General features: G+C 54.7%; 7 protein-coding genes and 1 long non-coding RNA gene across 18 annotated transcripts in view; 2 read left to right on the top strand and 6 right to left on the bottom strand.

The window, feature by feature from the left end:
- Positions 1-2,129, top strand: part of CLU (clusterin) — a 14,210-nt gene extending 12,081 nt beyond the window's left edge. For all 6 annotated transcript variants that reach the window (XM_068183113.1, XM_068183111.1, XM_068183109.1 and 3 more), the window contains 2 exons: positions 1,494-1,720; positions 1,944-2,129. In XM_068183113.1, coding sequence (XP_068039214.1) covers positions 1,494-1,720; positions 1,944-2,129 — 413 coding nt within the window. The remainder of the gene's footprint in view (positions 1-1,493; positions 1,721-1,943) is intronic.
- A 17,556-nt stretch (positions 2,130-19,685) lies between these two features.
- KCNK3 (potassium two pore domain channel subfamily K member 3) lies at positions 19,686-47,718 on the bottom strand. Its single transcript, XM_068183120.1, has 2 exons — positions 47,342-47,718; positions 19,686-21,010 (listed from the first exon to the last, which is right to left on the bottom strand). The coding sequence occupies exons 1-2, from the start codon at positions 47,622-47,624 to the stop codon at positions 20,142-20,144; spliced, it is 1,152 nt and encodes a 383-aa protein (XP_068039221.1). The 5' UTR covers positions 47,625-47,718; the 3' UTR covers positions 19,686-20,141.
- A 26,424-nt stretch (positions 47,719-74,142) lies between these two features.
- LOC137470101 (uncharacterized) lies at positions 74,143-74,830 on the bottom strand. 2 transcript variants are annotated; one of them, XR_010996874.1, is made up of 3 exons: positions 74,698-74,830; positions 74,263-74,575; positions 74,143-74,220 (listed from the first exon to the last, which is right to left on the bottom strand). It is a non-coding gene; the product is annotated as an uncharacterized lncRNA (long non-coding RNA). The 2 variants fall into 2 exon arrangements; XR_010996873.1 differs by having other exon boundaries at positions 74,263-74,656; positions 74,698-74,816.
- OTOF (otoferlin) lies at positions 74,773-200,782 on the top strand. 3 transcript variants are annotated; one of them, XM_068183092.1, is made up of 53 exons: positions 74,773-75,007; positions 80,688-80,746; positions 84,834-84,922; positions 92,379-92,478; positions 98,788-98,999; positions 103,305-103,391; positions 106,612-106,647; positions 108,561-108,596; positions 109,153-109,173; positions 110,024-110,071; positions 113,873-113,902; positions 123,637-123,710; positions 125,812-125,938; positions 126,830-126,884; positions 128,309-128,440; positions 128,830-128,892; positions 129,681-129,765; positions 130,807-130,966; positions 132,136-132,322; positions 135,783-135,969; positions 137,031-137,254; positions 138,845-138,953; positions 139,374-139,557; positions 145,467-145,587; positions 148,279-148,379; positions 149,288-149,378; positions 154,570-154,686; positions 157,446-157,598; positions 159,469-159,658; positions 161,724-161,848; positions 162,972-163,106; positions 165,189-165,350; positions 166,309-166,428; positions 168,041-168,202; positions 169,496-169,658; positions 173,305-173,435; positions 174,142-174,171; positions 175,004-175,156; positions 176,572-176,638; positions 178,734-178,858; positions 179,675-179,809; positions 179,925-180,062; positions 183,120-183,247; positions 183,725-183,895; positions 184,479-184,639; positions 188,562-188,704; positions 189,457-189,545; positions 192,258-192,356; positions 197,445-197,686; positions 198,776-198,954; positions 199,103-199,203; positions 199,793-200,496; positions 200,709-200,782. In XM_068183092.1, exons 1-52 carry the CDS (start codon positions 74,929-74,931, stop codon positions 199,971-199,973), a joined length of 6,297 nt encoding a protein of 2,098 aa, XP_068039193.1. In that variant the 5' UTR covers positions 74,773-74,928; the 3' UTR covers positions 199,974-200,496; positions 200,709-200,782. The 3 variants fall into 3 exon arrangements, with proteins under 3 accessions (XP_068039193.1, XP_068039191.1, XP_068039190.1); XM_068183090.1 differs by lacking the exons at positions 103,305-103,391; positions 106,612-106,647; positions 108,561-108,596; ... (1 more) ...; positions 110,024-110,071; positions 113,873-113,902 and having other exon boundaries at positions 74,775-75,007; positions 173,365-173,435; positions 200,709-200,781; XM_068183089.1 differs by lacking the exons at positions 103,305-103,391; positions 106,612-106,647; positions 108,561-108,596; ... (1 more) ...; positions 110,024-110,071; positions 113,873-113,902 and having other exon boundaries at positions 74,776-75,007; positions 200,709-200,780.
- A 12,767-nt stretch (positions 200,783-213,549) lies between these two features.
- SELENOI (selenoprotein I) lies at positions 213,550-245,861 on the bottom strand. 2 transcript variants are annotated; one of them, XM_068183118.1, is made up of 10 exons: positions 245,719-245,861; positions 229,370-229,438; positions 228,977-229,085; positions 226,633-226,707; positions 225,069-225,331; positions 222,731-222,839; positions 221,253-221,301; positions 220,680-220,860; positions 219,353-219,535; positions 213,550-217,651 (listed from the first exon to the last, which is right to left on the bottom strand). In XM_068183118.1, the coding sequence occupies exons 1-10, from the start codon at positions 245,764-245,766 to the stop codon at positions 217,535-217,537; spliced, it is 1,203 nt and encodes a 400-aa protein (XP_068039219.1). In that variant the 5' UTR covers positions 245,767-245,861; the 3' UTR covers positions 213,550-217,534. The 2 variants fall into 2 exon arrangements, with proteins under 2 accessions (XP_068039219.1, XP_068039220.1); XM_068183119.1 differs by having other exon boundaries at positions 217,586-217,651.
- Positions 245,862-252,075: 6,214 nt separating this feature from the next.
- LOC137470073 (interferon-induced very large GTPase 1-like) lies at positions 252,076-268,306 on the bottom strand. Of its 2 annotated transcripts, none has more exons than XM_068183085.1 (2): positions 268,243-268,306; positions 252,076-259,503 (listed from the first exon to the last, which is right to left on the bottom strand). In XM_068183085.1, the coding sequence occupies exon 2, from the start codon at positions 259,499-259,501 to the stop codon at positions 252,173-252,175; it is 7,329 nt and encodes a 2,442-aa protein (XP_068039186.1). In that variant the 5' UTR covers positions 259,502-259,503; positions 268,243-268,306; the 3' UTR covers positions 252,076-252,172. The 2 variants fall into 2 exon arrangements, with proteins under 2 accessions (XP_068039186.1, XP_068039185.1); XM_068183084.1 differs by lacking the exon at positions 268,243-268,306 and adding an exon at positions 265,280-265,466.
- A 5,520-nt stretch (positions 268,307-273,826) lies between these two features.
- Positions 273,827-277,018, bottom strand: LOC137471949 (sterile alpha motif domain-containing protein 12-like). Its single transcript, XM_068186655.1, has 3 exons — positions 276,818-277,018; positions 275,485-275,746; positions 273,827-274,476 (listed from the first exon to the last, which is right to left on the bottom strand). Exons 1-3 carry the CDS (start codon positions 277,016-277,018, stop codon positions 274,472-274,474), a joined length of 468 nt encoding a protein of 155 aa, XP_068042756.1. The 3' UTR covers positions 273,827-274,471.
- A 1,759-nt stretch (positions 277,019-278,777) lies between these two features.
- HADHB (hydroxyacyl-CoA dehydrogenase trifunctional multienzyme complex subunit beta) overlaps positions 278,778-282,276 on the bottom strand; it is a 16,890-nt gene continuing 13,391 nt past the window's right edge. Inside the window, exons 10-15 of the mRNA XM_068183107.1 lie at positions 281,927-282,006; positions 281,799-281,846; positions 281,406-281,493; positions 281,250-281,324; positions 280,433-280,597; positions 278,778-279,340 (exon numbers count right to left, since the gene is read on the bottom strand). Of these exons, the coding sequence (XP_068039208.1) occupies positions 279,305-279,340; positions 280,433-280,597; positions 281,250-281,324; positions 281,406-281,493; positions 281,799-281,846; positions 281,927-282,006 (492 nt within the window). The 3' untranslated portion in view covers positions 278,778-279,304. The remainder of the gene's footprint in view (positions 279,341-280,432; positions 280,598-281,249; positions 281,325-281,405; positions 281,494-281,798; positions 281,847-281,926; positions 282,007-282,276) is intronic.

Genomic DNA, 282,276 nt, shown 5'->3' with positions numbered 1-282,276 from the left:
GAATGGGAATGGAACTGGGGATGGGAATGGGGATGGGAACAGGGATGGGAATGGGGAATGGGAATTGGAATGGGAATGGGGACAGGGATGGGGATGGGTATGGGGATGGGGACGGGAATGGGAATGGGCATGAGAATGGGAACGGGAATGGGAACAGGGATGGGGATGGGAATGGGCACAGGAATGTGGATGGGAATGGGGATGGGGAATGGGAATGCGGATGGGAATGGGAACTGGGATTGGAATGGGAACAGGGATGGGAAAGGGAACTGGGATGGGAATGGGAAAGGGGACAGGGATGGGGATGGGAACGGAGATGGGATTGTGGAAGGGTTTGGAATGGAAAACCGGGAATGTGAATGGGGAGGGGAATGGGAACAGGGATGGGGATGGGAATGGAGATGGGGACGGGAAAGGGGATGGAAAACTGGGAATGGGGATTGGGACGGGGAGGGGGTATGGGGATGGGAATGGGAAAGGGAACTGGGATGGGGAGGGGAATGGGAACTGGGAATGGGGATGGGATTGGGATGGCGATAGGGACAGGGACAGGGATGGGGGGCAGAGTTTGTGGTATGGGGTGGGTCTGGGGGGGTTTGGGGTTTTGGGGTGCAAGGGGTGCATTTTGGGGTCTGGGGGATGGGATGAGTCAGGACGGGATGGGATTGGGAGGGGCAGGATGGGATGGAATGTGATGGGATGGGGTGGGATGGGGTGGGATGGGGTAGGATGGGATGGGATGGGATAGGATGGGACGGGATGGGGTGGGATGGGGTAGGATGGGGTGGGATGGGACAGGATGGGGTGGGATGGGACGGGATGGGGTAGGATGGGATGGGATAGGATGGGGCAGGACGGGGTAGGATGTGATGGGGCAGGATGGGGTAGGATGGGGTGGGATGGGGTGGGATGGGGTAGGATGGGGTGGGATTGGGACGGGATGGGGTAGGGTGGGACAGGATGGGGCAGGATGGGGTAGGATGGGACGGGATGGGGTGGGATGGGGTAGGATGGGGTGGGATGGGACGGGATGGGGTAGGATGGGATGGGATAGGATGGGGCAGGACGGGGTAGGATGTGATGGGGCAGGATGGGGTAGGATGGGGTGGGATGGGGTGGGATGGGGTAGGATGGGGTGGGATTGGGACGGGATGGGGTAGGGTGGGACAGGATGGGGCAGGATGGGGTAGGATGGGACGGGATGGGGTGGGATGGGGTAGGATGGGGTGGGATGGGACGGGATGGGGTAGGATGGGATGGGATGGGGTAGGATGGGATGGGATGGGGCAGGATGGGGTAGGATGGGACGGGATGGGATGGGGCAGGATGGGATGGGACAGGATGGGGTGGGATGGGGTAGGATGGGATGGGATGGGGCAGGATGGGGTAGGATGGGACAGGATGGGATGTGATGGGGTAGGATGGGACGGGATGGGGTGGGATGAGCCCCCAGGGCCGTGCTGACTCCATCCCATCCCATTATCCCATGCCAGACTGCGGGCAGGAGGATCCCTCGCAGCAGGAGCTGCGGGAGCAGCTGGAGGACGCCGTGCGCGTGGCCGAGCGCTTCACGCGCCGCTACGATTCCCTGCTCCGGGAATTCCAGGAGGAGATGCTCAACACCTCCGGCCTGCTGGACCAGCTGAACCGCCAGTTCGGCTGGGTGTCCCGCCTGGCCAACCATTCCCTGGGCTCCGACGGCTTCCTGCAGGTCACCACGGTGAGGCCGGCGGGACGGGGGCCGGCAGCGGGGCTGGGGAGTCGGAAAGTGGGACAGGGCCACAAGGAGCCCTTTGTGCTCCGGCCGGGAATCTCTTGGCTGTGCCGGCTGCGGCGCCGGGACGGCAGCCAAGGTCAGGGGCCCGCTCGGGGCTCTCCCGCGGCAGCTCCGACCTCGCAGCTCCGGGCTCTGCCGCGGGCTGAGCCCGCTGTGGCGGTTCCAGGTGCTGTCCAAAGCTCCGAATCCCGAGGATCCGTCGGCGCCGCCGGACACGCAGGTGACGGTGCAGCTCTTCGACTCGGAGCCGCTGGAGCTGACGGTGCCCGGGCACATCCCGTGGGACGATCCCCAGTTCATGGAGATCGTGGCCGAGCAGGCGCTGCAGCACTTCAAGGAAAACGCCGTGTAAGCCCGGGACCTTCCCAAATAATCCCCCCCCCGTCGGATGCCACCGGGCTCATCCCGATTTTTCCCTCGTTCCCAGAGAGTAGCCAGGCGATGCCGCCGCCGCCGCCGGCCCTCCGGATCCCCCTTCCCGGGGGGAATTGTCACCCTCGCTGCAAGCTCTCCCCTCCTGACCCTTCCTGCTGCCAAACAGAAAATAAAGGTAGAGTTCAACGCCCTGGCTCTGCTTCTGCAGTTTGTGGGATAATCCTGGCGGAAAAAAGAAGGAAAAACAGCCTCGGATCCGTCACTCTGAAATTGTGGAGCTGTGGAATCATGATGTGTTCCAAAATTCGATCCAGGAGGAGCCTCGCAGGATTGGGGAATTGTCCCCAGTGCCATGGACACGGATCCCAGTGCCAGGGCCTGTCCCACTGCCATGGACACGGATCCCAGTGCCAGGGCCTGTCCCCATCCCATGGACACGGATCCCAGTGCCAGGGCCTGTCCCCATCCCATGGACACGGATCCCAGTGCCAGGGCCTGTCCCCATCCCATGGACACGGATCCCAGTGCCAGGGCCTGTCCCAGTGCCATGGACACGGATCCCAGTGCCAGGGCCTGTCCCCATCCCATGGACACGGATCCCAGTGCCAGGGCCTGTCCCATCCCATGGACACGGATCCCAGTGCCAGGGCCTGTCCCCATCCCATGGACACGGATCCCAGTGCCAGGGCCTGTCCCAGTCCATGGACACGGATCCCAGTGCCAGGGCCTGTCCCCATCCCATGGACACGGATCCCAGTGCCAGGGCCTGTCCCAGTGCCATGGACACGGATCCCAGTGCCAGGGCCTGTCCCAGTCCCATGGACACGGATCCCAGTGCCAGGGCCTGTCCCCATCCCATGGACACGGATCCCAGTGCCAGGGCCTGTCCCAGTCCCATGGACACGGATCCCAGTGCCAGGGCCTGTCCCCATCCCATGGACACGGATCCCAGTGCCAGGGCCTGTCCCATCCCATGGACACGGATCCCAGTGCCAGGGCCTGTCCCAGTTCATGGACACGGATCCCAGTGCCAGGGCCTGTCCCAGTGCCATGGACACGGATCCCAGTGCCAGGGCCTGTCCCAGTGCATGGACACGGATCCCAGTGCCAGGGCCTGTCCCATCCCATGGACACGGATCCCAGTGCCAGGGCCTGTCCCACTGCCATGGACACGGATCCCAGTGCCAGGGCCTGTCCCAGTCCATGGACACGGATCCCAGTGCCAGGGCCTGTCCCCATCCCATGGACACGGATCCCAGTGCCAGGGCCTGTCCCAGTGCCATGGACACGGATCCCAGTGCCAGGGCCTGTCCCAGTTCATGGACACGGATCCCAGTGCCAGGGCCTGTCCCAGTGCCATGGACACGGATCCCAGTGCCAGGGCCTGTCCCAGTTCATGGACACGGATCCCAGTGCCAGGGCCTGTCCCAGTGCAATGGACACGGATCCCAGTGCCAGGGCCTGTCCCAGTGCCATGGACACGGATCCCAGTGCCAGGGCCTGTCCCAGTGCCATGGACACGGATCCCAGTGCCAGGGCCTGTCCCAGTGCCATGGACACGGATCCCAGTGCCAGGGCCTGTCCCAGTGCCATGGACACGGATCCCAGTGCCAGGGCCTGTCCCCATCCCATGGACACGGATCCCAGTGCCAGGGCCTGTCCCAGTGCCATGGACACGGATCCCAGTGCCAGGGCCTGTCCCATCCCATGGACACGGATCCCAGTGCCAGGGCCTGTCCCAGTGCCATGGACACGGATCCCAGTGCCAGGGCCTGTCCCCATCCCATGGACACGGATCCCAGTGCCAAGGCCTGTCCCCATCCCATGGACACGGATCCCAGTGCCAGGGCCTGTCCCAGTTCATGGACACGGATCCCAGTGCCAGGGCCTGTCCCCATCCCATGGACACGGATCCCAGTGCCAGGGCCTGTCCCCATCCCATGGACACGGATCCCAGTGCCAGGGCCTGTCCCAGTGCCATGGACACGGATCCCAGTGCCAGGGCCTGTCCCCATCCCATGGACACGGATCCCAGTGCCAGGGCCTGTCCCATCCCATGGACACGGATCCCAGTGCCAGGGCCTGTCCCAGTTCATGGACACGGATCCCAGTGCCAGGGCCTGTCCCAGTGCCATGGACACGGATCCCAGTGCCAGGGCCTGTCCCAGTGCATGGACACGGATCCCAGTGCCAGGGCCTGTCCCATCCCATGGACACGGATCCCAGTGCCAGGGCCTGTCCCACTGCCATGGACACGGATCCCAGTGCCAGGGCCTGTCCCCATCCCATGGACACGGATCCCAGTGCCAGGGCCTGTCCCAGTGCCATGGACACGGATCCCAGTGCCAGGGCCTGTCCCAGTCCATGGACACGGATCCCAGTGCCAGGGCCTGTCCCCATCCCATGGACACGGATCCCAGTGCCAGGGCCTGTCCCAGTGCCATGGACACGGATCCCAGTGCCAGGGCCTGTCCCCATCCCATGGACACGGATCCCAGTGCCAGGGCCTGTCCCCATCCCATGGACACGGATCCCAGTGCCAGGGCCTGTCCCAGTTCATGGACACGGATCCCAGTGCCAGGGCCTGTCCCAGTGCCATGGACACGGATCCCAGTGCCAGGGCCTGTCCCAGTGCCATGGACACGGATCCCAGTGCCAGGGCCTGTCCCCATCCCATGGACACGGATCCCAGTGCCAGGGCCTGTCCCAGTGCCATGGACACGGATCCCAGTGCCAGGGCCTGTCCCAGTTCATGGACACGGATCCCAGTGCCAGGGCCTGTCCCCATCCCATGGACACGGATCCCAGTGCCAAGGCCTGTCCCCATCCCATGGACACGGATCCCAGTGCCAGGGCCTGTCCCAGTGCATGGACACGGATCCCAGTGCCAGGGCCTGTCCCATCCCATGGACACGGATCCCAGTGCCAGGGCCTGTCCCAGTTCATGGACACGGATCCCAGTGCCAGGGCCTGTCCCAGTGCCATGGACACGGATCCCAGTGCCAGGGCCTGTCCCAGTGCATGGACACGGATCCCAGTGCCAGGGCCTGTCCCATCCCATGGACACGGATCCCAGTGCCAGGGCCTGTCCCATCCCATGGACACGGATCCCAGTGCCAGGGCCTGTCCCCGTCCCATGGACACGGATCCCAGTGCCAGGGCCTGTCCCAGTTCATGGACACGGATCCCAGTGCCAGGGCCTGTCCCAGTGCCATGGACACGGATCCCAGTGCCAGGGCCTGTCCCCATCCCATGGACACGGATCCCAGTGCCAGGGCCTGTCCCAGTGCCATGGACACGGATCCCAGTGCCAGGGCCTGTCCCAGTGCCATGGACACGGATCCCAGTGCCAGGGCCTGTCCCAGTTCATGGACACGGATCCCAGTGCCAGGGCCTGTCCCAGTGCCATGGACACGGATCCCAGTGCCAGGGCCTGTCCCCATCCCATGGACACGGATCCCAGTGCCAGGGCCTGTCCCAGTTCATGGACACGGATCCCAGTGCCAGGGCCTGTCCCCATCCCATGGACACGGATCCCAGTGCCAGGGCCTGTCCCAGTGCCATGGACACGGATCCCAGTGCCAGGGCCTGTCCCAGTGCCATGGACACGGATCCCAGTGCCAGGGCCTGTCCCAGTTCATGGACACGGATCCCAGTGCCAGGGCCTGTCCCAGTGCCATGGACACGGATCCCAGTGCCAGGGCCTGTCCCTATGCCATGGACACGGATCCCAGTGCCAGGGCCTGTCCCAGTGCCATGGACACGGATCCCAGTGCCAGGGCCTGTCCCAGTGCCATGGACACGGATCCCAGTGCCAGGGCCTGTCCCAGTCCCATGGACACGGATCCCAGTGCCAGGGCCTGTCCCCATCCCATGGACACGGATCCCAGTGCCAGGGCCTGTCCCAGTGCCATGGACACGGATCCCAGTGCCAGGGCCTGTCCCCAGTCCATGGACACGGATCCCAGTGCCAGGGCCTGTCCCAGTGCCATGGACACGGATCCCAGTGCCAGGGCCTGTCCCAGTCCATGGACACGGATCCCAGTGCCAGGGCCTGTCCCCATCCCATGGACACGGATCCCAGTGCCAGGGCCTGTCCCAGTGCCATGGACACGGATCCCAGTGCCAGGGCCTGTCCCAGTGCCATGGACACGGATCCCAGTGCCAGGGCCTGTCCCAGTGCCATGGACACGGATCCCAGTGCCAGGGCCTGTCCCCATCCCATGGACACGGATCCCAGTGCCAAGGCCTGTCCCCATCCCATGGACACGGATCCCAGTGCCAGGGCCTGTCCCAGTTCATGGACACGGATCCCAGTGCCAGGGCCTGTCCCAGTTCATGGACACGGATCCCAGTGCCAGGGCCTGTCCCAGTTCATGGACACGGATCCCAGTGCCAGGGCCTGTCCCCATCCCATGGACACGGATCCCAGGGCCAGGGCCTGTCCCAGTGCCATGGACACGGATCCCAGTGCCAGGGCCTGTCCCATCCCATGGACACGGATCCCAGTGCCAGGGCCTGTCCCCATCCCATGGACACGGATCCCAGTGCCAGGGCCTGTCCCACTTCATGGACACGGATCCCAGTGCCAGGGCCTGTCCCAGTCCCATGGACACGGATCCCAGTGCCAGGGCCTGTCCCAGTTCATGGACACGGATCCCAGTGCCAGGGCCTGTCCCAGTCCATGGACACGGATCCCAGTGCCAGGGCCTGTCCCATCCCATGGACACGGATCCCAGTGCCAGGGCCTGTCCCAGTCCCATGGACACGGATCCCAGTGCCAGGGCCTGTCCCCATCCCATGGACACGGATCCCAGTGCCAGGGCCTGTCCCAGTTCATGGACACGGATCCCAGTGCCAGGGCCTGTCCCAGTTCATGGACACGGATCCCAGTGCCAGGGCCTGTCCCATCCCATGGACACGGATCCCAGTGCCAGGGCCTGTCCCAGTTCATGGACACGGATCCCAGTGCCAGGGCCTGTCCCATCCCATGGACACGGATCCCAGAGCCAGGGCCTGTCCCAGTCCATGGACACGGATCCCAGTGCCAGGGCCTGTCCCCATCCCATGGACACGGATCCCAGTGCCAGGGCCTGTCCCAGTTCATGGACACGGATCCCAGTGCCAGGGCCTGTCCCCATCCAGACCCGAGACAAAAGGGGAATTGGGGAATGCAGGAACCACCGCCGAGACGAGACCCTCGATGGCGCAGCCACACGGATTCCCTGTGCTCTGTGGGCTGCTCCGATGTCTTCCCAAAAAATTGAGGATTTACATTCTTTGGCCAAAGCGAGCGGCGCCCGGCCGGGTGGGCAGAGCCGCGGCCGTCGTGAAGAGCCCCGCGGCCGGAGGGGCAGGTCCTGGCACGCCGGGACACGCCAGCGCTGGCCACGGCCCGCCGGAACGCCGCGTTCCGTGGAAGCTCAGCGGGCGCTCCCGCTGACAGCCGCCGGGCAGCGGCCGCGTCCGTCGCTACGGGACACGGAGGTTTGGGAGCCCAGGGATCTCTCTGGCTGCCCTGGCTGTCTCCAGACCCTGGCAGGGGCCTCGGAGTCCTTGGCACGGAGTCAGGAGCACCTGTGGATTCGATTTTATCCCGTGGGAGAGGCTGCCAACTCTGTGTGGGGAATTCCGAGTCACAAGGGTTTGAGCGGTGTGGTATTTGAACTGACACAGGGTGGAAAGTGGAATTTGGGGATTTTTAGGATGGGGTCCAGGGGTACAAGATGGAGGGATTTGGGTGTGTCCTGACTTTCTTCTCCCTCTCCTGGCCCTGCTCGTGTTGGTGCGGTGTTGCCGCTTTTGTGTTGGCGTCCGGTCGGGACGCGCTGCCCAGCGGAATCGGCAGGTGCCGGTCAGGAACCGCGAACACCGTGTGCGCCGCTTCTGATGTGAACGGCAAACACCGCCCGACAGCGCCGGGCACAGCGCCGTGCCTGCCCGGCCGAGAGAATATCGTGGGTGAGAAATGATAAACAGCCCTGGGAGAGCAACTGGAAGCCGTGCGGGACTCTTCTCCGGAACGCCCGGGCTGGGGAAGCAGAGACTCTTTGCGGATCTCTCCTGGGGTCGCCCTGACCTGTGGGAACCCCGCGGGGCGAGAAATGCACACAAACGCTCGGTAAGATCAAAAGGCCAGAGAGGGAGAGAGCTTTATTGGAGCGTCTGGTGTTCGCAGAATTCCCGAGGTGACCGCGGCGGCGGGGCGGGGGGTGGAATTGCCGCCTCTCCAGCCACAGCGGGTCAAACCAACCGGTGAGTAAATTCCGTTAATAATTCCGTTAATAATTCCGTTAATAATTCCGTTAATAATTCCGTTAATTGAGTCTGTCGACAACTCTGTCCTCTCAGAAGGGAGAAGGCAAAGCGATCCCTGTGTGCACGAGCAGCGCGAGGGGACGCCAGGAGAAACGTGTCAGCGCTATCGGAAGGCCGAAGGGGTTTTATGGGAAGTTTAAAGCGTCCAAAAGAACGACAAAAGGGAACGTAACGCTTCTAAAAATCAGGGAAACGCGCCCGCACCCCGGCCAGGGCAGGACTGCGGGCAGGGGCGCTGCGGGACGGCCGCGAGGGAAAGGGAGGGAACGTCGGAGAGGCCCGGACAGAGAGGGGAACTGGGATGGGAAAATGGGAACTGGGATGGGGAGAGGGAAAGTGGGATGGGAAAATGGGAACTGGGATGGGAGAGGGGAACTGGGATGAGAAAATGGGAACTGGGATGGGGAAATGGGAACTGGGATGGGAAAATGGGAACTGGGATGGGGAGAGGAGAACTGGGATGGGGAGAGGGAAACTGGGATGGGGAAATGGGAACTGGGATGGGAAAATGGGAACTGGGATGGGGAGAGGGGAACTGGGATGGGAAAATGGGAACTGGGATGGGAAAATGGGAACTGGGATGGGGAGAGGGGAACGGGGGTGGGAGAGGGGAACTGGGATGGGAAATGGGAACTGGGATGGGGAAATGGGAACTGGGATGGGGAGAGGGGAACTGGGATGGGAAAATGGGAACTGGGATGGGGAGAGGGGGACTGGGATGGGAAAATGGGAACTGGGATGCGGAAATGGGAACTGGGATGGGGAGAGGGGAACTGGGATGGGGAGAGGGGAACGGGGGTGGGAGAGGGGAACTGGGATGGGGAGAGGGAAACTGGGATGGGAAAATGGGAACTATGGGAGAGGGGAACTGGGATGGGAGAGGGGAACTAGGATGGCAAATGGGAACTGGGACGGGGAAATGGGAACTGGGATGGGGAGAGGGGAACTGGGATGGGAAAATGGGAACTGGGGTGGGAGAGGGGAACTGGGATGGGGAGAGGGAAACTGGGATGGGAAAATGGGAACTGGGGTGGGAGAGGGGAACTGGGATGGGGAGAGGGAAACTGGGATGGGAAAATGGGAACTGGGGTGGGAGAGGGAAACTGGGATGGGAAAATGGGAACTGGGATGGGAAAATGGGAACTGGGATGGGGAGAGGGGAACTGGGATGGGGAAATGGGAACTGGGATGGGGAGAGGGAAACTGGGATGGGAAAATGGGAACTGGGATGGGAAAATGGGAACTGGGATGGGGAGAGGGGGACTGGGATGGGAGAGGGGAACCGGGATAGGAAATGGGAACTGGGATAGGAAATGGGAACTGGGATGGGGAAATGGGAACTGGGATGGGGAAATGGGAACTGGGATGGGGAGAGGGGAACTGGGAGGGGGGAGAGGTAAACTGGGATGGGGAGAGGGAACTGGGATTGGAAAATGGGAACTGGGATGGGGAGAGGGGAACTGGGATGGGGAGAGGGGAACTGGGTTGGGGGATGGGACACGGAATGTGGGATGGGACATGGAATAGGAGCACTGCCCTGTAGGAATGAGGGCTGGAAGCTGGGATGGGGGAATGAGGGGATCACCTGCAGGAATGGGTTTGGAAGTAGGAAATGGGGCTGGAATCAGGAATGGGGCTGGGATTGGGAATGGGGCTGGGATCGGGAATGGGGCTAGAATCGAGAATGGGGTTGGAATTGGGAATCTCACCTGCAGGAATGGGGCTGGGATCGGGAATGGGTCTGGGATCGGGAATGTCACCTGCAGGAAGGGGTGTTGGGATCAGGAATGGGGCTGGGATCGGGAATGGGTCTGGGATCGGGAATGTCACCTGCAGGAAGGGGTGCTGGAATTTGTGCTCCCCCGTCCCATCGCAGCCGGGAGCGCTGAAGTTGTCGGCCCACCCGGGAGGAGTCCGGGCAGGGATCGGGACCGGGATCGGGATCGGGATCGGGATCATGGCGGAACCCCGCTCAGCGCTGTGCCCTGGGACAGCAGCGCCCCCAGGTGACACCTCCGGGTCCGGGATGTCCCCAGGGAAGGTGACACCTCCGGGTCCGGGATGTCCCCAGGGAAGGTGGCACTGAGGGGTCCGGGATGTCCCCAGGGAAGGTGACACTGAGGGGTCCGGGATGTCCCCAGGGAAGGTGACACCTCCGGGTCCGGGATGTCCCCAGGGAAGGTGGCACTGAGGGGTCCGGGATGTCCCCAGGGAAGGTGGCACTGAGGGGTCCGGGATGTCCCCAGGGAAGGTGGCACTGAGGGGTCCGGGATGTCCCCAGGGAAGGTGACGCCGCCGGGGCTGTCCCGGCCTGAGCAACCCCGGCTGGGATCCCGGGATTGGGGGACAGCCGGGAATAACGGGACACCGGGAACGGGACACTGGGAATGGGACACCGGGATTGGGACAGCAGGAATGGGACACCGGGAATGGGACATGGGGACTGGGACACCCCATGTTCCAAAAATCCGGATCTGGGATCCTGGGATTGAGTGACAGCTGGGAACGGGACATCGGGAAGGGGACAGCAGGAATGGAACACAGGGACTGGGACACCGGGAAAAGGACACCCCGTGTCCCAAAACTCTGCATCCTGAGGGACACCGGGAACGGGACACCGGGATTGGAACACCGGGAATGGGACACCAGGAATGGGACACTGGGATTGGGACACTGGGAATGGACACCGGGATTGGAACACCGGGAATGGGACACTGGGATTGGGACACTGGGAATGGACACCGGGACTGGGACACCAGGAACGGGAACCCCCAATGTCCCAAAAATCTGGATCTGGGACACCAGGAACGGGACACCCCATGTCCCAAAAATCTGGATCTGGGACACCAGGAACGGGACACCCCATGTCCCAAAAATCTGGACCTGAGATCCTGGGATTGAGTGACAGCTGGGATGGAGACCCCGGGATTGGGACACTGGGACTGCGACAGCCGGGAATAATGGGACACCGGGAAGAGGACATCGGGAATGGGACACGGGGAAAAGGATACCCCGTGTCCCAAAACTCTGGATCCCGAGGGACACCGGGAATGGGACACCGGGAACGGGACACTGGGAATGGGGTACCGGGATTGGGACACCCTATGTCCCAAAAATCCGGATCTGGGGTACCGGGATTGAGTGACAGCCGGAAGTAATGGGACACTGGGAACGGGACACCGGGAATGGGACGCTAGGACTGGGAAACCGGGAACGGGACACCGGGATTGTGACACCCTATGTCCCAAAAATCCGTATCTGGGGTACCGGGATTGAGTGACAGCTGGAAGTAATGGGACACCGGGAATGGGAAACCGGGATTGGGATACCAGGATTGGGACACCAGGAATGGGACACTGGGAATGGGACACCGGGATTGGGACAGCCGGGAATAACGGGACACTGGGAATGGGACAGCTGGGAATAATGGGACACTGGGAATGGGACAGCAGGAATGGGACATCGGGAATGGGACACGGGGACTGGGACACCCCATGTTCCAAAAATCCGGATCTGGGATCCTGGGATTGAGTGACAGCTGGGAACCGGACATCGGGAAGGGGACACCAGGAATGGAACACAGGGACTGGGACACCGGAAAAAGGACACCCCGTGTCCCAAAACTCTGCATCCTGAGGGACACCGGGAATGGGACACCGGGAACGGGACACTGGGATTGGGACATTGGGATTGGAACACCGGGATTGGAACACCGGGGATGGGACACCAGGAACGGGACACTGGGATTGGGACACTGGGAAGGGACACCGGGAATGGGATACCAGGAACGGGACACCCCATGTCCCAGAAATCTGGATCCGGGACACCAGGAACGGGACGCCCCATGTCCCAAAAATCTGGATCTGAGATCCTGGGATTGAGTGACAGCTGGGATGGAGACCCCGGGATTGGGACACTGGGACTGCGACAGCCGGGAATAATGGGACACCGGGAAGAGGACATCGGGAATGGGACACAGGGAAAAGGATACCCCATGTCCCAAAACTCTGGATCCCGAGGGACACCGGGAACGGGACACCGGGATTGGAAGACTGGGAATGGGATTCCGGGATTGGGACACCTTATGTCCCAAAAATCCGTATCTGGGGTACCGGGATTGAGTGACAGCTGGAAGTAATGGGACACCAGGAATGGGACACCGGGAATGGGACACTGGGACTGGGAAACCGGGAACGGGACACCGGGATTGTGACATTGGGATTGGGACACCAGGAATGGGACACTGGGATTGGGACACCGGGAACGGGACACCGGAAACGGGACACTGGGATTGGGATACCAGGATTGGGACACCGGGAATGGGACACTGGGAATGGGACACCGGGACTGGGACACCAGGAATGGGACACTGGGATTGGGACACCAGGAATGGGACAGTGGGACTGGGACACTGGGAATGGGACACCGGGACTGGGACACTGGGATTGGGACACCGGGAATGGGACATTGAGAATGGGACAGTGGGAATGGGACACTGGGATTGGGACACTGGCAATGGGACACTGGCAATGGGACGCCGGGATTGGGACACCGGGAATGGGACATTGGGAATGGGACACTGGGATTGGGACGCTGGGACTGGGACACCGGGACTGGGACATTGGCATTGTGACACTCGGAATGGGACACTGGGATTGGGACACTGGGATTGTGACACTGGGAATGGAACACTGGGAATGGGACACTGGGACTGGGACACCAGGAATGGGACACCGGGACTGGGACACTGGGAATGGGACACCGGGATTGGGACACCAGGAATGGGACACTGGGATTGGGACACCACGAATGGGACAGTGGGACTGGGACCCTGGGAATGGGACACCGGGAATGGGACATTGGGATTGGGACACTGGCAATGGGACACTGGCAATGGGACACTGGGATTGGGACACCACGAATGGGACATTGGGAATGGGACACTGGGAATGGGACACTGGGATTGGGACACTGGGAATGGGACACCGGGATTGGGACACCAGGAATGGGACACTGGGACTGGGACACCGGGACTGGGACACCGGGATTGTGACACTCAGAATGGGACACTGGGAATGGGACACCGGGATTGGGACACTGGGATTGGGACACGCCCCCATCCCAAAACTCTACATCCTGAGGGACACCAGATCCATAAAATCGCTGGATCCCAGGCGGGGATGCCCCTGCCCCAATTTGGGGTAAATCCCCTTTTTTCGGGTGCTCCAACCGCCCTTCGGCCAAAGCAGGACCCTTTGGATGCGGATTTCCTGATCCCACAGACCCCTGGTGGCCCCCAGGCCCCCCCAAATCCAGCCGGGAATGTCCCCGACCCCCCGCGGGACCCCTCCCATCCCGCTTTTCCGCCAATCCCGGGGGATTCGGGGCTGACTCATTCCCGGGATGTCACAAGAGGCTTTTTTGGGACCTCACGTGTCACTTGTGGGCCCTGCTCGTCCCCCGCGCCTCAGTTTCCCCTTCCGGGGCTCCCGAGCTGCAGCGGGAGCCTGGGATCAGCTGGGATCAGCCGGGATCTGCTGGGATTGGCCAGGATCGGCCGGGATAGGCCGGGATCCACTAGGATCTGCTGGGATCGGCCGGGATCTGCTGGGATTGGCCAGGATCGGCCGGGATAGGCCGGGATCCACTAGGATCTGCTGGGATCGGCCGGGATCTGCTGGGATTGGCCAGGATCGGCTGGGATCTGCCGGGATCAGCCGGGATAGGCCAGGATCCACTAGGATCTGCTGGGATCGGCCGGGATCTGCTGGGATCGGCTGGGATAGGCTGGGATCCGCCGGGATCCGCTGGGATCCCCGTGGGATGAGCCGGACTGGCAGGTCCGCCCTGCCCGGGCAGATTTTGGGATCACCGCGGGTTGGGAACGGCGTCACCCCAGCGCTTCCCGGGATTTTGGGGTGCGGGAGGAGCCGCACGGGGATCCGCGGGGGGAAGCTCGCTCCCAAAAGGAGCCGGATCCCCCCAAAGGATCCCCCCCTCGGGGGTGGGGACCCCGAGGTGACCCCGAACCCCCGGGGGGGTCCCCAGGGCCACTGACGGGGACACAACCGCGGCACCGCCGGGCTCGGGGCGGCGGGGCGGGGCCCGGGGGCATTTTGGGGATTTCGGGGGGATTTTGGGGATTTCGGGGGGATTTTGGGGGACGCACTTGGCCGCCCGCGTGTTGAGGGAGCCGGGGAGGAGCACGAGCGCGGCCACGCCCAGCTGGTACCGGGACACGCCCCCCAGGACACGCCCACAGCAAGGACACGCCCACCGAGCGCGCCCCCGTCAGCCAAATAGGGGACGCGCCCCCCCCGTGGCCACGCCCACTCAATGGAAAACCCCGCCCCTGACCGAGATGGCCCCGCCCACAGCAGAGCGGAGAGCTAATTTATGGAGCCACGCCCCCGTAATTTGCATAATCAGGCCCCCACCCTACCGGTGCTGCTCGTCCCGGGAATTCTGTCTCGGAATTCTGTCCCGGAATTCTGTCCTGGGATTTCTGTCCTGGAATTCTCTCCCGGGATTTCTGTCCCGGAATTCTGTCCTGGGATTTCTGTCCTGGAATTCTGTCCCGGGGTTTCTGTCCCGGAATTCTGTCCTGGGATTTTTGTCCTGGAATTCTGTCCCGGGATTTCTGTCCTGGAATTCTGTCCTGGGGTTTCTGTCCCGGAATTCTGTGCCGAGATTCTCTCTGGGAGTTCTGTCCTGGGAGTTCTGTCCTGGGGATTCTGCCCCGGGATTTCTGTCCCGGAATTCTGTCCCGGAATTCTGTCCTGGGATTTCTTTCACAGTGATTCTGTCCCGGGAATTCCATCCTGGGATTTCTGTCCCAGTGATCCTGTCCCGGGAATTCTGTCCCAGTGATTCTGTCCCGGGATTTCTTTCCTGGAATTCTGTCCCGGAATTTTGTCCTGGGAGTTCTCTCCCGGGGATTCTGTCCCGAGATTCTCTCTGGGAGTTCTGTCCCGGGAATTCTGTCCCGGTGATTCCCGTCCCGGTGTCCCTCCCGTGTCCCCGCCGTGTCCCCGCGCTCCCGGCAGGTGGCGCTGTCGGAGAGGGGCCGGGATCGCCGGGAAACATTCCTGGGATTCGGGACCCGCAGGGCCCACCCGGGATAAACCCGGGATAAACCTACCCGGGATAAATCCGGCTGGGATAAACCCGGGATAAACCTGCCCGGGATAAACCCGGCAGGGATAAACCCGGCTGGGATAAACCTGCCCGGGATAAACCTGCCTGGGATAAACCCGGGATAAACCTGCCCAGGATAAACCTGCCTGGGATAAAACCGGCTGGGATAAACCCGGGATAAACCTGCCCGGGATAAACCTGCCTGGGATAAACCCGGCTGGGATAAACCCGGGATAAACCTGCCCGGGATAAACCTGCCTGGGATAAACCTGCCATTCCCGGGATTCGGGACCCGCAGGGCCCACCCGGGATAAACCCGGGATAAACCTGCCCGGGATAAACCCGGCTGGAATAAACCCGGGATAAACCTGCCCAGGATAATCCTGCCCAGGATAAACCTGCCCAGGATAAACCCGGCATAAACCTGCCCGGAATAAACCGACCTGGGATAAACCTGCCCAGGATAAACCTGAGATAAACCCGGGATAAACCTGTCTGAGGTAAACCCGGGATAAACCTGTCTGAGGTAAACCCGGGATAAACCTGGTTGGGATAAACCCAGGATAAACCTGGTTGGGATAAACCTGTCTGGGATAAACCCGGGATAAACCTGTCTGGGATAAACCTGCCCGGGATAAATCTGGGATAAACCTGGTTGGGATAAACCTGTCTGGGATAAACCCGGGATAAGCCTGTCTGGGATAAATCTGTCTGGGATAAACCCGGGATAAATCTGTTCGGGATAAACACAGGCTAAACCCATCTGGGATAAATCTGTCTGAGGTAAACCCAGGATAAACCTGTTTGGGATAAACCCAGGATAAACCTGCCTGGGATAAACCTGTCTGGGATAAACCCGGGATAAACCTGTCTGGGATAAACCCAGGATAAACCTGTCTGGGATAAACCTGTCTGGGATAAACCCAGGATAAACCTGTCTGGGATAAACCCAGGATAAATCTGTTCGGGATAAATCTGGGATAAACCTGGTTGGGATAAACCTGTCTGGGATAAACCCGGGATAAACCTGTCTGGTATAAACCTGTCTGAGATAAACCCGGGACAAACCTACCCGGGATAAACCTGCCCGGGATAAATTTGTCTGGATAAACCTGACCGGCGTAAAGCCGGGATAAACCTGCCCAGGAAAAACCTGCCTGGGATAAACCCAGGACAAACCTGTTTGAGATAAACCCGGGATAACCCTGCCCGGGATAACCCTGCCCGGGATAATCCCAGGCAGCTTCTCCGTCCCCCTGTTCCCCCTCCCCACAGCCGGTGATGAATTGATTTTCCTGCCCTTTTCCATCCCTTTCCCGGCCTTTTCCCATCCCTTTCCCACCCCTTTCCCACCCCTTTTCCAACCCTCCCTGGATCCGTTTTTCATCCTTTTTCCTTCCCTTTTCCAGCCTTTTCCCATCCCTCCCTGGATCCCTTTCCCATCCCTCCCTGGATTCCTTTCCTTCCCCTTTCCATCCCCTTTCCAGCCCTTTTCTGCCCCTTTTCCATCCCTCCCTGGATCCATTTTCCTTCCCTTTTCCATCCTTTTCCTTCCATTTTCCATCTATTTTCCATCTCTTTCCCATCCCTCCCCGGATCCCTTTCCCATCCCTCTCCTTGCCTTTTCCATCCCTTTTCCATCCCTCCCTCGATCAATTTTCCTTCTTTTTCCTGCCATTTTCCTTCTATTTTCCTGCCCTTTTCCATCCCTTTCCCGGCCTTTTCCCATCCTTTTCCCATCCCTTTTCCATCCCTTTTCCATCCCTCCCTCGATCAATTTTCCTTCCCTTTTCCTTCTTTTTCCTTCCCTTTTCCATCCCTTTTCCAGCCCTTTCCTATCTCTTTTCCATCTGTTTTCCTTCCCTTTCCCATCCCTTTCCCATCTGTTTTCCTTCCCTTTTCCAGCCTTTTCCCATCCCTTTTCCATCCCTCTCTGGATCCCTTTTCCACCCTTTTCCATCCCTTTCCCATCTGTTTTCCTTCCCTTTTCCAGCCTTTTCCCATCCTTTTCCCATCCCTTTTCCATCGCTTTTCCATCCCTCTCTGGATCCCTTTTCCATCCCTTTTCCATCCCTTCCCATGGCAGGGGGTAGAAATTCCCAATCCAAGGGCTTGGCCAAGGATTGGGATAGGATCGGGATGGGATTAACCCTTCCCGTGGCTGGGAGGGGAAATTCCCAATCCAAGGGTTCTGATCAGGATGGGATTAACCCTTCCCATGGCTGGGGATGGAAATTCCCAATCCAAGGGATTTCATCAAGGCCAGGATTGGGATGGGATTAACCCTTCCCATGCCTGGGGGTATTGGGCAGACTGGGGAGGAGGGAAATAACCTGGGCGACGTGGGGGGCACAGGAATGTGGGATCAGATCCTCCTCTTCCAGATCCCGAGGGAAGGATCCCACCAAGGACCCAGGGGATCAGGATCCTCCTCTCCCAGCCTTGTTTCCCTTCCCGGATCCCAAGAGAAGGAGCTGCGATCCCACAGGACCAGGATCCTCCTCTCCCAGATCCCGAGGGAATAATCCCAGTTTCCAGAGGATTGGGATCCTCCTCTCCCAGATCCCGAGGGAAGAACCCCCCCAAGGACCCAGGGGATCAGGATCCTCCTCTCCCAGATCTCGAGGGAATAATCCCAGCTTCCAGAGGATTGGGATCCTCCTTTCCCAGATCCTGAGGGAATGACTGCGGGCAATGCTGCAATCCCACAGGACCAGGATCCTCCTCTCCCGGATCCCGAGGGAAGAATCCCAGCTTACAGAAGACTGGGATCCTCCTTTCCCAGATCCTGAGGGCAAGAGCTGGAGGCGATGCCGAGATCCCACAGGATCGGGATCCTCGTTTCCCAGATCCCAAGGGAATTACTGGAGGCAAAGTGAAGATCCCAGGGGATCGGGATCCTCCTTTCCCAGCCCCTCCTCCCTCTCCACATCCCTCGGGAAGATCCCAGACACTCCCGAGCTTCCAACAATCCTTTATTTCTCTCTCCAAGGAATTGAGCCCCGCGGGACACATCGGCTTTGGCATGAGACCCAGGGAACCCTTCCCGGCGGGAATCGGGTGCCCCTGGATGAGGAAGATGCAGAAATTCCTCCCTGGAACTGTCAGGAAGTGTCCCCGGAGCCTCCTCTCCGACGGATATTTCTGGAATTCCACGGATAGCGCCGTTGGCAATAAATATCCTCTGGAATCTCACAAATGTACAGCTGAAGGATCAGAAATCCATGGATTTTCCCTCTCTGGAAAGGTGACAGAACATCCCCAAAGCCACCTCCAGGCCTCCAGGACCCCCCCGTGTCCCCCCCGTGTCCCCTGGAGGGGGCTTTGGGTGCTGGGAGGGGAAAATCCCATCCTGGAAGGGCAGGAATGGGAAAAGAGGGAAACTTTCCTTCCCTGCTGGGGTGGTGGTGACAGAGGTGAGCCCCGGCGTACCCCGGGGAATTCCGGGAGTATCCCAGGAGTGAGGGTGGTGGTGGGAAAGGGTGTGGAGGAAAGGATGGAGAAGTGTTGTAATATCCCAAATTTCCCCCAAATGCCTCTCTGAGGGAAAGATTCCATCCCCGGAGTCCTGGTGAGGATGGGAATGGGGATCCTGGGGGATAATTGTCCCCAAAAATCCTCCCTGAGGGAAAAATTCCATTCCCAGAGTCCCAGTGAGGATGGAGATGGGGATCCAAGGGGAAAATATCCCAAAACAAACCTCCCTGAGGGGATCAATTCCATCCCTGGAGCCTTGGGGAGGATGGAGATGGGGATCCCATGGGAAAATATCCCAAATTTTCCCTAAAATACCTTCCCAGGAGGAACAACTCTATCCCCAGAGCTTTGCAGAGAATGGAAATGGGGATCCCAAGGGAAAATACCCCGGATTATCCCCAAAAAAACACTCTGAGGGAAATAACTCCATCCCTGGAGCCTGGGGGAGGATGGAGATGGGGATCCCAGGGGACAATATCCCAAACTGTCCCCAAAACACCTTCCCGGGGGGACCAATCCCATCCCCAGACCCTCGGCACGGAAGGACATGGAAATCCTGTGGGATCAGCCAGCCTCCCGTGGATGATTCCCGCTAAATCCCGAGGACTCCCAGCTCTGCCCCTCTACGAATTTGGGTTAAGACAGCCCCAAATCCCAGGGTTTGGAGCAGCCTACGTGACTCCCGGCTGCTTTTCCGGGCGGCTGCTGATGTGGAAAAGCTCCGGCTAAGCCCCTCTTAGCCTGATTTCCGTGGCCGTCGGGTCCCTGTGCGCTTCCCGGGGAATTCCCGAGGATCCAGAGCATGGAGAGGCCAGGACCGGCTGCCCGCAGTGGGAGGTGCCCCCCCAGTCCCGCCGGATTCCGAGGCTCTGCCGCCCTCCCAGGTTTCACATTTTCAAGGAGTGTTTTGTTTTGTTTTGTGAAATTAAAATCCAAGAGGTTTTAAATTAAAATCCATTCTGGAGCCGACCGGGCCGGCCCAGCTCCGGCGTCGTTCCCGAGTCCGGAGCCGCTTCCTCCCGCTCCATGAGGGATCCAGGCTGGGGGGCGAGGGGGGCTACACGGAGCTGCGGCGCTTGGCGAACCCCGGGAACGCCGCCAGGCTCTGGAGCCCGGTGGACACGGAGCTGATGGCGGAGCGCCGGGAGCGGCAGAAGCACCGGTGCTCCGGCGTCTCGGGACAGCGGGCGGGCGAGGAGTGGCTGCGCTCCACGCCCGTGTCCGAGCTGGACAAATCCCTGGGAATGATCATGGGGATGGAATACTGCAGCTTCTCGCGGCTCTTGTACCACAGGCACGAGCACACCGACTGGAAGTGCAGCACCTCGGCGTAGACGTTCCGGAAGCCGCTCTCGGCCGGGGCCACCGCGACGGCCTCGGGGACGGCGGCCGCGGCGCCGGGGCGCGCGCCCCGGCCGAGCAGCGCCCGCTGCTCGGCGTCGCGGCGCTCGTCCTCGGCGTTCATGGTCATGAAGCGCAGCACCACCAGGTTGAGGAAGGCGCCGATGACCGTCAGCCCCGTGAGGATGTAGACGAAGCTGAAGGCCACGTACTGCGGCTGCGTCTGCAGCGCCTGGTCCTTCTGCAGCGCCACGTAGTCGCCGAAGCCGATGGTGGTCAGCGTGATGAAGCAGTAGTAGTAGGCCTGGAAGAAGCTCCAGTTCTCGTAGTGCGAGAAGGCGGCGGCGCCGATGCAGAGCGTGCTGACGCACGAGAAGAAGCCGATGGTCACCATGTTGGCCATGGACACCTCCGGCCGCCGCATGCCCAGGCGCTTCTTGAGGCGGCGCAGCAGCGAGCGCACCAGGGTGTTGATGCGCTCGCCCAGGCTCTGGAACATCACCAGGGTCAGGGGGATGCCCAGCAGCGCGTAGAGCATGCAGAAAACCTTCCCGCCGTCCGTGCTGGGCGCCGCGTGCCCGTAGCCTGGGGGGAGAGGGAGAGAGGGGGCGGATCCGTGATCCCGCTGGGGGTCGGGAGCGGGGAATGGAGGTGGGAAGCACGGGAGGGGTGTGGGATCCCAAAGCGGTTGGGGTTGGGTGGGAGGGGAGCTTAGACCTCATCCCATTCCAAGCTCGACACCTCCCACCATCCCAGAGTGCTCCAACCTGGCCTTGGGCACTGCCAGGGATCCAGGGATTCTCTGGGAATTCCAGCCCAGACGGGAATCCCTTCCCAAGATCCCAAAATCCCAGGCCCTCCTTTCCTGCTGGAAGCCATTCCCTGGCTCCTGGCCCTCCGGCCCTTCCCCAAATTCCAGCTCTCCTGGAGCCCCTTTGGGATTGGGAAGCGGCTCCAAGGATTCCCTGGATCCTTCCCCGATCCAGGGGAACATTCCCAGCCCTCCCAGCCCGGCACTGGATCCATCCCCATCCCAATTCCTCCTTGAGGAGGAATTATCAGGATCCAGGGGCTTCACTGAGAATCTTGGGACTCCAGGAAGGGTCTCCCTTCCCTTTTCCTCCCTTTTCTATAAAAAAATCCCTAGAACGGATTCTGAGCGTCCTTTATCGTGGAATCATGGGGTGGTTTGGGTGGGAAGGGACCTCAAATCCCACCCCGTTCCGACCCCGACTCCTTCCACCGTCCCAGGCTGCTCCAAGGTCCCTCCAACATTTCCTTGGACACTCCCAGGGATCCAGGGGCAGCCACAGCTCCTCTGGGAATGCTGTGCCAGTGACGATGTTTGGGTGGGCCTTTGGGTGGGGGCACCTTCCCCATCCCTGGGTTTGGGAAAATTCCCAAAATTCCCATCCCAACCTCACCGCAGATGGGGAAATCAGGGATTTTGGCGGTCTCCGGGGCCGAGCGCTCCGTCTGTCGCCTGTCACCCCCCTGTCCCCTGCCCCGGTGCCCCAGTTCCTGCCATCCGGGGGCTGCATCCGCATCCAGCCCCGGGAACAGCTGCTCTCCCGTAATCCCCCGCCGCTGCAGACGGGATTTATCCCGCTCCGTGCCCGCGGATCAGCCCTCCCGGATGGATCCCGGGATGCCACGGGCAGGGCCAGCGCAGGCCTTGGATAGGGAGGCAGGCAGCTGCTGCTCCCCTTTCCTGGCCCTTTTCCTGTCCCTGTCCCTTTCCTCCTTTTCCTTTTCCTTTTCCTTTTCCTTTTCCTTTTCCTTTTCCTTTTCCTTTTCCTTTTTTTCCTTTTCCGTCCCTTTCCCTCTCCCTTTCCAATCCGTTTCCTCCTCTTTCTTGCTTTCCCATTCTCTTTCTTCTTTCTCATTTTTTCCTTTTCCATCTTTTCCTCCCTTTCTTCCTTTTTCTCCTTTTCCTTTTCCTTTCCCTTTTCCTCCTTTCCCTTTATCTTTCCATATAATTTTTCTTTCCCTTCCTCTTCTTCCTCTTCTTCCTTTTTTCCTTTTCGTTTTTCATTTTACTTTTCCCTTTCCTTTTCCTTTTCCAACTCCTTTCTGATCACTTCTCTTTCTTAGTTTCTTTTTCTTTCTCACTTTCCCATTTTCCTCATTTTTGTTTTTTAAAATATTTTTCTTCCTTTCCTTCTTTTTCTTCCCTTCCCTTTCCTTCTTTTCTTTCTTTCTTTCTTTCTTTCTTTCTTTCTTTCTTTCTTTCTTTCTTTCTTTCTTTCTTTCTTTCTTTCTTTCTTTCTTTCTTTCTTTCTTTCTTTCTTTCTTTCTTTCTTTCTTTCTTTCTTTCTTTCTTTCTTTCTTTCTTTTTCTTTCTTTCTTTCTTTCTTTCTTTCTTCTCTCTCTCTCTTCTTTCTTTCTTTCTTTCTTTCTTTCTTTCTTTCTTTCTTTCTTTCTTTCTTTCTTTCTTTCTTTCTTTCTTTCTTTCTTTCTTTCACATTTTCCTCCTTTTCCTCCTTTCCCTCCTTTCCCTCATTTTCTTCATTTCTCTTTTCCTCCTTTCCCTTTTCCTGTAATTTTTTTTAACTTTTCCCCCTTTGCCTTTCCCTTCTCCTTCTCCTTTTCCTTCTTTCTCTTTTTCCATTCCCTTTCCCAGGAAAAGCAGGGGTGGGCAGGAACAGGAAGGAGACTCTGAACCTCTTCCCTTGGACTCGGAGCATTCCTGGGCCCTTTTTCCAAAACCTATCCCAGCCATGATCCCAGACCAGTCCCCAAACCATCCAGGAAGGTCGAGAGGCGCTCATCCTGAGTCCCCAATCCCGATCCCGTCCTTAATCCTGATCCCGAGTCCCTAATCCCGATCCCATGGCCCTAATCCCGATCCTGAGTCCTTAATCCTGATCCCGAGCCCCAAATCTCAATCCTGTGTCCCTAATTCCGATCCTGAGTCCCTAATCCCAGTCCTGAGTCCCCAATCCAGATCCTGAGTCCCTAATCCCAGTCCTGAGTCCCTAATCCCGATCCCGTGTCCCTAATCCTGATCCCGTGTCCCTAATCCCAATCCTGCATCCCCCTCACTGCATCCCTCGGGGGGACACGGGTGGAGCTGGAGCGAGGGGAAAACTGGGATCGTGGGATCTCCTGCAAGGAGAGGAGATGGGATCCGTGCCGTGGGATCCTCTCTGTGTGGGAGACGGGGATGGAATTGTTGGAGAGGGAATCCATGGGAGGGAATCCATGGAGAGGGAATCCATGGGAGGGAATCCATGGGAGGGAATCCATGGGGAGGGAATCCATGGAGAGGGAATCCATGGAGAGGGATCCATGGAGAGGGAATCCATGGAGAGGGAATCCATGGGAGGGAATCCATGGGAGGGAATAGAAGGGAGGGAATCCATGGAGAGGGAATCCATGGAGAGGGAATCCATGGGAGGGAATCCATGGGAGGGAATCCATGGGGAGGGAATCCATGGAGAGGGAATCCATGGGAGGGAATCCATGGAGAGGGAATCCATGGAGAGGGAATCCATGGGAGGGAATCCATGGGGAGGGAATCCATGGAGAGGGAATCCATGGGAGGGAATCCATGGGGAGGGAATAGAAGGGAGGGAATCCATGGAGAGGGAATCCATGGAGAGGGAATCCATAGAGAGGGAATCCATGGGAGGGAATCCATGGAGAAGGAATCCATGGAGAGGGAATCCATGGGAGGGAATCCATGGAGAGGGAATAGAAGGGAGGGAATCGATGGGAGGGAATCCATTGGAGAGGGAATCCATGGAGAGGGAATCCATGGGGAGGGAATCCATGGAGAGGGAATCCATTGGAGAGGGAATCCACGGAGAGGGAATCCATGGGAGGGAATCCATGGGGAGGGAATCCATTGGAGAGGGAATCCATGGGAGGGAATCGATGGGAGGGAATCCATTGGAGAGGGAATCCGTGGAGAGGGAATCCATGGGAGGGAATCCATTGGAGAGGGAATCCATGGAGAGGGAATCCATAGAGAGGGAATCCATGGAGAGGGAATCCATGGGAGGGAATCCATGGGGAGGGAATCCATGGGAGGGAATCCATGGGGAGGGAATCGATGGGAGGGAATCCATTGGAGAGGGAATCCGTGGAGAGGGAATCCATGGGAGGGAATCCATTGGAGAGGGATCCATGGGAGGGAATCCATGGGAGGGAATACATGGGAGGGAATCCATTGGAGAGGGAATCCATGGAGAGGGGAATCCATGGAGAGGGATCCATGGGAGGGAATCCATGGGAGGGAATCCATGGAGAGGGAATCCATGGGAGGGAATCCATGGAGAGGGAATCCATGGAGAGGGAGTCCATAGAGAGGGAATCCATGGGAGGGAATCCATGGAGAGGGAATCCATGGAGAGGGATCCATGGGAGGGAATCCATGGAGAAGGAATCCATGGGAGGGAATTGTGGGAGACTGAGCAACACTGGGGAATGGCACCTGAGATCATGTCTGGAGAGCAACACCTGAGCATAACCAAAAATCATCACCAGAGCATCACAGAGCAGCACCTGGGAATCACCTGGGAATCACCTGGGAATCAGCTGGGGAACACCTGGGAATCACCTGGGGAACACCTGGGGAACACCTGGGGAACACCTGGGGAACACCTGGGAATCACCTGGGAAACACCTGGGAATCAGCTGGGGAACACCTGGGAATCGCCTGGGGAACACCTGGGGAACACCTGGGGAACACCTGGGAAACACCTGGGAATCAGCTGGGAATCACCTGGGGAACACCCGGGGAACACCTGGGGAACACCTGGGGAACACCTGGGAATCACCTGGGGAACACCTGGGAAACACTTGGGGAACACTTGAGGAACACCTGGGAAACACCTGGGGAACAGCTGGGAATCACCTGGGAATCACCTGGGAAACACCTGGGGAACACCTGGGGAACACCCGGGGAACACCTGGGAAACACCTGGGAATCAGCTGGGGAACACCTGGGAATCAGCTGGGGAACACCTGGGAATCACCTGGGGAACACCTGGGGAACACCTGGGAATCACCTGGGAGCATCACCAGAGCATCACCTGAGCATCACTGGAACACCACCTGAGAGAGAGCATCACTGGAGAGCATCCCCTGAGATGTCACCTGAGATGTCACTGGAACATCACCTGAGCAAACATCACCTGAGAGCATCCCCTGAGCTTCACCTGGGGCCATCATGGCAGAGCGTCACCAGAAAACACCTGAGCATCACCTGAGCGTCACTGGAACATCACCTGAGCAGCACCTGAGCGTCACTGGAACATCACCTGAGCAGCACCTGAGCATCACTGGAACATCACCTGAGCATCACCTGAAAGCATCACCTGAGCATCCCCTGAGCACCACCTGAGCATCACCTGAGTGTCACCTGAGCATCACCTGAGCATCACCTGAGCATCACCTGAAAGCATCACCTGAGCATCCCCTGAGCACCACCTGAGCATCCCCTGAGCACCACCTGAGCATCACCTGAGCACCACCTGAGCACCACCTGAGCACCACTGGAGCACCACCTGAGCACCACCTGAGCATCCCCTGAGCATCACCTGAGCATCACCTGAGCATCACCTGAGCACCACCTGAGCATCACCTGAGCATCCCCTGAGCATCCCCTGAGCACCACCTGAGCACCACCTGAGCATCACCTGAGCATCCCCTGAGCATCCCCTGAGCATCACCTGAGCACCACCTGAGCACCACCTGAGCATCACCTGAGCATCACCTGAGCATCACCTGAGCACCACCTGAGCATCCCCTGAGCATCCCCTGAGCACCACCTGAGCACCACCTGAGCATCACCTGAGCATCACCTGAGCACCACTGGAGCAAGCACCACCTGAGCACCACCTGAGCATCACCTGAGCATCCCCTGAGCATCCCCTGAGCATCCCCTGAGCACCACCTGAGCACCACCTGAGCATCACCTGAGCATCACCTGAGCACCACCTGAGCATCCCCTGAGCATCCCCTGAGCACCACCTGAGCACCACCTGAGCACCACCTGAGCATCCCCTGAGCATCCCCTGAGCATCACCTGAGCACCACCTGAGCACCACCTGAGCATCACCTGAGCATCCCCTGAGCATCACCTGAGCATCACCTGAGCATCACCTGAGCATCCCCTGAGCATCACCTGAGCACCACCTGAGCATCACCTGAGCATCACTGCAGCATCCCCTGAGCACCACCTGGGCATCCCCTGAGCACCACCTGAGCATCACCTGAGCATCCCCTGAGCATCACCTGAGCACCACCTGAGCACCACCTGAGCACCACCTGAGCACCACCTGAGCACCACCTGAGCATCCCCTGAGCATCACCTGAGCACCACCTGAGCATCACCTGAGCATCACCTGAGCATCACCTGAGCACCACCTGAGCACCACCTGAGCACCACTGGAGCACCACCTGAGCACCACCTGAGCATCACCTGAGCATCACCTGAGCATCCCCTGAGCATCACCTGAGCACCACCTGAGCACCACCTGAGCACCACTGGAGCACCACCTGAGCACCACCTGAGCATCCCCTGAGCATCCTCTGAGCATCCCCTGAGCACCACCTGAGCACCACCTGAGCATCCCCTGAGCATCCCCTGAGCATCACCTGAGCACCACCTGAGCACCACCTGAGCATCACCTGAGCATCCCCTGAGCATCACCTGAGCATCACCTGAGCACCACCTGAGCACCACCTGAGCACCACTGGAGCACCACCTGAGCACCACCTGAGCATCACCTGAGCATCACCTGAGCATCCCCTGAGCATCACCTGAGCACCACCTGAGCACCACCTGAGCACCACTGGAGCACCACCTGAGCATCACCTGAGCACCACCTGAGCATCACCTGAGCACCACCTGAGCATCACTGCAGCATCACCTGAGCACCACCTGAGCACCACCTGAGCATCACCTGAGCATCACCTGAGCACCACCTGAGCATCACCTGAGCATCACCTGAGCACCACCTGAGCACCACCTGAGCATCACCTGAGCATCACCTGAGCACCACCTGAGCATCCCCTGAGCATCACTGCAGCATCACCTGAGCATCCCCTGAGCATCACCTGAGCACCACCTGAGCATCACCTGAGCATCACCTGAGCATCACCTGAGCACCACCTGAGCACCACCTGAGCATCCCCTGAGCATCACCTGAGCATCCCCTGAGCATCCCCTGAGCATCCCCTGAGCACCACCTGAGCACCACCTGAGCATCACCTGAGCATCCCCTGAGCACCACCTGAGCATCACCTGAGCATCCCCTGAGCATCACCTGAACATCACCTGAGCATCACCTGAACATCACCTGAGCATTACCTGAGGACCTCCTAAGCATCACCTGAGCATCACCTGAGCGTCACCTGAGCACCACCTGAGCACCACCTGAGCATCACCTGAGCACCACCTGAGCATCACCTGAGCACCACCTGAGCACCACCTGAGCATCCCCTGAGCACCACCTGAAAATCACCTGGGCATCACCTGAGCATCCCCTGAGCACCACCTGAGCATCACCTGAGCATCACCTGGGCATCACCTGAGCATCACCTGAGCATCACCTGAGGACCTCCTAAGCATCCCCTGAGCATCCCCTGAGCACCACCTGAGCATCACCTGGGCATCACCTGAGCACCACCTGAGCATCACCTGAGCATCCCCTGAGCATCCCCTGAGCATCCCCTGAGCATCACCTGAGCATCACTGCAGCATCACCTGAGCACCACCTGAGCACCACCTGAGCATCACCTGAGCATCCCCTGAGCATCCCCTGAGCATCACCTGAGCACCACCTGAGCATCCCCTGAGCATCACCTGAGCATCCCCTGAGCATCACCTGAGCATCACCTGAGCATCACCTGAGCACCACCTGAGCACCACCTGAGCATCACCTGAGCACCACCTGAGCACCACCTGAGCATCACCTGAGCATCACCTGAGCATCACCTGAGCATCACCTGAGCACCACCTGAGCATCCCCTGAGCATCACTGCAGCATCACCTGAGCATCCCCTGAGCATCACCTGAGCACCACCTGAGCATCACCTGAGCATCACCTGAGCATCACCTGAGCATCACCTGAGCACCACCTGAGCACCACCTGAGCATCACCTGAGCATCACCTGAGCATCCCCTGAGCATCCCCTGAGCACCACCTGAGCACCACCTGAGCATCACCTGAGCATCCCCTGAGCATCACCTGAGCACCACCTGAGCATCACCTGAACATCACCTGAGCACCACCTGAGCATCACCTGAGCATCCCCTGAGCATCACCTGAACATCACCTGAGCACCACCTGAGCATCACCTGAGCATCCCCTGAGCATCACCTGAACATCACCTGAGCATCACCTGAACATCACCTGAGCATTACCTGAGGACCTCCTAAGCATCACCTGAGCATCACCTGAGCGTCACCTGAGCACCACCTGAGCACCACCTGAGCATCACCTGAGCACCACCTGAGCATCACCTGAACATCACCTGAGCACCACCTGAGCATCCCCTGAGCACCACCTGAGCAACACCTGAGCATCACCTGAGCATCACCTGAGCATCACCTGAGCACCACCTGAGCACCACCTGAGCATCCCCTGAGCACCACCTGAAAATCACCTGGGCATCACCTGAGCATCCCCTGAGCACCACCTGAGCATCACCTGAGCATCACCTGGGCATCACCTGAGCATCACCTGAGCATCACCTGAGGACCTCCTAAGCATCCCCTGAGCATCCCCTGAGCACCACCTGAGCATCACCTGGGCATCACCTGAGCACCACCTGAGCATCACCTGAGCATCACCTGAGCATCTCCTGAGCATCACCTGAGCATCACTGCAGCATCACCTGAGCACCACCTGAGCACCACCTGAGCATCACCTGAGCATCACCTGAGCACCACCTGAGCAACACCTGAGCATCACTGCAGCATCACCTGAGCATCCCCTGAGCATCACCTGGCAGCACTCCCTGATCCATCCCTGCTCTGTGGGCCCCCTCCCTGCTCCTTGTGTCCCTTCCTGCTCCTCGTGTCCCTCTCTCCCTGTTCCTTTCATCCCGTCCCTCTTCCCAGTGTCCCTCTCTCCCCGTTCCTCACGTCCTTCTCACTCCTCGTGTCCCTTCCCTGTTCCCTCTGTCCCTGCTCCTCGTGTCCCTCTCTCCCAGTTCCTCGTGTCATTCCCTGTTCCTCGTGTCCCATCCTGTTCCTCGTGTCATTCCCTGTTCCTCGTGTCCCTTCCTGTTCCTCGTGTCATTCCCTGTTCCTCGTGTCATTCCCTGTTCCTCGTGTCCCATCCTGTCCCTCGTGCCATTCCCTGTTCCTCGTGTCCCATCCTGTCCCTCGTGTCATTCCCTGTCCCTCGTGTCATTCCCTGTTCCTCGTGTCATTCCCCGTTCCTCATGTCCCTTCCCGGTGTCCCTTCCCTGTTCCTCTTGTCCATCTCCCCCTGCTCCTCCTGTCCCATCCTGTTCCTCGTGTCATTCCCTGTTCCTCGTGTCCCTTCCCCATTCCCTCTGTCCCTTCCCTGCTCCTCGTGTCCCATCCCCGTGTCCCCCTCTCCCTGTCCCTCATGTCCCTCTCTCCTCATGTCCCTCTCTCCCTGCTCCCCGTGTCGCCCTCTCCCTGTCCCCCGTGTCCCCCTCTCCCCGTGTCCCCCTCTCCCCGTGTCCCTCTCTCCCTGCTCCCCGTGTCCCTCTCTCCCCGTGTCCCCCTCTCCCCGTGTCCCTCTCTCCCTGCTCCCCGTGTCCCTCTCTCCCCGTGTCCCTCTCTCCCTGCTCCCCGTGTCCCTCTCTCCCCGTGTCCCTCTCTCCCCGTGTCCCTCTCTCCCCGTGTCCCTCTCTCCCTGCTCCCCGTGTCCCCCTCTCCCCGTGTCCCTCTCTCCCTGCTCCCCGTGTCCCTCTCTCCCCGTGTCCCTCTCTCCCCGTGTCCCTCTCTCCCTGTCCCTCGCGTCCCTCTCTCCCTGCTCCTCGTGCTCCATCCAGTCTCACATCCCGAGCCCTCACCCCGCCCTTCACCATCCCCTTCCCAGCAATTCCCAAATCTCCCCATTCCAGCTGTTCGGGATGGATTTTGGGACGGAGCCTCCAGCCGTGCCCACGACTGCCTTTCCAAAAACCTCTCTGGGCACCCTCCCGCCTTTTCCTGCCTTTTCCTGCCTTATTTTCCTGCCCGCTCCTGCCCTCTCCAGCCTCTCCATCCCTGCCCGGCCTCCCGGAGCTATTTTTAGCGCTCTTTCCCGAGGGAAGGGAGTTTATGAGCTCTCCAAGCGTCGGTCAATCCCCCGATCCCCCCCCGTTCCCGGTTTTAGCAGGAGCTGCCTGAGCTCCGGCACGTCTGAGGATGGGGGGAAGGTCGGGAATGGCAGAAGAGGGAAAACCCCGGGAAATCGGCGCAGGGCTGACCCCCAAATCCCTCTGGGACCCCGCGGGTGGCGAGGGATCGTGCAGGAGAGGAGGGCACATCCCAGCCGGGAATAAGCCCAGGAATCCCGGCTCCTTTCCCACCTCCTGCCCCCCCACTCCCTCCCGGCTCCCAGGGGTGTCCCGGGAGCGCTGGAGCCGAGGCGCAGCGGGGCCAGGATGAGCCGGGATCCCGCTCCGGGATGAGCCGGGAGCAGGGATCGTGTCCCCAGGGAGGGAGGATGACACGTCCCGCAGGAACGCGGCCGATCCTGGCCTTTTTAGGGCCGGAGGAGCGGGGCTGGATCCGGCCCCGGAGCAGGTGCAGGGCTGGCCCCGGGCCTGGAGCGGATCCCGGCTGTCGGAGCGATGGATGGCCGGGATTAGCGGGACAGCTGCGGGAACGGGCTGGGAACGGGCAGGGGGGAGCACGGCACACGGCCGGAGGGCTGGCAGGGCAGGGAAGGATCTTTGGGAATGGGGCTGGAAGGGTGGGAAGGGGATGAGGCCTCCGGGAGGAGCAGGGTGTGGGGCAGGGGGATTTAGGGAATGGGACAGGGGGATTTAGGGAATGGGGCAGAGGATGCAGGGAAAGGGGCAGGAGATTCGAGGAACCTGGGAATGGGACAGGGCATGGGGCAGAGGGATTTAGGGAATGGGGCAGGGGGTTTAGGGAATGGGGTAGGGGATGCAGGGAATGGGACAGGGGGTTTAGGGAGTGGGACAGGGAATTCAGGGAATCAGGGGATGGGATTCAGGGAACAGGAACAGGGAGATTCAGGGAGCAGGGACAGGGGATGCAGGGAATGGGGCAGGGGTTTTGGGGAGCCTGGACAGGGAATTCAGGGAATCAGGGGATGGGATTCAGGGAGCAGGGAGGGGAATCCAGGGATTAGGAACAGGGAGGTTCAGGGAGCAGGGACAGGGGATGCAGGGAATGGGGCAGGGGGATGGAAGGAGCCTCCTCGTGCCCTTCCCCATATCCCACTTCTCCCAGTAAGGATCAGCATCTTGCTCCCAGTAGGGATCATTGTCCCATTGCTCCCAGTAAGGAACCCGCTGTTCCCAGTAAGGATCCCGCTGTTCCCAGTAGGGATCATTATCCAACTGTTCCCAGTAAGGATCCTGCTGTTCCCAGTAAGGAACCCGCTGTTCCCAGTAAGAATCCTGCTGTTCCCAGTAAGAATCCCATTGTTCCCAGTAGGGATCATTATCCAACTGTTCCCAGTAAGGATCCCGCTGTTCCCAGTAAGGATCCTGCTGTTCCCAGTAAGGATCCCACTGTTCCCAGTATGGATCCCACCATTCCCAGTAAGGATCCTGCTGTTCCCAGTAAGGATCCTGCTGTTCCCAGTAAGGAATCCACTGTTCCCAGTGAGAATCCCGCTGTTCCCAGTAAGGATCTCACCGTTCCCAGTAAGGATCCCGCCATTCCCAGTGAGAATCCCGCTGTTCCCAGTAAGGATCCCACTGTTCCCAATAAGGATCCCGCTGTTCCCAGTAAGGATCCCGCTGTTCCCAGTAAGGATCCTGCTGTTCCCAATAAGGATCCCACCGTTCCCAGTGAGAATCCTGCTGTTTGCAGTGAGAATCCTGCTGTTCCCAGTAAGGATCCCACCATTCCCAGTAAGGATCCCGCCATTCCCAGTGAGAATCCCGCTGTTCCCAGTAAGGATCCCGCAGTTCCCAGTGCTGGGGCTGATCCCGGCCATGCCAGCTGTCCCCAGGCCGGGGGAGGGGACGCAGCTGTCCCCCCCCCGAGACCCCCGCGTGCCCGGGAAGAGCAAACAAAGCCTGGAGACGGCGGCTGGGAGCGGCAGCAGGTGCTGGTGGCTGCGGAATTCCAGCCTGTCCCGGAAAACATGGGCAGGGGACATGGCCAGGGGGACACGGGCAAGGAGGACAGGGCCACGGGACACGGCCGGGGGAAACGGCCAGCGGGACACCTGGGTCCTGCAGGGCCACCAAAATCCCTGGATGGGGCTGAGGGACACAGGAGGGGACATGGGGACACCAGAATCCCTGGATAGGGTTGGGGGATGCAGGAGAGGACATGGGGACACCTCCTCTATCCAGAGCAGAGGGATGGGATCTGGGATGGGCTGAACTGGGAATGAAGAGCTGGAGGGACCCATGGGACTCCCAAAATCCTGACTGCCTGTGTTCCAGCTGTTCCTTGTTTCCATCCATCCCATCCATCCCATCCATCCATCCATCATCCATCCATCATCCATCCATCATCCATCATCCATTAATCATCCATCCATCCATCCATCATCCATCATCCATCATCCATCATCCATCCATCATCCATCATCCATCCATCCATCATCCATCCATCCATCCATCCATCCATCATCCATCCATCCATCATCCATCCATCTATCCATCATCCATCATCCATTCATCATCCATTCATCCATCCATCCATCATCCATCCATCCCTGCATGTCTATCCATCCATCCATCCATCCATCATCCATCATCCATTCATCATCCATCCATCCATCCATCCATCCATCCATCCCTGCATGTCTATCCATCCATCCATCATCCATCCATCATCCATCCATCCATCCATCATCCATCCATCCATCCATCATCCATCCATCCATCATCCATCCATCCATCCATCCATCATCCATCCATCCATCATCCATCCATCCATCATCCATCCATCATCCATCATCCATCATCCATCCATCCATCATCCATCCATCATCCATCCATCATCCATCCATCCATCCATCCATCATCCATCCATCATCCATCCATCATCCATCCATCCATCCATCATCCATCCATCCATCCATCATCCATCCATCCATCATCCATCCATCCATCCATCATCCATCCATCATCCATCATCCATCATCCATCCATCCATCATCCATCCATCATCCATCCATCATCCATCCATCCATCCATCCATCCATCATCCATCCATCCATCCATCCATCATCCATCATCCATCCATCCATCATCCATCATCCATCATCCATCCATCCACCATCCATCATCCATCCATCCATCATCCATCCATCCATCCATCATCCATCCATCCATCATCCATCCATCATCCATCATCCATCATCCATCCATCCATCATCCATCCATCATCCATCCATCATCCATCCATCATCCATCCATCCATCCATCCATCATCCATCCATCCATCCATCCATCCATCCATCATCCATTCATCATCCATTCATCATCCATTCATCATCCATCCATCCATCCATCCATCATCCATCCATCCATCCATCCATCATCCATCATCCATCCATCCATCATCCATCATCCATCATCCATCCATCCACCATCCATCATCCATCCATCCATCATCCATCCATCCATCCATCATCCATCCATCCATCCATCATCCATCCATCCATCCATCCATCCATCATCCATTCATCATCCATTCATCATCCATTCATCATCCATTCATCATCCATCCATCCATCCATCAATCATCCATCCATCCATCCATCATCCATCTATCCATCCATCATCCATCCATCCATCCATCCATCCATCCCCACCCCCAAATCCCCTCTGCTCCGTCTCCCCGCTCCTCCCACATTTCCCCCCGGAAAAGCGGGATGCCGTTCCATGGAGGGTTTGCTGCAACACTCCGGGAGCCCCCCATGAGATCCCAAGGATTCGGGACCCCCAGGACTCCCCATTCCCAGTGGGATTTGGGGCGGGGGGAGTTGGATGTGGGGCCGGACCCTGGCCTCCCCCCTTTATTCCCTTTATTCCCACATCCCCCCAGACTCCTGCGTCATTCCCAAAGGGACTCGGATCCGCCGCGGGATCCTCCCCCCGGATTTTTTGGGGTGTGGGGGGTGCCTGATTCCCCCTCCCCCAGCGCCTCCCGCAGCCGGGGGGGTCGGGATGGAGTCATGGAAAATCCCGGCGCCGGCCAAGCTCCCTGTTTGCGCCAAAACTGGCAATTTTTCCTTGGATTCTGGGGCCCCGCCAGGCCCCTTCCCGCCCCCCCCGTGCCGGCCCTGGCCTTTCCCTGGAAAAGGGGGGGCCCGCAGCGGGAAGGGGGGTCCGGAGCTCAGGGATAAGGTGGGATACCCCGGGAATGGCCTGGGGCACCCCAAGGGGGGCGGCCCCGCCGTTCCGGAGAGGGGGCACCGGCTCCGGCGGGAATAAAAATCCCTTAGGGGTTTTGGGATGGATTTTGGGATGGATTTGGGATGGATTTGTGTCCCAAAATGGGCAGGGATGGGTGTCCAGGTCCTTCCCGGGACAAGGGATCCTGGCCCAGGCCGGGAATTCCCACCCGGAGCGCCCGGGGGTCCTGAGCCCCCTGAAGGGAGACAGAGCCCCCGGGCCTGGGCAGGATTCCAAAGGGTCCCTGGGGTGGGGATTTGGGATGGGGATTATGGGATGGGATTTGGGATGGGGATTATGGGATGGGATTTGGGATGGGCACCTGGGGTGGGGATTTGGGATGGGGATTATGGGATGGGATTTGGGATGGGGATTTGGGATGGGGATATGGGGTGGGGATTATGGGATGGGATTTGGGATGGGCACCTGGGGTGGGGATTTGGGATGGGGATTATGGGATGGGATTTGGGATGGGCACCTGGGGTGGGGATTTGGGATGGGGATTATGGGATGGGATTTGGGATGGGGACCTGGGGTGGGGATTTGGGATGGGGATTTGTGGTGGGGATTATGGGATGGGGATTTGAGATGGGGATATGGGGTGGGGATATGGGATTGGGGTGTGGGATCGGGATTTGGGATGGGGATATGGGATTGGGGTGTGGGATGGGGATATGGGGTGGGGACTGGGATGGAGATGGTGGGATGGGAATGGGGATGTGGCATGGGGATGAGGGATGGAGATTATGGGATGAGGATGTGCGATGGGAATGTCGGATGGGGATATGGGATGGGGATTATGGGACTGGGATGTGGGATGGGAATGCAGGATGGGGATGGAGATTATGGGATGGGGATCTGGGATGGGGATCTGGGATGGGGATATGGGACAGGAATGCAGGACGGGAATGGGGATATAGGATGCGGATAAGGGATGGGGGATGCTGGATGGGGATGTGAGGTGGGGATATGGGATGAGAAATGGGATGGGGATATGGGGTGGGAATGCAGGACAGGAATGGAGATGCAGGTTGCAGATATAGGATGGGAATATGGGGTGAGAATGCGGGATGGGAATGGGATCTGGGATGGGGATATGGGACGGGGATCTGGGACAGGGATCTGGGATGGGGATATGGGACGGGGATCTGGGACGGGGATCTGGGACAGGGATCTGGGATGGGGATATGGGACAGGGATCTGGGACGGGCATATGGGACGGGGATCTGGGACAGGGATCTGGGATGGGGATATGGGATGGGGATCTGGGACAGGGATCTGGGACGGGGATCTGGGACAGGGATCTGGGATGGGGATATGGGACAGGGGTCTGGGATGGGGATATGGGACGGGGATCTGGGACGGGCATATGGGACGGGGATCTGGGACAGGGATCTGGGATGGGGATATGGGACGGGGATCTGGGACAGGGATCTGGGATGGGGATATGGGATGGGGATCTGGGATAGGGATCTGGGATGGGGATATGGGACGGGGATCTGGGACAGGGATCTGGGACAGGGATCTGGGATGGGGATATGGGATGGGGATCTGGGATGGGGATCTGGGATGGGGATATGGGACGGGGATATGGGACGGGCATATGGGATGGGCATATGGGATGGGGATATGGGATGGGGATCTGGGATAGGGATCTGGGATGGGGATATGGGACGGGGATCTGGGATAGGGATCTGGGATGGGGATATGGGACAGGAATGCGGGACAGGAATGGGGATATCGGATGCGGATGAGGGATGGGGATGTGGGATGGGGATCTGGGATACAGGATGCAGGATGGGGGTATGGGATGGGAATGCAGGGCGGGAATGGGGATACAGGACAGGAACAAGGAATGGATCCAGTCCCTTTCCCCTGGGAGCTGCTGATTCCATCCATCCATCCCAGAAATAGCATTCCAGGCTCTTGGATCCACCCCGAGCCCGAGCCCCTAGCCCTAATGCTTGGGAAAAACCAGGAAAAACTCCCACATCTCCAGAAATCTGGGATGGCTTTCCCTGGCTCTGATCCCCTGGACCATGGTTCTCATTCCTCACTCCCGGTCGGGATTTGCTGGGACTTTGGGAGGAATCAGCTGGGAAAGGCAGGAGTGGGAATTAGCAGGAATTAATTAATGATGTCACTCCTGGGTGGAAAAAAAACTGGGAATTTATAGCCTGGGCATGAGAGGCGGATGGGAGAGGGAGGATCCAGAGGGGCCCTGATCCTGATCCCAGTACTGATCCCAATCCCGATCCCAAACCTGATCCTGATCCCAATCCAGATCCTGATCCCAATCCTAATCCTAATCACAATCCTGACCCCAACCTCGACTCTGATCCCAACTCAATCCCGATCCTGACTGTGATCCTAATCCCAATCTCAATCCCAATCCCAACCCCATCCCCAACTCTGATCCCAATCTCGATCCTGATCCCGATCCCTACCCTGACTGTGATCCTAATCCTGATCTCAATCCCAATCCCAATCCTGATCCCAATCCCAGTCCTGACTCTGATCCCAGTCCTGATCCTGATCCTGATACTGACGATGATCCTGATCCCCATCTCAATCCCAATCTCAATCGTAATCCCGATCCCAGTCTCGATCCCAATCCCAATTCTGATCCCGACCCCATCCCAATCCCTGTACTGAATCCCATGGGAGCAACCACGAGGCCTCTCCACCTCGGTTTTGCCGGAGCCTCCGTGAGAAGACATTCCCTGGAAAAGGCGTCGCATCCAGCCTGGGCCGGGATTGTCACCCTAAATCCCCATCCCAGCGGGAAGCCGCTCCGATCCCAATGGGAATTCTCCACATCCTCATCCAGCCCCTTAACGCTCATTCCGGCAGGAAAAGCCCTGGATCCTGACGATCCAGGAGGAACATCCAGGAATTCCGGAGTGGAAAAGGAAAAGGCAGCAGGGGAAGGGAGGGAAGCGATCCTGATTTTCCAGCAATTCCTGGGGATGGGATGCTCCATCAACCCCCGGGATGGGTGGGATCGCTTTCCCAGGAAAACCCAGGGGGGAATTCCAGGAATTCCAGGAATATTTCCCCTTCTTCCCTCTTAATTCCAAAGCCTATGGATGGTTGGGGAGGTGCCAGCACAGATTTCCATGGAAATGGGTTTTTTGTGGAATGGGAGCAGGAATGGCTAGAGGATTAGAAGGAATTCCAGCCCTGGAATTTCAGTAGGAATTCCCTGGAATTCCCCTTTCCCAGTTGATCCCAAACCCCATTCCCCGTTCCAAGGATCCACCAGCGATTTCCATGGAAATGGTTTTTTTGTGGAATTGGAGCAGGAATGGGCGGAGAGATTGGGAGAAATTCCAGCCCTGGAATTGTGGCGGAGTTTTCCTCTTTCCCTGCTGGTCCCAAATCTCGTTCCCGGTCCAAAGGAGCCACCAGCGATTTCCATGGAAATGTTTGTTGGTTTTAGTTTTTTTTTTTTTTTTGGTGGAATGGGAGCAGGAATGGGCGGGGGGGTGGGGAGGAATTCCAGCCCTGGAATTGTGGCCACGGATTTCCATGGAAATGGGTTTTTTTGCGGAATGGGAGCAGGAATGTCCCGAGGGTTTGGAGGGAGCTCCTCATCCCAGCAGTTCCCAACAATTCCCGGAGTTTTCCCCCCCAAATCCCGGGAATTCGGTGCCTTTCCCGCCGCCCGGGGGTGGCACCGCCGCCGGAGGTGACAGCGCTGTCCCCAAACCCTGCCCGACCCCAGGGGAAGGGACGCGGTGACACGGACTGGGGACAGGGGCGGTGTCACCGGCCCGGGGGGACAGAGGGACAGGGGGACAGGGGGACAGGGGGACAGGGGGACAGAGGGACAGAGGGACAGGGGGACAGGGGGACAGGGGGACAGAGGGACAGAGGGACAGAGGGACAGAGGGACAGAAGGACAGGGGGACAGGGGGACAGGGGGACAGAGGGACAGAGGGACAGAGGGGACAGAGGGGACAGAGGGACAGAGGGACAGAGGGACAGGGGGACAGAGGGACAGAGGGACAGGGGGACAGGGGGACAGTGGGACAGGGGGACAGAGGGACAGGGGGACAGAGGGACAGGGGGACAGGGGGACAGAGGGACAGAGGGACAGAGGGACAGAGGGACAGGGGGACAGGGGGACAGGGGGACAGGGGGACAGAGGGACAGAGGGACAGAGGGACAGGGGGACAGGGGGACAGGGGGACAGGGGGACAGGGGGACAGAGGGACAGAAGGACAGGGGGACAGGGGGACAGGGGGACAGGGGGACAGAGGGACAGGGGGACAGGGGGACAGGGGGACAGAGGGACAGGGGGACAGGGGGACAGGGGGACAGAGGGACAGAGGGACAGAGGGACAGGGGGACAGAGGGACAGGGGGACAGGGGGACAGGGGGACAGAGGGACAGGGGGACAGGGGGACAGGGGGACAGGGGGACAGAGGGACAGGGGGGACAGAGGGACAGGGGGACAGGGGGACAGAGGGACAGGGGGGACAGAGGGACAGGGGGACAGGGGGACAGAGGGACAGGGGGACAGAGGGACAGGGGGACAGCAGGACAGAAGGACAGAGGGACAGAGGGGACAGTGGGACAGAAGGACAGAGGGACAGGGGGACAGCGGGACAGAAGGACAGGGGGACAGAAGGACAGGGGGACAGAAGGACAGGGGGACAGAGGGACAGGGGGGACAGTGGGGACAGAAGGACAGAGGGACAGCGGGACAGCGGGACAGAAGGACAGGGGGACAGAAGGACAGGGGGACAGAGGGACAGGGGGGACAGAGGGACAGGGGGACAGGGGGACAGAGGGACAGGGGGACAGAGGGGACGCAGGGACAGAGGGGACGCAGGGACAGAGGGACAGAGGGACAGAGGGACAGGGGGACAGGGGGACAGGGGGACAGAGGGACAGCGGGACAGGGGGACAGAGGGACAGGGGGACAGGGGGACAGGGGGACAGGGGGACAGAGGGGACAGAGGGACAGCGGGACAGGGGGACAGAGGGACAGGGGGACAGGGGGACAGGGGGACAGAGGGGACAGAGGGACAGCGGGACAGGGGGACAGAGGGACAGGGGGACAGCGGGACAGCGGGACAGCGGGACAGCGGGACAGGGGGACAGAAGGACAGGGGGACAGAAGGACAGGGGGACAGGGGGACAGAGGGACAGAGGGGACAGAGGGACAGGGGGACAGAGGGACAGGGGGACAGAAGGAGGACAAGGTGGTTGACAAACGGGCACGGGGGACAGGAGGGGCCACGGGGGACAGCAGGTGACAGACGGGCACGAACGGGCCCGGGCCCGTGCCGGGCGCGGCTCCCGTGACGCGCCCGGGCGGTGACAGACGGTGACACCGCGGTGGCATTTGCCACCTGCTCCCGCTCCGCTCACGGCCGCGGGGGACGGGCGGGGCGGGGACCGGGATTTTCGGGACCGGGATTTTCGGGATCGGGACTTTTGGGAGCCATCCAGAGGCAGCGCAGCCCGCCCTGGCTCGGGACAGCGGCAGAGGTGACAAGGGACACGCGCCGGTGACTCTGCCACCCCCCGGGGACATCCCAGCCCCGGGAATTGCGGGATGGGGACAGAAGGGACATCCCAGCCCCTGGAATTGCGTGATGGGGACAGGGGGACATCCCAGCCCCGGGAATCGCGGGATGGGGACAGAAGGGACATCCCAGCCCCGGGAATCGCGGGATGGGAACAGAGGGGACATTCCAGCCCCTGGAATTGCGGGATGGGGACAGAGGGGACATCCCAGCCCCTGGAATTGCGGGATGGGGACAGGGGGACATTCCAGCCCCGGGAATTGCGGGATGGGGACAGAGGGGACATCCCAGCCCCTGGAATTGCGGGATGGGGACAGAGGGGACATTCCCACCCTGGGAATTTCGGGATGGGGACAGGGGGGACATTCCAGCCCCTGGAATTGCGGGATGGGGACAGAGGGGACATCCCAGCCCCTGGGAATTTCGGGATGGGGACAGAGGGGACATCCCAGCCCCTGGAATTTCACGGGAGCCGTGGGAAATCTTTGGAGCAGCGCCGGGAGCCGCTCCTCTCCCGGTTTTTGTTTTTTTTTTTTCATGGATAAAGGGGGAAAAAATAAAACCCCAAATGGATTCAAACTTTTCCCAGCAGGATCTGTAATCCCGGGTTTTCCCTCACCGGGATCTCCCCTGCCTCAGGAGCTGCTTCCGGCTTTTCCCGGCCCCACCAGGAGCTGGGTGGTGAATTCCTGGGAAAATCCCTTTTTTCCTGCCCTGGAAAATCCAGTTCCATGGGAATAATGGGATTTTCTCCCCCTTTTCCCGGGATTTGGAAGGGTCTCCTCTCATTCCAGCCTCATCCCAGCGTTGCTGCCATATCCAGCCACCAAAATCATGGGATTTTGGGATCTTCCCGCGCATCCGGATGTCCCAGCCCCTTCCCCACATCCCTGGAAATTCCAGGAAAACCGGGCTGGATACAGGGAAAGCCATTTGGGGCCACTCCCTCCGCAATTCCCACATTTGGGATATTGGGAATCCTAATCCCAAACCCAAAGCGGCTCCCACGTGGAGCCCAACTCCAGGATTTAAGGCTGGGAGCGCCAGGAGCAGCTGGAATTTTTGGGATGCGATGTTTGGGTTGGGATCAGCCCCGCTCCAGCATTCCCAGCTCCTGGCAGCGGGATCGGGAATTCCGGGATCGGGAATCCCGGGAGAGGCAGAGCGGGATCCCGATCCCTGCCCAAGGCCACGGTTCCTTGGGAGGGATCCCAGCGGATCCGTGTCCCTCTCCAGCATTCCAGGATCCTTGGGATGGGCTGGATCCTGCTGGATCCCACTGGAGATTCCCAGATTCCCCCTCCCATCCAGCACCGGAGGCTCGACAGCAATTCCAGAGCTTTTCCAGCTGCTCCCGGCAGCCGGGAGAGGCCGGAGCCGGGATAACGGGGAGGGCAAACACCGGGAAAATGGAAATGACGGAAATGGCAAACACCGGGAAAATGGGATAATGGGAATGGCAAGCACCAGGAAAATGGGAATGGCAAACACTGGGAAAATGGGAATAACGGGAATGGCAAACACCGGGATAACGGGAATAACAGGAATGGCAAACACCAGGAAAATGGGAATGGCAAACACCGGGAAAATGGGAATGGCAAACACCGGGATAATGGGAATAACAGGAATGGCAAGCGCTGGAATAATGGGAATGGCAAACACCGGGATAATGGGATAATGGGAATGGCAAATACTGGGATAACTGGAATAAGGGGAATGGCAAACACCGGGAGAACGGGAATAACGGGAATGGCAAATATCAGGATAATGGAAATAATGGGAATGGCAAACAGCAGGATAATGGGATAATGGGAATGGCAAACACCGGGATAACGGGGTAATGGGAATGGTAAGCACCAGGATAACGGGATAATGGGAATGGCAAACACCAGGATAATGGGGGAAATGGGAATGATAAGCACCGGGATAACAGCCCTGGGAAAAACAAACACCGGGATACCAATACTGGGAATAACAAACTCCCTGACACCAGGATAACGGGAATAATGGACATTGGGAAAGTAGCCCTGGGATAATGGGAATAACAAACACCGGGAATGACAAACAGCCGGATAACAGCCCCGGGAATAACAAACACCGGGAATGACAAATAGCCGGATAACAGCCCCGGGAATAACAAACACCGGGAATGACAAACAGCCGGATAACAGCCCCGGGAATAACAAACACCGGGAATAACAAACACCGGGAATGACAAACAGCCGGATAACAGCCCCGGGAATAACAGCCTGACACTGGGATAACAGCCCCAGGAATAACAAACACTGGGAATAACAAACAGCCGGATAACAGCCCCGGGAATAATGAAACACCCTGACACTGACACCGGGATAACAGCGCTGGGAATGACAAACATCCTGACACCGGGATAATGGGAATGACAGACACCGGGATAAAAGCCCGGGAACATAACAGCCTGACACCGGGGTAAGAGCTCTGGGAATAATGAACACCCTGAGAGTGGGAGTAACAATTCTGGGAATGACAAACACCGGGGTAACAGCCCGGGAATGACAAACACCGGGATAAAAGCCCTGGGAATAACAGCCTGACACCGGGATAACGGGAATAATGAACGTTGGGAAAACAGCCCCGGGAATAATGAACGCCCTGAGGGTGGGAATGTCAAACACCGGGATAAAAGCCCTGGAATAATGAACACCCGGACACTGACACCGGGATAATGGGAATGCCAAACACTGGGATAACAGCTCTGGGAATAACAAACACCGGGATGAAAGCCCCGGGAATGACAAACACCCTGAGACCGGGATAATGGGGAAAATGAACGTTGGGAAAACAGCCCCGGGAATAATGAACACCCTGACACTGACACCGGGATAATGGGAATGGCAAACACTGGGATAACAGCTCTGGGAATAACAAACACCGGGATAAAAGCCCCTGGAATATCCCTGAGACCGGGATAACGGGAATAATGAACATTGGGAAAACAGCCCCGGGAATAATCAACACCCTGAGGGTGGGAATGACAAACACCGGGAGGACAATTCTGGAAATGACAAACACCGGGATAACGGGAATAATAAACATCGGGGGAAAAAACCCTGGGAATAACAAACACCGGGATAACAGCGCTGGGAATGACACACATCCTGACACCGGGATAATGGGAATGACAGACACCGGGATAAAAGCCCGGGAACATAACAGCCTGACACCGGGATAAGAGCTCTGGGAATAATGAACACCCTGAGAGTGGGAATAACAATTCTGGGAATGACAAACACCGGGATAGAAGCCCTGGGAATGACAAACACTCTGACACTGGGATAACAGCTCTGGGAATAGGGAACACCCAGAGAGTGGGAATAACAACTCCGGGAATAGCAAACACCAGGGTAACGGCTCTGGGAATGATAAACACCGGGATAAAAGCCCTGGGAATAACAGCCTGACACCGGGATAACGGGAATAATGAACGTTGGGAATAATGAACGCCCTGAGGGTGGGAATGCCAAACAGCGGGATAAAAGCCCTGGAAAAATGAACACCCGGACACTGACACCGGGATAATGGGAATGGCAAACACCGGGATAGAAACTCCAGGAATAACAAACACCGGGATAAAAGCCCTGGAATAATGAACACCCTGAGACCGGGATAATGGGAATAATGAACGTTGGGAAAACAGCCCCGGGAATAATGAACGCCCTGAGGGTGGGAATGGCAAACACCGGGATAGAAACTCCAGGAACAACAAACACCGGGATAAAAGCCCCGGGAATGGCAAACACCGGGATAACAACTCCAGGAATAACAGACACCGGGATAACAACTCCAGGAATAACAGACACTGGGATAACAGCTCCAGGATTAACAGATACTGGGATAAAAGCCCCGGGAATGACAATCACCGGGATAAAAGCTCCGGGAATGGCAAACATCGGGATAAAATCTCCGGGAATAACGCACACTGGATAAAAGCCCCGGGAATGGCAAACACCGGGATAAAACCTCCGGGAATGACAAACGCCGGGATAAAAGCTCCGGGAATACCGAACACCCCGAGCCGGGTGTTTCCTGTCCGGGAACTCCTTTGCATCCCCGCACTGGGATTTAGGGTCTGGGAAATATCCCAGTATCCACATCCCAAATCTGGGAACCCTCGAGCACCCCAACAGCCGGATCTGAGCCCTGGGAACAAACAGGCGCCCCAATATCCCTGACCCAACCCTGGGAATCCACAGGAACCCCGAAATTCCTGTGACAGCCCCGGGCACCCAGGGACACCCCGAAATTCCTGTGACATCTTTGGGGACCCAGGGACACCCCGAAATTCCTGTGACATCTTTGGGGACCCAGGGACACCCCGAAATCCGTGTGGGTGACAGAGGGGTGACAATGGGGGTGACGGGGGGTGACAGAGAGGTGATAATGTGGGTGACAATGGGGGTGACAGTGTGGGTGACAGAGGGGTGACAATGGGGGTGACGGGGGGTGACAGAGGGGTGACAATGGGGGTGACAGAGGGGTGACAATGGGGGTGACAATGGGGGTGACAGAGGGGTGACAATGGGGGTGACAATAGGGGTGACAATAGGGGTGACAATGGGGGTGACAATGGGGGTGACAGAGGGGTGACAATGGGGGTGACAATAGGGGTGACAATAGGGGTGACAATGGGGGTGACAGGAGGTGACAGTGTGGGTGACAGAGGGGTGACAATGGGGGTGACAGAGGGGTGACAATGGGGGTGACAATGGGGGTGACAATGGGGGTAGGTCCCAAAGAGGGCACCCCCACTGACGCTTCTCAGGGTGGGGTCAGGGCTGGGGACATCCTTGAGCGTGGGGGACAGCGGTGACACCCCCTGGGAGAGCCTGGTGGGGTGGGGACATGTCCCTGTCCCCTCCCCATGGGGCTGGGGGTCCCACATCCCTGTCCCCGTGGGGCTGGGGGTCACACATCCCTGTCCCCGTGGGGCTGGGGGTCCCACATCCCTGTCCCCGTGGGGCTGGGGGTCCCACATCCCTGTCCCCGTGGGGCTGGGGGTCCCACATCCCTGTCCCCGTGGGGCTGGGGGTCCCACAGGGACACAGCCCTGTCCCCGTGGGGCTGGGGACCCTCCAGGGACACGTCCCTGTCCCCGTGGGGCTAGGGGTCCCACAGGGGTCCCTGTCCCCGTGGGGCTGGGGGGGGTCCCACAGGGGTCCCTGTCCCCGTGGGGCTGGGGGGGGTCCCACAGGGGTCCCTGTCCCCGTGGGGCTGGGGGGGGTCCCACAGGGATCCCTGTCCCCGTGGGGCTGGGGGGGGTCCCACAGGGGTCCCTGTCCCCGTGGGGCTGAGGTCCCACAGGGGTCCCTGTCCCCGTGGGGCTGGGGGTCCCACAGTGGGGTTCCTGTCCCCGTGGGGCTGGGGGTCCCACAGTGGGGTTCCTGTCCCCGTGGGGCTGGGGGTCCCACAGTGGGGTTCCTGTCCCCGTGGGGCTGGGGGGGGTCCCACAGGGGTCCCTGTCCCCGTGGGGCTGGGGGTCCCACAGGGACACGTCCCTGTCGCCTCTCCTGGGCTGGGGGTCCCACAGGGGGGTCCGGGCCAGCAGAGCCACTGGCGGGGGTGACGGTGACTTGGGGACACATCCCAGGGTCGGGAGGATTCCCCGGTCCCGGGGGGTGGCGCGGGGATTTCCCGGTGGGAGCGGTGGGGGAGTCCCGGCACTGCGGGATCGGGGATTTTGGGGGGGCTTGGGCAGGGAATCGCCCCGAAAACACCGGGATGGGAGAGAGGGGGATCGCCCCAATCCCAAGGGATGAGGGAGAGTGGGGTCCTGGCAGAGGGATCGCCCCAAAACACCGGGATGTGAGACGGGAATCCGGGCAGGGGGATCGCCCCAAAACACCGGGATGTGAGACGGGAATCCGGGCAGGGGGATCGCCCCAAAACACCGGGACGAGAAACGGGGGTCCTGACCGGTGTTTCCCGGAGCCAGAGGAGGCAGAGAGGAATCGCCCGGATCCCACCAGGATGGGAGACGGGAATCCGGGCAGGGGGATCACCCCGAAAACACCGGGATGGGAGAGAGAGGGGTCCGGGCAGGTTGTTCCCAGAGCCGGAGAGGGATCGCCCGGATCCCAAGGGATGGGAGACAGGGGGGTCCGGGCAGGGAAATCGCCCCGATCTCACTGGGAGGGGAGACAGGGGGGTCCGGGGGGTTTTTCCCGGTGCCAGAGGAACCGAGCAGAGGGATCACCCCGAAAACACTGGGGAATCTGGGCAGAGGGATCGCCCTGATCCCATCGGGATGGGAGAGAGGAGGGTCCGGGCAGAGGGATCGCCCCGATCCCACCGGGGTGGGAGACAGGGGGGTCCTGGCGGTTTTTCCCGGTTCCGGAGGAGCCGGGGAGGGATCGCCCCGATCCCACGGGACGGGAGACAGGGGGGTCCTGGCAGGAGGATCGCCCCGATCCCACCGGGATGGGAGACAGGGGGGTCCGGGCAGAGGGATCGCCCCGATCCCACCGGGATAGGAGAGAGGGGGGTCCTGGCAGAGGGATCGCCCCGATCCCACCGGGATGGGAGAGAGGGGGGTCCGGGCAGAGGGATCGCCCCGATCCCACCGGGATGGGAGAGAGGGGGGTCCGGGCAGAGGGATCGCCCCGATCCCACGGGACGGGCGGCGGCGGCGGCGGCGGCGGGGGGGTCTCCGGGCGGCGAAAGCACCGAGCTCCCGATCTTCCCCCGCTCCCTCGGGGACAGGCGGGGCTCTCCCGGTGCTTCCCGTGTGGATCCCCAGATCCCAGCGGCAAAAAGCCGAGCCGGGATCTGCCCGCGGGGAGCCGGGCGGGGCGGGGGCAGCCGGTACCTATGGTGGTGATGACGGTGATGGCGAAGTAGAAGGAGCCGGCGAATTTCCACTGGACGCCGGCCTTGTGCGGCTTGAGCTTGAGCACGACCCGCTCGAGCTCGCCGTAGCTCTCGGCGCTCAGGTTGTACTTTCTCTTGAGCTCGTCGCTCTTGGCCTCCAGCCGCCGCCTCTCCGCCGTCTCCGCCTCGGACTCGAGCGCGTCGAAGACGGCGGCGCCCACCAGCAGGTAGGTGAAGGTGCAGACGATCAGCGCCAGCGTCCGCACGTTCTGCCGCTTCATCGTGCGCCGGCGGCGGCTGCGGGGCGCGGCGGGGCCGGCTGGGGCATGGCGGCAGCGCCCGGGCACGGCGGGCGGCCGGGGGAGGCGGCCGAGGCGCGGCTGCGGCGGCCGCGGCGGCGGCGGGGCCGGCGGAGGAGCGGGAGGAGGGATGGGGAGGAGGGAGAGGGAGGGAGAGGGAGGGAGAGGGAGGAGGGAGGGGGAGGAGGGATGGGGGGAGGGAGGGGGAGGAGGGCGGGGGAGGGGAGGGGGCGGAGCTGTCCTTCAGCACCAGCGCCCCCGGGACCCCCCGAGCGCCGCACGGGGCCGAGGCCCCCGCGCTGGGGACAGCGGCAAAGCGCCCCAGAGCGCGGCCGCTCCCGGGAGCCGCGTCTGCTCCGGGAACAGGTCCCCCAGATCCCGGATCCTAATTCCCAAACCTGGGAACGGCTCCCAGATCCCAGCTCTGGGAGCAGGTCCCAACGCCACAAAGCCCGAATCCCAAACCTAGGAACAGCTCCTAAACCGCAAAGCCCAGATCCCAGCCCTGGGAACAGCTCCCAGACCCCAGATCCCAACCCCGGGAACAGCTTCCAAACCCCAAATCCCAAATTTAGGAACAGCTCCCAAATCCCCAAATCCCCAAAGCCCTGGGAACAGCTCCAAAACCCCAAAACCCAAATCCCAAATTTAGGAACAGCTCCCAAATCCCCAAATCCCAACCCTGGCAACAGATCCCAAACCCCAAACCCCAAATCCCAGCCCTGGGAACAGCTCCAAAACCCCAAAACCCAAATCCCAGATCCCAAATTCCAAATCCCAACCTTGCCCCAGAGCTGTGTCTCCACCTGCACCCTATCCCATCCCAGTATCCCATTATCCCATTTTCCCAATATCCCAATATCCCATTATCCCAATATCCCATTATCCCAATATCCCAATATCCCATTATCCCACTATCCCAATATCCAAATATCCCATTATCCCATTATCCCAATATCCCAATATCCCAATATCCCAATATCCCAATATCCCTTTATCCCATCCCACCCTTCCTGGGAGAGTCCCATGGATCCAGGGATTCTCTGGGAATTCCAGCCCAGCCGGGAATTCCTTCCCAAGATCCCAAAATCCCAAACTCCCCTTTCCTGCTGGAAGCCATTCCCTGGCTCCTGGCCCTCCAGCCCTTCCCCAAATTCCAGCTCTTCTGGAGCCCCTTGGGGATCGGGAAGCGGCTCCAAGGATTCCCTGGATCCTTCCCGGATCCAGGGGAACATTCCCAGCTCTCCCAGCCCGGAGCAGCGCCGTGCTCCCCTCTCCAGCTCCGTGTCCCGCTGATTTCGGGATCCCGGAACTGCCGGTGGGCTCTCACCGGGACGCAATTCCCGCTTTTCCCGCTGCCCGGATTTCGGGATCATCCCGGGATCCCTGCGGGGCTGGAGTCGGGAGCAGGGAATGTTTTCCAGCCGCGGGACAGGTTCTGTCCCAGCTGCTGTCACCCGAAACCGGGGACAATTGTCCCTCACACGTGTGCTGGCCCCTCGGCCCAGCCCCGATCCCGTGGGAATTCCAGAGTCCCCAGGGAATTCCAGCCAGGGAATTCCCAAGGCAGCGGCTCCCCCCAGCCCGTCCCCTCGCCCCCGAGGTGGCCGCGGGACAGGGGTGACACCAGCGCTGTCCCCAGGGGCCTCAGAGCGGGTGGCACTGCTGGGGGGGCTCCAGGGGATGGGAACGGTGGGACGCGGGATACGGGATATTGTGGGATGTGGGATACTGGGATATGGGATATGGGATATGTGATGTAGGATATGGGATATAGGATGGGGTATGGACGATATGGGATAGGGGATTTGGGATATGGGATGTGGGATTTGGGATATGGGATGTGGGATACAGGATATGGGATATGGGATATTGGGATGTGGGATGTGGGATATGGGATATGGGATATGTGATGTAGGATATGGGATATAGGATGGGGTATGGACGATATGGGATAGGGGATTTGGGATATGGGATGTGGGATTTGGGATATGGGATATGGGATACAGGATATGGGATACAGGATATGGAATGTGGGATATGGGATATGGGATATGGGATATGGGACGTGGGGTATGGGATATGGGATGTGGGATATGGGATATGGGATATAGGATGGGGTATGGACGATATGGGATCTGGGATATGGGAAATGGGATTTGGGATATGGGGTATGGAATATGAGATATGCGGTATGGAATATGGGATATGCAAAATGGGATATGATATGGGATGTGGGATATGGGATGTGGGATATGGGATATGGGATATGGGATATGCGAAATGGGATATGATATGGGATGGGGGATATGGGATGGGATAAGGGATTTGTGATGGGATATGGATGATATGGGATGTGGGATATGGGATTTGGGATATGGATGATATGGGATAGGGGATATGAGATATTGGGATAGGGGATTTGGGATGTGGGATATGGGATATGGGATATGGGATGTGGGATATCCACGGGAATGATTGGCTATTCCATAGCCACGTGGCATTCACCCCCATGGGAGCTTCCCGTGGGATCTCCCCCATCCCGGGAGGTGGCAGGAGGTGACAGCTGTCCTCCTGTGTCCCCCTGCTGTCCCTGTTCCCGGGATATTTTGGGGCTGTGCGGGGGCAGAGGGACGGGGAAGCAGCGGGAAAATCCCGAGTGTTCCAGGAAAAGTTGGGACAGGGTGACACCGGGATGGGGACAGGGACAGGGTGACACTGGGATCACTGGGACGGGGACAGAGACAGGGTGACACTGGGGTGGGGACAGGGACAGGGTGACACTGGGGTCACTGGGACAGGGTGACACTGGGGTGACAGGGACAGGGACAGGGTGACACTGGGGTGACAGGGACAGGGACAGGGTGACACTGGGGTCACTGGGACAGGGACAGGGTGACACTGGGGTGACAGGGACAGGGACAGGGACAGGCCCTGGGTGTCACTGGGACAGGGACAGGGACAGGGTGACACTGGGGTCACTGGGACAGGGTGACACTGGGGTGACAGGGACAGGGACAGGGTGACACTGGGGTGACAGGGACAGGGACAGGGTGACACTGGGGTCACTGGGACAGGGACAGGGTGACACTGGGGTGACAGGGACAGGGACAGGGACAGGCCCTGGGTGTCACTGGGACAGGGACAGGGACAGGGTGACACTGGGGTCACTGGGACAGGGTGACACTGGGGTGACAGGGACAGGGACAGGGTGACACTGGGGTCACTGGGACAGGGACAGGGTGACACTGGGGTGACAGGGACAGGGACAGGGACAGGGACAGGCCCTGGGTGTCACTGGGACAGGGACAGGGACAGGGTGACACTGGGGTCACTGGGACAGGGTGACACTGGGGTGACAGGGACAGGGACAGGGTGACACTGGGGTCACTGGGACAGGGACAGGGTGACACTGGGGTGACAGGGACAGGGACAGGGACAGGCCCTGGGTGTCACTGGGACAGGGACAGGGACAGGGTGACACTGGGGTCACTGGGACAGGGTGACACTGGGGTGACAGGGACAGGGACAGGGACAGGGTGACACTGGGGTGACAGGGACAGGGACAGGGTGACACTGGGGTCACTGGGACAGGGACAGGGTGACACTGGGGTGACAGGGACAGGGACAGGAACAGGCCCTGGGTGTCACTGGGACAGGGACAGGGACAGGGTGACACTGGGGTCACTGGGACAGGGTGACACTGGGGTGACAGGGACAGGGACAGGGACAGGGTGACACTGGGGTGACAGGGACAGGGACAGGGTGACACTGGGGTCACTGGGACAGGGACAGGGTGACACTGGGGTGACAGGGACAGGGACAGGGACAGGCCCTGGGTGTCACTGGGACAGGGACAGGGACAGGGTGACACTGGGGTCACTGGGACAGGGTGACACTGGGGTGACAGGGACAGGGACAGGGACAGGGTGACACTGGGGTGACAGGGACAGGGACAGGGTGACACTGGGGTCACTGGGACAGGGTGACACTGGGGTGACAGGGACAGGGACAGGGACAGGGTGACACTGGGGTGACAGGGACAGGGACAGGGTGACACTGGGGTGGGGACAGGGACAGGGACAGGCCCTGGGTGTCACTGGGACAGGGACAGGGACAGGGTGACACTGGGGTGGGGACAGGGACAGGGTGTCACTGGGGTCACTGGGACAGGGACAGGGTGACACTGGGGTCACTGGGGTCATTGGGGTCACTGGGACAGGGACAGGGTGACATTGGGATGGGGACAGGGACAGGGTGACACTGGGGTCAGGGGGTGCAGGGTTAACGGGGTGCTGTGGGTTATGGGGATCTATGAGTTATGGGGTGCAGGGTTATGGGGTGCGGGGTTATGGGGTGTGGGGTTATGGGGTGCAGGGTTAATGGGGTGTGGGGTTAATGGGGTGTGGGGTTATGGGGTGCAGGGTTATGGGGTGTGGGGTTATGGGGTGTGGGGTTATGGGGTGCAGGGTTATGGGGTGCGGGGTTATGGGGTGTGGGGTTAATGGGGTGTGGGGTTATGGGGTGCAGGGTTATGGGGTGTGGGGTTATGGGGTGTGGGGTTATGGGGTGCAGGGTTATGGGGTGTGGGGTTAATGGGGTGCGGGGTTATGGGGTGTGGGGTTATGGGGTGTGGGGTTAATGGGGTGCGGGGTTATGGGGTGCAGGGTTATGGGGTGCAGGTTTAATGGGGTGTGGGGTTAATGGGGTGCGGGGTTATGGGGTGTGGGGTTATGGGGTGCGGGGTTATGGGGTGTGGGGTTAATGGGGTGTGGGGTTATGGGGTGTGGGGTTAATGGGGTGCGGGGTTATGGGGTGTGGGGTTATGGGGTGTGGGGTTATGGGGTGTGGGGTTATGGGGTGCGGGGTTATGGGGTGTGGGGTTATGGGGTGTGGGGTTATGGGGTGTGGGGTTAATGGGGTGAGGGGTTATGGGGTGTGGGGTTATGGGGTGCAAGGTTATGGGGTGCAGGGTTATGGGGTGCGGGGTTAATGGGGTGTGGGGTTATGGGGTGCGCGGTTATGGGGTGCGGGGTTAATGGGGTGCAGTGTTTCCTGGGATACTGTTGGGAAGGTTTGGATGTATTTCCCAGGATGTTCATGGGATGGTTGGAATATGATTCCCGAGATTCCATGGATGAGGAATATTCGGGATGCGATTCCTGGGATGCTGTTGGGATACTTAGGATGCGTTTCCCGGGATGCCAATGGCATATTTGGGATGCGATTCCTGGGATGCTGTTGGGATATTTGGGATGCGATTCCCAGGATGGTGTTGGGATATTTGGGATGCCATTCCCGGGATGCTGTTGGGATACTTAGGATGCGATTCCCGGGATGCCAATGGGATATTTGGGATGCCATTCCCAGGATGCCAGTGGGATATTTGGGATGTGATTCCCGGGATGGCAATGGGATATTTGGAATGCGATTCGTGGGATGCCAATGGGATATTTGGGATGCGATTCCCAGGATGCTGTTGGGATATTTTGGTTGCGATTCCCAGGATGCTGTTGGGATATTTGGGATGCAATTTCCTGGATGCTGTGGCTGCCAGGCTGTTCTCCTTTTCCCAGCTCCATCCCGAGCCAAGCCGGGAGCAGCCGGATCCAACACAAGCTGTCGCGGCAGCTGCCGCTCCGCGGGCACCTGGAAAAGGCCGAGGAACATCTCCGGCTGGGAGGAATCCCGCGGATCTGGGCTCCCAACAACGCTGCTCCTGCCCAGGCGACTCCCAACGCTCCCAGATCCCACAGCTCCTGGATCCCTGCTCCGGGAATCTTTGGGGGTGGGAACAGGGATTCCTTTCCCTCAGCCTGGACTGGGAATATGGGATCCCATCCCAGCATCCCAGTGGGAACAGGGATTCGTTCCTGTGCCAGGGTTTTGAGCTCCCCCATCCCAGTTTCCCTCTCCCCCATCCCAGTTCCCCTCTCTGCGATCCCAATTCCCCTCTCCCCATCCCAATTTCTCTCTCCCCATCCCAGTTTTCCTGCCCCACATCCCAGTTTCTCTCTCTCCCATCCCAGTTCCCCTCTCCCATCCCAGTTCCCCTCTCCCATCCCAGTTCCCATTTTCCCATCCCAGTTTCCCTCTCCCCATCCCAATTTCTCTCTCCCCATCCCAGTTTTCCTGCCCCACATCCCAGTTTCCCTCTCTCCCATCCCAGTTTCCCTCTCTCCCATCCCAGTTCCCCTCTCCCATCCCAGTTCCCATTTTCCCATCCCAGTTCCCCTCTCCCATCCCAGTTCCCATTTTCCCATCCTAGTTTCCCTCTCCCCATCCCAGTTTCTCTCTCCCCATCCCTGTTTTCCTGTCCCACATCCCAGTTTCCCTCTCCCCATCCCAGTTTCCCTCTCTCCCTCTCCTTGTCCCCTCTCCCCATTCCTGACATGAGTCATTCCCTGGCCCCCAGAGATTCCCGGACTCCGGCCGCTGCTGCCTCTGGAAAACCACAAATGGATCCGGGCTCCAGCCGGGCCATTTGCTCCCTCCCCGCTGCCAAAAATAAAAGGAATTAAAAGGCAAAAAAACACCAAGAAATCCACCCGAAATTGCTCCTAAAAAGCCAAATGTGCTCCTGCTCTTCCGCCGGCTCTGCCGAGTCATTCCCAAAAAGCTTCGGTTTCGCCTTTTGCGGGATCCTAATGGATCTCAGCGCCGGCAGCCGGCGATTCCCGTGGGATTGGGGCTGGCTGACGAGGTTCCTGCAGGGTCCAAGCTCCGTGTCCCGGCTCAGCCCTTCCCGACCCCCCTCAGGAAGATCCCGTGGGAATTTTCTTCCCGTCACTGCCCTTGGAGGGGCTTTGGGAGTGGAAAGCCGGGAATGGGAACCGTTGGGAATTCTCTGTTGTCTCATCTCTGAGTGAGGATTTTGGGATGAGCTCCTGGCCCATCCCGGGAATGGGACTGAGGTGGTTGGGCCGGGAGCTCTGGAATTGCAATCCAGGGATTTGGGTGGGATTTGGGGATGGGCCAAAGGAAAGGAACTTGTGGAGGTGGCTCCAGGTATCCCAAGGCAGCCGTTCCAGTGGATCCCTTCTCCCAGGATGGGAATTTGGGATCCCCGGATCTCCCACTGGGAATGGGCACTGATGGAACAGGACACAGCCTGGGACCCTCCTGCGTTTCCAGATATCCAGGGAATTCCTGAGAGGCTCCTCCCTCTGGAAAACAGAGCTGGGATGGGATAATGGGATGATGGGATGAGTTACTCCAATCTTTCCTTGGACACTGCCAGGGATCCAGGGATTCGCTGGGAATTCCAGCCCAGACAGGAATTCCTTCCCAAGATCCCAAAATCCCAGGCTCCCCTTTCCCACTGGAAGCCATTCCCCAGCTCCTGGCCCTCCAGCCCTTCCCCAAATTCCAGCTCTCCTGGAGCCCCTTTGGGATCAGGAAGCAGCTCCAAGGATTCCCTGGACCCTTCCCCGATCCAGCTGCGCATTCCCAGCTCTCCCAGCCCAGGGAGCAGCTCCGTGCTCCCCTCTGGCCTCTCTCCAGCAGCTCCACACCCTTGGGATGTTGGATCCCAGACCGGGAGCAGCTCTGCAGGGCGGGAATCCCCTGAGCCAGGAATTTGCTTTCCCTCTATCCCAGCGGCACCAGCTCCGGGAATTGGGAATTTTCCTCAGCCATGGAAAAGTCCTTATTTGGTGGAGTCACTTCCCAGGTTTTGGGGAGCTCCTGGGATCTCCGGGTGCAGCGGGAATGGGGCGGGAAAGGGAGCATCCCCCAGGTTCCAGCTGGAAAACTGATCCTGCAAATCCCTGCTGCTCATCCCGGTGGGATATTGGAGTGTCCCAGTTCCAGGGAGGCAGCCGGGATCCATCCCAGTGGAATGTCCCAGTTCCAGAGAGGCAGCCGGGATCCATCCCAGTGGAATGTCCCAGTTCCAGGGAGGCAGCCGGGATCCATCCCAGTGGAATGTCCCAGTTCCAGGGAGGCAGCCGGGATCCATCCCGGCCCCGCTGTCCCCGCTGTTCCCGGTGTTCCCGCTGTCCCCGCTGTTCCCGGTGTTCCCGCTGTCCCTGCTGTTCCCGCTGTTCCCGCTGTTCCCGCTGTTCCCGCTGTTCCTCTCCAGCCATCCCGATTTAGCTCCGGTGAAAGCTTTGCTTTTCCTGATGTGATTTTTCCTGACGTGGAGCCCTTCCCGCCCTCCCTTCCCTCGGGATGGATGCCATCCCTGCGGATCTGACACTTCTGGGCCAGCAGCAGCCACCCCTCCATCCCCCATATCCAGCCGGGAATCCCAATCCCGGCCCCCAGAATGCTCCTATCCCAGAAAAAACCCTCCCGAGCAACCCCGTCCCGGCCGGAGCCGCCTGATCCCGACAAAACCCAAGGAAAACACGGAGCTGGCTGCCCGTGCCATCTGGAGCACAAGGAAATGGAATTTTAATTAAAAACTCATGAGCTGGATGCTATAAATACCTCGGAGCGCTGGAAGTTATTCCCACATCGGGAACACCGAGCTCCCATCCCGGCCCTGGAGATGGGAGCAGGGCTGGGATCGGGGTTTTTGTCATTCCTGGAGATATTGGTTTGGTTTTCCTCATTTTTCTTTTTCTGGGAGCACTCAGGGGTTTGGGGGAGCTCTGGGCTGGAGGCAGCAAATCCCAGGAATCCTCGCTCCGGGTCTTTTGGGGCCTGGATTTCCGAGCTGTCGGAATAACGCGGATGAAGCAGCAGCAAAGTTTCGGAAGGTCCCCAGAATTCCAGGTGTGCTGCGCTCCCAAAAAATCAGCTGAGAGGAAACTCGGATTCTCCAGCTGGAAAGGGAATCTGATCTCGGATCTGAGGGATGATCCCTGGAATGAACGGGAAAAGGGATTTGCCAACAGCAGCACTGGTTGGGATCCAAAATCCTCCTGCTCCAGGATTTTCCTGGAGAACAGGGACGGATCCAGACCGGGAGCGGAGCAAAACATCCCAACCTCTGTCCGGACAATTCTGACACCCGGAAACCATGGATGCCCCAGATATCCACATCCCGGTGGGAATCTTGGGAAAGGGGCCTCATCCCAGATTTCCCCCAGGGCTGGGTCCCATGGATCACAGCGGGAATTTGGCCCAGAGCAGGAGGAGGAGGGCGATCCTGGATCCTGATCCTATGGAATACAGGGGATGCAGGGAATGCAGGCCTTGGGATCTCCAGGAAGCTGGAGAACATCCTGGAAGTGCATGGGGGAAATCTCTGAGGGAAAAGGAGTGGGAATGATCCCAGATCCCGGATCATGGATGCCAGATCCTCTGTGTCCACACAGCAAATCCTGTCCCAAAAAGAGCCCTTTTTGGGATTCCTGCTGGGAATTTCTTCCCAGGCTGCTCCCAGCCCATCTCTGCCCGCTCCGGGGGAGTCCCTGTGCCAGAGGATTTGGGATCCCAGCCCTTCCCGAGATGTTTTCCAGGGAAGAGGGAGCAGAGCCGGCCTGGATGGAACCCAGGAGGGAGCATATCTACCCCACGGATCCCTGCTCCGGAGTTTTTGTGGGAACAGGGCCTTCCCAAGGCTCCCAGGGATAGGGAGACCCCATGGATGAGGAATTCAGGGGTGGAAAAATCCACTTTTAAAAATAATTAGCCAGGAAAACCTTTCATTCCTGGGAAAAAACCTGCATTGCATCATCCATTTGTGATCCCTGCTGATCCCACAGGACATTCCCACGGGAATTTTGGATTCAGAGGTGCGGAGAGGAGCAGCCACAAAATCCTCCCTTTTCCAAGGGGTTTTCCCTCCTGGAGAGCTCCACATCCATCAGGAGCTCTGGCTCATCGGGAATTCCCTCCCCCCACTGCTTTTTTAGGAGCTGCTGGGCTCCGAGCCTCAGAAAAGCAGGAACCACCGGGAAATTGGGATGTGCTGGGAATGAATTCCAGCACATCCTCTCCCTGTCCCAAAAAAGCCGGAGCTGGGAATGTGGAGGCAGCCGGAGCAATGTAAATACAGAGCTGCACAGTCAAAACAAGGAAGAATCCGACGTTTTTCCCGGTTTTTCAGGACGCGGCCCCCAGAGGGACAGCTCTTCCTCCAGGAGATAACTGGGATGGGGGAGGAATGTTTTCCCTTGGCTGCGTGGATGCAGAATTCCCAGAGCCGGTGCAGCAGGGATTTCAGGATCAAAGGAGAGATGTGGGTGGGAAGGGACCTCAAATCCCATCCCGGCCCAATCCTGAAACCAATCCTGGGGTGCTCGAACCTTTCCTGGCACACTGCCAGGGATTCTCTGGGAATTCCAGCCCAGCTGGGAATTCCTTCCCAAGATCCCAAAATCCCAAGCTCCCCTTTCCCACTGGAAGCCATTCCCTGGCTCCTGGCCCTCCAGCCCTTCCCCAAATTCCAGCTCTCCTGGAGCCCCTTGGGGATCGGGAAGCGGCTCCAAGGATTCCCTGGATCCTTCCCCGATCCAGGGGAACATTCCCAGCTCTCCCAGCCTGTATCCAGCCCAGATCTGGGGTCCCTTTCCCGAGTTTTCCCAGGCAATCCCTGCCCCGGCCAGGCTGGCTCAGGCCATGGAGGACTTTTATATGGGAATTGCGTGAGGAGAGCCGGGAAGGACCCTTGGGATGGGGAGCTGGATCCTGCTGGGATGTTGGCATGCTGCCGGGATGTTGTGCAGAGCACAGGGAATTCCCAGGAGGAATGGCGGCTCCAGGGAAGGAGGAGAGCCTGGGCGGTGCTTCCAGAGGGCAGAATTCCAACTGCCCATGGCCGCTGGGCCCAAGGAATTCCTCTGGGAAGCGGCATCTCCAGGGATCCCCAGGGATCATCTCCGGTGGGATCCCAGTCTTAGTCCATGGATTGGCCCCAGGATCTGCTGATCCCAACCTTGCTGGGAAGGAGGGAAGGATTGAGGAGCCCCAGAGCTGCTCCGAGGCTGGATCCAGGCTGCGAGAGCTGGGAATGTGCAGCTGGATCAGGGAAGGATCCAGGGAATCCTTGGAGCCCCTTCCCGATCCCCAAGGGGCTCCAAAGGAGAGATGGAATTTGGGGAAGGGCTGGAGGGCCAGGAGCCAGGGAATGGCTTCCAGTGTGAAAGATTGGGGTGGGATCTTGGGAAGGAATTCCTGTCTGGGCTGGAATTCCCAGAGAATCCCTGGATCCCTGGGAATGTCCCAGGAAAGGTTGGAGCACCCCGGGATTGGGGAAGTGTCGGGGCTGGACTGGGATGGGATTTGACGTCTCTTCCCACCCAAACCATTCCATGATCCGATGGCTCCCTGCTCTGGGAATTCCCTGTTTCTCCCTTCCCAGCTCCCGTTATCCCTCTCCATCCCAGCCTCGCCTCACACTGCTTCCCTCTCCCTCTGGAATCCCTGTCATGGGATCTCCGCTCCCAGCAGAGCTGGATCCGACCCTTCCCATTCCCAGCTGGATCCTCCATGGGCTGACTCCCGTCCCTTTTCCCACCCCAGCTCCGTGGGATCCATTTTCGGGAATGTGGCAGCTCCTGGTTCCCTGCTCCAGGTCCCGCCTCAGTGGCTCCGGGTCCGGAATTCCCGGGAACAAAGGGCAAAGCCCCGATCCATCTTTTCTTCCCAAAACTGGGCATGGGGCCAGGCCTTGGCACTGCTTCCCCTGTGCTCCGGCAGCCAAGGATTGCACAGAATCCCTGGGAAAAGGCCCGGAAAAGGGGATGAGAGGGACTCCTCGTGTCCAACAGGCCCAGGCTGGAGAATTCCAGAAAACTCCAGGTACAGGATCCAGGGGCACTCCTGGAATTTGTATTGCAAGCAGGGTGGGGGGACGAGGCCCAGGTGAGTCACAGCCGGGGAATTCTGGAATTGGGAGCGGGAATTCCTTGTCCTGATCAGGGATGAACCTGGGAATTGCGAGAGGATTCAGAGCCAGCATTGGGATTTTTTTTTTCCTAAAAATGGGGGGAAATGAAGGAAAAAGGGATTATTCAAGGATGCTGAGGCAAGCGGAGTTGTTTTCCAGAGGGAAAGCTCCCAGTTAAAATACAAACCACGATCCCTGGAAACACAGGATGAGGGATTGGCTTTGGATCCGTGTGGCTCCGAGAAAACCCAAGGTGAGCTGGAATTACCCAGAAGGACCCATTTGGGAATTTTTCCCATTTTTCCGAGAGTCTTTTTATCCTTCTTCTGTCAGTTTCCAGCAACTGGAAGTGGTTGTGGATTCCTAAGGATCCTGCCCACATTCCCGCTGGGATCACTGCAGGGATCACTTCCACACCAAAGGTTAGTATTGGATAATCAGGGAATTTTGGGGAATTTTAGAATCCTGAATTTTGGGGATGATCCCAGACTGGGATCCAGGTGTCTGGAATCAGTGTCAGAATAACTTTGGGATGTTCCCGAATTCCGTGACAAGCCTGGAATATCATGGATCTCCCATGAACCCTTTGCCGCTCCTCTGTCCCTCCGGGATTTCCTGGAATCCCAAAGTTCCTCAGATGGATCTGGACACCAAAGTTGGGGAATTGCCTGGAGGCTGGAAAACTGCAAGAGGTTGTTCACAATGCGCTCTGCTCCAAGGAAATTTCCAGTCCTGGAATCACAGAATGGTTTGGAGGGGAAGGTTTCAATCCCATCCCATTCCATGGGCAGGGACAGCTCCCACGATCCCAGGTTGCTCCAAGCTCCTGGAAATCTGGCCTGGAAAACTTCCAGGGATGGGGCAGCCCCTGGGAATCCTCAGGGATTTGGCTTGGTCCCAGCACATCCCGCAGGACTCGGAATTCTGCTTCCAAGGGGAATCTGTGGAGTGAGAGAGGATGGAACACCAGGATTTGCATCCCCCAGGAATCCTGGACAACCTGCCCCTTCCCTGACCTTGTTTCCCCTTCTGGAAAGATTTTCCCGAACCTCCTCCTCCTTTCCTGCATTTGGAGCCTGGAATTTTGCCAGCCACCAGGACACAAGGAGAAACTCTTCCCATTCCTTATTTTTTCCTTTGGAAACAGCAGGATCATCCCAGCCTGGCCTCATCCCTCCACAAAAAAAAAACAAAACAAAAACAATTCCAAATCCTCCCAGCTGCTCCCGCAGGTTGGATTTTTCTGGAAAATCACGGGAAGCAAGGAAAGCAAAGGCCCTGGTGAGCTGGGATCCGGGAGCATCCTGAAATGCCGGGAATCCAAGGCTGACCCTGGGAGCTGCTGGAACCAGGGCACAACAACCCCGGGAGCGAGGCTGGAAAAGCCACAGGATGTGACAGGGAGGGAGGAAATCAGGGAAAATCCCATTTCCAGCACAAATCAACCCTGACAGGCAAGGAGGGAACGGAACGTTCCTGGATCCGCCGCGTTCCCGAATCAGCCACATTCCCGAATCCGCTGCCTCCCCAGGACAACCCAACAGGATCCACAGCCGGGAAAAACGGGATCGGGAGCTGTTCCCTGTGTTCCCTGCCCTTCCCAGGGCTTTGTGCTTGCAAATCCTGCCGGGAGCAGCCAGAGGAGGGCTGGGAATGGGATACTGATCCCAGCCGTGGGACAGTGGGAATCTCCCGGACATCAACAGAATCCAGGGAATGGTACCGGGATGGAGCAGCTGCGGGGAGATTCCCCACCAAGGCTCTTCTGGCAAAAATCTTCGGGATCCCCCCCCAGTGCAGATGGACAAAGTGGGGAATTCCTGCTGGGAATGAGCCTGGAGAGGTTCCAGAGGAAAATTCCAGGCTCTGTACCTCCTTTTCCTGGATCCAGCTGCCTTACCAAGGCTCTTCCCTGAGGGAATCTTGGAATTTTGGGTGAGAAGGAGCCTCAAAGTCCTTCCAGTCCATGGACAGAGACATTTCCCACTATCCCAGCTGGATTTTCCCACATTTCCATTCGTGCTTCTCCTCCAGGAATGGGAATGGCTGATCCCCCTGGACGAGGCCTCTGGAAGAGGTTTTTTCCCATGGATTTTCCTCGCTGCTTTTCCCTACCTTCTCCTCTGCTCCTGGAGCCAATCCCCACATCCAAAACTTTTCCCAGCAGGATTTTCCCAGCCTGAATCCCAGGACTGCCACCAAGGCTGGATGTGGCCGCTCTTCCCTGGCGCTCCATCGTGGGAATCTGGGAATTCCCATCCCACCACATCCCCCTTCCCCCCCACATTGGGATGGATGGGGCAGATCCTGGATCTCCAGGAGCTCAGGGGGTGTTTTTTTGGGAAAAGGGAGTGGACGGTGGCCCTTGGGGACACTCCCTTGTCCCCGGGTGGTGTCCGTGACCTTGGGAAGGGCAGCGCTGCCGTTGGGAACATTCCAATATTGACGTTTTCCGTTTCCGAGCCCTCGGAGCCGGGCTGTGGTCAGGGATGAGGCTCTCCGGCTCCTCCGGATCAATGGGAACACCACAAGGACCTCCCCGGTGTCCTTGTCCCCACCGCGGGATGGGGACGGATCATCCCAAGCCTTGCTCTTGGGATCCTCCTGATCCCGGATTTTCTGTGTTCCCTTGGAATGTCCCGTCCTGCTCTCCAGGGAGAAGGGAAGCCGTGGAATCCCCTGGATCCTGGGAATGATTTTCCGTGCGGGTGGGAGGAGATGGGGAATGGAGAACACGGGACATACTTCAAAATCCCAGGATTTTTGTGCCTAAGAGACAACGCGGGGCTGGGAAGGGCCCTCCTGGAATGTTTGGGAAGGACTCCAGAAGGTTCTCCTGGAGCCGAGCCCTCTCTGGGAGGTTTCCCTGACTCCATCAGCACATTCCCAGATGTCCCAGCCGGATGCATCCAGCCCCAAATCCATCCCCTTCATGGATTCATCCCCATCCATGGGATTTCATGGAATTCCAGCCTGGTTTGGATGGGAAGGGACCTTCAATCCCATCCCGGTCCAACCCCGACACTTCTACGATCCCAGGGAGCTCCAACCTTTCCCTGGACACTCCCAGGGATTCTCTGGGAATTCCAGCCCAGCCCCTCCCCACCTTCCCAAGATCCCACCAATCCCTTCGTTGTTCCTCCTCTGTTTCCAGTGTGGAAAATCCAGTTCCCCAAGCCCGAAGCAGGGTTTGGAGGAACTTCCACCCCCTCCACTCCACCTGGAGAGGTGGAAAAGACAGGGAAAAGTAGTGAGGAAAATCCGTGGAAAACGCATTTCCCAGAGGGATCAGCCTGTCCCCACCTGGAGGTGACGCACAGGCAGAATTGTGGGAAAATCCGGGATAGTGGGAAGTGTCCATGCCTGTGGAAGGGGGTGGGATGGATGGGCTTTGGGGTCCCTTCCCACCAAAACCATTCCATGATTCCCACCCAAACCACTCCGTGATTTCCACCCAAACTATTCCATGATTCCCACCCAAGCCATTCCATGATTCCCACCAAAACCATTCCGTGATTCTCACCCAAACCGTTCCATGATTCCCACCCAAACCACTCCGTGATTCCCACCCAAACCATTCCATAATTCCCACCCAACCCATTCCGTGATTCCAAGGGATTCTGCACCACCTCTGTCCCAGCTTCCCGCATCCCTCCCCCGATCCTGCTCCGCATCCCTGGAACCAGCAGCTGCCGGAGGCAAGGGCTGCCTTTGATGGTTTTCCAGGAAATCCAAGGACACGGAATGACCGGGAGAGGCCCATTAGGGCCGGCAGGTGCCTGATGGAAAACAGAGACGGCTGCAGGCGCTTCCCAAAATTCAATTAGGGATTGTAAACAGCTCTGCTGGGCTGGGCCTGGACACCGGCATAAACCCTGTGGAAAATGCTCCTGGGGGAACGGTTTCCTGGGAAAAGGGGGATTTTTGGGGCAGCCCAGGGAGCTGGGGGAGGGAAAATGGGACCAAACTCGGCCCAGGTTTGGATCCGGCCCTGTCCCAGTGGTGGGAGAGGAGCCGAGGTGGGGGAAATAAGCAAAATCCAGGAGCCTCTGGATGCTGGCGTGGCTTTGGGAAGTCACTTGGGCCAGGGAAATGGTGCCATGGCCGGATATCTCACAGGGATAACTCCACCTCTGGAGCGAGGTTCTGCACCTCTGGATTTGGATCCTTCACCTCTGGGTTTGGATCCTTCACCTCCAGGTTTGGATCCTCTGGATTTGGATCCTTCACCTCTGGGTTGGATCCTTCACCTCCAGGTTTGGATCCTCTGGATTTGGATCCTTCACCTCTGGATTGGATCCTTCATCTCCAGGTTTGGATCCTCTGGATTTGGATCCTTCACCTCTGGGTTGGATCCTTCACCTCCAGGTTTGGATCCTCTGGATTTGGATCCTTCACCTCTGGATTGGATCCTTCATCTCCAGGTTTGGATCCTCTGGATTTGGATCCTTCACCTCTGGGTTGGATCCTTCACCTCCAGGTTTGGATCCTCTGGATTTGGATCCTTCACCTCTGGGTTGGATCCTTCACCTCCAGGTTTGGATCCTCTGGATTTGGATCCTTCACCTCTGGATTGGATCCTTCATCTCCAGGTTTGGATCCTCTGGATTTGGATCCTTCACCTCTGGGTTGGATCCTTCACCTCCAGGTTTGGATCCTCTGGATTTGGATCCTTCACCTCTGGATTGGATCCTTCATCTCCAGGTTTGGATCCTCTGGATTTGGATCCTTCACTTCTGGATTGGATCCTTCACCTCCGGGTTTGGATCCTCTGGATTTGGGTGCTGGGATGGCCTGGAATGCCACTGTCCCTCCCCTCCCATCCCGCTGTGCACAGATTCAGGGAATCATGGAATGGTTTGGGTGGGAAGGGGCCTTCAACCCCATCCCATTCCAACCCTGCCACCTTCCTCTATCCCAGCCCTGTCCAACCTGGCCTTGGACATTCCCAGGGATGGCCATGGGATCTCAGCCAGGACTGTTTTCCTCATTTCCTTGTTTCTGGGGGACGGGGACAAATTAATCCCGTTTTGCTCTGGTTTTGGAGGAGCGGGAGCCTTTCCCTGATCCCAGACCCTCCAGCCACTCCTGATCCTGTACATCCCTTTTCCAGCCGGAGATGGGATGTGGGAACAGGACACGGGAGGAGGATGGAGTCAGCGGGTGGGAAAGGAGGACAAGGGCTGGAGGGGCAGGAGCCGGGGAATGGCTTCCCTGGGAAAGGGGAGCTTGGGGTGGGATCTTGGGAAGGAATTCCTGACTGGGCTGGAATTCCCAGAGAATCCCTGGATCCCTGGGAGTGTCCCACAAAAGGTTGGAGCACCCTGGGGTTGGGGATGGTTTCAGCATTGACCTGGGGTGGGATTTAAGGTCTTTCCTGGAATTCCCAGAGAATCCCTGGATCCCTGGGAGTGTCCCACAAAAGGTTGGAGCACCCTGGGGTTGGGGATGGTTTCAGCATTGACCTGGGGTGGGATTTAAGGTCTTTCCCACCCAAACCATTCCAGGATTCCATGGAACATCAGGCCACAGCACCCAGAGCAGATGGAATGGGGAATTGTGGCTGTTCCCTGTTCCACAGGCTGGAGCACAGCCAGGATCCAGAGCCTGGCTCCGATCCAACCTGGACCTTCCAGAACCAATCTGCAAAGTGGAAGATCCTGGCTGGGAGTTGACATTCCCAATCCCTGTCCCGGACATTCCAGATGGGCCCCCCCCACCTCCTCTGCCTGTTTTAAATTTGGATTATTTCACCTCCAGGGCACCTTCCCGTTTTTCCACCCCAATCCCTGTTTTCCACTCATGTCGGATCCGGTGTCCCAGGTGTCCGGTGCCACCATCTGCTTCCCAAAGGGATGGATAAGGAGCTTTTCCCCGGGAGATAACAGCATTAGGGAGTCTGCTGGGAATTAGGGAAGCGCTCGCAGGATTTGTTCCGGAGCTTAATCCAATTCCAGCTGCAGGAGAGTTTGTGCTCCGCATCTACAGCCCTTGAAGCAGGAGAGGCAAATCCAATTCCAACCCCCCTGGAAAACCTTGGCACGGGGTGAGGGCAGCGCTCCCGGGATGCTCCACAGCCACCCTTCATCTGAAGTAGGAATCCTCGGAGCTGGAGTGGTGGGAAAATCTGCAGGGCTGGGAGAGAGGGATCCAAACTGGGATTGGGGGTGCCCAGGTCACCCAGCCTCAACATTCCCAATCCATGTCATCAGCTTCAGTATTCCCAATCCATGTCACCCATCCCCAACATTCCTGATCCATGCCACCAATCCCAACATTCCCAATCCATGTCATTCACCCAACATTCCCAATCCATGTCACCCATCCCCAACATTCCTGATCCATGCCACCAATCCCAACATTCCCAATCCATGTCACCAATCCCAACATTCCCAATCCATGTCATCCACCCAACATTCCCAATCCATGTCACCAACACCAACATTCCCAATCCATGTCATCAGCTTCGGTATTCCCAACATTCCCAATCCATGTCACCAGCCCGAACATTCCTGATCCCTGTTACCAACCCCAACATTCCCAGTCCCTGTCACCAACCCCAGCATTCCCAATCCATGTCATCAGCTTCAGTATTCCCAACATTCCCAACCCATGCCATCCATCCCCAACATTCCTGATCCATGTCACCAATCCCAACATTCCCAATCCATGTCACCAACCCCAACATTCCCAACCCATGCCATCCATCCCCAACATTCCTGATCCATGTCACCAATCCCATCATTCCCAATCCCTGTCACCAACCCCAACATTCCCAACCCATGCCATCCATCCCCAACACTCCCAATCCATGTCACCAATCCCAACATTCCCAACCAGTGTCACCAGCCTCAACGTTCCCAATCCACATCTTCTGGTCTGAACCTTCCCAGTCCATGTTATCCAACCCCAACATTTCCAATCCATGTCACCCACAGGGAAGAATTCCTTCCCAAGGTCCCAAAATCCCAAGCTCCCCTTTCCCACTGGAAGCCATTCCCTGGCTCCTGGCCCTCCAGCCCTTCCCCAAATTCCAGCTCTCCTGGAGCCCCTTTGGGGTCGGGAAGGGGCTCCAAGGATTCCCCGGATCCCGTTTTTTCATGCTTTGATCAGCATCCCATGGGATTTGTCTGCTGGGAAACAAAATCCCAACCTGGAGCCATCCTGGCAGCTCCAGAGGATCCTGAAATGGTTTCGGTGGGAAGGGACCTTCAATCCCATTCCAGCCCCTTTCCCTATCCCAGGTTGCTCCAATCCCATCCAACCTTTCCTTGGGCACTTCCAGGGATGGAGCAGCCCCAGCTTCTCTGGGAATTCCAGGCAGAGCCTCATGTGCCTTTCCCGAATTTTTTCCAAACCTGGGAACAATTCACTGGAATTTTCCCTCTTGTTTTGACTCCAAATACAAAGGGAACACCCGGAAAACTCAGCTCCATTTTTTAAAATCGCCTTTTCCCTTTTTATTTATCCTCTTTCCTTGTTTTTTTTTTCCTGCTTTGTAGCTCTCCCCACTCCAGGAAAACTGAGGAGCAGGGAAACCTATTCCCGAAAAACCATTCGGTTGTTTTCCAACTGCTCCAGGATTTTCCTGCCTTTTCCCTGGAAAAGGGAACTCCACGCTCCCGGTAAAATCCTGACCTTGTCCTCCCCTCCTCCCTCAGGGCAAATCCGTCCTTTCCAGCAGAGACTCCGCCAGGATTTTCCAGGAAAATCCTGGGAAGGAGCTGGGATGGGGCCGTGTGGCAAAAATTCCAAGATTTGGGATGGGTTGGTCCCACCTGAGCTCACCTGGAGCCAAAAGGGGAAGCCTAAAAGGGAGTGTCCGTGGGGAAGTGGGGAAAAGGAAAATATGGGGGCAAAAAGTGGGAAAAGGAGGGGGAAAGAGGTGGAAAAAAGAGGGGAAAAGAGGTGGGAAAAAGAGGGGAAAAGAGGTGGGAAAAGAGGTGAAAAAAGGGGGAAAAGACATGGAAAAAAGAGGGGAAAAGACGTGGAAAAAGAGGGAGAAACACGTGGAAAAAGAGGAGGAAAGAGGTGGGGAAAAGAGGGGGAAAGACGTGGAAAAAGGGGAACTAAAAGATGGAAAAAGAAGGGAAATTAGAGCTGGAAAAAGAAGGAAAAAGAGGTGTAAAAAGAGGAGTAAAAGAGGTGTAAAAGGGGGTTAAAAAGGCGTAAAAAGGGGAGTAAAAGTGGTGTAAAAAGAGGTGTAAAAGAGGTGTAGAAGGGGTAAAAAAGGTGTAAGAAGGGGAGTATATGTGGTGTAAAAAGAGGAGTAAAAGACGCGTAAAAGGGGGTAAAAAAGGGGTAAAAAGAGGAGTAAAAGTGGTGTAAAAAGAGGAGCAAAAGACGTGTAAAAGGGGGTTATAAAGGTGTAAAAAGGAGAGTAAAAGATGTGTAAAAGGGTTAAAAAAGGTGTAAAAAGGGGAGTAAAAGTGGTGTAAAAGGGGTAAAAAGGGAGTAAAAGTGGTGTAAAAAGAGGTGTAAAAAGGGTAAAAAGGTGTAGAAAGGGGAGTAAAAGTGGTGTAAAAAGAGGTGTAAAAGAGGCATAAAAGAGGTGTAAAAGGGGGTTAAAAAGGGGAGTAAAAGTGGTCTAAAAAGAGGTGTAAAACTGGTGAAAAGGGGGGGCAAAAAAAGATGTAAAAAGAGGCGTAAAAGACGTGTAAAAGGGGGTAAAGAATGTGCAAAAAGAGGAGTAAAAGTGGTGTAAAAAGAGGAGTAAAAGAGGTGTAAAAGGGGTTAAAAAGGCGTAAAAAGGGGAGTAAAAGTGGTGTAAAAAGAGGTGTAAAAGAGGTGTAAAAGGGGTTAAAAAGGTGTAAGAAGGGGAGTATATGTGGTGTAAAAAGAGGAGTAAAAGAGGTGTAAAAAGAGGAGTAAAAGTGGTATAAAAAGAGGTGTAAAAATGGTGTAAAAGGAGGTAAAAAATGTGTAAAAAGAGGAGTAAAAGTGGTGTAAAAATATGTGTAAAAGTGGTGTGAAAAGAGGGTAAATTGGTTCCAAAAGGGAGGTGATAAGAGATAGAAAAAGGAAACAAAATTATGATAAAAGAGGAGGTAAAGGAGCAGAAAAAGAGGCTTAAAAAGAGGAGTAAAAGTGGTTTAAACGGGGGTAAAAATGTGTAAAAAAGAGCAGTATAAGTGGTGTAAAAAGAGGAGGAAAAGAGGTGTGAGAGCAGGGTAAATGGGTCCTGAAAGCGAGGTGATGGGAGACAGAAAAAAGAAATAAAATTTCCTTTCAATAGAAAAATTCCTTTGCTTCAAAAAATATTTTAAAACGTTATTTTTTTTTTTTTTAATGGTTTAATTTTTTTTTTAAATTCCATTTTTTATAAAAGGAAATAAAATGCTGATAAAGGAGATAAACCGGGACGGTCGCAAAAGTTCTCAAAGGCTCAAAAATGATGCTAAAAGAGCTGCAAAAAAGGCAGGGACCTGACCCCAAAACCTCCCTGCGCTGCCAGGGCCGGGCAAACCTTGGAATTGTGCCATGGAATTGTGCCCCTCTCTGGATCCCATCCCGGGCAGGGATCTGCGGCAGCAAGGACAAATTAATGAGCGGCTTTAATTAATTATCCCCTCCTCCGCCGGGAGCACGGGGGAGGGCGGGGCACAGATGTTGTCCACGGCTGGATACGGGAGATCCCAATCCCAGCCTCAGGAGGGGACTGGGAATGAGGATGTGCCTGCCCAGATCCCGCTGGGAACGGGCCCGGCCCGGAGCTGGGAATGGCCGGGAAGGGTCTGGAAGTTGCCATCGGCGATTTCCAACGGCCCAAATGTGTAATTACAGGGATTAGCGGGATTAGGGGAAAGCAGGGCACGGCAATTCCCTTAATTCCACACGTTTGCACTCCCGGGAGCATCTGGGGACAGCCTGGAATGGTTTTCCAGGGGGATTCTCCGTCCTTGATCCCGGCCCGGCCATGGATCAACGCAAATCCCCTGGAATACGGAGAGAGGGGATGGCTGGGACTAAGTGAGGGGAGCTTGGGGTGGGATTTTGGGAAGGAATTCCTAGCTGGGAGGGTAGGGGGGGACTGGGCTGGAATTCCCAGAGAATCCCTGGGAGTGTTCAAGGAAAGGTTGGAGCACCTTGGGATAGTGGGAGGTGTCCATCAAATGGGATGGGATGGAAGGTCCCTTCCCACCCAAACCATTCCGGAATCCTCTGGAGCTGCTGGGATGGCTCCAGGCTCGAATTCTGTCTCAGCAGGTAAATACTTGGGGATGCAGCTCCAAGGGGAAAAAAATAGGATCCAGGGAATCCTTGGAGCCGCTTCCCGATCCCAAAGGGGCGCCAGGAGAGCTGGAATTTGGGGAAGGGCTGGAGGGCCAGGAGCCAGGGAATGGCTTCCAGTGGGAAAGGGGAGCTTGGGATTTTGGGATCTTGGGAAGAAATTCCTGGCTGGGCTGGAATTCCCAGAGAATCTCTGGCAGTGTCCCAGGAAAAGCTGGATGTGTCCCTGCCCTTGGAATGGTTTGGGATTTGAGGTCCCTTCCCACCCAACCCACCCCTTCATTTTGGGATCCATCCCTCCTGCTCATCCCAGGAGCATCCAAGGCCTTTGGAGAATTCCTGCCTGGATTTGCAGAGCTCACAGCTCATCCCTTATTTATGATCCCCCGCCCAAAAAAAAAAAGAAGGAATTGTTCCTCTCAAAAGGCAAAAAACTGGAGCGGTCTCATCATCCCTGCAGTCAAAGAGAGCTTTTCCTTGGGATTTTTCCAGGTTTTTCCTGCTGACGTCACCGGCATCCATCACCTGCCTGGGACTTCAAACACAGGTGGGGAGATCCGTGCGGGAAGCGCCATCCCGTGTCCCAAAAAAGAGTCCAGAGAGGGAATTCTGAGCTGTGCCGAAGGAATCCAGCAACAGCTCCCGAGGGTTTCGTTAAAATCCAGGGACCTGAAGAGATTCCATCAGAATTACCCGGGAAAACCCCATGGAATCTTGGAATTGTTTATGTGGGAAAAGAGCTCCGAGAGCACAGAGTCCATGGGGAGTTTGTCCCCTCTCCACGGGGAGCTTGTTCCTCTCCCTTTTCCCAGGAATGTGGATCCTCGAGAGGACAGCTACACTCTGGAGGGCCAAAAACTGGGAACGGAGCTGGGATTTGCAAATTCCGTGGGATTCTGGAATTGTTTGGGTGGGAAGGGACCTCAAATCCTTCAATCCTCTCCTGTTCCAACCCCGACACTTCCACAATCCCAGGGAGATCCAACCTTTCCTTGGACACTCCCAGGGATTCTCTGGGAATTCCAGCCCAGCCCCTCCCCACTCTCCCAGCCAGGAATTCCTTCCCAAAATCCCAAATTTTTCCGTTTAAAACACTTCCTTTCCATGATTTCCCCCCCGCGATCCCCGCTCCATCCCGATATTCCAGCCTCGCCCTGTTCCCGGCCGGGAACTGGGATCGGGAGGGATCTCCCGGTGCAAATCCCACCCGGAGAGGGAATCCTGGAATGCCGGGACACCGGGAATGCAGCCCCGTGCCAGCGGGCAGGGCTGGCTGGGATTCCGGGCAGGAATTCCTCCCTCGGGAGCTCCCAGGGATGCAATTCCCGAGCTCTTGGTGCCCTCTAAAGGACTGGACTGGGAGGAGCTGCAGAGCGATCCCGGGAGTGCGGAAAATCCATGGAAAAGCCAAAAAATTCCTGCCTTGGAATCGCAGATTTGAGCTGGGAGCGGGTCCAGAGCCAGAGGAGGATTTGGGATCGCCCACTCCAGGTGGGAACATCCCTGAAGCCGGAAAGGAACTTCGGGATCAGATCCTGCTCCGGGGGCAGCCCTGAGGTCCCGCCCTTCCCATTAAAGATCCCAGAGAATTCCCGGATCCATCCTGGGTTTTCCTTTCTTTTCCTCATCCGCCCTGTTTTTCCCCAAGTTTTTCTTCCTTTTTCCATTTTCATTTCCGTTTTTTTTTCCCATTTTCTTGCCTTTTCCCCCCAACCCTTCCCTTCTTTTCTCCCTCTCCTCCCACTCTTTTCCCCATTTTCCTGCTTTTCCCCCCCATTTCCCCTCAATTTTCCCTTTTTCCCTCATTTTTCCCTGGCGCTTCCCACCACATCGGGGGGGCTTTGGCTGGACCCCAAATTGGGGGCGATTTTGGGGGGGTTTATCCGGATTTTGGGGTTTCTTTTGGCATTTGACCTCATTTTGGGGGCGGGGCTCGTCCTGGTCCTTAAAATGATCCCAAAGAATCGTGGGAATTCGGGAGCCGACGAAGCCAAGAGCCAAAATTTCGGATTTTATGGAATGGCAATGTGGGAGAGAGGGAGGGGAAAGGAAGGAAAAGGAACGGGAACGGGGCTGGGGAGAGGAAGATCCAAGGAAATGCTCTCACCCCATGGATCCTCCCTGGGTGGGGATTCCCAAAAAATCCCAAATCCCATGGATTCACAGGTGGGAATCTGCAGGTGCATCCTGGGGTGGGGCAGAATTCCCAAAAAAACCCAAACCCCACGGATTCCCAGCTGGGAATGCGGAATGGGGCAGAATTCACCCCCAAAAAATCCCAGAACCCATGGATTCACGGATGGAAATGCCCAGCTGTGAAGAGGATTCCCAAAAAACCCCAAATCCCATGGATTCATGGGTCAGAATGCGGAATGGGGCAGAATTCCCCCCCAAAAAATCCCAGATCCCAGGGATTCACAGGTGGGAATGCTCAGGTGTGAACCAGGATTCCCAAAAATCCCAAATCCCATGGATCCACAGGTGGGAATGCCCAGGGGTGCCCTGGGAGTGGGGCAGAATTCCCTAAAAATCCCAAATCCCATGGATTCACAGGTGGAAATGTGGGATGGGGAGGAATTCCCGAAAAAAAAAAAAAAAAACCCACCCAAATCCCATGGATTCACCGGTGGGAATGCAGAATGGGGCAGAATTCCCCCCAGAAAATCCCAAATCCCATGGGTTCCCAGGTGGGAATGCTCAGGTGCATCCTGGGGTGGGGCAGAATTCCCAAAAAATCCCAGATCCCATGGGTTCACAGGTGGGAATGTGGGATGGGGAGGAATTCCTGAAAAATCCCAAATCCCATGGGTTCACAGGTGGGAATGCCCAGGTGTGTCGTGGGAGTGGGGCAGAATTCCCAAAAAAATCCCAAATCCCATGGATTCACAGGTGGGAATGTGGGATGGGGAGGAATTCCTGAAAAATCCCAAATCCCATGGGTTCACAGGTGGGAATGCCCAGGTGTGTCGTGGGAGTGGGGCAGAATTCCCAAAAAAATCCCAAATCCCATGGATTCACGGGTGGGAATGCGGGATGGGGAGGCGTTCCCGAAAAATCCCAAACCCCATGGATTCACAGGTGGGAATGCTCAGGTGTGTCCCGAGATTCCCAAAAATCCCAAATCCCATGGATTCCCAGGTGGGAATGCCCATCCCCGGGATGGGGCGGGATTCCCCCAGAAGCTCATGAATATGCAATAGGCTCTAATTACCATAGATTATAATTTCCCAGGAAAGCCTGGCATTAGAATTCCCGAGGGATTTGTCTCTTCCCCAGTGAAATCCGCGAGGCACAAGAGCAGAATTCCAGAATTCCAGATTGTTTCCCTTCTCCCCTCTCCGAGCCCTTCGTGGATTCTCCAGCCCAATCCCGGAGCGCCCCGGGACGGAGAATTCCCGGCAGAATTCCCGGCGGGAATCCGGGCGGGTTGGAGCCGGCCGGGGTCGGGATCCGCTCCCGGGGAAGCGGGATGGGATGAGGGGGAGCGGCCTCTCACATCCCGATGGGATTTCGGGAACAATTCCTGGCTTTAAATCCCCATTCCTGGGGGGATTTCAAATCCCCGTGGATATGGGGTGGGGGGGAGCAGTTGGGCTTTTCCAGCCCCCAGAATTCCAGGATTCCCGGAGGTTTCTTTCCCTCTCACTCCTGTCCCCACGGAGCTGGGTCCGCCTCGGCTGCTCCGCGACATTCCCGGGATTTTTTTGGGGAAGGGCGGAGGGTGCGGATCTCATGGGTCTCTGCCTCAGTTTCCCCGTTCTCAACGTCCTGCAGCTGGGAAGGGAAAAGGGGAAAAGGGGGAAAGGGGGAAAGAGGGAAGGGAAAAGAGGGGAAAATGAGGGAAAGGGGGAAAAGGGGGAACGGGGAAAGGGGGGAAAAGGGGGAAATGGGAAAAAAGGGGGAAAGGGGAAAAGGGGAAAAAGAAAAAGAGGGGAAAAGGGGAAAAAGAAAAAGAGGGGAAAAGGGGGAAAAAAAGGAAAGGAAAGGAAAGGAAAGGAAAGGAAAGGAAAGGAAAGGAAAGGAAAGGAAAGGAAAGGAAAGGAAAGGAAAGGAAAGGAAAGGAAAGGAAAGGAAGCGGAGAGGGAAAGAGGGGAGGGGAGGGGAGGGGAGGAAGGGGAGGGAAGGAGGAGGAGGAGGGGTGGGAGGGAAGGGAGGAAGGAGGGAGGGAGGAAGGGGCGGCCCCGCTGCTGAATAATTCAGCGCTGGGAGCGGGGGAAGCTCCGCACCGGCACCGGGACCGCACCGAGCTCCGGAGCACCGGGACCGGCACCGGCACCGCGACCAGCACCGGGACCGGGACCAGCACCGCACCGGGACCGGGACCGGGACCAGCACCGGGACCGGGACCGCACCGAGCTCCGGAGCACCGGGACCGCACCGGGACCGGGACCAGCACCGCACCGGGACCGGGACCGGCACCGCACCGGGACCGCGACCAGCACCGGGACCGGGACCGCACCGAGCTCCGGAGCACCGGCACCGGGACCAGCACCGCACCGGGACCGGGACCGGCACCGCACCGGGACCGCGTCAGGCTCCGGGCACCTCACCGGGCTCAGCACCGGGCTCGGCACCGAGCACCGGGACCGCATCACGCACCGGGAACACCTCGGGCTCCGCACCGAGACCGCCCCGGGCTCCGCACCGGGACCGCATCAGGTCCCGGACGCTGCACCGGACCACACCGAGCACCTCGGTCCGCACCGGGCTCCGCACCGAGACCGCCCCGGAACCGCATCAGGCACCGGGACCACCCCGGGACCACCTCGGGCTCCGCACCGGGACCGCATCAGGCACCGGGACCACCCCGGGACCACCTCGGGCTCCGCACCGGGACCGCATCAGGCACCGGGACCACCCCGGGACCACCTCGGGCTCCGCACCGGGACCGCATCAGGCACCGGGACCACCCCGGGACCACCTCGGGCTCCGCACCGGGACCGCATCAGGCACCGGGACCGCACCGGGACCGCATCAGGCACCGGGACCACCCCGGGACCACCTCGGGCTCCGCACCGGGACCGCATCAGGCACCGGGACCACCTCGGGCTCCGCACCGAGCCCGCACCGGGACCAGACCCAGCTCCGCACCGAGCACCGGGCACCGCACCGGGACCGCATCAGGCACCGGCACCGCACCGAGCGCCCCGAACCGCCCCGGGCTCTGCTCCGAGCCCGCCCCGGGAGCGCCCCGAGCGCCTGGATCCGCACGGGCCCGGCCCCGAGCCCGGCCCGGTGGCCCCGGCTGCTTCCCGAGCCCCGCGCGGTGCCCCCATGGCTCTGGTGCTGCAGCTCCGCTCCGTCTCCGGCCTCCGCGGCAAAGGCGACCGCATCGCCAAGGCGGCGTTCCGGGGTACCGGGATCGGCAGCGGGAACTGGGGAGCGGGATTTGGGATGAGCGATTCGGGGAGAGGGATTTGGGGATGAGGGATTGGGGGATGAGGGATTGGGGGATGACGGATTTGGGGAAGGTATTTGGGGATGAGGGATTGGGGGATGAGGGATTGGGGGATGAAGGATTGGGGGATGAGGGATTTGGGGGAGAGCTATTTGGGGATGAGGGATTTGGGGAGAGCGATTTGGGGATGAGGGATTGGGGGATGAGGGATTTGGGGAAGGGATTTGGGGATGAGGGATTTGGGGGAGAGGGATTGGGGGATGAGGGACTGGTGGAGAGGGATTTGGGGATGAGGGATTTGGGGATGAGGGATTTGGGGGAGAGGGATTTGGGGGAGAGGGATTTGGGGATGAGGGATTTGGGGGAGAGGGATTGGGGGATGAGGGACTGGTGGAGAGGGATTTGGGGGAGAGGGATTTGGGGATGAGGGATTTGGGGGAGAAGGATTTGGGGAGAGGGAATGGGGGATGAGGGATTTGGGGAGAGCTATTTGGGGATGAGGGATTTGGGGATGAGGGATTGGTGGAGAGGGATTGGGGGATGAGGGATTGGGGGATCAGGATTTGGGGATGAGGGATTTAGGGATGAGGGATTTGGGGGGTCAGGATTTGGGGATGATGGATTTGGGGGAGAGGGATTTGGGGGAGAGGGATTTGGGGGAGAAGGATTTGGGGAGAGGGATTTGGGGGATCGGGATTTGGGGGAGAAGGATTTGGGGATGAGGGATTTGGGGGAGAGGGATTGGGGGATGAGGGACTGGTTGAGAGGGATTTGGGGATCAGAAGTTTTGGGATCAGGAATTGGGGATTGGGAATTGAGGGAGAGGGATTGGGAGGCAGGAATTGGGGGAGAGGGATTTGGGGAGAGGGACTGGGGGATGAGGGGTTTGGGGATGAGGGATTTGGGGAGAGGGATTTGGGGATGAGTGTTTTGGGGATGAGTGTTTTGGGGATGAGTGTTTTGGGGAGAGGGATTTGGGGATGAGGGATTTGGGGGAGAAGGATTTGGGGATGAGGGATTTGGGGATGATGGATTTGGGGGAGAAGGATTTGGGGATGAGGGATTTGGGGATGAGTGATTTGGGGAGAGGGATTTGGGGATGAGGGATTTGGGGGAGAGGGATTGGGGGATGAAGGACTGGTGGAGAGGGATTTGGGGATCAGAAGTTTTGGGATCAGGAATTGGGGATTGGGAATTGAGGGAGAGGGACTGGGAGGCAGGAATTGGGGGAGAGGGATTTGGGGGCAGGATTTGGGGACAGGTGGAGCAGGATTTGGGAAACTGGAATTCGGGGACAGGAATTGGGGACAGGATTTAGAGGGCAGGATTTGGGGGTGCAGGATTTGGGGGGTAGGATTTCAGGGAGCGGGATTTGGGGGACAGGACTGGTGGAGCAGGATTTGGGGAGTGGGAATTGAGCAGCGGGAATTGGGGGAGTGAATTGGTGGAGCAGGATTTGGGGAGCGGGATTTGGGGGCAGGAATTGGGGAGGTGGGGTTTGGGGAAGAAGGATTTGGGGACAAGGATTTGAGGGTCAGGAATCTGGGACAGGATTTAGAGGGCGGGATTTGGAGGTATAGGATTGGAGGTATAGGATTTTGGGGAGCGGGATCTGGGGACAGGAACTGGGGGACTGGATTGAGGATGAAGGGTTTGGGGCGTGGGATTTGAGGGGCAGGAATTGAGGAGCAGGATTTGGGGGAGGTGGGATTTGGGGTGCAGGAATTTGGGGGAGAAGGATTTGAGGGAAAGGATTTGGGGGGATGGAATTTGGGATGGGAATTTGGGGTGGGATTTGGGGACAGGATTTTGGGGGAGCAGGATTTGGGGTCAAAATTTGGGGAAGCAGGATTTTGGGGGTGCAGGATTTGGGGTCAGGATTTTTGGGAGCAGGAATTTGGGATCGGGAATTGGAGGTGGAATTTGAGGGACAGGATTTGGGGTCAGGATTTGGGGACAAGATTTGGGGGTGGAATTTGAGGGACAGGATTTGGGGGAGCAGGAATAGGGACAGGATTTGGGGATCAGGGTTTGTGGGACAGGATTTGGGGACACCCTGCATCCATCCCTGCCTCAGTTTCCCCACGCTACTCAGTTTCCCCAGACCTACTCTTTTTGGGATCCCCTCCCCACGGGTTTATCCAGGGAAAAGGGGGTGAACTCCCAGGGTGAAATTCCCGCCAGGAGCAGGGATCGTGTCCCAGCTGGAATCCGGCTGTGGGATCAAGGGTTTGTAGGATTGAGGCTCCCAAGGAGATCCCAAAGGAATCCTGTCTTTGTTTCGGGATCCAGGAACGGCCTGGATTTCTCCCGAGGATCCCGCAGCTTCCCATTTCCCACCGGGATCCGCAGCAGCTCCAAAGATTTCCATGGGAAGGAGGAAAAATTCTCCCGGGGCTGTGGAAGTTCCGGAGCTGCCGGAGCTTTTCCAAGGCTTGGGAAAGGCTCGGGATGGGATCCCAGCTCTTCCAGAGGCCGGGAATCCATGAAGGGAGAGTGGGATGGGGGCGGGAACAGCGATCCCAGCTCAGCAGGGGAATTCCAGGAATTCCATCGGGGTGGAAAAGGCAATCCCACCTCAGCAAGGGAATTCCAGGAATTCCATCGGGGTGGAAAAGGCGGGAACAGTGATCCCAGCTCAGAAAGTGAATCCCAGGAATTCCATCCAGGGATCCCAGCTCAGCAGGGGAATTCCAGGAATTCCATCGGGATGGTAAAGTCAATCCCACCTCAGCAAGGGAATTCCAGGAATTCCATCGGGGTGGAAAAGGCGAGGTGAATCCCAGGAATTCCATGGGGTGGAAAAGGCAATCCCAGCTCAGCAGGGGAATTCCAGGAATTCCATCGCCAGCCTGGATCAGCTTTCCCTGCTCTTAACGAGCTCGGGATCATTAACCAGGGATAATTAACCCTCAGCTCTCTGTCGTGCTTCCAGCTCCAATAAAATCCCTGGGAAGAGGCAGAATTCCAATAAAATCCAGCGTGGAGCCCTGGGAGATCCCAAATTTCCAGTTCTGGACATTCTCGCTCCCGAATCCAGCCCAAATTCCCAGTGGGACTTTGGGATTGTCGGGATCTGTCACTGCTTTGGGTCCAGGCTGGAAACAGGGAATGGCTTCCATTGGGAAAGGGGATCTTGGGCTGGGATTTTGGGAAGGAATTCCTGTCTGGGAGGGTGGGGAGGGGCTGGGCTGGAATTCCCGGAGAATCCCTGGATCCCTGGCAGTGTCCCAGGAAAGGCTGGAGCATCCCGGGATGGTGGGGTTGGAATGGGATGGGATTGGATGTCCCTTCCCACCCCACCCATTCTGGGATGGAATTCCAGGGAGGGAATTTCCAGGACAGCTGGATCAGTGTCCTGGGTTTTTTTCCTGGTCTTTTCCTCCCACAAATTCCCGTGGAAAAGTGGATTTAGTGTCACGCTGGGATGCAGCCAATGCCTGATGCTTCCAGGCGGGAATTCCTTTTTCCCAGGCTCATCCAGGCCCTGGCCAGGAAAATCCAGCTGCTGAAAAGGGGCTGGAAGCAGCTCGGGAAGCAATTCCAGGCGTGGCTGGATCAGGGAAGCGGATCTGGATGGATCCAACCCTTGGATGTGCTTGGAGAGGGATTTGGGCTCGTTACCTGCTCCAAACCTCGGATCCGCAGGGAGAGAAATTCCACTCCAAAGGCTCTCGGCGTCTTTCCCAAATTCCCTTTTTCCAAAGGGAAACCGAGGGAGCAGCTGGGGAATTCCAGGGATGATCACCGGGAACCTCCTGGACGCGCAGCCGGAATGTTTTGGAATGTTGGAGAGCTCTGGGGCTGGAATCCAGGATGGAATCCAGGCTGGAATGTTCCATGGGATGCAGGAGCCGGCTCGGGACGAGGGGATGGGAAAAGTCTGTAAGGACAAACGAGCGGGATGATCCTTCGGGATCTTCCTGGCATGCCGCGGATTCCGACAGCAGCAGGAAGAGGAAAACGGGAGTTTTCCGTGCTCTTGGAATCATGGAATGATTTGGGATGGAAGGCATCCTAAAGCTCATCCCATTCCACCCCGCTGAGAGCTCCTCCCTCGTTAGGTTTCCCTGGGAATGCTCTGCTGGCCCCTCACTCCATGGAAATTTGGGAATGCTGCCTGGGAAGCGTCCTGCTGGCTCCTGGTCCTCTCCGGGCGATTCCTTAAATCCCGGATGGAATTTTGGCTCTTGGATTGAGCCCCGTCCCGGCGCCCGTTGGAATCATTCCTCGGAAATAATTCCTGCCTGGAAGGGGCTGCCCAGGGCAGTGGGATCCCCATTCCCGGAGGGATTGAAATCCCGGTGGATGTGGCACCTGGGGACACGGATCAGGGAATGCCAAACTCTGTCCGAGAGGGGTTTTCCAACCGCAATAATTCCACGTTTCCATGGTTCCTTCCCTCACCAGGGCCCTGTCCTGCCCTGGGGTGGGACAGGATGGATTCCAGGCACGCTGACCTGGAATTCCGGGCCTGGAATGTGTCCGGTTGGAGCTGAGACACGAAATCCCGCACCTCTGGAAAAGCTTTGGACCCTTGACCATGGAATGAGGAGCCCTCTCCCAGCTCCTGGCTGGATATTCCTCATTCCTCTGGTTTTCCTGGATCCCTGAGCCCGGCACAGGGATTCCCGTCCCCATCCCAGCCCCATCCGGCAGCGCATCCTGAGGGATGCGCCGGAGCTCCCGGCTGGAAGAGGAAGGAGCGAAATCCGGGATAAAGCATTCCCGAAGCTGGCGTGGGAAGTGGCGCTGCTCCTTCTCTCCTGGGAATCCCGGGAGCCACAGCGTTTTCCAAGCTGGGGAAACTGAGGCACATATGGAATTCCGGATCCAGGGGAGCAGCCGGGGAGGGCGAGCGGTGGATCCTGCTCTGGAAGTGGAGGGAAAAGATGGATTTCGTGGCCAAAATCCGCTCCCAGAATCCTGGAATATCAGGGATTCCTCTCCATCCACAGCTTTGGATTTGAGCCCCACATTCCCAAGGGATCCAGAGCTTTCATCTTTGCCTTTAGGATTGTCCCAGTTTTCCATCAGGGATTTGGGAATGGGATCAAATCCCGGCGGCTCCAAAGGGCTCCCGGATCCGTTGCTGTTCCGTTTCTCCCCCTCCCTGTTCTGCACACGGAAAAAAAATAGGGATGACTCCAGGATTTTCTGGGAATTCTGGCTTTACAGGAAAACAGGGAATTTTCATCACCTGACCAAATTTTTGGGAAGCTCCAGCAGGATCTGAGCTCTGCTCCAGTGTCGCTTTCCCATGGGAATTCCCACTTCACCCCGGCTTAATTGCGTTTGTGTCCGGGGCTAATTAGGGAGCCGGGAGTTAATGGATCATGAAGAGCTGCCAGGAGAGGATTCCCTTTGGGAATGGGGCTGGGAAATGAGGGATATCACTCATGGATACCTCCTGGAGAACCGGTGGATAAAAATTCCGCCGTCAGGAAAAGTCTGGGATGCTCCTGGATTGGGAAGGGCTGGAGCAGGGAGGCTCCGCAGGATCAAGGGGCCTCTCCCAGGAGGTGGAATTCCCGCGGAGTTTTTCCATCCCGCTGTTCCCAGATCCCAAAATCCCAGGCTCTCCCAGGGTCTCCCAGCCCTTTTTCCACCTGTTTTCCCTCTTTTTCCTCTCCAGGACTTTCCTTCTACACCCGAGTGTTGGAAAACTGTGAGGACGAGGCCAAGTTTGATGAGGTAGGAGAAGTTTTCCATCCTTTTTATCCCAAAAATCCCACTTGCTTTCCCGGGATTCCCTTGTCCGGGCGAATACCCAGGATTCCCAGCCCTGGTGAAATCCCTGTTCCAAATTTTTCTTGGCATCTTCGTTGTCTGCTCCAAGGTTTCTCCTGGCAGGGGCCAAATGGGATTCCTGGCTGGACACAGGTGGGAAAATCCCTATGGAATTTTCCAAGGTGGGGGTATGGATTAAAAACATGAAATTTTCCGTGTTTTCTACAATGAATTTCAGGAAAAATTGTTCATCCAAGCTGGGAAAATCCCGCTGGGATTTTGGATCCATTTTCCTTTGTCTCAGGAGGAAAAAGCTGGGTTTTCCCCCCCCATGAAATTCCTTCTTTTTCCTTCCGGCACAGAATTCCCAGAGGAGCTGTGGCTGCCCCTGGACCCCTGGAAGTGTCCAAGGAAAAGCCTTGGAGCAACATGGGACAGGGAAATTTCCCTGCCCATGGAATAGGATGGGATTGGAATTCCCTTTCTACCCAAACCATCCCATGAACAATTCCAGGGCTGGAACATCCCGAATTTTCAGGAATTTCCCCCCCTCCAAGCCCCACCCAACTCCATCTCCCACCACCCCCTCCATTGCTTCCTGTGGGATTTTTTTTCCCCCCCATTCACCACACGCCATTGGAAAACTGTGTTTGGGAATGCTTGGGATCGTGTTTGGATCAGGAGCCGTGTCCAGCCTGGAATTCCAGAACTTTTAGGGAAGCGAATCCCTCCTGGAGCAGCCACAGGCTCTGCGAGGCCATGGAGGCATTCCTGGATCAAATCCTTCCTGCCGGGGGAATATCCAGGGAATCTCCACCCTCCTGTGGGCACAGGGAATTCCTGGGAATAGTTGGAGTTCAAACCACTTGGATTATCCAAGGCAGATCCCAAATCCTGGAGCAGGAGGTGGGGTCGGGCTTTGCTTCCTGGGAACAGGGACAGGACAGGGGGAACAGCCTCAGGCTGGGCCAGGGAATTTCAGGCTGGATTTTGGGAACAATTCCTCCACGGAAAGGGCGGCCAGGCCTTGGAAGGGGCTCCCGGGGAGGTTTGGAGTCCCCATCCCTGGAGGTTTCCGAGGAATTCCTGGATGTGGCACTCCAGGAATTGCCCTATTCCTGCATCTTGGATTCGACGATCCCAGAGGGCTTTTCCGACCTCGATAATCCCTGGATCCTGTGATCTCAGAGCTGAGCAAATCCATGTGAATTCCCTCTTTTCCTGCCCCCTCTTCCCATGAATCAGGATCCAGATTTGGATTTCAATCCCCAGCGGTTTCCATCGGTTTGGTTCCGCTCCATTTCTGTTTTCCAGTTATTTTCTCCTTCATTCCTTAAGGAATTCTGCAAGCCCTCTGCTGCTCCGGAGCCTGCTGGATATTCCAGATCCTGGAAAATTCCAGAGGCTGCACACAGCTCCCTAATTCATCAGGAATGTTTGCGTTTCGGGCTGCATCCTGAAGGATTTCATCTCGGAAGGGCTTTTCCGGGAGATCCCCCGCAGCCTGGGAGGGAAGGGAATCTCTGGGAATGAAGGGCCCAAATTCCTCGGAGCTGAAGTTTCCTGGGATCATTTCGGACAGGCCCTGAGGCACGAGCTGCTCCCCTCAATTCCAGGAAACACAAACCATGGAATCATGGAATTTTGGGTGGGAAGAGACCTTAAAACTCTTCCCATTCCATAGGCAGGGGCACCTTTTCCGATTCCAGTTTATTCCAAGCCCTGTCCAGCCTGGCCTTGGACACTTCCAGGGATCCAGGGGCAGCCACGGCTTCTCTGGGAATTCTGTGCCAGAGCCTTCCCAGTTTCCCGTTGGTTTTTTCCCCATCACTTGGAAAACCCCTTGGATCACCCTGTGGCTCCAGCCACGACTTTTCCAGACTTATTTTCCCCCTTTTCCTTTGGCAAACGTGATCCCGGAATTTAGTGAATCCCTGGACATCGTTCCCCACAATTGCTGCCACTTTCTCTGCCTTTCCTTGGCTTTGGAGTGGATTTCCTGGGATCTGGTAGATCCCAAAGCACATCCAGCACCTTTTGGATGGAGGTGACAAGGGACCAGGCTGGGAAAATTCCCATTATTTTTTCCTCCTCTCTCTGGGAAAAGGAGCCAAGGGCTGCTGGTGCAGAGCCCTGAAAAGTGGGAATAGGACAATTCCTCCAGCCAGAGGGGCATTCCTGCAGAATTCCTTCCTGGAAAAGGCTGTCCGTTGGTGGAATTCCCAGAGGGATTTCAATCCATGTGGATGTGGGGAGGTGGACCAAGGGTGGCCCCGGCAGTGCTGGGAATTCTTGGATTTGGGGATCTCCAAGGATTTTTCCAACCTAAACGCCTCCTTGATTCCATAACCTTGGGATTGCCAGGTGATTTCATCACCGGATCCAATCCCCGGAGCATCAAAACATTTGGGAAAAAAGCAAGGAGAAAGCAGGGGGAGGACTAAATTCCATCCCCACATGGAGAGCTCGGGATAAATCCTGCGGCAGGATCCGGAGCGGCGCCGGATCCGTTGGTGTCGTTTCCCATTTCCCTTTTATATTCCAGTAATTTTTCCTTTGCTTCCTTGTCTCTGCAGACCAATTAAAACCAGGAATAAATAGCTCGGGAATTGCTGAGGAGGCACCGGTTCCTTCCTGGGAATTTGCTGGATGAGCAAATTCCCTTCCCATGGTTTTCAATTCCACTCTGCTGCTCCTGGGAGGGATCCTGGATCTCGGATCCGCTGCCTCTGGCACATTCCTGACCCGGGATGCTCCAGGAGTGGCTTGGGATGCTAGCATTTGGGAGGTCCTGGGGCTTGGAAAACTGGGAATTCAGGGGGTCGGGCTGACAGGGGGATTTGCCTTGGGAAGCAAAAATCATGGAAGGGTTTGGCTGCAGAGGGAATTTAAAGAATCATCCGATTCCAGCCCTGACACCTCCCACTATCCCAAGGTGATCCAACCTTTCCTTGGACACTGCCAGGGATCCAGAGATTCTCTGGGAATTCCAGCCCAGCCAGGAATTCCTTCCCAAGATCCCAAAATCCCAGGCTCCCCTTTCCCAGTGGAAGCCATTCCCTGGCTCCTGGCCCTCCAGCCCTTCCCCAAATTCCAGCTCTCCTGGAGCCCCTTTGGGATTGGGAAGCGTCTCCAAGGATTCCCTGGATCCTTCCCTGATCCAGCTGCACATTCCCAGCTCTTCCAGCCTGGCTCTGTATTCCCATCCTCATCCAACGTCTGTATTTATATTTTCCATGTGTGAATCCATGGAGTAGTTGGCACTGGGCACATCCTAAGTGACATCCCTGTAAAACAGCCCTGCTGCCTTTTTCCTGGGAAAAGTTGCCTTTTTCCAGGGAAAAGCAGCCTTTCTCCATCCCCATCCCCTCCACTGCTGCTCCCTGGAACACTCCTGGCTCATCCCTCTCCTCCTTTTCCCAAAAAACTCCTGGATTATCCTTGTCCTTCTTTTCCTGAACTCTCCTTTTCCCAGCCAATCCTGGCTCATCCCTCTCCTCCTTTTCCCAAAATCCTCTCAGCTCCTCCTTCTTCCAGCTGATCCTGGCTCATCCTTCTCCTCTTTTTCCCAAAAAACTCCTGGATGATCCTGGTCCTTCTTTTCCTGATTGCTCCTGGTTTCTCTCTCTCCTTTTCCCAAACAATCCTGGCTCTTCCGTTCCCTTTTTCCAGCTGATCCTGGCTCATCCATCTCTTCCTTTTCCCAAAACGATCCTGACTCATCTCTCTCCTCCTTTTCCCAAAAAACTCCTGGATCATCCTTGTCCTTCTTTTCCTGAATGCTCCTTGTTCCTCTCTCCTTTTCCCAAACAATCCTGGCTCTTCCTTCTCCTTTTCCCAACTGATCCTGGCTCATCCCTCTCCTCCTTTTCCCAAAAAACTCCTGGATCATCCCTGTCGTACTTTTCCTGAACTCTCCTCATTCTTCCCTCTCCTTTTCCCCAAACAATCCTGGCTCATCCCTCCCCTCCTTTTCCCAATGAATCTTTGCTCATCCCTCTCCTCCTTTTCCCAAAACGCTCCCGGCTCATCCCTCTCCTCCTTTTCCCAGACTTTCCGCTGGCCGGTGGCGACCAACATCGACGGGAATGAGATCCTGGAGATCCAAGTGTTCAACTACAGCAAGGTCTTCACCAACAGGTGAGTCCCTCCTTCCCGCAGCCCACCCGGATCCCATCCCGCGGGAAGAGGCAGTTCCACTTCCCTTTGGAGGCGGGAGGGCGAGGAATGTGCCTGTTGGAGTTTCCTGGGAATTTCCGGTGCTGTTCGAGCGGCTCAGGGGGGTGAGGAATTCACCCCGGGAATCCTGCGGTGCTCAGCACCGAGTTTATCCCAAGTTGTGCCGTTTGTTTCCGTAAAATTTCCGTGTTTTGAAGGAAATTGGAATTTTTTTTTGGTGCATGGTCCAGGTGGAAGTTGATGCCGGAATGTGTTTTCCCGGATTTTCCAAATGCTGTGGGTGTTGGATTGATTGTGTCCAGGGAAATTGGAGCTGCCCCATCCCTGGAAGTGTCCAGGGAAAGGTTGGATGAGGCTTGGAGCCACCTGGGAGAGTGGGAAGTGTTGGGCTTGGAATGGGATGGGATGTAATGTCCCTTCCCACATGGATCCCGGAGGACACCTGGATCAGGAAAGGATCCAGGGAAATCTTGGAGCCACTTCCCAATCCCAAAGGGGCTCCAGGAGAGCTGGAATTTGGGGAAGGGCTGGAGGGCCAGGAGCCAGGGAATGGCTTCCAGTGGGAAAGGGGAGCCTGGGATTTTGGGACCTTGGGAAAGAATTCCCAGCTGGGCTGGAATTCCCAGAGAATCCCTGGATCCCTGGCAGTGTCCAAGGAAAGGTTGGATCACCCTGAGATCGTGGAGGTGTCCCTGGGATAGGATTGAAAGTCCAGGGATCCCACCCAAACCATTCCAGGATTCTGGGATCAACAACACTCAGAATCCATCCCGAGGGATTTTTATGGAAGTTGAGTATGGAAAAGGGAAGACAGACCCTTCCTGGAGTCCAGAATTCCCAATGAACACCCTGGATCTCAAAATTCCTACTCAAGGAAGAATCAGGATGGGGATGGATCCAATCCCAGGGATGGGAAAGCTGGGAATATGCAGTTGGATTGGGAAAGGATCCAGGGAATCCTTGGAGCCACTTCCCGATCCCCAAGGGGCTCCAGGAGAGCTGGAATTTGGGGAAGGGCTGGAGGGCCAGGAGCCAGGGAATGGCTCCCCACTGGGAAAGGGTAGCCTGGGATTTTGGGATCTTGGGAAGGAATTCCCGGCTGGGAGGGTGGGGAGGAGAAGAGAGGAGCTGGTGCTGGGAACATCCCTCCAGGAATGCTGGGAACATGTGGAATAGGAAATCCCACTAAACCAAGGCAGTGTCGGAACTCCAGCCCATTTTCCTTATCCGGGAATAAGTTGGATGAGGTCGTGATGTTTCTGGGAACATCCCTCCAGGTATGCAGGGAATTAGTGGGAAAGGAAATTCCATAAAAACAGGGCAGTGCTGGAGCTCCAGCCCATCCTCTGAATCAGCTGGAGGGGAGGAGGGAGAATTTTGGGAACATCGCTCTGGGAATGCCGGTAACAATGCGGGAAAAAAATTCCCGTGTTCTGTAATTCCAGCCCATCCTCCTTGTCCAGAAATGAGGAGGAAGAGGAGGGAGAGGATTGGGAACATCCCTCCAGGAATGCAGGGAATGTCTGCAATAGGAATTCCCATGAAACCAAGAGCTGGAACTCCAGCCCATCCTCCAAATCCTCTGGAGGAGGAGGAGGAGGAGGAGAGGAGGGAGAGGCTTGGGAAAGCTGATCCGGGTGCTCCGTGAATAATTCACGAGCAGCTGATGAAGGCCATTGATCAAAGGCCTGGAAAAAGGCGGGATACCTGATCCAGGACCTGATCCAGACCCTCCGGAATGACCTGGGAGTCACGTCCCAGCGGCTCCCTTTGTTCCCTGTCCCTGTGGCTGTCACCAGCAGCCAGTTCCTGGGAATTTGATCCTTGTTTGGCCTCATCCAGGTGCCTCTGGGTCCTGGTGGGTTCATCCTGGCTCCGGAGGGTCCCCGGGAGCATTCCCAGGGTGCTCAGTATCCAAGGAAAAGGGCAGGGTTGGATGAGGGGGAAGCCTCCTAACCCCTGAGATGGACCACGGCATCCCAAAAATCCTGTCCCCAGCTCCTGGATTGGGAATTTCCAGGCTGGGAATCTCTCCAGGACACATCCAAAGCATCCAGGAGCCACATCCTGCCTGTGGGTCATTCCCAGGTGGAAATTCCCACTGGAAAAGCTCCACACGAGGGAAGGATCAAAAACTGTGGGGCCTCCACGTCCTGGATAATCCTGGGAGATTCCCATGGCATGGAATAATCCATCCAATCCCATCCTGCAAAATCCTGGTGTGAGGAGGGATGACCTGTGTGGGAATACCGGGATCCTGCTGGAATTCAGGTGTTTTCCATGGTCTCCTGGTCCCTTGGGAGACCTTCAGAACCCCTCCAGGATGGCAGAAAATCCCTGGGATGTTCTCCCATGGTTCTGGGCCCTGGGAGAGGCTGGATGGAGGAAATTTGAGATCCCAAATTTTTTGGGGAACTTGAGCAGGAAAAGCCACCCGGGGGCACTCCTGAGGGATGTGGGAATGGGAAGATCTGGGGAAAAAAAAAGAAGAGGCACATCCAGGGATGAATCCAAGAGGCAGCCGTGATCCAGCGGCTACGGAGCATCATCCCTGTGGCCCCATTCCCAAACTTTTGGGACAGCCTGGCCCAGCCTTTCCGAGCAGGTTTTCCTTGTGCAGAAAACAGGGATAACACCGGGCGGAGATCCCAGTCCTTAAGGAACGCGCACAAAACCCAGGAGCTTTTGCTCCAAGGGGTTCCATCTCCTCCTTGTCCCTGTTTTCCTCTGGGACCTGGCCAAAGGCCCAAAGCCACATCCCAAACCTGGATCACAGGTAATTTTCCTATGGAAAACCGATCCCGCAGAGGAGAAGAGGCAGGAGCTGCTCCGTTCCCTGTCAGGGACGCCACGATCCGGATTGCGAAGGGTTAAATCCATCCTGGGAGTCTCCGGGATGGAAAAGGAGCTTGGTCCCGGTCTTTGTTCTTCTCCAGCCGTGGAGATCCTGGCACAGCTCAAGTCCTTTGTGTCTCCGGAGGGATCCTCCTTTCATCCGTGGAAAATTATCCAGAAAATAATCCGCGGAAAATTACCTGGAAAATCATCCGCGGAAAATTACCTGGAAAATCATCCACGGAAAATTATCTCCTGCTGGAGCAGGAGAATGGAAAAAATTAGCTCTGGAGCTGGAGGGTTCCCCGTTGTCCGACTGCCTTCCCCACACGGAGCAGTTACATGGGATTTCGGGATGGAATTCCCAAGGAAGCTGTGGCTGCCCCATCCTTGGAAGTATCCAAAAAAAAAAAAAGTTGGATGGGGCTTGGAGCAATCTGGGATTGTAGAAGGTCAGGGTTGGAGTGGGATCAGCTTTCAGGTCCTTCCCACACAAACTATTCTGGAATTCGGTGCTGGAATCCCTGGTGCCCAGTCCCTGCCTGCAGCCCCTCGGGTGTATCGGATTTTGTGGAATTTTTCATTTCCGGATCCAAACTTGGAGCGACACCGATCCAAACACGGAGTGAGAGCCTGAGCACGCCCAAATTGCCACTCCAGAAATCTCATCCCGAATCAAATTTCCTGGCGGGATATTTCCATACCCGGGGCTGGCTTCACTCATTATCCTGCTCCACTCGCATTCCAAAGAAAAATAATTTCTGTTTATTGGGAATTTTTGCAAGAGCTTTCTGAAGAAAGAGGGGGAAGAACGTGGCTGGAGCAACTTTTAATACCTGGAGGCTGCTGAGCTGGAGCAGCTGGAGTGTCCCACATTCCTCCAGGTATTCCAGGGGAAAACAAACCCGGAGTAATTACGGGCTCTTGCAAGTGGCGGGAAGGGGATAATTAGGAGGGAAGCGATTTTGGATGCTCTAATTCCACGGCGCGAGGCAATTCCGGATAAAGCTGCAATTTGGCTGGAGAGGGAAAAAGGCCCCAGAGCAAGCTCCAGGTAGGAGCTGCAGGAGGAAGGAGCTGGAATTAGCCAGGATTGCCCAATCAGGGATTTGGAAATTTGTGGAAAAGCTGCAGGTTCCAAACTGGAATGGGCCTCCAAGCCCCGGTGTCCAACCTGGCCTTGGGCACTGCCATGAGGGTTCAGCAGGATAATTCCCTGGAAAGGGGCCAAAAGGTCTGGAATCCCTCTGCTTTCCTTATCCCACCCTTCCAGGGGTGTCTGCAAGTGGGGACCAAACTGGCATAGAGGTCCCAGGATTTGGCTCTTGTTCCCAGGAATGGATGGATCCATGGATCCGTGGGTGGATGGATGGAGGGATGGATCCATGGATGGATGGATGGCTGGTGGGAGGTATGGATGAATCCATGGAGGTATGGATGAACCCATGGATCCATGGATAGATGGATGGATCCGTGGATCCATGGATGGATGGATGGATCCATGGATGGATGGATGGATGGATGAAGGTATGGATGGATCCATAGATCCATGGGTGGATGGATGGATCCATGGATGGATGGATGGAGATGCCATTCCCAAAAAAGAGCCTCTCCCTGGCTTCAGGAGCAAGCCTTGCCCATGGATCAAACAGTATCCAAAGGCTGAGGGAGCAGAGGAGGAAAAATGGGATTTCCTGGACTGGAGGATGCTCTTGGCACAGACAGGTGGAATATTTGCCCTTGGAAAACCAGTGCTGGAAAAGCCTGACTGGATTCATGGGATTCCCCATCCCCGCAGTGTCCCTGGAATCACCCCAGGGATACAGGAGGCATCCCTGGAAGTTGGGATGCACCACGAGGGCAAAGCCTGGTGGGTCCCGAGGTTCGGAGCATCCCGGACTCCCTGATCCCGGGATTTGAGCGAGCTCCAGGTGCGGAACCGGCGTGGCTGGGGTTGGAAACCAGAGCCGCTCCTCAGCGCTGATAAAATTACAGATGACCCAGAAAATTTCCCTTTTTTCCATCAGCAGAAATGCCGGGGAAGGGAGGGAGCAGGGCCCTGATGAATTATGGAACAACTCGGAATTGAACGGCTGCACAGACAAGTCCTGAATTTTTAATTCCGTCTTGCTCGGATCCTGCCGGGGGAAGTGGCTTGGGAAGGATCCGAGGAAGGACAGGAGCTTCTCTGGGAACCTGTGCCAGGGCTCACCACCTCCACAGCCAGGAATTCCTTCCCAAGATCCCAGGAATCCCTGCCCTCTGCTGCAGGGCTTGGAATGGCTCTGAGTTTTGCCGTGGGTTTTGTCATGGATTCATGGAATGCTTTGTGTGGGAAGGGACCTTAAGGATCGTCCTGGTCCAACCTCGACACCTTCCGCTATCCCAGGGTGCTCCAACCTGGCCCTGGGCACTGCCAGGGATCCAGGGATTCTCTGGGAATTCCAGCCCAGCCCCTCCCAGCCTGGAATTCCTTCCCAAGATCCCAAAACCCCAAGCTCCCTTTTTCCAGTGGGAAGCCATTCCCTGTGTCCTGTCCCTCCATGCCTTGTCCCCAGTCCCTCTGCAGCTCTCCCGGAGCCCCTTTAGGCTTGGGAAGGGCTTCTGAGCTCTCCCTGGATCCTTCCCTTCTCCAGTTGGACATTCCCAGCTCTCCCAGTCCTTGGAGCAGCTCCAGGGCCTCCTCTGGGCTCTCCTGATGTTGGATCCTGGAGCTGGAGCAGCTCTGCAGGGGGGATATTCCAGGAGGAATTTCCTGTTCCTTCCTCAGCCCTCTCCAGGCATTGAGCACCAGGGAGCCAAAAGCTCCTGGATCCACCTGGATCCTCCTGGATCCACCTGGATCCAAGAGGAGCAGGGAAGCCACCACCACGCCTGGGAATGGTTTGGGTTCCAATCAGGTTAAAAAACAGGGACAGCTGCAGGAATTCAGAGCCTGCAGGCTCCAGTCCTAAGGAAAAGCTGGAATTGGCCTGGATGATCCTTGTGGGACCGTTCCAGCTCAGCATATTCCATGGAATGAACCCAAGGAATACTTTCCAAAACAAAAGTGCTGCTGCTCTGGCAGAAAGGGAATAATGTTGTTTTCCAAACCCTGAGATCCAGGTGGATACAGCAGCTTTTTCTTCGTCCTGGAGCAGAAGAAGGACGTTTCCATAGGATAAATTATTTCTTCTGGGCTGGGAATTATGGAGCAAACAAAGGAAAGGTTTTCCTGTTCCATGTCCTGCGGGACACCTTGGAGACAGAGCTCTGCCAGCACTGATCCATGCTTGGAATGTGGAAAATGAGGGATGGAGGTGGAAATCCGGGAGGGGCTGGAGCGTGTCCAGGGAAGGGAATGGAGCTGGGAAGGGAATGGAGCCCCAGGAGGGGCTGAGGGAGCTGGGAAGGGAATGGAGCCCCAGGAGGGGCTGGGGGAGCTGGGAAGGGAATGGAGCCCCAGGAGGGGCTGAGGGAGCTGGGAAGGGAATGGAGCCCCAGGAGGGGCTGAGGGAGCTGGGAAGGGAATGGAGCCCCAGGAGGGGCTGAGGGAGCTGGGAAGGGAATGGAGCCCCAGGAGGGGCTGAGGGAGCTGGGAAGGGAATGGAGCCCCAGGAGGGGCTGGGGGAGCTGGGAAGGGAATGGAGCCCCAGGAGGGGCTGGGGGAGCTGGGAAGGGAATGGAGCCCCAGGAGGGGCTGAGGGAGCTGGGAAGGGAATGGAGCCCCAGGAGGGGCTGGGGGAGCTGGGAAGGGAATGGAGCCCCAGGAGGGGCTGAGGGAGCTGGGAAGGGAATGGAGCCCCAGGAGGGGCTGGGGGAGCTGGGAAGGGAATGGAGCCCCAGGAGGGGCTGAGGGAGCTGGGAAGGGAATGGAGCCCCAGGAGGGGCTGAGGGAGCTGGGAAGGGAATGGAGCCCCAGGAGAGGCTGGGGGAGCTGGGAAGGGAATGGAGCCCCAGGAGGGGCTGGGGGAGCTGGGAAGGGGCTCAGCCTGGAGAAAAGGAGGCTCAGGGGGACCTTTCCCCTCTCCACAACTCCCTGGGAGGAGCCGGAAGGGATCGGGATCTGCTCCCAGGGAACAGGGAGAGGGAATGGCCACGGGGAGGTTCAGGTTGGATGTTGGGAACAATTCCTTCACATCATTGGAGCTTGGAGCCGCGTGGGATGGTGGGAGGAATGGGGATGAGCTCCAAGGTCCATTCCCACCCAAAGCATTCCATGATTCCATGACCTGGTGCAGAAGGATGAGGGGCAGCCCCTGGTCCTTGTTTGAGTCACCAGCATGGAAACCATTGTGGACACTCCGTATGGAAAAGGCCACTTTGGGATCCCTCAGCGGCATCCCAGGAATTCAAGAGTGATGGTTCCCAAATGTCCTTCTTTCCTTATCCCAACAGCATTCCCTTGGGATGGCCCCTCTCTCGGCTTCTCCTTTTCCCATCATCTCCACTGAGCCCCGATCTGGGATCTCTCCTCTCCCTCTTCCTAAGGAAAACGGGAAGCAGAGCCCCGCACGGCTCCTCGGATAGCAAATCCCTTTCCCGTGAAAACCCGGTCCGGGTGGGTGAGAACTTCCAGGATTTCCTCTCCTTTGCTCCGTAGGCTCATCGGGACGTTCCGGATGGTCCTGCAGAAGGTGGTGGCGGAAGGGCAGCTGGAGGTGACGGACACGCTCATCGATGACAACAATTCCGCCATCCAGGTGGGTCACCGAGGCCAGCGTTCCCGTCATTCCCGGACCCGTGTGTCCATGTCTCCCGCTGAGCCTGTGGGAACAGGGATATCGGTGTTCCTTGCCTTGATCCCGCTGCTCCTGCTCCGAAGGGATGAGGCAGCCGGGAATGTCCGGAGGGTACAAAGAGAAACCCAGACTGGAAAAGCGTGGGAAGTTTGGGATTGGGGAAAAAGCAGGGATGGGCCCAGCCTGATCTGAGCACGGACAGGGAGAAGCAGAGCCCAGGATGGAATCACTGAATTCCAGAGGAGTTTGGGTGGGAAGGGACTTTAAATCCCATCCCATTCCAGCCCTGACACCTCCCACTATCCCAGGGTGCTCCAACCTTGCCTTGGACACTGCCAGCGATCCAGGGATTCTCTGGGAATTCCAGCCCAGCCAGGAATTCCTTCCCAAGATCCCACCCCAAGCTCCCCTTTCCCACTGGAAGCCATTCCCTGGCTTCTGGCCCTCCAGCCCTTCCCCAAATTCCAGCTCTCTTGGAGCCCCTTGGGGATCGGGAAGCGGCTCCAAGGATTCCCTGGATCCTTCCCCGATCCAGCTGCACATTCCCAGCTCTCCCAGCCCTGGGATTGGATCCATCCCCATCCCAGCTCCTCTCTGAGAAGGAACTTCAGGAACAAGGGGGTTCATTGGGAATCTCAGGACTCCAGGACGGTTCTCCCTTCCTCTTTCCTCCCTCTTACATCCCCAGATTCCACAAAAATCCCTCTGAATGGATTCTGAGTGTCCTTTATCATGGAATCATGGAATGGTTTGGGTTGAAAGGGACCTTAAAGCTCATCCAGCTCCATCCAGCCCCTGGCAGAGAGCAGGGAGAAATGGGATATTGGGAAGGAATTCCTGGCTGGGAGGGTGGGAAGGAGCTGGGCTGGAATTCCCAGAGAAGCTGTGGCCACCCCTGGATCCCTTGGAGGGGGCTTGGAGCAGCCTGGCACAGTGGGAAGTGTCAGGGTTGGAATGAGATGGGATTTAAGGTCTCTTCCCACCCAAACCAGTCTGGGATTCCAGGATTCCATCCCAAGCCCTCGCCAGGCTAGGAGGTCATCAGGAATTACTTTGCCACCAGGAATTTGGGAGGATTCAACTTCCATCCATTCATTTTCCCTCTCTGCCTTTTGTGACACCGAAGGGCCCCAGAAATACGGGATTTTCCTCCCTCGGAGGGCGATTTTCATCAGGCAACTTCCCAATAAACCAGAGAGCAGCTGGAATTATTTTTCCCAAGCACATCTGCACTCCTTGCATTTTCCCTCCCTCCTCGGGACTGCATTCCTGGTTTTTATTGGTTCCGCTCCCTCTATCCCCCCCAGGAGAAGCCACTTAATGGAATCCTGCTCTCCTCCCTGCTAATTCCAGGAATTCCGCTCATCCGCCCCTGTCCTTGGTGCTGGATGAGGCAGAGGCTTCCCGGGAAAAAGGGGGGGGCGGCTGATTTTTTAATGGAACCCCCGGGGTTGGATATCAGGATCAGAAATAGCCACGTTTCCAAGCAAGTTCCAAAACTCCGTTTCCATGGGAAACGGCTCCCGGGAGACGGGAACGCAGTGAGGGGAACGAAACAGCGGCTGCTCCGAACAGCGGGAGATTTTCCCTCGGGATGGGGGCTCGGGATGACGGGTGCGCTCCCGAAATGGGGTGTGTGGGGGGGTTCCCATCCTGCTTTTCCTGGAAATTCTAGGATTCCAGGTGAGAAGCTGCCTCAGGGATTTTCCGTGTGATCCAAGGGTTTGAGAAAAGAGAGTTGGAGGCCACGGAGCTGCTCCGAGGGCTGGGAGAGCTGGGAATGTGCAGCTTGATCAGGGAAGGATCCGGGGAATCCTTGGAGACGCTTCCCAAGCCCAAAGGGGCTCCAAAGGAGAGCTGGAATTTGGGGAAGGGCTGGAGGGCCAGGAGCCAAGGAATGGAATTTCCACTGGGAAAGGGGAGCTTGGGGTGGGATCTTGGGAAGGAATTCCTGGCTGGGCTGGAATTCCCAGAGAATCCCTGGATCCCTGGGAATATCCAAGGGTGGATTTGGATCACCCTGGGATAGTGGGAAGTGTCCCTGGGATGGGATTTAAGATCCATGGATCCCATCCAAACTGTTCTGGGATTCTGGGATCAAGGACACTCAGGATCCATCCCGAGGGATTTTTATGGAATTTGGCGATGGAAAAGGGAAGTGAGACCCTTCCTGGAGTCCCGAATTCCCAGTGAAGCCCCTGGATCCCAAAATTGCTTCTCAAGGAGGAGTTGGGATGGGGATGGATCCAATCCCAGGCTGGGAGAGCTGGGAATGTGCAGCTGGATCAGGGAAGGATCCAGGCAATCCTTGGAGCCGCTTCCCGATCCCCAAGGGGCTCCAGGAGAGCTGGAATTTGGGGAAGGGCTAGAGGGCCAGGAGCCAGGGAATGGCTTCCACTGGGAAAGGGGAGCTTGGGATTTTGGGATCTTGGGAAGGAATTCCCGGCTGGGCTGGAATTCCCAGAGAATCCCTGGATCCCTGGCAGTGTCCAAGGCAAGGTTGGAGCACCCTAGGATGGTGGGAGGTGTCGGGATTGGAATGGGATGGGATTTAAGGTCCTTTCCCACCCATCCCGAGGCAGTTTCTGGGAACAGCCCCATTTTTCCGTGATGGAACCCAAAGGAAAAGTTGGAAATTGTTTTCCTTTTTTCCCGGGCTGGCTGAGAACCCTCCCGGGCAGCTCCCGACTTTATTGCCTTGGCCAGGAGATTAAAAACTCCAGGAATGCCGGGACCATGAGTGAAATTCCGGCCTTGTCCAGTCTCCTCCAGCAGCAAAGCCGGGATGGCTCTGAATTAATTTTTTTCTCAAGCAGCAGGAAAAAAGAAAATCCATAAAAAATCAATTTAAATTCCCCAGGGAAAGATCAAAACCACCTTCCCCCCACCTCAGCTCTGCAGGGAAGTTTCTCCCTCTTCATTTTCTTTCCCATTCCATTGTTTCCAGCGGGATTTTCTCCTAATTCCAGCCCACACCCCCTAATTGCCCTTCCAAGGCATGATCCCACTCATCCCACAGATCTTTCACTTTGTTGTGTCCTTAATTTTTCCTGCCTTGGAAGGATTTTTTAATTTTTTTAAACTCCTAAATCCAGCTGGGAAAAGAGATTTTAACCCCAAGTATCTGAAAATGAAAAAAAAATGAACATTCCAGCTTTGATCCCTGCTTTTCCTCCTCATTTCCTTTTTTTTTTTTTTTTGTTTTTTTTTTTGTTTTTTTTTGTTTTTTTTTGTTTTTTTTTTTTTTTTTTTTGGGGGTTTTGTTTCGTTTTGGTTTTTTTTTTCTTTTGACATTCTCCAATAGCTCTGGGTGTGATTGGCTCAAATTTGGATGTTGAAAAAAAATAAATAAATAAAATAAAAAGAAGTTATATCAATCAAAACCTTCCCCCAGAGCTCCATTCCCAGCTGGGACTGAGTCACCCTTCGGCTGTCACGTGCGGAATGCACAGAATCCCTCTGGAATTGTGGTTCTCTTCCCAAATCTTGGATTTTCCTTGTTTGGAGCAGGTGGGGAGGATTCACCTCCTCTTAAACATAAACATTTTTTAGCCTTTTCTCTTTGTTTTCTTTATTTTTTTTTCCTTTTTTTTTTTTCCTGGTTTTTATCTAAAATCCATTGGTTTGAACCCAAAATTACAGATAATTTCTCCATGGAAGCGGAGTGGAGGTGGAAAAGTGCTTTTCTCCTTGTACTTTAATCTCGGCAGCAGCTGATGGCTTTTCAAAAGAGACATTTTCTAGGAGAGGGAATTGGGAATTGCTCTTTGGCTTTTTTTTTCTTTTCTTTTGTTTTGTTTTTTTTTTTTTTTTTCTGGTTTGCTTTGTCCAAATCTGAGATTTTGGAAGGACCTTGGCCACGGGACCAAAGGCAGCGGGATGAAACCCCACGGATTTTATTCCATTTGGAATGCAGGGGACGATTTTAGGGAGAAAAAAGGAGAGATTTTAGGGAGAAAAAAGGAGAGATTTTGGGGAGAAAAAAGGAAATATTTTAGGGACAAAAAAGATTTTGAGGAGAAAAAAGGAGAGATTTTAGGGAGAAAAAAGGAAATATTTTAAGGAGAAAAAATATTTTAAAGAGAAAAAAGGAAAGATTTTAGAGAGGAAAAAAGGAAATATTTTAGGGAGAAAAAAGGAAATATTTTAGGGAGAAAAAAGGAAAGATTTTAGGGAGAAAGAGACTTGAAAGCTCCAAACCTGAATTTGCTGCAACCTGGAGAGAGTTGGGAATGGCCAGATGGAAAAGGGAGAGGAACTTACTCAGAGTTGGTTCATCCAAGGAGGTTGGAGGTGGGATTTCGGGAAGGAATTCCTGGCTGGGCTGGAATTCCCGGTGAAGCTGTGGCTGCCCCTGGATCCCTGGGAGTGTCCGAGGAAAGGTTGAACATTGGAGTTGGAGCACCCTGGAAGGTGGAATGGGAATGGGATGGGTTTTAAGGTCCTTTCCCACCCAAACCATTCCAGGATTCCGTGATCCATAGGGAGCTTGAGGTGAAGCTTGGATATGGCCAGTGCCAGGTCCCTTCGTGTCCCCAAGCCCCACCTGGGCTGGTCACGGCCAGACCGGGAGATCCAAACCAGGACCGATCCAGGACTCCCCAGGGATGCCCATTCCTAAAAAAAACCCCACCCTGCCCAGCCCGGAGACAGGACCAGGCTGGAGTGAAGCACCACAAATCCATGGATTAGCAGTATCCCAGGGTAAAATTCCCAACAAAGTGGTGGACCAGGGAACACAGCTCCGCCATCAACTGGCTCCATCTGCTCCTGGTGCCTTCAGCTGCTCCCAGGGTTTGCAGCTCTTCCGGGCTTTTCCTTCTCCCAGCTCTGCCGCCGCTGGTCTGGGATGCACCAGGAATTCCGGTGAACCAGGGCCATAGTCAGATCCCTCTCTGGCCAAACGCTGCTCTCCAGGTGTCCAGGTGTTGGAACCCTGGCTGCTGGGAATTTCAGACTTCCTGTACTGGCAGACTGACCCCCAGGAGAGCACTGCGTGTGTCCTGAGGCCCTGGAGAAGCTTCCAAAAGGGAATGAGAGCACTGGGATTACGGGTGTGGAGTTGGTTAGGAGTGTGTGATGCCACAGGGTGGAAAACTGAGAGTTTGGGGTTTTAGAATGCAGTAATATACATGGAGCAAGATGGAGGTTTTAGGGCAGTGGCTGCTCCTTCTTTTTCACCTTCTTTTTCATTTTTTTCTTCATCTTCTTCTTCACCTTCGTCATCTTCTTAATCTTCATCTTCCTCTTAATCTTCTTCTTTATCTTCTTCTTATTCATCATCTTCTTCTTCACCTTCTTCACCTTCTTCTTCTTCACCTTCTTCTTCACCTTCTTCTTCACCTTCTTCTTCACCTTCTTCTTCACCTTCTTCTTCACCTTCTTCTCCTTCTTCTTCTCCTTCTTCTCCTTCTTCATCTTCTTCACCTTCTTCTTCCCCTTCTTCTTCCCCCTCTTCTTCTTCTTCCTCTTCTTCTTCTTCCTCTTCTTCTTCTTCCTCTTCTTCTTCTTCCCCTTCTTCTTCCTCTTCTTCCTCTTCCTCTTCTTCCTCTTCCTCTTCTTCCTCTTCCTCTTCCTCTTCTTCCTCCTCTTCTTCTTCTTCTTCCTCTTCTTCTTCTTCTTCTTCCTCTTCTTCTTCTTCTTCTTCTTCCTCTTCTTCTTCTTCTTCTTCTTCCTCTTCTTCCCCTTCTTCCCCTTCTTCTTCTTCTTCTTCTCCTTCTCCTTCTCCTTCTCCTTCTCCTTCTCCTTCAACTTCAACTTCAACTTCAACTTCAACTTCTTCTTCAACTTCTTCATCTTCTTCTTGTTCACCTTCTTCTTCTTCACCTTCCCCTCATTCTCCGTGGGTTTGGGTGGTTTTGTGTAATCGGATAAAAAACTCCGCGTTGCGGGCACAGGTGGCTGGCTATTGGGTTAAAAGTGAAAACAATTAGGTGCCATTTCTTAATGGGACGGTTTATCCCTAAAAGGCCTTGCAGAGAGGGAGATGGGGCTCCATTTTTGGTTTTTTGGAGTGAAGGGCTGCAGAACCCAGGGTTTGTGAGACTGTGACAGAGATAAGAACTGATAAACACCTGAGTCCGAGCACGAAATTCCGTCTCGCCAATTAATCCCGACCCTGGCAGAAGAAAAGAAGCAAAGAATCCACATCCAGGAACGGAGAAGCTTTGGGATCAGCAAGGCTAAAACACCCAACGGCCGACGCTTTTCCCGCTTTTTGGGTTTCACGGGATATTCCACGGGCGCTGATGGTGTCTCCCTGTCTTGCAGACCAGCATCTCCATAGGGATCCGCTACCAGGCTCTGGATGGGACGGTGGGCACCTGGAATGACAAGGAATTCCTGGAGACGCCCAGCGTGCACTCGGAGGGCGATGGGAGGTATTCCTTGGAGACCGACAGCCTCCTGTCCAGCCACCGGCATGGCTCCGATGTCTCTCCTGGGAAATCCAACCAGCAATCCACGGAGAGGAACTTCAGGAGGTAACGGGGCACGGAGATCTTGTATGTGGGATTGTGCGGGGATTGGGAGGGCTTGGATGGTTGGGAAAGGGCAGCGTCATCCCCGAGCTGCTCCAAGGGCATCTCCTGCCCTCGGAGGATCCATGGAACAGCTCCAGGTGAGGGTAGGATCCAGGTGGCCTCCAGCAGGTCCTGGTGCTCTGGGACAGAGCTGAACTTCCAGGATTGTAGCACTTGAGAGAAAGTGTCACTCCATCCTGATCCTGAGGGGATAAAAGGTCTGGATGGGGGTCAGGGCTCACTGGTGGATCCATGGAACAGCTCCAGGTGGCCTCCAGCAGATCTTGATGCTCCACCACACCCAGACGGAGCTGAACTTCCAGGATTGTAGCACATGGACAGGAAGCATCATTCCACCCTGATCCCTAGGGGATAAAAGATCTGGATGGGGGTCAGGGCTCACTGGTGGATCCATGGAACAGCTCCAGGTGAGGCTGGGATCCAGGTGGCCCTGGCAGCTCCTGGTGCTCTGGGACACCCAGACAGAGCAGGGACTTCCAGGATTGTAGCACTTGGAGAGAAAGTGTCATTCCATCCTTATCCCGAGGGGATAAAAGGTCTGGATGGGGGTCAGGGCTCACTGGTGGATCCATGGAACAGCTCCAGCTGAGGCTGGGATCCAGGTGGTCTCCAGCAGGTCCTGGTGCTCCGGGACAGAGCAGGGACTTCCAGGACTGTAGCACATGGACAGGAAGCATCATTCCATCCTTATCCCGAGGGGATAAAAGGTCTGGATGGGGGTCAAGGCTCACTGGTGGATCCATGGAACAGCTCTAGGTGGCCTCCAGCAGATCTTGATGCTCCACCACACCCAGAGAGAGCTGAACTTCCAGGATTGTAGCACATGGACAGGAAGCATCATTCCACCCTGATCCCTAGGGGATAAAAGATCTGGATGGGGGTCAGGGCTCACTGGTGGATCCATGGAACAGCTCCATGGATCCACCAGTGAGTGGATCCAACAGGTGAGCATGGGATCCAAGTGGCCTCCAGCAGGTCCTGGTGCTCCACCACACCTGGAGAGAGCTGAACTTCCAGGATTGAAGAGCTTGGAGAGAAAGTGTCATTCCATCCGGATCCAGAGGGGATGGAGGGTCTGGCTCCTGGTCAGGCCTCACTGGTGGGATTTCAGTCCAGGTGGAATCTCAAGTGTCCATGGAGCGCATGGTGCTGCTAGGATTGAGGTGGCTCCAAGGCAGCTGTTAGGGTCTCAGTCACTCCCTGGGACAAGTGGAATCCCACACCAGGTGATTCCTGCTGGGAATTCCTGAGGAATTCCAGGTGGGACACCTCCAGTTCTTCCAAGGGAAATTCCAGTTTTCCATTCATTTAGGGATCCGTAGCTTTCCTTGGGTGTCGCTGCAGGCTCCTGGGATCTGCCCCTGGATGGGAGCAATCCCAGGGACTGAACCCCGACATTCCTTGACACAAAGCTGCTGGAACCAGTTGCAATCCCAGCCCAATGGGATTGACTGGGAATGCTGCAGGTGACTCCACTGGGATGGAGTCCGAGCTGGGACCAGTTCTCCATGAGCCTAGGGATACTCAGGGCACAATCCGTGGATGGTGGTGGAGTCCGCATCCCTGGAGGTGTCCAAGGAATTCATGTGGCACTCAGTGCTCTGGGGTGGTGACAAGGTGGGGATCAGTGACACTGGAGGGATTTTCCAACTTCTGGGATTCTGTAAATCCAGGATTTGCAGCCACGAGGGGATTCATGGAATGCTAAGTGGGCTTCCACAGTTTTTGGAGTTGTGCTATCCAGAGGGGGCTTTGTCCACGGGTCCCCGCTCTGGGAGCTCTTGAATCCATTGGAAAAGGGAACAGTTGGAATAGGGGAGACATCAAAGCCCTGAAGTTGCTGGAATTCTTCAGGAATGAGATGGAGGTGGAAAGGAGACTCTTGAAGTGGGAGGGGTGGACGGTGAAGGCAGAGCTGAGTCCTGGTGTCACCCACGGCTCCCTTGGGAACACCACTTTCCCTGTCTGCTCCTCATGGATCCACCACTTCCATGGTGAGGGTTAAAGGAGGGCAATCCCTGTATTCCCAAATAATGGAATATCAGAACACTTCCGGCTGGAAAATCCCTCTGAGAGCATTGAGTCCAAACATTCCCCCAGCACTGCCAAATCCCTAGATCCACAAGGGAGCCCAGTCTGGAGCTGTGAATCCAAACAGAGCCCTGTGAGCCAGCTCCTCTTTCCATCCCATTTCCCCCAACCCCTCAGGGTTATCCCATTTTGGACCACATTCCACCTGGGATTAGCACTTTATTGTGGCCAAAAAAAGGGAAAAACAGCTTTTCCCCCCACGGATCAGGGAACAGCTCTCCAATTGCTCGCATCCCTCCACGGCAGTATGTTAACTGTGGGAACTGGGCTGAATCCAGGGAATTTTCAAGCAAATTGGAAGCACGGCATCGTTTTGTTTCCCGGCTCAGCGAGCCGGGATGAGGCTGAGACAGCAATGGATTGAAAAGGTGGATGCCGGGCAGGGAGCCAGGAATGGCGCAGCTGGAAGAGGGGGTGTCTTGGTTTGAAAAGCCAGGTAAGGAAGGCAGGAGCCTCTCCTGAAATGGAAAATGCAAACCCCCTCCCTCCGAATTATTATAATTTTGAAATTAAGGGGCTCTCGGGCAAAGATATGGGAGCAGGAATAACAGTTGTTTACCAGGAAAATTAAAAATACAAATGCAGTAGTACAAACAGACAAAACCAACCCTGCCAGGGTCAGAGCAGCCCTGGCAGCCTGTGGGTCAGGGGGGTGGCAGCAGTCCCATCCCATGGTGGCTCAGCCCTCCTGCAGTGCCAGCTGTGGCTCTGCTGGAGCAGGATCCTGGAGAAGGCTGGAGTTTTCCTCTGAAGCTCCAGGGCTGGTGGGGATGGGCCTGGGCTTCCTCTGGGAATGCAGTGGGGAAGAAAGCTGCTCCTCTGGGAATGCAGTGGGGAAGAAAACTGCTCCTCTGGGAATGCAGTGGGGAAGAAAGCTGCTCCTCTGGGAATGCAGTGGGGAAGAAAGCTGCTCCTCTGGGAATGCCGTGGGGAAGAAAGCTGCTCCTCTGGGAATGCAGTGGGGAAGAAAGCTGCTCCTCTGGGAATGCAGTGGGCAAAGGCTGCTGTGGTGCTCCCAAGGTCAGATTGTATCCAGGTAGGAATGCTTGGCTCCTCCCCCTGGGCAGAGCTTCTCCCAGTGGGATGATGGAATTTTATCAGCCATGCAGGGACACTCAGTGGCCCATGAACAGAAGATAATTAATAATTAATGGCCCATGAACAGAAGAGATCTCCTGGAGGGAGGATGGGTTGTGGAAGAGATAAAGAAAATGAACAGAACAGAACTGTTCCACCTCTGACAGATGGAAATGGAACACACACAAATCTTACGACCCAGGACAGGGATCAGGCTGGCTGGGATGGGATATCCGAGTCCTGCCTGTGCCACTGGAATTTCAGCATGAGCCAGAGCACGATGGATGCTCCATCCCTCATGGAAGTGTCCAAGGAAAAGTTGGGTGGGGTTTGGAGCAACCTGGGATATTGGAAGGTGTCCCTGCCCCTGGCAGGGGTGGCACTGGATGGGATTTAAGGTTGCTTCCCACCTAAACCAGTCTGGGATTCCAGGATTCCAGGGAATTGGAGGATGCTGCTGGGATGGCTCCGGGATGGGTTTTCCGGTTTCTCATCGGAAGAATCCTGTGGGATGCAGCTCTATGGGATTAAAGCAGCAAATTAAGCATCCAGAGAGAACTCAGAGCTCCTTCCTGAGGCTAAAGGGGCTCCAGGAGAGCTGGAATTTGGGAAAAGGCTGGAGGGCCAGGAGCTAGGGAATGGCTTCCAGTGGGAAAGGGGAGCTTGGGGTGGGATCTTGGGCAGGAATTCCTGTCTGGAGGGTGGGGAGGGTCTGGGCTGGAATTCCCAGAGGAGCTGTGGCTGCCCCATTTTAGGGAGAGTCGTGGCGTTTGCCGAGCGTGGGATGTGCAGAGCCATGTCCTGGGCGGGGGCTCCAGGTGGGATACTGGGAACAATTCCTTCATGGAAAGGGCTGCCCATCCCTGGCACAGGGAAGGGCTGGAGCCCCCATCCCTGGTGGCATTTCAAATCCCTGTGGATGTGTCCCCTGGGGACATGGATCAGGGGTGGCCTGGGCAGTGCTGGGGATGGTGGGACTCGGAGAGCTTTTCCAACTCGAAGGGCTCAGCGATTCCATGATTTTGGAATCCTGAATCCCAGCAAGGACAGGGCTGATGTTTGCGGTGTTCCCACCAGGATGGAAGAGGACGAGCTGTATTTCCACAGCGAGGATGAGCTCCTGGGAGAGGGGGATTCCCTGAGCCAGGGATCCCTGGACACGAGGTAGGGAGAGGCTCCGCAGTGCTGTGCTGCTCCGTGCCTTTTCCCGATGGATCTCCCACAGGAATTGTCCCCGAGTTCCCATTCCTGGGCTGCTGGTGGGGAGGAGAAGTGATGGAACAGCCAGAAAAGCAGCCTTGGAATGGGGTTCCGGATGGAGACCGGGATAGGGGCTGGGACACTGCTGTGCTTTTGAGGTGCCCTTCTGTCTCCATGTCCTGTTCCCAGATCCCGGGATCAGCCATTCCCATGGGAATGATCTCCCTGAGTGTGCATGGAAGTTTGTTTGCTGTGGCTTTTCTCGGAGTGACAAAAGGGTTTGGGAAGGAGCCAGAGAAAGGGAATTTCAGGTAAAATCCCAAGGATTGTCCCAAGAGGAGCTCAGCCACAGGAAGGAGCATTTTGGGAAAAGTTCCTGAATTGCTGTGGGATAAGGGATGGCAGGAAGGACGTGGAGGAGCTCACAATAACAGGATTTAACACTGGCTCTGCCTTGGACAGGGTGGAGTTGGACCAGGTGATCCCTGTGGGTCCCTTCCAATGGAAAATATCCCATCTCCATCCTATCCCAATTTCTCATCTCCATCCCATCCCAATTTCCCATTATCCACTCTCATGGATCCCATCCCATCCCATCCCATTATCCCATCATCCTATCCCATGGACCCTATCCAATTCCATGGATCCCATCCCATCCAATCCCATGGATCCCATCCCATTATCCCATCCCATTAATCCCACCCCATCCCATCCCATCCCCATCCCATTATCCCATCTTATCCCATCCCATGGATCCCATGGATCCCATCCCATTATCTCATCCTATCCCATCCCATTATCCTATCCTATCCCATCCCATTATCCCATTCCATGGACCCCATCCCATCCCATCCCATTATCCCATCCCATCCCATTATCCCACCCCATCCCATTATCACATTATCCCATCCCGCCATTTCCCTGGCTGGACCATGGATTCTGTTGGATATCAGGGCAGAGTCCAGGATCATCCCAGACCATCCATCCCAGCATTCCCAGTCAGGCTGGATCAATTCTGGCTGGGAGGGGCAAGAATTCCCCCAGCTTTTTCTCATGGAAGTCGGGGATGAGCGAGGATGAAGTTGGGAGAGGGGGATTCCCAAAGCCGAGCTGTTTAAACAAGGATTTTAGGGATAAATCCCCTATTTTAGGAATAGAGGCATCCACACAAGCAGCAGGAAGGGGATGGTGCAGGGAATACCAGAAATACAGGGAATTCCCTGGGATGGGAAAGGTTTATCCCCCATCCCAAACAATTCCCAGGTCTCAGCACCTCTGGGGGCGTCCATGGGGTTTTATCCCTGTTTTCACTGAGAATTCCTGGAGGATTTTGCTCCAAGGAATGCCTGGCTTGGGCTGTAGCAAACACATGCTGGGATTTGCCAGGAATCAAAGAAAAAAAAAAAAAAAAGTGGGAATAAAAGAAAAGAAAGGTAAGAGATTCCATATTCCAGCTTTTGGGAAGGATCCAAAGGTGCTTGGATGTGAACCGTCCTTTGGAATTCGAGGAAGGGTTTTGGTTAAAATCCCCTTGGGAACAAAAATGTCCCGGCTCCTTTGGAGGACCTTTCCTTCTCCATCACTTACAGATCCCAGATCTGGGGAAAAATTTGGATCGGAAGAATAAAAACAGGAATTTTGGTGTTTCCAGACCTGCATTTCTGACGGGAAATTCAGTGGGATGAGGAGGGCTCCTGTTGGGCCCTGTCTCAGCCTTCCTCATCCTCATTCCCAATCCCATTCCCATTGTCCTTCCTCCAGCCCAGGGATCCCTCTGGATTCCCTGTTTTCCACATGAATGGAAGGTTTGTGGGCAGAGATGGGGGGGAAAAGGGCAGTGGGATATGCAAGGAAAAGTGGGATGAACAAGGCATGGAATTCCCTGCCCCTGGAATGTCACAGGAGCAGCCCCAGGGACCATGGGCCAGGCCAGTCCACAGCCCTGGAGACAGGGAATTGTGGAACCATGGAATATTCTGGGTGGGAAGGGACCTTAAAGCTCATCCCTTTCCAATCCTGACACTTCCCTCTTTCCCAGGCTGCTCCAAACCCCAATGTCCAGCCTGGCCTTGGACGCTCCCAGGGATCCAGGGGCAGCCACAGCTTTTCTGGGAATTCCATCCCACCCCCTCCCCACCCTCCCAGGGAAGAATTCCTTCCCAAAATCCCATCTGAATCCATCCCTTGGCAGCTTAAACCCTTTCTCCCTTTTTCCTAGCGTTCCATCCCTTATCCAAAATCTGTTCCTGGGCATGGGGAGCTGGTTTCGCTTCCATCTTTTCCAATGACTAATCCCACGATCCCAGGCATTCCCTTCCCTGTTCTGCCTTTCTCCCACCCCACTCCCAGCTTGGAGCCCCTTTTCCACCTGGAGAATCCCCTGGGATTCGGGCACAGACATCCTGGAGAGGGTTGAGCCTGGAGATCCCGGACTTTGGCAGCTCTGGAAGCAGAGGAAGATCCCTCTCCGGCAGATCCAGGACAGCCTTGTCCCCTTCCCATGGAGTCGAGCATCCACATCAAGGATTTTGGGAATTCTCCTGTGGAGCTGCCAATTCCAGGGAAAGCAGATCCAGCTTCTCCTTGGCCGCTGCTGGATCCAGGCTGGTCCTTTGGGAACACAGGGAATTTTCCACCTTCACTCCCTCTTTCCCAGGGAATGTGCAACCCTCCCATGTCTGCAGACACCTCTGCTTGGGAATTTCCCAAAATTGGGGAATTTCTGTGCAATGAAGTAATCCTGCAGCTTTCCCAGGGATGGGAAGGGCTTTCCATCACTGGGATGATGGCAAGGCTTTCCAAGGGTTTCCAAGGGCTGGGAATTCCCCTTTCCTCCTTCCAGGAATCCTGGCACAGGTACAGCACCCACCCATTCCCACTTTTCCTTTGGGATTTGAGCAAATCCATCCCAAAGAAAAGGAGGGAGTGGGAAATAGAGGTCAGGTAGGAGGGAACCACTTGGAAAAGGTGGAATATTGGCCAAATATCCCCCAAAATCCAGTCTGGGACAAGCCTGGATCCTGTGGACACAACAGGAAGTGGCATGGGGAGATCCTGGGATTCCAGCCGTGCATGGAGTGCTTTGCTGTGCCGGAGTGTTCCCAAGTTTTTCCTGGTTTATAAAACAATGGAAGAGCCTTACATCACAGCTGGAATTTTTCCTCTCTCCCTGTAAATTCCCAAGCCTTGGAGACGAAGCGGAAGAAGATCAGCATTCCAGGTAAATTCCCACAGCAGATTCCCACACACCCCCCCCCCCCCCCCCCGCCTCCAGGGCTGATCCACCCACAAAATTCTGCTTTCCAAAGAAAATTCCTTAAATCCAGGATCTGCATCAAGACTTGGATATGCTAAACTCCATTTTTGTGCTTCCCTGGGGATCCCAAGTTTGGAATCTGCGCATCCCACACAGAATCCAGGGATGAAGGAGCCAGGAATGGGGGGTGGAGCCTTCCCATGTGCCACGTCCCTGGAATGGTTTTGGCTCCTTGATCCCTTGGGAACTTAAACCAAACACATCCATGAAAAAAAAATAAAATCACGGGGAAGGATCCAGAATGGGGAAACAAAGAGCTAGAAAAATCCAGCCTGGATTTAAAAAAAAAAAATCCCAGGAGACGGGAGGATGTTGGAATCAGGACAGGAGCCTTCAAAAAGCTGGACTTGTGATCCAGTGAGGAAAACAGAAAAGAACAGGAAAAATTTGATATTGGGAAGGAGCTCTTCCCTGCGAGAGTGGAGAGTGGCTGGGATGGAATTCCCAGAGAAGCTGTGGCTGCCCCTGGATCCCTGGGAGTGTCCAAGGCCGGGCTGGAGAACCTGGGGAAGTGGGGGGTGTCCCTGCCTATGGAATGGGATGAGCTTTAAAGCCCTTTCCTACCCAAACCATTCCAGGATTCTACAATTCCATGATTTATTCACCGACATAGACTCACCCTTGAATTCCCAGGGAAAGTCAAGAGGGATGGGCACTTACAGAGGCAACTCAGGAATTGCCAAAACCTCTCTGAGCCCATCTCCCAACCCCCTGCAAAGTGAGATCCCGGGAAGCACCATCCGATAGGGGCTGTCCTTGAAATATTCATGGCCAGGACAGAGCTCGGAGCCGAAAGGAATCTGCTCCCGGTGAATTATTGATGGAAGCTTTTCTTCCGTGTCCCGGCGGATCCGAGCCTTGTCTGACTGCCTGTCGCTAATTATCCCTCTGGTACCTGCTCCAAAGTTGGGATCTGTGCCAGGCATGGGAGAACTCGGGATGAAAATCCCCACAGGCTGCCCAGGGCATTCCCATCCCCATCCCCATCCCCATTCCCACTCCCATCCCCATTCCCACTCCCATCCCCATCCCCATTCCCATTCCCATTCCTATCCCCACTCATATCCCCATTCCCATGTGGATGTGGCTCTTGGGGACATGGATCAGTGCTGGGAATGGCCGGAATTTGGGATAGTGGGGAATTAATCTGTGTCTGAATAGGTAAGAAGGGTCCAAAATTCCCAAACCCATGTGGCATTTGGGCACGGATCTTTGGGATGTCACAGTGCCACCACCAGGATGAACAGGAAGTTTGGGATCTTTTCCATCCTGGGAAAAAAAGGTCCCAGTCAAGGTTTTCCATCTTTTATCCCGACCCCTCCATTAAATTTAATTAAATTACGTTAATCATTTAATGCGCCATTAAATTCCTTGGAAAAATATTGCATCCTGAGGATCTTGAAAATCAGGAAAAGGTTCAAAACAATGGAGCAGGTTCTGCTGCGAGTCCCAGGGCAGAGCTTTCAGAACCTGGGGATTTTTCCTGGATTCTGGGAATGTAAATTGCCCCCAGCCTGTCCCGGTGCAGGAGATTCCCAGATGGAGCAGGAGCAATGGATAATGCTGGAAGTGCTGGACACAGCTCCTGTTCCTCATGCCGGAAGTGCAGATCCGGCCTCCAGCTGGGTTTTTCCCAGGAATAGGGGGAGTGGAACACCCTGGGCTGGATGCACAGCTGGAATTCCCTCCCTGGAGCACCCGGGGCTTGGACACAGCCCCATCCTCCTGGGAAGGGGTGTCCCTGCTCCCTCAGGAATTCTGACACTGGGATTTGATCGGATTTTTTTCCCTCTCTTTCTTTCCGGCGCCTCATCCAGGATTAAGTTTAACGATGGATACAAGGCAGTGGCAAGGTACCAAAATGTCCTGGTGGGAGGGATCCCAGATTTTGGGGGGGGATCTGGGATTCTGGGGGATTGCTTCCATTCCAGCCCATCCCAGGCACCCACATCCTACAGATAGGTGCAGGTGCCGGCATAATCCCAGGATCTGGGATACAGGTCAGCCTCATCCTGTGCTCCCTCTGCACCGTGTCCCACATGGTGGTGCCAGGAATTATAGGGCCAGGACACAGGGAATGGCTTCCCACTGGGAAATGGAAGCTTGGGGTGGGATATCGGGAAGGAATTCCTGGCTGGGAGGGTGGGGAGGGGCTGGGCTGGAATTCCCAGAGAAGCTGTGGCTGCCCTTGGATCCCTGGAAGTGTCCAAGGCCAGGTTGGAGCACCTTGGGATAGTGGAAGGTGTTAGGATTGGAATGGGATGATCCTCAAGGTCCCCTCCCAACCAAGCCATTCCTGGGATTTGAGGATCAGCCCCTCCCCCTGTCCTGCTCCCGTGGGCTGTGTCCGGTTGGGAATGTTTGTTAATTCCTCACTTTCCTCCTCGTGGCTCCGTCTCCTCCCAACAGCGAAGACCCGGAAGATCCCAGGTACGGGACGTGGTGTCCCTGCTTCCCTTTGGGAATGGTGTGTGCATGGATGGGAGCAGTGACTGCATGGTGTTTGGATCCAGGGAAAGGGCCTTTTCTGGGATCACCCACCCCTGGGATTCTCTCTGTCCTTCCTAATCCCAGCAGAGACAAATCTCCTTCCAGTCAGGGACTTCTGCAGGGGCCCCCAGAGTCACGTTTGTCTCTATTCCAAGCAATCCATCCTTCCTTCCATCCGTTCCTTTATCAATTCCTTCCTTCTTTCCATTCCTCCATCCATCCCATTCCATCCATTCCTTCACCTATTCCTTCCATCCATCATCCATCCATCCATCCATCCATCATCCATCCATCCATCCATCCATCCATCCATCATCCATCCATCCATCATCCATCCATCCATCCATCCATGTCCATCTATCATCCATCCATCCATCCATCCATCCATCCATCCATCCATCCATCCATCCATCCTCCATCCATCATCCATCCATCCATCCATCCATCCATCATCCATCCATCCATCATCCATCATCCATCCATCCATCATCCATGTCCATCTATCATCCATCCATCATCCATCCATCTCATCCATGTCCATCTATCATCCATCCATCCATCCATCCATCCATCCATCCATGCCTCATCCCAGCCACTCTAGAGCTGTCCTACCTCTGTTCCCATTCCCGAGGATCCTTGGGAGTCCCGGGCACAGGGAGCTCTCCCTCTGGGACCCTCCTGGATTGGCTTTGTTGGATTGCTCCATGCATGTGGATGAGTCTGGGGGGAGAAGGTGGATCAGAGACCATCCCTGGATCACAACTCATGGAATCGCTCCTTCGGATTGCAGATCCAAGGCCAAAGGGAAAGAGAAAAAACACCTGGTGTTGCCGTTCAGGTATCCCGATTCCCTGATCCCCGATTCCCAGGGGCACCCTCCAGCTCTGGGCTCCAGCCCCTGGCAGCAGAATCCCCTGGGAACAGCAGGGCAGGACCGTGTGTCCGTTTTCCCAAGGAAAGTGCTCCAAACCGAGTTGTTTGAGGGATAAAATGGGAATTCCCCATCTGTGCCCAGGCTGGGACTGTCCGTGGTCACCTTTGGCAGGAGACTTGGACTGGAAGGGCCCAGGGAAAAGGAAAGGAGGGAGAAAGAGGAATTTTAGGGATTGGCTGCTCCACCAGGCCCTTGGGAAAGGATCCTGGATCCCTCAGGAAGCGCTGTCACCCACCCAGATCCGAGTGCCGGGAATGCAGTGGATGCAGGAATCAGGAGAGGATAGAGATGCAGGAAACACTTGGCGAAGGAGGAGGGAAACAGAGGAAAAAGAGGGAAACGCTTGGAATGCGCTGTGTTCCTGCATCCCTCACCCAGGGCATGATTTCCCTCCAGGAAGAGGGAAAGGACACAGGATCTGCACCTCCCTGACTCCTCTCCCAAGGATGGATCCCAGGGATGGGACATTCCAGAACTTCTTCCCACCCCAGGATGGGACATTCCCTACCCTCTGCCCACCCCAGGATGGATCCCATCCTGACTCCAGGGAATATTCCAGCACCTCTGCCCACCCAGGGATGGGACATTCCCGACCCTCTGCCCACCCCAGGATGGATCCCACCCTGACTCCAGAGAACGTTCCAGCCCCTCTGCCCACCCAGGGATAGACGCTCAGGGATGGGACATTCCAGAACTTCTTCCCACCCCAGGATGGGACATTCCCTACCCTCTGCCCACCCCAGGATGGATCCCATCCTGACTCCAGGGAACATTCCAGCCCCTCTGCCCAACCAGGGATGGGACATTCCCGACCCTCTTCCCACCCCAGGATGGGACATTCCCTACCCTCTGCCCACCCCAGGATGGATCCCATCCTGACTCCAGGGAACATTCCAGCCCCTCTGCCCAACCAGGGATGGGACATTCCCGACCCTCTTCCCATCCAGGAGTGGGACATTCCCAACCCTCTGCCCACCCCAGGATGGGTCCCATCCTGACTCCAGAGAATGTTCCAGCCCCTCTGCCCACCCAGGGATAGACCCTCAGGGATGGGACATTCCAGAACTTCTTCCCACCCCAGGATGGGACATTCCCGAACCTCTGCCCACCCAGGGATGGATCCTCAGGGATGGAACATTCCCGAACCTCTGCCCGCCCAGGGATGGATCCTCAGGGATGGAACATTCCCGAACCTCTTCCCATCCAGGAGTGGGACATTCCCGAACCTCTGCCCACCCCAGGATGGATCCCATCCTGACTCCAGGGAACATTCCAGGCCCTCTGCCCACCCAGGGATGGGACATTCCCGACCCTCTGCCCACCCAGGGTTGGATTCTCAGGGATGGGACATTCCAGACCCAGGGAATAGGACAGCCCACCCCGGGATGGGACATTCCCGACCCTCTGCCCACCCCAGGATGGATCCCATCCTGACTCCAGGGAACATTCCAGCCCCTCTGCCCACCCAGGGATGGGACATTCCCGACCCTCTGCCCACCCCAGGATGGATCCCATCCTGACTCCAGGGAACATTCCAGCCCCTCTGCCCACCCCGGGATGGGACATTCCCGACCCTCTGCCCACCCCAGGATGGATCCCATCCTGACTCCAGGGAACATTCCAGCCCCTCTGCCCACCCAGGGATGGGACATTCCCGACCCTCTGCCCACCCCAGGATGGATCCCATCCTGACTCCAGGGAACATTCCAGCCCCTCTGCCCACCCAGGGCAGTTTGGATGGGGAAGGGAAGGAGGGAAGGATCCCACCCAGTGAGATCAGCGGGATGCGATCCCACAGCGATCCTGCCCATCTCCAGTGTGTCCAGCAGGACCTGGACCAGATCCCTGAGCTCCAGGAGGAGGCCTGGAATGGTTTAATTCCTCTCCTGGCAGCTTTTCCAACGCCGGGCTGGGGTTTGGTGCTCCCAGGAGGAGCTCAGCTGGCAGAGGAATTAATTTTCCCCCACTCTGCTCCTACAGCAGAAGTCGGGACAGGGAAGAAACGGGAATTCTTGGATCAGATCAGGCTGATCCCTGCTCGTGCTGCTCTTCCCAGTTTCCCTCCCGTGTCCCATTTTATGCTGGAGCTCCTTTGAAATTCTCCCAAAACTCAAAATCCAGCAACACTTCACCATTTAATTTTTTTCCTGGATGGTTTTCCAGCAGCTCGGGCACAAGGAGCTGGAATTTCAGGCTCTGGAATCTGTCCCTTGCCCCCAGCCCCGTGGAGGAGCCGATGTAATTAACTCCAGCCTCCTTAATTACTTCCCGAGCTGCTTAATTGCTTTCTCCTCCCTAATTGCCGCAGGACAATGAGGGCGATTAACGGGGGGGAGAGAAACGGGGAGAGAAGCGGGAGCGGGGAGGAAAACAGGGGAGGAAAACAGGGAAGGAGGGCCCGGAAGGAAAATGGGGAGAAAAATAGGGAAGAAGGACCGGGGAGGAAATCAGGGAGGAAAATAAATAGGGAGGAAGGACTGGAGAGAAAAATAGGGAGGAAAACGGGATAGAAGGACCGGGGAGGAAAAAGGGGAGAAAAATAGGGAGGAAAACAAGGAAGCAGGACCTGTGAGGAAAACAGAAAGGAAAACAGGGAGGAAAAGAAGGAAGCAGGGCCGGGGAGGAAAACAGAGAGGAAAATAGGGAGGAAAACCGAGAGAAGCATGATCTGAGAGGAAAACAGAGAACAGCACCAGGGAGGAAAAAGAGAAGGAAAATGGGGAGGAAAGTAGAGAGGAAAACAAACAGGGAAGAAGGACCGGGGAGGAAATCAGGGAGGAAAATAAATGGGGAAGAAGGACTAGGGAGAAAAATAGGGAGGAAAACAGGGAAGCAGAACTCAGGAGGAAAAGTGGGAGGAAAAGAGAGAAGCAGGACCGGGGAGGAAATCAGGGAGGAAAATGGAGAGAAGCAGGATCTGAGAGGAAAACAGAGAACAGGACCAGGGGAGGAAAAAGAGGAGGAAAACTGGGAAGAAGGACCCAGGGAGGAAAACAGGGAAGTAGGAGCTGCAGAGAGAAATATGGGAGAGAAGCAAACCCGAAGCCAGGGAGCAGAGCAGGATCTCAGAGGGAAAAGGGAAGGAAAGGATTGATGTTTCCCATGTGGACTCGGGGCAGGAATGCGTAATTCCAGATCCAGCCCGTTCCCTAGACGGGGGATATGGATGCATTAGGATAAGGAAAACCATCCCACTCTCCAGAAAGAAGAAGCCTTGTCCCCTGCCTAGGAGTGTCCCAAACCCGGGAATGGAATCAGGAATCCCGCATGTCCTGCACAGTGGTGCTGCATTAACGGGCCCAAACACAAATCCAGGGAATGTCCCTCGCTTCCAGCTCCAGTGCTGGGAGTTGGGGTATCCTAAGCCATGCAGGGATGCGTCCCACCTACATTTTAAACTGCGAGAGAGGAAGTTTGGATGGGATATTGGGAAGGAATTCTTCCCTGTGAGGGTGAGGAGGGGCTGGGATGGAATTCCCAGGGCAGCTGTGGCTGCCCTTGGATCCCTGGGAATGTCCAAGTTCAGGTTGGACACTGGGGTTTGGAGCAGCCTGGGATAGTGGAAGGTGTCTCTGCCCGTGGCAGGGGTGGGATTAGGGATCCTAAAGCTCCTTCCCACCCAAAGCATTCCATGATTCCCTGATTCCCCAGTGCACTGAAGTTTGTTTGCCTTTTATTCCCTCGATATTCCACCACCAGCTCCAGCAAAGGCAAGGAGAAGACCAAGGAGCACAAGTAGGTTTGATCTCCCTGCTCCTCCTCCTCCTCCCCATTCCCACTTTTCCCAGCTGATCCAGTTGGTTTGCCCTCCATCCTCCTCCTCATTCCCACTTTTCCCATCTTATCCAGCTGGTTTGCTCTCCATCCTCCTCCTCCCCGTTCCCACTTTTCCCAGCTGATCCAGTCAGTTTGCTCTCCATCCTTCTCCTCCTCATTCCCACTTTTCCACCTGATCCGGTTGGTTTGCTCTCCATCCTCCTCCTCGTCTCCATTCCCACTTTTCCCAGCTGATCCAGTCAGTTTGCTCTCCATCCTCCTCCTCCTCTTCATTCCCACTTTTCCCAGCTGATCCAGTCAGTTTGCTCTCCATCCTCCTCCTCCTCCTCTTCATTCCCACTTTTCCCAGCTGATCCAGTTGGTTTGCTCTCCATCCTCCTCCTTCTTCTCTTCATTCCCACTTTTCCACCTGATCCAGTTGCTGCACTCTCCCTTCCTCTAAAGCCAGACCTGTCCACCCTGGAAAAACTTGGCTCTCTTGGATGTGTGGCTCCAGATTTGGGAGCCTGCAGGGAATATTTATCCAAAAAAAACCCCCAAGGAATATTTATCAGGCAAAATCTTTGGAGCCTGGCAGTGTCTGAAGGGAATTGGGAGGCCTTGAGGGATCCATAGGGATTGGATGGAGGGAGTTTCCCAGGCTGGACATGAACAGGGCTGGAGATGCCTGGGTGGAGAGAGGACTTAGATCCAGCTTTTCTTTGGATATCAGGAAAAGGTTCTTCCCCCAGAGCTGGCTGGGCACTGGAACAGCTCCCCAGGGAATGCTGACATTCCCAAGGCCACCAGAGCTCCAGGAGCGCTGGGACAGGGACAGGGTGAGACTGCTGGGGTGTCCTGGGAAGGAGTTGGATCCATGATCCCGGTGGGTCCCTTCCCACTTGGGAATTCCATGATCCGACAGCTCCTGTGCCCACATTAGGCTGCCAGGTTTCTTCAGCTCCTGCCTTCCTTTTATTCCCAATAATTTTCATGGATACCAGATCGGGCTGCTGCCCCAAAAACCAGAGATCCTCCAGCTCTGCCCGAGCAGCTTGGCTCAAATTTAAACTCAGCTCCAGGGAATGATCCGGAATCAGCCCCGGGGACTTCTCCATCCGGGAGGTATCTCCTGGCTCCTATTCCTTGTTTTGTGGTTTAGGGATCAATTCACGGCACATCCCATGGATGGATCCCCCCCAAATAATGGGATGAAGCAGGAGGCGGAGATGAGGTGGAGAAGGAGGAAAATGTCCTCAAAGAGAGGGCAGAGTCAGGAAAAACGGGGAGAGATCTCCCAGCTCTGGTCCTTCCTCTGGGAAGAGGAACACAGGGATCGAGAGTTGGGATCTTCCCAAGGGTGTAGGATGGACCCGGCAGTGGGATCTGTCCTCTGGAAGAATTCCTGACGGGTGGAATTCCTGCAAGGAAATGAGCCATGGGAATGCTGTTCCCTGCTCCCAACTCCCAGTAAAGGGCAGTGATTAAAATGTCCTTTTATCCATGGATAATTCACCAGTAACGGGATCTTCAGCTGGAAGCTGGCCAGGAGGGAGGCTGCTCCCAGCTCCCAGAATCCCTGTGGATTCTGGAGATCCCCACGGGCGACATCCTAAAGGACAAAGCCAAGAGGAGCAGCAGGAGGGTTTGTGGAACTGGACATGATCCGTGCTCAGTCCCATATTAAACCCAAGAAAATCCATGGGAAGAGCACTTCCAGAGGCTGAGTGGAGTCTCCGGTGTCTAACATGGATTTAAACTTCGTTGGAAGTTCTTTCTGATTTGGGATCAGCATCAGGATGTTCCATCCTCCACCCCAATCTTGCCGGAACCCAGGCTGGGATGTGATGGAGCAGCAGCGGCTTCTCCGGAGCCTCGTTTCTTCAGGAAAGCGGGAGAAGGGCGGGTGATGGCCCAGGAGGGCTCTCGGCGCCGTGGCGGCAGCTCAGGTTCCGCAGGTGCGCGGATCCTCATGGAATATTCATGCGGAGACGGTGTCAGCTCTCCGCCAGCCCCGGCGTCCCACCGGCGCCATCGGGAGCGTGGCGGGAGGATCGAGAAGATCCCACAAAAACCCCGTTGTGCCCACGGAGGAGACTTGGAGGGATCCCTCATCCCCGCTCCGTCCCCTCCGGCACTGGGATGGACGTCCCACCATAGAGACTCCGCCATTCCCGGCTCGGCTCTTCCAGAACCTTCTCCTGCAGGGCCGGGTGAAGGTAGAAGCCGGGATGGGAAGGGGGAGGCGTTTGGGATTGGGCAGGGCTCACCCAGCTTGGGAAAGGGACGGGTGGGGATCGGGAAGGGGTTGGGGATCGGGATGAGCCACTGGGAAGCTGCTCCGGAACTTTTGGGATGGCTCCGTCTTCATCCTCATCCTGCTTCCTCCCTTCTTCCCAGCACCTGCCGAGTGCTGCCAAAATCCACCAAAATCCACCAAAATCCATCAAAATCTACCACTTCAGAATTAATTTCTTTGTCTCTTTTTTTCTCTTATTCCTTTTTCCCTCCATTTTTCCTAATTTTTTTTCCTTTTTCCTCCCCTTATTTTTCCTGGTGATTTTCCCTGTTTGTTTGGAATTTTTTTCCTGCTTTGTGCTCAGCGTTTGTTGTTCTTTTTTTTTTTTTAATCCCAACAGTTTTCTTTCCCAACATTTTTTCTTTTCTCTATTTTTTGCCATTTTTTTTCCCCCTGCTGATTCCTCCTGGGGTTTCTTTCCCAAATTTTTCTGTGTATTTTTCTGTTTTTTGTTTATTTTTCTACTTTCCCCCTGTTCTTCCCTCAAGGTTCCCCCTCCCCCCATTTTATTTTCCCTCTGGTTTTTTTTCCCATCTTTTTTCATTTCCCCCCTTTTTTTTTTTTATTTTTTCCCCCTGCTTACACCTCCTAGGATTTTTTCCTAAATTTTTCTGTGTTTTTTTCCCTTTTTCTTTTCTATTCCCACCCCTCATTCCCCCACCCCCATTTTTCCCTGTTTTTTCCCCTCCATTTTTCCCTCCCTATTTTCCTTCACAGTCCCCCTCATTCCCCCCCGTTTTTCTTCCCTATTTTCGCCTCCACTTTTTCATTTTCCTTCTTTCTTTTTCCTTTTTCCTCATTTTACCTTTTTGCCTTTTTTTCCCCTTTCCCCGCTTTTCTTTATTTCCCCTTTTTCCTTTTTGTTGCTTTTCCCAATTTTTCTCTGTTTTCCCTTTTCCCTCTTTTTCCCCCTCTTTTTTTCCCCTTTTTTTCCTTTCCTTTTTTCCCCCTTCCCCCAGCACCCTCCAAACTCTCTCATTCCCTGCTCATTGCCCTTCCCAAGTCTCCATTCCCTCCTGGGCACGGACACATCACCTGGAGCCCTGTTCCATATTTTTTTTTTTTTCTGGATTTTTCCCTCCGATCCACCTCACCCTATGGATGTCCCAGAGGCTTTTCCCCATCTCCAGCTCCTTTAGGAGCGTACGGAGCCGCTGATCCCAATTCCTTCCCCGCGTCCCCGCTCCAGGAGGGGCTGGAGGGGTGATCCCAGCTCCCACGCAGGTCTCTCAGGAAGGTTTTGGGATGGTGATGCTGGGATGGGTCCCAGCCCACATTCCTTGGATCAGGTGCTTAATCCCAGTTTTATTTCCACGCATCACCCCAAAACCACCATCGTCGTTTTACTGGCAGGAACATCTGAGGGATCCGAATCCTTGGTGTCCGTGGATTTGGCGGCTGGGAGAGGACCCTGATGGGATTTTCCCTGCAGAGTCCATCACCAGCTGCTCCTCACTTTGCTTTTCCTTCCCAAGGAACCTCAGAAATTCCCGGGACAGGGATTTTTATCCCTGAGCATCCACGAGCAAATGGCAGCTCTGGGGCTGGAGGGATTTTTTTTTATCTCTCCATTTTTGAGAATTTCATGGAAAAGAAAGGAATGTAATCCTCCAGCTGGGAGGCGTGGCTGGAAGGGCAGAGAATGGTCTGGGAGCAGAATTCCAGAGCCTGAGCCGCAATTCCAACATTTCCTCATTAAATAAATTAGTTTGAAAACAGCTCCAAAGGGTCCCATCCCTTGGTGGGATTAAAGACACGGAATCCTCATCCTTTTCTCCTCTGATCCATGGAAAAAGTGGAGCATCCTGGGAATAAATCACAGCTCCCAGAGGCCGGAGCGCTGCTTTAGTCCCAGGTTTAGATAGTTCCTGGATCTTATCCTAGTGGGATTCCTCTCCCTCAGATATGTTATTTTCCCATTCTCCTCAATTTTCTTCCCGCTTGCTCCGGCTCTCTCTGTGGCCTGGAGACCTCTGGGGGTGATGTCCAACCAGGACTCAATTCCAGGGTTTCTTTGGCCTTGGGGAAAATTCCCAAGGGTAAAACTTGACTGTTTGTCCCATCCAGAGGTGGGACTGGGAATTCTCGCAGGTTCCATGTGGTTTCCTTGTGGGCAGAACATCCCAATCCTGCAGAATCCAGGAGCTCTGGATCCCCTGGATCCCCTGGCCTGGCTGGAGGTGAGGTCCTGGCTGGAGGTGAGGCTCTGGTTGGAGGTGAGGTCCTGGCTGGAGGTGAGATGAGGTCCAGGCTGGAGATGAGATAAGGTCCAGGCTGGAGGTGATGCGAGGTTAGGGCTGGAGGTGACATGAGGTTAGGGCTGGAGGTGAGGTGAGGTCCTGGCTGGAGGTGAGGTCCAAGCAGGAGGTGATAAAAGGTCCAGCCTGGAGGTGAGATGAGGTCCAAGCAGGAGGTGAGGTCCTGGCCGGAGGTGAGGTCCACGCTGGACGTGAGGTCCCAGCTGAAAATGGTGTACATTTTGGAGGTGAGGTCCAAGCAGGAGGTGATGAAAGGTCCAGCCTGGAGGTGAGGTCCCAGTTGGAGGTGAGGTCCAGACTGGTGGTGAGGTTCACCTTGGAGGTGAGGTCCAGGCTGGAGGTGAGGTCCAGGCTGGAGGTGAGGTCCAGACTGGTGGTGAGGTTCACCTTGGAGGTGAAGTCCAGGCTGGAGGTGAGGTCCAGGCTGGAGGTGAGGTCCAGGCTGGAGGTGAAGTCCAGGCTGGAGGTGAGGTTCACCTTGGAGGTGAGGTTCACCTTGGAGGTGAGGTTCCAGTTTGGAGGTGAGGTCCAGTTTGGAGGTGAGATCCCACTTGGAGGTGAGGTCCAGACTGGTGGCGAGGTCCCAGTTTGGAGGTGAGGTCCAGGCTGGAGGTGAGGTCCCAGTTTGGAGGTGAGGTCCCAGTTTGGAGGTGAGGTCCAGGCTGGAGGTGAGGTCCAGGCTGGAGGTGAGGTCCAGACTGGTGGCGAGGTCCCAGTTTGGAGGTGAGGTCCAGGCTGGAGGTGAGGTCCAGGCTGGAGGTGAGGTCCAGGCTGGAGGTGAGGTCCAGACTGGTGGCGAGGTCCCAGGCTGGAGGTGAGGTCCAGGCTGGAGGTGAGGTCCAGGCTGGAGGTGAGGTCCCAGGCTGGAGGTGAGGTCCAGGCTGGAGGTGAGGTCCCAGGCTGGAGGTGAGGTCCCAGGCTGGAGGTGAGGTCCAGGCTGGAGGTGAGGTCCAGGCTGGAGGTGAGGTCCAGACTGGTGGCGAGGTCCCAGTTTGGAGGTGAGGTCCAGGCTGGAGGTGAGGTCCAGTTTGGAGGTGAGGTCCCAGTTTGGAGGTGAGGTCCAGGCTGGAGGTGAGGTCCAGGCTGGAGGTGAGGTCCAGACTGGTGGCGAGGTCCCAGTTTGGAGGTGAGGTCCAGGCTGGAGGTGAGGTCCAGTTTGGAGGTGAGGTCCAGGCTGGAGGTGAGGTCCAGGCTGGAGGTGAGGCTCTGGTTGGAGGTGAGGTCCTGGCTGGAGGTGAGATGAGGTCCAGGCTGGAGATGAGATAAGGTCCAGGCTGGAGGTGATGCGAGGTTAGGGCTGGAGGTGACATGAGGTTAGGGCTGGAGGTGAGGTGAGGTCCTGGCTGGAGGTGAGGTCCAAGCAGGAGGTGATAAAAGGTCCAGCCTGGAGGTGAGATGAGGTCCAAGCAGGAGGTGAGGTCCTGGCCGGAGGTGAGGTCCACGCTGGACGTGAGGTCCCAGCTGAAAATGGTGTACATTTTGGAGGTGAGGTCCAAGCAGGAGGTGATGAAAGGTCCAGCCTGGAGGTGAGGTCCCAGTTGGAGGTGAGGTCCAGACTGGTGGTGAGGTTCACCTTGGAGGTGAGGTCCAGGCTGGAGGTGAGGTCCAGGCTGGAGGTGAGGTCCAGACTGGTGGTGAGGTTCACCTTGGAGGTGAGGTCCAGGCTGGAGGTGAGGTCCAGGCTGGAGGTGAAGTCCAGGCTGGAGGTGAGGTTCACCTTGGAGTTGAGGTCCAGGCTGGAGGTGAGGTCCAGGCTGGAGGTGAGGTCCAGGCTGGAGGTGAAGTCCAGGCTGGAGGTGAGGTTCACCTTGGAGGTGAGGTTCACCTTGGAGGTGAGGTTCCAGTTTGGAGGTGAGGTCCAGTTGGGAGGTGAGATCCCACTTGGAGGTGAGGTCCAGACTGGTGGCGAGGTCCCAGTTTGGAGGTGAGGTCCAGGCTGGAGGTGAGGTCCCAGTTTGGAGGTGAAGTCCAGGCTGGAGGTGAGGTTCACCTTGGAGTTGAGGTCCAGGCTGGAGGTGAGGTCCAGGCTGGAGGTGAGGTCCAGGCTGGAGGTGAAGTCCAGGCTGGAGGTGAGGTTCACCTTGGAGGTGAGGTTCACCTTGGAGGTGAGGTTCCAGTTTGGAGGTGAGGTCCAGTTTGGAGGTGAGATCCCACTTGGAGGTGAGGTCCAGACTGGTGGCGAGGTCCCAGTTTGGAGGTGAGGTCCAGGCTGGAGGTGAGGTCCCAGTTTGGAGGTGAGGTCCCAGTTTGGAGGTGAGGTCCAGGCTGGAGGTGAGGTCCAGGCTGGAGGTGAGGTCCAGACTGGTGGCGAGGTCCCAGTTTGGAGGTGAGGTCCCAGTTTGGAGGTGAGGTCCAGGCTGGAGGTGAGGTCCAGTTTGGAGGTGAGGTCCAGGCTGGAGGTGAGGTCCAGGCTGGAGGTGAGGTCCAGTTTGGAGGTGAGGAGCTGGCTGGAGGTGAGGTCCCAGGCTGGAGGTGAGGTCCCAGGCTGGAGGTGAGGTCCCAGGCTGGAGGTGAGGTCCAGGCTGGAGGTGAGGTCCAGGCTGGAGGTGAGGTCCCAGTTTGGCGGTGAGGTCCAGGCTGGAGGTGAGGTCCAGGCTGGAGGTGAGGTCCAGGCTGGAGGTGAGGTCCAGGCTGGAGGTGAGGTTCACCTTGGAGGTGAGGAGCTGGCTGGAGGTGAGGTCCAGGCTGGAGGTGAGGTCCAGTTTGGAGGTGAGGAGCTGGCTGGAGGTCCAGCCTGCAGGTGGGGTGTGATCCTGACCAGAGCTGAGATCCCCTGTTCCTTCCAAGAACATCTCCAGCAAACCTGCGCAGGTTCCTCCACTTCCAGTCATGGGAATTCTCCAGAAACATTCCCCTTTCACGGGTGTCTGAATTTTGGGGTATCTGAATTTTGCGGGTATCTGATTTTTGGGGTGTTTAAATTTTAGAGTGTCTGAATTTTGGGGTGTCTGAATTTTTGGGGTATCTGAATTTTTGGGGTGTTTGAATTTTAGGGTGTCTGAATTTTTGGGGTTCTTGAATTTTGGGTTATTTGAATTTTTGGGGTGTCTGAATTTTTGGGGTGTCCGAATCTTTGGAGTGCTTGAATTTTTGGGGTGTCTGAATTTTGGGGTATTTGAATTTTTGGGGTGTCCGAATTTTTGGAGTGCTTGAATTTTTGGGGTGTTTGAATTTTGTGGTATTTGAATTTTTGGGGTGTCTGAATTTTGGGGTATTTGAATTTGTGGGGTGTCTGAATTTTTGGGGTGTCCGAATTTTTGGAGTGCTTGAATTTTTGGGGTGTTTGAATTTTAGAGTGTCTGAATTTTGGGGTATCTAAATTTTTGGGGTGTCTGAATTTTCGGGGTGCTTGAATTTTGGGGTATTTGAATTTTTTGGGTGTCTGAATTTTCGGGGTGCTTGAATTTTGGGGTATTTGAATTTTTTGGGTGTCTGAATTTTTGGGTGTCTGAATTTTGGGGTGCCAGAATTTTTGGGGTATCTAAATTTTTGGGGTGTCTGAATTTTTTGGGCTGTCTGAATTTTTGGGCTGTATGAATTTGGGGGTATTTAAATTTTTGGGTGTCTGAATTTGGGTACTTGAATTTTTGGGGTGTCTGAATTTTTGGGGTGTCTGAATTTTGATGAGTCTGAATTTTGGGGTATTTTAATTTTTGGGGTGCCTGAATGTTTGGGGTCTATGAATTTTTGGGGTGTCTGAATTTTTGGGTGTCTGAATTATGTGGTGTTTGAATTTTAGGGTACTTGAAATTTTGGGTATTTGAATTTTGGGATATCTGAATGGGATACTTGGATTTTGGGGGTATTTGAATTTTGGGGTGTGTGAATTTTTGGGGTGTCTGAATTTTTGGGCTCTATGAATTTTTGAGTATTTAAATTTTTGGGTGTCTGAATTTGGGTGTCTGAATTTTTGGGGTGTCTGAATTTTGGGGTGTCTGAATTTTGGGGTATTTTAATTTTTGGGGTGCCTGAATTTTTGGGGTATTAGAATTTTTGGGGTGTCTGAATTTTTGGGTGTCTGAATTATGTGGTGTTTGAATTTTAGGGTACTTGAAATTTTGGGTATTTGAATTTTGGGATATTTGAATGGGATACTTGGATTTTGGGGGTATTTGAATTTTGGGGTGTGTGAATTTTTGGGGTGTCTGAATTTTTGGGCTCTATGAATTTTTGAGTATTTAAATTTTTGGGTGTCTGAATTTGGGTGTCTGAATTTTTGGGGTGTCTGAATTTTGGGGTGTCTGAATTTTTGGGCTGTCTGAATTTTTGGGGTGCCTGAATTTTTGGGGTATTTGAATTTTTGGGGTGTCTGAATTTTTGGGTGTCTGAATTATGTGGTGTTTGAATTTTAGGGTACTTGAAATTTTGGGTATTTGAATTTTGGGGTATTTGAATGGGATACTTGGATTTTGGGGGTATTTGAATTTTGGGGTGTGTGAATTTTTGGGGTGTCTGAATTTTTGGGCTCTATGAATTTTGGGGTATTTAAATTTTTGGGTGTCTGCATTTTTGGGTGTCTGAATTTTGATGAGTCTGAATTTTGGGGTATTTGAATTTTTGGGGTGTCTTAATTTTTGGGCTGTCTGAATTTTGGGGTACTTGAATTTTTGGGGTGCCTGAATTTTTGGGGTATTAGAATTTTTGGGGTGTCTGCATTTTTGGGTGTCTGAATTTGGGGTACTTGAATTTTTGGGGTGTCTGAATTTTTGAGTATTTGAATTTTGGGGTATTTGAATGTGTGGGATACTTGGATTTTGGGGTATTTGAATTTTGGGATGTGTGAATTTTTGGGTGTTTCATTTTTAGTCGTTTCATTTTCCAGTGTCTTGGAAAGAAATTCCATGAACTGGTTGGGAGAGATGAGGAGTGGGAACACGACCGGGACCCCCAGCAGGGACTCTGCTCATGGGGAGGCAGAGTTATCCCAAGCTGAGGCATTCCCAAATAAAAAACGGGATCCAAGGTTCCAGGGCTGTGAATCCCACTCTCTATTCTGACTCTCTGGAATATTTCCTGCTCCGTTTTTCAGCTGACATTTCCTCTTTTCCTTTTGGAAAAAAAAATCCTCCTCCTGTTCCCATGTCCTGGAAAACCCAAAAAGAAAAAAAAACCAACCAGCAATTACAGGAATTTTTATTCTCCCTCTCTCCATCCAGAGCTGGAAAAGGAGTTTTTTCAGCCATGAAGCTTGGAAAGACACGTCCATCCAAGGATGAGCATCGGAAACAAGGTACGGTCATGGAATGATGGTGGATTCCTGGAATCGCAGCGGTGGGAGAGGAAGGGCTGCCCATTCCCTGGGCTCTGCACCGAGGTGGGGCTGGAATTGGACACCTCCGGAAAGGCAGGAGAGGGCAGCGATTGGAAATTCATTGCTGTTTCCATTGAGAGCCCAGGATCAGTTTCCCGCCGCAAAGAAACGCAGGAATGTGTGCTTGCAGGCAGGGAAAAGCCTCGGTTTGGGTCGTGGTGCTGGGAAAACCTCCCCTGCTTTCCAGCCAGGTTTGAGGGTGGGAAAAAGGAATTTTGCCTGGGATGCTGGCATGGAAACCTGGGTGCTCTTCCCACAAGCTGTGTGTTCCCCTTGAACTGCGGTGAAAAATCAAGGCCCCACAATTCCAATAGATTTGTAGGGACGGTATGTTTGTTACAGCGCTGGAATGTGGGGAATCATTTCCCTGCAAAGGACATGCGCGCCCCTGAAAACTCCCGATCCTTTTTTATTACTCTAGCCAATTTACATATTCATAGAATTTCACAACAGGTTCATGCATATTCATTCTGCTGATTTCACGGTACACTTACAGCTCGTTACACTTGTACTCAGTTTTATGTCAGAAAGTACAGAGAGAACTCCTGGGTCACTCTGCCCTGTCTGCTTCAAGGTTCGAGGAGTCTTATCTCTTATCTCTTCAGCTTGGAAATTCGCATTCTTCCTCCTGAGCTGGGGCAGTTTTGCTAGTGCTGCAGTAACCAGACTAAACAGCACATTTTACTTCTGTTAGCAAGCTCAAAGCGGCACATTTCACCCAAATCCAGATGGATTTCTACCCTGTTCAATTTTCACTCTGTCTTACCCTCGTGGTTAAAGCTTCCAGCAGGACCATGGGAAAACATCCAGGACACAAAGGAGCAGAGCAGCTGGTCCCACGGAAGCGTCTCCACAGGCTGGATTTATCCGTGGTCACGGAACGGTCACTGTGTGGTGTGGGCAGTGCTGCATGGCCGGGAGGCTCCTGATCCCACCTTTCCCAGGAACCTCCAGCTGTCCCACACCTTCCCTGGCTTGGGATGGTGATTCCGACCCTTGGCCACTGGATGAGGGATGGGTGGGTGGATGTCCTGCACCCGCTGCCTGCTGGCCAAGCTGGCATTCCCAACGCTCCGTGCGTACTTCCCTCCCATCCCGACTCCTTCTCCAGCTTCCATCAGGACCAGCCTGGCCTTGGATGCTTCCAGGGATCCAGGAGCAGCCACAGCTTCTCTGGGAATTCCAGCCCAGCCCCTCCCCACCCTCCCAGCCAGGAACTCCTTCCCAAGATCCCAGTCCAATCTCCCCTTTCCCAGTGGGAGCCATTCCCTGGCTCCTGTCCCTCCAGGCCTTGTCCCCAGTCCCTCTCCAGCCCTCCTGGAGCCCCTTTAGGCCCTGGAAGAGGCTCTGAGGTCTTTCTGGAGCCTTCTCTTCTCCAGTTGGATATTCCCAGCTCTCCCAGCCTGGCTCCAGAGCAGCTCTGTGGTCTCCTCTGGAGCGACTCCAGCAGCTCCATGACCATCCCATGCCAAGGATCCCAGAGCTGCAGGCAGCAATTCCCAGCTCATGTGACTCTGGCTCAGTCTTAATCTCCTGGCTGAGTCAAGGACCCCCTTTCCCTCAGGAAAGGAACATTCCAGCCACTTCTTCCAACAGAAGCCCGGGCATGGGGACGTGCCGGTGGGATTGCAGCAGTTTTTCCTCTTGGGAATGACCCATTTCTCCCATTTTTTCACCCCTTTCTCTTCAAAACCAGGAACTTGGTTGTCTTTGCAACATCTCTTGTGCTCCTCAGATCTCCAGCTCTTCTTCAAATGCTCTTTCACCTCCCGGATCCGGGGTGTTGTCATTATTCCTTGTTTTTCCTCCCCAAAACCCTCCGCAGGAATTCTGCCTGGATGGAATTGCATGTCATCTCCTTGATAACCCCTTTTCCGAGCAGGTTGTCCGAGACCCGACCTGGTTCCCATTGTTTTTGTGCTCCCAGCCGAGGGGATGGATTGGTTTCCCTTCTCCCAGCCTTTAATTATTCACTGATGGAAATTAAAACCGGAGCCATTCCTTTGTCCTCTTCCCACAGATGATCCGGCTGTTCTGGAAACAGAAGACCTGGATAGAAAGGCCATGAGATACGGAGCAGGCCTGGAGCCGGACACCATCTCCCTGGCCTCTGTCACCGCTGTCACCACCAATGTCTCCAACAAAAGGTGAGAACCAGGGTTGGGATTGTGCCAGCGGGAGGTGAGGACAGACATCCCAAAAATGCGTGACCACGACACAGGGAATGTTGGAACTCTTTGTCCCACGGACCCAGTGGGATGGTTTGTTTTTTTTTTTTTTGGAATATCTGACCTGCAGCAGCGATCAACAAAGCTGGTTGAAGGAGCGTTGAGGGTGACCCCGCTCTTGTAGTGAGAGGGACAAGGGATGGAGGGTCAGGACACAGGGAATGGCTTCCCACCGCCAGAGGGCAGGGATGGATGGGATATTGGGATGGAATTGCTCCCTGAGAGGGACTGGGATGGAATTCCTGGAGAAGCTGCGGCTGCTCCTGGATCTCTGGAAGTGTCCCAGGCCAGGTTGGACGGGGCTTGGAGCAAGCTGGGATGGTGGGAGGTGTCAGGTGTCACTATTGGACACGAAATGAGTACACAGAAGCTTGGTAAGTTCAAGAGAGGAAAAGACCCAGTTTTATTTAAACATCTGGTATTTATAGAATCCCAGAGGTGACTGTGGATTGGAGGATGGAATTGCCACCTCTCCAACCACACTGGTCCGAAGATCAATCAATCATTTCTCTCCACCCACAGAGAAATATTCTAAACTATTCTATTTCTACATGAAACTCTTCTATTTATACATGAAATTGTGTGGGAACTCTGACTCTCAAATGTGTAAACATTATCGGAAGGCTAAAGAAGTTTTATGAGAACTTTGAAACTTTCAAAAGAGCTATAAAAGAAAACTTAACACTTTTGAAAATCAGGGCAACGGTCAGGCTCTGGATGATTTTTAAGGTGCCTCCCTACTCAAACCATTCCATTATTTCATTAATTCCACCCGTGGTTTGACCAAGGGTTTCTTCTGCCTCTCCCAAGGTCCAAGCCTGACATCAGGATGGAGCCGAGTGCCGGGAGGCCCATGGATTACCAGGTAGGTGACACCAGCCTGTGCCCTCAGGGTCACAGCCTGGGCTTGGGGACACCGTTTGCAGGGACTGAGTTCCTGGTGGGTCTCACCTCACTGGGCTTGGAACCAGGACATCCCAAGAGCTGGAATTTCATTGGTAGAGCCATAAACTCAGGATTAAGTAATTGACTGGGTTTGTTGTCCAGCATGTGAAATCCAGAGAACCCAAAATAAGCCCAAATTAAGTTCTCTCTGAGGTTGTCTGTGTGGAATTTCTCCTTGGAGCAACCTGGGATAGCAGAATGTGTCCCAGCCCCTGGCAGGGAGTGGAGTGGAACGAGCTTTAAGGTCCCTCCCAATTCCAACCACTCCATGATCCCATTGTGTTTTCCAGCAGAGGTGAAGCCAATGGGATCGGTCTCTCAGATCCCACAGCTCGGGTTAAATCCCGTTGTGTTTTCCAGCAGAGGTGAAGCCAATGGGATCGGTCTCTCAGATCCCACAGCTCGGGTTAAATCCCGTTGTGTTTTCCAGCAGAGGTGAAGCCAATGGGATCGGTGTCTCAGATCCCGCAGCTCGGGTTAAATCCCGTTGTGTTTTCCAGCAGAGGTGAAGCCAATGGGATCGGTCTCTCAGATCCCACAGCTCGGGTTAAATCCCGTTGTGTTTTCCAGCAGAGGTGAAGCCAATGGGATCGGTCTCTCAGATCCCACAGCTCGGGTTAAATCCTGTTGTGTTTTCCAGCAGAGGTGAAGCCAATGGGATCGGTCTCTCAGATCCCGCAGCTCGGGTTAAATCCCGTTGTGTTTTCCAGCAGAGGTGAAGCCAATGGGATCGGTCTCTCAGATCCCGCAGCTCGGGTTAAATCCCGTTGTGTTTTCCAGCAGAGGTGAAGCCAATGGGATCGGTCTCTCAGATCCCGCAGCTCGGGTTAAATCCTGTTGTGTTTTCCAGCAGAGGTGAAGCCAATGGGATCGGTCTCTCAGATTCCACAGCTCGGGTTAAATCCCATTGTGTTTTCCAGCAGAGGTGAAGCCAATGGGATCGGTCTCTCAGATCCCGCAGCTCGGGTTAAATCCCGTTGTGTTTTCCAGCAGAGGTGAAGCCAATGGGATCGGTGTCTCAGATCCCGCAGCTCGGGTTAAATCCCGTTGTGTTTTCCAGCAGAGGTGAAGCCAATGGGATCGGTCTCTTAGATCCCACAGCTCGGATTAAATCCATTGGATTTTCCATGTTGGGTGGAGCGCCCACACCTTGGGGCTGGAACATCCGGGATTCCTGGGATCTCCTGCATCCCACACCCTTGCCAGCCCCTCCTCACCTGTGTCCCAGTGGGACCAGCAGACCCCATTGCACTGGGAATTCCCCTCGGTCAGAGGTGGGGGGGTGGGTGAAGGCAGCCTGGATCTGCTCCCAGGATGTGGAAGTTTAGGAATTCCTCTCCCCAGGTCAGCATCACCATCATCGAGGCCCGGCAGCTCGTGGGGCTCAACATGGACCCCGTGGTGTGCGTGGAGGTGGGGGACGAGAAGAAATACACGTCCATGAAGGAATCCACCAATTGTCCTTACTACAATGAGGTGGGTCCGGCCCCGAGGCTGCTCCAACCCCTCTGGGCTACTCCGCCCTGGATCCAGTGATTTCTTTTTTATCCATGGGGTTTTCTTGGGTTAAATTCCTGCCGGAATAACGTGAAATCTCAAACCACGGAGGAGAAACGAAGCCTTTGCCCTCTGGAATTCTGTGATCAATGATTCCCAGATTTTCCAAGAAATCTATGCTTCTGTTGGCTCCCCACACTCAGTGGGGGATCAGTGATCCATGTGGTCCCATGATCAGCGCTGGGATCACATGGATCCATCCCTGCTGGGCCGTGGGCAGCCCCCAGGGAGCCACAGGGGATTCTCAATCCCAGGGGAGTCTCAATCCCGATGGATCCCACCCCTCATGATTCCTCTTTCCCTTCCAGTATTTTGTCTTCGATTTCCACGTCCCCCCCGATGTCATGTTCGACAAGATCATCAAGCTCTCCGTAAGTGACCCCGACGTCCTTGTCCTTTCTGGGGGGCTTTGGAAGCAAACAACCCAATTTTGGGATGGATTTAAGGTTCCTGATGTGAGATTCCCAACAGGAATTCTCTTCTGCAGACCCCCAGTCCGTTTTTCTGTTCCAGCCCTCATTCCTGGCTCCACACAGCCCCTGCATTCCCTGTGTCCCTTCATGGGTGATTTCTGGTATTCCAGAGCCAGGTAGAACCAAAGTTTGGAATTTATTTATTCTTGTGGAGAGCAAAGTCCTTCCTGAGCCTGCCAGGGAAATTCTTGGGGCATCAGAGCTGTTGTGGAAATCCAGGACTGGGAATGCTGAGAGCAAAGCTGAGATTTCAGTCTGCCCAAAACCAGGAAGGTGATGGACAAGATTTCCAGATTCCCTTCCCAATTAGGGCACATTAATTAGGATTATCCATATCCATCCCACTGCACAGACCAGCTGCACAATTTCTCCCAATTTTCCTCAAATTCTGAGCATTCCAAAGGCTCTTCCCTCAGTTAAATATCCCAGTAGTGACTGGAAAAGGGATCTTGCTCTAAAGATTAATTTCTTTGCATTTTTTGTTCATTCCAAATACAAACCTCCTGACAATTCCACTAATCAGGAGCTGCCAACCCCACCGGGCCTTTTGGTGTCCTTAGGATCCTCCCAGACCAAGGAAAACTCCTCAGCTCCTTTCCCATCCCATCCTGGAGACCTCTGGAATGGCTTTGTGGCTCCCAGGTCCTGGGGGAATTCCTGAGTGGTTTTCCTCTCTTGATTTCCAGGTGATCCATTCCAAAAACCTCCTGAGGAGCGGGACGTTGGTGGGGTCCTTCAAGATGGATGTTGGGACTGTTTATACCCAGCCTGGTACGTGAATGTCGTTTGTATCAATTCCCGGGTGTCTGCAGCTGCTCAGCGGAGAAAAAATTCCCGGCAAAGGAGTCAGGCAGGGGTTGGATTCCTTGGAAAATGCTTTCCCAATTTAGTGTAAATATCCAAGATATTAACAAGTCACCTGGACTCGCTCGTCCGTCAGGGAAGAGCGCTTGGCACCTCTGGAGAAGGGTCTGTATCCCATCCCGGAATCATGGAATTACAGGACGGTTTGGGTGTGATGGGACTTTAAAGATAATTTAATTCCACCCCTGCCATGGGCAGGGACACCCTTCACTGTCCCAGGTGGCTCCAAGCCCCAGTGTCCAACCTGGCCTTGGACACTGCCAGGGATCCAGAGATTCTCTGGGAATTCCAGCCCAGCCAGGAGTTCCTTCCCAAGATCCCACCCCAAGCTCCCCTTTCCCAGTGGGAAGCCATTCCCTGGCTCACGGCCCTCCAGCCCTTCCCCAAATTCCAGCTCTCCTGGGGCCCCTTGAGGCCCTGGAGGGAGCTCTGAGGTCTGCCTGGATCCTTCCCTTCTCCAGCTCTCCCAGGTGTCCCTGAGATCCCTTCTGGCTGGGCTGGTGTCCATCCCTGCCCTGCCCTGGAGGAAGCCCCAGGTGACATTCCCAGGCAGGACAGGAACATTCCGGACAGGAAGGTCCAGGGCTGGATCCTGCCCCGCATTCCATCCAAGCTGGAAAAGGAGGAAAGGTTGATTAGAGCTGCTGACCATCGAGTCCAACCATCCCCAGCACTGCCAAGGCCACCACCACTGCCCCATGTCCCCAGGCGCCACATCCACAGGGCTTCAAACCCCTCCAGGATGGGGACTTGAGACTCCACCCCCCTCCACTTTATCCCGTTGTTTCTCCATCTTCAACACCGGACACCCCCTCCCAGTGGATTTCCCAGGGCTTTGTTGGGGTTCCTCACACACAAGGCAGGTCCCACTCGGTGGAAGGCCGTGTCCTGGCAGCGTTGGCCATTGTCTGGTTGTGACAAAGGTCTCTCTTGCCCCCCGGCGTGCAGAGCACCAGTTCTACCACAAATGGGCCATCCTGTCCGACCCCGAGGACCTCACGGCCGGCCTCAAGGGCTACCTCAAGTGTGACATCGCCGTGGTGGGCAAAGGGGACAACATCAAGACCCCGCACAAGGCCAACGAGACGGAGGAGGATGACATCGAAGGGTAGGGATCCGCTTCTTCCTCGCTCCCTTGGGAATCCTTTCCACCTCTCTTTCCCTTGGATGGGATAACAGGATCCAAACCTGGAGGCAAACCCTGAGCCATGAAAGTAGAGGGACCAATCCGGTGCTTTTCTGGGAGGGAATGAGTGGTCCTGGTGCAATTCCAAGTGATTTCCAGCACAGAGGTGTCGTTCCTGTAGGATCAGACCATCTGCTGGTGGTTGAACTCTACAGCAACACCAGCCTGGAATCACCCAGCCTGGTGTCCCTTGATGCTCCTGATGGGCCCTGGATGGGAAGATGGGATAATGGGATAATGGGATCTCACAACCCAAGGCAGAGCAGGGAAGTCTGGATGAGGTTTCCCAGGCTGTGTGTGTGGACAGGGATCTTGGACTGGTGCCTAGAACATCTCAAAGGTCATGGAACAAAAACCAGGAGCTTTAAGTCTTTTGATTCCAGCCCCAAAAGTTTTCCAGATAAATTAATATCTCCATTTCAGATCTGCCTCTGAGGCTCTCCCCACATGGAATCATGGAATGGTTTAGGTTGGGAAAGACCTCTGGGACTGAGTCCAGCCATTAACAGTCAGAAACCACCAGCACAGCTCTTCTGACTTGCTGGGGTTTGAGGAACCACCTCCAGTACTTTGGGCTTCATTCCATGCTGTAATGGTGATGTTCTCCTACTTATTCCTAAAATTCTGGAATGGTTTGTTTTGGAAGGGATCTTCAAGATCACCTTGTTCCAACCCTCCTGCCATGGGCAGGGACACTTTCCACCAGTCATGGACAACTCCAGCAATTCCTAGAATTCCCCTAAAAATATTTTATTCACAGCATTCCCACAGGCTCATCTATTCATGCAGAGGAGGAAAGCCACATACCCAAAAAAACCAATGGATGGAGTTAATTTCATCCCCAGAATAATCCCCCAAGCTCCCTTTGATAAGGAAAAGGCAACTCTTCCAAAATCCCATTCATTCAATTTCCGTGGAATGGGGTGGGAGTGGAAGGAGTCAGTGCTCGGAAAATGGAGCAGCTTCTCTTTGATCTTTTACGGAACCACAAAGGTTGGGAACGGTCTTTGAGGTCATCCCATCCAACCTTCGTTGTTCCCTGACCACCCCACCCCAGCAGCTGTTCCCAGCTCCATCCACTGACATTCCAGGAACCTGCTGCTCCCAGACGGGGTCCCCCCGGAGCGGCAGTGGGCTCGGTTCTACATCAAGATCTACCGCGCCGAGGGGCTGCCGCGCATGAACACCAGCATCATGGCCAACGTCAAGAAGGCCCTCATCGGGGAGAACAAGGACCTGGTGGACCCCTACGTGCAGGTGGCATTCGCGGGGCAGAAGGTGAGCGGGGAGGTCCCAGGGTGACCACAGGAGGTGACACCAGCAGGTGGCCATAGATGGTCTCGGTCATCCTTGCACGTCGAGATGTGCGTGGTGGCACCTGCATGTCGAGAGGGGTGTGGTGTCACCTGCATGTCGAGAGGGGTGTGGTGTCACCTGCATGTCGAGATGGGCGTGGTGACACCTGCATGTCGAGATGGGCGTGGTGTCATCTGGCATGTCGAGATGGGCATGGTGTCACCTGGCATGTCGAGATGGGTGTGGTGTCACCTGGCACATTGAGAGGGGTATGGTGTCACCTGGAATGTTGAGAGGGGCATGGTGACACCTGCATGTCGAGATGGGTGTGGTGTCACCTGGCACATTGAGAGGGGCATGGTGTCACCTGGAATGTTGAGAGGGGCATGGTGACACCTGCATGTCGAGATGGGCATGGTGTCACCTGGCATGTCGAGAAGGGTGTGGTGTCACCTGGCATGTCAAGATGGGCATGGTGTCACCTGGCATGTCGAGATGGGTGTGGTGTCACCTGGCACATTGAGAGGGGCATGGTGACACCTGGCATGTCAAGATGGGTGTGGTGTCACCTGGCATGTCAAGATGGGCGTGGTGTCACCAGGCATGTTGAGATGGGCGTGATTTCACCTGGCACATTGAAATGGGTGTGGTGTCACTTGGGACATTGAGATGGGTGTGGTGTCTCCTGGTACATCAAGAGAAGCATTGTGTCACCTGGCACGTTGAGATAGGCATGGTGTCACCTGACACATTGAGATGGGTGTGGTGTCACCTGGCATGTCAAGATAGGTGTGGTGTCACCTGGCACATCGAGATGGGTGTGGTGTCACCTGGCACATCGAGATGGGTGTGGTGTCACCTGACATGTCAAGATGGGCGTGGTGTCACCTGGCATGTCAAGATAGGTGTGGTGTCACCTGGCACATCGAGATAGGTGTGGTGTCGCCTGGCACATCGAGATGGGTGTGGTGTCACCAGGCATGTCAAGATAGGTGTGGTGTCACCTGGCACATCGAGATGGGTGTGGTGTCACCTGACATGTCAAGATGGGCATGGTGTCACCTGGCATGTCAAGATACGTGTGGTGTCACCTGGCACATCGAGACGGGTGTGGTGTCACCTGACATGTCAAAATGGGTGTGGTGTCACCAGGCATGTTGAGATGGGCGTGATTTCACCTGGCACATTGAAATGGGTGTGGTGTCACTTGGGACATTGAGATGGGCGTGGTGTCTCCTGGTACATCAAGAGAAGCGTTGTGTCACCTGGCACGTTGAGATAGGCATGGTGTCACCTGACACATTGAGATGGGCGTGGTGTCACCTGACACATTGAGATGGGTGTGGTGTCACCTGGCATGTCAAGATGGGCGTGGTGTCACCTGGCACATCGAGATAGGGGTGGTGTCACCTGACACGTCAAGACGGGTGTGGTGTCACCTGGCACATTGAGATGGGCGTGGTGTTGCCTGGCACGTCGAGATGGGCGTGGTGTCACCTGACACATCAAGATGGGTGTGGTGTCACCTGGCACATCAAGACGGGCGTGGTGTCACCTTGTTTTCGCTCTCTGGCATGGCTTTGAGCCCTCTCCAGTTGAGGAGGAGAATTCCTGACACAGGAGAGGGCGGAGTGGGCGGAAGGGAGCAGCTCGGGTGGTGAGGGATGGTTTGGGAGATCCAAACTTCCCATCCTTTGGGAAGGATGAAAGTTCGACAAGAAGGTTTAGCAGGTATGCACGCTTGGCAGAAAGATCTCTGAATGTAGAACCTGAGAACGCAACAGAGGTGGAAGCAAGTTTTGATACCAAAAAAAATAGATTTGTTAGTCGAGATTTGCTGAGCCAGTCTTACTGGGCAACTAAGAAAGCAAAGGTTAAGTCGACTTGGTCAGAGGTTTTATGGCTTAGAGCAAAGGACGAGCTGACCACAAACAAAAAGATGTTTTTACCAAGCAGAAGGATTCCACGGGCAAGCAAGACATGTCGATGTGGCAAGTAGAAAAAAGGTCTAGGAGTTTTCCCCTGCAAGAAAACTGAAGAACAACTTTCAGCTTAAACTGTAACGTACTAACTCAGGTGATCGGGTAGTAGTGACCGTAGTAGGGTAATGATAGTAGTTGTGATAGGTAATAGTAAAGGTATTATTGGTTGATTAAATGTTAAGATGCTCAGCAAAGAAAAATTTATAATGCAATGTAGCCAAAATTAAAGGGTCTTCAGGCTTGTCTACAGCTGGAGCTGACAGCTGTAGGCATGGCTCTGTCACCCACTGTTGGAAATCCAGGCTCTTTTGGTAGTAAAAGGGTTTTAAAATCACTGGGATTTGGGGAGTTAGAAGGAAAGTTAGGCTTAGTAGGCCCTGGGAAAATAGCCTGGGAAAGCACAGGCCTAGTACTTGCTAGAACTGCACCTGTGTGACCAGTATATGATAAATGATAGAATTGTTAAATACGATGATTGTTTAGTAATTAAATATAATTACTGTTTAACCGTAAGAATAATAATGAGAAACTGTGTTCAGGGGATTGAGAAAGATCACGAGAGATTCATGCGTGAATAAGATCGATGTATACAGTAGAACAATGTAAGTTTAATAATTAATATGTAAGTTATACAACGATAGAATATAAAATGCGTTCAGCTCGAAAGCCATGTCGGAGTCAGATTTGGGTCTGCACCCCTGATTCCCAGGGCTCTTCAATAAAGCACCTGCAGAAAATCATATTTCGTGATTATTTGTTCCTGAACGCTAACACTTTCTTGCTCCAAGGTCAGGGCAAATAATACTCAGGAAACGTTTTTTCTGAAGTCTCACTCTGAAGTTTATTACCCTTATCTATTACAAACTCACGAGATGTGAGCTCTACCTAACAAGTCGAGAAAAGTGAGCTAAAATGGTGTCCGTTCAAGGCTGTTTAAGTCCCAATTACCCAATAAACTGTTGGCATCTATATTATTTATGCTTCTAACCTAGTTATGACCATTCAAAACCCGCAACGCGGACATCTATCGCCCAGTTAGAGAAAACCACTCATATCATGAAGAAGGTGCAAAAAAGACATCTAACCCACGCCCAAAGTTCTCCATCTTGGCTCCCATGTAACACCATATACTAAAACCCCAAATCTAAGTTTTTTCACCCTGTGACATCACACACTTCTAACCACACTCCACACCCGTAATCCCAGTGCTATTAATGAATTTTGGAAGTCTTCTCCAGGGCCTCAGGCCAAATGCAGTGCTCTCCTGGGGGTCTGTTCCTTTCAGCACAGAAAGTTTAAAATTCTCAGCACCCAGGGTTCCAACATCCCCCGACCCTGGGCCGCTCTAACATCTTGGACACAACAAACTGCATTTTTGAAGAGCCCCCTGGAGTCCTGCATCTCTCATCCCAGGCTCTTACTCAACCCTGGTCTGATATCCATCTCTTCTCAATTCCCAGGGGAAGACGTCCATACAGAAGAGCAGCTACGAGCCCCTCTGGAACGAGCAGATCATCTTCACAGAGATGTTTCCCCCGCTGTGCAGACGGATCAAGATCCAGATCCGGGACTCGGACAAGGTCAATGACGTGGCCATCGGGACCCATTTCATCGATCTGAGGAAGGTCTCCAACGAAGGGGACAAAGGTAAAGTTGGAGTGGGGGCATTCCTTTGGCAGAGTTCCCAAAGTGTTCCAGGCTCCTCCCCACCCCTGGAATTCCTTGGTGCCCATCTGGAGAGACCCTGATGTCCTGAAATGTGAGGGGTTCCTGGACCAATGCCCTGAAAAGCAAGATTTGTCACAAACCCTCAGCCAATACCTGAAAGCAAAGACACCCCAGAGCAATTTGCTCTTCCAAAAATTCCCTGGATGGATGAGCATTTGAGGGGAAAGATGAGAAACCAGATGTGGGACTGGAGAACGAGGGGCGTTCTCCTTCCTCAACCCTCAGAATGGGGAATTGTTGAAGACCTGCCCAGTTCCCATCACTGCCTTCCCTGCAAATTTCCCAAAAAAAAAAACCCTGGAGGCTCAGGGGGGACCTTGTGTCTCTGCACAACTCCTGACAGGAGGGGACAGCCAGGGGGGGTCGGGCTCTGCTGCCAGGGAACAGGGACAGGACAAGGGGAAATGGCCTCAGGCTGGGCCAGGGCAGGCTCAGGGTGGACATCGGGGAAATTCCTTCCTGGAAAAGGTTGTTCATCCCTGGCACGGGTGGAGTTTCCATCCCTGGAGGGATTTAAAATCCATTTGGATGTGGCATTTGGGGACATGGGGCAGTGGTGGCCTTGGCAGTGCTGGGATCTGAGGGAAAAAGTGCTGGAAAAATCTCCTGCAAATGCATGAGGCAGGAGATTGAGGGAAAAGACTTAAATCCTTCCACTCACCCTGGCTGTGCCAGGTTGGACACCAGGAGGAATTTCTCCATGGAAAGGGTGCTCAGGCCTTGGCAGGGGCTGCCCAGGGAGGTTTGGAGTGCCCATCCCTGGAGGTGTCCAGGGCAGGCCTGGATGTGGCACTGAGTGCCCTGGGCTGGGGACAAGGTGGGGATTGGGCACAGGATGGACTCGATGATCTGGGAGCTCTTTCCCAGCCCAAATTATCCTGGGATTCCCTGAAAACTGTCTCCATGGATGGCGGGCAACCGCACTTCCATGGACACACAAGAACACATCCCCTTCCCACCTGCCCGTTCCACCCCCTCAGGTTTCCTGCCCACCTTCGGGCCCGCCTGGGTGAACATGTACGGCTCCACGCGGAACTACACCCTCATGGACGAGCACCAGGAGCTCAATGAGGGCCTGGGCGAGGGCGTCTCCTTCCGCGCCCGGCTCCTGCTGGGCCTGGCCGTGGAGATCCTGGACACCACCAACCCCGAGATCAACAGCTCCACTGAGGTGCAGGTGGAGCAGGCCACGGCGGTGGCTGACGTAAGTCTCCCGTGACTCCTCAGCATCCAGGGGGGCAGTTTGGGGTCTTGAGAATATTGGATTTTTACGTTTGGTCTCATAATTTGAGGATTTTCCTGTGTCAGGAATGGTGTGGCCAGCAGGAGCAGGGAGGTCACTCTGCCCCTGTCCTGGGCACTGTGAGGTCACACCTCCAGGGCTGTGTCCAGCTCTGGCCCCTCAGTTTGGGAAGGACGTTGGGACGCTCGAGCGCGTCCAGAGGAGGCAACGAGGCTGGAGAGGGGCTGGGAACACAAACCCTGTGAGGGACGGCTGAGGGAGCTGGGGGTGCTCAGCCTGGAGAAGAGGAGACTCAGGGTGGCCTCATGGCTCTCCACAGCTCCTGAAAGGTGGCTGTGGCCAGGTGGGGTTGGGCTCCTTCTCCAGGAACTGACAGAGCCAGAGGACACAGCCTTAGCTGCACCAAGGGGAATTGAGGCTGGATATCAGGGAAAAGTTCTTTACAGAAAGGTGGTAAAGTTCTGGAACAGCTGCCCTGGGAGGTGGTGGAGTCACCACCCCTGGGTGTGTTTAACAAAGCCTGGGTGTGGCACTGGGTGCCAGGGTTGAGTTGAGGTGTTGGGGCTGGGTTGAACTCGATGGTCTTGGAGGTCTCTTCCACCCTGGTGATTGTGTGAATTCTGTGAATTCTGTGATTTCAAGCATTGTCCCAGATGTTCTGGATCTCACAGAGCGACGGAAGTTAAGTCTTGCAGGATTTCAGGTTTTAGGACCATTCCAGTGCTCACTTCCCTTAGGAGCGCTGGGAATGTCAGAGTCACATTGTTTGTCACTGGCACAGCTGTCCCAGAGGAGCTGTGGCTGATCCATCCCTGGAAGTGTCCATGGCCAGGTTGGACAGGGCTTGGAGCACCCTGGAATAGGGGAAGGTGATCCATCCCTGGAAGTGTCCATGGCCAGGTTGGACAGGGCTTGGAGCACCCTGGAATAGGGGAAGGTGATCCATCCCTGGAAGTGTCCATGGCCAGGTTGGACAGGGCTTGGAGCACCCTGGAATAGGGGAAGGTGGCCCTGACCATGAAACCAGATGATCTTTAAGGTCCCTTCCCACCCAAACCATTCCATGATTTCTATCATCTCCTGAACTTAGGGATGTTTCTCCAAGTGGGAAACACACACGGGCAGTGACTCGTCCCCTAATTCCAGTTATCCCACTCTTATCCTGATGGGTTTCAATCAGAAGCCAAGGATCTCATTTATTTCCCAGCCAGGGGGAATGAAACCACCTGGAAACAGAACCCTTCCAATTCCACGGGAGCATCCAGGCACCTTGGATTTGTGTGGTTTGATCAATTCAGTGAACGCAGGCCTGTATTCCTGAGTGTCCCCGAGAGCCCCTCCTGGGCAAGGGCTGATGGGTCCCAACACAGCTCAAGGTTATCTTTAATTAAAAGATATTAGAATGAAATTTTTAATAAAACACTCTCTACATCGAGCCAAGAGATGGGAGACAAAACCCTCCTGGTCCCTTTGGAAATGGCATCCCGAGGGACGGACCTGTCTCTCCCTCTGGCCCCAACTCTCAGCCCGGGGATCTCTTTTCTCCTGCAGAACTGCAGCGGGAAGACGGAGGAATTCTTCCTCTTTGGAGCCTTCCTGGAGGCCACCATGATCGACAGGAAGATTGGGGACAAACCCATCAACTTTGAGGTCACCATAGGTTGGTTGTTTTTTGGGGAGCGTGATGGTGGTGAAAATCAGAATCCAAAGCTGGGGGTGGAGTTCATTCCCGGTTTTCCATTCCAACCCCTGCTCCAGCGGGTTTGGGGAGCAGGGAATGGCTCCTCCGTGGGCATGAGGGATGTGGGATCCCATTTTGAGCCTGCTGGGCTGCGGCCAGTGGAGCTGATCCCTCTCTTCCATCCCGGTTTCCTGCTCCAGACATGCCAGAGGATTCCCAGGGGATTGAGAGGGGACAGGAGCAGGGCACAGACACCTCTCCCTAATTCCAGCTCCTGGACGTGGTTCCAGGAAGTCAAACTCCAACATTCTCTGTGATTCCAGCAGAGAAAAATTTTGCCAACACGAATTCAGTCCCAGGGCTGTGAATCGATTCCATCTTGGTTTTTTTCTCCTCGAGGTAACTATGGCAACCAGGTGGATGGCTCCAGCAAGCCCCTCCTGCGGAGGAAGAAGGAGGGAGGGGATGGGGACGAGGAGGAGTCGGAGCTGCTCCAGAATTCCAGTGAGGATGAAGGTGGCGAGGATGGAGAGCTGGTTTCCGTTTCTTCATCCCAGCCCATGAAGCCTCTGGTCACGGACAGGTCAGTGTGTCCACCTGGATTTGTGTGGTCAGTGTGTCCACCTGGACACGGACAGGTCAGTGTGTCCACCTGAATTTGTGTGGTCAGTGTGTCCACTTGGGCACAGACAGGTCAGTGTGTCCACCTGGGTTTGTGTGGTCAGTGTGTCCACCTGGTCAGGACAGGTCAGTGTGTCCACCTGGGCACTGGGTCAGTGTGTCCACCTGGATTTGTGTGGTCAGTGTGTCCACCTGGACACTGGTCAGTGTGTCCACCTGGATTTGTGTGGTCAGTGTGTCCACCTGGGCACAGACAGGTCAGTGTGTCCACCTGGATTTGTGTGGTCAGTGTGTCCACTTGGGCACAGACAGGTCAGTGTGTCCACTTGGGCACTGGGTCAGTGTGTCCACCTGGGCACTGGTCAGTGTGTCCACCTGGATTTGCATAGTCAGTGTGTCCACCTGGGCACTGGTCAGTGTGTCCACCTGGGCACAGGCAGGCCAGTGTGTCCACCTGGGCACTGGTCAGTGTGTCCACCTGGATTTGCATAGTCAGTGTGTCCACCTGGGCACTGGTCAGTGTGTCCACCTGGATTTGCATAGTCAGTGTGTCCACCTGGGCACTGGTCAGTGTGTCCCCCTGGGTTTGTGTGGTCAGTGTGTCCACCTGGATTTGTGTGGTCAGTGTGTCCACCTGGGCACTGGTCAGTGTGTCCCCCTGGGTTTGTGTGGTCAGTGTGTCCACCTGGATTTGCGTGGTCAGTGTGTCCACTTGAGCACTGGTCAGTGTGTCCACCTGGACACTGGTCAGTGTGTCCACCTGGATTTGTGTGGTCAGTGTGTCCACTTGGGCACTGGTCAGTGTGTCCACCTGGATTTGTGTGGTCAGTGTGTCCCCCTGGGCACTGGTCAGTGTGTCCACCTGGATTTGTGTGGTCGGTGTGTCCACCTGGGCACTGGTCAGTGTGTCCACCTGGATTTGTGTGGTCAGTGTGTTCACCTGGGCACTGGTCAGTGTGCCCACCTGGATTTGTGTGGTCAGTGTGTTCACCTGGGCACTGGTCAGTGTGTCCACCTGGGCACTGGTCACTGTGTCCACCTGGGCACTGGTCAGTGTGTCCACCTGGATTTGTGTGGTCAGTGTGTCCACTTGGGCACTGGTCAGTGTGTCCACCTGGATTTGTGTGGTCAGTGTGTCCACCTGGTCAGGACAGGTCAGAGTGTCCACCTGGGCACTGGGTCAGTGTGTCCACCTGGATTTGTGTGGTCAGTGTGTCCCCCTGGGCACTGGTCAGTGTGTCCACCTGGTCAGGACAGGTCAGTGTGTCCACCTGGGCACTGGTCAGTGTGTCCACCTGGATTTGTGTGGTCAGTGTGTCCACCTGGGCACTGGTCAGTGTGCCCACCTGGATTTGTGTGGTCAGTGTGTCCCCCTGGGCACTGGTCAGTGTGTCCCCCTGGGTTTGTGTGGTCAGTGTGTCCCCCTGGGCACTGGTCAGTGTGTCCCCCTGGGTTTGTGTGGTCAGTGTGTCCATTTGGGCACTGGTCAGTGTGTCCCCCTGGGTTTGTGTGGTCAGTGTGTCCATTTGGGCACTGGTCAGTGTGTCCACCTGGATTTGTGTGGTCAGTGTGTCCACCTGGTCAGGACAGGTCAGTGTGTCCACCTGGGCACTGGTCAGTGTGTCCACCTGGATTTGTGTGGTCAGTGTGTTCACCTGGGCACTGGTCAGTGTGTCCACCTGGGCACTGGTCACTGTGTCCACCTGGGCACTGGTCAGTGTGTCCACCTGGGTTTGTGTGGTCAGTGTGTCCATTTGGGCACTGGCTCAGTGTGTCCACCTGGGTTTGTGTGGTCAGTGTGTCCACCTGGTCAGGACAGGTCAGTGTGTCCACCTGGGTTTGTGTGGTCAGTGTGTCCCCCTGGGCACTGGTCAGTGTGTCCACCTGGGTTTGTGTGGTCAGTGTGTCCACCTGGTCAGGACAGGTCAGTGTGTCCACCTGGGTTTGTGTGGTCAGTGTGTCCACCTGGTCAGGACAGGTCAGTGTGTCCACCTGGGTTTGTGTGGTCAGTGTGTCCACCTGGTCAGGACAGGTCAGTGTGTCCAGCTGGGTTTGTATGGTCAGTGTGTCCACCTGGTCAGGACAGGTCAGTGTGTCCACCTGGGCACTGGTGAGTGTGTCCACCTGGGTTTGTGTGGTCAGTGTGTCCACCTGGTCAGGACAGGTCAGTGTGTCCACCTGGGCACTGGTCAGTGTGTCCACCTGGGTTTGTGTGGTCAGTGTGTCCACCTGGGCACTGGTGATTGTGTCCACCTGGGTTTGTGTGGTCAGTGTGTCCACTTTGTGTGGCTCTTGGGGACTGTCCTGGTTTAGGGATGTGGGTCAGTGGTGGCCTCAGCAGTGTCGAGGTCCCAGGTGGAAAAACTGCTGGAAAAACCTGAAATGCATCGGGCAGGGCAGGAAATTGGGATTAAAAGGCTCAAACCCCTGCCTGGTGAGATGTGCCCGGGGAGGTCTGCATTTGCATTCCAAGGACTGGGATAAGAAAGAAACTTGGATTTAAGATTATGAGATTCGCTTAAAGTGGATTTTTGTCAAGTTTTAGCAGCAGATTGGTGCTGACTAAATTCACTGTCTGGTTAAACAAATTGGGAAAAGAATATCCAGTGAAGATAGGTGTCTCCCTGGAATTCCCTCCCTGTTTCCATGAATATCCAGCACAGACAAATCCCCCTGGAATTCTCTCTCTCTTTCCATCAAGATCCAGCACAGAAAGGTCTCCCTGGGATTCCCTTCCTTGTTTCCATGAATATCCAGCACAGAAAAGTCTCCCTGGAATTCCCTTCCTTGTTTCCATGAATATCCAGCACAGAAAAGTCTCCCTGGAATTCTTTCCCATGTTTGCATCAATATCCAGAATAAAAAAGTCTCCCTGGATTTTCCTCCCTGTTTCTATCAATATCCAGCACAGATAAATACCCCTGGAATTCGCTACCTCTTTCCATCAAGATCCAGCACAGAAAAGTCTCCCTGGAATTCCATTCCTTGTTTCCATGAATATCCAACACAGAAAAGTCTTCTGGAATTCTTTCCCTTGTTTCCATCAAGATCCAGCACAGAAAAGTCTCCCTGGAATTCTTTCCCATGTTTCCATCAATATCCAGAATAGAAAAGTCTCCCTGGAATTCTTTTCCTTGTTTCCCTGAATATCAGCACAGACAAATCCCCCTGGAATTCCCTCCCTTGCTTCCATGAATATCCAGCACAGGAAAGTCTCTCTGGAATTCCCTTCCTTGTTTCCATCAAGATCCAGCACAGAAAAGTTTCCCTGGAATTCCTTCACTTGTTTCCATGAGTATCCAGCACAGATAAATCCCCCTGGAATTCCCTCTGTGTTTCCATGAATATCCAGTGCAGATAAATCCCCCTGGAATTCCTTCCTTTATTTCCATGAATACCCAGTGCAGATAAATCCCCCTGGAATTCCCATCTCTGTTCCTCAGCTCCTTGTCCTGCTGAATCCCAAGGGGATATGAGAAGTTCCGATGTTTTGGGGCCTCTCCCACCCTGTTTATCCAAAAATCTCCATCCTCTGGGAGCTTCAGGAGGCCCCCCCCATATCCTCCACAGGGCTCTGCTGGTATCTCCTGGTGGGAACACCCGGGAAGGGCTGGAGCTGGATTTGACTCCTGCTGAACCCAGGTGCAGCAGGATTCCCCTTTCCAGGTGCTGGATTTCCAGTGCTTGATGGCCAGCACTCCAGAATTATGGATCACACTTCCTTCGGCTGTGCCATGGCTGTTCCAAGGACACGTTGGGCAGGGCTTGGAGCAGCTGGGATGTTTCAGAATCCGTGGATGGTTTGGGTGGGAAGGGATCTCAAAGATCATCCCAATGTGGGATGTTTCAGAATCCGTGGATGGTTTGGGTGGGAAGGGATCTCAAAGATCATCCCAGCGTGGGATGTTTCAGCAGCTGGGAGGTTTCAGAATCCCAGGATGGTTTGGGTGGGAAGGGATCTCAAAGATCATCCCCGCGTGGGATGTTTCAGCAGCTGGGAGGTTTCAGAATCCCAGGATGGTTTGGGTGGGAAGGGATCTCGAAGATCATCCCAGCGTGGGATGTTTCAGCAGCTGGGAGGTTTCAGAATCCCAGGATGGCTTGAATGGGAAGGGATCTCGAAGATCATCCCAGCGTGGGATGTTTCAGCAGCTGGGAGGTTTCAGAATCCGTGGATGGTTTGGGTGGGAAGGGATCTCAGAGAACATCCCAGCGTGGGATGTTTCAGCAGCTGGGAGGTTTCAGAATCCCAGGATGGTTAGGGTGGGAAGGGATCTTAAAGATCATCCCAATGTGGGATGTTTCAGAATCCGTGGATGGTTTGGGTGGGAAGGGATCTCAAAGATCATCCCAGCGTGGGATGTTTCAGAATCCGTGGAAGGTTTGGGTGGGAAGGGATCTCAAAGATCATCCCAGCGTGGGATGTTTCAGAATCCGTGGATGGTTTGGGTGGGAAGGGATCTCAAAGATCATCCCAGCGTGGGATGTTTCAGAATCCGTGGAAGGTTTGGGTGGGAAGGGAACTCAAAGATCATCCCAGCGTGGGATGTTTCAGCAGCTGGGAGGTTTCAGAATCCCAGGATGGCTTGAATGGGAAGGGATCTCAAAGATCATCCCAGCGTGGGATGTTTCAGAATCCGTGGATGGTTTGGGTGGGAAGGGATCTCAAAGATCATCCCAATGTGGGATGTTTCAGCAGCTGGGAGGTTTCAGAATCCCAGGATGGTTTGGGTGGGAAGGGATCTCAAAGATCATCCCAGCGTGGGATGTTTCAGCAGCTGGGAGGTTTCAGAATCCCAGGATGGTTTGGGTGGGAAGGGATCTCAAAGATCATCCCAGCGTGGGATGTTTCAGCAGCTGGGAGGTTTCAGAATCCCAGGATGGTTTGGGTGGGAAGGGATCTCAAAGATCATCCCAGCGTGGGATGTTTCAGCAGCTGGGAGGTTTCAGAATCCCAGGATGGTTTGGGTGGGAAGGGATCTCAAAGATCATCCCAATGTGGGATGTTTCAGAATCCGTGGATGGTTTGGGTGGGAAGGGATCTCAAAGATCATCCCAATGTGGGATGTTTCAGCAGCTGGGAGGTTTCAGAATCCCAGGATGGTTTGGGTGGGAAGGGATCTCAAAGATCATCCCAATGTGGGATGTTTCAGCAGCTGGGAGGTTTCAGAATCCCAGGATGGTTAGGGTGGGAAGGGATCTTAAAGATCATCCAGTTCCAACCCCGACACATCCCACTGGCCCAGTATCGTTGCAACGGGCCCCCGGCCGGGTAGTAATTAGCACAGACTCCATGATTACAGAAGGCTGATTAATCTTTTTTAAGTAACCCGTCTCTTTTATAGACAGTTACGATACAGCTGGACTTGATTGGTCCTTCAATCGAACACCATCACCACTGGCTAATTAACAAATTAATTACCCTTTGGCAAACAAATCTCCATAGCTCGTTCCGCATGTTCACAAACGCCAGGTGCAGCAAGTGGAGATAAGAACTGTTTGTCATTCTTTTCTCTGCTCTTCTCACAGCCTTTTCCCAGCACCATGCCTGGGAAAGTCTGTGCCTGCTCTCTGTGGCCAGAGAGCTGCTGCCACATCCCAGATTGCTCCAAACCCTGGACACTCCCAGGGATCCAGGGGCAGCCCCTGGCCACTGCACCCATCCATCCTGGGCCTGGTTTTGGGAATGGCCTCGGGAGAAACGGAGCCTCTGCTCTCCAGGATGCAGCAGAGGCCGCCTCCCTCCCTCTCCTGAGCTGCCGTATCCCCCTTCCCACCACAGCGTTGCCTCCTGGGAGAGGGGTGGGGTGGGGGCTGCTCCAGGCCGGAATTGTCACCCTCATGGAGCATCTCTCCTGCCTCCTCTTGCAGGAATTACTTCCACCTGCCCTACCTGGAGAAGAAGCCCTGCATCTACATCCGGAGCTGGTGGCAGGACCAGCGGCGCCGGCTCTACAACGCCAACATCATGGACAAGATCGCGGACAAGCTGGTCAGGGATGGTCAGGGATGGACAGGGATGGTCAGGGATGGTCAGGGATGGACAGGGATGGTCAGGGATGGACAGGGTTGGACAGGGATGGACAGGGATGGACAGGGATGGACAGGCTGGTCAGGGATGGACAGGGTTGGTCAGGGATGGACAGGGATGGACAGGCTGGTCAGGGATGGACAGGGATGGATGGGGATGGTCAGAGATGGACAGGGCTGGACAGGGCTGGACAGGGATGGACAGGGATGGACGGGGATGGTCAGGGATGGACAGGGCTGGACAGGGATGGTCAGAGATGGACAGGGATGGATGGGGATGGTCAGAGATGGACAGGGATGGTCAGGGATGGACAGGGATGGATGGGGATGGTCAGAGATGGACAGGCTGGTCAGGGATGGACAGGGATGGACGGGGATGGACAGGATGGTCAGGGATGGACAGGGTTGGACAGGGATGGTCAGAGATGGACAGGGCTGGACAGGGATGGTCAGGGATGGACAAGCCAGACAGGGATGGTCAGGGATGGACAGGGATGGACGGGGATGGACAGGCTGGTCAGGGATGGACAGGGATGGACAGGGATGGACGAGGATGGATGAGGATGGTCAGGGATGGACAGGGTTGGACAGGGATGGACAGGGTTGGACAGGGATGGACAGGGATGGACAGGGATGGTCAGAGATGGACAGGGCTGGACAGGGATGGTCAGGGATGGACAGGGATGGACGGGGATGGTTAGAGATGGACAGGGATGATCAGGGATGGTCAGGGATGGACAGGGATGGACAGGGATGGACGGGGATGGTTAGAGATGGACAGGGATGATCAGGGATGGTCAGGGATGGACAGGGATGGACAGGGATGGACGGGGATGGTCAGGGATGGACAGGGCTGGACAGGGATGGACGGGGATGGTCAGAGATGGACAGGGCTGGACAGGGATGGTCAGGGATGGACAGGGATGGACGGGGATGGTTAGAGATGGACAGGGATGATCAGGGATGGTCAGAGATGGACAGGGATGGACAGGGATGGACGGGGATGGTCAGAGATGGACAGGGCTGGACAGGGCTGGACAGGGCTGGACAGGGATGGTTAGAGATGGACAGGGATGGTCAGGGATGGTCACAGATGGACAGGCCAGACAGGGATGGACAGGGCTGGTCAGGGATGGACAGGGATGGACGGGGATGGTCAGGGCTGGTCAGAGCTGGTCAGGGATGGTCAGGGCTGGACAGGCCAGACAGGAATGGTCAGGGATGGTCAGGGCTGGTCAGGGATGGTCAGGACTGGACAGGGATGGACAAGGATGGACAGGGATGGACACAGAGGGGTGGAGGGACAGGGGGGACACAGCTGGGACATGGGGCTGACGCCAGGATCTCCAAAAAGCAGGGACAGACAGTGCCTGAAAAGAGGAACATTCCCAGTGAGGAATCACCAAATTCCAGCAGCTCCTTGAGAATTCTGAGGGTCAGATCCAGATGTCCCCAGGAAAGGGAGCAGGGGTGGGGAGGCTTTGTCACCTGGGCTGGAGGGGTGAAGCACTCATTTGGCAGAGCCAGGGAAGGGAAAGCTCCAGGGTGAGCTCAGAGCCCCTTGCAGAGCCTAAAGGAGCTCCAGGAGAGCTGGAGAAGGACTGGGGACAAACCAGCAGGGACAAGACCCAGGGAACGGGTACAAACTGGAAAAAGGGAGATTTGGACAGGATATTGGGATTGAATTCTTCCCTGTGAGGGTGGGGAGGCCAGGTGGTTCCTAGCCCAGCCCAGATGATCCCAGGGGATCCCCAGGTGATGCCCAGCCCAGCCTAGGTGATCTCAGGTGATTCCCCGCCCTGCTGATCCCCAGGTGATGCCCAGCCCATCCCAGGTGATTCCCAGCCCAGGTGATCCCAGGTGATTCCCATCCCACCCCAGGTGATCCCATGTGGTTCCCAGCCCACCCCAGGTGATCCCAGGTGATGCCCAGCCCACCCACGGCGATCCCAGGTGGTTCCCAGCCCACCCCAGGTGATGCCCGGCCAGGCCCAGGTGAACAGAGGTGATTCCCAGATCATCCCAGGTGATTTCCAGGTGATGCCCAGCCCAGGTGATCCCAAGTGATCCCAAGTGATTCTGATCACAGGTGATTCCCAGCCCAGCCCAGATGATCTCCAGGTGATCCCAGGTGATTCCCAACTCAGCCCAGGTGATCCCAGGTAATCCCAGATGATCCCAGGTGATTCCCAGCCCAGCCCAGATGATCCCAGGTGATCCTCAAGTGATCCCAGGTGACTCCCAGCCCAGCCCAGATGATCCCAGGTGATTCCCAGCCCAGGTGATCCCAGAGGATCCCAAATGATCTCAGGTGATCTCAGGTGATTCCCAGATGATCCCAGGTGATTTCTAGCCAGCCCAGATGTTCCCAGATGACACCAGGTGATCCCAGGTGATTCCTAGCCCAGCCCAGGTGATCCCAGGTGATTTATCCCAGGTGATTCTCAGCCCAGATGATCCCAGGTGATCCTCAGGTGATCCCAGGTGATTCCCAGCCCAGCCCAGGTGATCCCAGGTGATTCTCAGCCCAGATGATCCCAGGTGATCCTCAGGTGATCCCAGGTGATTCCCAGGTGATCCCAGCCCATCCCAGGTGATGCCCAGGTGTTTCCCAGCCCCCCCAGCCCTCACGCTGTCCCCGTTGGTGCTGCAGGAGGAGGGCCTCAACGACGTGCAGGAGATGATCAAAACGGAGAAGCCGCACCCGGAGCGCCGGCTCCGAGGGGTCCTGGAGGAGCTGAGCAGCAGCTGCCTGTGAGTGACACGTGGCAAGGGTGGCACCGTGCGGGTCCCCGCTCCCAGTGGGAATGTCACCTCACCGTGCCCCGTCCTCGGGGTGATGGGACAACATTCCATGACACTGGCACCATGCCGGATCTTTTGCCTCAGGCTGGAGCGTGGTGCTTCCATCTTGCACCCCAAACGCCCCAAGGCAGGGGTGGAAACCTCAGTCCTGTGGCCTCCACCGGCTAGTGGCCTGAAAGGTGGCTGTGCTCAGGTGGGGTTGGTCTTCTTCTCCAGGAACTGACAGAGCCAGAGGACACAGCCTTAGGCTGCACCAAGGGGAATTGAGGCTGGATATCAGGGAAAAGTTCTTTACAGAAAGGTGGTAAAGTTCTGGAGTGGCTGCCCGGGGAGGTGGTGGAGTCACCACCCCTGGGTGTGTTTAACAAAGCCTGGGTGTGGCACTGGGTGCCAGGGTTGAGTTGAGGTGTTGGGGCTGGGTTGGACTCGATGGTCTTGAAGGTGTCTTCCAACCCAGTGATCCTGGGAATTCTGGGAATTTTGGGGATTCCCGGGGACCGGGGAGGTGGTGGAGTCACCACCCCTGGGTGTGTTTAACAAAGCCTGGGTGTGGCACTGGGTGCCAGGGCTGAGTTGAGGTGTTGGGGCTGGGTTGGACTCGATGGTCTTGGAGGTCTCTTCCAACCTGGTGAATTCTGTGAATTCTGAGACTTCTGGGAATTCTGTGTGGCACCTGGTGGCCCTGATGACACTGATGTCCCTTCCTGACTCCGAGTCCGCGGTGCGAACCAGCCTCTCATCCCCGGTTTTGCTGGAGATTGGCGGGAATTCGCGCGTTTTCCAGGGACGTGGCCAGGCTGGTGGGGTGGGAAGGGAACCCTGGGAAGGGTTCCCATGGTAATGCCCTTTTCCCGTAGGCGCTTCCTGACCCTGGCTGACAAGGACCAGCACCACTCGTCCCGCACGAGGCTGGACCGGGAGAGGCTCAAATCCTGCATGCGGGAGCTGGTGAGTGGGATCCGGTCCCCAAAGGAGCTCCAGGAGAGCTGCAGAGGGACTGGGAACAAGGCATGGAGGGACTGGACCCAGGGAGTGGCTCCCAGTGCCACAGGGCAGGGCTGGATGGGAGATTGGGAATTAGGAATTGTTCCCTGGCAGGGTGGGCCGGCCATGGCACGGGTTGTTCAAGGAAGCTTTGGGAAGAGCAGAGGAGGATTCCTGAGCAGGGGATGGAATCTGGTCCATGGATACGTTGGTCTCCAGTCCCTGCGGGTTGAGGATTTGGGGTTTAATTCTGACCCCAAAGGCCGCTCGGGTCTCGGTCAAGTCCCAGGTGTCACCTGGGCCTCTGCTGCCTCCCCTCCGCCAGACTCTGGAAAGAAATTTGGGAGCACAGAGAAGCTGGAAAGGGGATTTTGTGAACTCTGTAGAGCAGAGCTGCCCAGGGACAGAGGTTTGGGGTGATTTTGGGAACCCCACAGGGCAGAGCTGCCCCTGGGACAGAGATTTGGGGTGATTTTGGGAGCCTTTTCTGGGCAGAGCTGCTCCAGGAACAGAGATTTGGGGTGATTTTGGGAACCCCACAGGGCAGAGCTGCCCCTGGGACAGAGATTTGGGGTGATTTTGGGAACCTCACAGGGCAGAGCTGCCCCAGGGACCGAGATTTGGGGTGATTTGGGAACCCCACATGGCAGAGCTGCCCCTGGAACAGAGATTTGGGGTGATTTTGGGAACCCCACAGGGCAGAGCTGCCCCTGGGACAGAGGTTTGGTGTGATTTTGGGAACCCCACAGGGCAGAGCTGCCCCTGGGACAGAGATTTGGGGTGATTTTGGGAACCCCACAGGGCAGAGCTGCCCCAGGGACCGAGATTTGGGGTGATTTTGGGAACCCCACAGGGCAGAGCTGCCCCTGGGACAGAGATTTGGGGTGATTTTGGGAACCCCACAGGGCAGAGCTGCCCTAGGGACCGAGATTTGGGGTGATTTGGGAACCCCAAATGGCAGAGCTGCCCCTGGGACAGAGATTTGGGGTGATTTTGGGAACCCCACAGGGCAGAGCTGCTCCAGGAACAGAGATTTGGGGTGATTTGGGAACCCCACAGGGCAGAGCTACCCCAGGAACAGAGATTTGGGGTGATTTGGGAACCCCACAGGGCAGAGCTGCGTCTGGGACAGAGGTTTGGGGTGATTTTGGGAACCCCACAGGGCAGAGCTGCCCCTGGAACAGAGATTTGGGGTGATTTGGGAACCCCACAGGGCAGAGCTGCCCCTGGGACAGAGGTTTGGGGTGATTTTGGGAACCCCACAGGGCAGAGCTGCATCTGGGACAGAGATTTGGGGTGATTTGGGAACCCCACAGGGCAGAGCTGCCCCTGGGACAGAGATTTGGGGTGATTTGGGAACCCCACAGGGCAGAGCTGCCCCTGGGACAGAGATTTGGGGTGATTTGGGAACCCCACAGGGCAGAGCTGCCCCTGGGACAGAGATTTGGGGTGATTTTGGGAACCCCACAGGGCAGAGCTGCCCCAGGGACAGAGATTTGGGGTGATTTTGGGAACCCCACAGGGCAGAGCTGCTCCAGGAACAGAGATTTGGGGTGATTTGGGAACCCCACAGGGCAGAGCTACCCCAGGAACAGACATTTGGGGTGATTTTGGGAACCCCACAGGGCAGAGCTGCCCCTGGGACAGAGATTTGGGGTGATTTTGGGAACCCCACAGGGCAGAGCTGCTCCAGGAACAGAGATTTGGGGTGATTTTGGGAACCCCACAGGGCAGAGCTGCCCCTGGGACAGAGATTTGGGGTGATTTTGGGAGCCTTTTCTGGGCAGAGCTGCTCCAGGAACAGAGATTTGGGGTGATTTTGGGAACCCCACAGGGCAGAGCTGCCCCTGGGACAGAGATTTGGGGTGATTTTGGGAACCTCACAGGGCAGAGCTGCCCCAGGGACCGAGATTTGGGGTGATTTGGGAACCCCACATGGCAGAGCTGCCCCTGGAACAGAGATTTGGGGTGATTTTGGGAACCCCACAGGGCAGAGCTGCCCCTGGGACAGAGGTTTGGTGTGATTTTGGGAACCCCACAGGGCAGAGCTGCCCCTGGGACAGAGATTTGGGGTGATTTTGGGAACCCCACAGGGCAGAGCTGCCCCAGGGACCGAGATTTGGGGTGATTTTGGGAACCCCACAGGGCAGAGCTGCCCCTGGGACAGAGATTTGGGGTGATTTTGGGAACCCCACAGGGCAGAGCTGCCCTAGGGACCGAGATTTGGGGTGATTTGGGAACCCCAAATGGCAGAGCTGCCCCTGGGACAGAGATTTGGGGTGATTTTGGGAACCCCACAGGGCAGAGCTGCCCCAGGGACAGAGATTTGGGGTGATTTTGGGAACCCCACAGGGCAGAGCTGCTCCAGGAACAGAGATTTGGGGTGATTTGGGAACCCCACAGGGCAGAGCTACCCCAGGAACAGAGATTTGGGGTGATTTGGGAACCCCACAGGGCAGAGCTGCGTCTGGGACAGAGGTTTGGGGTGATTTTGGGAACCCCACAGGGCAGAGCTGCCCCTGGAACAGAGATTTGGGGTGATTTGGGAACCCCACAGGGCAGAGCTGCCCCTGGGACAGAGGTTTGGGGTGATTTTGGGAACCCCACAGGGCAGAGCTGCATCTGGGACAGAGATTTGGGGTGATTTGGGAACCCCACAGGGCAGAGCTGCCCCTGGGACAGAGATTTGGGGTGATTTGGGAACCCCACAGGGCAGAGCTGCCCCTGGGACAGAGATTTGGGGTGATTTGGGAACCCCACAGGGCAGAGCTGCCCCTGGGACAGAGATTTGGGGTGATTTTGGGAACCCCACAGGGCAGAGCTGCCCCAGGGACAGAGATTTGGGGTGATTTTGGGAACCCCACAGGGCAGAGCTGCTCCAGGAACAGAGATTTGGGGTGATTTGGGAACCCCACAGGGCAGAGCTACCCCAGGAACAGACATTTGGGGTGATTTTGGGAACCCCACAGGGCAGAGCTGCCCCTGGGACAGAGATTTGGGGTGATTTTGGGAACCCCACAGGGCAGAGCTGCTCCAGGAACAGAGATTTGGGGTGATTTTGGGAACCCCACAGGGCAGAGCTGCCCCTGGGACAGAGATTTGGGGTGATTTTGGGAACCCCACAGGGCAGAGCTGCCCCAGGGACCGAGATTTGGGGTGATTTGGGAACCCCACATGGCAGAGCTGCCCCTGGAACAGAGATTTGGGGTGATTTGGGAACCCCACAGGGCAGAGCTGCGTCTGGGACAGAGGTTTGGGGTGATTTTGGGAACCCCACAGGGCAGAGCTGCCCCTGGAACAGAGATTTGGGGTGATTTGGGAACCCCACAGGGCAGAGCTGCCCCTGGGACAGAGGTTTGGGGTGATTTTGGGAACCCCACAGGGCAGAGCTGCATCTGGGACAGAGATTTGGGGTGATTTGGGAACCCCACAGGGCAGAGCTGCCCCTGGGACAGAGATTTGGGGTGATTTGGGAACCCCACAGGGCAGAGCTGCCCCTGGGACAGAGGTTTGGTGTGATTTGGGAACCCCACAGGGCAGAGCTACCCCAGGAACAGAGATTTGGGGTGATTTTGGGAACCCCACAGGGCAGAGCTGCCCCTGGGACCGAGATTTGGGGTGATTTTGGGAGCCTTTTCTTGGCAGAGCTGCTCCAGGAACAGAGATTTGGGGTGATTTTGGGAACCCCACAGGGCAGAGCTGCCCCTGGGACAGAGATTTGGGGTGATTTTGGGAACCCCACAGGGCAGAGCTGCCCCTGGGACAGAGATTTGGGGTGATTTTGGGAGCCTTTTCTGGGCAGAGCTGCTCCAGGAACAGAGGTTTGGGGTGATTTTGGGAACCCCACAGGGCAGAGCTACCCCAGGAACAGACATTTGGGGTGATTTTGGGAACCCCACAGGGCAGAGCTGCCCCTGGGACAGAGATTTGGGGTGATTTTGGGAACCCCACAGGGCAGAGCTGCGTCTGGGACAGAGATTTGGGGTGATTTGGGAACCCCACAGGGCAGAGCTACCCCAGGGACCGAGATTTGGGGTGATTTTGGGAACCCCACAGGGCAGAGCTACCCCAGGAACAGAGATTTGGGGTGATTTTGGGAACCCCACAGGGCAGAGCTGCCCCTGGGACAGAGATTTGGGGTGATTTTGGGAACCCCACAGGGCAGAGCTGCCCCTGGGACAGAGGTTTGGGGTGATTTGGGAACCCCACAGGGCAGAGCTGCCCCAGGGACAGAGATTTGGGGTGATTTTGGAAACCCCACAGGGCAGAGCTGCCCCAGGAACAGAGATTTGGGGTAATTTTGGGAACCCCACAGGGCAGAGCTGCCCCTGGGACAGAGATTTGGGGTGATTTTGGGAACCCCACAGGGCAGAGCTGCCCCAGGGACCGAGATTTGGGGTGATTTTGGGAACCCCACAGGGCAGAGCTGCCCCAGGGACCGAGATTTGGGGTGATTTTGGGAACCCCACAGGGCAGAGCTGCCCTTGGGACAGAGATTTGGGGTGATTTTGGGAACCCCACAGGGCAGAGCTGCCCCAGGGACCGAGATTTGGGGTGATTTGGGAACCCCACAGGGCAGAGCTGCCCCTGGGACAGAGATTTGGGGTGATTTGGGAACCCCACAGGGCAGAGCTGCCCCTGGAACAGAGATTTGGGGTGATTTGGGAACCCCACAGGGCAGAGCTGCCCCTGGGACAGAGATTTGGGGTGATTTGGGAACCCCACAGGGCAGAGCTGCCCCTGGGACAGAGGTTTGGGGTGATTTGGGAACCCCACAGAGCAGAGCTACTCCAGGGTCAGAGGTTTGGGGGTGGTGGCCCTGGTCATTGCCAAGGATGTGCAGGAGATGTCACCAACTTCTGTGTCCAGCTGCATCTTCCAGAGCCAGGAATTGTTAAATTCCAGACGTTCATGTGGAATCTCCAAGGGCCAGGTGCTGGGTGGCCGCAGGAGAAGCACCTTCCTTAAGCCACCCCAAAATCATGCACGCTCAGGTGACACCTTTGTGGTGTCACCTTCTCCTGGGCTGTCTCGGCCCTCTTTTTGTTGCCAAGGTCAATGAAAGGGTTTCTGAAGGTGTCCATCCTGACATGGTGGCATTGAGGCACCTTTCCTCGGTCCGAGCTGTGTCCTGATATCCTGGCTGTCCCCACAGGAGAACATGGCCCAGCAGGCCACGGCCCTGCGCTCCCAGGTCAAGAGGAACACCGTGAAGGACAAGCTGAAGCTGGTGCAGAACTTCCTGCAGAAGCTGCGGTTCCTGGCGGACGAGGTGGGTCCCTCATGGGCAGGGGTGGCTCTGGATGGGGCAGCTCGTGGAGACAGAAACCTGGGATGGAGGGATGGATGGAGGGATGGATGGATGGATGATGGATGGATGGATGATAGATGGGGGATGGATGGATGATGGATGGATGGATGGATGGATGGATGGATGGATGGATGGATGGATGATAGATGGGGGATGAAGGATGGGTGATGGATGGATGGATGGATGGATGATGGATGGATGGATGGATGGATGATAGATGGGGGATGATGGATGGATGATAGATGGGGGATGATGGATGGATGATAGATGGGGGATGAAGGATGGGTGATGGATGGATGATGGATGGATGGATGGATGATAGATGGGGGATGATGGATGGATGATGGATGGATGGATGATGGATGGATGATGGATGGATGGATGGATGGATGATGGATGGATGGATGATGGAAGGATGGAGGGATGAGATGGATGGATGATGGATGGAGGGAGGGAGGGATGGATGGATGGATGGATGGATGGATGGATGGATGGATGGAGGGATCGACATGGATGGATGGATAGATGGAGGGATGTGTGGATGGGTGGATGGATGGATGGATGGCTGGTTAGATGATTGGATGATGGATGGATGGAGACCTCCAAAGGCAGGAGAGGTCTCTCTGCAAGGAGCCATTCTATGTCCGTGAGCTCCCTCATGATCCCTTTGCACTCCTGGGTGGGAATGAGCTGATGTAAAGGAAATTTAAGGGTTTCCCAGGCAGGGACAGAGCTGGATTCTCCTGCAGCAGAGCTGGAGATGTTTCAGCCAGTCCCAACCGTGGAGGGATCCTGTGAATCCCTAGGAAATCTGGAACTGGAAGGTGACACATCAAATCCCAGACTGGTTTGGTTGGGAAGGGATTTGAGATCCCATCCAATTCCTACCCCAGCACCTTCCACTGTCCCAGGCTGCTCCAACCCCTGATGTCCAACCTGGCCTGGGACACTCCCAGGAATCCAGGGGCAACCACAGCTGCTCTGGGAATTCCAGCCCAGCCCCTCCCCACCTTCCCAGGGAACAATTCCCAATTCCCAATCTCCCGTCCATCCCTACCCTCTGGCACTGGGATCCATTCCCTGGGTCCTGTCCCTTCATGCCTTGTCCCCAGTCCCTCTCCAGCTCTCCTGGAGCCTCTTTAGTCTCCAGAATCTTTCCGTGACATTTTTCCAATTTAGGACTGGCTCAGAGGGGGTTCTTGTCCCTCCCTGGAGCTGCAGCTGTTCCACCTCCTGCTTCCATTTCCCATGGAAGGCTCCCAGCTCCATCCTTGGTTACAGCCAACCCAGATCTGAGGAGTGATGGGCCCTGTCCAGACTGGGAACCTCTTCCCTAGAAAGGGATGGAGGAATGGCCACTGCTCTCTCCTCCCCAGGGCCGCTGAAGGAGGACAGAGGGAAAACCTTCAGTCTTCTGTGCCCAAATTTATATCTTTTTAAACTTATAACCAACATAAGTTATTGGAATAAATCACACGAGACTCCATTTTCTCCACGCAGGAAAAAGCCAATTTTTTATTCACAAAACTCGTTTTTATACAGTTTTACAGACTTCCCGTGTGACTCCAATTGGTTACTTGCTTTCCTGGCAATTACTTTATTGGCTAGTAAAAGGCATTTTGCTTCTTTTACTTGTTTACTAACAATTCTTAAATCATTGACAAATTTTCTTCACTGATTCTCGTGGGATGGATTTAATGTTATTGAGGTGCCAGCTGTTTTTCACCCAGGAATTGATTGTTATGTTAACGAACTCTTCACACCAGGATTGTTTTCACATGGGAACTTGCAAAGAGCTAGCTTGACAAGGCCAGCCACTGGTCTAACAGAGCAGGCCTGATTTTTTCAGGCCTTTCTTTTCTAATTTTTCTACCTCACTGCAACAGTAAATCCCAGTTTCCTTCCTGACGGGCCTAGCTCCGAGCAGCTTTTTTTGGAGTGGGAATCTCCAAACGATTCCTGTGGGAACCCAGGATATCCCTCGGGCTGCCCTGGCTGTCTCAAGACCCTGGCAGGGGGTTCAGAGACCTTGGCACAAAGTCAGAAACACCTGTGGCTTCGATTTTAGCCCGTGGGAGAGGCTGCCAACTCTGTGTGAGGAATTACAAGCCACAAGGGTCTGAGTGGTGTGGTAGCTGAATTAACACAGGGTGGAAAAGTGGAATTTTAGGGTTTTAAAATAAGGGGTTCAAGGGGACAAGATGGAGGGAGTTGGGCGTGTCCTGACCTTCTTCTCCTTCTCCTTGTCCTCCATGTCTTGCTGTGATGGTGACACTTATCTGTTGGTCTAAGGTACAGACACACTGTCCAACAGAAATGACAGATATTGGCACGTTATTGTAAACACGGCACACGGAGTTTTTGGTATAAAATGGTAACACCACCCCAAGGGGGTGGGAGTCTGCCGCAGACTGACCTGCTAGACAGACCGCAGCTCCTTGAGAAAGCATGTTATAGATAACAGAAAATAAACGACCTTGAGAAGCCGACCCTACGCATTCCGACTTCTTCTTTGGCTGTGCGGGCTGGGGGAAAAGGACTTTTTACAATCTCGGGGTCATCTCGACCTCCAGACCCCCGAGAAATTCCAGTGCCCCCAGTGTGGCCACATCCACCTTCCATGGAATCTGTTGGATTTGCCTCCAGCAGGTCTCCAGCCCCATCAGTGCCTCAGTGGTCAGAGCTGGGGCACTGACAGGGCTCTCCTGTGGCATTCCCAGCCCCAGCACACGATTCCCGACGTTTTCATCTGGATGATGAGCAACAACAAGCGCATTGCCTACGCCCGCATCCCTTCCAAGGACATCCTGTACTCCATCGTGGACGAGGAGATGGGCAAGGACTGCGCCAAAGTGAAGACGGTTTTCCTCAAGGTGAGGATCCCTCTGTCCCAGGGGAGCTGCAGCCAAGAGGAGGGAAGTGGAGGGAATTTGGGAGATGAGGATGAGAGTTTTGCAAACTTTTTTTCTGGGGTTTGAATATTGGAGAGATATGATCCATACTCTGCGGGTAGGGGTGGAAATCTGCTCCCAGGGAGGGTGAACGGCTGACCTTACCCAGTCCAGTAAGTGGGAAATGTTTGGGAAGAGGGAGATGTTTGATCCAGTTGGAAATCCAGTGAATTTCTGGCTTAGCGTCGTGATTTGAAAAGACAGGTGTCTGCTGAGGAAGAGCCTCCCCTGAAACAGAAAATGCAAACCCCCTCCCTCCGAATTATTATAATTTTGAAAATGAAGGGGCTCTCAGGCAAAGATATGGGAGCAGGAATAACAGTTCTTTATTGGGAAAATTAAAAATACAAATGCAGTAGTACAAACAGACAAAACCAACCCTGCCAGGGTCAGAGCAGCCCTGGCAGCCTGTGGGTCAGGGGGGTGGCAGCAGTCCCATCCCATGGTGGCTCAGCCCTCCTGCAGTGCCAGCTGTGGCTCTGCTGGAGCAGGATCCTGGACAAGGCTGGAGTTTTCCTCTGAAGCTCCAGGGCTGGTGGGGATGGGCCTGGGCTTCCTCTGGGAATGCCGTGGGGAAGAAAGCTGCTCCTCTGGGAATGCAGTGGGGAAGAAAGCTGCTCCTCTGGGAATGCGGTGGGGAAGAAAGCTGCTCCTCTGGGAATGCAGGGGGGAAGAAAGCTGCTCCTCTGGGAATGCCGTGGGGAAGAAAGCTGCTCCTCTGGGAATGCCGGGGGGAAGAAAGCTGCTCCTCTGGGAATGCAGTGGGGAAGAAAGCTGCTCCTCTGGGAATGCAGTGGGGCAGAAAGCTGCTCCTCTGGGAATGCAGTGGGGAGGAAAGCTGCTCCTCTGGGAATGCAGTGGGGAAGAAAGCTGCTCCTCTGGGAATGCAGTGGGCAAAGGCTGCTGTGGTGTCCCAAAATCTCAGATTGTATCCAGGTAGGAATGCTTGGCTCCTCCCCTGGGCAGAGCATCTCCCAGTGGGATGATGGAATTTTATCAGCCGTGCAGGGACACTCATTGGCCCATGAACAGAAGATAATTAATAATTAATGGCCCATGAACAGAAGAGATCTCCTGGAGGGAGGATTGGTTGTGGAAGAGATAAAGAAAACTGCCCCATGAACAGAAGATAACTGCCCCACCTCTGACAGATAAGAAATAGAACACACACCCCCAAATCACATCTTGCATTCCCAACCTAAGACACTTAGGAAAAGGAAGGCACGGTGGGAAGAGGACAATGCATGAGCCAGAGCAGTGACACGATCCCAAAGGATCCTTGGGTTTGAGGAACAGCAGCACAATACCCCGGAGATGTTGGGTGTGGCAGGCACATTCTTCTCTCTCTCAGGATTTTTTCATAGAGGAGCAGGGAGAGAAGGAAGAGAAAACAATTTCTCTTTCCACTCCTTGTTTTTCCCATGTGGAATGTGTTTGGAGAATTGTTTCCCTGGGGTGATTGCTTGATTGGATTCTGGTGAGGATTGTTTGAGCCTGATGGCCAATCCAACCCACCTGTGGCTGGACTCTTGCGAGAGGGTCACGAGTTGTGAGTTCGATTTGGTAGTTAGAAAGAGGAGGTATGTGGATTTAGTATCTCCTTTAAATAGTGTATTAATGTATTATAGCATAGTTATAATAAAGAAATCATTCAGCCTTCTGAACAGGAGTCAGACATCAGCATTTCTTCCAACCGTGTTCACCTGCATTTACAACAGTTGGGTGCTCCGAGAGGGGTCTGTCTGTCCATATTCCCGATATCCATGTGAACTCCTCCATTCCCTGTGCTCAGCTCCCCGGGAAGAGGGGTTTCGGCCCTGCTGGCTGGACAGTCCAGGCCAAGATGGAGATCTACCTGTGGCTGGGCCTCAACAAGCAGCGCAAGGACTTCCTGAGCGGCCTCCCCTGTGGGTTTGAGGAGAAGAAAATCCCCCAAGGCCAAAACCTGCCCTCGTTCCCACCCATCAGCCTCCTGTACACCAGTAAGGAGCTCCCGTGGGATGGGGTGTGGAGAGGGCGGGAGGGAGCCTGGCTGGACACCCCCTGTTCCGAGGGCTCCCAGGAGCTAAGGGGGACATCGTTCTGGTTGTCCCAGGAGAGGTGGGGGGTGGGAATTTTGTCCCCTCATCCCAGTCCTGTCCACAGCTGTCACCGTGCACACAACAAGCAGGATGCCAAGGAAATTCCATATCCATTTGGGATTCGTGCTTTGAGTTGAGATCCTTCAGCCACGAGCAAAAACAGGCTCCTGAGACATGCTTTGGATGGGCTCTGTCCTGGTTTAGGGCAAATTTGGGCAAGAACCTCCAAAGGGATTTTCTCTAGAAAGCAGATTCAAGCGGCCCCTCCCCCAGCCAGTTCAGGGAAAATATTTCCTTGGAAAAAAAGTGGAAAAAACCTTTATTTAACAGGCAAAGCATTCACCAGCATGCAAAAAAAAATGAACAATATCAAACAATAAAACCTCTCGCCTCTCCAAAGGAGATGACAAACTCAGAAAGTCCCCTCTGTGGGCTGCTGCTTGGCTCACTCAGTCTCTTATCAGGCCCGGCCCCGTGGGCCACAGGTGTGAGCTGCCGGTGCTCTTCTGGTGTTCAGCCCAGACCAGGTTTAAACAGGTCCAAAGAAAAGAAAAAAACACAGTCCAGAGAACTTCTTTGCCTCGGCGAGCTAAAAACTAAAAGCAAAGGAGAGCTCTGCCCCGCTGTCTGTCCATCCAGTGTGGGAACCCAGGGCAGGGGGAGTATCTCCCTGTCCGCCCTGGGGTGCTCTGACTCCCAGAAAAACACTGACTTTGACCCTCACTCATGGAGAAGGCCTCCAAAGCTTCAAAGTAAACCAGAGACCACGAAAGTGTGAAATAGATTGTAGAGATTGTAGAGAGTAGTGTAGGGTGTCACATGGGTGAGAAATTTAGGTTTTAGGATTTTTAGCATATTGTACATGGGTACAAGATGGAGGACGCAGGGTGTTGTCTTGAGTTCCTTTCTTCTTCCTCCTTCTTCCTTCTTCTTCTTGAGTTTGGGTGGTACCTTGCAACTGGGGAGAAAAATCCACATTGCTGGTCTTTAGGGGTCATTTGTTGGATTAGAAAGAGAAATAATTTAGGTGTCACTTCTTAATTGGGTAGTTTAGTTTTTTTATTAGGTTTAAAAGGCCTTGCAACGCGAGGTCGTTAGCCATTTTTGTGCTGTTTTCCGGCATGCAAGGTCTGGGTGCAGACAGCGTGCTGAAGTCATGATAAGATAACAATAAAAGAAGAACCTGAAGACCGAAAAAGTCCTGTGCATCTGCTTTTCCTGAAAAGAATGGCTGCGGGAGGGTTTCCCCCTGTCAGGGGAGCCCTCAGGGAGTTGCCCCAGCGTTGGGCGGCCCGTGAACTCACAGTCCAGGAGCTGGCGTGTGGAGGAATGAGCGCAGTTTCTGAAAACAAACTGCGCGCTTCTTCTCCCCCCGCTTCGCTCTCAGAACCAGCCTTAAAGGTGCAAAAAATATTTCTGGGCTAAATGGATGAATGGGGAGACGAGAATCATAAAGTCACGCCAGGACAGGCTCCCAGAGGCCATCCCAAGCCATCCCATCCCACTCCCTGTTTTATCTATTCGAGCCAGCTCCTATAAGCTCTCACAGACAAGCATCATACCCTTGATGGCTCTGCGACCTCAGGTGGCATAAAAGGAGCAGGATGGCTCCTGTGATAGTGCTGGAAACAAAGAAGTTTTAAAAAAAGGCAAAATATAAAAGCTCTTTACAGAGAAAAACGTAGCCAGGGCAAGAGGTTCTTGCTCCTGCTGAAACACTTCACAGAAGCGATTTACTCCTTTTGTTCTCGTCTTTTTCTAGGGTATTGCTTAGGCGGGACTTTCTGGCTTCTGTCCAATTGGGTGTCCTTCAGTTTGAGGTGAAGTCCCCAGGGTCCTGTGAGGTGTCTTTTAACCAAATTGAGGCGAGAAACTTCTGGGCTTTTGTCCTTTTTAAGGAGACAAAGGGTGACTCGTTTGCTCCGTCAGCAAGGGTCACATTCCTGCAACTCCCTCCCTCTTCCAGAGAAACAGGTGTTCCAGCTGCGAGCCCACATGTACCAAGCCAGGAGCTTGTTCGCAGCCGACAGCAGCGGGCTCTCGGATCCCTTCGCACGGGTCTTCTTCATCTCCCAGAGCCAGTGCACCGAGGTGAGCTGTGGGGATTAGCTTGTCGGGACCCCTGCAGTGTGAAAGTCCGTTTCCTCCTTGCCTACACAGCTGAAGAAGAGGCTTGGGATGCGCCTGATTGCGTTTTCAAGGTTGTTTATTTTTTCCTATCTACAACATTCTTTTTTTTGACTTGTCGAGGTCCATCCAGAAAGGAAGCTATGGCGCTCTGCCCCGAGCTTCAGGCGGCTCCCACATTATATACTTAAAATTATGTGTATTGTGTTCACATTTTCTTTGCCAATACTTATTATCTATGTTAGACTGTGAATTTCTACCTTAAACTAATAGAAAATTTGTCACTATTACACTAAGACATGGAGGACAGGACGAAGGAGAAGAAGGCGAGGACACACCCAAATTCTTCTATTTTGGCCCCCTGAATTATATTCCAAAAAACCCCAAATTTCTACTTTTCTACTTTATGTTAATTCAAATATTACCCTACTTAAACCTTTGTGGTTTGTAATTCTTCATACAAAACTGGCAATTTTTTCCATGGGCTAAAGCTGAAGCCACAGCTGTTTTTGACTTCTTGCCAAGGTCTCCGAGACCCCTGCTAGGGTCTCGAGAGAGCCAGCGCAGCCAGAGGGATGTCCTGGACTCCAACAGTGAGCATTCCTGGGATGCAGGAGTGCGGGGATGGCTGACTCTGCAAATCCCCGTGGCACAGATCCCATAAATGAGGATCAGGCTGGTCCTGGGCTCTTGTGGTGGGACAGCAGCTCTGGAACTGGGCATTGACCGTTTCCAGGAGATCTCTCCCCAGCAGCCCATTCCCAATATGTTTCCCACATCCCGGTGGCTGCGATTCCCCGCGATTCTCGGTGATTCCCTGTGATTCCCTGCTGGTTTAGGCAGAACGGGGTCATATTAAAGTGATTTTTTCAGTCTTCCCTTCCCAGTCTGAGGGTTGCCAGGCTTTAGAAAGCCTAGGAATAATCCAGCTGTGCTTATCTGCTATTGGATTCCTTTCCTCAGAAGAATCCTTGGGAGATTCTCAATGCCTCCCTGATCCAAAAACCACACAACAGCCCCACCTGCCACCCTTTCCCAGGACCCTGGTCCATTCTTGGAGCAGTAGGAATCTTTCCCATTTTCCCAGGTTCTCAACGAGACCCTTTGCCCGACCTGGGACCAGCTCCTGGTGTTCGACAACGTGGAGCTGTACGGGGAAGCTCACGAGATGCGGGATGACCCCCCCATCATCGTCATCGAGATCTACGACCAGGACACTGTGGTGAGAAAATCCCACGGAATTGTGCTGGTTTGGATGCTGGCATCCCTCCAGATTTGGAGGATTTGGGGAGCTTTTTTCCCTGATCCTTGGAAAATGGTCCCTCCGTATCTCCCACGGAGCCTCTGCCGCTCATAAACCTCAGACGTGGCTTGGTGTATCTTATTTTTGGAGAGGGAAGAAAGAGGCTGTAGCTGAGAAGCCTTTCCGTTTGGGAAAACTGCTCATTCCTGGCCTCCTTGCTGTCCCAGCCTTCAGCTGTCCCAGACCTCCTTCATGGAGTCATGACTGAAAGTCTCCCCTGAGCTTTGGCATCCCAAGGCCAGAGCGCCGATCCCGTTCCTGTTCCGACCATGATGGGGAGAATTGCAGGGCTAAACTTGGAATTCTGGGTCGGATTCCCAGCCCCACGTGCTTCTGGGGAGAATCACGGGGCTAGTCTTGGAATTCCCGTGTTGGATCCCCAATCCCAAGTGCTCCTGGGGAGAACCATAGGGCTAAATTTGGAATTCTCATGTTGGATCCCAACCCCAAGTGCTCCTGGGGAGAATCACAGGGCTAGTCTTGGAATTCCTCTGTTGGATCCGGAACCCCAAGTGCTTCTTGGAGAACCATGGAGCTAAATTGGAATTCCCATGTTGGATCCCAACCCCAAGTGCTCCTGGGGAAAACCATGGAGCTAAATTTGGAATTCCCATGTTGGACCCTCAACCCCAAGTGCTTCTGGGGAGAAGCATGGGGCTAAATTTGGAATTCCTGTGTTGGATCCGCCACCCCAAGTGCTCCTGGGGAGAACCACGGGGCTAAATTTGGAATTCCCATGTTGGATCCTAACCCCAAGTGCTTCTGGGGAGAATCACAGGGCTAAATTTGGAATTCCCATGTTGGATCCCAACCCCAAGTGCTTCTGGGGAAAATCACAGGGCTAAATTTGGAATTCCTGTGTTGGATCCGCAACCCCAAGTGCTCCTGGGGAGAACCACGGGGCTAAATTTGGAATTCCCGTGTTGGATCCCAACCCCAAGTGCTCCTGGGGAGAACCATGGGGCTAATTTTGGAATTCCCATGTTGGATCCCCAACCCCAAGTGCTTCTGGGGAGAATCACAGGGCTAAATTTGGAATTCCTGTTGGATCCGCAACCCCAAGTGCTCCTGGGGAGAACCACGGGGCTAAATTTGGAATTCCCATGTTGGATCCTCAACCCCAAGTGCTTCTGGGGAGAACCACGGGGCTAAATTTGGAATTCCCATGTTGGATCCCCAATCCCAAGTGCTTCTTGGAGAACCATGGAGCTAAATTTGGAATTCCCGTGTTGGATCCTAACCCCAAGTGCTTCTGGGGAGAACCACGGGGCTAAATTTAGAATTCCCATGTTGGATCCTCAACCCCAAGTGCTTCTGGGGAGAAGCATGGGGCTAAATTTGGAATTCCTGTTGGATCCGCAACCCCAAGTGCTCCTGGGGAGAATCACAGGGCTAAATTTGGAATTCCCGTGTTGGATCCCCAAACCCAAGTTCTCCTGGGGAAAATCACAGGGTTAGTCTTGGAATTCCCATGTTGGATCCCCAATCCCAAGTGCTCCTGGGGAGAACCACGGGGCTAAATTTGGAATTCCCGTGTTGGATCCCCAACCCCAAGTGCTTCTGGGGAGAATCACAGGGCTAAATTTGGAATTCCCATGTTGGATTCCCCAATCCCAAGTGCTCCTGGGGAGAATTGCAGGGCTAAATTTGGAATTCCTGTTGGATCCCCAAACCTAAGTGCTCCTGGGGAGAACCATGGGGCTAATTTTGGAATTCCCATGTTGGATCCCCAAACCCAAGTGCTTCTCGGGAGAACCACGGGGCTGAATTTGGAATTCTCATGTTGGATCCCAGCCCCAAGTGCTCCTGGGGAAAATCACAGGGTTAGTCTTGGAATTCCCGTGTTGGATCCACAGCACCAAGTGCTCCTGGTGAGAACCACAGGGCTAATTTTGAAATTCCCGTGTTGGATCCTCAACCCCAAGTGCTACTGGGAAAAATCACAGGGCTAGTCTTGGAATTCCTGTATCGGATTTCCGACCCCAAGGCCTCTCTCTGTAGGGAAAAGCTGACTTCATGGGCCGGACATTCGCCAAGCCAGTGGTGAAGATGTCGGACGAGCAGTACTGCCCGCCGCGCTTCCCGCCGCAGCTGGAATATTACCAGATCTACCGTGGCAACGCCACAGCCGGGGACCTGCTGGCCGCCTTCGAGCTGCTCCAGGTGCCGCCTGGACAAAGGGATGGGAAGAATGGATGCAGGGTTGGAAGGGAGAGGGGATTAATTTATGGAGAATTGGGTAACTGGGAATAACTGCCCCTTCACCTGGTCGTTGGTCTGCTGAGCCCTTGTAGCTTCTCTTGGATGTTGAGCAACCACTTGTTGTTCACCAAGCACACCTGGAAGTGTCCAAGACCAGGTGGGATGGGGCTTGGAGCAGGCTGGAAAGGTGGAAGGTGTCCCTGCCCATGGCAGGCGGTTGGAATTCAATGGTCTTGAAAGCCCCTCTCAGTCCAAACCATTCCATGATTCCTAGTCTGGGGCAACACAGAGTCAAATTCTTCCACTTTTGTGTCTCGTGTTCCATCCACTGAAATGCTTTTCCCATCTCCTTTCTCTGCCAGGGCAGGTGCTCATCCAAGCCCCTTTTCTCCCAGTTTTCCTTGGACTGGGGGGATGGCTCACATGGGATATTTGATCTTTCCTGACCCCTGGGCTGGAAATGAGATCTTAAACCTGCTCCTGGGCTGAGCTCTGGGACCACATCTCTGTTTCCTCACACACAGCCCAGCAGATGCAATTCCAGGATGGAACAGCCCTGGGGTGGGCTGCATTGGTGGGCTGAGAAGTTTGGATTGCTCTGGGGCCTGTTCTGTGTGGAAGGAAAGCAACTCCCAGCACCTTCTGCTCCTGTGTTTTCCTCTTCCCAAAGCACCTACCCAGGGCTCTCAGCCCTCTGAGACACCCCAGCTCCAACAGCTGGGACCAGTTCCAGCTGAGATACAGCCCAGCTCCTTCTGGAATTTGTCCCTGCCCATGGCAGGGGTTGGAATGAGCTGATCTTTTGAGGTTCCTTCCAACCCAAATCAATCTGTGATTCCACAATTCTGTGAGAAGGACCGAAAACTGCTTCCCAGCAGCTTGGAGGAGCAGATCCTAATCCGTGATCGACCTCTTCCAGATCGGCCCTGGGGGAAAATCAGACCTGCCCCCCATCGACGGCCCCACGGACATGGACCGAGGCCCCATCCTGCCGGTGCCTCTGGGAATTCGGCCGGTGCTGAGCAGATACAGAGTGGAGGTAACCAATGCTCATGTGGAGCGTTGCCTGGGGCAGGAGAGCATCTCCAAGGGTGTTGGAAGGGCAGGAGGGAGCTGGGAGTCAAGGATCTGTCCATGGTGGCCAGACTGGGAACCAGGCTGCATCATCCCTAAAAAAAACAGGGAAATGGGATCATTCCTTACTGTCAAACCTGGGCAGGACAGGGAGTGAGCAGCACCTGGGCTGAGATGCAGCTCAGGGAACGTTAGAGATGGACACAGAGCTGGATTATCTGCTCCCAAAGCAATCCCATAGCTCAAGTGTTCTCTAGCCCATCAACCTCAGGCAAGGAGGATGGGATGCCTCTCATGTATCCATGGATATCTAAAGGGGGATTTTGTATCCAAAACAGTGGGGGTACAACCCAGGGCAGTGCCCGTCCCCTGGGCTGGCACTGCTGGGGCACCTCCAGTGCTGGGGGCAGCTCTGGGCCCCTCCTGCCAGGAGAGACCTGGAGGGGCTGGAGCGTGTCCAGGGAAGGGAACGGATCTGGGCAGGGAATGGAGCCCCAGGAGGGGCTGAGGGAGCTGGGAAGGGAATGGAGCCCCAGGAGGGGCTGAGGGAGCTGGGCAGGGAATGGAGCCCCAGGAGGGGCTGGGGGAGCTGGGAAGGGAATGGAGCCCCAGGAGGGGCTGAGGGAGCTGGGAAGGGAATGGAGCCCCAGGAGGGGCTGGGGGAGCTGGGAAGGGAATGGAGCCCCAGGAGGGGCTGAGGGAGCTGGGAAGGGAATGGAGCCCCAGGAGGGGCTGAGGGAGCTGGGAAGGGAATGGAGCTCCAGGAGGGGCTGAGGGAGCTGGGAAGGGGCTCAGCCTGGAGAAAAGGAGGCTCAGGGGGGACCTTGTGGCTCTGCACAACTCCTGACACGAGGGGACAGCCAGGGGGGGTCGGGCTCTGGATGTGGCACTCAGTGCTCTGGGCTGGGGACAAGGTGGGGACTGGGCACAGGGTGGACTCGATGATCCTGGAGGGCTTTTCCAAATGATTCCATGGTTCTGTGATGTGTCCCTTGGAGGTCCTGGTGGACATCTATGACCCAGGCAATGCCCACAGGGATGTTCAGGGCACATCTCAGCCCCGGGTGAAGGTGTCTCTGCTCAGGTGAGGTGCCACTGACCAGGTCTCCACAGGGATTTTGGCTCCTGGTTTTCCACACGTTTGCATCACGATAAATGAGTTGTGTTCTTCACAATTTTAATACAGCCATGGGGAATGAGGAGGTGGGGAAAATCTCCATTTTGGGGAATTTTGGAGGGTAGCAGTCTGTTATCCCAGGTAGGGGCAGGGAAATTTCCCTAGTGACACTGCTCCCATTGGGATGAAGCAATGGCAGTGCTGGATCCAGAGCCACCGCAGATGGGCAGAACTGCTCTGTGGATTCCCAGGGCAGGAAAAGGCCAGGAAGGAAGAAAGGCAGAAAAATGCCACGGGCAGCAGGCAGGACGCCTTGGGCTGCAGGGTGTCAAGAGGAGATACCTCAGGGACCCACCACTGCCCTGTGATGACACTGGCAGTGGGATCCCTCTCCATGAAGAACCAGCTGCCAGGGATCATCCCTCTCACATTCACATCCCTCCTCTTCCTCCTGCTCTAGATCTTGTTCTGGGGGCTCAGGGACCTGAAGAGAGTGAACCTGGCCCAGGTGGACCGGCCCCGTGTGGACATCGAGTGTGCCGGGAAGGGCGTCCAGTCCGCCCTGATCCAGAACTACAAGAAAAACCCCAACTTCAGCACTTTGGTCAAGTGGTTTGAGGTGGTGAGTGTGGCCCAATCCCTCTGATCCCTCAGCTGGAACCCGGAATTTCTGGAGCCCACCATGGCTCCGAGCCCTTTACTCCAGTTTTCCCAAAACAATGGAGCACATGGGCACCACTCCTTCACCTGAGGGCTCCCAAGCCATATTTTGCTGGAGCAGCTCTGGAATTCTTCCTCCAGCATAATCCCATTCCCAATCCCCACTGCCCTTCCCTGCATGATACCATTCCTAATCCCTACTCCCCAGTATGACCCCATTCCTAATCCCTACTGTTTTTCCCAGTACGATCCCATTCCTAATACTGACTCCTCAGCATGATCCCATTCTTAATCCCCACTGCCCTTCCCAGCATCATCCCATTCCTAATCCCCACTGCTCTTCCCAGCATGATCCCATTCCTAATCCCCACTGCCCTTCCCAGCATCATCCCATTCCTAATCCCCACTGCCCTTCCCAGCATGATCCCATTCCCAATCCCGACTGCTCCTCCCAGCATGATCCCATTCCCAATCCCGACTGCTCCTCCCAGCATGATCCCATTCCCAATCCCCACTGCCCTTCCCAGCATGATCCCATTCCCAATCCCCACTGCCCTTCCCAGCATGATCCCATTCCCAATCCCGACTGCTCCTCCCAGCATGATCCCATTCCCAATCCCGACTGCTCCTCCCAGCATGATACCATTCCCAATCCCGACTACTCCTCCCAGCATGATCCCATTCCCAATCCCTACTGCCCTTCCCAGCATGATCCCATTCCCAATCCCTACTGCCCTTCCCAGCTTGATCCCATTCCCAATCCCCACTGCCCTTCCCAGCATGATCCCATTCCCAATCCCTACTCCCCAGCATGATCCCATTCCCAATCCCCACTGCCCTTCCCAGCATGATCCCATTCCTAATCCCCACTGCCCTTCCCAGCATGATCCCATTCCCAATCCCGACTGCTCCTCCCAGCATGATCCCATTCCCAATCCCGACTACTCCTCCCAGCATGATCCCATTCCTAATCCCCACTGCCCTTCCCAGCATGATCCCATTCCCAATCCCGACTGCTCCTCCCAGCATGATCCCATTCCCAATCCCGACTACTCCTCCCAGAATGATCCCATTCCTAATCCCCACTGCCCTTCCCAGCATGATCCCATTCCCAATCCCGACTGCTCCTCCCAGCATGATCCCATTCCCAATCCCTACTCCCCAGCATGACCCCATTCCCAATCCCCACTGCCCTTCCCAGCCACCAAACCAGACACTCCCAGTGTTCGATGACCATGCCCGCCCTGCTCCCCAGGACCTCCCGGAGAACGAGCTGCTGCACCCGCCCCTGAACATCCGCGTGGTGGACTGCCGGGCCTTCGGGCGCTACACCCTGGTGGGCTCCCACACCGTCAGCTCCCTCCGCAAGTTCATCTACCGCCCGCCCGACAGGAAAGCCCAGCACTGGAACATGGCAGGTACCAGGACTGGGACATGGGGACCTGCTCTGGGACATCCAGGGGTTAGGGTGGTGAGGGGCTGGGAACACAAACCCTGTGAACTGCGGTGAAAAATCAAGGCCCCACAATTCCAATAGATTTGTAGGGACGGTATGTTTGTTACAGCGCTGGAATGTGGGGGATCATTTCCCTGCAAAGGACATGCGCGCCCCTGAAAACTCCCGATCCTTTTTTATTACTCTAGCCAATTTACATATTCATAGAATTTCACAACAGGTTCATGTATATTCATTCTGCTGATTTCAGCTACACTTACAGCTCGTTACACTTGTACCCGGTTTTATGTCAGAAAGTACAGAGAGAACTCCTGGGTCACTCTGCCCTGTCTGCTTCAAGGTTTGAGGAGTCTTATCTCTTATCTCTTCAGCTTGGAAATTCGCATTCTTCCTCCTGAGCTGGGGCAGTTTTGCTAGTGCTGCAGTTACCAGACTAAACAGCACATTTTACTTATGTCAGCAAGCTCAAAGTGGCACATTTCACCTAAATACAGATGGATTTCTACCCTGTTCAATTTTCACTCTGTCTCACCTGTGAGGAACCACTGAGGGAACTGGGGGTGCTCAGCCTGGAGAAGAGGAGACTCAGGGGTGACCTCATCGCTCTCCACAGCTCCTGAAAGGTGGCTGTGGCCAGGTGGGCTTGGGCTCCTTCTCCATGAACTGACAGAGCCAGAGGACACAGCCTCGAGCTGCACCAAGGGGAATTGAGGCTGGATATCAGGGAAAAGTTCTTTACAGAAAGGTGGTAAAGTTCTGGAGTGGCTGCCCGGGGAGGTGGTGGAGTCACCACCCCTGGGTGTGTTTAACAAAGCCTGGGTGTGGCACTGGGTGCCAGTGTTGAGTTGAGGTGTTGGGGCTGGGTTGGACTCGATGGTCTTGGAGGTCTCTTCCAACCCAATGATCCTGGGAATTCTGGGAATTTTGGGGATTCCCAGGGACCAGGGAGGTGGTGGAGTCACCACCCCTGGGTGTGTTTAACAAAGCCTGGGTGTGGCACTGGGTGCCAGGGCTGAGTTGAGGTGCTGGGGCTGGGTTGGACTCGATGGTCTTGGAGGTCTCTTCCAACCCAGTGATCCTGGGAATTCTGTGATCCGCGGGGAGAAGAGGGAGATGGGATGGGCTCTGAGACCATGAGATGGTTTGCTGAACCACAGAACATCTGGATTTGTGTCCAGAACTCCAAGACAAACCCCAACTTCAGCACTTTGGTGGTTCCAAGGGGTGTGAGGAGACCCCTAAAAAATTTTGTAGTCAAAATGAAAAACAAATAGGACTTAGTTTTTTTTGATCTTCAAATTATTGTTTATTTTTCCTCTTATTAAAAGTTCTATGCACTATTTACATCTTAGGCTTAGCATATTAAAAAAAAAAAACACTAAAAGTTACAAAACGCACAAATTTAAAGTATTTTAAAACTATTTTATTTAATTAATTCTTAAAATGTACTTTATTTCTACCTTTCTACTAATAACTAATTATTTGCTTATCTACACAACATCTACATTGTGATTATTTCTAACCAATCACTTTATACTCCCAACACTATAAAAATAGAATAAATTAAAAACTAAAAAGAGATCAAACAACACCCAAAATCCTTCATCTTATCTCCTACCCACCTCCATACTAAAAACCCAAAACTCTAAGTTTTTCACCCTAGAATAAACTATTTTGCACACCTATAAATCCCTACTATCTATTTTCCACACTCATAGATTCCAATTCATCCCAAAGTCTTGGAAACGTTCTCCATAAACAAAGATTAAAAACATAAACATTAACAAAGATTTAAAGTTTTCTCCTAAAAGTCAAAACTTCTCAAAACAAAAAAAAAGAATTCCCTGTGCCCTAAGCTCCAACAAGGTTCACCTCCAACCTCTCTGCAGCTTCAGGACTTCAGTCCCCAGATGTTCCTCAGGACTGGGACAGGATTTGGCCACACTCAGCCCCCGTGGTGGCTGCAAAGAGCAGAGGTCCAGGCCCCTCTCAACCCCAACCACCCCAATCCACCAGCACCCACAGCAAAACCCATCCCAGACCCACTTCCCACCCGTCCCAGCAGTCGAGGGCTTGGGAGTTTTGGGAATTGTTGCCCTGATTTTTTAAAAGTGTTTTCTTTTATAGTTCTTTTGAAAGTTTTAAAGTTCTCACAAAACTTCATTAGACTTCCTCTAATGCTTGCATATTTCTACTGGAGTTCTCACAAGCTGTTCATGTAAATAATGGATGTTTTGCATTCTTCTTTGTGGGAGGAGGGAATTGATGGACTGTTGGTTTGACCAGTGTGGTTGGAGAGGTGGAAATCCCATCCTCCAATCCACGGTCACCTTTGGAATTCTATAAATACCAGATGTTCAGTTTCCAGCTTGAATCCTGTAGGATCTCACCTGAACTCTCAGTTTCTGGCCCGAATCCTGTAGGATCCCACTTGAAATCTCAGTTCCCGGCCTGAATCCTGTAGGATCTCACCTGAAATCTCAGTTCCCAGCCTGAATCCTGTAGGATCTCACCTGAAATCTCAGTTCCCAGCCTGAATCCTGTAGGGTCTCACATGAACTCTCAGTTTCTGGCCCGAATCCTGTAGGATCCCACTTGAAATCTCAGTTCCCAGCCTGAATCCTGTAGGATCTCACCTGAAATCTCAGTTCCCAGCCTGAATCCTGTAGGGTCTCACCTGAACTCTCAGTTTCTGTCCTGATTCCTGTAGGATCCCACTTGAAATCTCAGTTTCTGGCCTGAATCCTGTAGGATCTCACCTGAAATCTCAGTTCCCAGCCTGAATCCTGTAGGATCTCACCTGAACTCTCAGTTCCCGGCCTGAATCCTGTAGGATCTCACCTGAAATCTCAGTTCCCGGCCCGAATCCTGTAGGATCCCACTTGAAATCTCAGTTCCCAGCCTGAATCCTGTAGGATCTCACCTGAAATCTCAGTTCCCAGCCTGAATCCTGTAGGGTCTCACCTGAACTCTCAGTTTCTTTCCTGATTCCTGTAGGATCCCACTTGAAATCTCAGTTCCCAGCCTGAATCCTGTAGGATCTCACCTGAACTCTCAGTTTCTGTCCTGATTCCTGTAGGATCCCACTTGAAATCTCAGTTTCTGGCCTGATTCCTGTAGGATCTCACCTGAAATCTCAGTTCCCAGCCTGAATCCTGTAGGATCCCACTTGAAATCTCAGTTCCCAGCCTGAATCCTGTAGGGTCTCACCTGAACTCTCAGTTTCTGTCCTGATTCCTGTAGGATCCCACTTGAAATCTCAGTTCCCAGCCTGAATCCTGTAGGATCTCACCTGAAATCTCAGTTCCCAGCCTGAATCCTGTAGGATCCCACTTGAAATCTCAGTTCCCAGCCTGAATCCTGTAGGATCTCACCTGAAATCTCAGTTCCCAGCCTGAATCCTGTAGGGTCTCACTTGAACTCTCAGTTCCCGGCCTGAATCCTGTAGGATCTCACCTGGGCTCTCAGTTTCTGGCCTGAATCCTGTAGGATCTCACCTGAACTCTCAGTTCCCGGCCTGAATCCTGTGGAATCTCACCTGAACTGTCAGTTTCTCCTCTCTACTGTCTCTCTCCCTTGTTCTTTCTCCTTTTCTGTCCTCTGTCCAGCCAAAAACATCAACGGCTACCTGGCCATGACCAGCAGGGCCCATCGCTCTCACCCCACAGGGGAGATCGTGGTCAACATGGAACCCGAGGTCCCCATCAAGAAGATGGACACGATGGTGAAGCTGGAAGCTGTGAGTATCTGTGTGGCAGCACCTCTTTCCTCATGGAATTGCCGATTTCTGAGGGATTTCAGCCTGAATTGGGTAGGCAGCGTGTCCCAGGGGTGTCACACTGAATGCGCCTGTGCCCGTTTTTGTGTCCAGAACGGGAATTTCAGCTCCTTCTCCCACCCTTCTGCTCCTGAGCTTCCTCCAAAATAACAGATTCCTGCCAAGAAGCTCCAAGGGCTGGAGCCCCTCTGCTCTGGAGCCAGGCTGGGAGAGCTGGGGCTGCTCACCTGGAGAGGAGAAGGATCCAGGGAGAGCTCAGAGCCCCTGGCAGGGCCTGGAGGGGCTCCAGGAGAGCTGCAGAGGGACTGGGGACAAGGCCTGGAGGGACAGCACCCAGGGAATGGCTCCCAGTGCCAGAGGGCAGGGCTGGATGGGAATTGCGAATTGGGAATTGTTCCCTGGCAGGGCGGGGAAGGGCTGGGATGGAATTCCCAGAGCAGCTGTGTCTGCCCCTGGATCCCTCAAAGTGTCCAAAACCGGGGTGGATGAGGCTTGGAGCAGCCTGGGACAGTGGAAGGTGTCCCTGCCCATGGCAGGGGGTGGGATGAGATGAGCTTTAAGGTCCCTTCCCACCCAAACCATCCTGGGACTGATGATTGGCACTCAGCTGAGGGCGTGCCCTTAACCTGCTCTCCTCTCCCCGTTCCCTTCCATCCTGGGGCGGCAGAATTCCGATGCAGTGGTGAAGGTGGATGTGGTAAGTGATGGATCTTCTCTGCATCCCTGCTCCCAACTCTCTGCTCCCTCTCCAGCCCTTCCATGACACTTCTGATGGACCAGGCACCCTCCCCAGCCCAAGCCAGGCAGGGACATCACCCCTCTGTCCCATGACAGCAGCGCTGTCCCCTCAAGGGATGTGGCAGTGGCCTTGTTCCTGCAGCTTGGGGAGCTGTTTTGGGCCAGGATTTCTGATCCCAACTGTCCCAGGACTTCTCATCCCAGCTGTCCCAGGACTTCTTATCTCAGCTGTCCCAGGACTTCTCATCCCAGCTGTCCCAGGACAGGCAGTGCCCTGTGGGAGGGATTTGGGTGTTCCCACCACAACCAGGTACCATCTGGGAAAGGTTCCCTTGCTCCACCAAGGGGCTCCCAAGGTGCTTTGCTGGGCACGGTTTGACTCTTGCCATGGAAGATTCCGGAGATGTAGCCCGGGAAATGCACGGATAAATAGGAAGATGGAAATCGGGAGGTGTTGTTGGGACTGCCCCATCTCTGGAAGTGTCCAAGGCCAGGTCAGATGTGGCTTGGAACAACCTGGAATGGTGGAAGGTGTCAGGATTGGAATTGGATGAGCTTTAAGGTCCCTTCCCACCCAAAGCATTCCGTGATTCTTGCCCTTTCTCCAAAACCTTGGTCATCCTTGGGTGTTCTGTGCCTCAGTGTCTGTGGCTGCAAAAGGGAGAAAGCTCACGAGGCCCCCAAGCCTGGGGGTCCACCCTCCTCAGGTGCTTCACCTTTGTACTTCCAGAAACAATTCCCTTTCCCCCGATCCCTCCCTTTCCCTGTCTGTGCTTCCCTTCTCCCTTCAGACCGAGGAAGAGAAGGAGAAAAAGAAGAAGAAGAAGAAAGGAGGAGGAGGAGGAGGAGGAGGAGGTGGGGAGGAAGTGGAGGAGGAGGAGCCGGACGAGAGCATGTTGGACTGGTGGTCCAAGTACTTCGCTTCCATTGAGACGATGAAGGAGGTGGGTGAGGAGCAGCACTGAGGGGTATCCAGGGGAGACGGTTCCCTTCCTGAGAGGTCTCCTCTAATTCCAGCTCCTTCCAAAGCCTTGGGGCTGTGCTTCATCGTGTGTGGAACCCCCCGCCCCTCCGAGGATCCCCCTGATGGGGATGTTAGCGTTCAGGAACACACATAATCGCAGAATATGATGTTCTGCAGGTGCTTTATTGAAGAGCTCTGGGAATCAGGGGTGCAGACCCAAATCTGACTCTGACGTGGCTTTTGAGCTGAACGCATTTTATATTCTATCGTTGTATAACTTACATATTGATTATTAAAATTACATTGTTCTATTGTATACATTGATCTTATTCAAGCATGAATCTCTCGTGATCTTTCTCAATCCCCTGACCACAGTTTCTTATGATCATTCTTACGGTTAAACAGTAATTATATTTAATTACTAAACAATCATCGTATTTAACAATTATATAATTTATCATATACTGGTCACACAGGTGCAGTTCTAGCAAGTACAAGGCCTGTGCTTTCCCAGGCTATTTTCCCAGAGCCTACTAAGCCTAACTTTCCTTCTAACTCCCCAAATCCCCGTGATTTTAAAACCCTTTTACTATCAGGGAGACCCCTAAAAAGTTCTGTGCCAGTATTGAGAGACGAAAGGGACTTTTGGTTTTTTCTGTCTTCAGGTTGTTTTTTATTTTTCTCTTATCAAAAGTTCAGCACGCTGTCTACATCTCAGACGTGGCGTGCAAAGAGAAAGGCACCAAAAGTCACAAGACACATGGGTTCAAGGTCTTTTACAGCTATTTTGTCCAATTAACTCTTAGAACGTATTTTATTCCTACCTTTCTACCAATAACTAATTATTTTTCTGTTCATGCAACATCTGCACTGCGGTTCTTCCTAACCAATCACTCTGTGCCGCCAACACTGCAGAAAATGGAGCAGATGAAGAACAAGAAGGAGATCAGACAACGCCCAAAATCCTCCATCTTGTCTCCTATCCACCTCCATACTAAAAACCCAAAACTCCAGGTTTTTCACCCTGTGATAAACTATACTATTATCTATTTCACACACTCGTAGATTCCAATTCATCCCAAAGTCTTGGAAGCTTTCTCCATGGATGAAGGTTAAAAGCAGTGTTCTCCTGGGGATCAGAACCTCTCAGGACAGGCAGAGAAATATTCCCTGTGCCCTGGGTTCCAGCAATTATGGAATCCCAAAATTGTTCAGGCTGGAAAAGCCCTTGGAGACCATCGAGTCCAATCATTCCCCGGCACCGCCAAGGCCACCACTGACCATGTCCCCAAGTGGCTTCAAATCCCCCTAGGGATGGGAACTCCACCACTGCCCTGGGCAGCTTTTCCAGGAAAAGATTGTTCCTAACATCCAGTGGCTTCCTTTCTCCCGCAGCAACTCCGGCAGCAGGAAGCGGCCGCGGCAGAAGCAGAGGAGAAGGAGGAGATGGAGATTGGAGAGGGTAAGGCTGGGAGTGAGAGAGGGAACACGGCAGGGAAAGGTGGGACCAGGATTCCTTTTGGTGCTTGGGCATCCCTTTGGGAATCTGCCGCGGCCCTCCAGCCAAACCAGACACTCCCAGCGAGTCGTGTTTTCCCAAAAAGGGTCGCTTTTTGTGGGTTTTTGCAGGGTTTTTCCCTCCACGTTGAACTCTTTGTCTGCTGTCCTAATGCAGGCAGTGAAGACAAATACACAATTTGGGGCAAGTTCTCTCACCTAACTTATCAATTTATATAATTTTATATATTATGTATTATCTTTCACTCATTATAATTTTTTAAAATTATGAGATGAATGATGCCCTAAATGTGTTTTTCTCTGCAGGAAGTCGGGTCTGTAGGTCAGGTGGGCTTCTGACCTTGCCTAAATTTGGGGGGAGACTAATTTTGTCCCAAAAAATGATGCCAGCCAAGAATCCTGGGAGTGGTTGGTCAAGGGTTACTTTGTCCATCTGGCCATGCCACCAGCAGGGCTGGGAAGGGTATCCCTGAGGAATTCCACCCTTGCTCTCCATATGCTCCATGTCCCCACGACAGCGAGTTGTTGTTGTGCCCAGGTGATGCACAACTCTTCAGCTGAGTAAAATTCTGAGCCTGGTTTATTTTGGAGGATCAATCTTTGTATCCCGGGAAAAATGAGGTCTTGTCTTGCTGAGCTTGGAGACAGCTCTGAGCAGGATCTTCTGGGCTTGCACTGGTGTCCTCCGGGGTTTTCCTTCTTTCTCTTTAGAATGATCCATTTCCCTTGGCTCTCCCACTCCTTCCCCCTTTCCTCATCCATGTTTTTCCATCTGTCTGTCCCCATCACTGGATAGTGTTCAGCCCTCATGGAAGATGGCAGAGGTACCAAGGGACAGGGTCTGCAGAGGTGGGGAGGAGTTTCCTTTGAATCCACCTTTTCCAGCAGCCTCTTCCCAGCTCTCCGTGTCTGGTGGTTGCTCAAAACGAGACTCTGGTGACCTGTGGTTGCAGCTGGTCCCGGACAATCTGAGGGCAGCGGAATCAAGCACTGTCCCCTCTGTATTCCCAGGCTGGGGTTCCACTCCCCAGGCTCCATAAAGCAGGAGAAGTCTCTGGCAGGAGGAAGAAAATTCACAGAATTCACAGAATCCCCAGGTTGGAAGAGACCTCCAAGACCATCGAGTCCAACCCAGCCCCAACACCTCAACTCAGCCCTGGCACCCAGTGCCACACCCAGGCTTTGTTAAACACACCCAGGGGTGGTGACTCCACCACTTCCCTGGGCAGATGATTCCCATATTTTATCACCCTTTCTGTAAAACACTTTTTCCTGATATCCAGCCTCAATTCCCCTTGGTGCAGTTTAAGGCTGTGTCCTCTGGCTCTGTCAGTTCCTGGAGAAGGAGCCCAGCCCCACCTGTCCACAGCCACCTTTCAGGAGCTGTGGAGAGTGATGAGGTCACCCCTGAGTCTCCTCTTCTCCAGGCTGAGCACCCCCAGCTCCCTCAGCCGTCCCTCACAGGGTTTGTGTTCCCAGCCCCTCTCCAGCCTCGTTGCCTCCTCTGGACGCGCTCGAGCGTCCCAACGTCCTTCCCAAACTGAGGGGCCAGAGCTGGACACAGCCCTGGAGGTGTGACCTCACAGTGCCCAGGACAGGGGCAGAGTGACCTCCCTGCTCCTGCTGGCCACACCATTCCTGCTGTGGGCAGGAGCAGGTTTTCTCACTGCTGTCAGAGGGCTCTGCCCATGTTTTGTAGTCCTGCAAGTGATTCCTACTCAGATCAGCCCTGGAATTCCCTGCACAGAGATCTCTGGGCTGCTGGAGACGCTGTGATCCAGAGCCAAGGAAAGACAGGACAGGGCTGGGCTGGGCTGGGCTGGGATGGGATGGGATGGGACTTGCAGGCAGTGGCAGCTGGCAGATTTCGTGCTCCTCTTTTTGAAGGACCTTGTCCAAGCCCTGCCAGATCTTCCCCACCTCTCCTCACACGCATTTCCATTCCCTCCCTCCTCCCTCCCTCCTTTCCATGTCCTCCCTCTGCACCACTTCCCCTTGGACTCGGAGTGATGCCATACTTGGTGACTCTCCCATGAAAGGCTCCAAGGCCCAGCTGAAGAACAAGGACAAGTCCAAGGTACCCAAAGATGACAAGAAAAAGAAGCAGCAGCCTGTCCCTGAGCTCCCCGAGAAGAAGAACAAGCAGAAGATCGATGAACTCAAGGTACTGGGGGGTGCTTCCCAGGAAGTACCTAATTGTGGGGATGATGTGCCTTGGGACATCTCTCCTAGGGATTTATCTTGGGATGAGGCTTTCCAGCCTCTCTTCATAGCTGGAAGGAGTCCGAGGTCACAAGAAAAGGGGTTGTTCTGGGATAGGCTCATCCCTGGGGCAGTTTGGAGGTGTCCCAGCTCCAAGGGAGAGTTTTCCTGCCTGAATATGGCTGGCACAGCCAAGATTCAGGACAGGGGTGGGCTCTGGTTCAGTCATCACAAGGATTTCTCAGGATTCATGTCACCTGTGGTTGCGGGGTTCAGATGGGGTTTAGACCTGGATCTTGCACAGAGGGGGAACAATGGCCCCACCCATTGCTCCAAGATTCCCTTTTTCCAACCCAGTAATGCTGGAGATCTTTCTCCTTCCTAGAAAAATTAACCACTGGGAGCTGAGGTGTCCACGTTCACAGAATCCCCGGATCCCTGAGGTTGGAAAATCCCTCCCAGCCCATCCAGTCCCAGCTGTGCCCAATCCCCACCTTGTCCCCAGCCCAGGGCACTCAGTGCCACACCCAGGCCTTCCCTGGACACCTCCAGGGATGGGCACTCCAAACCTCGCTGGGCAGCCCCTGCCAAGGCCTGACCACCCTTTCCACAAGGAAAATATTCCTGATATCCAATCTGAACCTTCCTGGCACAGCTTGAGGCCATTTCCTCTTGTCCTGTCCCTCGTTCCTTCTGAGCTGATTGAGTATTCACCACACCTTTTGCTCACTTTCTTTTCATCCCAAATTCCCTCCTTTTAACTTTTTTTTCATCCCAGGTCTTCAACAAAGAGCTGGAAACAGAGTTTGACAACTTTGAGGATTGGCTGCACACCTTCAACCTGCTCCGGGGGAAGATTGGGGACAATGACGACAACGCCACGGAGGAGGAGCGGATAGTGGGGAGGTTCAAAGTGAGTGGTTAGGAATGCCGGCTGGGATTTCGGGGAGGGTGTTTTGGGATGGATTTGCCTCCCCAGAGGCCCTGGGCAGCAGGACTCAGTCGGGCCATGCCCTCCCTCGCACCAGGGCTCCATGTGTGTCTACAAAGTGCCGCTCCCTGATGACATCAGCAAGGAGGCAGGATATGATCCCACCTTCGGGATGTTCCAGGGGATCCCCAGCAACGACCCCATCAACGTGCTGGTCCGAGTCTACATTGTGCGGGTGAGTGGGAATTTGGGGTGTGGCAGGCAGGATCTGTCCCTCCCTTCTACCCGGAGCTGGTCCTGGTGCTGTAGCGATGGTGGGATTCAGCTCCTGTGCTCCAGCACTGATGCCTTGGGAAGGCTGCCCTGGAACAGAGGCTGGACAGAGCTAAAGGATAAATCAGGGATTCATTAAAAGGATCTCTTCCATGGATCCACCTTGGGCAGCACCAGAGCCCAGCCAGGGCTGCACTCAAAATGAACTAAAATGGTCCCAAAATGCACGAGCGCTCCCGGGGGCTCTCACTGTGATCAGCTCTGCTCCATTGGCACATTGGAGTTCATTGTACAATTACAGATTTAGGTTATGAAGCCCCATCCTTGTTTTTCTCTCTCCAGCCCACGTTGTTTGTGCTCTTGGGGCTGAGGTTTGGATCCTTTGTCCTTGGTGCCCAGCTGGAGCAGGAATTGTTTTGTCTCCCTGCTCTGTGCGGAGAGCTCACCATCCCATAATGTGAAGCACAGACCCACACACCAAAGCAGCTCAGAATGTGAAAAATACAAAAGCTGAAACCTGAGCCATCACCAGTGCATCAGGACCCAGGATGCCTCTTGAGGACCGAAGCAGCTCCTTGGTTATGGAATGGTTTGGGTGGGAAGAGACCTTAAAGTCCATCCCGCTCCACCCCCTGCTGTGGGCAGGGACACTTCCCACTATCCCAAACTGTTCAGGGATATCCCAGGATGTCCAGACCCCAAACGGTGTCTCCAGGGCTGTGTGCTCCCAACACTGGGAACAGGACAGATCCAAGCTCCTGCCGGATCCAGAGACCTTTCTCTAGGAGGTGGGATGGACCGGCGTGTCCTGGTGACCAATTCCCATGGATAGTTTGGATCAGCCTGTACTGTGAGGTCTTGGTTCATTCCATAGTCACATCACCACCAAGGTGATGATTTGGGATGGGAGACAATGGGAGAAAAAGGGTGGAATGGGATCTGGCAGGATTGAGGAGATCTTTCTGAAGGGCCCGGCACCTCCTTAAACACGCATTCCGTGATCATTGACATGATCCAGCCAATGCATGTCTTTCCTCTAAATGTGGAATGTGCTCTGGGAAAAGTCATTCCTGACCCCTGAACTGGTCATCCCCCTGTGCCCAAGCGTGGGATTCTGCAGCCAGGCACTCGGGAGGGATGTCCATCCTGCTGGAAGTACCTGGGCTGCCCTTTGCCACCACCTTGTCCCACTGTGTTACAAACGGGAGCCACTTCTGGCTCCGTTTCCCACCAGCCTGGCTCTCCATCCAGAGCTACTTCCCACTGGGATATGGAGTCTTCCATCCCTCACCAGGCTGGAATAGCAGACACCAGCTTGGCCAACCCCAAAACCAGCCAGGACTGGGTGGATGTGTTCTCATCTGCTGCTGTGCCATGCTTGGAGGCGGGACTGGAGAGTTTGGGGGTCCTCACCCCCTCTCTGGGGAGAATCCAGCATGGAGAGGACACGAGGGGAAGGGGATGGATTTCTCAGTATCTTGGCCAGGTTCTTGCTGGTGGTGTTTCCTTAGAGTCTTTCTTGCCTCTGCTGAGATCCAAAGGCCACTGTGGTGACATCTCAGGACAAAGCCAGTTCCAAACTCTCCCTAAACTAGGATGGGTATCGGTTTCTTGGCCCCACATTGGGCCTCTCCCTGGGGGTTCCCCTGTTGGAGCAAACCCTCCTGGAGCGGTTCTGTGTCAGGAAAAGGAGACGCGCGGGACTTTTTCGGTCTTCAGCTTCTTGTTTATTGTTATCTTATCTAAAGTTTTGCACGCCATCTATACCAGAATCTGCGCGCTGGAAAAGCACCGCAAAAATGGCCAACAATCAGGTTAAGTTACAGGGTCTCTTAAGACTAAACTATCCAATTAAGAAATGACACCTAGATTATTTTCCCTTTTAACCCAATAACTCATCCCTCAAAGCCCACAATGCGGACTTTTCTGCCCAATTGCAAGACATCACCCAAACCCATGAAGAAGAAGGAGGAAGAAGATGAACAACCTTCCTCCGCCCTAAAATCTCCATCTTGTTCCCATCTGCAACATACTAAAAATCCCAAAACCTAAATTTCTCACCCAAGTGACACGCTATACTACTGTCTATAAACTATTTCACACTTTTGTGGACTCTAGTCTATCTTGAAGACTTGGAAGCTTTCTCCACAAATGAGGGTCAAAGTCAGTGCTTCTCTGGGGGTCAGGACCCCTGAGAGCAGACAGAGAAATATTCCCTGTGCCCTGGGTTACCACAGACAGGGATTTACACAAGGCAGGAATATCCCCAGTTTAATCCAAGGCACCCTGTTTCATCCCCATTTTAATCCAAGACATCCAGTTTTAGGGACTGACGTAGCCAGGTGTTCTCAGGGATAGAGAACCGGCCCATCCCTGTGGACAGCTCTGACCTCTAGGGGCCTGGGTGTCGGGATGACCCCAAGATTGTAAAAGCCCTTGTTTTCCCAGCTTGAGCAGCCAAAGAAGGAGTAGGAATACGTAGGGTCGGCTTCTCAAGGTTGTTTATTTTTCCTTATCTACAACATTCTTTCTCTGACCTGCCGAGGTCTCTCTAGCAGGTCGGCCGTGGCATTCTGTGTGCCGCCTCGGGCGGTGTTTGCATTTTATACTAGAAATTACACCTACTATAGTTACAATATTGTGCCAATATCCATCATCTGTGTTGGACAGTGTGTCTCTACCTTAAACCAACAGAAAAGTGTCACCATCACAGCAAGGCATGGAAGGCAGGAAGAAGGAGAAGAAGGTCAGGACACGCCCAAATCCCTCCCTCTTGTCCCCTGAACCTCATTCTAAAAAAGCCCCAAAATTCCACTTTTTCACCCTGTGTTAATTCAACTACCACACTACTCAAACCCTTGTGACTTGTAATTCCTCACACAAAGCTGGCAGTTTTTTCCACAGGCTAAAATGGAAGCCACAGGTATTTTTGACTTCATGCCAGGGTCTCGAGACAGCCAGGGCAGCCAGAGGGATGTCCTGGACTCTGACGCTGACCCATCCCATCTGTTTCCTCCAGGCCACAGACCTCCACCCAGCTGACATCAACGGGAAGGCCGATCCCTACATCGCCATCAAGCTGGGCAAGACGGACATCAAGGACAAGGAGAACTACATCTCCAAGCAGCTAAACCCAGTTTTTGGGAAGTAAGTCTGTGCCTGGAACTGCCTAGGTGAGCCTGAGCTTGCCAGCCCTCAGACCTGCAGCTGAGGTGTCCCATGGCTGCTCCTTGAGCTGGAATGGTGGGATTTATTCCACAGGGTGGATGTCCTTCCAGAATGTCCTCCTTTGCCAGCATGTGGTCAATGTAGCGCTGCGTGTTTAAGAGATGAACCTGAAATTTATCTGATCAAGGTGAAACACCCTCTTAGGAATCATTAGACCTAAACTGCAGTGAGAATAAGACACAAACTCAGCTTTAGGGGTGTTGGGACATCCAGGTGAAGGATTTTCCCTCCTGTCAAGTGCTGGTTGTTGTGTTAAACCCCACCTCAGACGTCCTGCAGTGATGGATGCAGACTGAACACCATCCACGGACTGGAGCACACACGACTCCCCCACGGGTCTGTCCTGAGTGGCAACCAGACCCCACAGCAGCTTTTCTCTGCTTCCCCCGATCCCAGATCCTTCGACATCGAGGCCACCTTCCCCATGGAGTCCATGCTGACCGTGGCTGTGTACGACTGGGACTTGGTGGGCACTGACGACCTCATCGGGGAGACCAAGATCGACCTGGAGAATCGCTTCTACAGCAAGCACCGGGCAACCTGCGGCGTGTCCCAGACCTACTCCATGTACGGGAAAAGCCTTCCCTGTCCCACGTCCCACCTGGACCCTCCTCTGTGTCACCTCCCACCCTGAGGTCCCACAGGAATCTCCCCCCTTCGCTGCCTGCTGATCCTGGAATGATTTGTTTGGGGAAAAATATCACGCCGTCCAATCCCACCAGGGGCAGGGATGAATGGAGGAGTCTGTGCTGTCCCTGGTTTTTTCACCAGCATTAGGGAGAGGTGGGAGGTGGAATGGGTCGTCAGGAGCCCAGGGCAGGAGGGAGGGACTGGAGGGACTGGTGGGACTAGGAAGAGCGGTGAGGTCAGGGCTGAAATGGGAGCAGAGCAAACGGGGCGATGCCAAGCATCAGGAATCAAGTGGGATGCACTGGGAATTCCAGGTCTGAGCCAAAGTGGGCTGAATGGCGTTTGAAAAGGGCACAGAGGGATCAAATCTGCTCTGAAGTTTTATCTTTGATCCCTCCAATTCTTTCCCTGGGAATGCTGGGTGCTTCATGGTGCACTGGGGTTTTTTTTCTGGCCAAAGGGAAAAAAATTTCTTTGTCCTCGCAACCTTTTTTGGCTGATCTTGCCCTGCTGTTCCCAGCCACGGGTACAACACCTGGCGTGACCCCATGAAGCCCTCCCAAATCCTTTCCAAGCTGTGCAAAGAGGGAAAAGTGGATGGGCCGCACTTCGGGCCAGGGGGAAGAGTGAAAGTTGCCAACAGGGTCTTCACCGGCCCCACGGAGATCGAGGACGAAAATGGTATGGCCCTGTGGGATCATTCCATGGGATGGAGGTTCTGGAGCAGACCAGGGGTCTGGGGGAGTCTCCTCATCATCCAGGGTTGGAATCTCAGAGAAGTTTGAATCATGGAGTGGTTTGAAATGGACCTTTGAAGGCCGTCCAGTCCAACCCCCCCAGATAGGTGTGGTGGGCCCATCACTCAGCCCTGCAGTCACCATCCCAGTATGGGACCAGTTACAGAGTCCTGCTGTAATTCCTCTTGGAATCACTCAAGGACATCCATGGACACCCCAAGCTGCCTCTGGAAATGCCTTCCAAGCAGCGCACGTCCAAAGAGCCATGGAGACACCTCACGGCTTTTCCAGCATTTAGGAGATGGTTTTCTATGGGAATGCGTTCCTAAACAATGGGAGATGAAGATTGTGTCCCAACACACTCAGGTGTGCCCAAGAAAGAGGGTGGAGGGGTGAAGAAAAGAAGGAAAATGTGGTCAGCAGACATGGGACTGGTTCAGACAGGGAAAACTGAACAGGGATCTGAACCTTTGACAGGGATTGGAGAGACGTAAGAGGAGTAAGGAAGTGCTGGCTGAGGGACAAAGATTTCCCGAGGGATGGAGAGGATGAGGCAGTTCTGCACATTGGAATAGTTCTGCAACTCTTGGGAATGCTTTGTCCCAAGGGATGGAGAGGATGAGGCAGTTCTGCACCTCAGGACAGCTCTGCAACCCTTGGGACAAATTGGTCCCAAGGGATGGAGAAGATGAGGCAGTTCTGCACCTCAGGGCAGTTCTGCAACCCTTGGAAACACTTTGTCCCAAGGGATGGAGAGGATGAGGCAGTTCTGCACCTCAGGACAGTTCTGCAACCCTTGGGAACACTTTGTCCCAAGGGATGGAGAGGATGAGACAGTTCTGCACCTCAGGACAGTTCTGCAACCCTTGGGAACACTTTGTCCCAAGGGATGGAGAGGATGAGACAGTTCTGCACCTCAGGACAGTTCTGCAACCCTTGGGAACACTTTGTCCCAAGGGGTGGAGAGGATGAGACAGTTCTGCACCTCAGGACAGTTCTGCAACCCTTGGGAACACTTTGTCCCAAGGGATGGAGAGGATGAGACAGTTCTGCACCTCAGGACAGTTCTGCAACCCTTGGGAACACTTTGTCCCAAGGGATGGAGAGGATGAGACAGTTCTGCACCTCAGGACAGTTCTGCAACCCTTGGGAACACTTTGTCCCAAGGGATGGAGAGGATGAGACAGTTCTGCACCTCAGGACAGTTCTGCAACCCTTGGGAACACTTTGTCCCAAGGGATGGAGAGGATGAGACAGTTCTGCAACCCTTAGTACAAAGTGTTCCCAAGGGATGGAGAGGATGAGACAGTTCTGCACCTCAGGACAATTCTGCAACCCTTGGGAACACTTTGTCCCAAGGGATGGAGAGGATGAGGCAGTTCTGCACATTGGAACAGCTCTGCAACTCTTGGGAATGCTTTGTCCCAAGGGATGGAGAGGATGAGGCAGTTCTGCACCTCAGGACAATTCTGCAACCCTTGGAAACACTTTGTCCCAAGGGATGGAGAAGATGAGGCAGTTCTGCACCTCAGGATAGCTCTGCAACTCTTGGGAACACTTTGTCCCAAGGGATGGAGAGGATGAGACAGTTCTGCACCTCAGGACAGTTCTGCAACCCTTGGAAACACTTTGTCCCAAGATATGGAAGGGATGAGACAGTTCTGCACCTCAGGACAGTTCTGCAACCCTTGGGAACACTTTGTCCCAAGATATGGAAGGGATGAGGTAGTTCTGCATGTTAGGACAGTTCTGCACCTCAGGACAGTTCTGCAACCCTTGGGAACACTTTGTCCCAAGGGATGGAGAGGATGAGACAGTTCTGCACCTCAGGACAGTTCTGCAACCCTTGGGAACACTTTGTCCCAAGGGATGGAGAGGATGAGACAGTTCTGCACCTCAGGACAGTTCTGCAACCCTTGGGAACACTTTGTCCCAAGGGATGGAGAGGATGAGACAGTTCTGCACCTCAGGACAGTTCTGCAACCCTTGGGAACACTTTGTCCCAAGGGATGGAGAGGATGAGACAGTTCTGCACCTCAGGACAGTTCTGCAACCCTTGGGAACACTTTGTCCCAAGGGATGGAGAGGATGAGACAGTTCTGCACCTCAGGACAGTTCTGCAACCCTTGGGAACACTTTGTCCCAAGGGATGGAGAGGATGAGACAGTTCTGCACCTCAGGACAGTTCTGCAACCCTTGGGAACACTTTGTCCCAAGGGATGGAGAGGATGAGACAGTTCTGCACCTCAGGACAGTTCTGCAACCCTTGGGAACACTTTGTCCCAAGGGATGGAGAGGATGAGACAGTTCTGCACCTCAGGACAGTTCTGCAACCCTTGGGAACACTTTGTCCCAAGGGATGGAGAGGATGAGACAGTTCTGCACCTCAGGACAGTTCTGCAACCCTTGGGAACACTTTGTCCCAAGGGATGGAGAGGATGAGACAGTTCTGCACCTCAGGACAGTTCTGCAACCCTTGGGAACACTTTGTCCCAAGGGATGGAGAGGATGAGACAGTTCTGCACCTCAGGACAGTTCTGCAACCCTTGGGAACACTTTGTCCCAAGGGATGGAGAGGATGAGACAGTTCTGCAACCTTTAGTACAAAGTGTTCCCAAGGGATGGAGAGGATGAGACAATTCTGCACCTCAGGACAATTCTGCAACCCTTGGGAACACTTTGTCCCAAGGGATGGAGAGGATGAGGCAGTTCTGCACATTGGAACAGCTCTGCAACTCTTGGGAATGCTTTGTCCCAAGGGATGGAGAGGATGAGGCAGTTCTGCACCTCAGGACAATTCTGCAACCCTTGGAAACACTTTGTCCCAAGGGATGGAGAAGATGAGGCAGTTCTGCACCTCAGGATAGCTCTGCAACCCTTGGGAACACTTTGTCCCAAGATATGGAAGGGATGAGGCAGTTCTGCAACCCTTAGGACAAAGTGTTCCCAAGGGATGGAGAGGATGAGACAGTTCTGCACCTCAGGACAGTTCTGCAACCCTTGGGAACACTTTGTCCCAAGGGATGGAGAGGATGAGACAGTTCTGCACCTCAGGACAGTTCTGCAACCCTTGGGAACACTTTGTCCCAAGGGATGGAGAGGATGAGACAGTTCTGCACCTCAGGACAGTTCTGCAACCCTTGGGAACACTTTGTCCCAAGGGATGGAGAGGATGAGACAGTTCTGCACCTCAGGACAGTTCTGCAACCCTTGGGAACACTTTGTCCCAAGGGATGGAGAGGATGAGACAGTTCTGCAACCTTTAGTACAAAGTGTTCCCAAGGGATGGAGAGGATGAGACAGTTCTGCACCTCAGGACAATTCTGCAACCCTTGGGAACACTTTGTCCCAAGGGATGGAGAGGATGAGGCAGTTCTGCACATTGGAACAGCTCTGCAACTCTTGGGAATGCTTTGTCCCAAGGGATGGAGAGGATGAGGCAGTTCTGCACCTCAGGACAATTCTGCAACCCTTGGAAACACTTTGTCCCAAGGGATGGAGAAGATGAGGCAGTTCTGCACCTCAGGATAGCTCTGCAACCCTTGGGAACACTTTGTCCCAAGATATGGAAGGGATGAGGCAGTTCTGCAACCCTTAGGACAAAGTGTTCCCAAGGGATGGAGAGGATGAGACAGTTCTGCACCTCAGGACAATTCTGCAACCCTTGGGAACACTTTGTCCCAAGGGATGGAGAGGATGAGGCAGTTCTGCACCTTGGGACAGCTCTGCAACCCTTGGGAACACTTTGTCCCAAGGGATGGAGAGGATGAGGGAGTTCTGAACCTTGGAGCACAGGTGGAGGCCCTGGGTGCTTTGCAGTCCCTGTGTCCCTGTCCCAGCTGTCCAAGCTCTCCTTTGTCCTCCAGGCCAGAAGAAACCAACGGACGAGCACCTGGCGCTGGCGGCACTGCGGCACTGGGAGGACATCCCGCGGGCCGGCTGCCGCCTTGTCCCCGAGCACGTGGAGACGCGGCCGCTGCTCAACCCTGACAAGCCGGGCATCGAGCAGGTCTCACATTCCAACGGGAATGGGGGCAGCTCATGGGGGTCAGCGCAGCCCCAACCCACCTCGGAGTGGGCAGGTCACCCCAGGAGGCCCACAGAGAAAATCTCCAGTGCCTCCTGATCCATCCTCATCCCCGCAGTGCCTCCTGATTCCCCACATCTGGGCACCTGGGAGAAAAATTCCCAGCAGATTCCCAAGCAGAAGGGACTGGGAACCCACAGGCTGCTGCACATAAAAGGCAGTGCTGGGAATTCCCTGGAGACCCCGAACCTCCTGGAGTCCTCAAGAGGACTCTGAGCCCGTTCTGGGGAGGAATCACAGCCCTGTTGAGTAAAGGGGGGAGAGCGGGAACAGAGTTGGGCTCTGTTTATTTTGCAGACTGAATTTTGGTCAGAAATCCCCCAAAATCCAATCCTGGGCTGCCCCGTTGAGTCCTTGGCAAGCTCTTTGCAGAGGTTGGGAGCAGAGAAGGAAAAGCTCCCCTTGGTACTTGGCTTACCCTGCTGAGGCTGATCTGAGAGATCACATGGAGATCACGGAATCATGGGATGGTTTGGGCTGGAAGGGCCTTAAAACCAGTTTCACCCCCTCCATGAGGCGCTTCTGCAGGGGTGGGAAAGATCTGTGGCATGGGAGACACTTGTCCCACTCCACATCCGGCATGGCTGGAGTGATGTCTGTGGGAAGAGGGGGACGCTGGTGGGGAGGGGACAGGAGGGACAAGGGGAGCTGATTGTGCCTCTGCCACCCTGCAGGGCCGCCTGGAGATGTGGGTGGACATGTTCCCCATGGATATGCCAGCACCCGGCCCTGCCATCGATATTTCTCCCAGGAAACCAAAGAAGTAAGGAACAGCCCAGCCAACCCATCCCAGGGAGAACGGGAGGTTGGGCATGGGCAGTTGGCTTCTCCCATCTCCTGCTGCTGCTCCCTGGTCAGCCCAGCCCTCTGCTTGGGTTCCTCATCCAGGCTGGCATTCCCAGAGATCCCAACACTGGAGGCAGTTTCAGAGCTGCTCCTGAGGGTGGGATCCCACATCTTCCATCCCCTGCAGATTCCGATCTTTCTTGCCCATGTGAACTGGGAAATTCCATTGTTCCCAGCGCAGAGCAGAGTGCCCAGCCCTGAGCCTCTCCTGGGTAGGGGCAGGGTTATCCCAGGGCAGTTTGGATGGAGCTTTTCCAGGAGGTGATGGACAGCAGGATGGGTGGTGGAGGCCACTGGGACAGCCGAGCATTCCAAGAAGGAAAAAGCAGGCACAGGCAGCACATGGAGGGGGAAGAAGGACATTTCTTCCCTCAATATCCCTTTCTAGCCCTTTCTCACCCTGCTGGCCTTGGTCCTTGGGCCCCTTTTCCTTCCCCCAGGGCTGGGATACAGGGATGGCACTGGGAATCCCGATGGGAGCCTCCTGTGCATCCCAGGCAGCCGATGCCTTGGGTGGAGAGAACACCCCTGGATCCCAGCTGGGAGAGGCACAGGAGCAGAGAGGAGAAAAGGAAAAGGTGAAGGAATCCCACGGATGGGCTCAGCCAGGGCACTGCCAGAGGGAGATCCCAAAGGAGGGGGGTTAAGGAAGCTGTAAATCCACTTCCCTCCCCTGGAGACTCCCTGGCACGTCCAGTGAGGTGCTGTGGCCACGTGTCCTGAGCCTCCCTCCAGCCTCCCCTCGCTGCAGGAGCCAGGATTCCACCCTTCCCCACTCCCACCGTGGGAGCCACTTCCTCTGCGTGGCAGTTTCAGTTTGAAACTGGGTAGAAACACTGATTTTGTGTAGTCCACTAATTTTGCTAATTTGAGAGTTTCTTAATTTTAAGATTTCTTGGTTAATGTACTAAAGGGCGTGGTAGGTTTTGGTATTGGTTAATTACCAGTGTATTTATTTCTTGTTGTGAGATAGGATTAGAAGAAAGGTAAAGCAGGCTTAAAACTTTAAAAGGGCATAAAGAAAATTTTATTAATAGTGATTAAAAGGAAAAAAAAAAAGTAAGAATTAAGACAAACTTTTTGTAACACTTTTCCTCGCCCTACAACTTTTTTTTTTGGAAAGAAACAAAACTTAAAATTTCTAGTCAGTTTAGTGCCTCTAAAATAGTCTCTTTTTTTTTAGATTACTTAAGGAGAGAAGTCCTTCTTCTTAATGTTATTGAGACTTCTTTACAAGAGGAAAACCAATTTTCTCATGGTTCTTAATTTGATCTTAATTAGCAGCCGCCCGGGGGAAGTCTGCTATGGTGAAGTTCTCCTTATTTTCCACAAGCCTTCCCACAGCTCGTTTATGGGTTACGTTTATGGTTTATGTTTTGCCATCGAGAAATTCCCAGCCAAGCAGAAGTGATGGGAAGCTCCCCAGCCTGCTGGGAATTCCCTGGAGACCCCAAAAACCTCCTGGGGTCCTGAGGAGGACTCTGAGCCTGTTTTGGGGAGGAATCACAGCCCTGTTGAGTAAAGGAGGGAGAGCGGGAACAGAGTTGGGCTCTGGTTGTTTTGTAGACCCAGTTTTGGTCAGAAATCCCCCAAAATCCAGTTCTGGGCTGCCCCATTGAGCCTTTGGCAAGCTCTTTGCACAGGTTGGGAGCAGAGGAGGAAAAGCTCCCCCTGGTGCTTGGCTCGCCCGGGTGAGGCTGATCTGAGAGATCACGTGGAGATCACGGAATCATGGGATGGTTTGGGTGGGAAGAGACCTTAAAGCTCATCTCATCCCACCCCCTGCCATGGGCAGGGACACCTTCCACTGTCCCAGGCTGCTCCCAGCTCCATCCAAGCCTTGGACACTCCCAGTAATCCAGGGGAAACCACAGCTGCTCTGGGAATTCCAGCCCAGCCCCTCCTCACCCGGCCAGGGAACAATTCCTTTTTCCCAATATCCCATCCAGCCCTGCCCTCTGGCTCTGGGAGCCATTCCCCGGCTCCTGTCCCTCCAGGCCTTGTCCCCAGTCCCTCTGCAGCTCTCCTGGAGCCCCTTCAGGCCCTGCCAGGGGCTCTGAGCTCTCCCTGTATCCTTCTCCAGGTGAACACTCCCAGCTCTCCCATCCTGTCCCCATAGGAAGAGTCCCATCCCTGTAATCATCTCCATGCTTGAGATCCCCTCCTGTCCCTGATCCTGCCCTCTGGATCCCTGGGACAGATCCCTGTGAGCAATTCCCTGTTCCTGGCAGCCAGCCCTGCTTTCTGGCAGCACCACCCCATCCCCTCCTATCCCATTCCCTGTTCCCATTCCCCGCTCCCATCCCTCCTATCCCTTTCCCCGTTCCCATTCCGCATTCCCATTCCCTGTTCCTATCCCCTCCTATCCCCTTCCCTGCTCCCATCCCCTCTTATCCCATTCCCCGTTCCCATTCCCTGCTCCCATCCCCTTCTATCCCCTCCTATCCCATCCCCTGTTCCCATTCCCTCCCATCCCATTCCCTCTTATCCCCTTCCCCGTTCCCATTCCCCGTTCCCATTCCCCACTCCCATCCCCTCTTATCCCATTCCCCACTCCCCTTCCCCGCTCCCATTCCCCGCTCCCATTCCCCGCTCCCGTGCCTCACCTCCCTTTCCCTCCCTCGGGCAGGTACGAGCTCAGGGTGATCGTGTGGAACACCGACGAGGTCATCCTGGAGGATGATGACTACTTCACCGGCGAGAAGTCCAGTGACATTTTTGTCAGGGGGTAGGTACAGCCTGGAATTCCACCGGAGCCTCCTCCGCCTCTCCCAGGGTGGGCGCCAGTCCCCGCTGGGGCGGGACAGGGGTGGTGCTGGGGGACCCCAAAACCAGCCAGGACCGGGTGGACGTGTTCTCATCTGCCGCTGTGCCATGCTTGGAGGCGAGACTGGAGAGTCTGGGGGTCCTCACCCCCTCTCTGGGGAGAATCCAGCATGGAGAGGACACGAGGGGGTGTGTGCAGGAAAAATGCGGCGAACCCCGGATGTGGGAAGAAATGATGATGTCTGGCTCCAGATCAGGAGGCTGAAGGACAGCTTTATTAAAACTATACTATATTACATTAACATACTATTTAAAGAGAAACTATCCTATTCTACAAACTTACTTCTTACTTACCTCTCTAACTAACTACAAACTCGTGACTCTGCTGAGAGCCCGAGCCACAGCTGGGTCCCACTGCTGGGGTCACTGACCCCAAACAACCTTCACCAGGATCCAACCCAGCAGTCACCGCAGGTGAACAATCTCCACACCACATTCCACATGGGGAAAACAAAGGAGCAGAGATAAAGATTGTTTTCTCCTCTTCTCTCTGTGCTCCTCCTGAGAGACAGAATTATGTCTCTCTGTCCAGAGAACTTGAATGCCACAGAAGGGGATGGATGTCTCGGCATCTTGGCCAGGTTCTTGCAGGGGGTGTTTCCTTAGGGTCTCTTTCTTGCCTCTGCTGAGATTCCAAAGATGCTGCTGGCGTCTCCTGTGGTGTTTCCTGCCTCTCCCCCTCTCCTTGGCTGCATCTGAAAAACGCCAATCGCTTGTTTTGAAATTTTAAAAGTTTAATAGTCATAAAATAGTTATAAAAATAGTAACAAAAATTAGAGCAATAAGGATTTGGACAGTCAGAGTTAGGACAATAAAGGACTATAAAAAGCAAAGAATTACGGACTTCGCGATGCTTTCCTCTTGAAAGCACGGCTCGCTAACAAAGGATTAACCCTTAAAAGCAATAGCCTGTTGCATATTCATATATCTCATACATGATGCATAAACTCTTTTCAAACATAGGGTGTTCTCTGGTTATCACCAACTTCTTCCACTTAATCCTGGTGGCTCCTTAAAGACGGAGAGGAGGTGGAAGGATGTTTGTCTTTTCCCATAAGGAGGCAGTAGCTCTTTAGGTGTCTTGCTGCTGTTATCTCTGTGCGAAGAATTTCTTGAATATCTCATCGCTTTCTTGAGCTAGTTAAAAAAAATCTCACATCACATAATTTCTATTATAACATTATGTTATAACCTAAAACTGTATCTACCACGCTGCTTAAAAAGGATTGATACAGTGCTACAAAATAACTTTCCAACGTATCACATATAGTATTCAATTTAGTATTTGCAAAGAGACAATAATTTAATATGCATTTTTCACACTGCACATCCAGTGGGCCCCGCTTGGATCTGCTTGTCTGGAACGCCACTGGGGTGGTTTTGTGTCTGGGATGTCGAGGTGACCCTGAGGATGTAGAAGTCTTTTTCTCCCAGCCTGTGCAGCCAAAGAAGGAGTAGGAATGTGTAGGGTCAGCTTCTCAAGGTTGTTTATTTTTCCTTATCTACAACATTCTTTCTCTGCCCTGCTGAGATCTGTCCAGCAGGTCGGCCATGGCATTCTGTCTGCCCTCTAGGGCGGTGTTCACATTTTATACCAAAAACTCCGTGTGCCACGTTTGCAATAACGTGCCAATACCCATCATCTGTGTTAGACAGTGAATCTCTACCTTAAACCAATAGAAAAGTGTCACCACCACAGCAAGGCATGGAGGGCAAGAAGAAGGAGAAGAAGGTCAGGACACGCCCAAATCCCTCCATCTTGTCCCCTTGAACCCCATTCTAAAAAGCCCCAAAATTCCACTTTTTCACCCCGTGTTAATTCACCTATCACACTACTCAAACCCTTGTGGCTTGTAATTCCTCACACAAAGCTGGCAGCTTTTTCCACAGGCTAAAATCGAAGCCACAGGTGTTTTTGACTTCTTGCCAAGGTCTCTGAGCCCCCTGCCAGGGTCTCGAGACAGCCAGGGCAGCCAGAGGGATGTCCTGGGTTCCCACAGTTTTGGAACGCAACAATTTCCTGGCAGGAGAGGAGATGCCTGGCACTGCAGAGGCTGAGACACAGACCATGCTGTGTGCAAGCAAAGCCATTTTATTGTTCTAATTTACAGTTCTACTAATTATACTTAAATTACACTCATTTACAGTTCCCTAACTTCCACACAAAATTTCCCGCTCTGGCCCCCTTGCCCCTGTTCTCTTAGCAACACAATCTTTCTGGTTATGAAGTCCCTGTTACATTCTTTAGTGCCAGCGATGTCCTTGTTACGTCTTCTCTCCTCAGAGCAGTCAGGGTGACCAGATGTGATGTCTTAATTTTTTTTTCTTGCCTTGACTTTATCTCTCCCACACCTTCCACAGCACCAGGGCCAGGAGGTCAGCGGCGCTCCCCAGCTCAGCTTCTGTGGCCGTCTGATCCTCCACGTCACAGGGGGTGACGAGGTCTCGCTGTTTGTGAGACCTTTAGCACCTGACTCAGGTGCTAATGATGCCTCAGGTTTCAGCTTTTGTATTTTTCACATTCTGGGCTGCTTTGGTGTGCGGGTCTGGGCTCCACATTATGGGATGGTGAGCTCTGCTCACAGAGCAGGGAGACAAAACAACTCCTGCTCCAGCTGGGCACCAAGGACAAATGATCCAAATCTCAGCCCAAGAGCACAAACAACGTGGGCTGGAGAGAGAAAAACAAGCAGGATGGGACTGCATGGGCTAAAGCTGGAATGGGACAATGAACTGCAACGTGCCAATGGAGCAGAGCTGATCACAGCGAGAGCCCCCGGGAGCGCTCGTGCATTTTGGGACCATTTGGGTTCATCTTGGGTGCAGCCCTGGCTGGGCTCTGGTGCTGCCCAAGGTGGATCCATGGAGGAGATCCTTTGAATAAATCCCTGCTTTATCCTTTAGCTCTGTCCAGCCTCTGTTCTAGCCCAGCCTTCCCAAGGCATCAGTTTTGGCAACCACGAAGGGACAGGAGGCATCTGGAAAACCCCCCGGATGAGGAACACTCAGCTCCTGCCCCCCACTGCTGCCAGCACTCCCCGGAGGGGCCCCAGCTGCATTCCAGAAGGTATCAGACAAAATAGCACCTTCATTCAGTTACTCACGTGCAGATCCAAGGATTCTTGGGCTCTGATACCTTCTGGATCACAAATGGGGGTGCCGGTGAGAGCAGGGAGCAGGAGCTGGGTGTTCCTCCGGTCCAGGAGTTTTCCAAATGCTTTGCTTTCCAGGCGGATTCGCCAAAAACAGGTGCATTGAGGGGGAACCTAGAACAGAGTCTAGACAGGGTTAAAGGAATATGTCACCGTTGAGTCAGAGAGGACACCTAGTCATATCAGAAGGCACAATGGTAAAGGCCTCGTTTATTTCATCCTCTCTTCCTTTATAGCTTAGTTCACTACAGGTGGACCTGATTGGTCATTTAATCCATACATTTCACATGACTGGCTAATTAACAAGGCACCCATTTGTAAACAATCTTATGAGAAAAACAGCAAAACAGATTATAAGAAAAACGCCACCTGCACTTTGTTTTAATATTTGGCTGTCATTGTTTATCTCCAGCTCCCTAAAGCTTCCCAGGCCGATTCTGGGAAAACTTTTCGAGCTTTCTCTCTCTCTTACCAGGCTGTCACATCCACAGGAATAAAGTGGGTATTTATTAAAAGGCTTTCACAGGATACACCTTGGGCAGTACAAGAGCCTGGCTGTGGCTACACTCAAGATGGACTCTGAGTCAGAAGTTTTCACACTTCCATAAGTTCTGCTCCATTTGCATGTTGGAGTTAATTGTCCAATTACAGCTTTAGGTTATGAAGTCCCATCCTGCTTGTTTTTCTCTCTCCAGCCCACGTTGTTTGTGCTCTTGGGCCTGAGGTTTGGATCATTTGTCCTTGGTGCCCAGCTGGAGCAGGAATTGTTTTGTATCCCTGCTCTGTGAAGAGAGCTCACCATCCCATAATGTGAAGCCCAGACTCACACACCAAAGCAGCACAGAATCTGAAAAATATAAAAGCTAAAACTTAAAGCATCACTCGGTCTCCTCTGCCCCTCTCTGAGCTTGTCTTGATGTCCCCTCATGGCATTTCCACCCTGCCAGCTCCAGTCCCAGAGCCTGGAGCCAAGCTGGTGCTGCTTGTTCTGTTGGTTTGTTCCCATCTCTGCCTCACCCTCCTACAGCAGGAAGGGAAAGCCCCTTCCAGAACTTCACCACGTCAGAGAGTCATGGAATCATGGAATGCTTAGGGTGGAAAGGACTTTAAACATCCTCCCAGCCCTTGCCATGGGTGGGGACATCTTCCACTGTCACGGGCTGCTCCAGGCTGCGGTTCTGTCGCAACAGACAAATCCTGTGGGATGGAGGTCCAAGGAATCCAAGCAAAACCCTGAGCTCCAAGGATACCTTGGAGCCATCCCAGCAGCTCCATCCCTCTGGAATGTGAGGACTTTCCATCCCTGGAAGTGTCTAAATCCAGGTTGGACCAGGCTTGGAACAGTTGTGGACATTGCCAGGGATCCAGCCCCAGCTCCTCTGGGCACCTTGTGCCAGGGCCTGCCCACCCTCACAGGGAACAATTCCTTCCCAAAATCCCACCCAAATCTCTCCTTTTCCAGTGGGAAGCCATCCCCATTGTCCTGACCCTCCAGGCCCTTGTCCAAAGTTCTGATCCCTTTCCATCCTGCTCTGCTCCAGCCTCCCCAGCATTGCTCCCAGCTCCTGTACAATTCCTTCACATCTCCTCGCCCAGGGTAAGCCCTTGGACAACCCCCTTGAACCTCCTTCTCCTGAAGTTCTCTGTTCCCTCTGGGATCCTCCTGCCCCTTGGATTTGCTGCTGACGTGTCTGGAGTTGCCCCATGCCCTTGTTCATAACTTTTAGGTCTTTCCAAACCTGGAGACACCCTGGCTGCCTGTACAGGGTGGTCCTGTCCCCTCTCCTGCCCCATGTAAACCTGTGCCCCCCTCTCTCGCCCCCCCCCGGGCCCTGCAGGTGGCTGAAGGGGCAGCAGGAGGACAAGCAGGACACGGATGTCCATTATCACTCCCTCACTGGTGAAGGCAACTTCAACTGGCGCTACATCTTCCCCTTCGACTACCTGATGGCTGAGGAGAAGATCGTCATCTCCAAGAAGGAGTCCATGTTCTCCTGGGATGAGACCGAGTACAAGATCCCGGCCCGCCTCACGCTGCAGGTCTGGGATGCCGACCACTTCTCAGCCGATGATTTCCTGGGTACGTGGAGGGTCCAGAGCATCCCACAAACCCCTTGAGCTGCTGCTGGGCGGAGCAGGTGGGGTGAGAGGGCAGGAAGGGTCTGCAGAGGGGTCTGGACAGGCTGGATGCATGGGCCAAGGCCAAGAACCAGGTCCTGAACTGGGGTCACACCAACCCCACCAAACACTCCAGGCTGGGAAAGAGCGGATGGAAAAGGCCCTGGTGCTGTGCCAATGGCTAGACACGAGCCCAGGAGTGGCCAAGTGGCCACTGGCCCCTGGGCTGTGCCAGCTCTGGGGTGGCAGCAGGGCCAGGGCAGTGCCCGTCCCCTGGGCTGGCACTGCTGGGGCACCTCCAGTGCTGGGGGCAGCTCTGGGCCCCTCCTGCCAGGAGAGACCTGGAGGGGCTGGAGCGTGTCCAGGGAAGGGAACGGAGCCCCAGGAGGGGCTGGGGGAGCTGGGAAGGGAATGGAGCCCCAGGAGGGGCTGGGGGAGCTGGGAAGGGAATGGAGCCCCAGGAGGGGCTGGGGGAGCTGGGAAGGGAATGGAGCCCCAGGAGGGGCTGGGGGAGCTGGGAAGGGGCTCAGCCTGGAGAAAAGGAGGCTCAGGGGGACCTTGTGGCTCTGCACAACTCCTGACAGGAGGGGACAGCCAGGGGGGGTCGGGCTCTGCTCCCAGGGAACAGGGACAGGACAAGGGGAAATGGCCTCAGGCTGGGCAGGGCAGGCTCAGGGTGGACAGCAGCAGGAATTTCTCCCTGGAAAGGGTGCTCAGGCCTTGGCAGGGGCTGCCCAGGGAGGTTTGCAGTGCCCATCCCTGGAGGTGGCCAGGGCAGGGATGTGGCACTGAGTGCCCTGGGCTGGGGACAAGGTGGGGATCGGGCACAGCTGGGTCTGGATGGGCTGGGAGGGATTTTCAAACACGCATGTTTCCATGATTCTGAGATCCCTTTTCTCCACTGCTCCTGTGGCCATGACACCCCGTTTCTCCTTCCCAGAGCTGGTTTAAAGCTGTTCCCCAAGGCAGGAGATGCTGGTCCAGCCCATCTCCAGCCAAGGACTTGGCCTTTTCGTCATGCCAACCTCTGTCCTCCCCTTTGTCCTGCCAGGGGCCATTGAGCTGGATCTGAACCGCTTCCCCCGAGGAGCCAAGACGTCCAAGCAGTGCAGCCTGGAGATGGTGACCAACGAGGCTGAGCTGCCCATGATCTCCATCTTCAAGCAGAAGCGGGTCAAGGGCTGGTGGCCGTTCGTGGCCAGAGATGAGAACGATGAGCTGGAGATCACCGTAAGGATGGGGAAAAGGGAGGGTTTGCCTCCTGGGCACTGCACTCTTTGTGGACACCCTGCATCCCCCCACACGGCTTTGTCCCCTCGGGACCCTTCTGCCCTGGGAGCACGTCCCAGGCCTCAGCGCGGCTCTCTGCTCCCTGCAGGGCAAAGTCGAGGCTGAGCTGCACCTTCTGACAGCAGAGGAGGCTGAAAAATCCCCCGCTGGGCTGGCTCGGAATGAGCCTGATCCCCTGGAGAAACCCAAGTGAGTAGGAGAAGCCTCTCTGCAGCAGGGACCTGGGATTATGGGATTCTGCTCCCACCTGGACTGCTGCATCCAGCTCTGAGCCCCAAAACAGGAAAGACATGGACCTGCTGGAAAGGTGCTAGAGGAGGCCATGGAGATGTTCTGAGTCTGGAGCCAGGCTGGGAGAGCTGGGGCTGCTCACCTGGAGAGGAGAAGGATCCAGGGAGAGCTCAGAGCCCCTGGCAGGGTCTGAAGGGGCTCCAGGAGAGCTGCAGAGGGACTGGGGACAAGGCCTGGAGGGACAGGAGCCAGGGAATGGCTCCCAGTGCCAGAGGGCAGGGATGGATGGGATACTGGGAATTGGGAATTGTTCCCTGGCAGGGTGGGCAGGCCCTGGCACAGGGTGCCCAGAGCAGCTGTGGCTGCCGCTGGAAGATCCCTGGCAGTGCCCAGGGCCAGGCTGGACACTGGGATTGGAGCTCCTGGGACAGTGGGAGGTGTCCCTGCCATGGCAGGGGGTGAAAGAAAAAAAAAAGATGAACTTTAGGGTCCATGAATCCCTTTCCTACGGTGATGGAATAACGATGGGTGTTTGGTTCCCTTGCAGCCGCCCGGACACGTCGTTCATCTGGTTCCTGAACCCGCTCAAGTCCATCAAATACCTCATCTGCACCCGCTACAAGTGGCTCATCATCAAGATCGTGCTGGCCCTGCTGCTCCTCATCATGGTGGCCCTGTTCCTCTACAGCATGCCCGGATACATGGTCAAGAAGCTGCTGGGAGCATGAAGGGCTGGAGCCTCTCACGTGTCCCCAGCCCCAGGCACAACCTCCCCAGCTCTGTGTCTTCTCCTCCCCATGACCTCTGGGCAGCCCTGGGGACATCTCCTCGCTGCTTCTGCTGCTGGGTCTCCTCTTTGTATTCCTTCTCTGTGGGTCCCACTCAGGCTTTAGTGCCAGGGGAATGGGGCGGGAGCATGGCAAAGATCCCCAGACTCTGCATCCCGCACCGGGGCTGGGAGAAGTGCCCAGCTGGCTCCTGTGGAAGTCTCCGAGGCCTCTGCCCATTGGGGTTGTGGCTGGCGCCTTCCTGGGAATCAGGGGAAGGAGAGAGGAGCTGGGGCTGCATCACTGGAGCTGTGGGAGTGCTCTAGAAAGGCTCCTTGGAGGGATGTTCAGAATCCAGGATGGAGCAGGGAGCTGGGATGCAGCAGCTGGGGACGTGCCAGTCCCAGCAGAGTGAGGGCACAGAGCATCCCCAGTGCCTGTCCCCACTGCCAGCACCATCCCCGCTCCACTCGGAGCTCTGGAGGTCACGTTCCCCGGCACAGGGATCTGTCCCACCTCGGGAATGCTGGACATGGTGCCCAGCAGAGTGAGCAGAGCTCCACTCGGAGCTCTGGAGGTCACGTTCCCCGGCACAGGGATCTGTCCCACCTCGGGAATGCTGGACATGGTGCTCAGCAGAGTGAGGGAGTATAGAGCATCCCCAGTGCCTGTCCCCACTCCACTCGGAGTGTGGAGGTCACATTCCCTGGCACAGGGATCTGTCCCACCTCGGGAATGCTGGACATGGTGTCCAGCAGAATGAGGGCACAGAGCATCCCCAGTGCCTGTCCCCACTGCCAGCATTGTCCCCACTCCACTCGGAGTGTGGCGGTCACATTCCCTGGCACAGGGATCTGTCCCACCTCGGGAATGCTGGACATGGTGCCCAGCAGAGTGAGGGGGTACAGAGCATCCCCTGTGCCTGTACCCACTGCCAGCATTGTTCCCACTCCACTCGGAGCTCTGGAGGTCACGTTCCCCGGCACAGGGATCTGTCCCACCTCGGGAATGCTGGACATGGTGCCCAGCAGGGTGAGGGCACAGAGCATCCCCAGTGCCTGTCCCCACTGCCAGCATTGTCCCCACTCCACTCGGAGTGTGGAGGTCACATTCCCTGGCACAGGGATCTGTCCCACCTCGGGAATGCTGGACATGGTGCCCAGCAGAGTGAGGGGGTACAGAGCATCCCCAGTGCCTGTCCCCACTGCCAGCATTGTTCCCACTCCACTCGGAGCTCTGGAGGTCACGTTCCCCGGCACAGGGATCTGTCCCACCTCGGGAATGCTGGACATGGTGCCCCAGCAGAGTGAGGGGGTACAGAGCATCCCCTGTGCCTGTCCCCACTCCACTCGGAGCTCTGGAGGTCACATTCCCTGGCACAGGGATCTGTCCCACCTCGGGAATGCTGGACATGGTGTCCAGCAGAATGAGGGCACAGAGCATCCCCAGTGCCTGTCCCCACTGCCAGCATTGTCCCCACTCCACTCGGAGTGTGGAGGTCACATTCCCTGGCACAGGGATCTGTCCCACCTCGGGAATGCTGGACATGGTGCCCAGCAGAGTGAGGGCACAGAGCATCCCCAGTGCCTGTCCCCACTGCCAGCATTGTCCCCACTCCACTCGGAGTGTGGAGGTCACATTCCCTGGCACAGGGATCTGTCCCACCTCGGGAATGCTGGACATGGTGCCCAGCAGGTCCTGCAGAGAGCCCTGGGGTGGGCCAGGGGCAGACCCTGCCCTTTCTCCCCACGGCTCCAGCAGAGAATGGGACGTGTCCCACAGCTCAAACGTCTTCCCAAGATCACCCACCCAGAGGTGGCTGTGGGTGGACATCCCCAGGGCTCACAGCTCCTCTTGGCACAGTGTGAGCTCCCGGTGTCCTTCTGGATTCTCCGTGTATTTTGTTTGGCTTGGTAACCTTGTGGCTGGAGTCCTTCTGGCCGTGTGTCCTCGGGAAGGGCTCTGTCCTCGGCTCTCCACGATATCCAGCTGCTGCAGAGCCGCCTTTCCCAGCTCCCGGTGCGCCAGACCCCCACTGAAGAACTGAGGACATCTCAGACGTGTTTTAATGAGGATATTACTATTCCAGTCAATAAAAACCAGCTTTTACGTCCGGGCTCTCGTGGTAGTGGGTGTTGTGTTTCGATTCTGACCAAACGCCAGGCACCTACAAAAGCTGTTCCTTCAGAAAAAAAATTAACAAAGGGTTCATGAGCTGAGATGAGGATTGGGAGAAAACACTCTAAGGGCAAAACAGGTTCAAATTTAAAGGTATAAACTAAATTTATTATTAACAGAGTCAGAGGAGGATAATGAGAAATAATAGAAGCTTTTAAAACACTCATTTTCCCCCTAAGCCCTTCCCTCTTTCCTGTGAACCATTAACGCATGGACTCAGATCGGTGGGGATACTGAGACGTTTATTGCAAGAAAAAAGCTGGTTTTATACACTTCTTCAAGACACAGTATTTCCTTATTTCTTCACTAAGCAACCTATCACACATTGCCATATCAGCAACATAATTTAATGTCCTTACATGCGAGTGATCACGTGCTGTTCACTCATCTAGCAGGCCCCTGCAGGCTCCTCTCTGTGATGGCTTGAGGGGCCACCTAGAACAGAGGCTGGACAGAGTTACAGGAATAAAAAGTAGGGATTTATTAAAAGGCCTCAAAGGATACACTTTGGGCGGCACAAGAGCCTGGTCGTGGCCACACCCAAGATGGACGCCAGGTCATGAGTTTTCACACTTTTATAAGTTTTGGTCCATTTCCATATTGGGGTTAATTGTCCAATTACAGCTCCAGGTTCTGCAGTCCCATCCTCACAGGTTGCTCTCCTCAGTTTGCTGTTGTTTATACTTTTTCATACTCGAGGCATCATCCATAGGGCGTCTGCCACGTCGCATTTCTTGCCCCCAAGGTCAGGCGGAGACCAGCTTCTCTGTGCTGCCATGGCCTTCTGCAGACATGTCCCACCGCCTGTAGACCAATTCCATCTTCTCTCTCTTCTCACACTTTCCCACGGAGAGGGCGTGGGGGGTTTTGGTCAGTTTGATACTCGAGATCTTACTCTGTTTGCTTAGGGAGAGGAGGCTTTTCTCTGCTTTGCCATGGGCTCCTTCCCACGGGCAAAGCAGTTTTCCCAGAATTGCTCTGGCGGGGTTCACTGATCCATAGGGTGTAGTCTTTTATGGATAGGCTGCTCCAGTTTGGAATCGAGGGCCCTCTCTCTTTTTCTTGGGGTCTCCCACTGGATTACAGCTTCCTTGAGCATCCACTCGCTCCAACGTGAGCACTTTTCTTACGGGCTGCGTGTGGATCTCTGCATCCCCCCACGGACTTCATGGATTACTGGGGGACGGTTTTTATTCACCGTGGTCCTTACCACATAAGGGAACTAATGCAAAACCAGCACACACTGCTTGCAGAAGAATTTCAGCTCTGACTCTTGGAGCACCTCCTCCACCTCCTTCCCCACTGACCTTGGTGCCAACACGCTGTTTTCTCTTGCATGTCCTCACTTCTTCCTCTTCTCTATCTAAAAGAAAAACTGCTACCCGCAGGTGCCAACAAGTTCCACTAAGTCAAAGATTCTCGGAGCATCCCGCAGCGCCGAGAGGTTTGATTTTGTTTAGGCTCTGCGTTGGGGGAATCACTTGCCGTGTTTCCACTGCCAGCCACCACGTGGCCCCTGCCACCAGCACGTGGGCGTTGGCGGCTGCCGTGGAGCCGGCGCTATTTAACGCCTCTCTTCATGTCGGGCGCTGGGAAGGAAAAGTCACCGCTGCCGCTGCCCTTCTGCCCATGGAGTGGCTGGCTGAGGATGGCCAGGAGGACAAAGCTCACTGCAGACCAGGCCGAAATAGTGGTGGCAGAGGCGGTGCATCGCTGAGCGCTGCACCAGGATGCCCCAGCGGCACGCCACCCCGGGAAAAACTGCGTGAGTGCTGTTTTGATTTTCTTCTTTAATATGTCATCACAGAGGCGTTACCAGCCTCTGCAACTGGCCCGGCAGCATCTTCAGAGCCATCAGACTGGCTCAGGTAGATGGTGGAAGCTTCCAGCAGCTTTTCATTCAGGGCCATACCTCTGTGGCCCTCTTGCTACCAAAAACTAGGCCATGTAAAACCCAATATAGGGGGGAAAGCCCTCAGCACTGGCCATTTTTCCTTTTGTCTTTCTCTGCTCTGTCCCGCTGTTTCCTGGGCACATCCTCTTGGAATTCCTGCTGCCTCTCCCTTTGCCCTGGGCCAAGAGGGCAGCTGGGCAGGGACTCCCGAGTCGGGGCTCTCTGGTGTCTGTCAGAGGGAGGAAACAAGGAGAATTCCCAGGGCTCTGTTGCTCCCAGAGCTCTTCCAGGGTGTGGAGGAGCATGTCCACCTCCCAGCACAGCTGGACAAGCAGCAGCTGCTCCCCGTCTACGGCTCCTCAGTTCCTTGCTCTGTCCACAGCCCTCCCAGTCCAGCCCCAATGCTCCTCCACACCCATGTCTTCAGTCTGGACTGAATGGTGGAACCATGCGTGTGGAATCATGATTAGCTTGGAAAGAATTACAGCAGTTAATGGGCACAAGATCCTGGAGAAAACAGGTACCTGGATTTTCTATCGTTGCTCGTGAAGCCCAAAACCGGGCAAGAAAATAAAACTCTATAGTCAGACGGCTTCAGAGCAGGTATTGGTTTATTCAGCGCTGGGAGTGTGAGGGATCTCTCTGACAAAAACTCACTCAGTCTTCTTCAGCCTACAGTTACATTTTATAAGTTCTTCCACTCAATGTCACAATTACAACATATCATTAGCATATTCATAATTGCATAAAGTTGTGTCATAGTTTAACAAGTTTGTTGCCTTCACGCATGCGTTGGTTCCTTCTGTGGTGGTCGTCAGTCTTCTGGTGGTCTTTTGATGAAGGCTTCTGTAGTCTTCCTCATGTTTGATCTTTTTACCACTATCTTTGCTGCGCACCTGGTGCTTCTTGTTTTTCAGTCTAACTTGTTTTTAGCTATTTTTGCAGTTTGCAAGTTCCGTTAAGACTTGCTATCTTGCTCTTGATGGCGTTTGTTATCTCCCTTGCCCTGTTATCTTGTTTGCTCCGCTATCTTGCTTGCTTTATCTTGCACTTCTTGTTACAATATTAATTGTGGTTAACCTTTTGGTACATACTGCTGGTTTTCAGCTTCCTTTTTTTTTTTTGTCAACGTCGAGATTGAGGGCACTTGAGGCGACAGCTCGTGCTCGGACTCAGGTGTTTATTATTTCTTATCTCTATTACAAGTTGTGAGTTCTGCAGCTTTCTACTAACAAGGTACAAAATGGCCAAGTATCTTTCCCTACAAGGTCTTTTAAGGCTAAACTATCCAATTAAGAAATGACATCTAAATTATTTTCACTTTTAACCCAATAACTGATCCCTCAAAGTCTGCAATGTGGACTTTTCTGTCCATTTACGAAATACCACCCAAACCCATGGAGAAGAAGGTGAAGAAGGAGCAGCCACTGCCCTAAAACCTCCATCTTAGCTCTATATATATTACTGTGAAAAATGCCAATCACTTGTGGTTTTTTAAATCTTAAAATTTTATTAAAAATAAAAGAGCTATAAAAAAATAGCAATTAAATTAGAGTAATAAAAATTTGGACAATGAGGATTAGGACACTACAAGACTATAAAAAGCAAAGAATTACAGACGTCTGGGTGTTTTTGGGCACTGATCTGCCAAAACCATGCCTTGTGAACAAAGGAATAACCCTTAAAAGCAACAGCCTGTTGCATATTCATACATCTCATCCATGATGCATAAATTCCTTGCAAATTAAGAATTTTTCTGGTTTTTGTCAACTTCTTCCCCTTAATCCCCACGACATCTTCGAGTCTGAGTAAGGCCTGGAGAAATGAGCTTCTTCTGATAAGAAAACCATAAATTCCTCTTCTCTGAGTTCCATGCGCGGTACTGGGGTGGATTCCAGGACTCCGTCTGGGCGGTGGGGGGCTGGTTTATGGCAGCTGTTTTGGCTCAGCGGTTGAGGATAGCGGTTTTGTGTGCTACAGACAGCATTTGGCTCCTGCAGGGACATTGCTACAGTTTAGCTTTCTGCCCTGGGTCTGCCCAACTCCGCTGCTCCAGCCCGCTGCTCCGGGGATGCTCCCACAGTTGAGCCCCCTTGCCCCATCCTAGGTGTGAAAAATACATATTATGTTAAAATAGCATTAATTATTTTAATATTAAATAATAAATAATTTTCTCTCCGCAAATATTCACATGAATACTATATGTGTTGGAAAGTTATGCTATATTAATCTCTTTGACGTAGTGCTGTATTAATCTCTTTTTAGTAGTGTAGTAAATTTAGTTTTTAAGCTACAGCATAATATTAAAATAGAAACTATGTGATGTAAGATACTTTATGTAACTAATTCAAAAATTTAAAAAGACAACCAAGAAATTCTTCACATTATCCTATCTCGGTAAAAATAACAACAGACACCAAAATCCCAAGAAAATAATTATTACCTCCTTATCGAGAAAACTCAAACTTCAAAAAACAAAAAATATTATTTATAAGATGGGGGGGAAGCTAAAATTAAACAAAACCACCCTAATTTGAAACGAATGTTTAAATTATATATAAGATATATGAATATACAATAAACTATTAATTTTAAAGAGTAATCCTTTATTAGCAAAGTGTGCCTTTTAGCAAAATACCAAACACCCAGACATCCATAATTCTTTTCTTTTTATTGTCTCTTATTGTCTTTTATCATCCTAATTTTCATTATCCTAATTTTCACTGTCCTAATTTTCACTACTACTGCCATTACCATTAAACTTTTAAAATTTTAACAAAAGTAAGTAGTGTTTTTCACATTAGGAAAGAAAGACAGGCACCCCTTTCCCACACCACATGCGACCATCTCCCATCTTTTCCCCTTGACCGAGCTCCCACCACCACCTCGGGAGGTTCCCAAGCCCACTCGGGCGCCCCTGATCTCGCGGGGTCTGTATGTCGTGGTGACCCCGAGAATGCAAAAGTCCTTGCTTCCCAGCCCGCACAGCCAAGGAAGAAGTCGGAATGCGTAGGGTCGGCTTCTCAAGGTCGTTTATTTTCTGTTATCTATAACATCCTTTCTCAAGGAGCTGCGGTCTGTCCAGCAGGTCAGTCTGCGGCAGACTCCCACCCCCTTGGGGTGGTGTTACCATTTTATACCAAAAACTCCGTGTGCCATGTTTACAATGACGTGCCAATATCTGTCATTTCTGTTGGACAGTGTGTCTCTACCTTAAACCAACAGGAAAGTGTCACCATTCACACCAAGACAGGGACAGCAAGGATAAGGAGAAGAAAGTCAGGACACACCCAATCCCTCCATCTTGTCCCCTTCAACCCCTAGTTTTAAAACCCTAAAATTCACTCTGTGTTAATTCAACTACCACACCACTCAAACCCTTGTGGCTTGTAATTCCTCATACAAAGTTGGCAGTTTTTTCCATGGGCTAAAATGGATCCTGGGTGGTGTCTCACTGTGGTTTCTTTTGGAAATTAGGTGGGAATTAGGTGGGAGGAGGAGTGTTTTGGAAGGTCTTCATCCAGGATTTAGTGTCTGTGTTTTTATAGTAGTAGTAGTTTAATAAAGTTTTCCTCTTTGCTATTAAGCTTGGGTCTGCTCTGCTCTGTTCCTGATCACATCTCACAGCAATTATTTAGGAAGGTGTATTTTCATGGGGGCGCTGGCATTGCGCCAGTGTCAAACCATGACAATTCCTTTTCCCATATCTTTGCCTAGAAGCCCAGTAATTTCAATGTTATAATAATTTGGAGGGAGGGAATAATCTTTCCATTCCAGGAAGGTTCTCACCCTCCTTGGCAGACATCTCTCTGTTAAACCAGGAGACTCTATCTTTCCAGCTTCAAGACAACGCTCTCCTGTAGTTCAGGCTGAAAAAATCTTTCAGGTTTCTGCCCTTGCTCCTCTTCCCCTGAGAACACCATGGCATCTTTAGGTACTACACCACCATCCTTCTGCTGTCCTGGATGATGGTGCAGTGAGAAATAAATTGGCATATGATACTCCATCCCATTTTCCTTCCCAGTGACAAAGCAACATTAATTATTATACGGTGTTACATATGAAAGTACCGTTCTTTGGCTATTTTTCTTCACCGTCTAACACGGAGATTGGCCACCAATGGTTACAGTATTCAACCAATTGTTTTCTTGCCAAGGAGTCTCCCTTTCCCCAGTGTTTCAATACACAGTCCAAAGGGTTCTTTAGAATTCCCCCTTCAGCAGATTGACCTGATCCCATGATGCAAAACTACAATAGTAAAATTTACCACTCACACACCACAGAGCTTGAAACAAGGCACCTGTGTAAGCTCCCTACAAAACAGCCAGCACAACTTTAAGCACCTTGCGAGTGATATTAGTGCAACCCACAATGTGCCTTTCCTCTACTCTTCCTTTGAATCCAATCCTGTGAGGATTTTCCACCATAACTCATCCCGTTGAGTAATGCCATAAAATCCCAGGGGTCCTGCCCTGAACTCACCAGATCCAGAGAACAGAGCATCTCGCCAAAAAAAGCCTTTGGTGAGTGCCGGAATCCTCTCAGTCCTGTGAAACCACAGAGTGTGAGAAGCACTGTCCCATCTGGGTCACCAAAAAACTGTCACCAAAACAAACCCTCTAAACCCCAGTGTGCATTAAGAAGCAGCAGCACTGTATTGCAGCACTGGGTGCAGGGGGATAGCTCCACCTGAAGTGCCTGCCTGGCTCAGGAGGTTACAGGTGTTTATTTTCCTGAAGTATCCATACTCATTACATAGGTGGTTACAGAGAATTCCAGGATCTTCCTTATACGTTTGGGTTTTTTTTTTTATTGTGCCGTGGATGTGTTCTTGGGGGTCTTTAGGGTCCCCTGGTGGTGTTCCATATATGGTGGGTTTTGCCCAGGTTATGTAAAGCTGCCAAAGGTGTTTCTGAACCAAATGGGTTGAGCTGGTTTGACTTGTTCCAGAGCTCTCAGCATTCCACCACCGTTACATACCTTTCCATTAGCCTGGACTTCAGCATAAATGATTTACAAGAAGGCTGGACAGCAGGAGGAATTTCTTCTTGGAAGTGGTGGTCAGGCATTGGCAGGGGCTGCCCAGGGAGGTTTGGAGTCCCCATCCCTGGAAGTGTGCCAGGAAGGCCTGGATGTGGCGCTCAGTGCTCTGGGCTGGTGACAAGGTGGGAATCGGTCAGGGGTTGGACCTGGTCTCAGAGGTCTTTTGCAACATAAATAATTCTGTAATTCTGTGGTCCTGTACTTGCCGTGTGATTTCACTCGAGCTGATCTGTTCCATGGTCTTCCTGGGCACCAGCATCAGGGTGACAAGTCTGTACTTCCCCGGATCCTCCTTTCAGCCCTTCCTGCAGATGGGTGTTGCACTGCCCCCCCTCCAGTTTTCTAGGACCTCCCTGGTGAGCCAGGATGGATAATGAATGATGGAGCGTGGCTTGGGGAGCTCTTCCATCAGCAGGCGCTTATCCAATCCCTGGGATGAATTGGATCCGGCCCTGTGGACTTGTGAGTGTCTCAGCAGGTCACCAATTTCCTCCTCCTGGATTACAGGGGATCTGTTCTGCTCCCTATGCCTGGCTGCCTGCTCAGGGACCCGTTTGCCCCCAGGACTGCTGGTCTTAAATTGTTGGTATTAAAAACTGAGGCAAGAAAGACATTAAGTACCTTACCCTTTTCCTCTTCTTTGGTAACAGTGATCCCCTCTGCGTCCATAGAAGGATGGAAATTTTCCTTGGCTCTTGTTTAGTTGTTGATATATTTATAAAAACACTTTTTGTTACCTTTCCCAGCAGTGCCCAGACTGAGTTTTTGTCTCTGCATGACTGAACGAGATCCTTGCACTTTTCCCGAGCTCCCTGCCCCTTTCTTCCAAAGGTCTTGAGCTCCCCTGAGTTCCAAGCTCCCTGTTCAGCCAGGCTGGTCTCCTCCCCCTCTGGCTCATCTTTTGATGGGCAGCTCCTGTGCCTTTAAGTTTTCCTTCTTAAAGCACATCCAGCCCTCCTGAAACCCTCTGAAGCGTCGCGCTTCAACAAGTCTCTGGGAGCGACCTGCGCTTTCAGGGCCTGGAGCGCGCTTGTTAAAAAGAGCTAAGAAAGAAAGGTGAAGGACGGGTCTTGCTTGGAGATCCGAAGGCTGTTTATTGCTTTGAAGAGAGTCCAGAAAAAAACCAGAAGGGTGGAGGGCATGGGGCTATATATGGGGGGACAGGGGTGGATCTGAGGGAGAAGGGCCAATGGGAACAGGGAGAAGTGGTGCAGGGGAGGGGCAGCAAACTAGGGAAACCAGTGGGATGACGGGGTGGAGCACTGCAGCAAACTGGGGCCAATAGGGATTGAGGAAGGGGAGAACATTCTAGGGGATATACATATGTGGTGAACAGGGGCTGGGCTGGGGTGGAACAACTGGGAGAACCAATGAAACCTGAAACATTAACATGTCCCTGCAGAGGCCCATGGGAGGGAGGCTCTTCTCACCCTGACCTTACAGGGGAGTTTCTTCTAGCTTTTTTCTGCCCCTGAAGGGTCGAGTGGTAAGCTTTCGAGCCTCCACACTCCTCAGTTATTGAAGATTATTTCACAAGGGACTCTCTGAACCAGTATCCTGAACAAGACAAGGCCCATCCCCTGGAAATTCAAGGTTTTGTTGAAGCCCCTCTGTGAAAATCGCCATTCAGTTTTGTTAAAATTTTGTAAGTTTAAAGTAATGAAAATAGTAATAAAAACTGGGACAATAAAAATTAGGATACTCAAAGTTAGGACAATAAAAGGCAATAAGAGACAATAAAAAGCAAAGAATTACGGACGTCCGGGTGCTTGGCACTCCACCAAAAAGCACACCTTGCTAACAAAGGATTACCCCTTAAAAGCAATAGCCTATTGTATATTCATATATCTCATACATGATTCAAACATTCCTTTCAAACTAGGGTGTTTCTGCTTAATTTTACCTTCCCCCCCATTTTGTAGATCAACTTTCTTGGTTCCTCGAAGTCTGAGCTTTCCCGACAAGGAGGCAATAATCCTTCTCTTGGGATCTTGGTGTCTGTTGCTGTTATCTCTGCAAAGAATTTCTTTATTATCTTTTCCATTCCTTGAGCTAGTTACAAAAAGTATCTTACATCACATAGTTTCTATTCTAATATTATGCTATAGCCTAAAAACTATATTTACTGCACTACTTAAAAGAGATTAATACAGCATGACTTTCCAACATAACACATATAGTATTCATGTGAATATTTGCGAAGAGCCAACATTATAATATGTATCTGTAACACCCTCCTTATTTCATGGAGAATTGAAAATTTCAGTCAGTTCGTGGTCACTGTGTCCAGGATGCCTCTGACCACCACATCTCCCACCAGCCCTTCTCTGTCTGTAACCCGCAGGTCCAGCAGGACCATGCCCCTGCTCCGCAGCTGTGTCAGGAGTTCTGCTCACTCCAGGAACCTCCCAGACTGTCTTCTCCCCGTTGTGTTGAGTTCCCAGCAGACATCTAGCAGGATAAAATCTCCCACAAGAACAAGGGTTGGCCATTGTGAAACGTCAGCCAGCAGCTCCTAGAATAGCACATCCCCCTCTTCATCCTGGTTGGGCAGTCTAGAACAGATTCCCACCAGGATCTCTGCCTTGATGGGCTTCCCCTGATTCCTACCCATAGGCACTCGACCTTATGGAGGGTCCAAGGCCAGGTTGGACGGGGCTTGGAACCCCCTGGGATGGTGGACGGTGTCCCTGCCCATGGAAGGGGTGGGATGAGATGAGCTTTCAGGTCTCTTTTCACCCCAGCCATTGTATGGTGATTCAGTGACGTCCGGGAGGTGCAAACACGGCATCGCCTTCCTGCCTCCCCCAGAGCTGCAAACATCCCTGCCCAGGGCAGGGCCGGAATCCATCCCTCACCTTCAGGTACCTCGATTCCCACAGCAGGATTTCTGCAGCGCTCCTGCAGCCCTGGGGCTGTCACCAGGAGGGTGGGAGCATTCCCGAGAGGGTGGGAGCATTCCCGAGAGGGTGGGAGCAGCCCCAGCAAGGTGGGAGCATTCCCAAGAGGGTGGGAGGAGCCCCAGCAAGGTGGGAGCATTCCCGAGAGGGTGGGAGCAGCCCCATGAAGGTGGGAGCAGCCCCGGGAAAGTGGGAGCATTCCTGAGAGGGCGGGAGCAGCCCCGGGAAAGTGGCAGCATTACGGAGAGGGTAGGAGCAGCCCCAGCAAGGTGGGAGCATTCCCGAGAGGGTGGGAATAGCCCCGGGAAAGTGGCAGCAGCCCCAGGAAGTTCGGAGCAACCCTTGGAAAGTGGGAGCAGCCCCAGGAAGTTCGGAGCAACCCTTGGAAAGTGGGAGCAGCCCCAGGAAGTTCGGAGCAACCCTTGGAAAGTGGGAGCAGCCCCAGGAAGTTCGAAGCAACCCTTGGAAAGTGGGAGCAGCCCCGGGAAGGTGGGAGCAGCCCCGGGAAGGTGGGAGCAACCCCGGGAAGGTGGGAGCAGCCCCGGGAAGGTGGGAGCAACCCCGGGAAGGTGACAGCAGCCCCGGGAAGATGGGAGCAGACCCGAGAAGGTGGGAGCAGCCCCGGGAAGGTGAGAGCAGCCCCGGGAAGGTGGGAGCAGCCCCGGGAAGGTGAGAGCAGCCCGCGCAGCCGGCACCCGGTGCGCTGCCGAAACCTATTGTCAGTAGCAATCCCTTAATTCCATTACACCTACCGCAGCAATCCGCTTAGGGGAAGCTGTGGAGAGGCTGAGGAAGGAGGAGGCATCGCTTAAATACACCTAGGCTTTATCCCGGAGGGAAGCGCACGGCGCGGGGCACGGGAGAGGCCACAGGGCTCGTGGGCTCTGCTCGGGGCTGGCCACCAGCCTGCAGCCTCCTCCGCTGCTCTCGGGACAGCTTCACCCACAGCCCTGTCGCTGCTGTCACCTGTGTCCCTCGTGCTGCTCCCCAGCCCAGCTGCTCCCCCACATCCTGCAGATGCGTTCCGAGGGCTGGAGCCCCTCTGCTCTGGAGCTGGGCTGGAGGAGCTGAGGATGTGCAGCCTGGAGAAGAGAAGGATCTGCAGAGCTTCTTGCAGGGTCTAAAGGGGCTCCAGGAGAGCTGGAGAGAGACTTGGAACAAGGGATGGAGGGACAGGACCCAGGGAATGGCTTCCTACTGCCAGAGGGCAGGGATGGATGGGAGATTGGGAATTGGGAATTGTTCCCTGGCAGGGTGGGCAGGCCCTGGCACAGGGTGCCCAGAGCAGCTGGGGCTGCCCCTGGATCCCTGGCAGTGCCCAAGGCCAGGTTGGACACTGGGGCTTGGAGCAAACTGGGACAGTGGGAGGTGTCCCTGCCCATGGAATGAGCTGGTCTTGAGCGTCCCTTCCCACCCAAATCACTCTGTCACTTGATGAATCCATCTCTGCCCTCCAGCCCGTTCCCTGCTCCACCTTTTCCTCTTCACCACGTTCAGCTGAAAGAAAAGACAAACACCCATAAAAGGTGTGGAAAATTTTATTCTTTACTGAACTTTATTTGTTTTTTGTTTGGCTTAAACACAATAAATATTTCAGCAGTAGCATTGACCAGACTGGAATTCACACCCACTGCAGTACCTGAACCCCCAGACTCTGGACTCTGGGAAAGCCATCGGGGCCCCTGGGATCACAGCACCTCACTGTGGGTCACTGCCAGCACCAGTGTCCCCTTCAGCCCAAGGGACAGGAGCAGGGCCGTGTCCCTGCTGGCAGGGAGGGATGGGGGCAGATTCTGAGGTCTCCAACGAGCTCTGACCAAACAGGCTCCATGGGTGCTGTGGGCTGAGGCAAATTACCCCAAAAACTTCTGCTCCTGGGGTAGGGATGGATGGCCCAGCCACTTCCCTGGAGACCAGCCTGGGGACTTCTCCAGCCAGGTCTGACCACACCTGGATGGGCCAGAGGGCCTTTTCCACAACCAAAGAGGTCAGCATTGTCACCATGGAATCACTGGGGCTGGAAAAGCTCTCTGAGCCCATCAAGTCCAACCATTCCCAGCACAACCAAGACCAAAGTGCTGTCCCATGTCCCCAGGTGCCACATCCTCATAGCTTTTAAATCCCTCCACGGATGGGGACTCCACCCCTGCCCTGGGCAGCTGTGCGAGGGATGGACAGCCCTTTCCATGAAGGAATTGTTCCCAACATCCAACCTAAACCTCCCCTGGCACAGCTTGAGGCCATTTCCTCTCGTCCTGTCCTTGTCCCACCAAGAGCAGCCTCTGTGTCACCTCAGCCACTGCTTTGACACAGCTCAGAGGTAGAGGTGGGCAAAACCAGGAGGAGCCAAGGCTGGTTTCCCAAAAGCACCCCTTCCCTGGGGACTTCCCAGCTCTGCCAGAAGCAGGCATGGATGCTCTCAGGGAAGAGTTTAGGGGCCTCACGGGAGCCCAGATGAAAGCAGCTCTGACTCCCAGCTGCAGATCCTTGACAGGCCAGGAGGTGACACCAAGCCAGCTCTGTTTAAGGAGCTTAAAGACGTCCCCAGAGCCTCGGGAGCTCCCACTTCCAGTACACTGCTCCTGGCTGTGACAAAGCCTTGGGGCAGGGGGATGATGGTTATGAGGAGGGGCAGCTGCCAAACCCCACCGTGACCCACCAGGGGCTCCAGGAGAGCTGGAAAGAGCCTGGAGAGACAGGACCCAGGGAATGGCTCCCAGTGCCAGAGGGCAGGGATGGGTGGGAGATTGGGAATTGGGAATTGTTCCCTGGCAGGGTGGGCAGGCCCTGGCACAGGGTGCCCAGAGCAGCTGGGGCTGCCCCTGGATCCCTGGAAGGGTCCCAGGCTTGGAGCAACCTATCCCTGGAAGAAGAGACCACACAGATCAGCTCCAGGGCACCAGGCAGGAGCTGAGGAGCCAGGACCTGCCCTCTCCATCCCCAGGAGCACAACCCATGGGAAGGACAGAGCCCAGCCAGTGACCACCAGCACGGAACACCCCCGTCAGGGGCTGTTACCCAGGAACACTCCAATTCCTAAACCCAGACCCATGGTGGGCAATAGAAGGGTTGGTTCTCAGCTGCCACACAGGGATTGGTCTCTGTTTCTATTCCCCTCTCAGAATCCAGGAGCAGGAATCACTGGATTTCTAAGAGCTCAAGGAGAACCCCCCTCCCCAGCAGGTGCCTGGGCACTGGGCTCTGCTCCATCCCTGTCCCCACCAGGTACAAGCCAGCCCAAACCCCAGCGCTGGTTTAAGATTTTTTTTCTACTTTCAAGGTGCAATAAATTAAGGCACCAAAGAGCCAGAACTCCCCCAAGACAAAGCCTGTGCAGATGAAGCACTTCCAGTTTTGGAGAGGGATGTTCTTCCCACACAGCAAGACTTAAGCTCAGACAACTCCTCCCAGCCTCAGCAGCATCCCAAGTCCTCAGGGGCCAGTGATGCCCATGGGAAGAGACAGAACAAGGCAAATGCCAGGTTTGGGAGCCCAGAGTTCAACTGGAAGCCTGAGGGAACAGCTGAGCTGTTCCCTGCCTGGGCAAACACAAAACTAGACAGAAAATCATCCAACATCCGCATTTTTCACTGTTGCCAGCCCAGCCCTGCTATCTGCACAAGCCCCACAGGAAGCTGTGGCCCAGCTGAAGATTCCCTCTAATTCCTGTGCGAGCAGGACTTCAACTTATCTCCGTAATTCTATTTCATGAAATAGCAGGAGTCAAAAACTCAGGTGCAGCCCAAGTCATTTGTCCATGGAGGCTTTGTTTTTTTGGTTTTGTTTTTTTGGGTTTTTTTTTCTGTACAACATCAGTAAAATGGATTGGAGGAAGCTACTTTATTAAATAAATTCTGAAAACCATCGGCCCCCAATCCCAGCCCCGCCGCAGCCGTACGGACACATGAGATCCGGAGCCTCCCACGAGGGATGGGAAGGGCCCAGTCTGCTCCTCACGGGCTGTACTGTGACCAGGGGCTGAGCAGGGGTGACCAAGGGCTGACCAGAGGCGGACCATGAGGTGCCCAGGGGCTGAGCAACCAACCCGTGAACTCAGGAGCTCAACCTCAGGGCTTCCAGTCTTGGCGTGACAGTGATTCCAATTTCCAAAAGAAAAAGCATTAAATAGCAGTTACACGTTGAAGGCTTCCCAGAGCAGGAAGAGGCTTCCCCTGCAGAAGGAAACTGCTCTGACCAAGCTGTGATGCCCCACATTGCACAGCAATCAGTGTCTGAAGGAATTGTTCCCATGGTAGTTCCACCTGCACGATCGGCTGTGCTTGTTCTCTTCCGGATGCAGCCTTTCCAGAGCCTGGGTTTAAGCTACACTCTTCATTCAAGCACAGGTCTTCATTTGAATCAAGCCAACAGGAAAGAAAATCAGCATTCAGTCTTCACCACCCCACTCAAAGTCAATTATAAAAACAAATTAAAAAATAAAATCAACGCAAACACATCTCTGACAAGTGGACAGTAAACAAAGAGATGCCTGGATGAGACACGCGGGTGCTGTGGACAAAGAGAGGGGGATCTGAAAGGTTCCCACCCCTGGGAGCATCCTGAAGGAGCACATGTGACCGACACAGGGCTTCAGGTGCTTCTCCCAGCAGTGGAATTGCAGTTGGGAAGAGCCAGGCTGTTCCTGGCTGTGGAAAAGGGGCTCAGGCAGCAGGAAAGGACCCAGGGAGCCAACCCAGAGCAGCAAATCCGTGATGGCAGGAATGGGGAGAGCTCGGCTCTCTAGTCTCAGCCACCTTCCATAGCCCAGACCCCATTCCCAGACTGGGAACACACATGGACACACCGGAACGTGTCGAGATGTGGTCCCAGGTACCACACAACGTGCAGAGGCCACATTCCCACTCCTACAGGAAAATGTGCCCTGATTTTCCAAGCCCCCCAATTAGGATTGAACTACAAGTTTTGAGTGTCTTTTTTTTTTTTCCCCCTTTAAAAAAAAAAAAAAAAAAAAAAAAAAAAAAAAAAAAAAAAAAAAAGACAACAAAGGTGCTAGCATGTGTTTGCCCAAAAGCAGGAAGGCAGGACAGAATGTGGGAGAACTGTCACCATCTGCTCCCAAAGTACCAGCCCAGCACAGGGGCTGTGCAGACAGCAGCACTGGGGACAGCCAGGAACTACCCTGACCACCAGGACGTCCCCCCTGCCCTTGGAGGAATCAGCTGTGTTGGTTTTGGTGTCAGGCCAAGGTGCTTTGCTCAGGCAAAGCCTTTGCATCCCCAAGCAGCTTTCCCTGAGCAAGGGCCGGAGTCAGAGGCTTCTCTGGGAACATTCAGCTGGTCTAAGGTACAGTAACAGCGACTTGAAAGGCTCCTCCTCCTCCAGCTCCACCCAAAACCCGAAGCTCGCAGGGATGGAAGAGCAGCAGGAGCCGCCCCGGCCCAGCCCCGCCCCGGCTGCAGCGGATCCCGCGTGTCCTTGGCCCTGTCCAGAGGATAGTTTGATCTGTGGTGATGGCTGAAGTATTTACAGGTATTTGCAGCAGGTATTTACAGTCCTTCTGCAGCCCGCAGGCCGATTTTCTCCTCCTCTGCTCCCAGTCAGTCCGGAGTGGGCTTCCGTAGGGAGAAGGGCCGGATGTTGAAGTGCCTGCTCAGCTGGCTCACCTGGGGACCAGGCAGACATGGCACCGGGTTATCCCGGATCCCGAGGGGTTATCCCGGATCCCGGGCATGAGCAGCAGAGCCCCAGACCTGCTCCCTGTTCCCACCAAGCCCCTGCCAGCCACTCTGCCCATCCCACCCCTGCCCACAGCCCGTGTCCTGCCCAGCCCCATCCCTGTCCCCAGACACTGGTTCCACAGGGAACAGCCCTGCTCCCTTCCCAACCTTCCCAAACAACATCTGGGAGCAGGCTCACCCTCTTCTTCCCCTCCACAGGGGCAGGAGTTGGGAATGCTGAGCCCAGGCCTGCAGGATTTTACCCTTCTCCTTCATTATTCTGTTTAATTTGATCATCTCAGATATCTATATAAAATATTCCTGAATCCATTCAAAGTGGGAGCTGGATAATTTACTTCCTGCAAAAGGAGGCTGAGTTTGACACAGTCAGGGCAGAGGCTTTAATCCTAATCATTCTTCCCAAATTCAGAGCAGTTTGGGACTATGCCCCAATCCCAAAGCCTCTCAAGGCTCTTCAGCTCAAAGTGAAGAGGAGCTGGCACAGATGGGCCCTTGGAAAGGCAGAGGGAGGGAAAGAGGGAGCCGAGAGGAGCAGAGCACTGGGAATCTCCTGGAAGGGGATGGGCAGGAGGATTACACCACCAGCTCAGCCCCATCTCCAGCTGCGATTCCAAGACCAAATTTATTTAAGCTTCTTAGTAATTCAAATCCTCCTTGCACAGAAGCCTCATTACACTAATTGGAAAGACAAGGCAACCTGGCTATTACTCCTTGGCTGTAATTACAGCTGGGACATGACTCCACAGGCTCCAGGGTGGAACTGGGGCTCCCAGGGGAAGGGGCTTCCCAAGGAGGGTGTCCCCACTTTAGGCGGGACACGTGGCCCGTTGTCCTCCTTCCTCAGCAGCTTCCCAGTGGGACTGTGCACTTCTCCCAAGTTTGTTCTCTCTGTTAATCAAAACTCAGGGAGCCAGGCAGAGCATGAGGAGGAAAGCAATCCCTGGATCTGTGCACAGATGGACAGGAGGAGGGGAGGCCCGGGAGCTGCTGTGTTCCCACTTCCCCCAGCAGCAAAATCCCCACTCCAGCCTGCCTCTCCCAGCACCTTGGAGACCTCAGCGGGAGAGCTCAGAGCCCCTTGCAGGGCCTGGAGGGGCTCCAGGAGAGCTGCAGAGGGACTGGGGACAAGGCCGGGAGGGACAGGAGCCAGGGAATGGCTCCCAGTGCCAGAGGGCAGGGATGGGTGGGAGATTGGGAATTGGGAATTGTTCCCTGGCAGGGTGGGGAAGGACTGGGATGGAATTCCCAGAGCAGCTGTGACTGCCCCTGGATCCACCTGGCAGTGCCCAAGGCCAGGCTGGACACTGGGACACCCTGGGACAGTGGACGGTGTCCCTGCCATGGCAGGGGTGGCACTGGGGGAGCTTTCAGGTTCCTCCCAACCCAAACTATTCCAGGATTTTGTGTTTGGTTTCCAACTCGGCTGACACACCCCGGGGGAAGGAAAGCCCCTGCCACATCCTGTGCAGTTCCTTTCAACCCCGTGCAACCTTCCCAAGCCTCTCAGAAGGAATCCAGCCCAAATTCCCACAGGCTCACAGCACCATTCCCAGTTTCACACGGAGCATTCCCCGCCCCAGGAAGCAGCACTCCCAGCCACAGCCCAGCCCAGGAGCTGTCACCTACCACGACCACTCCGTAGTGGATGTGTGCCAGGGTGAGGAATGCTGTCAGCAGGTACAGCAGGAGCGTTTCGCTGCCTGGAGCCAGCCCGGACACCACCAGGAGCAGCACGGCCGCGATGGGCAGCAGCATCCAGTTGAGGGGCTGGCACCGAGTGCTGCTCATCTGGCACACGATCAGCTGGCACTGAGGGGACAGGGACAGAGCCTGAGCCTGCTGTGGGCTCTGGGAGCCACAGCTGCTTGTCCCCAGAGCAGAGGGGATGGTCACTGGTGTGATCTGGCACACTGCCACCTGGGCTGGCACTGCTGGGGCACCTCCAGTGCTGGGGGCAGCTCTGGGCCCCTCCTGCCAGGAGAGACCTGGAGGGGCTGGAGCGTGTCCAGGGAAGGGAACGGAGCTCCAGGAGGGGCTGAGGGAGCTGGGAAGGGAATGGAGCCCCAGGAGGGGCTGGGGGAGCTGGGAAGGGAATGGAGCCCCAGGAGGGGCTGAGGGAGCTGGGAAGGGAATGGAGCCCCAGGAGGGGCTGGGGGAGCTGGGAAGGGAACGGAGCCCCAGGAGGGGCTGAGGGAGCTGGGAAGGGAATGGAGCCCCAGGAGGGGCTGAGGGAGCTGGGAAGGGAATGGAGCCCCAGGAGGGGCTGAGGGAGCTGGGAAGGGAATGGAGCCCCAGGAGGGGCTGAGGGAGCTGGGAAGGGAATGGAGCCCCAGGAGGGGCTGGGGGAGCTGGGAAGGGAATAGAGCCCCAGGAGGGGCTGGGGGAGCTGGGAAGGGAATGGAGCCCCAGGAGGGGCTGAGGGAGCTGGGAAGGGGCTCAGCCTGGAGAAAAGGAGGCTCAGGGGGACCTTGTGGCTCTGCACAACTCCTGACAGGAGGGGACAGCCAGGGGGGTCGGGCTCTGCTGCCAGGGAACAGGGACAGGACAAGGGGAAATGGCCTCAGGCTGGGCAGGGCAGGCTCAGGGTGGATATCAAGAAAATTCCTTCCTGGAAAAGGTTGTTCATCCCTGGCACGGGGGGAGTTTCCATCCCTGGAGGGATTTAAAAACCCTCTGGATGTGGCATCTGGGGACATGGAGCAGGGCTGACCTTGGCAGTGCTGGGGGACAGTTGGACTCCGTGGTCTCAGGGGGCTTTTCCAACCTTAACAACCCCATGATTCTACCATTATGCAGCTAAATTCAATTTTGACCAAAAATTTAGTCCTCCCATTTTATCCCCAAAAGGAGGCAGGAACTCCTTTCCCATCTGCACTTTGCTGCTCACAGCAACATGTGAAAACTCAATTTAACCAATTCTCCACTTCCTCAAGCATAAAGCAGAAGCTCTTACAGAGATGTTGGCAAAGGCTGTTCCAACCATGAAATAGAAGATCCTGGGCTGGACCTCCAGGATGTCAGTGGGGGACAGGAAGATCCAGGTGGTGCAGAGCAGGAACAGCAACACCGGGGACACCAGGGGCAGCAGGATTTCGTACACAGAGTGGTGCTTCAAGGTGTTATTTTTATAGGCCCTGAAACACAAGCAAAGAAATGAAAATAGATGGAATGACTGAGAAATCCCTGGTGCTGCCTGCAGGAAGTACCTGAAAGGGTTCCAAGAGAGCTGCAGAGGGACTGGAGTGACAGGACAAGGGGGAATGATTTCCTACAGCCAGAGTGCAGGGATGGATGAGATACTGGGAATTAGGAATTCTTGGCTGTGAGGGTGGTGAGACCCTGGCACAGGGTGCCCAGAGCAGCTGTGGCTGCCCCTGGATCCCTGGCAGTGCCCAAGGCCAGGCTGGACAGAGCTTGAAGCACCCTGGGACAGTGGGAGGTGTCCCTGCCCATGGCAGGGAGTGGCGCAGGATGAATTTTCCACCCCCTTCCCACCCAAACCCTCCTGGGATTCTAGAAAACTCACTTGTAGAAGTTGTACAGGCTCATGGGCAGGGTCACAGTGAGGGCACAGGCTGGAAGAGAAAAGTGCCACGTTAGTGCCCCAGGGCAGAGGGGACACCCCATGCACCCCGAACAGGAGGCTCTGCTTAAAGTTCCCTGCACCAAAAATAGCTCCTGGTGCCCCAGGAATAGCTCAGCACATTTGGAAGTAGCTGCTCCCAAGTCTGGCCCAAGAGCTGTAATTAAAAGTTAAAGTCTGCCGTAAGTTGAAGGCATTTCCATTTGAAAGGGCTGCGTTAAGGAGCTCGGTTTTGTGCTTTAAACAGTGACAAAGCTTAATTATAATACAACTCTAATGAGACATGAGTGCACACTCCTCAAATGACACACGGCTGGGCACAAGAGTTTTCACAGGAAAGGCTATTTGCTGTTTCTCTGACTGTGTGCAGACATTTCCAGTGGCCACGTTGCCAGAAAGTTGTCATTTAACTGGATAAATGATAGAAAGCACCCAAATAACTGAAAAATCCTGACCTAAATCAGAACCATCAACACTATCCATGATATTCCAGCAGAACTCCTTCCCTGTTTATCCAGAAGGTGTGTGAACAGAGCTGGAAATATTCCTGCTTTAATAACCCAGCTCCTCTCCCCCGTGTGGGAACTGGGCTCAATTTCTCATATGGGAAAAGCACATTCATTATTCATGTTAAGTCACACATCTGTCAGAGGAAAGCTGGGAACATCCGCCCGATAAAAGTGCAAGAAGTACATTTAACACACCAATTAACTCAAAATTAAGCAATTACAAAGAACACCTGAAGGGACACAGCAAATAAACTGAGCAGAACTTGTGATTTAGGCAAGTGGAACTGAACAACATCAGCTCAGCTCTACCCTTTGCAGTGGCTTATTTTCACTGACTGAGGAGAGCGAGGCCGGGCCTTTATTTCAATTTTATTACTATGATAATGATGTAATGTTCAGGTGGGCGGATGGAGGGCAGGATCCCCGAACAGCAGAGCTCCCACCCACCTCCATGGCTGCAACCTCCCTCCCACGCAGTGTTTGGGCTCTGGGGTGAGAGGGAGCCCCAGAGCAGCACAACAAAAGTGTCCTGACCCCTCCAAACCAGTCCAAAGCTGGGGAGGCTCCACTGTGAGCCAGGTCCCACCACCCCCTGCACACTGGGCTTTATCCCCTGGAAACTCTGGGTTTACCACACTGGTTTTACCCCCAGGCTCTCATTGAGGACAAACTAAGCTTCTCTGGAGTGAAGTCAGCCCAGGCAGAGCAGAGTTAAGTTCTCCAAAATAACTCTGCAGGAGACAACCCTGTTTTGAAATCCTGGGAAAGGTTTTCAGGCTGTGAGAACACCCTCAATTAGTCACTTCAACAACAGCCCGGGGCAGCAAACAGAGCAGTGTTAGCAGGTCATTAGCAGGGGGTTTGGGAAAAAGGTGCAGTTTAAAAGACAGGCTTCAACATGGAGTTTCTTACCAATAATCATTGCAGTGAATAGGTCTCTATATAAGAAATTAAACAGGAAAGGTGCATACCAGGCCTCAACTCCCACAAAGGCTGTCACTATGTAGACAATTGAAATGGTCTGAAAGAAAGCACAGGACAAGCAGGGGTGAGAAATGTGATGGGCAAGTCTGGCAGCACCTGGGCTGGCAGCACCACGCTTGTGCCAGGCAGCTCCAGGGAAAGGCAGCTCTAAGCCACGCCATGTTCAGTCCTACCCACCAGCAGGAAGGAGAAAAATAAAACAAATCCACAAATATCCCACGTTACCAGGTGTAGGAAGGGTGAGCTGCTGAGCAGGGATTGGATTGGGAAGTGCCCGTCCCCTGGGCTGGCACTGCTGGGGCACCTCCAGTGCTGGGGGCAGCTCTGGGCCCCTCCTGCCAGGAGAGACCTGGAGGGGCTGGAGCGTGTCCAGGGAAGGGAACGGAGCCCCAGGAGGGGCTGAGGGAGCTGGGAAGGGAACGGAGCCCCAGGAGGGGCTGAGGGAGCTGGGAAGGGAATGGAGCCCCAGGAGGGGCTGAGGGAGCTGGGAAGGGAATGGAGCCCCAGGAGGGGCTGGAGCGTGTCCAGGGAAGGGAACGGAGCCCCAGGAGGGGCTGAGGGAGCTGGGAAGGGAATGGAGCCCCAGGAGGGGCTGGGGGAGCTGGGAAGGGAATGGAGCCCCAGGAGGGGCTGAGGGAGCTGGGAAGGGAATGGAGCCCCAGGAGAGGCTGGGGGAGCTGGGAAGGGAATGGAGCCCCAGGAGGGGCTGAGGGAGCTGGGAAGGGAATGGAGCCCCAGGAGGGGCTGAGGGAGCTGGGAAGGGAATGGAGCCCCAGGAGAGGCTGGGGGAGCTGGGAAGGGAATGGAGCCCCAGGAGGGGCTGAGGGAGCTGGGAAGGGGCTCAGCCTGGAGAAAAGGAGGCTCAGGGGGACCTTGTGGCTCTGCACAACTCCTGACAGGAGGGGACAGCCAGGGGGGGTCGGGCTCTGCTGCCAGGGAGCAGGGACAGGACAAGGGGAAATGGCCTCAGGCTGGGCAGGGCAGGCTCAGGGTGGACAGCAGCAGGAATTTCTCCCTGGAAAGGGTGCTCAGGCCTTGGCAGGGGCTGCCCAGGAAGGTGGTGAAGTCACATCCTTGGAGGAATATAAAAACCACGTGGAAGTGGCACGTGGGGACGTGGGCCACTGGTGGCCTTGGCAGTGCTGAGGACATGGCTGGACTCGATGGTCTCAGAGGGTTTTTCCAACCTCACTGATTCCATGAGGAGTATATGAGCAGGAGCTGCAGGAGAGATGCCCGGGCACAGCCTTGAACTCTCGAGGTGACCACAGCACAGGTTTTACACAAGTTGCAGTGGCCCTGGAGGGGTCATTCAGGGACTCTTCCTTATCCATCTGCTGCTGGATTACAGGGAGAAGCTCACCAGGGCTATTTCAGCTTTAATAGTCCCCTGAAGCTGGGTGGAACACGCTGCTCTGCCCTCCACCCCTGCCTTTCTCCAGCAGGCAGCTCAAAGACCTGGGTTAAGCAACATTTTGGGAGAAAGGATCAGAGTACAGTCAGGGACCAGCTCTGGTCTCCTTGTAGCAGGAGAGGTGATTATTCCAATTAATGCAGCTGCATTAATTGAACTCTCCTTCCAACTTGTTGCATTTCCCACCCAGCATCTGACAAACCAGAAGATAAATAAATGGACATAAGATAATGAGTTATAAGGAAGAAGATTTTTAACAATGAGGGTGGCTGCCCAGAGAAGCCGTGGCTCCCCCATCCCTGGAAATGTCCAAGGCCAGGCTGGACAAAGCTTGGAGCATCCTGGGCTGGAGGAAGGCACTGCCAGCAATCCAGGTGAGCTGCCTCATCCCCAGGTCCCAGTTCTCTTCAGGAAGAGCTTCCTGCAGAGAATTCCTTAAGGAGGGATGGACACACCAACACCCCAAGGAGTCCATCACCATCAGTCTCAACACCCACTGCCCAAGGACCATGGTCTGGAGGGGCACCTCCCCAGGAATCTTTGCTCCAAGCCAATTACCTCTGCTGAATTTCTGACCCAGATCCTGGCAGTGCCAAAAGGCATCCCAAACTTCCAGGCTTTACCCACACTGGTGCCACGTAGGGAACTACACAAAGCAGCAATTCCAGGGGGCAAAACATGCAGGAACCAGGGAGAGGAGAGCCAAGGTCACGTCCATCCTCCAAGCCTTGCTTGTCATGGAGAGTCCATCTCCACGGACTGACTCCATGATTTACAAGGCTCTGGATCCACAGCACAACACCCCTCAGCGGGCAGCACTGCACCCAGCAGGCTCTCGGGGCGTCAACTCACCACCTGGCTGACGTCATATCCCCAGGGCAGGAAGAGAATCCCTGTGTTATACTTCTCCCAGTGGGAGAGGATGAAGGAAAACAAGACCACCCAGAGCAGGAGGTAGAGGACGAAGACGCTGACGCCGGTGGACCCCCGGCCGAAGGTGGAGTACACGGTGACCACAAAGTACACGCAGGCCCAGCTGTCCAGGCCGTGGTCAAAGAGCTCTCCCAGGGGGGTGCTGGAGTTGGTCCGGCGTGCCTGCTTCCCGTCAACGCCATCTGGGAAAAGGGAAAGGAACATGGATGATGTCACACTCTTCGAGGCAGGTCTTCTGAGCTCTCAGAGAAACTCATCACACCCGAGACAGCCCAGCTACCCCGAACGGCATGGAAGTAGCAGGATGGCTTCTGAGGCAGTGTTGGAAACAGAAAAAGGTTTAATAAAAGGCAAAATCACAAAGCTCTTACAGAGAAAAACTCAGCCAGGGGCAAGAGATCCTTGCTCCTGCTAAAACACCCCACAAAGTGATTATTTCCTTTGTTCTCTTCCTTTTCTAGTGAATTACTTAGGCGGGACCTTTTGGCCTCTGTCTAATCAGACAGCCCCAGGTCTGAGGTGAAGTCCAAAAGGTCCTATGAGGTGTCTTTTGTACCAAACTGGGAGAGAAACTTCTGGGCTTTTTGCCTTTTCAAGCAGACAAAGAATAATTTAGTCACTCCATCAAGAGGGGGCACGTTCCTACACATGGAGCTCTCCTGGACATCTCACACAAAGCAATGGGCCAGGGAACAGCAGCTTTCCCCACCTCCACCCTCATTCAGTGAGTGGGCTTCCCATCCCTGCTCCACGGGAGGGTGAAAAATGCATCAGTCTGATGAGATTATATTTATTTCCTTGTGTTTCCTTTATATTCTTTAAGGCAGCCTCTTCCTGTGCCTAAGGGAGGTCCCCCAAGAGGGACCTGGGACAAGGCATGGAGGGACAGGACACAGGGAATGGCTTCAGACTGGAAAAGGGGAAGTTTGGGTGGGATATTGGGAAGGAATTCTTGGCTGTGAGGGTGGTGAGGCTCTGGCACAGGCTGGCCAGAGAAGCTGTGGCTGCCCCTGGATCCCTGGAGTGTCCAAGGCCAGGTTGGAGCAAGCTGGTGTCAGATTAGGCATGTTTACACAGGCACGTTTTGTATGTTTACATACAAATATATACTATGTGAACCTTCTCTCAGACTTTCAAGAATTCTCTACAAATTAATTTCCCACATGTGGGATAGTGGGAAGTGTCCTTGCCCATAGCAGGGGGTAGAACTAGAGGATTCTGCAGGTCCTTTAAAACCCAAACCATTCTGGGATTCTCTGGTTATTTAAAGCAGACCCAAGACAGCGTTTCACAGTTCATCTCAAAGTCAGTTCCAGTATCCTCCTTTCCCATCAGATGCTCTGGGACACCTTCCTTGTCTCCACATTGCAAAGCAGCTCCCAGAAACTGCTCCCGGCAAGAGCACAGATTCTAACACTTCCCGTGGGCTCAGGGAGGGGACAACACAACCACAGCATGAGTGGGTGACCCTGAAAACTCTTACCTAACGTGTAGGCCATGAAGTTGAGGAGCCCCACCACGATCCACACGCCGTTTGGAACATGCTGGTGATCAGGAGCTGCAGGGATCAGACAGACCCGAGTCAGGACAGCTCAGGATGTGCTTCCAGAGGGTTTATTTTGGCCCAAGAGGCACAGCCACGAGGACACAAACAGTGAATCTGGGATGTGAGCTTTGCAGGATGTGATGGCAGCTCATGAAACCAGGTCAGGGAGGACTTTGCCTTCCAGGATGTATTTGTCCTTTGCTCCCAGCTCTCCAAAATCATGGGATCTGAGAACTGGGGCCAGCTCTGTAGTGCCACTGAGAACTGGGGCCAGTTCTGTAGTGCCACTGCAGGCCGTGGAAGTGTGTGCAGAGGACACTCCTCAGTCACTTGCTCACAGAGCATCAAGTGGAGCCTCTCTGATGTGGCAACTCCCTGCCCCCGCAGGAACATGCCAGGATTCCCCGCCCAGTCTCCAGTCCCATCCTGCCAATGGAAACAGAGCTCTTCCCTAATGGCACCTCCACCTCCTCCAGCACGGCTCTGTCAGCCAGCCAGCAGAGCTGGCTGCACCTAACCCCATACCCACGCTTGTGCATCAAGGTTTTGGGAACTGCCTGGCATCACACCTTCAAGTTCTCCTCTGGTGGACAATGTTTTATTTTGTATCGTGGGAAAAATTGAATGAACGTGATAGATTCGAGATACTATTCAAAATAAAAACTGTTTTGGGACTTTGAGCATGCTGATTGATACCCACAGTGTGTTGGTTGTGGTAGAAGCAGAGTAACAGTCCGTTCTTCTTGTCCAGCACCTTTCTCCCCTGTTAATATTTACTTCCTAACGGATATCAGGATAGGCTGCAATCAGGGAGCCCAAAGGGGCACTGGAGAAGGGCAGGAAGAGGCATGGATGCTTGGCAGCAGGAGGGCACGGGGAGGTCTCCTGGGGGGAACAGTGATCCCGTGAAATGCCACCTCCTGTTTCCTCAGGGCAGCAGGATGGTGCCCTTCCAGCAGCAAAGGGAGGGAGGGAGGGAGGGAGGGCATCACGTCTGCAGAGCCATCCAAGGAAGAGGGAAGGCGCAAAATTCTGGAGCAGCACCAGGGGAAGTTCTCTCTCCAAGCAGGACATGCAAAACATGTATGTGAAAGGGTGCCAAGCCATGAGCTTCTCCATCCTTCCAAAGCCAATTTTTGAGAGGCTGGGAGAGTTGGGGATGGCCAGCCTGGAGAAGGGGAGGCTCCAGGGAACTCTTAGAGGCCTTTCCAGGGCCTAAAGGGCCTCCAGGAGAGATGGAGAGGGTGGGAGAAGGGCCTGGATGGACAGGACAAGGGGGGAGTTGCTTCCCACTGCCAGAGGGCAGGGATGGATGGTGTACTGGGGCTTGGAGCAACCTGGGATAGTGGAAGGTGTCCCTGCCTCTGGCAGGAGGTGGCACTGGATGGGCTTTAAAGTCCCTTCAACCCAAACCATTCTGGGATTCCATAATTCTGGATGTCTGACGTGCTGGGGGTTTTCACCTCGAGCTACTGACAGCTTTTGTTCTCATGGCTCAGGGACCTTAACAGCCCAAACCCTGTCCAACAGCCACAGATGCCACCTGAGCCTTCAGCAGCTTTGATTTGTCTAGCAATAAAGGCAATCCCAAGAAACCAGGATTTCTGCCATGTAACTGTGTTTTGATGATGGGTTCATTTTAGAAGAACTACACAAACTCTGCTGAGCAACCTAAACCAGACCTGGCAGGGTCAAAGGGAGAGAAAAACACAGAGGAGAAGCTCCTGAGAATTATCACACTGCATTAATCCTTTCCCTGGGACTCCTCCATGTGCAAAGGAACACGAATGAACTATTGGATTCACAGACAGATTAACATGGGGGCTGTTAGAAAGTTTAAAGCTGTGAATGGTGAAGCTCAGGAAGAGGATTTGGCCTTGTTAGTCTGATGTGGTGGTGGTTTTGCCAAGAGGGGAACGAGCTGGGATGTGAAAAACAAGGCTCTGCCTGCTGATTTCAGGGAAGCAGCACTTCCTAACATTTTCCTGTTAGATTTTCAAATGAGGGCACTGGATTGTTTGCTCTGCGGGCAGAGCCAATTCCAATCCAAGATTCCAGCTGTCTCCTCCTCCCCTGTCCCACCTGCTGCCAGCCAGGAGCACCTTTCCTTGGCAGCTGGAGGGAAGGTGTCACACCCTGCAAGTCCTTGTCACAAAACCCAGCGAGTTCAATCCCCTCCTCTGTCCCAGCCACTTTGGGAAGGCCCAGACCCAGAGGCCTCACCAATTCCCAGCAGAGGAGGTGACAGATTTCCCATCTGACCAGGAACATGCAGCCTTACCAGAAGCATAAAAGTCAGGGTCGAAGTATGCCATGAGGAAGAAGTTGAAGACAAGCAGCAGGAAGCCAGAGAACGTTATCAAATTTGGGGCCAGCCAGGTAGGGAAGATCTATGGGAAAGCAGCAAAAGAACAGATGAACTCATTAAAACATGGACTGAGGAGCAGGTGCTGCTCCAGCCATGGTTGCACCGTCTGTGTGTTAGACAACACTGCCAGGAGCACCCGGAGCATCCCGGGGCAGCAGGAAGCGTGGGGCTGGGATGCAGGCATTCAGGGATTCGGGGCAGGCTGCAGGCAGCCCCTCACTCATTAGTGGCACCACAAACGAAGCAGCTGATGGTGTTACAGAGCTGACCTGGGCTGTGCTGTCCCACTCTGGGACAGGGGCTCACCTTCACAACGGCGTTCCAGAAGGGATGCATGACGTACAGGGACAGGGGGTTGCTGTCCACGGCGCTGTACTGGGAAAGGGAAACAAAACCCAGCAGTTAGGGAGGGCTCCAGCAACCTGCAGAAACAGCCAGACATCTGGAATCTTCTGAGCCCCATCCTGTGTGGAACCCCCACGGGACTCCTGATGTACCCCCCCACCCTTTGGAAATGCCAGCTCCAGCTCTCCGAGTGGACACAGGCAAGGAGCAAAATGCTGATCCTTCCAAGTGCTTCCAACTGCTCTGCCCCAGCTGGATGAGGAGAAATGCCGTGGGTCCTACCCCTCAACAGTGCCATCTGTCACCTTTGGAAATGCCAGCTCCAGCTCTCCGAGTGGACACAGGCAAGGAGCAAAATGCTGATCCTTCCAAGTGCTTCCAACTGCTCTGCCCCAGCTGGATGAGGAGAAATGCCGTGGGTCCTACCCCTCAACAGTGCCATCTGTCACCTTTGGAAATGCCAGCTCCAGCTCTCCGAGTGGACACAGGCAAGGAGCAAAATGCTGATCCTTCCAAGTGCTTCCAACTGCTCTGCCCCAGCTGGATGAGGAGAAATGCCGTGGGTCCTACCCCTCAACAGTGCCATCTGTCACCTTTGGAAATGCCAGCTCCAGCTCTCCGAGTGGACACAGGCAAGGAGCAAAATGCTGATCCTTCCAAGTGCTTCCAACTGCTCTGCCCCAGCTGGATGAGGAGAAATGCCGTGGGTCCTATCCCTCAACAGTGCCATCTGTCACCTACTCTGCTGTGACCCCTGTGTTCCCTTGCTGGTCCCACTTCCAGCAGTGGGACTGGGAGCCCCTCAAGCAGGATGGGTCTCAGAGGGCCCCTCTCCACTGAGGAGCTGAGATTTCACCAGAGGCAGCTTTGGGAATGGGGAGGGAGAGCTCTTACCCCTCATCCCATCACTTTCACAACATCTGAGTTGCTCGGGGTGTGTTTGTGGTGGGGGAAATAAAAATAGAAATAGAAATCAAAGATCCAGACAAGGCATGAAACAACTTCCAGATAGAAAGTTAAAATTTGACATCACTTGGCTCTCGAGAGCAGCATGAGCCGATATCTGCTCCCACAGCCCCTTCCAAACACAGATTACCCTGGCTAAAGTCCTCTTCTCCCAGGAACACTTTGATAAGAATCCCAAGAACAATTCCACAGGCTACCAAACTCCTGGGCTCACATGCTCAGTGCTGGGCTGGGCAGAACGTGCTGCTCACCCACCTGCTTGGGTACAGCACCCCCAGCTCCAGCACAGGCACCTGCCTGAGTCCAGTCCCAAACACAGTATCCCACAGTGGTTTGTGTGGGAAGGGACCTTCCAGAAACTCCAGTGCCAGCCCCTGCCATGGGCAGGGACACCTTCCACTGTCCCAGGCTGCTCCCAGCCCCATCCAACCTGGACTTGGGCACTGCCAGGGATCTTCCAGCGGCAGCCACAGCTGCTCTGGGCACCCTGTGCCAGGGCCTCACTCCCTCACAGCCAAGAATTCCTAATTTCCAATATCCCACCCAAATCCCTTTTCCACTTTGAAGCCATTCCCTGGGTCCTGTCCCTCCAGGCCTTGTCCCCAGTCCCTCTGCAGCTCTCCTGGAGCCCCTCCAGGCCCTGCCAGGGGCTCTGAGCTCTCCCTGGATCCTTCTCCTCTCCAGGTGAGCAGCCCCAGCTCTCCCAGCCTGGCTTCAGCCCTGGAGCAGCTCCGGGGCCTCCTCTGGGCTCTCTCCAGCAGGTACCAAATTTGGTTTGGTTGGTAAAAGGAAACCCCTCAGCAAAGAGCAGCTCCAGGTCATCCCCCCCAGCCCATGGCCTTGAACCAGCCCTTGCCATTGCACCCATGGATTGCTCCAGCCTGTTCCTCTCCTTGTCTACATTCCCCACTTTTCCCTGGAAGCAGAGAAGTGGTGGGAAAGGGCAAAGCAACACCCCCCAAAACAGGCACCAGGACCAAGAAGGAGCACCAGGTCTCACGGGGTTCCCGTCTTACAGCATTTGCTCCCACCTGGGTGAATCCCATCCTTGGCAAGGATTTCTGTACCCCCTCCCAGCCCTTCCCTGCCCTCCCTGTGCAGGGTCACTCCATCTCCCTGGGATTCAGCCCCAGAGGTTGTGTCCCCACAGGAGCAGCAGAGCAAGAAGCAACAAACCCCGAAGCCATTGGAGTCGACTCTAAGCCACAAAGAATTTCCATCTCAGCTTAATGCAATTTTGGGGGGCAGAATTCCAAGTGCTTTACAAGATAATAGGATTTGAAGCACCAGTTAGGGGAGGAGGAGAGACTGATTTAATCTCATTATCCCCAAAACAGCCTGGAACAAGAAAACAGATGCAAGGCTTGGAGCAAGGCAGGGGAAGAGCTCCAGAGCCTCCGTGCCCATGCTTGGAAGGTACCTCAGGGAAGTTTCACCAGGCCATGGCTTGGGAAATTTTCCTCTCTCCCTGCAAGGACTGGGGATAATATTCAATAAACAGCTTTTCCCCATGGCCACACATGTTCCCACCTTGTTTGCAGAACTCAAAGAGCTGGGAAGAGCCTGTTCTTGGAGAAAGGGCAGCTGCTCTGCAGAGGTTTGCTGATGCAACCATGGAATCATGGAATATCCTGGGTTGGAAGGGACCCACAGGGATCATGGAGTCCAACTGCTGTCCCTGCACAGACTCCCAACAGTCCCACCCTGGGCATCCCTGGCAGTGCTGTCCAAACCCTCCTGGAGCTCTGGCAGCCTCGGGGCCCTGCAGTGCCCAGCACCTTCTGGGGGAAGAACCTTTCCCAATATCCAGCCTAAACCTCCCTGACACAGCTCCAGCTCTCCCCTCAGGCTCTTCTCCAGCTGAACAAGCCAAGTGCCCTCAGCCACTCCCTGCGTGGCCCCTCCAGACCCTTCCCCATCGGGTCTGTGCCCCTCTGGATGCTCTCCCACAGCTTTAGATCCTTTCTATGCCCCCCAGCTCCTGTCAGGCTCCAGCCAGGACACTTCTCTGTGTGCTGAGCAAGGCCAGCCGTGCTGTGCCCACTCTGGGGACACCCCGTGGCACAGGGACAGAACCAGGGCTGGCTCTGGTGCCAGGCTGGCTGCCACCCTTGGGGACAGCACTCTGGACAGCCAGGACACGGCTGCCTGCCCGGGACAGCTGCTCCCAGAATACCAATGAGCTGCCAGGCATCTTCAGGGACAGATCCCAAGAGCATGTTGGCCTTGCCCAGCCTCCTCCAGCTGCTTTTTCCTTTTTCCTAAGGTCTTCCTTACAAACATTACTGAAGTTGTCCCTTCCACCTCTTCACATATGAAGCCCCCAAACCCAGCAGTGTTTGAGCCTGGTACTGGTTCCATCATTCCCTCACCTCATCCTCACTGGAAATCTGGTCACCTTCTGCATTTTGGATCTCCACACACTGGTCTCACATCACTCTGTAAGTCCTTCTTCTATCATAACCACTGATTCCCACCAGCCTGGACTCTGGATTTCTGCCCCTTTTTCAGGGAAAGAAGGTTAAAGGAAAAGGAGAAGTGCCCAGAAGGAATTTCATACACCCCAGAGTCTCCTTCCCAAAGCAGGCATTTGTAAAGGGCTCTGTCTCTAAAACAGCTCCATGTTCACAGACACGGCTTCTCCTCAAGGCTGCAGGGAGGAGCCAACCAGCCCAGACAGCTCCCTCGGGACTGGGGTCAGAACTCCTCAGGGAAAGAGCAAAACCAGCAGCCACAATCACTGGCAGCACGCAGGAGCCTCCTGTCCATGCCAGGATGGCTCCAGGGAGCCACAGGCACCCCAAGAGTTGGGGACAGGCCCGGTGGCTGTGGTGCCATCGCAGACGAGCTGGCTGGCGTCGTTACGGGATTTACAGACACAAATGGCTTGTATGGCTTCAACCCAACATTAATCCTGCAACCAGGACACCTCTGGGAGATCCAACTGTGTGTCCAAAGAGGAAAAAAAATACAGATTTATAGCCCAGATTCTACTAATGGTCTTCCTGTCCCGGAATAAACAATTCTGCTTTGAAGTCATCTGGTTACCCGGAGCCAGCAGCAGACCAAGCGCTGCCACAGAATCCTGGAGTACCCTGAGTTGGGAGGGACCCACATGGGTCAGCAAGTCCAGCTCCTGGCCCTGCAGAGGACGTGCCAAGAATCCCACCATGTGCCTGGTGGGATTCACACCATCAGCACTGTCTGGGCCCAGCGGTGTTGGGGTGTGACACCCAGGAGGGCTGGGGCAGCACAGCACTGGTGGCACCTGTGCTGAGGACAGCAAACAAGGATGGATTTGCACATCCCATCTTGTTCCCAGGTGCTCCAGGTGGGATCAGGGCACTCAGCAGAGCAGCTCCAGCAAGTCCACGAGGCTGCTCCCCACAAATCTCCTTAAATACAAAGAGGGCACAAGGCTAAGAACCTTCTCCCCTCAGGCTCAAGATAAGGCAGGAGGCTGAAAACTCAACCAATCCCAGCAAATGGAAGTGAGCAGAACCATGCCAGGCAAAACAAGGCACGTTTGCCCTATGCCCACCCTTGGCCAGCGTGTGAGGAGTCACCTTGCCCTGTAATGGTACTGATTAACTCGAGCCCTGTTTGCCTTTCCCAAGGTCACTTCTCAGCTGGCACCAGAAGGGAGCGTGCAGGCAGTGGAGAGCTGCACCCACCACGAGCCCGTGGGTTTGGCTCCCACCGGGAAGCTGCAGGAAGGATGTGGATGTCCTGGCTGTGTGTCCCAGCTCAGCAGCTTCAGCGTGTCCCTCCTCCTGCCTGGGTTTCACTGTGCAGGGTTCAGACATCCAGCAATGAAGGATGCTCCAAAACACAGCATTAAGTCACAGAATCACTGAGGCTGGAAAAGTCCTCTCTGAACATCGAGTCCAACCATCCTCTGGCACCACCAAGGCCACCACTGTCCCATGTCCCCTGGTGCCACATCCACAGGGCTTTTAAATCCCTCCAGGGATGGAGACTTCACTCCTGCCCTGGGCAGCTGTGCTAGGGATGGACAGCCCTTTCCAGGTGGGAATTGTTCCCAATATCCACCCTGAGCCTGCCCTGGCCCAGCCTGAGGCCATTTCCCCTTGTCCTGTCCCTGTTCCCTGGCAGCAGAGCCCGACCCCCCTGGCTGTCCCCTCCTGTCAGGAGTTGTGCAGAGCCACAAGGTCCCCCCTGAGCCTCCTTTTCTCCAGGCTGAGCCCCTTCCCAGCTCCCCCAGCCCCTCCTGGGGCTCCATTCCCTTCCCAGCTCCCCCAGCCCCTCCTGGGGCTCCATTCCCTTCCCAGCTCCGTTCCCTTCCCTGGACACGCTCCAGCTCCTCCAGGCCTCTCTTGTTGGCAGGAGCCCAGGAGTGAACACCTGCAGGGTCCCAGCAAGGCCAGAGCCCCATTCCACAATAAGGAACTGCCACACTCAGCAGAAGCCTCCCTCCTGCTCCCCAAGTCCCACAGCACGTGCTAATTCCTTGGGAAAACCACATTCCTGCCCTGCCAACACACTCTGGTATTCACAGCCTTGCTTCTCAGACACCAGCTGGGAGATTCACAGAATCTCAGATTGCTTTGGATTGAATGGACCTTAAAGCTCATCCAGTGCCACCCCCTGCCACGGCAGAGACACCTTCCCCTGTCCCAGGGTGCTCCAAGCCCTGGCCAGCCTGGCCTTGGACATTTCCAGGGATCCAGGGGCAGCCACAGCTGCTCTGGGCACCCTGTGCCAGGGCCTGCCCACCCTGCCAGGGTAGAATTCAGTGCAGTCCCTCCCTCCAGCACAGCAGCCCAAGGTGGGACACTCAGCAGGCTGTGGCTCTGTCCTGGCACTGGAATCACCCTGGGGAGGGACGGAGCTGGCCAAGTCCTGACCCCATCCCACTGTTGTGTTGGCGCAGGAGAAGTCATTTCCCCACGGATACATCAACACTTGATGTTGATGGCAGGCTTTGCAAGCAGCCTGCCAATTCCAGCTGCATCCAGGAGCTCTCTCAGTTTGGGAGCATCAAATATCCGTGAATATGGGTCAGCACTGCTTCTGCTGCAGTGAGAGGTGATCAGCTGAACAGGGCTGCACAGATGGTGAGCTCAGGGATGATGAGCCTTCAGGGATGCAGGTAGGAGAGGATCAGCAGTCCTCTGGAGGATTGCAGTGAACCTCTGGAGTGGCAATGAACCTCTGGAGTGGCAATGGAGGGATCAGAGAGGTGATTCAGGGGAGGGAGGAGAAAAGGTAAGAGTCTAAAATGCAGGAACAGGAAACTTGTTACAGTAACGCAGGGACAGCCAGAATTTCCTATGTTGCCAGAGCTGGTTTGGGCTTCAAAAAATAGAGGGGACAAACCTGAGAGGGGGATCAGACCAGCTCTGTGTGCCCAAGGAGAGCAGGAGGGACCAGGAGAGCAAGGCAGTGACAGCAGAGAAGGCAGCAGTCTCTCACCACCCCCAGACTTCCACACCCCTGTGCTCTCCCCAAGGGCATATCCCAAAACCTGCTTCCTGCGGGGTCAGCGAGCTGCTCTGGCACCTCCAGGCTGGGATGCTCCTCACAGAGGCTATGAGCCTTCAGGGGGATCAAACATTGGCAAGACCTCAGCCCCTCTGGAGAACTGGATTTGATCCCAACCCACCAAGCACGAGACCAGGACAGAGGGAATGGCCTTAAGCTCAAGGAGGGAAGGAATTATTCCCTTTGAGGGTGAGGAGGCCCTGGCACAGGCTGCCCAGAGAAGCTGTGGCTGCCCCTGGATCCCTGGCAGTGCCCAAGGCCAGGCTTGGAGCACCCTGGCACAGTGGAAGGTGTCCCTGCCCCTAGCAGGGAGGTTGGAATTAAGTGATCTTTAAGTTACTTCCCATCCAAACCAGTCTGGAATTCTGTGACAATGCACAAGTCAGTGGAAGAAAAGAGAATTTCTTACAATCCCTAGAAAAAGAAATCAACTTGAACTTTTCTATTCAAGGAAGCCATAAGCCCAGACACATCAGGAGATGATTCCAGGTAAAGCAAGGCACTGCAGGCAAGAAGGGGCAATGCTACCCCCCATGTTTTAATGTTTTTCAAAGGTTTTAACCTTTTTTCCAAAGCACATTTCTGCCTCTCTCTCATCCTGCCTCTCCACAAAGAAGAAATTCACAATTAACAGGAAAAAACCCACACTAGACATTCAGTTTTGTGCAAGATGTGAAGCAGAGAGAGTCGGCTCACTGACACAACCCCTTGTAACATGGCCACTTTTGGAGCCAGCCACGGGAAGTGAAACTTGAATTTCCACAATGCCCTCCCAGTGCTCTTCCAAACCCTCTGGAAAGCCAAAGACTTGCTGTTCATCAGCAATGAGTAACTTTGCTGATGGAATTCCCTGTAGCCAAGACTCAACAGACACCAGTAAACATTGCAGCAATCTTTCAGTGCAATTAAAGAACCCCAAGATGGGCTGACAAGCAGCCCACGCTCTGTTTAAGTGATGGCTCTGCACACCTTGCAACACTCAAGGCACGAGCTGGGACCCAGCTCTGCTTTGCCTGCCGAGGAGAGAGTGCTGGAAAAGCCACACAGCCAAAGGCACCAGCACTTGTCAGCAAGGCTTAGCACTTGTCACCACTTCAAATGCTCCTTCCTCTCCACAGGCCTGTGGCTGCTCATCGTGGCACCTCTGTGCCCACACTGACAGCTGGGATTGGCAATGCAGCTTCCTGCTGCTGCCCTGTGCTCACATCCATGAGAAAGGCACCTGCTTTTAGCAGATGTCCCCAGCCACCAGCTGGGAACAGCAACCTCCTGCTTCAGGATGTGTGCAGCAGGAGTTGCGGCCTTCACCTGCACCTCAAGGGAAGAGCCCAGAGGGTTCCTGTAGTGGGACAGGACCAGGAATCCAGGAAGATGGACAGCAGCTCGCTGTGTGTGCTGGCACATGGAAGCCCCCAGTCCTGGGCTGATCCCCCAGTGTGGGCAGCAGGGGAGGGGGCATTCAGCCCCTGTGCCCAGGTGAGAGCCCACCTGCAGAGCTGCCCCAGCCCTGGAGATTCCAACAGCACAAGGACCTGGAGCTGCTGGAGAGAGCCCAGAGGAGGCACCAGAGCTGCTCCAGGGCTGGAGCCAGGCTGGGAGAGCTGGGGCTGCTCACCTGGAGAGGAGAAGGATCCAGGGAGAGCTCAGAGCCCCTGGCAGGGCCTGAAGGGGCTCCAGGAGAGCTGCAGAGGGACTGGGGACAAGGCCTGGAGGGACAGGACCCCAGGGGAATGGCTCCCAGTGCCAGAGGGCAGGGCTGGATGGGAGATTGGGAAGGAATATTCCCTGGGAGGGTGGTGAGGCCCTGGCACAGGATGCCCAGAGCAGCTGTGGCTGTTCCATCCCTGGAAGTGTCCAGGGGAGGTGTGGCAGCCAATACAGCCACAAGCTGCCTGTGCCTGGGCCAGTCATTGCCTCACACGAAAACCCACAAAGGTTTGAAGTTCCTCCTGGAAACCCTGCAGGACCCCACTGGGGACTGCAGGTGCAGTAGGTCCTGACCACAAAGAGCTTCATCACCACCGCTCTGTGGCTAAAACAAGCGAGTTTGGGAATCCCCCACCAAAACATGCTTCAATACCTTTGACACCCTGTAGAGCAAAGGCCACTGCTCAGAAACCAGCAGCAGCTCAGCAGCAGTTGCAGGGCTGCTCTGATTGAAGAGATGTAAACACAGCCAGAGCAAGTCCTGGGAGTGGCACCAGCTCATCACTCATCAAAACCCTCCAGCACGTCAGTAGTGTCTCTAGAAAGCAGCATAAATCCCTTCCCCTCATCTCATCGCTTAGCACAGGGGAAAAGCTCGGCCAAGGCTCGTGAGCTGAGTCGCTCCCAGTTAATCCATAAGCACTGCCGCTGTCTCCTCCAACCACGAGAGCTGCAAGGGACACACCAAGCTGGGCAGTGGTTCAAACCCCTGAATTTAATCACAGAAAATGAGAAGGAAGAAGAAAAACCACCTCTGACTTGGAAATTACAGAGTCTAGGAGGTGCTCAGCAGGTGCCAGGCAGCACCTCGGGAAGCTGCATGTGTTTAAAGGCAGGCACACACCCCGGCTGTCTCAGAGCAATTAAAAGAGCCCTTGGGGAAGGAGTTAAGTGATTCCAGAGCTGGGCTCAAAGGCTTCCCCTCCTTCTCACCCCTCCTGCTAAGGAGAAGCCGAGCTGGCAGGCTGGGGGGTGGCAATTAATCACTGTGGCCTTGAGCCTCACAGCCACAGCCCAGCAGCAAAACGCTTCCCTTCCTGCTTCCCTTCCTGCTTCTCTTGCTCCCAGTGCTGTTGTTCCATTGGTCTGAGCTGCCATCGGTGTTTCTGAACACCCTGCAGAGATCTCTTCAGGGCTCCCGTTTGCAGAGCAGCCTGGAAAATCCTGCCAGGAACAGCTTCCAGCCATCTGCTTCCCACAGCACAGCATCTGCAGCCCCGGCTCCCCGTGGCACTCCAAGTCTGGAGGAATGGGATTTCTGGATGAGGGGCAGAGCACCCCTCTTCTTCAGGGCACAGATGGGACCAGCAGCTGGGTTCCCACCTGGAAGATGGGTGCAGGAAAGGGAAGAGAGCATCCAGAAGGAAAATGCTTTCCACAATAAATTGCAATCCCTGAAGCCTGACCCTTGGGTGCATTCAGTGCCCCAGGTCTCCGAGCTCTCCTCTGAACATCCTTTCCATCTAACACTGGAAATGAGGAATAGAGTTGTTTTCCTGTAAGAAAACCCTTTAAGAACTTGAATAATCAAACGTGGGAAGGATTTTCTACAGATGGGGCCTGCCAATCACATGGATCAGAGGCCCATTTGCTGCTCCCCCACCCGGGATTCCCACCATCCAAATGAATGTAGTATCCACACTTTTCCCTCCTTAGAGTGTCAGCTCTAATAAACAGCATTTCAAAGGGCACCTTTAGGTCCCTTAAGGCCACCACCAGCTCCTGCTCAGACACAAGGACACAGAATGGAAGGGTTTGAGGGTTTTTGGAGCAGCAGCTTTGCTATGAAAGGTCCTTCCCAAGCTTCATTTGAGTTTCCTCTTGCTGAACGCACGCTGGTTTCCAGAAGCTTCTGGGGCGAACCACCAGCGTGGTCCACCTTTGGACTCAAAAATGACACGTGTCATCACCTTCCCTCTCCACTTCTCCTGTGCCTCAGGTAAGGAGTGGCATTCCCCGCCTCCTCCTTCACTGGCATTTGCCCCAGACCAAGATCCCTGAGGATAAGATCCCAGGAATGCCCGAGGCCCACGTGGAATCATGACAAATCCTTGTACTTGTGCTTCCACCCAGCTCTCACCCGGGGAGGAAACCAGGGGAGCAGACACCCACGTGCAGCCAGAGCCTCCTGCACAACACTTGTCACCCCAGCACCTTCCCTGCTCCTACGGGACCTGGATCAAAGAGCCACACAGGGATCACGGCCCCAGGAGTCGTCACCAGTGGCTCCATCACACCAGAGACACCGGCAGAGGACAGGATCCCTTGGGGTAGAGCTGGGCCACACGGAATCACAAGCAGCTCAGACCAGGCTGGGAGAGAAAAGGCTACAGAGAAGGCAGGGCACGTGACTGGAATACGGAAAGATGGGGACAAACCATCAGAGCTGGCTGCAACTGCCAAGGACACGTGAAGCTGCAGAGCTGTGTCCTCACTCAGAATCATCAAATCCCAGAATGGTTTGGTTGGGAAGAGACCTCAGAGCCCACCCAGGGCCACCCCTGCCATGGCAGGGACACCTGCCACTGTCCCAGGTGCTCCAATCCCCAATGTCCAACCTGGCCTTGGGCACTGCCAGGGATCCAGGGGCAGCCACAGCTGTGCCAGGGCCCACCCATCCTCACAGGGAACAATTCCTAATTCCCAGTATCCCATCCAGCCCCGCCCTCTGGCAGTGGGAAGCCATTCCCTGTGTCCAGTCCCTCCAGACCCATGTCCAAAGTCCCTCTCCAGCAGAGGAAGCAAAGCAGAACAGACACCCCTGTGACACTCCTGAGGGCCCTTTTCCCCCCTCTCCCATACATTTACAGAAGGAGGTTGCTCAGAAGCTGGCCACAAGGCCATCAGCAGACAGCTGTTAAGAACTTGACCTCTGGCATCCAACTGCAAGTTTCCACTCAGAAATAGAAGTGCCTGGCTGCAGCTCTCTTGGCAGGGGACACCCCACACCTGACAGTAACAGAGCGCTGGGGTTTGGCAGAGGGCGTTCAACACCCAACCAGAGCAGGGAGCCTGGACTGCTTTTCCCTTGGGAGGTGGACACACAAATCCTGCTCCACGGCCTCAAAACAAGCACTGGAGTTTGGATATTGTGACCTCCAGCCTGTCAGGACCAGCTGTCACCTGGGCCGGCTGACAAGTCACAGGTGCTGCAGCAGACAGACACAGCTGGCATTAGTCCGGCCTCAGGGAAGCCTCAGCAGCTGCCAGGCAGGGCTGGGACACGTCGCCTACAGAGCAAGGATTTGCTCCCTCCTGTCCCCGTTTAGCTGAGCCTGTCTCCAGAGGGATATTCCCACAGAATTCCCTGCTGCAGGAGTGTTACAGGCACAGAATGCCAGGATCACTGAGGTTGGAAAAGACCTCCCAGACCCTTGAGTCCAGCCTGTGACTGATCCTCACCTTGCCACCAGCGCAGGGCACTCAGTGCCACATCCAGGCCTTCCTTGGACATGTCCAGGGATGAGACTCCACCATGTCTCTGGGCAGCCCCTGCCAAGGCCTGAGCACCCTTTCCAGGGAGAAATTCCTGCTGCTGTCCACTCTGAGCCTGCCCTGCCCAGCCTGAGGCCATTTCCCCTTGTCCTGTCCCTGTTCCCTGGCAGCAGAGCCCGACCCCCCCTGGCTGTCCCCTCCTGTCAGGAGTTGTGCAGAGCCACAAGGTCCCCCTGAGCCTCCTTTTCTCCAGGCTGAGCCCCTTCCCAGCTCCCTCAGCCCCTCCTGGGGCTCCATTCCCTTCCCAGCTCCCTCAGCCCCTCCTGGGGCTCCATTCCCTTCCCAGCTCCCTCAGCCCCTCCTGGGGCTCCATTCCCTTCCCAGCTCCCTCAGCCCCTCCTGGGGCTCCATTCCCTTCCCAGCTCCCTCAGCCCCTCCTGGGGCTCCATTCCCTTCCCAGCTCCCTCAGCCCCTCCTGGGGCTCCGTTCCCTTCCCAGCTCCCCCAGCCCCTCCTGGGGCTCCGTTCCCTTCCCAGCTCCCCCAGCCCCTCCTGGGGCTCCGTTCCCTTCCCAGCTCCCTCAGCCCCTCCTGGGGCTCCGTTCCCTTCCCAGCTCCCTCAGCCCCTCCTGGGGCTCCGTTCCCTTCCCAGCTCCCCCAGCCCCTCCTGGGGCTCCGTTCCCTTCCCAGCTCCCTCAGCCCCTCCTGGGGCTCCGTTCCCTTCCCAGCTCCCTCAGCCCCTCCTGGGGCTCCGTTCCCTTCCCAGCTCCCTCAGCCCCTCCTGGGGCTCCGTTCCCTTCCCAGCTCCCCCAGCCCCTCCTGGGGCTCCGTTCCCTTCCCAGCTCCCTCAGCCCCTCCTGGGGCTCCGTTCCCTTCCCAGCTCCCTCAGCCCCTCCTGGGGCTCCGTTCCCTTCCCAGCTCCCCCAGCCCCTCCTGGGGCTCCGTTCCCTTCCCAGCTCCCCCAGCCCCTCCTGGGGCTCCGTTCCCTTCCCAGCTCCCCCAGCCCCTCCTGGGGCTCCGTTCCCTTCCCAGCTCCCTCAGCCCCTCCTGGGGCTCCGTTCCCTTCCCAGCTCCCTCAGCCCCTCCTGGGGCTCCGTTCCCTTCCCAGCTCCCCCAGCCCCTCCTGGGGCTCCGTTCCCTTCCCAGCTCCCCCAGCCCCTCCTGGGGCTCCGTTCCCTTCCCAGCTCCCCCAGCCCCTCCTGGGGCTCCGTTCCCTTCCCAGCTCCCCCAGCCCCTCCTGGGGCTCCATTCCCTTCCCAGCTCCCCCAGCCCCTCCTGGGGCTCCATTCCCTTCCCAGCTCCCCCAGCCCCTCCTGGGGCTCCATTCCCTTCCCAGCTCCCCCAGCCCCTCCTGGGGCTCCATTCCCTTCCCAGCTCCCTCAGCCCCTCCTGGGGCTCCATTCCCTTCCCAGCTCCCCCAGCCCCTCCTGGGGCTCCATTCCCTTCCCTGGACACGCTCCAGCCCCTCCAGGTCTCTCCTGGCAGGAGGGGCCCAGAGCTGCCCCCAGCACTGGAGATGCCCCAGCAGTGCCAGCCCAGGGGATGGGCACTGCCCTGGCCCTGCTGCCACCCCAGAGCTGGCACAGCCCAGGGGCCAGTGGCCTCTTGCCCACCTGGGCACACCTGGGCTCGTGTCCAGCTGCTGGCACCATCACCCCCAGCAAATCTTCTCCAGCACCATTAAACCATGACACCGTCTCTGCCAGCACTGCACCTTGTGCTGCACGGCTTCCTCGGGCTCAGAAGCTGCTCAGTGTCCCTTCAAGAGCAGCCAGAGGAGTGTTCCCTCTCCGCCCCTGCCAGCCTGGGACAGCAGGAGCACGCTCCTGCCTCGCCCCCAGCCAGCAGGCACATACCCACTGCAAACTGAAACCATCGGGACTCCTGACTCCACGGCAGCAGCGGCCCAGCCAGGGCTGAGGAAGGCTGTGGATCATCCTGCACAAAGCTCCTCTGCTCCTGCTCTGTCAGCTCCAGGGACACCAGCTCCTCTCCAAGGACAGGCTCCTTCCCTGTTGGAGCCACGTTGCTTCCTCCACATCCCCCCAAACCCACTGGCTCTTCTCCAAATCAATGGAGTGTGGCCAGAGAGCTTCTGCCAGGCACAGCTCAAAGGCTGAGGCACAGCGAGGCCCTGGCACAGGTTGCCCAGAGAAACTGTGGCTGCCCCTGGGTCCCTGGAAGTGTTTCAGACCAGGTTGGATTGGACTTGGAGCAACCTGGGATAGTGGAAGGTGTCCCTGCCTGTGGCAGGGGGTGGCACTGAACGGGTTTAAGGTCCCTTCCAGCCCCATTTGTGAGTGTGACAAGGTAACCCAGCTTTGGAAGCCGCAAAGGGCAGAGCACGCCAAGCCTCAGTGCCTAAATCAAGGCTGGAATACGTGACCCAGTACCGAGATTTGTGCTGGATCAGCCATTTTCCCAAGGCTTAAATAGCCAGGAAGAAAGCTCCCCAAGGAAACAAGGCACACAGGAAGCAAGGAAGGCAGCAGGGCAGAGACATGAGAGGGGCACAGAAGGTGCTCTTGGAGCACTAAGTGAACCCACCCACTCCTGTCAAAATCTCTAGACTCAGTAAAGCCACAGGCTCTGGGGCAAAGCTCCTCCTGTCCTCAGCACACAGCTCCATGAGAGCCCTGCTTCCACTTCCAGCCCTGTGTCCCCAGAGCAAGGCCAGGGAGCACCCCACCAGGGCCTAACTGGGGACAGGGAGTGGCTGACGCTTTTTGTGCTGTGTGGGACATTCCTCCTCACCCTGGGCGCCTTTCAGGGTTCTGCTCCCAGATTCAACTGCAGCAGCATTTCTGTCAGAGGTGTCTTCAGGAAACAAGCTGGCAGCAGTTCTGGTCCCTGCCACACGATCGATCCAGAAGGGTGTTGGAGACCCCCTTGTCCCTGCACAGGTGCTGAGAGGGAGTCCCACCAGCAGCCCCACCAATCCCTCCAGCAGGACAGGAAGCAGGCTCAGCATCCAACAGTCTTCCTCTTGGAGCAAAAGAGCTGTCTTTGCAGGAGCCAAACCAGTCCCTCTGGGAGGCCTGGCTCCCAGCTGAGTGTTTTGGTTACCTTTTACCAGCACCCACACAAACCCGCGGCCATTCCCTGCCTTTCGAAACACGCAGACGTTTTCCCGATGAATCCCCACAGAGCCAGCCTTCCACAGGGAATCTCGTGCACCCTGCCACATCATTCCAAGTCACCCCCCCAAGTCCATTTCTCTCCGCCTCAGCAGGGTGCAGGAGGAGTGTGAGCAAGCCCTGGCCACCCCGGCCCCCTGGGATGGCTCCAGGAGGAGCTGTGCTCCCAGAAGGCCTCAGACTTGTCCTGGTTGTCCCACTCTCTTAAGTGACACCGCACGAGCCACCCTGGAAGGATGACTGGAACGTGGGCCCACATGATGGGTCCCACAACCAGAGCAAAGCAAAGAAGGTGAGGTGAAGCCTTCCTACTTCACGGCTGGCGTGGGAGAAGAAACAAATATGGAAAGCACCCTCCTCTCCACATAAACACAGGATCCAGTGTTCACTCGTGTCAAGGATGTCGCCTGCTTTGGTCCAAAATCAGGCCCCAGGGATTTAAATGCCACGGCAGAGCCTGTTGGTACCCCCAGCACTTCCTTCAAGGTTCCCAGCACTTTGAACAAGACACAGCTTGGCACGAGGAGATGGGAACAACGTGGGTTCCACGGGTGTGACTGCACGGAGCAGCCACGGGGCAGGAGCACGGCAATCCTGAGCTCCATGGGGGCAGTTCCTGGGCTGGCCGTGCTCCCGGGAAACCCACAGCCCCTTCTGCGGTCCCTTCATGGTGGGGGGACAGCCCCAGAGCTCGCTGGGTGTGGGGACAGGTCACCACTGCCCTCCCTGGACCCCAGCCCAGGAGGAGGAGAAGCTCCCGGTCACGCCCTGACCGTTCCAGCAAGGGGGAGGTCCCATGTCACACACACTGTCCCACCTTTACTGGTCCTCGCTGCACCCACAGCCCCCCACATCCCGGCTCTCACCCACTGCAATTCCTCTGCCACACAACCCCGGGTCTCCCTGCAGCCCCCCAACCCACAAACCTCAGGCTTCACTGCAGCCGTCCCCCCCAAATCCTGCGTTTCCCTGCAGCCTCCCCAAGACTGGGGCTCCACTGCAGAGCTCTCCATACCCTGAAACCCCAACGTCTCACTGGAGCCTCGCCCCAAAAGCCAGGTTTCCCTGCAACGCCCCGTCCCCAAACGCCAGGCTCCCCTGCAGCCCCCTGCCACCATCCCAGGCCTCACTGCAGCACCAAGCCCCTGTCCCCAAGCCCCCGTGTGTCACTGCAAAGCCACCAAACCCCGCGGCTCCCTGCACCTCCCACCCCTTCCCAACCCGGCTTTCGGGCCTCACTGCAGCCCCCCGAAGCCCCGCACACCCCAGAAATCCCCCTCCCCAACAACCCCCGGTCCCACTGCAGCCCCTCGCAACGCTCCCTACAGCTCCCCCGCACCCCCTTTAAATCGCGCCTTTCAGCGCGGCCTCTCCCTCCGCCCCAAACCCCGGGACTGCCTCCACATCCCCTCCCCACACCTCGGGTCTCTCTACAGCCCCTCAAGACCCCCCGCTGGAGCCTCCCCTGCTCCGTGCACCCCGACCTCCCCCAGCCCGGGCCGCCCCTCAGCGCCCCCCTCACGGCGCCAGGCCCCGAGCCCGGCCCCCGCCAGCGCCGCTACCTTGTACTTGCTGAAGCCGGCGAGCTGCTCGGGGCTCACGTACTCCATGGTGGCGCTGCCGGTGTTGCCGCTGCCGCCGTTCGCAGTGCTACCGTCGCCGTTCCCGGTGCCGTTCCCGGTGCCGTTCCCGCTGCTCCCGGTGCCGTTCCCGGCGCCGCATCGGCCCACCCGGCGTGGCCGTGACGTCACCGCAGCCCGCCCCGCCGCGACGGCGCCGCCTGGCGGCCGGGAGGGCCCCACGCAGGAGGGGAGCAGAAAAAAGCGGGGGGAAAAGATCCCCCCCAAAAAAGCGGGGGGGAAAAGATCCCGGGAAAAAGCGGGGGGAAAAGATCCCCCCCAAAAAAAGCGGGGGGAAAAGATCCCCCGGGGAAAAGCGGGGGAAAAAGATCCCGGGAAAAAGCGGGGAAACAAAGATCCTCGGGAAAAGCGGGGAAAAAAGATCCCCCCCCAAAAAAGCGGGGGGAAAAGATCCCCCGGGAAAAAGCGGGGGGAAAAGATCCCGGGAAAAAAGCGGGGGAAAAAGATCCCGGGAAAAAGCGGGGGGAAAAAGATCCCCAAAAATGCGGGGGAAAAAAGATCCCGGGAAAAAAGAGGGGAAAAAAGATCCCCCGGGAAAAAGCGGGGGGAAAAAGATCCCCAAAAATGCGGGGGAAAAAAGATCCCGGGAAAAAGCGGGGGAAAAGATCCCAAAAAAAAAAAAAAAAAAAGCGGGGAAAAAGATCCCGGGGAAAAGCGGGGGGAAAAGATCCCGGGAAAAAGAGGGAAAAAAAGATCCCGGGAAAAAGTGGGGGGAAAAGATCCCGGGAAAAAGCGGGGGGAAAAGATCCCCCCCCAAAAAAAGCGGGGGGAAAAGATCCCCCGGGGAAAAGCGGGGGGAAAAAGATCCCGGGAAAAAGCGGGGAAACAAAGATCCTCGGGAAAAGCGGGGAAAAAAGATCCCCCCCAAAAAAGCGGGGGGAAAAGATCCCCCGGGAAAAAGCGGGGGGAAAAGATCCCGGGAAAAAGCGGGGGAAAAAGATCCCGGGAAAAAGCGGGGGGAAAAAGATCCCCAAAAATGCGGGGGAAAAAAGATCCCGGGAAAAAGAGGGGAAAAAAGATCCCGGGAAAAAGCGGGGGAAAAAGATCCCCAAAAATGCGGGGGAAAAAAGATCCCGGGAAAAAGCGGGGGAAAAGATCCCAAAAAAAAAAAAAAAAAACCGGGGAAAAAGATCCCGGGAAAAAGCGGGGGAAAAGCGGGGGGAAAAAAGATCCCGGGAAAAAGAGGGAAAAAAAGATCCCGGGAAAAAGCGGGGAAAAAAAGATCCCGGGAAAAAGCGGGGAAAAAAGATCCCGGGAAAAAGCGGGGGAAAAAGATCCCGGGAAAAAGAGGGGAAAAAAGATCCCGGGAAAAAGCGGGGGAAAAAGATCCCCCCCAAAAAAGCGGGGAAACAAAGATCCTCGGGAAAAGCGGGGAAAAAAGATCCCCCCCAAAAAAGCGGGGGGAAAAGATCCCGGGAAAAAGCGGGGGGAAAAGATCCCAAAAAAAAAAAAAAAGCGGGGAAAAAGATCCCGGGAAAAAGCGGGAGAAAAAGATCCCCCCCAAAAAAGCGGGGGAAAAAGATCCCGGGAAAAAGCGGGGGGAAAAGATCCCCCCCAAAAAAGCGGGGGAAAAAGATCCCGGGAAAAAGCGGGGGGAAAAGATCCCAAAAAAAAAAAAAAAGCGGGGAAAAAGATCCCGGGAAAAAGCGGGGGAAAAAGATCCCCCCAAAAAAAGCGGGGGAAAAAGATCCCGGGAAAAAGCGGGGGGAAAAGATCCCCCCAAAAAAAGCGGGGGGAAAAGATCCCGGGAAAAAGCGGGGAAAAAAGATCCCCCCCAAAAAAAGCGGGGAGAAAAGATCCCGGGAAAAAGCGGGGGAAAAAGATCCCCAAAAAAAAGCGGGGGGAAAAGATCCCCAAAAATGCGGGGGGAAAAGATCCCGGGAAAAAGCGGGGGGAAAAGATCCCGGGGAAAAGCGGGGGGAAAAGATCCCGGGAAAAAGCGGGGGAAAAAGATCCCAAAAAGAAAGCGGGGGAAAAAGATCCCCAGAAATGCGGGGGAAAAAGATCCCGGGAAAAAGCGGGGGAAAAAGATCCCCCCCAAAAAAGCGGGGGGAAAAGATCCCGGGAAAAAGCGGGGGGAAAAGATCCCGGGGAAAAGCGGGGGATAAAGATCGCGGGAAAAAGAGGGGAAAAAAGATCCCGGGAAAAAGCGGGGGGAAAAGATCCCGGGAAAAAGCGGGGGAAAAAGATCCCAAAAAGAAAGCGGGGGAAAAAGATCCCCAGAAATGCGGGGGAAAAAGATCCCGGGAAAAAGCGGGGGAAAAAGATCCCGGGGAAAAGCGGGGGGGAAAGATCCCGGGGAAAAGCGGGGGAAAAAGATCCCCCCCAAAAAAAGCGGGGGGAAAAGATCCCGGGAAAAAGCGGGGGGAAAAGATCCCGGGGGAAAGCGGGGGGGAAAGATCCCGGGAAAAAGCGGGGGGAAAAAGATCCCGGGGAAAAGCGGGGAAAAAGATCCCGGGGAAAAGCGGGGGAAAAAGATCCCGGGGAAAAGCGGGGGGGAAAGATCCCGGGGAAAAGCGGGGGAAAAAGATCCCCCCCAAAAAAGCGGGGGGAAAAGATCCCGGGAAAAAGCGGGGGGAAAAGATCCCCCCAAAAAAAGCGGGGGGAAAAGATCCCGGGAAAAAAGCGGGGGGAAAAGAGCCCCCCAAAAAAAGCGGGGGAAAAAGATCCCGGGAAAAAGCGGGGGAAAAAGATCCCCAAAAATGCGGGGAAAAAGATCCCGGGAAAAAGCGGGGGAAAAAGATCCCCCCCAAAAAAGCGGGGGGAAAAGATCCCGGGAAAAAGTGGGGGGAAAAGATCCCGGGAAAAAGCGGGGGAAAAAGATCCCGGGAAAAAGCAGGGGAAAAAGATCCCGGGGAAAAAGCAGGGGAAAAAGATCCCGGGGAAAAAGCGGGGGAAAAAGATCCCGGGAAAAAGCGGGGGAAAAAGATCCCGGGGGAAAAGCGGGGGAAAAAGATCCCGGGAAAAAGCGGGGGAAAAAGATCCCGGGAAAAAGTGGGGGAAAAGATCCAAAAAAAGTGGGGAAAAATATCCCAAAAAAGCGGGGGGAAAAGATCCCGGGAAAAAGCGGGGGGAAAAGATCCCTAAAAAAGCTGGAAAAAAGATTCCAAAAAAGTGTGAAAAAAACATCCCCAAAAAGTGGGGGGAAAGATCCCAAAAAAGTCCGTAATTCTTTGCTTTTTATTGTCCTTTATTGTCCTAACTGTCCAAATTCTTATTACTCTATTTGTATAACCATAAAAACCCATACTCCTTTCAGCTCCAGGGTGTCTAGAAGAGGTTGGGCACAGTCCGATAAAGAGGCCATAAAATCCCATCTTGGAATTTTTGAGTGTCTTGTTGCTGTTATCTCAATGTGAAGAATTTCTTGGTTATTTTATCCATTCCCTGTGCTGGCCACAGAAAGGTATCTTACATCACATAGCTTCTGTTTTAATATTACGCCTAAAACGATATTTACTACACTACTTACAAAAGATTAATACAACATTACTAAAAAGCATTACCTTCAAACACAATGTAGTGCTCATTTTAATATTGCGAAGAGCCAATCATGTAATATATGCTTTTTTTTTCACATCCTCCCAGCCAGGCACCCCAGCCCTGTCCCCCTCCTTCTCCAGCCTGTTCTGGTTTGAAACCAAAACCAGTGAGAGACTCACGAGTCAGAAATACAATTTATTGGGAAAGGTCAAAAAGAAAACAAAATCATGCAATAATACAAAAGAAAAACCACTGACATAGTCAGAATGCAACCTGACACCCTTTTTGGTCAGGGTGGTGGTAGCTGTCCAAATTGGAATGGCTGCAGTCCTCCTGGAAATTTGTAGATATTTTTGGTTTAGTTAGAAAAAGAGAAAGATTTTTGTTAAGTTTGAAAAAAGTTTGGAAGGAATGTAAACAATCTGTTATATTGTTTTCCGTTCATATTATTTATAAATATGTTCTACCACACTGACCTACGTCCAGTGTACCAATCAAATAAAATATTTTTACTTTAAAACCAATAAAATTAATATTCACAGTGTTCTCTATAAAAGAGAGACGTACTTCTAAATAAACACTCATTCTTTACCTTCTAAAAATAAAATCTCTTCATTCCTGTGAAAAATGCATATTTTATGATTGGCTTTTTCAAATATTGCAGTGAATATTACATGTGTCATGTTAGAAAGTTATGCTGTATTAATTCTCTTAAGTGGTGTGTTAAATATAGTTTTAGGTTACAACATAATGTCAAAATAGAAACTCTGCAATGTAGGATTTTTTTACTAGATCAAGCAAGAGATGAGATAATCCAGAAATTCTTCGCACAGAGATAACAGCGAAAGGGCCCATAAAGAGTTAGACCTCCTTATCAGAAAAGACAAACATCCTTCCACCTTCTCTCCATCTTTATGGAACCACTAGGATTAAGGGGAAGAAGCTGACAAAAACCAGAAAAGTTCTTAATTTGCAAGGAATTTATGCATCATGCATGAGATGTATGAATATGCAACAGGCTGTTGTTTTTAAGGGTTAATCCTTTGTTCACAAGGCATGCTTGTCGTGGCTTAAGTGCCCGAGAGCATCCGGACCGTCCGTAAGTCATTGCTTTTTATTGTCTTGTAATTGTCCTAACTCTAAATTTTTATTAGTCTAATTTTATTACTATTTTTATAGCCATTTTATTATTACTAAACTTCTAGAATTTTAAAAACCAAGTGATTGGCATTTTTCACAATTCCCATCCCTACCTCAACAACAAGAGAAATCCAGTAGAAAAGCCTGAGTCTGGTGTTCCAAAACCCCAGGTTTTATCCATTTAGGAATGCTTGGCTCCTCCCTCCGGGCGGAGCATCTCACAATGGGATGCTGTAGCTTTTATCAGTCTCACGCAGTGACATTCAGTAGCCCATTAACAGCAGATGTCTCCCTTGTTTTCCCCATGTGGAATGTGGTGTGGAGATTGTTCACCTGCGGTGACTGCTGGGTTGGATCCTGGTGAAGGTTGTTTGGGGTCAGTGACCCCAGCAGTGGGACCCAGCTGTGGCTCGGGCTCTCAGCAGAGTCACGAGTTTGTAGTTAGTTAGAGAGGTAAGTAAGAAGTAAGTTTGTAGAATAGGATAGTTTCTCTTTAAATAGTATGTTAATGTAATAGAGTATAGTTTTAATAAAGCTGTCCTTCAGCCTCCTGATCTGGAGCCAGACATCATCATTTCTTCCCACATCCGGGGTTCGCCGCATTTTTACTGCACACACCCCCTCCCCCAGTGCCACCCCGTCCCCTGCCTGTCTGCAGCACACAGAGCTCAGGTCACCAAAGGCTGTGGCTCCCCTGAACACAAAGCAGACTCAGAGCAGTCCAAATCAACTCTTTTATTAGCAGAGCCTGCAGGGGATGAGGCTGAGCAGCCCTTCAGCAGCTCTCCAGGAGAGCTGGACCCTCGCTTTCCCAGTGGGGTTGCAGCACCTGCACAGCAAAAGCCCCCACAGCTCCCTGGGGCAGAGCCGGCTGGTGCCACCTTCTCCAGAGCACGGCCCTGGTGCCACCAGCCTGCCTGGACAGCACCAGCACTGCCCCAAGGGCTGCTGTGGAAGGTGCTGACAGGCAGGGTTCTCCACGTGGGGCATTCCAAAGGCTTTGGATCAGCAGCGAGGCCAAGGACAGGAGCAGCTCCTGCTGGGGCTGAGAGCTGGAGGGAAGGGCAGCAGCCCCAGGCCCCTGAGCAGGAGCAGCTGCCCTGGACGGAGACACAGCACCTCTGAGCCAGGGAGTGAAAGCACTGCCTGAGTCCCGGGGCGGTCTTGTCACTGTTTTCCTGAGCCCGCAGGCACAACAGCTCCTGCTGGGAGAACGGCCCCGGTTGATCCAGGAGGCTGCAGTGAGGGAGGGAAGGATGACACCCAAAAACCAAGCAGCCCAGCTTGCAGCCAGTGTGGAGCTGGCCTCGGGTCCCGCAGCCCTTTCTCCGAGCAGGACAGCTCCCTGCTGCAGGAAAGCTGCCTCTGGGGCACTGTCCCTTCTTGTCTCACAGCAGCTGATCCAAGGGGTGCTTTGAGTGCTGCCTTTGCCCCGTCCCTGGCCCTTGGGCTCAGGCTCAGCCACGAGGCCGATTGCCCCAAGGAGAGGCTTTGGTTTGGCTCTAGGACAGAGCTGAGGGAAACATTTCTAGCAAACAGGCAAGAGGATTCTGGCTTTTTCATGAAGCGAGGGAGTTGCTGACTGAGGGGTGAAGTAATGCGCCTTATTTCATTAAATTTGGGGAAAATTAGATGCCACCGTCTTCACTGGGATTGAGAGGATTGTCATTGTAATTGCATTTTGTGGAGAGGCTGGTACAAAACTCTCCTAAACTGCAAAGTTGCTGTTATTCTTCCTCCCCGTGGATGTGGCCTAGCGTTTCTCCAGCTCATACAGTGCTTCCTGCTTGGTAATTCTCCGCCACGCCTCAGGGATTTCTCCTTTGCCCTGAAATTTCCCATTGTACAGAGCTTCCAGCTGTGTCCTGAAATGAGACACAAACCATTTCCAGTACGCCTGCATGGATGGATCAGGAAGAATGTTCCAAGTGGAATAAGGAGGTCCAGCATCACGGTATGTCCTGTAAGGGATCCACGGGCCACCACCAACACTGAATTTGCAGTCACTTGCAACAAGGCTGGAACAAATGTCAATGACCAGTTTGTGTGTATCATACTCGATGCCAGGTAAACATGCCCACCATGTGAATCCCATCAAACCTTGTGGGCGATGGAAGACCACCTGATGGTCTCCATTGTGATTCTGCATTGTGCTTGTGCAGACAGCCCCACAAAAGGGGCACTGTGCCCAGCACCCTGCAAAATGCTCCGCCAGGATGGTGTGAGGCTGCCTTGAAAACGAGCTCAGGTCAGCCCCAGCCAATTCTATCATCAGCCTTTCCCTCAGGTCATCCAGAGCTTCCGCCATGGCACTGCTCAGGAACTCAATGTCTGTGACCTCCTGGTGCTCAATGCCCTTCAGCTCACTTCTGGGCAAGTTGATCACCTCTGTCAGATCCCTGCAAAATTCATCCAGCCAGTGACAGACTTGGTCTTCTCTGTCTTTCCTGTCTTTGACAATTTGGGTTGATAAAGAAACAGCTGACAGGATGTTTTGATAGAGAAGATTAAGGGAGGAACCTAAAAACATCCTCAGCCTCCTACTCCCATCCAAACAGTATCTCCTAACTTGTGTCTCAATGTACCTCTCACAAAACTGTTTTGGAGACCTAAGGTACTGCTTGAAATACTCAAAATTTTCCTTTTCTGCCAGGTATCTCAGGATGCAAACTTCCAGATTGGCTCTGCTGCCCTGGAAATCTGGGAATTTGCCCTGCATGTCCTTAGCGATGTCTTTTGCTGCCCTCTCATAGACAGCCCGGCGAAGAGCTGGTTCAATCTTGTCACAAAGGAAAACAGCAAAAGTTGTGACAGAAGTGGCTCCTTGGCAGGAAATCTGGAAACATTGGAAGAAATCTTCTTTCTTGCTGCTCAGGTACACAACTGGGTCATTTGCCTTTTGGAATGCTTCATGCATGGCTTTAAACCTTTCTGCTGCCATTGTGCACAGATACAGAGACAAATCTATGCTGTACTCTCTGGTAAAGGTACATTTTGCATTGCTGGGGACAGAGTTCACACCTTTCTGTACTTCATTGAGTATTTCATGAATAAAATTTCTGCTGTAATCACGTTTCTCCTCTTCTTTCTTAGCAATGTTTGCCATCACACACTCTATGACATTGTCTGTGATGTGCTGAAAGTTGATCACATCAGCATTGGAAATGCTCCTGGGATCTGGGATAAAGCCAAAATACTTTTGCTTCATTATGTGTTTCTGCAGGTCTAAACAAAATCCTCCACCTCTGGGAAATGACCTGATCCGTGCATGGATACCTGGCTCCTTAAAGTGCTCTACAAGGACATCTTCAATTTCTGCATCGATATCCACCCATTCTGGAGGACGAGCGGCAGAGAAGACTTCGACAATCCACTGGTTCCAGACAAGAGTAAAGTTATCTTTCAGATCTCTCTCACTGAGACTCTTCCCTTTCAGACTCACAGCCAGATGCCTACTCCTTCTCAGGAGCTCATCTTCATATTCCAACTTCCTTGCATCCAGTTTCTTCTGCTCCTTCTGTAGCTCAATAAGATTCTCACATTTCTTTTTTGTTTCATGAAGAAGAGTCTCTTTCAGTTCTTTCAGCTTCAGCTCTGTGCCTGATTTCCACTGGACCAGTATCTCACAGTCTTTGTCTTCCCTGAAATACTTTTCCACTTCTTTCTCAATGGCATCACTTGTCTCTTGCACCAGCCCTTCAAGGTGTTCTCTGGTGACATTCTGCCAGTCCCCATTCCGAATTTTGTTGTCCAGTCTCATCTGTACATCTAAGATGTGACTCCTCAGCCTCCAGGTCCACTGACTAAAGGCACTTTCCAGTTTCCTGTACACAGCAATCTCCAGGGAATTCTTGAAGCTGAAAACAAAGTTTTCATTCAGCAGAGCATTCCAGAGGTCACCAATACGATCTTTCAGGCTCGAGAGCCTCAAAATGCTGCTCTGCGACTGCTTCTTGGCATCCTGGAGGATTTTGCTCTTTAGTTGCTGGACGTTCTGGCTGTAGGTGGGGTTGGGTGGTGCCATTGGGGGGTTTCCTTCCCACAGGTGAGCAAAGTAGTGAATGTGGGTGGTCACATCAAAGCCAATGACATCGCTGAAGGAGGAGACGTCACAGAATTCCTGCTGAGCAGCTACCACAGTCATTTCATCCAGCTTTTCCTGCAAGCGCCTTTGTCCTTCCATGTTCTGCTCCTTGGCCGTTGCTTCTCCCACGTTTTGGTGGACAAAGAGGCAGCTTGGGGAAAGATTGACTTTCTTCATCCTCAGGAAAGCCTGCACAGCGATCTGGAGAACATCTTGCATTTCTGATGGGTTTTCTCCAAAGATATTGATCACAGTCAAGTTGCCAACACCAATGACAAAGGTGGCCAGCTCGTTGTCATGGTTCAGGGACTGTTTATTGGCCATCTCGATGGCACGAAGTCCCTCTGTGTCAACCACCAGCACAAAATCAAAGCCCAAGTCTTGCTGCAGCTGCTCGCTCACGGGGAGGAGCTGCATGAAGGCTCCACGGGTGCATCGCCCTGCGCTGACGTTGAACTGCAGACCAAACATGGCATTCAGCAGGGTGGACTTGCCTGTGCTCTGGATGCCGAGCACGGAGAGCACAAACACTCGTTTGTCCCCCAGCCTCTCAATTAAGCTGTCAAAGATTGCTCCCACCCAGCGCAAGGGCAGGTAAGAAGCGTCCCCATCCATCAGCTCCACGGGATACCCGGAAACCATCAGCTCTGCTGCAATTTCCGGAAGGCTGACAAAATTGTCTTTTGTGGAGTTCATTAATTGCAGAGCTTCATAAATCTGCCCTACCTCTCTCAGAAGGTGCTCCAAGCCAATGGATGAACTGTTGATTTCATCAGAGAGGGCATCCAAGCAACTCAGCAACTCATCATTGCCACTGGGTTTTTTCTTGCTTTTCTTTCTTGACAGGTTTTCAGACCATAATTCATGATATTCTCTCCTCAGTTCTTCAAGGCGACCACAAGACAGCTCGTGCATAAAGACCTTCATCCACTGCAGGAAGTATTTCTTGGTATCTGCTGGCTGGGCCTGGAGAAAGCCAAGGAAAGATTTCATCAGTGGGTTGAGGGGGAAAGCTTGCTCAAGTTGCTTTCTTCTAATTGCTGTCTTCTCGTTTTCAATTTGGCTGCGATGATGCTCAATGCTCCTGTTCCTCTTCTCCTGCAAGCGAGTGAGTTCTTTGTCCTTTTGGCACCACTGGTACCATAGTTTTCCTTGAAGCGGCAGCAGCCGGGATTTGATCTCAGACAGCTTCTCTTTCTTCAGAAGCTCCATCAGCTCCTTTGCCTTTTCTTTGGCTGTCACACACGCGGGTTGATCTGCATCCACTATGAATCCGTGCTGGCGAGCTTTGTCCATGCAGGCCTGCAGGCTGAAACATGGGTTAGACCCTTCCAGGAGATTCCCAATTGTCTTGGTCAGCTGCTCCATCAGTTCTGCTTCGTTTCTGTTCTTGATCCCTATTGTTATGGTTCTGCTGGCTTGTCCACCTGCAACGTTCTCTTTTTCTGTGAGAAGACAAACCAAAGGCCTTTGTGACTGCCACAGGTCCTGCAGAAGCTTTTTCCCCCTGTTGTCCATGTGCTCCCAATCAGACACAAGAGCCACATTGACAGCAGATACCTCCTGCAGGAAGTGCAGCTGTGCTCCGTGATCCCTGGCGTCTCCATGCAGGTTACAGAAAGCCACGCAGCACTCAAAGGTGTCATCGGGGCTTCCACGGGGGCAGTACCAGGCAATCTCCACCAGCCCTTCCATCAGCAAACGCTCTCTGGTGCTGCCTTTGCAGTGGCGGTGGAAGAAAGTGTCGTGTTTGCGCTTGCTCAGCAGAGCGTTGAGGAGCTGGGACTTGGAAGAGGAGGCTGAGCTGCCAATGCGGATGAAGGAGACGATGGGTGTCTGTGCCTGAAAGATGAGTTTGTTGTTGTAACTCTTTGTTTGGGCCTGCTTTCCCGACTTCTCTGCCTCTTTCCAGCTCATTTGGATTTGGCTGAGGGCGTAGAGCGGGAACTCGATGCGTGAAGTGCTCGGGTTGGGCACCAGCAGAGGCAGCGCCAGTTGACAGAACGCCAGCTTGGTTGCAAGGGTCTGCCTCAGGAAGTCATCAGCACAATGGAAAATGGCCATCTGCAGGTCCATGGGGTGCACATGGCCGTCCCTGCTTCCACGTTCAGGGGCTGCTTCCATCATCTTATCAAGAAAGTTTTCAAAGGAGTCTGATTGCTGGCTCTCTTGCTCTCTGGTCTGTGGCACGGGTGCAAGGCCTGGTTTGTTCCTTTCCCAGCAAGTCAGGTACCTCACCTGGTAGTCCACAGTTAGCAGCTTTTGCAAGAAGTAGAATGGCAGTTCCTTGTCCTGGCTGGGCTGGCTGTCCTGCAGAGATGTCCTGCAGATGGTGCGGAAATCTCCCATCCCCATTTTTCTTGGATAGTGATTTTCCAGTCCAAGGCGCTTGAGCAACTGGAGGAACTCCTGGTTTGCAGTGGCTTCACTTTCTTTGAATTTGCTGCTGTCTCCCTTGGATTGGAACTGACTGGGGGCCTCAGGTGTACGAAAAGTGTCTTCCAGGTCTTTGAGTATGGTCTGCATCCTCTGTTCATCCCATATGTCATCCAAGCACCCACTGATCAAGGAGTCCAAGTCCTGTTCCAGCCTCTCCCAGTCTTCACCTCCTCTGTGCTTTTGGAGGAGATTCTCTATCTGTGTGGACCACAAACCTTTCATGTGATCTTCCATGAAAACTAAACGCTCCCTCTTCTGCTCAGGGGACAGCTCTTGACTTTCGGGTGTCACTGTCAGACCTGTCAGCAGCAGGAAGGCCTCAGCCCTGTCAGCATCTTGCTCCTTCAGGTTCATGTATTCCTCATGTGCCGCTTCCATTTCCTTGGCCATGTACTGAATTTCTGGGTGTCCAAGGAGGTGCTGAAAAGTGCTGCCTTCCACCTGGTACCCTGTGCTGGTCGCGATCAAGAGCACCAACAGCTTCATGTCCTTCTGAGCCTGTTCCTGGAGAGACTGGAGGAAGGAATAAATGGCGAGGCTGCTGGTCTGGGTGGCTTCTATCTTTGCTTCGTGAACGGCAGAAGCAGAGCTTCCTGGTGCATAGGTGACAGCATGGATGTGCTCCTTCATTTGCTGCAGTGTTCTGATGAGCTCTTGAAGCTCAGCGACTTTGGGAGATCTGGGAAGCGGGTGCTCAGTCTGGAAGACCCATTGCATGATGAAGGAAGCCTCAGGGAAGTCCTTGACAGAGTAGATATGAGGATTCAGGAGGCTCCTCAACATGACCTTGATAGAGCTGGTGTTTTCTGGAGGCGACTCCTGGCAGCTCCGCACGGTTTTCACCAGGAAGTCCTGCAGGGCTTTGTCCGACAGGCACACGTTGATCCACACACTGGGGTTCCTGGTTTTTGCACTCAGATCATCTTTTAGCTCCATCAGCATGAGCAGCTTCCCTTCATCCACCATCCCCTCCCAGGCCCTCACAGTCCCCATGAAATCTCTGGCCTCTTGCACTGCACTGCCCAGTTCCTCTCCAAAAACGGTGCCTACGCTCTGATTCGTCAACGCTTTGTACGCAGCCCTGAGGGCTCTGCTCATCTGACCACCAGATTTAAAATCCCCACAGTGATTGCACAGGATGACGTCCCACACTGGGATCAGCTCAAAGCCGCGGTCGATAACGCACCACGTTGTGTTATCAGACACCAGCCCCGTTTTCCACTGAGGGAGAGAAGCTGTGTCTGCTGGGCCCCCCGTTTTGACCACGTTGAGCTGAATTGCTGTATGGGAACTCTCTCCGGCGCTTCCCTGGACAGAAGCCATTGAGCTGGATCCGGAAACATCCAGGGTCCCTTCTACAGTGGCCCTTAAGCCAACCCAGCTGGCCCAAACAAAGTTGTTCAGTGCTTCAGATGTTTGTCGTTTCATCTCTTCCCACTGCGTAGCTTGGAATCCTTCTGTAGACGCCTTCCACCAGAATATCCCCCCTAAGTGGAGGGGACCCTGGTTTATGTGGGACCCAAACCTGCTGAAGAAGCTCTCACACATCTTCACCAAGGTGGGGTTGTCTTCTTCCCAAGTGAAGCTCAAAAGCTGCTCCATGTCTTGCAGCTCCCGCAGAGCCGCATCCGAGAGGCGAAGCTGATGCCTTTGGAAGTAGCAGGAGGCCAGAGGGATGTACTGGTACTTGGTGGTGCAAAAGTAGCTCTGCTCAGAGCAAGACTGGTGGGTGTCCTGTGACTGCGAGGAGCTGCTGTAATCTACACCCACTCCCAGAATAGTTCCCCAGAATGAGGATTTGGCAGAAACACTCATGCTGAACCCCAGCTGCTCCATGGACTTGGTGAAAGTGGATTCTGCTGCAGAGGAGGAGAACTCCTTCCTCTCAAGCAGCGATCCTTGCTGTGGACCGGCGAGCTGGAATCCCTCAGGAACCCTGAGCAGCTGCTCTCGCTTTGCCAGCGCATCTTCAGGTCTGCTGGTTCTGTAGATGCCCTGCAGGGCCAGTCCCCCCGACGCCCGCCTCAGCACCTCCGTGTCAGGGATGTTCTCCCTCCTGCCTGCTGACAGCTCCTGCTGCTCCAGCTGCTTCTGGATGCTCTCCAGCATATCCGCCAAGGGCTTCTTTGGCGGTGGCCAGAACTCTTTGGGAATCTCCATGGCTCGCCACAGAGTCTCTGCTTTCTCCCTCAGAGCATCCTGGCTGTGGCTGCAGCTGTTGAGCATTTCTGTCAGATCGTTCAGGGCTTGTTTGGCCACCTCTTGTCTTTGCTTTGTCTTCTCCAAGTACTCCTTCTGCACCTCTTTAGTGGTTGTTTTTTCATCTGTTATTTTCAGCAGTTTCTGGAGTGCCTTTTTCTCCCAGGGGTGCCGTACCTGACACTCCAGCCTGAGGTAGTCCTCATATTCCAGATGTTGCAGGGCTTCTCTGCACTTGATTCCCAGGATCTGTGAAGCTTTGAGCAGCCAATATCCAGCATCCAGTCCTTCCTTCTGGAACGCTTCTGCCAGGAGCTGTGCCTTTGCATCCCCCTCCTGTGTGTCCTCCTGCGAAGCCATGGCTGTGGAGGAAAAACAGAGACGTTCCCTAAGGTGTTGTCAGGCGCCCCAGGCTCCTGGCAGAGGCTCTGCAGCAGCTGCAGCCCCGGTGATTGCTCCCACCCGGCTGCTGGAGCCAGGCCTGGGATGGCACAAGAGCCAGGGTCTCCTTCCCAGCACCCTGGATGTGCCTGTTGCTTTCCTGTTTGCAGGATTAACCCTGAAGGTGAGCGTGTATCCCAGAGACTGCACAGACACACAGAGACACAAACACAGACAGAGACACAGACACACGGAGACACAAACACAGACACAGAGGCACACACGGAGACACAGGGACCTGTGGGAGACGGCCATGGGGAAGAGAGGGCCGGGATGCCATGGGAAAGCACCATCTTTTAACATAGAAGCTGGTGCAACTTCCCATCATTCCTCGCTTTTTCAGGCAAGTGCATGGTTGTCAGTCACCAGGCGTTCACTCCCCAGTTCTAGAAAATGCTGTATCCCCTGTTCCCCCATTAGCCCTCCCTGGAAAACCACTCCCTCCTCACTTCCCCATGGCTACAGGCCAAGTCACCCCACTCCAACCCCTCCCCTGACTCCTCTCCCCATTGGATGATTTGTATCCTGATCCCTTCCACCTCCCCTCAGTGACATACCCTGACCCCTCCCTTGGTCCTGGCTCTTTGCCACCGGTTCCCTTCAGCAGAAGTTGTGTTCCTGCTTCTCCTCTGCCTCCTTGGATTCTACCCACTCCTACCCTGCCCGGACCCTCGGATTTCTCCTTAATAAACCCTGCTGGATTGTACCAAGAGTGGGCTGGAGGAGTTGCTGATGCAGGCTGAAGTGGAGACGCTCTCGGTGCCGCAGGCACTCCAACAGCACCTGCCCGGGGAAGCTATCTAAGGCCACCCGCAGGGACACACACCGAGACCCACAGAAACACACCGAGACCCACAGAAACACAAACAGACAGAGACACACACAGAAACGCACACAGAGACCCACAGAAACACACACAGAGACCCACAGAAACACAGAGAGACCCACAGAAACACAAACAGACAGAGACACACAGAGAAACGCACACAGAGACCCACAGAAACACACCGAGACCCACAGAAACACGCAGAGACCCACAGAAACACAAACAGACAGAAACACACACAGAGACCCACAGAAACACACACAGAGACCCACAGAAACACAAACAGACAGAGACACACAGAGAAACGCACACAGAGACCCACAGAAACACACAGAGACAGACACAGACACAGAAACACACACAAAGACCCACAGAAGCACACACAGAGACACACAGAGAAACACACGCAGAGACCCACAGAAACACACACAGAGACCCACAGAAACACACACAGAGACCCACAGAAACACACAGAGACAGAGACACACAGAGAAACGCACACAGAGACCCACAGAAACACACTGAGACCCACAGAAACACAGACAGAGACACACAGAGACACACGCAGAGAGACCCACAGAAACACACAGAGACAGAGACAGACACAGAAACACACACAGAGACCCACAGAAACACACACAGAGACCCAAAGAAACACACACAGACAGAGACACACAGAGAAACACACAGAGAGACCCACAGAAACATGCAGAGACCCACAGAAACACAGAGAAACACACAGAAACGCACACAGAGACCCACAGAAATACACCGAGACCCTCAGAAACACACACAGACAGAGACAGACACAGAAACGCACACAGAGACCCACAGAAACACACAGAGACAGACACAGACACAGAAACACACACAAAGACCCACAGAAACACACACAGAGACACACAGAGAAACACACGCAGAGACCCACAGAAACACACACAGAGACCCACAGAAACACACACAGAGACCCACAGAAACACGCAGAGACCCACAGAAACACACAGAGACAGAGACAGACACAGAAACACACACAGAGACCCACAGAAACACACAGAGACAGAGACACACAGAGAAACGCACACAGAGACCCACAGAAACACACTGAGACCCACAGAAACACAGACAGAGACACACAGAGACACACGCAGAGAGACCCACAGAAACACACAGAGACAGAGACAGACACAGAAACACACACAGAGACCCACAGAAACACACACAGAGACCCAAAGAAACACACACAGACAGAGACACACAGAGAAACACACAGAGAGACCCACAGAAACATGCAGAGACCCACAGAAACACAGAGAAACACACAGAAACGCACACAGAGACCCACAGAAATACACCGAGACCCTCAGAAACACACACAGACAGAGACAGACACAGAAACGCACACAGAGACCCACAGAAACACACGCAGAGACCCACAGAAACACACAGAGAGACACACAGAGAAACACACACAGAGACCCACAGAAACACGCAGAGACCCTCAGAAACACACACAGACAGAGACACACAGAGAACACGCAGAGACCCACAGAAACACAGACAGAGACACACAGAGAAACGCACACAGAGACCCACAGAAATACACCGAGACCCACAGAAACACGCAGAGACCCACAGAAACACACACAGAGACAGACACAGAAACACACACAGACACACACAGAAACACGCAGAGACCCACAGAAACACACACAGACAGAGACACACACAGAGACCCACAGAAACACAAACAGACAGAGACAGACACAGAAACACACACAGAGACACACACAGAAACACGCAGAGACCCACAGAAACACACACAGACAGAGACAGACAGAAACACACACAGAGACCCACAGAAACACACAGAGAGACCCACAGAAACACGCAGAGACCCACAGAAATACACACAGAGACCCACAGAAACACACACAGACAGACACACACACAGAAACGCACACAGAGACCCACAGAAACACACAGAGACCCACAGAAACACGCACAGAGACCCACAGAAACACACACAGACAGAGACACACACAGAAACGCACACCGAGACCCACAGAAACACACACAGAGACACACAGAAACACGCAGAGACCCACAGAAACACGCAGAGACAGAGACAGACACAGAAACACACACAGAAACCCACAGAAACACACAGAGACAGACACAGACACAGAAACACACACAGAGACCCACAGAAACACACACAGACAGAGACACACAGAGAAACGTACACAGAGACCCACAGAAACACACGCAGAGACCCACAGAAACACACCGAGAGACCCACAGAAACACACACAGAAACACACACAGAAACACACACAGAAACACACACAGAGACCCACAGAAACACACAGAGACCCACAGAAACACACAGAGACAGAGACAGACACAGAAACACACACAGAGACCCACAGAAACACACACAGAGACCCAAAGAAACACACACAGACAGAGACACACAGAGAAACACACAGAGAGACCCACAGAAACATGCAGAGACCCACAGAAACACAGAGAAACACACAGAAACGCACACAGAGACCCACAGAAATACACCGAGACCCTCAGAAACACACACAGACAGAGACAGACACAGAAACACACACAGAGACCCACAGAAACACACAGAGACCCTCAGAAACACACAGAGACCCACAGAAACACACAGAGACAGAGACAGACACAGAAACACACACAGAGACCCACAGAAACACACAGAGACCCTCAGAAACACACAGAGACCCACAGAAACACACAGAGACAGAGACACACACAGAAATGCACACAGAGACCCACAGAAACACACGCAGAGACCCACAGAAACACACAGAGAGACCCACAGAAACACGCAGAGATCCACAGAAACACACGCAGAGACCCACAGAAACACACAGAGAGACACACAGAGAAACGCACACAGAGACCCACAGAAATACACCGAGACGCACAGAAACACACGCAGAGACCCACAGAAACACACAGAGACCCTCAGAAACACGCACAGACAGAAACACACAGAGAAACGCACACCGAGACCCACAGAAACACACAGAGACCCACAGAAACACACACAGAAACACACACAGAGACCCACAGAAACACGCAGAGACCCACAGAAACACACAGAGACAGAGACGACACAGAAACACACGCAGAGACCCACAGAAACACACACCGAGACCCACAGAAACACAAACAGACAGAGACACACAGAGAAACGCACACAGAGACCCACAGAAACACGCAGAGACCCACAGAAACACACACAGACAGACACACACAGAAACGCACACAGAGACCCACAGAAACACGCAGAGACCCACAGAAACACACACAGACAGAGACACACACAGAAACGCACACAGAGACCCACAGAAACACGCAGAGACCCACAGAAACACATAGAGACAGAGACAGACACAGAAACACACACAGAGACCCACAGAAACACACACAGAGACCCACAGAAACACACAGAGACCCACAGAAACACACAGAGACCCACAGAAACACACAGAGACAGAGACACACACAGAAACGCACACCGAGACCCACAGAAACACGCAGAGACCCACAGAAACACACACAGAGACACACACAGAGACCCACAGAAACACACCGAGACCCACAGAAACACGCAGAGACCCACAGAAACACAAACAGACAGAGACACACAGAGAAACGCACACCGAGACCCACAGAAACACACACAGACAGAGACACACACAGAAACGCACACAGAGACCCACAGAAACACGCAGAGACCCACAGAAACACACACAGAGACACACAGAAACACACACAGAAACACACACAGAGACCCACAGAAACACGCAGAGCCCCACAGAAACACACAGAGACCCACAGAAACACACACAGAGACACACAGAAACACGCAGAGACCCACAGAAACACGCAGACTCACTCAGCCACACACCCTGCCCTGGACAGGATGCTGCCTTCACCATCACTCACGCCCTCCCTGCGGAACTCCTCAATCCACAAGTGCAGACAGCCGGGGGCATTCCTGGCTCCCTGGAGCCCTGGCACAGCCCCTCTGCCCATCCAACAGCCCTGCCTGCATCCTGCACCCTCTGCCCAGCCCACGGCTGCCCTGCTCGCTGCCTGGCCCAGCCTGCTGCTCCCAGCACCCATGGGCACCCCACACTCCCCAGGCACGCTCCCCCCGCGCCCGGCACGGCCCCAGGGGCTCTGACCTGTGCTCCTGCTCCAGCTGCCAGCGCAGCCCCTCCCTCGACCCGCTCTGGCCTCTTCCCAGGAGCTGCTTCCTGGCACACTCAGGAGCCCACCCCAGAGCAGGGGGGAAACCCGGCTTGTCCCTGCCCACAGCTGTGCCTGGGGCATCCTGGTGGCCCTTCAGGAGAGACTGGAGATGCTGGGAGCCAACTCAGAGAGGTGTCCTCTGTGATCTGCCGCTCGTTAGCACAGAGGGTCTCGTCAGGCAGGTGCCCATTGATGGCAGTCTTGGCTTCAGCCACCACGGAGCCACCAAGTTCAAAATCTCTGGTGACAGGGGGAAAAGTGCCTGCGAACCTTCAACTGGGCAACTGCCTTTAAAGCTTTGGGGTTGTGACTGTCACACAACTCTGAGAATTGTCCCTGTCTCAGTTCATTTGGATACTGGAGAGATTTACTCCTTGCAAAAAATCCTTCAGAGCATTCAGCTTCTGTCCCACCAAGGCCACAACACTGTCACCAGCACAGGAATTGATCCCAGGGGCTTGCACTGGGCTCCTGCACCCTTCCAGAGCCTTCAGGGGCAGCTTTCCCTCGGGAATCCCTGCAGGACTGGGCAATGTGTGCAAGGGCTGTGGGCTCTGATTGCCCTCACCCACCTCACAGCAGATGCTCCCGTTGCTCCCAGCCTTGGCTTCCCAGCAGACGCCGGCAGACAAGGGCCCCAGCTCAGGGGACCCAGCACAGCAGCAGGGGCAGACCTGGGGCACACAGCAGGGCGTGGCGAAGAAGATGGGAACCCCTTGAGAACTCAGGTGTGGAGCACCAGGAAGGAAAGCCCTGAAATCCTAAAGGAGAAGAGCAGACAGTCAAGAGAAAGTGACCCGTGGGCACAGAGGATTCATTCCAGGAGCACTGGAGGCCAACCCTTCTCCTCCACTGTCGGAGTCCAGGACATCCCTCTGGCTGCCCTGGCTGGCTTGAGACCCTGGCAGGGGGCTCGGAGACCTTGGCATGAAGTCAAAAACACCTGTGGATTCAATTTTAGCCTGTGGAAAAAGCTGCCAACTCTGTGTGAGGAATTACAAGCCACAAGGGTTTGAGTGGTGTGGTAGTTGAACTGACACAGGGTGGAAAAGTAGAATTTTGGGATTTTTAGAATGGGGTCCAGGGGGTACAAGATGGAGGGATTTGGGCGTGTCCTGACCTTCTTCTCCTTCTTCTTGCCCTCCGTGTCTTGGTGTGATGGTGACACTTTTCTGTTGGTTTAAGGTAGGGACACACTGTCCAACAGAAATGACAGACATTGGCACGTCATTGTAAACACACTATACATAACTTTTGATACAAAAGGTAAACACCGCTCATGAAGGCAGAGCACAATGCCATGGCTGCCTTGCTGAAAAGACCTTGGCAGGTCAGAGAAAAAATATTGTAGATAAGAAAAAATAAACAACCTGGGCTGCGAACCTTGAGAAGCTGACCCTACACATTCCAGACTTCTCCTTTGGTGGCTCTGGATGGGAGAAAAAGGACTTTTACAATCTTGGGGTCATCAAGACACCACAGAGACAGACCCTAAGACTCCACTGGCAACTGCCCAGGCAGCAGGGAGTCCTCAGGGCTCTTCTGGGGAGGTGACCAGAGCAGGGTTTCACCGGGGACCTACATCCATGTTCCCTTCCTTCCCAGAGCAGGGTTTCACCGGGGACCTACATCCATGTTCCCTTCCTTCCCAGAGCAGGGTTTCACCGGGGACCTACATCCATGTTCCGTTCCTTCCCAGAGCAGGGTTTCACCGGGCACCTACATCCATGTTCCTTTCCTTCCCAGAGCAGGGTTTCACCAGGCACCTACATCCATGTTCCCTTCCTTCCCAGAGCAGGGTTTCACCGGGGACCTACATCCATGTTCCGTTCCTTCCCAGAGCAGGGTTTCACCGGGGACCTACATCCATGTTCCCTTCCTTCCCAGAGCAGGGTTTCACCGGGCACCTACATCCATGTTCCGTTCCTTCCCAGAGCAGGGTTTCACCGGGGACCTACATCCATGTTCCCTTCCTTCCAGAAGGAAGCTGGACATGCAGGAGAGGTGGGACAGAACAAAGCCCATGAAGGTCAACAAGGCCAAGTGCAGGTGCTGCCCCTGGGTCGGGGCAGTTCCAGGCACAGACACAAGATGGGAAGAGAATGGATTGAGAGCAGCCCTGAGGAAAAGAACTCGGGGCTGCTGGTGGGTGAGAGGCTGTCCAGGGAGCGTCTGTGCTCTCGGGGCAGCAGACAAGGTGTGGAGGGGGCAGAGCGGGGGGAAGCTCAGGGCCCAGGAGAGGGGGGAGAAGCAGCGCTGGGCTTGGATCCCAGCAGGCACTGAGCCCCCCAAGTGTGCTCCCACCAGCAGGATGGGGACAGGAGGGGGACAGCAGAAACAGGAAAAGCCCCTGGCTCGAGACAAGGGCAGCTCAGCAGCACAGGAAGGCTGGGCGTGCTGGCAGAGCACAGGAGGGATTTCAGACACCAGTTGTTTCCTTGGGGCACATGTCCAGCTGCTCCCTGGGCAGCAGAGCCTCAGTGCAGGGCGGCTGCTCAGGAAGGGAAGCGCTGGAGCTTGTCCTCTCTGTCCACTTTTGCCAGCCCTGTTCCCACCCAAATTCTTTCCCACTGGAGCACTGGCAGGACTGGTTCAGTCTCTGGAGCCAGAGGTTGCCCCGGACAACATTAACTCCAGCCCAGGCACCCTTGGCAGTCGCTGCACGGCTTCCCATTGCTGCAGGACTAGGGAAAAAGTCCCATGCGACGGTGTCAGTGCCCGCAGAGAGGCACTAAGCACATTCAGAGCATATCTCGGGACCGAGTTCCTCCTTGGAAGCAAACGAGGGAAGCAGCAAGGCTGGCAGCAGGACCTGCCTGCACCCCATTTCATGGGAACAGCCCCCCGAGAGTGTTTTCCCCAGCCCTGCCCCAGGCTCTGGGGCTCTGGGAACACTGCCTTTGTGGGGCTGTAGCAGGGACCAGAGCGCTCTGGGTGGTGATGCTTGGACTGTAAGAGAGGAGAATCCCACCCTCCCTGCATGGGCAGGAAAAGGAATGATCCCCCAGGGCTCCTGCCCTCGGGGGAGCGCAGCCATCGGTCCCGGCGCGGGGCCGGGGGTGTCCGGGCCGGGCAGGGTCGGCCCCGGCTGCCGGGAGCGTTTCCCGGCCGGGCACGGGCTGGCGGCAGGGAAGGGGCTCCGCACGGGATCTGTGCCCGGCCAGCCCCGCTGCCAGCTCTCGGGCCAGGCTTTGCGCCTCTGCAGACTTCACTCTGCCCCTCCATGCCCCCGCATGCCTCCTCCTTCCCCCGCCGCTCCGCTCCCACCGCTGTGACCCCGGCCCCCTCCCAGCTCAGCCCCCGCAGCGCACACGGCTGCCCCGAGCTGCCCCAAAGCGGCTGCCGGCAAAGGCGGCTTCCTGCAGCCCGCGCTCGGAGCACACACCGCCCGCACGCTGCCCTCAGCCCCCTCTTCTCCCGCCCTGCCATCTCCCCGGCCGTGCCAAGGCACGGGGAACAGGAGGCAGGAGAGCAACAAGACAGCGCTCCCGGCTGCTCCCGGCTCCCAGCCCCGCAGCCCATGCCCATCCCCTACCTTCTCCCTCCGGGCCCCGCAGCTCCCGGGCTGGGAGAAGTCCCGCACAGCCCAAAAAGCTCCGGCTCTGGGAGCTGCTTCCCCTTTTATCGGGGCAGTGGGGGAGCAGGCACTCCTTTCCCCTAAATCATGTGTCGTCTGCAGCAGTGTGAAAGCGAAACTGCTGTTCCCTGTTTTGGGGTGTATCTTGGTTTGAAAAGCCAGGTGTCTGCTAAGGAAGGCAGGAGCCTCCCCTGAAATGGAAAATGGAAATTCTCTCCCTCCAAATTATTATATTTTTGAAATTAAGGGGCTCTCTGGCAAAGATATGGGAGCAGGAATAACAGTTCTTTATTGGGAAAATTAAAAATACAAAAGCAACAGTACAAACAGACAAAACCAACCCTGCCAGGGTCAGAGCAGGCCCTGGCAGCCTGTGGGTCAGGGGGGTGGCAGCAGTCCCATCCCATGGTGGCTCAGCCCTCCTGCAGTGCCAGCTGTGGCTCTGCTGGAGCAGGATCCTGGACAAGGCTGGAGTTTTCCTCTGAAGCTCCAGGGCTGGTGGAGATGGGCCTGGGCTTCCTCTGGGAATGCAGTGGGGAGGAAAGCTGCTCCTCTGGGAATGCAGTGGGGAAGAAAGCTGCTCCTCTGGGAATGCCGTGGGGAAGAAAGCTGCTCCTCTGGGAATGCAGTGGGGAAGAAAGCTGCTCCTCTGGGAATGCAGTGGGGAAGAAAACTGCTCCTCTGGGAATGCAGTGGGGAGGAAAGCTGCTCCTCTGGGAATGCAGTGGGGAAGAAAGCTGCTCCTCTGGGAATGCAGTGGGGAAGAAAACTGCTCCTCTGGGAATGCAGTGGGGAGGAAAGCTGCTCCTCTGGGAATGCAGTGGGGAAGAAAGCTGCTCCTCTGGGAATGCAGTGGGCAAAGGCTGCTGTGGTGCTCCCAAAATCTCAGATTGTATCCAGGTAGGAATGCTTGGCTCCTCCTCCCCCTGGGTGGCGCCTCTCCTAGTGGGATGATGGAATTTTATCAGCCGTGCAGGGACACTCAGTGGCCCATGAACAGAAGATAATTAATAATTAAAGGACCGTGAACAGAAGAGATCTCCTGGAGGGAGGATGGGTTGTGGAAGAGAGAAAGAAAACTGCCTTATTAACAGAAGATAGCTGCCCCACCTCTGACAGATAAGAAATAGAACACACACCCCCAGCTTAATCTTTCAACCTAATGAGACAGAGTGAAAATTGAACAGGGTAGAAATCCATCTGGATTTAGGTGAAATGTGCCACTTTGAGCTTGCTAACATAAGTAAAATATGCTGTTTAGTGTGATAACTGCAGCACTAGCAAAACTGCCCCAGCTCAGGAGGAAGAATGCGAATTTCCAAGCTGAAGAGATAAGAGATAAGACTCCTCGAACCTTGAAGCAGACAGGGCAGAGTGACCCAGGAGTTCTCTCTGTACTTTCTGACATAAAACCGGGTACAAGTGTAACGAGCTGTAAGTGTAGCTGAAATCTGCAGAATGAATATGCATGAACCTGTTGTGAAATTCTATGCGTATGTAAATTGGCTAGAGTAATAAAAAAGGATCGGGAGTCCTCAAGGGCATGCATGTCCTTTGAAGGGGAACGATCCCCACATGCGTCCAGCGCTGTAATAAATATACCGTCCCTACAAGTCTTTATAGGAATTGTGTGGATTTGATTTTTCATCCGCATTTCACCAAGAGAAGCAGTCTGAGCACAGAGCCAGCAGTGGGGCAGGGCACATCCTCCCCCTTGCACACACACACACACGCATGTGCACATGTGAAAGCACACACAGACATGCACACCACGAGCTCACACACTTGTGCACAAAAATGGGAAAGGCGCTTTTCCCAGTGTCCTGTTGTCAGCAAAACTGCAGGGGAAACAAAAACTCCCCAACACCTTTTTTGTGTTAGGGAATCAAGGCATTACTTTATTATGGGTTAGGATGATGTTCTGGCCAGGATGTGCAACAGAAATCTCGTCACCCACACATTCTCTTGTGCAGAGAAAATTATTCCATGATGTGAAATACAAAGTTGTGTTTTGTGTCAGGTAAATAAAGGTAACCTGTGTAATTGTAATTGTGAAATGTGTGGAGCACGACCATGGGACAGTGATAAAGATGAGATCTGGAAAACAACCAAGGAAAGCATGGAAGTAGGCTTTTGAACCAATCTTTTGTTTGCTAATAACAATTATAGGTCTTGAGCTGTTTTGTAATAAGAGTATTTGAATTATAACTTTAGAATGTTGCTTTTGGTAAGAACTTTTTGCTTGTAATTAAGTCTTAAGCTGTTTTGTAATAAGAACCTTTGAATTATAGCTTTAGAATTTTGCTTAGTATTAAGGATTTTAAACTGTAGCTTTAGAATGTATAAAGGATTTTATAGAGGGAAGTGAACCTATCCCAAGCTCCTGGAAAAGGAAGATGGACATGAAAGTTGCTGATTAATGATTTCGAAAGGGGAAGCTGGACATCACTATCACAGATTAATGGTTCAAGAAAATAGAAGCTGGACCCCATCTGGACACACATCTGGGATGCACACCCTAGGATATTGAAACCTAGGATAGATCACAATGGAGTATAGAAATTGGAAAGGAACCAGACATCACCATCATAGATTTACGATCCCAAAGTAAAGAATTGTGACATCAAAAGTTAGAAATAGAAACTGCTGATAGCTTATATAAAAATTGGGAAATAGAAACTGAAACTGCTGGGGAAAGCTTATTAATATGCATGAATATGATCCATAAATACCAGCAAGCCCAACAATTGGTGTGCAGTTGGAGGGGAAAACCCCCACTACTGCACCCAGCGCTGTCTTTGTTCATATGTTACCATATTAATTAATAAATTGAAATGCTGCTTGATATATTGGCTGAGTCAAGCTTCTCACTTCTAACAGTGACCCCTGATCTTTCCTAGGTTTTCCCCATACTTACATGGTCAAAACCCAGAGAAAATCATCGGTTCAATGTTCACCGGTCCCGAGTTACACAGTTTTTAGTGTTTGGTTTCCTATTGGTTATTGATTCCTTCACCTTCCATGTTAATTAGGTTCTCATTCTTCCTTTTTTTATCTCTCTTTTCCCAGACCAGGAGTCTCTGACCATGCCAGGGATGATGTTTGGAGTTGACGTTCCTTGCTGGTCCTTATCTTTTGTGTATTTTCTGTGCAACTCCCGGTTTGTCGAGATGTTAAGCTCATCAGGCCTGGAGAGGTGGAACAGTCCTTTGAAAAGAAACTTCAGTTCTTCAGTGAGAAAAGTGGCCACAAAATAGTACCTTAGACTGTAACACTGTTAAAACTGATGTTATTCTTGCATTGGGAGCAAAAATGGGATGAAGTGATGTTTGCTGAAATGTTTTTCCCTTTGAGAAATCACCCTGAATAACCAAAGGATTGTAGAGTTAATTCTGCACCTTCAGACCCTTTAGTTTTGGCTTTAGAGAAGGAAAGTAAGAAGAAAATAATTAAATGTTGCTGTTCAATGTGTAGCATGGGACATGTCTGCCATTTTTTAGTGCAGCACTGGTCATTTGGGGGATACTTCCTCCAGCCAGGCCTGGCAGAGTTGGATGAACAGAGCTGCAATCACACACACTGATTGCATATTCATTAGCTATCCCCACTTATTTGACTTTATTTCACGTAGTCACACCCCTTACCAGCAGTCCTTATGTGGTTCCTTGGGGTCTGTCTTCAATATCCTGTGTCCTTTTTAGGGGCATGTTCCTTGACCCCCACTTTTGGGTAAGGGCAATATGCTCGTTTTGCATAACTTCTGCTTTGTCAGCCTTGCAGAGCTGAGCTGGTGTGAAAAACGCCAATCGCTTGGGTTTTTTAAAATATTAAAAGTTTATTAGTAATAAAATAAATATTTAAAATAGTGATAAAATTAGAGTAATAAAAACTTGGACAATGAGGATTAGGACACTACAAGACAATAAAAAGTAAAGAATTACGGATATCTGTGTTTTTGGGCACTGAGCTGCCAAAACCATGCCTTGTGAACAAAGGATTAACCCTTAAAAGCAACAGCCTGTTGCATATTCATACATGCCATACATGGTGCATAAATTCCTTGCAAATTAAGAATTTTTCTGGTTTTTGTCAGCTTCTTCCCCTTAATCCTGGTGGTTCCATAAAGATGGAGAGAAGGTGGAAGGATGTTTGTGTTGGAGGAGGCTGTAACTCTTTGTGTGTCATGTTGCTGCTATCTCTGTGAGAAGAATTTCTTTATTATCTCATCTCTTTTCTTGAGCTAGTTAAAAAGTATCTAACATTGTATAGTTTCTATTTTAACATTATGTTATAACCTAAAACTATATTTTACACACTACGTAAGAGAATTAATGCAGCATAACTTTCTAACGTAACACATGTAATATACATTTTAATATTTGCAAAATCCAATCCTCAAATACGCATTTTTCACAGCTGGAATCCTGCTTCCATTTTTCCTGACTTCCGTTTGCCTGAGTTACGCCTGTTACCTGTTTCTCCAAGGCTGTGCTGTTCTCCTGTCCTTACCAAATCCTTCCTCTTCTTGATTCTTTGTGGGAACCAATCTCTTGAGATTTGTATTTCCTTTCAGAGTGCAGGGCATTAAAACAGCAGCAGCCCGGAATCCTGACGCTGGCCAAAACCATACAGCAATTATTAAGGTGGTGATTACAAACAGACGTTTCGCCAAGTCCAGCTGGGTACCCATGGAGGAAGTTTGGTCCCGGTTTCTTCGAATTCCCAGGAGGTGGCGTCTTGAGATGTGCGTTGTAAACTTCGGGTTTGTTTCCAAATTTCCTGGACATCTGCAGACGCTCTTTTGATCAGTGACTGCGCAGCAGCTGGAGGTGATGACTGCATATTCCTCCTTGTGACACTAAAACAAGCTCTAGTGCCATTTGGTTTTGTAAAACAGCTTGTGCCCAGCCCTTGACTTCTTCCCAAGGGGCTCAGGCCCTTTTAATTCTGGAACAAGGTACACAAAATTTTACCATGTCCAGTTTCAGCGCAGTAAAAGTTGTCAGCAGTGCTTGGAAAGGTCCCTTCCACTTTGGCTGGAGTGGAGCGGTTCCCCGGTCATTCAAACAGACCCAACCTCCTGGTGTGTCCAACGGCAAATCCTGTAAGGTTTTACTAAGAAAAATGAGGTCATTATTCAAATCGAGCCCTCCTTTTGACATGTGTGTTTGCCAGAGTGTGGCACTATTAGGGTCGACCACAGAGCAGCTCACAGGGCTGATTTTGCTGGTGCCCCACGGCTGAATTCTGCTTTGGATTCAGGTGTGATGGACCTGAAGCCTTGGGCCCAGGTCAAGGAGGTCTCCTGACATATTTTACCCAGTTGCAATTCGATTTTATAATTCACTCACTCCACTTTGCCACTAGCCTGGGCCCTGTAAGGAGTGTGAAGATCCCAAGCTATTCCCAAGGCTTTCCTAAGCTTTTGTATCACTTCTGCAATAATGTGGGAATCTCTGTCTGATGGCACTCCCAAAGGTACCCCCGATTTTTTATTTGTTGCATGTTTGGTTTATTGTATTATATTACATTTATGGTTTTATATTCATTGTATATTTGGGTTTTTGTATTTATTTGATTTGACAGTACTTTAGTCACTCCCCTAACGTGGCTGGTGTGACAAGGGAAGGTTTCTGGCCACCCAGAGAAGGTATCCAACAGAACTAAGAGGGATTTATACCCCCCTTGTCGGGGCAATTCAGTAAAATCAATCTGCCAGTGTTCACCCAGAACATTTCCAGGTTTTATGGCTCCCAGAATTATTTTGTTAGCCTTGTTAGGGCTGGTTCTTTAACAAACTACACTTTGTCGGATTCTTGATTGCCCAGTCTGAGCCATTTCAGACCCAGCTGGTGATGTTTGCAAACGTTTCATGAGTTTTTCAGCACTCCAATGAGTGCCTTTGTGTTTGTGACCCCTTATTTCACACAAGATATCAGTTCTAGGACTGCTCTCTGCCTGCCTGGGGTAACGGCCCAGCCTCGTGGATCAAACTGTGCTTCTAAGGTTCTGCTGTCCTTATCAACTCCTGCACTGGGCAGGCTCTGGATTTTTTTGGGGGGTCACAGTGATCTCGGGGCTCCTCCAACATTGTTCCTGCATGTGTTGCTCAGTCCCAGCTGCTTTGTCCTCACATGCCATCTCCTCTGCTCCCACAGGCTCTGGGACATCCACAGGGACATCATCTTCACTCTGGGGGCAGGGGGAAAGGTGACACTGTCATAAATAAATGTGTAGTTGTTGGCTTTCGCTATTTTATTGGCTTTTGCAAATTATTTTGTGCAGTTTGCAATCACCTTTTAACTTTTCATGGAATATAATTTCATATTTATTATTAATTTTTATATTTACTTCATATAATATAATTTGTCAGCCTGTTTAATACCCTAACCCCTGTGTAGATGATATATTTCAGTGTGATAAATATATTATAGTTTAGGTTCTCACAAAATATTAAAATAGAGACTATGTCCTGCGTATTATAACATTAACTTCTGCAGAAGCAATTGTAGTTGTGAAATAATAACCAATGCCTTTATTTTTGTAGCTGACTGACAATAGTGAAATAACTAATATTGGTTGAAAGTACTTGTAAAAATGGATAAAATGTCTGCATGACAAGATAACGTTGAAAAGAACCAGGCAAATAACACCAAAAGAGCAAGGAGGAATCCACTGCTGACCCTTCAGCTATCAGTAATTGTCAAACCACAGACCAGGGGGCCTCGTGAAGAAATAAAATACAAAACTCTCATAATCACATCTGCATTTTGCTACGTACAGGGCTTGAACTGAGCTAAAGAATTCCCCGAGCAAGTAAACTGGAATGATTGAATATGTGTAATCCTCATGAATATGCATTTGACCAAAGCAATGAAAAATGAGTGGTTAATGTTGCAGTTAATGGTGTACATGTGGCTAGGGCTGTGCACCCAACGCTGTTCCTTTTGCTTTATTATTAAATAAATTATTAATTATAAATAATTTTATTGTTTATATTTTATTATATATTCCATTTATTTTATTATTGTATATATTTTATTTTTAACTTATTATTAATAACTTGTTAATAGGTTATTAAACCCTTACTAAACTTTTAAAGACTTTAAAGACTGAGCCTCGTTTCTCACAGCACCGATCCCCCGGGGCGCGCAGCCCCCTGCCCACCCTCACCCCGTCCCCGGCGCAGGGGATGCTCACCGCCAGCGATGCTCCGCAGCTCCTGCATCTCCTGCTGCAGCCGCAGCAGCAGCAGCTCCCGCAGCAACACCCGGCGCCGGCTCCGCGGGGCGACCCCCATGCGCCGCAGGGACCCATCGGTCAGGCGCAGCAGCGCTCGGCCCGTCAGGACGTGCGCCCGAGCCAGCTCCGCCAGCCGCGCGGCCCCGCCGTGCGCCGCCAGCCAGCAGCCCGCCTCGGGCCCCGACCACTGCCCCGCCGGCCGCTGCAGACCCTCGGGAGCCTGGGCGGGAGGAGAGAGGGAGCCGTCTGTCCCGTCAGAGAGCCACAGGGCCGAGCTGCCACCTCTGTGGCACAGGGTCCCCGCGCCAGCCCAAACACAGCCCTCGGTCGCATCTCTGTACTGATATTGGTGGATGCACCCTCATCCCCAAACTCGGACCATGGGGGTCCCCAAATCCCTGCCCGTGCGGGTCCCACATCCTAACCAGAACACCAAGCCTAACCCCAAATCAAACCGTAACCCTAAACCTAATCCTAACCCTAACCCTAACCCTAATCCTAACCCTAACCCCAAAACTAAACCTAAACCTAAACCAAAACCTAACCCTAACCTCAACCCTAACCCCAAACCTAAACCTAACCCAAAAACAAACCCTATCCCTAACCCCAAACCCAATCCCAACCCTATCCCTAACCCTAATCCAACCCTAACCCCACACCTAACCCTAACCCCAAACCAAACCAAGACCCTAACCCTAATCCCAACCCCAACACTATCCCTAACCCTAATCCAACCCTAACCCCAAACCTAACCCGAACCCCAAACCAAACCAAGACCCTAACCCTAACCCTAACCCCAACACTATCCCTAACCGTAAACCTAACCCTAACCCTAACCCTAACACTAACCCCAACCCCAACCCTAACCCCAATCCCAACCCTAACCCTAACCCAAAGTCCAACCCTAACCCTAACCCCCACCGTCCACCCCTGGGGAGCCCCAAACAACTACCTGTAGGAATCCCCCCTCCTTCACCCATGGGGATCCCCCATCCCCTTCCCATGGGGGTCCCTGAAATCCCCGCCCATGGGGGTCCCCAAACGTCCTCCTGTGGGGTTTCACATCCTCCTCCCATCTGGATACCCCAGCACCCACCCATCCTCCACCTGTGGGTATCCCACACCCTTCATTCGTGGGGGTCCCCCATCCTCTGCCCATGGGGGTTCCCAAACCTCCACCTGTGGGGGTCTCACATCCCCATCCATGGATGTCCCCCCTCCTCACTACTGGGGTTCCCTGGCGCCCCACTGCAGCTGTCCAGGGGGGTCCCCAGCCCCTGCCCACTCTCACCTCAGCCTCGGGGCTCCCCTCCAGGGGTGCCTCAGCCCCATCCTCCTCCAGGGGGTCCATGTGGGGCCGGGGGCAGGGCACGGGGGCAGTTCTGGCTCCCTGCGAACGGGGCTCCGTCAGCGGGGGGGGTCCCCGGATCAGCCCCTCCGTGTCCTGCCGGCCACACAAGCCCCCCAGCCCCCCACCCTGGCAAGCCACCATCCCACGGTCCCTGCTGGGGGCACACAGTCGGGGGCTGTCGCGCTCCTCGATGCCCCCCCCAGCACAAGGGGCTGCTCCCGGGGGTCGCGGCCGCACCGCCCGTCCCGCCGTGACACGCCGGTGACACCAGCCCCGGTTCTGCCGTGCCCTGAGCCCGCAGGGGACACCGGCACCGCCCGGCTCCCCTGCCCGGCCGGGACGTCTGATCCCCTCCTTCTTATCCCCCCTCCTCCTACCAGGCTCCGCGTCCGTGCCCAGCCCGAGGAGAGCCCAAGGAACCTTTGCCCGGGCGCTGGCTCCACGGGCACAGCCCCGGGCTTGCGCCGGCAGCCCCGAGCGCTGCCCCACGAACCGGGCACAAAGGACCCCTGGGCATCCCGGGAGCCGAGGCGCAGGGCCGGGCGGGGTTCGAGTGGGCTCCATCCGTACCGGGAGCCTCGCAGGAGCTCTGCCGAGGCTCCCGCAGCCCTCCCGGATCGCTGCCGCCAGCCCACCCCGCCACCCTGAGCGCCTTTCCACGCCACACGGGCGAGGGACGCACCGGAGCGGCTTCAGCCACGATGGTGCCGATGGCAGCGAGGGTCCCACCGGCGGCGGGGACACAGGAGAGGCACCAGCGGAGCAGGGGAGGAGCGGGATGAGCCTCCAGGATGAGTCACATCCGACGGGCTGCAGCCCTGCCCGGCCGAGCGTGTGCGGACCAGCCCCCGCCTGCAGCTCCCCAGGGCGCTGCTCTGCCCCCGCAGCCTGCAGGGGGTTAAACCCCCCCAGATAACACCTGCGGGGTGCGCAGGGCAGGGCTGGAGTGCCCATCCCGGGAGGGATTTAACAGCCGCGTGGATGTGGCACTTGCGGGTCAGTGGTGGCCTCGGCAGCGCTGGGGGAGTGGCTGGACTCAATGATGAGTTTCCCCAGTTTTCTTTTCCACCCTAAACGATTCTGTGATTCTAAAGCAATCCCGACCCTTCTCTGGCCCTGGCAGTTCCCCTCTCGCCCTGGAGCAGTGCTCTTGCACAAGATTTCCAAGGAAGAACAAACAGGACAGCCCGGGTGTTGCACCCATCCCTTATTTCAGCCAAGCAGAGCAGGGCTGGGCAGCAGCTGGTGGGTGGCAGAAACTGCTTCTGTCATAAGAAGGACTCGAAGGTGTTTGCGAGGTGCTTTAGGAGAAACTCTGCTCCCTGGCAGCTAAGAGCATCACAAAGCCACAAGGAACAAGTGAAGAAAATAACATGGAAATGAAACAAAAGAACAACGATCTCATCTTCCCAATGCTTGGGAGAAGGACAGCCCTGCACACCTGAAGTTTGTCAACACCTTAGAGCCCCTTGCAGGGCCTGGAGGGGCTCCAGGAGAGCTGCAGAGGGACTGGGGACAAGGCCGGGAGGGACAGGAGCCAGGGAATGGCTCCCAGTGCCACAGGGCAGGGCTGGATGGGATACTGGGAATTGGGAATTGTTCCCTGTGAGGGTGGGGAAGGGCTGGGATGGAATTCCCAGAGCAGCTGTGGCTGCCCCTGGATCCCTGGCAGTGCCCAGGGCCAGGCTGGACACTGGGGCTGGGAGCTCCTGGGACAGTGGCAGGTGTCCCTGCCATGGCAGGGGTGGATTAGGTGACCTCTGCAAGCCCCTGCCCCCTCACACCAGTTGTGATTCCATGATTTCACAAAGCCAACACCTGGTGTCAGCTCACAGCCTCCACCATAGGAACAGTCCCCAAAGCATTGCAGGTGAAGGAAGGGAAAGAAAACAGCCAGAACTGGGTTTTGTCCTGATTTATTGCAGTTTCATCAGTGACGTTCATTCGTCAGATGCAATTTCCTCATTCCAACAGCATTCGGACAGCGTGGAGCAAACTGCCCCCTCAGAGCCCAGCTCAGGCCCCGGGACTGACCCTGCTGCCCCACAGAGCTGCTCCTCCCCACAGCATTACCTCCCCTCTCAGCCCCCCACCTCCACTGCTTCACGTTCTCCTGATCCCCAAAACTTAATTCTCCATCCGGAGCTTTGGAATAACTTTTGTTCCCCCGTGGGAGAAATCCCAAAGGGTTACCAGAGGGATCAGACAGTGACAAGGAGCCTGCAGAGACTCAGAGCCGTGTTAAACTGCTCCTCTCCTGGAGCGGAATAGAGCGTGGTCATTAGATAAAAATTACAGGCTGAGTAGCTAAAAGGGATTGACAAAGGCCACAAATCCCCTCTCCAAGAAGGATTGGGTGTAGGATTTATTAGTGCATTGAAATGGCATCGCCAGGCACAGGACGGAGGGACAGCGCTGCCAGGGCTGCTACTGGGGGTAGAGCTCCACGATCATCGCGTGACCCTGGGAACAGAGAGACACAAAACATCACAGAAACGGCTCATTAACAGAGACAAGACTAATTAGTACAGACACAGACTCCCAGGCACAGCATCAAGAACATGAGCCACCGCAGCTGGACACGAGCCCAGGTGTGCCCAGGTGGGCAAGAGGCCACTGGCCCCTGGGCTGTGCCAGCTCTGGGGTGGCAGCAGGGCCAGGGCAGTGCCCGTGCCCTGGGCTGGCACTGCTGGGGCACCTCCAGTGCTGGGGGCAGCTCTGGGCCCCTCCTGCCAGGAGAGACCTGGAGGGGCTGGAGCGTGTCCAGGGAAGGGAACGGAGCCCCAGGAGGGGCTGAGGGAGCTGGGAAGGGAACGGAGCCCCAGGAGGGGCTGGGGGAGCTGGGAAGGGAATGGAGCCCCAGGAGGGGCTGGGGGAGCTGGGAAGGGAATGGAGCCCCAGGAGGGGCTGGGGGAGCTGGGAAGGGAATGGAGCCCCAGGAGGGGCTGAGGGAGCTGGGAAGGGAATGGAGCCCCAGGAGGGGCTGGGGGAGCTGGGAAGGGAATGGAGCCCCAGGAGGGGCTGGGGGAGCTGGGAAGGGAATGGAGCCCCAGGAGGGGCTGGGGGAGCTGGGAAGGGAATGGAGCCCCAGGAGGGGCTGGGGGAGCTGGGAAGGGAACGGAGCCCCAGGAGGGGCTGAGGGAGCTGGGAAGGGGCTCAGCCTGGAGAAAAGGAGGCTCAGGGGGACCTTGTGGCTCTGCACAACTCCTGACAGGAGGGGACAGCCAGGGGGGGTCGGGCTCTGCTGCCAGGGAACAGGGACAGGACAAGGGGAAATGGCCTCAGGCTGGGCAGGGCAGGCTCAGGGTGGACAGCAGCAGGAATTTCTCCCTGGAAAGGGTGCTCAGGCCTTGGCAGGGAGGTTTAGAGTGCCCATCCCTGGAGGGGACAGCCAGGGGGGGTCGGGCTCTGCTCCCAGGGAACAGGGACAGGACTGAGGGGTGATGGGGGCAGCCAGAGATGCCTGGGGGAGCTCTGGGTCACCAGGCAGGATTGCAGAGTCCCAGAAGGATCAGCCCTGCTGTGCTGGCACAGGCTGCAGCACAGCACCATTACCTGCCCTCCTGCAGCACAGGCAGCCACCAGGCCGTACTGGCCCCCCTCCTTCTTCAGCCTGTGGGCAGCAGTGATGACCAGGCGGCAGCCGGTGGCCCCAAAGGGGTGTCCCAGGGACAGGGAGCCCCCCCAGGTGTTGAACTTGTCCAGCGGAGGGGCTCCAACCTGCAGGGACACAGAGGGACATGCTGAGGGACCACACCCCATGTCACCTGGCTGGAAGGGGTGACACCTCATCCCACCTAATCCCAACACCAGCGAGCCTACAGCAGTTCAGGATGGCACACCCAGGTGGCTGATGAGGGGATAAAACCACCCCAAAGGAGGTCCTGCTTCACCTGCAGCCCCTCAGGGAGCTCTGCACTGTGCAAGGCCTGAGCCCCTCACACTTTCCTTACCACCCTCCCCCTACAGGGATTGTGGCTCTGGATCTCCACCTCCTGCCGACAACGGGAACAGCATCCCAAAGAAATTTAATGTCCCGAAGAAACTGCAGAAATTGAGATTTGCTAAGCCAAGCTCAAGGGGCATCACTGCTCCTCACAGGACAGAGCCAGAGCCCGGCAGTGCAGCACCAGCACTGGCAGCTGGCAGGAGGCAGCCCAGGAACCCCAAAGTTTCACTGAACTGGAGAGAAAAGTGGGTCCAGAGGAGACACAGAGATGCTCCCAGGGCTGGAGCCAGGCTGGGAGTGCTCACCTGGAGAGGAGAAGGATCCAGGGAGAGCTCAGAGCCTAAAGGGGCTCCAGGAGAGCTGCAGAGGGACAAGGACCCGGAGGGGCAGGACAAGATGGAAAATGTCCTGACTCTGCCTTACCTTTGACTTCCTGCCCATGTAGTTCTGTGCAAACCAATCCGAATCCATGGCTTTCAGGTTGGCCAGGATCTGGCCCTGCAAGGGAGGAGAGGGTGACATTGGGAATAACCCAAGGCAGGTGGCTACAGGGAGCCATCCCAGCTTTAGAGCACTTACAGCAAAGGCCTCGTGGAACTCAAACACATCGATGTCATCCAGGGTGAGCCCGGCCTTCTCCAGCACTTTGGGAGTGGCATAGGTGGGACTGAAGGAGGGAAGACACACAATTCTTGCATCGGTGTTCCCTGTGAGCCCCATCCCCCTTTTCCACAGTCACATCCTTCTCTCTGGGCTCATGGCCCAGCTCTGCCCATCCCTGTCCAAGGGAGGCACAGCCCCCAGAACTATTGCCGAGGTGCCTCAGCAATCCTGGGGTGCTCCTGCCACTGCTGCTCTCCCACCTCGTGAAGGCCTGGAGAGATGCAACATCTCCTGAGGCACTTCCCAAAAACACACCGTGGCAGGAGAAGGCTGTTGTGGGAGCTGGGGATGCTCCCCATCTCCACCTACCCCAGGAGCAGCTGGTCCTTGGGATCCTGGGACACGTACACGAAATCCCTGTGCAGGAAAAAGGGCTGTCAGTGCCAGGGAGAGGAGAAGGAAGCAGGAGCAGAAGCCACTGGAGCAGCCCCTCCTACCTTAGGTAGGCCTTTGGTTTGTAGCCCATGGCCAGAGCCTTCTCCTCAGACATGATCAGCATCGCCGACGCTCCGTCGGTCTGGAAGGGGCAGGGAGAAACCAGGTGAGGGGTGAGGGACCTGCACACCCTGCACACAACGAGCCCCACAGCCCTCAGAAAGAGAGGACCTGAACACCAGCAGAGCCTCCAGGACACCCCACAACTCGAGGGGCCAAAGGACAAGGCCGCTGGATTGAGTGGGTGGAGGGCTGGGTGATCACTGACGATGCCAGCACACACACTGCTGAAGCCCACAGGCACAATTCCCCCTGTTTCACCCAGGACAGAGGAGCCTAAAAGCCCTGCAAG

The sequence above is a fragment of the Anomalospiza imberbis genome, chromosome 3 (genome assembly GCF_031753505.1).
Source record: "Anomalospiza imberbis isolate Cuckoo-Finch-1a 21T00152 chromosome 3, ASM3175350v1, whole genome shotgun sequence".
Classification (NCBI taxonomy): domain Eukaryota; kingdom Metazoa; phylum Chordata; class Aves; order Passeriformes; family Viduidae; genus Anomalospiza; species Anomalospiza imberbis.
Note: the sequence above shows the minus strand (reverse complement) of the source record. Positions and strands in the feature narration are given on the sequence as shown.

Bases quoted from the DNA above. Each gene is read 5' to 3' on its own strand.
- OTOF (XM_068183092.1), top strand. From the start codon at position 74,929: ATGGCTCTGGTGCTGCAGCTCCGCTCCGTCTCCGGCCTCCGCGGCAAA. The intron at 130,967-132,135 runs GTAGGGATCCGC...CTGACATTCCAG, and splicing joins GAGGAGGATGACATCGAAGG to GAACCTGCTGCTCCCAGACG. The intron at 163,107-165,188 runs GTGAGAAAATCC...CTCTCTCTGTAG, and splicing joins TCTACGACCAGGACACTGTG to GGAAAAGCTGACTTCATGGG.
- KCNK3 (XM_068183120.1), bottom strand. From the start codon at position 47,624: ATGAAGCGGCAGAACGTGCGGACGCTGGCGCTGATCGTCTGCACCTTC. The intron at 21,011-47,341 runs GTACCGGCTGCC...CTCTCCCCCCAG, and splicing joins CACCGTCATCACCACCATAG to GCTACGGGCACGCGGCGCCC.
- LOC137471949 (XM_068186655.1), bottom strand. From the start codon at position 277,018: ATGGTGGCTTGCCAGGGTGGGGGGCTGGGGGGCTTGTGTGGCCGGCAG. The intron at 275,747-276,817 runs GTGAGAGTGGGC...CCTCCCGCCCAG, and splicing joins AGGGGAGCCCCGAGGCTGAG to GCTCCCGAGGGTCTGCAGCG.
- LOC137470073 (XM_068183085.1), bottom strand. From the start codon at position 259,501: ATGGCTTCGCAGGAGGACACACAGGAGGGGGATGCAAAGGCACAGCTC.
- SELENOI (XM_068183119.1), bottom strand. From the start codon at position 245,766: ATGGAGTACGTGAGCCCCGAGCAGCTCGCCGGCTTCAGCAAGTACAAG. The intron at 229,439-245,718 runs GTAGCGGCGCTG...TCCCTTTCCCAG, and splicing joins CCGGCTTCAGCAAGTACAAG to TACAGCGCCGTGGACAGCAA. The intron at 220,861-221,252 runs GTGAGTTTTCTA...CTTGTGTTTCAG, and splicing joins AGCCTGTACAACTTCTACAA to GGCCTATAAAAATAACACCT.